The 288358-nt window shown below is 42.5% G+C and overlaps 1 protein-coding gene across 2 annotated transcripts; it reads right to left on the bottom strand.

Moving 5' to 3' along the window:
• Positions 1 to 54618: 54618 nt before the first annotated feature.
• IKZF2 (IKAROS family zinc finger 2) lies at positions 54619 to 198655 on the bottom strand. 2 transcript variants are annotated; one of them, XM_054044579.1, is made up of 8 exons: positions 198499 to 198655; positions 195776 to 195824; positions 194886 to 194990; positions 122926 to 123192; positions 112617 to 112784; positions 81800 to 81937; positions 73441 to 73584; positions 54619 to 64046 (listed from the first exon to the last, which is right to left on the bottom strand). In XM_054044579.1, the coding sequence occupies exons 2-8, from the start codon at positions 195807 to 195809 to the stop codon at positions 63322 to 63324; spliced, it is 1581 nt and encodes a 526-aa protein (XP_053900554.1). In that variant the 5' UTR covers positions 195810 to 195824; positions 198499 to 198655; the 3' UTR covers positions 54619 to 63321. The 2 variants fall into 2 exon arrangements, with proteins under 2 accessions (XP_053900554.1, XP_053900555.1); XM_054044580.1 differs by having other exon boundaries at positions 123004 to 123192.
• Positions 198656 to 288358: the final 89703 nt, after the last annotated feature.

Here is a 288358-nt window from a genome sequence, read left to right as displayed (position 1 = left end):
ATTGAGCCCTGGCATCAGCACCATGAGGAACCCAAGATGCACTGATGCCTAAATGTGGCTGTCATGACTTCCCCAGCAGCAACTTAGGGACCAGAGTCTGTACACAGTAACCACTGAACCTGGAAGAGCTCCCAATGGCACAGCTATTCATTATTATGGACTATATTTTCCTAAGAACGAAAAGGACAGAAAAAATTGCAAATTCCCTGGTTTGCAACATCCTGATGAGGCAGGAAAGTACAGTTTAGAAATGGGGACCTGAGGCACAGACTGGCTAAGTGACAAGGTCACACAGAAAGCTTGCGGTGGAGCAGGGAAGTAAACGCAGGTCTCTCAAGTCCTAGTTTAGAGCCCTAACCACTGAACACCACCATTTCCTCTTGCTTTGCTCACTGGATTCTTTTATAATCTAGTCTTCTGTCAACTCTTTCAAAAACGTTCTAAGAAATCAGAAGCAAGTTTTAGCCTTGCTGAAGACATACTAATTAGAACCTACAAATGTTTCATAACTTGGTTCATTATACATGTTTCTCCTGGAAATGAGATGGAATCCAACTGATTTGTGGATCACCCTGCTGTTTATGTAGAGATTAGCATTAAGCTGGCCACTCTGCAGGCTCTGCGTTAGGTTACTGCATTTTAACTCTACTTAGCATTTGAAGATGGAAGCTATCAGGAAGCACCAAGCTTATGCAGAATTTGGTTGGCCACCTCCTTAGCAGGCTTTATCACCAAGAACAGCCTTCATTGGCTCACAGTCTGCTTCTGATGTCAAATCAAAGCCTTGCTCCTGATCCTTTTCAGCACCTAGCTACACCAGAGACTGCTTTTCCATCAATCGGTTGCTCTCCTTTGAGACACGGCAGTTGATAAAACCTAGGGGGAAAGGCACAAGAGCTAGAGATAAAGAATACTTGGTTGAGAGAAATGAGTTGCCAGAGGAGAGGTGAGTGAATTGAAGTCTGACTCATTTTAGAACAAGTTGCAGAACCCACCTACTTAATTAATTAAACTGTCTCCCAACAACCAACAGAGCTAATAAAAACCCCCACCAAACTGAGCTTTCTTCACCCAGCCAGGTTCTGGAAAAGAATCCTCTATGAAGTCAACTTTGGATGTCAGAATGCAGAACTGAGTTGGTTGTTCTTTGTTCAGACACTATGGAGATAAATAGAATGTGGGGTTTTAGTGCTACGTTACATATTTTATCAGCAGCTTGGCTGCTTTGTATTTTATCTTGTACAGCTTTCACAGATGAATACCATCTGGTCTGGTGATTTATTCCTCATGAGATTTTCAAGTTGTTCCATTACCTCTCACTTAAATTTTTCTCCTCCTAGTTCCATATGATCATTGGCTATAGAATTACATGTGAGATACGTATTTCCCTAACATAGACTCTTGAGACAGATAGACGACTGCTGAAAATCATTTAACCTCTCTGCTGGTCAAGAGGGGATATGGTCACATATGCTGCTCTTTTTCAGTATTATAGGAGAAACTTGTAGCAGGTCCTATGGAAAAGATGGTACGTGATCATGTAATTAAAGATTGTTAATAAGTCGTACACACAAGAAAGTAGAACTATGTTTGCAGAAGCAATCTTAACCCTGGAAGTTCCTACAATGCAAGTGCTTGATCCTGAAACCTTAATACCATTGTTTCAGTGTAACATAATACTTTGGGCTATTTTCTCTTCATATTTTCTCTTTACTTCCAACTTATTTTTTTACTAGAGCTGGTCAGGAATTTTTTGACAAAACCTTTTTAGTTTTAGAAAATGCTGATTCATCAAACCTGAAACTTCATGCAGGATCAGTTTAGTTTCGACATATTTCTCAACTCAAAAAGTTCTGAAAGAGGTTCAAATTTTGGACATTTGGACATTTTTTAAAATGAAAAATTTGATTTTGTTTAGAAATTTAAGCTAATTTTAGTAAGACTTTTTTTAATGAAATGCTCAAAATCAAAATGAAACATTTTGAAATTGTTGAAATGAAATGCTCTGATTGTACCAAACTAGGTTTTTTTGTTCCAGTTCATGAAAATTTTCAAGATTGACTTTTTGTTCCAATTCAGGATAAGAAAATATTTCAAAATATTGATGATTTTTGCAGGAAGAACAAAAAAATACTCTCACCCATCTCTACAGCTTACTTGTATCTATCTTACAGCTTGTCTACCCTACCGCTCAAGTCAATGTAACTTACTTTGATCAGGGGTGTGAAAAAGCCACTCCCCTCCCCGAGTGACATCAGCAACCTTGACTTAAAGGTGTCTACACTGTGCTATCTTGGCAGGAGACGCTCTCCTGCCGACATAGTTTCGGCTTCTCTTTGAAGTGGAGTAATTACGTCGATGGGAGAGCACTCTCCTGTCCTGTACATCAATGCAGCTGTGCTGATGTAGCGCAGTAGTGAAGACGAGCCCTTAGGTTCTTATATTGCCTCTGTCACCAAATATCTGAGCTCATAGATGCCGACATGGAAAAAATATTTGTGGGTGCTTAGCACCCACTAGCAACCAGCTCCCCTCCTACTCCTCAGCACCTCTAGCCCACTGGCAGCCCCACCTTGCCCCGATCAACTCTTCAGACTCTCTCCCAGAGCCTCCCGCCCACCCGCCGTGACCAGCTGTTTTACAGCACGCAGGAGGCTCTGGGAAGAAGGGGGAGGAGCAGGGACAGGGCACGCTCAGGGGAGGGGGCAGAAATGGGAGGGAAGAGGCAGGGCGGGGGGTGGGAAAAGGCGGGGTGGAGACTTGAGAGAAGGAGTGGAGTGGCGGCAGGGCCTGGGGTGGAGCGGGGGGTTGAGCACCACTCAGGCCTGGAGGAAGCCACCGCCAATGTCTGAGCTAGTCACAAATGTTATTATACTGAGCCTCACGACACTCCTGTACTGCAGGGAAAAGCTATTGTCCACATTTCACAAACAGGAGCCTGAAGGACAAGAGAGGCTTGAAATACGTTTATGCCACAATAAAACACCTGCAGCTGGCCTGTGTCAGCTAACGTGGGTTTGCGGGTCTGTAAAATTGCAGTGTAGACGTTCCAGCACAGGCTCCAGTCTGAGTCCGAAAGTCTACACTGCAATTCTACCGCCCCGCAAGTCTGAGGCAGCTGAGCCATGCCAGCCATGGGTGTTTAATTGCAGCATAGACATACCCTAAGGTCACTCAGATGGGGTGGAATAGGCAGTCGAATCCTGGTTTCCCGAGTCCCAGTTTAGCACCTTAATCACTGGGCCATTTTTCTTCTTAACGAACATAGGGTCTACCCATGAGCACCAGCACTGACGTCAGCGAGTGGTGCAGGCATTCCAAGCTACTCAGAAGGTGGTAGGTAGTTTATGTTCCAATCCATAAACATCATTGGGGAGGGATTCTAGTCTTCCCACACCACCTTACTGACTCAGCAAAATGCTATAGGATATCACTAGAATGTGCCAGGTTTAACTTTCCCCTTCTGTCTTTACCTTTTCCTTAAATACGCAGGTGGAAAAAAAATAATGGGCTGGATCCTCAGCTGGTATAAATGACAATAACTCTAATGCCTTCACAATCTTTGTTACCCATATAACACACCTGAACTCAGAGCTAGACAAAGGGGGACCTGTGCAGCTTGCTGATTTCATACCATGCACAGTAGGGGGTGGCGGAGGGTTAATCTCAAAGTAAGGATCAGCAATTGAACTGGGGAAAACAATCTTCCTTTTCTGTCAGGATTGAGTGTAACCCACAATACTGCACCCAGAGGTGAAAAAAAAAAAAAATAAAGATTGATGATAAATACTACCTGCTTAGCACTGTGCCAGGCTCTTGCTGTTGGACTATAAGTGCACTGCAAAATCATGTCGGTATTTGCTAGTAGGAGAAAACAGCCAGAGGTATTCAACGCTGTCTACGTAGCACATCACCTTCTATTGTCAACACGAATAAAAACATTAAAAAAATTTTAATGACCCTTCATATTTAGGAAACAAATGGAACGGACATTGTGTTGGGGAAAGAGGCTATAAAAGTTCAGTCTTACATCCCCAAATCTCCTGTAAACCAGTACCGGGCACAAGCTTCCGTAGTATTAAAAATTACAATTATTATTTATTATGGGGCTGAGATGCAAACTGCAAACCTGGAGCCAGATCCTAACTGTTGCAAAGCTTGGGGAGATGTGGATCTGGGGTTTTGGTTCAATGTGTTCTAGAAACAGGAGCAAGTGCCAGGATCGCATCTGGATCCAAACTCCCCCAGAGTTCAGGCTCATCTTTCATTAACACCCTGGATCTCAAGAATGTGAAAACCTAAGAATGAGGCGCTAAAGGGCAGAAATCCAAGCCAGAGTGAATACAGGTTAGTAAAGTGAAAGGTAAACAGGGTTACTGCTCACAATCACCCCATAACTATCAAGCTTTCTCTGCCTCTTACTCCTCACAGAAGAACACGTTAAACAGCTATTTTTCCAAACATCTCATTTGCAATTTTACAGAAAATTGTATAGTCTTCTAGCCTGAACGTCACTGGGCTGCTCTGAATGCAGCTATTGAAGACATCTTTGATGCTGTATATTCACAGTTCAATGGGGCATTTTTGTGTGCCGGCACGAAGTGGACTCTTTGAAGGAACCTGATACTAAAAGCCCTAGAGGGAAGGGCACAGGAAATCTGTGTTTGGGAAACGGCAGGCAAAATACACATCACTCAGACCCAGGGCTCACCTGTGTCAGACAGTCATAAGAGAGAAGTCAGACTTGGCTAACAAATTACCGCAAAGCGAATTATGGGATGACAGGGCCCTACACCTGCCTCACAGCATTGCAAACCAGATTAGCTAAAACTCTTCATTTGTGACCATCACAGGTAAATCCTGGACTGGATTTTATTATTGTCTTCCACCAAGACGATGCCTGTAATCCCAGCTGGTGAAAAGCTTTCCATATTACTTCAATTATAAATGTCTGTGTTTGGTGTTTGTCCAACACCTAGCTCAATGGGGTTCTGGTCCATGACTGTAGCTACTAGGCACTACTGCAATACAAATGATGATACCATATATTAGACACCGTCACCTTATTGGCAACCACAACTCTGAATCCCATGGGTAATGTTTTCCCCCAAAAAACAAAATCCCTAATTATTTACGTTAACATCTTGACTAGAATCTTTTTATCTGCTCTATATGTTGGTTCTTTTAAAATGAACTCTTTTGCTAAACTCAGCACAATCTGCAAGAGTTGGTCCAGGTTCTCCAGAAATCCATTAGGGGCAAGGCAACTGATCTAATCCTTTCAATGTTTTACAGCCCAGAAGAGGTGTGGCGGCTTTAGTGGATTATTGTCTAGTAGCTGTAATGAAATTCCTTCTAGACAGACTTTAATAGACCCACCAAACACCTCTGTAAAAGTAAAGGCCTGGGACTCAACTGAACTTTTGTTAACAAACTTAAAGTGGTCATTAAGTGAGGGGACGGGGGGGGGGGGGGGTGTCTTTTCAATTAACCCTTACAATGCTGGACATTTCTCAAGCTCTAGCCAAAAATGCAGCGTACAGCCATTATTCCATGTGTCTGTGTGGAACGTAAGATTCTTCCCGTGTTACGGGTACCAGTGAAGGAACTGGGAGGAGGTGGCTTGAGCCCCCTCTTATTCTGGCCTTTATGGGGGCTGGAGCAGCCTCCAACACACCCTAGAATAGCCCTGGGGGCTCCCAGAATTTGCACTCTTGTTGAAATGGCTCTTAAGGTCCATTATAGCAGTGCATAATGACCAGAGTGCAGGTCTACCCCAACCACACCTCCTCGTACATACAGTACTCCCACCATGGCCTATGCCCTACCCTGGGGCAATCCTTGCACCCATAGCTTCTTCAGAGCAGCTCTGCCCCAGCATAGGCGCCTCCAGCATCATAGGGGCTCATGTCTACCCTCTGTACCCTTTGAACAGTCTAGCTGGCCTGAAAGAGCACTAGGATGTTGATGAATCAAGCCCACAGTTGCAAAATAAATTTTCATTTTGAGTAATCCTTTTAAAAGGTGCATCTATTAATGTCAGTTAACTAAGTGCTAAAGTTTGGAGGAAACCTGACCCAGATGAAACTGGCCTTAGAACTCCTCCCAGGTTTGCCTAAAGTTTTTCGGAAAGCACAAACAAGTAAAGATGCCCTAAACTTCAAAGTCTGGCTCAAAATCTAAATTCCCTCTGTATCTGAGGATGGTTGGGTTCTGTCTGCTGTTGAGAATCTGAGAGGAGGTTTGGGAAAAACGTTAGCTGAGTGTTGGGTGAACTCCTCACTCCCCACAAATGCAGGGGATGGAGTTATAACTTTGTTGGGAAATTAACCATAAGAAACTCATCAGTTTGGACCTAAGACCCAAACCAGTCCTCAGTGAGGCTAACATATGTGAAATAAATAACCCCCACCATAGTTCACCTCCAAGAGAAAAAGGAGTGTCAAAGCTCTGATTGAAAGGCAACAAAAGGCACTTTTTAAAAATGTGGTTCAGTGGATTGGACTGGGTTTAATAGACCTGAGATTTGCCTTTGTTTCCCGTTTCACCTTTTGTCTCTCGTTTATTTAGACCATAAGCTCTTCAGAGCCCGGACTGTCTCCTACCCTATGCTTGCACAGCACCTAGCAAGACAGGGCCCCAGCTCAACCTCTAGATTCCAGTGTAATATAATAATTACCCACATAAAACTATTCTAATAGAACACGGAGGTTGAAAAGTTAAGCACTCAAAAGTTAGGAAATATCACCATTAATGTTGTCCTTGCAAATTTAATTTGCCCCTCTTGTGTGTATGCATTATGATACAGTCCATAATTACATGATCACATGCTTTTTTCCCTTCCCACAGGACCCCTGCCTCATTCAGTTCACAATACGTAGGGTGACCAGATTTTTGGGTCTTTTTCTTATATAGGCTCCTATTACCACCCACCCCCATCCCGATTTTCCACATTTCCTGTCTGGTCACCCTAACAATAAGACCATAATGTTTCTAAGTGGTGTTACTGGAATACAAGTAATAAAAACAAAACCAACAAATTAGTGATGTGTTGGATTGTAGAAGAAACATTCAATAAAAAAAAGGTACACATTCGTAGTTCCAGTTTATTTTTATGCACCTTTAAAAATAAAATAATCTGACTGTGCTAAAACACTAATTTATAATGGGAAATTTTGAAGCAATAGAAAAGACTGAAATAGCAGCTATTTTCCCAGTCCCCTTTTTAAAACAGAACAATAAACTTCAAACCAAAAACCTGTAGCAATGTGATTTGAAATTTTCATATTGTTACCATTTATTTTCCTTAGGAAGAAAAGGCTCCTGCACTGTTTTAAATAGCTCAGTCTACAGATCACATATACTTTGTCCACTTATAAATGATTTTATTAATAGAAAAGTACAATAAAAATTAATGTTGAAGTGGGAAGATTAAGAGAGTTTTGGGAAGATAATCTAAGAGCTGTCAAAACTGTCAGGCTATTAAGGAACAAAATATTTCACACCCCTGTAATTGCTTATATGTTCTTTTTTTTCTGAATCCGGGAGCAATGAGTCACCTTGTCCTTACAAAAGCCCTGTTTATCAATACCTTATATATTGAATAAGCTATATCTTATTTTAGTTTCATGGGAAATTGGTCATATATCTCTTTGCTTTAAAATAAGCAAGTATTAATTTGAATAGATATTTTGAAAAAATTATTCTGGGGTGAAATTCACCAGTATGCAGCCAGCCAGCACAATGTTATACAACATACAGGTCCCACTTTCCCCCATTATGAGGAATTCAGTGGGGCATAGGCTTTGGTTTGCTTCTCTGCACAAATTTCATTCTTTCTGAATATTGCACCTAATTCAAAGCTCACTGAAGTCAATGGGAATCTTTCCATTGACTCCAAAGGGTCCGGATTAATTTTTTTGTGGTAACAGAATTTGACATGCTGGAGGCTGAAATCATCTAGCTATTAACAGATGAGGTGATGGCTGGGTGAGCTTCGCCACATAGCACCTTACCCATATCCTGGAGGTGGGGATTTAGTGGCTAGTTCATCCTCCATGCCACTTCAACCCTTGTCCTTGCTGTTGGGAGTGCCCGTTAATGTGGTGGTGGTTTCTCTCATGTGTCTCTCTTTGTTAGGAACCATCAACTCTCTCCACATAGACCACTGAAACAGCCAACAACTTTTAACATGTAACAACTCTTACCAGTCACATACCTTAGCCACATTAGAACTAGTGACCCAGCCGTGAAAGGCTCTGTGTCCCATTACTAATACTCTAAACCAGTGATTCTCAACTTTTGCTATACTGGGACCCTCTTTTCCATACCAGGCACCCCTTCCCATCTAGCCAGCTGGTTCCCCTTCCCATCTAGCCAGCTGGTTGCCCTTCCCATCTAACAGTATAGAAAGTGATTGTGACACCTTTCCATTACCTCCCAGTTTGAAAATTGCTGCTCTATACTATCCAGTGAACTTAAAGCTCCTTTAATGAAAAGAACAGGAGTACTTGTGGCACCTTAGAGACTAACAAATTTATTTGAGTATAAGCTTTCATGGGCTACAGCCCACTTCTTTGGATGCATCTGCATTATGCATATGCTGTAGCCCACGAAAGCTTATGCTCAAATAAATTTGTTAGTCTCTAAGGTGCCACAAGTACTCCTGTTCTTTTTGCTGATACAGACTAACACGGCTGCTACTCTGAAACCTGGCTTTAATGAAAAGCTACATCCTAATCCCCCCTCACCCCCCCCCATTAAGATGAATATCTTCTTCTCCTGCCAGAATAAGTATTTCAACAGTGCCCTTCCATCGTTTTGGTGCTTTTTGAAATCTCTGGTGCTTTTTGGAAATCCCACACACCAGTACCTGACAGGTTTCAAAGGAACATATGTGTAGATGGCCTATAATTTAGCAGGGCCTGCTCCAGCTTTTTTGCCTCCTGGTGAAGCCGGGGGGGGAGGAAGAGGTGGGAGGGAAAAAAAAAGATAAAGCCGGTCGGAGGCACTTTGGCGGCAGCTCAATTGTGCCGCTTCATAATTTGGTGGCGGGTCCTTCACTCCATCTCTTCCTCTTCGGCGGCAGCTCAAAGAGGAAGAGAGGGACTGAGGGCCCCACCGCCGAATTGTTGCCGAAGACCCAGACGTGCCACCCCTTTCCATTGGCCACCCCAAGCACTTGCTTCCTTCGCTGGTGCCTGGAGCCGGCCCTCTTAATCTAGGGAGACTCCTAGGTGTATATAAAGTCTAGGCTCCCCAAGTGGAATATACATATTAAGAAGTCAAACAGTTATATGGCTATGATTTTCTGGTGCCCGTGTCTCTCAGGAGATGTACATTCACACAGCTCCCATTGAAGTCAATGGAAGTTGCTCACATACCTCTGGGTTTTGTCTCTGAATGCAAACATCTCAGACATGCAGTCGTCATATGGGTACTTACAAAATATACTTAGAACATTAACAGGGATAATGGAGGCTGTCTGGTGGTGCTCAACTAGGCATAGTCTTGGTGGACCGGGAATAATGGAGTGAATACAGGCAAAATTGTCAAAGATGCACAAATATAGCTTATCATATGAAAATCACCCCTACATATGGAGACTATTAAGAGAGACAAAATGAGCCATGTCACCAAAGAGTAGGTGTCCAGTCTTTGGTTAACTTTACAAGTACCACTGAAAAAGTTGTTGAGCGAGTTGATCCTTTAGACAACAACATCCTGCTGAGAAGATTACTCAGAAGTGATTGAAAACAATCATTGAAGCACCAATCATTTCACAGATTGCAATTTTGCTCTCAAAGAAGAATATGGGACGCGTGCTTTTTTTTCTTTCCCCTTTTTAGTTTTACTCCATCTCTGCTCTGTATAAACAGAAATGGATCTGAGCCAAAAAGTTGTGGAACCAAATCCAGGGGCAAAATTCTCCAAAATTTGGAGCGTTTGGATCACGGTTTCCTTAATACCATGATGGAGCCAAATCTTTCCCTGGGGTGAATTGAGATAACTGCACTGACTTCAATAGACCTGTGCCAATTTATACCAGTTGAGGATAGGCCCTCAAATTCAACTGCATATGCATCAAGGCCAGCTGTAAAGTTTGGGTCTGCATCTGAACCCGATTTTTTTTTTTAAATCATGGCATTGGCAACCTTTCTGATTTGCAAGGTATACCCCAATTTTTAACTAATGGAGGCCAATTTGTTTAAACAGAGCTGTGTTCCTCTGATGTTCTAGTTCACATGTTTGTGCATTATATTATAATGATATGCTTACTTTATTATTCAGCCACTAGATGGCTCTGTGTGCCATAACGAGTTATGGACAGGATGTGGTTCATGGTAAAGAAAGGAGACAAAGCTGAGAGTCAAGCTGAATGGAATCCTGATGGCGTCTTTAGTCTGTAGTTGTTTTCTTTGACAAATGCCTCCTGTTTAAAACAGGTTGTGATATTTGAACCTCATGTAGCATGATGGAAGGGAAGGGTGGTGTAGAAAGATAGAAACTGATCTAAGCTCCAATTGCACTTAACCTATAACATTATCATTGTACTGAAAAACAGCACATGCAATGGTCATCCCCTCCCACTGTGTGGAAGAGGGTCTGAGGGAATGGAAAAGAGAACAGTGTTCTTTCGGGGGTAGGGCTACCTTTCACCAACTCTATGGGTGGCTCCAATAGTGCGGTTAAAAAAAAAAATAGCCAACAAACTTTGAAGCTATCTCATTCCTTCAGATACCCCTAATCCCACACCCACTAATAAAGTGGTTTTAATACGGATTGAATAGTTATTGATAAATCTACCTACGGGTAAGTGATCCAAGGGTTTATTCTAATGCATATATATTCGCACCATTACTGTAATACCCAAACACCTCACAAGCTTTCATGCATTTAGCCGCACATCACCCATTTTGCAGATGGGGAACTGAAGCAGAGAGATATTACGTGATTTGCCCAAGGTCACACAGGAAGTCTGTGGTGGAGCAGGGAATTGAATCCACTTCTTTAGAGTTCCAGGCTAGTGCCCTAGCCACTTCCTGATGGGGAACCTGCTACTTTTCAAAGGGTACTTTGCAGTTCCATTGAGGACCTCAATATTCTTTGCAAACAATTAATTTAGCCTCACAGCACCTTGGTCAGGTGGTTAAGCACAAGTAAACCCTGGTTTTAAGAAGGTCTCAAACACATTCAAAAACCTTCTTAAAACAATCCTTCTGGTTTCAGTATGAACTTCAGATACAAGGCTGAATATGAATTTCTGATAACTCAGAGACATTGATATTTGGGGTTTAGAAGTCAGGGTTTACCAATATTGTTTACATTTTACAGATGAGGAAACTGAGGCACACAGCTAGGAGGCATTTTGTGCCTAATTTTGCCTCCCTCCAGTCCATCCAAAAATATTGCTGCCAAAATCATCTTTCGCCTCTTGTTTTAACTAGAGCACACTTCCCTGGCACTACATGGTGCTGTGCGTGCATCTTGTCCTTGCTTTCAAACCCTACATCATACAGTCTGGACACCAGCCTCCATACCTCTTTTTTATCTGCTCACACAAACAACCCTGTTCCTTCTTCCACACTGCCCTTGATGCTTGGATGCTTCTAGAAGCTGATTGCTTAAAGAGTAAACACACTGTTTTTTTCAGGTGATGCTGCAGAAGCTGAGCTTCTGTAGTGACTTCAATGAGTGGAGAGTGTAGGTTTGACAAAGAAATATTTGAACCACTGAGATGTACGCATGCTTACATGGGGCAAACATGGGGCCATGGATTTGTTACCTGCATCCTTTTTTGCCCTGCTTCCTTCGTTGTGTATGTTATATCCTCACTTGCTTGTCATGTCCAGAATGCAAGTGTTCTGGGACAGAGAGCTGTCTCCATTGGGTTTTCAGTGACATGCGTAGCACATGTAGGAGTGTGTCCCTTGATAGGGCCTTACCCATTAGCCCATCCTATTTCACAAAAGAAGTGAAGAATTATTTAAGGCTCAGTGATACAGGTTGCCAGGACAGACAACATCATTACATAAACTGAAACCCTCCCATATTCCTTAGTCATTTGTTTTGTACAAACCAACCAGTTTGCTACCTTCAGACCAATAATACAGTGATGTTAGACATGAGGCACATTAACAACTGGCTAAGCAACACATCATTTCATCTTCCAATGCAAAGTCCCTCAGTGGGGAGCACAGGATCGTCTCCTCCCATATAAATCATGTTGACGTTTATTTAAAAAGTTCATGGAAGCAAAAGAAAAGGCAAGGCTTGTCATTGTATGTGGAAAGATGTTGTAACTAACCAGGAATGCTTCTGGATATCTGCCATGCACAGCAAGGAACTTGCAACTCATGGCAATAAGGAATAATATCAGGTCAACCTTAGCAACCGTAGCTCTGTGTTCTTCAGGGAAGTCATCCCCTTGTCAACCCACATGTAGGTTGGGCAGTAAATGCTGGAGTGCAGACCGTGTATATCCTTGTAATCATCTCCATGACATGTGATACTAGGGCATTGAGTGGAACCAGCCTTCGTTTGCTCACTCCCAAAAAAAGAAACAAAAAAAACCCCTAAAGCACACTCTTGTAAATATTTGCTTAAGAGAGATCTTTTCTGATAACAGAACTGGGCGCCTTTTCAGGTAAAGGTGAAGATTAGGGTTGTCTGGGTGGACTAGGAGGGATTGGCAAAATATGAGGCTGTTACCATGGAAAGCTGGAATCTTGCTCTACTGGTGTGTTGGGTTGCCACTTTGGAATCTTTTAATTGCACTGAAGCCTCATGTCTTTGAAAACACGATGGAACTAATAATTTTAAACGAAAACGATGGAGAGAACAGGGAATCTCTCTCACTGCACCGAGACATGATGGGTAATGCCAAAAAGAAATACATCCTTCTCATTTGTAATTAACTCTTTGTGGAACAAGAAAAAACCCCAATCCTGGACTAAAGGCTTGGAGTGCCCCTTTAGCAAATATTATATGACCCATGGTGTGTGTTGTGAACATGTCACATTCAGAGTGCACTCCCTCCGCACTACTCTCCTATCATTACAATTGCTTGTTGTGTCAAGGACTTAAACAAGATTGCAAGCACTGCAGGGTGGACAGCATTTTCCTCTGTGTTTGTACAGCACCCAGCACAACTGGGCCCCCAATCCAGATCTTTGGGGGGCTCTTTCAATACTAATAAGAATTGCAGTTGTTCTGAAGATATTCATTCATGGCACAGATCCTGTGTGTCAAGCTCCCTTGTTTAATGACCTTTCAAATACCATATAAAAATGGACTTCTTTGAAAACACCTTGACTGTCACTCATCCACTAATCTGTCTCCTTTTTGTGAGTGATACACTCAAAGGCGGAAACTAACCGTCCACATTTGCTCAGCTCCTCTTGTCCTATGGGCTGGAGTTGACTATTTTGACTTAGAATAATGCCACTGGCTAAATGTAACAATGTGGCTTTCATGTTCCCAGTTTCTGAATGCAAAGAGCAGTCAGAGGTGCCATGCTCCAGTTCTTTTAGAATCCACCCTTAATTACTGTATAAACACAATGAACAGAGCTGTGGAGTTGTTTCCATGGATTCAGGTATCAGCTTGTTTCAAGCTGAAAGGTTTGTTTTCTCATTCCTGAAGGAACATCTTAACTGAAAAGCCTACACTTTTAAAATCAAGTAGGCCTGGTTTACATACACTTTTGCTTAGGGTTATGATATTCTACTGAAATAGTCTATCCTCTATTGGGGAAGCAGTTATAGTGATATAATTAATTGATCAGTATAGCTGACTCCTGTATAAGCTAGAACACTATCAGCATATTTATACTGATATAATTGATCCATATTAGAGGGTTGTACAACTGCTTTAACTATATCATTATAATTAAAGTTGTACAGCTTTTGCATATAGACAAGCCCTTACTTTATAACATAGTGCAAAATAAACCTATTGAGCCAGAAGTATCATGTGATGTTTGTCAGGGCATCTGAATTGACATCAATGGAGCTTCAAAGGTTTAAACCAGCTCAGGATCTGGCCCAGTAACTCAGGGTGTGCAGCTTCAATATTGCAAAATACATTTCCAAAGGTCATGAAACTGGACCAATACCATAAAAGTTTTACCACTAGAATTCAGCTGGGTTTTTTAATTAATTCACCATGGTTATGTTAAAGCCCCTTTTGAGTTAACTATTCTAGAAACAAGTTTACTGTCAGCAGTATAGCTAATCAGAAAATATTCCTCCCTCCCCCACAGAAAATTTCTGAAAAAACATTTTCATTTTTCATTTCTTTTAAGGAACCTCTTGGCCAAAACCAAAATATTTTAATTCAAAATAACACTATGGTGCATCATGGGAATGACATTTTACATTCCTTATGCTCCCTCCCATTCTCCTCCACAGGCTGGACACTCTGGCTGGACTACAACTACCATGATATACCACTGCCAAGGACTTCTATGACTCACCACCTCCCCTCCCCACAGGAGAGAACATGTGCATCATGGAAGATGTAGTCTGCACAGAAATTCCAGCCAATGGAGGAGAATGGGCACACAGGACTACAACTTCCGTGAGGCAAGGCAATACCACGCCATTTTGTATAGAAATATGGAGGATTTCAGTATTTTGACAAAATATCAAAATTTTCTGAGATAGAAAAATTGTTTAATCAAAGACCCAATTTTCCATAAAAAACAGTTGTGACAGAATTTTTTGACGATCCCTAGTCAAGAATTTTGCCATTTTCTTCAGTGGGAGCCAGGATTTCATCCTTAATTTTTAAACACTGAAGAATATTCACTGATAACAGATTTCATGTTTGCAGTTAAAAATATTAACACCATAAATTTGATTCTAAGATTTACACTTAATCTACCAAGCAATAAAAATGTCACCATTCTGTGATTGTACAGCTTCTAGTACAATTGTGTCTTAGTGCATGATTATGGCGTATAGGTGCTATGATAAATTAATATTAATTATAACATAATATGAAGTACATCCTATCATGAGTGCTCTAATTTTTAATAGTTTTCTCACATCAAATATCTTGCAAGCCAGGTACAGACTAAGAATTATTCAGAGAAAATATATGACAAATAATTTAATGTCGTGGTGAGAATATGAACATAAGATGCACGGTGGGGAGGCTAACTACCCCGTTACTCCTAAAATAGTCAAATTGTTTCTCTACTGCCTTTCCATAGTTAAAGATGCACCAAGATCCTATTAGAAAGCTGATGTTGGCTCCCCCTTGTGAGCTTGGGGGAAAAAAAAAGGGGGGGGGTCTTCATACTTTACCAGTGCTACACTTAAGTGTCATTGGAAACTAAAATTTGTTATCAAATGTTTGGCTAAATTAAGTAGATATATGTGGACATACATTTTTTCTGTTTATATTATTTCTCAGTTGCACATACAGCAGGACCTCAGCAATTCTCGTTAATGACTAAGAAACCCATAGAAAAATGACTAAATATGCTACCATTAAGTGCTAATATATCACATCTCAAGAACCTTAACTCTGACCTGTGTCTATTTCAATGTATTTTTGATATCTTTATTTCTAAATATTTCCTTTTACGGGATATTGTTGGTGAGAAATATCAATTAATAACTATTAATCAACAAAAAGAACAGGAGTACTTGTGGCACCTTAGAGACTAACAAATTTATTAGAGCATAAGCTTTTGTGGACTACAGCCCACTTCTTAGTCCACGAAAGCTTATGCTTTAATAAATTTGTTAGTCTCTAAGGTGCCACAAGTACTCCTGTTCTTTTTGCGGATACAGACTAACACGGCTGCTACTCTGAAACCTATTAATCAACAGTACATTTTGTTTGGTAAAACTACTTACAATTGCTATTTTGTGATGAAAGTGCTGAATTAATGTGCATGCAGACACACACACACACACCTACCCCTCTGCTGTGTGACAGCAAGTGAGAATGGAAAGAGGATATCATGCATTTAGCAAACCAGCCCTGTGTGTTTCTGGGAGCTCTTGAAGAAGCTGAGAGTGGAAGTGAAGGATATATGTAATGAATAATGGTAGATCCTACTCTAGACTAAGAAATTATCATGTTTGAAAACAATGTTGAAACATGGCACAACTATTGCTCCCATGAAACCAGATCATAGGTCTGGTATGGATTGCTCTGTCCCCAACAGCAGGAGAAAACAGTTTCTGACTGGTTTCAATACTCTATATCCTTTGTGCTTTAGTTGGGGTTTCTACTGGCAAACTGGAGGCTAAACTGATTTTGGGTTCCACCATGTATCCCTCATACACTCACTGATCTGGTAATTTTACAAGCCATAATTAAACATCTTCTGACAAACATTTCACTAGTTTGTCTGTTTAATTATTTGCTAGCATGGACAGGACAAAGAAGCGATCCATCACTTATGCACAGCTGCTCAGAAATACAAGAAGAGTGACTTTACAAAAGTTGAGACAGCAGCTCTCTGAGCGCTGAACAACAACGTGGTACCTGTGCTTTAAAAAGTAGTAGCTGTTGCAAGCCAGCCGAGCTCAGCTTCTCTTTCCTCCCCTGCACGTGTGTATATGCACACACACACCAGCTATTAGTAGGTTACCACAGTGAGTAGAATTGCCATTCTAACCACAGGAATTGGAAATTAGAGCATTGCTGTGCAGTGGGAGTTACTGGGCATAAGCGGGCAGGAAAGGCCTAAAAATAGGTCCTCGTGGCATTAAGCTTGTCCTCATGGCACAGAAATGAAAGCTGTGTTTCATATTGCAAGAGCTTGGAAAACCCCACCTTTTTGAGCAGCTTGTGAATGTGCATCATTGATTTCCATTGGATACTGCTCCACTATTTCTACTGGGCTCCCTAGGTGTGTCTATCCCTGATGGATTTTACAGTGTATCAAAGTACTGAACCGTCAGCTTCTACACTGGTTTTTCCTTCTGAATGTAGACCACAGACAGTCCATGAAAGGACTTAAGCAAGTGCTCAGCTTCAAGAACACAAGTAGTTCCATGAACTTCAATGGCACGTCCTTAGCTGGACCAGAGTCTTGATGGATTACAAAATAAAAATAAAAATCAGAGATGTGTTCATCTGGATTTGACTGTGAGGTTGCCGCAGCGCTGTGAAGGCGGCCTGGGTCTGGGAGCACGGTGTGTGCGCATGTGTGAGTGGGAGATGGTGATAGGGGAGGGGAGGGCTCTACTCACTGCTAGATGATGCCTCCTCCTGGCGGTTCTGGGGATTCCAGGCCAATACCCCTTCCTGCGATTGCACTCCATCACTCTGTCTGCAGCCCATCTCGCGCTCCAGGAGCCGCCGCTTCCTCTTCATGACTCAGCCCTACAGCCTGGTCACTCTGCAGTTTCCCTTTCTGGGGTGGTCTTTCAAGGTCTCTCTCCACAGGCGGCGTCAGGCAGTCCTCACGCCCCCTGCCCTGACTATGTCACTTCAACAGGGACACCTGCAGTCTTCATTTCCACTGCCCTTAGCAACATCACTCTGCAGTGGTTGCTAGGGGAACCCAGGCCCACCCTCTACTCTGGGTTCCAGTCCAGGGCCCTGTAATGAACAGTTAAAGTCTGCATTTACCCCAACCTTACTGGACTCCTTCCTATCAGACTTCTTCTCCCTTTCCTCAGGGAGAGGGACTGCAGGCTTCCTCCATGCAGCTTCCCTGCACTAGTTCCAGCCTCCTGGCTTTATAGAAGCCGCACTTGTTCCCTCACAGGTGAGCTTCTTTCTAATTAACTCCCTCCACACAGCCTATATCCCTCCCCAATCTGCAGCTTAATTGGCTGGTTGGGCCCACTTGACCTAATTCAGCCCTTTCAGGGCCCATGTGGGGATTACATCCCATCACAGGGACAAAGACGGGTGCATTGTCTTTTCTCCAACAAGCAGGTGCAGGCTAAACCACTTCCATTAGCAAGAATAACCAGGACACAGCCGGCCAGAACCGCTCAGGGGATTAATGCTCCTTTTATCTCTGGATTACTAATCTGAATCCCACCTAGGTTGGCCATGATCTAAAGCTTTAGCATCTGAGGGCTCCTGAGCAGCTTGTGTGGAGGAACAAACATTCTCAGACTAGATGCCAAAAATGGAAGAGTTATAGAGTCTGATGTAACCCCTAGCAAAGCAAAGCAATGCAACATTTATTACTATTGATTTAGCCTTTTGCCAATGCGCAAAATCTAAAACATATTACATGGACATTTAAAACAATCTCAACTGATAAAATGTTACAATACTTACAAATAAAGATTAAGAAAGATGCACACCATTAAACTGTGCACGCTCACCGTGCCATTTGCCTGAAAACAGAGCAACCCCTTGAATCACGGCTCCATTGTCAGTTCCTACCTAGTGTTTTATTTTCTTCAACGTCAGAGAAAAAAGGCATCCAGGATAAAAAACACAGAAAGCCATTTTGATCTCACATGGCAATACAGATGACAATGTACTGAATAATGGGGTAGGTCTTCCACCTGCCCTAAACCACATGGACAGAGGCCGTTACATTTCTCGGTGCCCTCTACGGCCACCTTCATGCATTGAAACCACAGAGCTGTAAAGGTCCTTCTTAGAGTGCTGTGACAAATTATCTAAATATCTGGTATACCGTACCCACTAGCCCACCTAGGTCATCATCTGTAGGACAGAGTTGGGTTATGGTGCTGGGGAATTTTACTCTTCTGCATTTTCTCTGCTAAATAGAAGCCTTCAGTTTCCAGAGTTGTCCATCTGGAACCTTGCACCTGCATAAAAAGAAATAGCCTTGGCTTTTTTTAAATTCATGATCTCTCAGCAAAGAGATTGTAACCAAAAGTGTCAAGGGGTCACGAGCACTCCGCCCTTTCCATAATGCTAACTAGGAGCAGAGGAAAGGTGCTCTATATGAAGAGGGCAGAAGACAGGAGCTCAAGAGACCCGAGTTCAGTGCTTAGCTCTAGAACAGATTTAGTGTGTGTCCTTGGGCAAGTTCCTTAATCTACCCCATTCCTTGTTTCCTCACCAGCAAAAATGGGGATAAGGCTTTCAGAGCTCACAGGGATGATAGAAAACATCCATTAATACATTGATGAGGGTCATTCAAGTGCCTAATATAGAATGGGAGAGCAGTCCCAGCTAGACGAAAGAGAGGGGTTCAATATGGAAGAGGGACCCTGATATAAAAAATGGTTGAGAGTCATTGGTGTAGAGGAAGCTAAACAGTGAGGCAATGTCACTGTCTGCTGAGATAAACCGGTGTAGCAACTCTGATGTTAAAGGAACTATCCCAATTTACACCAGTAGGCAATTTGGTCCCCAATTATACATTGGGATGGAAGAAGAGAAAAAAGGAGTGGTCTTTAAGAGGGTAAAACCACTGTTATTTGCTGTCTGAGACAGCAGCTTTTTAATCAGGGGAGGCAGAGCAGTCATCACGGGCGCACGGGACAGGTGATTGCACTCACTGTAAATGAAAAGGGAGAGTGCTGTGGATGAGGAAGAGAAAAGACATTAATTTACTCTGAGACTAGGAGAGACCCACCCATGAAGTATCGGGTTGGTGTAGTTCTGAAGGGATTAATTTGCCCTCACCCTTTGGGAATTCACTGCGCTGTTTTTGTAATTGTCACTCAAAGGTGTGGTAGTGAAGGGGTCACATGAAAGGTGAGTGAGCTATTAACTGCTCCACTTCCCCCAGGATGGAGTAACACAGAGCAGTCAAACCAGGTGAATAACAAAAATAATCTATAGGTTTCTCCATATAACCCCTTTCAGTCAGCCTCTACTTTCCTGCTCTGGGATGCTTCTGTGTCTCCCTATCTCCCTAGCTGTGGCAAGCAGTATTTTGGATTTTCTCTTTAATACCCATGCTGAGTAGGGTGTTGCTCCATTGAGTTCTATGGAATAATTCATGGCATAAGGGTGGCAAATTCTAGTTCCAAGTGATTTGGTAATAACATTTTATTAAGTTAGGGGAGACAAATTTTTCAATTTTTTTTGTCTCCCGTTCCATGCAGGACCTGAAGAGGGGCAAGGAGCCCCAAAAGAGCCAAGCATCCTCTTCAGAAGGAACAGGGGATCCCCAAAAGATCAAACAATATTTTGGAGAGCATTTTCCATTTGCAACCTGCCTGCTAATTCTCAACTGAGTGCACAGTCTGTGACCATCACCTAGTTACAAAAAAAAAAAAAAAAAAAAAAAAAAATCTTCATTTCATTTCATTGGCTCAGCTTTCTCCCCCATACTCAGCTGAAAAACAAACATTAACAGAAATAATTTCTGGACAAAAAATGAATCATAAAGGGGAAATCATTTCTCTGTTTCATTAAACTTCCTCTCTACTGGATGGGCCCCGTCGTCTGTTGATAGCATTCTGGACTGCACTAAAAGCTCCTGTTTGACATTTTTTCTGCCTTGTTTTCCCACTCACTGAGCCAGCAGAGACTGGGAATGCAGATTAGACAGCATTCTCAGCACCTGGAGGAGAAGGGAGTGGCTCACATCACTCAGCTGTTGATCCCTTTGCTTGATTACAGAGCATTACTGACAGGCTCTGCAGGCAGCTCTGACCCATTCTCTTTAGCTGGAAGCAAGGACTGTGACCCAGAGGCTCGAGGGAATGAATGCAGTATCAAGTGGGTTATTGAAGAGAAGATCCTCTGAGAGCAGGGTCTTCCTCTGTAACACATAAAAATACACGTGTTCATTTAAAAATAAAACTATTCCATTAAAGTGTACGCACAAGTGCATGGGGGTGGGACTTTTATCACCAGAGGTTCTGTTTGGAAATAACTTGCACCCCCGTCATTTTTTCCTATTCAGATTTATAGGCCAGTGTTCTCCAACTTTTCCATTAGAGAGAGTCCCACTCATAAGCCACGCATCAGAACGAGACAACAATAAGTGGCCTAAACTCCATCCTCGCCTATGCAGGCCATGCCTTCTGTGGCAGAAGTTTTACTACAGGTGATGATGGAGGCATAGAGGACCAGCCCTTGATATTCAGATTCCAAGTTGTATGCGGTGCATTAGCTCTTAGAAAAAACAACATCTTCGGATAGGAGTCCTTGAGGGAGAATATGTGGTCATGTGATGTCCAGTTATTTTCTTTTTTATAGAGTTACCTTTTTCATAATTGCCCCTTTTGGCTGAAGTCAATGCAAAGTTTTTTAGAGTCTGGACCAGGCTCTTAAGAGGAGAGAGAGAATTAATTTTTTGAAAGTGAGCTACAAATTACTTAATATGGACTAGACACTTTATATGGTATTCAGTGAATAGACTCCCATCAGGAAGCAGTGCACAACAGCTAACTAGTTTCAAAGCAAGGGGTCACACACTGCATCTTCATGTCTCAAGAAGGCAATAATTCCGCATGCGCAGAAAACACATGTAGCAGTTAGTAACGACCGTGTGCTATTAGCTGCTTTAAGGTTTTGAAACTAAATTGAAACTATATTTAAACTAAAGGCTAACACTAACCCAAATTAATGCTTCTTTAATTCTGAATGAAAGTGTCCACACAGGGGTCTAACTAACTCACTTTAAATTCACACCTTTAGCTAATTCGGATTAATTTTCCTGACTGTCCCAGTGTAAACAAGCCCCTAAAGAGAAAGTCAATTTACAACAGACATGTTTGAGACACAGTCCTGAGCTCCTTTCATTTCTTGTGAGTGACTGCAAGAAGAATAAAGGAAAACGCCAGCACAAATGGAGAGTGGGACTTTTCCATGCATCAGCGGCGCTAAATATGTTCAAATAAAAAGGGTGGAACTGAAGACACGCATGGGCAAGACTGAAAGAAACCAATGCCTGTGCCAGAATCCTTTACACTGTTGACTTTTATTCCAGACTGCTTCATTGTGATGTGAAAGCTATGCCATCATTCTGGAAAAGTCAGTAACACCTTGGACACCATGCCAGACACACAGCTATGCACCTGATTTGTTTTTTGGCATATTTTCTCACTACTTGGGTTTTTTATAACCATGTCTCTGACCATTTATACTGTATTTTGGATTTCCTCCCTCATATTCCTCCTTCCTTCTCTTGCATGGTGTGTTCCCCACCCCCTCCCACCCACCTTCCTTCTCCCCCCTATTCACCTCCCCGGCGCTTCTACTGAAATTTTGGAGCAGTGGTGGCTGCTCTGTAATTAGAGTAGAAGCTAGCATCCTATTTTAAGTATGATTTTTAACCCTTCCCTAACTTCCCCCAAAAGACAGCCATCATATGCCACATATCATCCCATGATCTTTCCATCCTTCTACTGTCTTTTAATAGTTTCAATCTTGAAAAACCAATAGCTTATATTATTTTTTTGAAAAATAAAATTCATTTATGTTGCAATAGCACCCCAAATATACTAGATTTTGTACAGACATAATAAGAAGGGCCAGTCAGTCAGTTGGTATAAATCAGCGTAACTCCACTGACTAAACTGATTTACACTAGCTGTTTATACACACCAGGAAGATGTGGAAAGACCCTTGTCCTGAGAAAACACATTCTAAAAAAGACAAAACAGATGAAGTGTGTTGTGAAAGGTTACGACCTTGAGGCAGCATGATGTAGTCACTGTGGACAGGACATTGGACCAGCAGTTAGGAAGCCTGGATTCTATTCTCAGCTCTGCCACTGACCAACTGTGTGACATTGAGCAAATCACTTCCCCTCTCTTTGCCTCGGTTTCCCCTTCCACCATTCATCTGGTGGGAAAGCCAGGGTAAATGCACTTCTGTAACAGATATAATAATACAGTCAAAGTGATCAGGCCAGTGAGTGGAACGCATCCTGCTCATGTGATCCACACCACTCAGTGTGGTGCTATCTTCCCCTCTAGAAGTGGCTAAGCCATATATAGAGGTTTATGAGCCTGCTACAGCCTTAGTTAATGGAGCATCAGAGGCTCTTGCTTTAGATCTAAAATCTCTACTGAATCCTGGACAAAAAAAGGAGAAACAAGATGCTGAGTTCTTCTCGAGGCACAATCTCTCCCCAAGTGCCATAATTTGTCTATGATTTAGGGCTTGTCTACATGGGGAAGTTGCTGTGAAATAAGCTAGGGTGTGAATTTAAAGTGCAACTAAATCCCCCACATGGACATTCTTATTCCGTACTAAGGAATGGCAGTTTAGGTTAATTCCCTTTAAAGTGGACCTAAGCTGTACTGCACAAAGGTACACTTAGCGTGGAATAAGAATGTCCAGACAAGCCTTTACCTCTCATCTACTTTTGGGGTTTTTAGCCACCTGTGTTTCCAGCTTAGTGGAAATGCCTAGTGTAGATTTGCTACACTGGTTTTAATTGACTTGCTCTAACGTATCTTGTCCTGCTTTGAAGCCTACCGTGTTTCACTAGTTCAACAGCTGCCTTGTACAGAACAGAAAGCTGCTCTCGGCCTTACTCCTGAGCCAGTCACGCTTGGGTAGATATTGCTTACTTCTGCGAAATCTCAGGCACTAGCTTGGAATTTATTTATTTTGAGGTAAATAATAACTAAAGTGAGAGTTAGCCAAGACTGCAAATCCCATGCCACCCCATTAACAGTACAATTAATCTCAGTAGTGTTAAAATAATCAATTCAAACCGGAACTCAGCCAGCCAGTCACTTCCATCCCTTCATCACCTTGGAAACAAACCCTTAGCTTTGTCAAACAGGTGTCTTCTGCAGTGGGCCTAGAAGGTAGCCAAATTTAAAATATTTCAGATCCGTGTGGGAGCAAGTTCTGGAGTCCTGGAGCCCTCTCAGAGACCATCTGAGCAGCTGCCCCCTCTCTTTTGTAACTAGAGAATCCAGTTCGAGTGCCTTGGCTGACTGCAGCTTTGGCAGTATGGCATGGTGGGGAGAGGAGATCCTGCAGGTAGCCTGGTTCTGGGCCATTTAGTATCCTATAGGTCATTGAGCTGAGAGGACACACACACACACACCAGGCCAATTTTCACCTCTATAACCTAGACCGGGTCACTACACAAAACTGAGGCAGGGGAGGATCTGTTTAACCAGGAGTGACTCATGAAGAACTGGTTAGTGGTAGATAAGTGGCGCCATGGAGACGGAAGTCAGGCAGCATTTCTACAGCCAGGACTTAAATTGCTCCAGGCTTCTCCTGTGCCATCCAAATTACATATGACTCGAATCTTCATCCCACTGATAAGATCAGGCATCGCTGCACATCAGGTTGTGTAGCAAGATGTCAGAAAACCTGGATTAGAGTTGTTGGAGTGTTTGCAAACATGAGCCTGATGAGTAATCATGGTTTCTCCTTTATAAAAAAAAAAAAAAAAAAAAAAAAAAAAAGCTATCTGCACTCTCGGGAAGATGATAATTAACATTGTCTGTTATTACTTTAAAATAATACCAAGCATTAGTGTGGGCTGTAGCAGGAATGTACTGCAAAATGAAAGGTCTCAACATTAATCCACCTCCTTTCCTGCTAGGGTATCCTACCCCTGAGCCCGTTTCACATCTCCTAACACCCATAGGTCTAAATCCAAAGCTGGTGGTCCATGGAGCAACAGCAGCTAGACCTGTAGGAGGTGCAAAAATTGGCTTTGGAGCTCTGGAGGAGTAGAATACAGCAGGAGCAGCTGTAATAGGAAGGGTTAAAATAAGGGGGACCAGGGGGGACACTGGGAGAGCTAAAAGCAGAGGGAGATCTTTTCCCAGATTCACCCTGACTTGTATACACAGTGCTCCCCACAGCTACCCCTCCTCTTCTGCTGGTTCACTGACAGCCCTCCCTCTGGAATCTACTTTTAACCACTGCCTAAGGGTATGCCTGCACTGCAGTGTAAATCCGGGACCTGACTCAGGTTTGAGTCCAAATCCCCCTGCCATCCACACACAAATCTGTTTGACTCAGGTCAGCAGGCACTCAAGACTCAATTCCTGGGACCCAACCGAACATACAACATAAGAACGGCCATATTGGATCAGATCAAAGGTCTGTCTAGCCCAGTATTCTGTCTTTTGACAGTGGCCAATGCCAGGTGCCCCAGAAGGAATTAACAGACCAGGTACTCATCAAGTGATCCATTCCCTGTTGCCCATTCCCAGCTTCTGGCAGACAGAGGCGAGGCACACCATCCCTGCCCATCCTGGCTAATAGCTATTGATGGATCTATCCTCCATGAATTTATTTATTTATTTTTTGAACCCTGTTATAATCTTGGCCTTCACAACATCCTCTGGCAAAGAGTTCCACGGGTTGGCTGTGCAATGTGTGAAGAAATACTTCCTTTTTTTTTTTGTTTTTAACCTGCTGCCAATTAATTTCATTTGGTGACCCCTATTTCTTGTGTTATGTATGAGAAGGAGTAAATAACACTTCCTTATTTATTTTCTCCACACCAGTCATGATTTAATAGACCTCTATCATATCCCCCCCTTAGTTGTCTCTTTTCCAAGCTGAAAAGTCCGAATCTTATTAATCTCTCCTCATACGGAAGCTGTTCTATACCCCTAATCATTTTTTATGTCTTTTTCTCAACCTTTTCCAATTCTAATACATCTTTTTTGAGATGGGGCAACCACATCTTCCTGGGTCTGACCTTGGAGCATTCAGCATATGCCCCTCCGTGCGCTTCCCACAGTGAGTCCACCCAGGAGGGGTCCTGGGGAAGCCAGAGGGTCCTGCACACACCCCCACTTCACAGTCAGACGTGACTCTCAGCCAGCCAGTAAAACAGAGGTTTATTAGATGACAGGAACACGGTCTAAAACAGAGCTTGTAGGTACAGCGAACGGGACCCCTCAGCTGGGACCATTCTGGGGCCCAGTGAGCCAGACAACCCCGTCAGCCCTCACTTCCTGTCCCCAGCCAGCTCCAAACTGAAACCCCCTCCAGCCCCTCCTTCTCTGCTGAGTTCCTTTCCCGGGCCAGCAGGTCACCTGACCTCTTTGTTCTCCCACACCTTTAGCATCCCCTTGCAGAGGGGAAGGGCCCAGGCCATTAGTTGCCAGGAGACAGAGTGTCGGCCAGAAACTGAGGCACCCACACAGTATTCAGAGGAAACAATAACAGTCCCACTTCGTCACATCCCCTTTGTAACTCTTCGCAGTCTTCTTTGGACTTAACTATCTTGAGTAGTTTCGTATCATCTGAAAAATTTGCCACCTCACTGTTTACCCCTTTTCCCAGATCATTTAAGAATAAGTTGAACAGTACTGGTCCCAGTAAAGACCCCTGGGCGACACCACTATTTACCTCTCTCCATTCTGAAAACTGACCATTTATTCCTACCCTTTGTTTCCTATCATTTAAACCAGTTACCAGTCTATAAAAGGACCTTCCCTCTTAACCCATGACAGCTTACTTTGCTTAACAGCCTTCGGTGAGGGACCTTGTCAAAGGCTTTCTGAAAATCTAAGTACATTATATTCCCTGGATCCCCCTTGTCCACATGCTTGTTGACCCCCTCAAAGAATCCTAGTAGATTGATGAGACATGATTTCCCTTTACAAAACCCATATTGACTTTTCCACAAGAAATCATGTTCATCTTTGTGTCTGATAATTCTGTTCTTTACTATAGTTTCCACCAGTTTGCCTGGCACTGAAGTCAGCCTTACTGGCCTGTAATTGCCAGAATCACCTCTGGAGCCCCTTTTAAAAATTGGTGTCACATTAGCTATCCTCCAGTCATCTGATAGCTACCTAGGAGCAAGATGGGGCTTAGCCAGAGTCCTACTGAGTCTCAGATCCAAACCCTATCATTTTGCAGTGTGGATACAGCTCAAGGCACAGACCCACGTCAGAAGTCTGTGTAATACAGTATGGACATGTTAGCACAGTTGTGAAACAAACCCAGTTTACAATGCAGGTTGGACGCTCAAGTGCGGGTCCCCCAGACCTGGGATTATAATGCAATGTAGACACACCCCAAGGGTAATTCCATTAGGGAGATGGGTCTGGTGGAAAGGCCTGGTGAAGGAGTGGCTTTGAGGAAAGAGCCCATGGATAGGGTGGTTGATGGCCACTTCACCTCCCGCAAGGTATGTTAAGAGAAAGAGCTCAGCTCATTAGCTCCAAGCTAGACATGAACAACCCCATTGCCAACTGTGAGCACTCAAAAATCATGAGTCAAGCCTCGAAAATCATGAGATTGGCTTAAAAACCATGAAATTAAAGAAAAAAATACTCTGTTCTTTTTATTTGCCTTCTGCTTTCTCATCTATTCAGGTGGGCTCTCTTCACATTTTCAAAGTTTTCTCTGCAGCCGTGAGGACTAGAAACGCATTTTTAAAATGAAAGCGGAGATTCCCGTGCAGTCTGCAGAGTGCAGCAGATGGGTCATGAAATATTGCTAGACTCACAATAAAATCATGAGTATCGGCAACCCGGAAATAAAACTCCATTTTTTCTGAGGGCGCAAATGACACCTGCCTCCAGTTCTGCCCACACAGTGTCAGAATTTCTGTGCTGTGCTGGGAGCAGAGATGCAAGCTGACTGCTCTGGCCCTGCATATCTGCTGTGCTTCTTCACCCTCTTATGCATGATGTGCCCCCACTGCTTATTTAAATTCATATAATGCATTCAGGGTGGATTTGCATAACATATAAATCAAAATAACGGTGGCTGCAGTTTACTCAGGATTTTGCTTCCTAAATTACGTCTATGGCTCCCATTATCATAGCATCTGAGCGCCTCACACTCTTTTAATGTATTTCTTCCTCACAACACTAGAGGGAAATACCCATTTTACAGATGTGCCTAACCGAGGGACAGAGAGATTAAGTGACTTGCCCTAGGTCACACAGGAATTCTGTTGCTAAACAGGGACCTGAACGCTGATCTCCCAAGTCAGCGTCCTAGTCACTGGACAATCCTTCCTCTCTAGAAAGGATTCCAACTTAGAAACTGCTTCGAGCACCAAATCTATGCACAGATAAGACTCTTTCCTATGGGAGTGTCATCAGATTCATAGCACTGTAAGAAATCAACATTCAAAATGTCCTACTCCTGGACACGCTTCAGCATACCAAATGCATACACCAAACACCTGTCCCTACCCTCCCATCAGAAGCTGAAGCACAAGAGTGATCTAAAAAGGACTGAACAAGTTGCCAGGGAGTTTTGTGTGTCTGAAGGCATGAGTGATAATAAGGCTGAAAGAATAGGAACTGCAGGGCAACCTCAAAACATTTATACAGTTCCTTCGCAGTGCAGATTCAGGTGGTCAGTAAAAAGTATTTAAAGTGTGTCGCCTCTGAACAAATTTTGGAGATTACCTAATGTGTGCTATTGCTACAGGCCAACATTGATTTATTTGGGACACCTGTGGGGTAACAAACAAGAAGTCATTGGAAATCATTTCACCTGCTTCCTTCCACCAGAATAATTTGCTGTACTCCATCTCCCTTCTGGCCTGGACATGCCCTGAGAAAGCAGTTCAGGTGTAGGATTTCACAGGAATTCCACCTGTGCTTACTACAGCTATTCTCTTTTAGACAGACTTTAATTAGACAGGGCTAATAAACTGTATGGCAAATGGATGATTTCACTTTTAATTACATTTTCTAAAGTGTAATGAATAGCTCCATTAACGTGAATACGAAATCCAAGGTGCCATTTCACAAAACAGTGTTTAGTGTCATTTTTAGAGGCAGGCCATTTGCACGGCCCCACATCGGCAGGTCTAAACACCGAGAAGCACAGATTGCCTTTCGCGATGAACTGCTCAATTGCTATTTATTTGTTGCAATTATGTGCACATAGCATTGTTATTCATGACTTAATGCACATGGTAATTTTTGTCTCAGATGGGCTTTTCAATCTAGCAGAGAAAAGTATAACACAATCCAATGCCTGGGAGTTGAAGTTAGACGAATTCAGAGGGGAAAGAAGCTGTACATTTTTAACAGTGAGAGTAATTCACCATTGGAACAATTTACCAAGGGTCGTGGTGGAGTCTCTTTTAAAAATCCCACCCATTATGCTTAAAGAGGTTTTGCCATCTTAGATTAAAACATCAGATTAGTCAGTACCTTTTCATACTCCATGGGAGAGTCGTTAAACAGGCCCTCAAAAATAATACATTTTGGGGGGGTTCAGGTGCACTAGAGTCATATTTGCAAGATTTTCTCCACAACAATGGTATAAGAACCTGCAGGGCTGGAACCTGGGACCATGCATCACCACTGGAGGCTGAGGTGGGGCTCCCAAAGGAGGACCCTGGGAGGCTGGGCTTGGCAGGAAGTACCACCGACAGGATCTGAATGACAGCCCCTTGCAATCCACTGAATGGCTGGCACCAGTACTTAAACCAGGAAGCCATGATTGGAAGCTGTCTTAGCAACCGTGCAGACTGCCTGCCTGTCTCTGGTCCAAAACCTTCTTGCAATAGACATTAGACTCCAGTTTCTGACCCTGCTTTATCCTTGGCTCCTCTTCGATTGCGGTCTGTAACTTGGTGCCTGACCTTGACCTCCTGGTAACCTGACCTTGCCTGCCTGACTCTTGGTTTGCCCTCTAGCCTGTCTCAGATGCTGACCTCCCAGTACCTCACTCCCGACTCCTGCTCTTACCACTAGGTCAGACTCCCCTCGCCCCGGTCGTGACATATTGGCACTAGAAACTTACTTTCAAAAGCAGAGATTTTCACAAGATCTCTCGATTCCACCAATTCGGACTTTAAAGTGAACCAAATATTGCAAGACTCACAATAAATAGCAAGCGTTGGTCACACTGATTGAGCATAAGGCAATCTCCCCAGCTGCATTCCATAATATCTTACCAGCTTTCTATCTAAGGTATTTTTATGGCACCAATCACCATAGCATTTGAGCGCCTCACAATGTATTTATTCACCCAACACTCTTGTGAGGTAGGGATTTGCTATTATCCCCAATTTACAAATGGGTGACTGAAGCACAAAATACCCCTTGGCGTCTCATGCCTCCGTGATAAGCAAAGGCAGGATTTGGCCCTTAATTGGGAAACAAAGCTCCCTTTACTTTTTCTACCCCATGAAATCCCCATTATTTCTAGGGAAATGAATGCTCACGTTTCATGCAACTGCACTGACAGATCGAGGGAAAGATGGAATGAAGGGCCTTGATCTCTCGTAGAATCTCAACATCTCTCCTTGGGCTTCTGAGGAGTTGGAAAGCAAGGTCACGATAAACAATTTTGTATCCCAATGCTGTTTAATGAAAACATTCTTGTGTTTACCAGCCTGCTGCTTAACAACGATCCTATTGACATTGTGCTAACTGGAGAGCAAGGAACTCCCGTGTAACGACTCCAGATCCATCAGAATTTCTAGCCTGGAATCTAGTTCAAATTGAGTGTCTTATTTACCCTTAATCCATCCAAACATTACCCTTTCATATTAAAAGTCTCCCCTTCCAGCTGATGCTCTATATTTTAAAATACATGCTAGTATATATTTTTTTTAAGTGTTAACTGTAAGGAGGTGACCACAAACCTCCAGTGGAGTTCTTACTAATGGGTGTCACTCAATCTGTACCACACATATATGCACAGAGCTGTTATGGCCGGGGTCTCAGAATTAAAGGTTAAATCGCGTACAAAAATGAAGCAAGTCAGTGTCATTTCTGTACTGAGAGAGTGGAATTCAGGCGGGAGGAAGCTAACTAACTGAGTTGGAATCTAGCCAGATGAGATGGGCAGACAGTGCTGATCTTGGAAAAAAAAAAAAAAAAAAAAAAAAAAGATGTCTCTCACCACAAGTTCTTGTCATGGATCTGATACTCTTTTAGGTACAACCACTGAGAGTCTAGTTTTAGCATGTGAGTGTAGTGCCTACACACAGTGCAATAAGGTCAGTATCACATAAGCCCTCTGTACACAGAGCTCCCATTAACGTCAATGGATGTTTCGCTCATGGAGGTTTAACACAGTGGCAAAGAGAAGGATTTTGTTTTGGTGGAGTGCAATTCTGAAAATGACAGCCAGCATTCTGTTCACTAATTTGCAAGCTTTATTTTAAAGTCACTGGTCACATAACATCCAAATAGAACTGTTTGGTTATTTAGAGTTGAAGCTACCACTAACATTGCTATGACTTTTGACTGTATAGCCTCAGCAGAATCAAATCACCTCAGATTCTCAATTACCCACTACCAATTTGAAATTACAAGACAAAAGACAAACTTGTTACTGTGTCTACACAAGACTTGACCTCGCTAACCTTTTGCTACTTAATCATCAGAGAGTGCTGCAGGCCTATCTGGACTGTATTCCCAAGAATTTATAGTGCAAAAAACTGAAACAAAAAAGCACTTTCTGTATTCTTCCTTTTGGCTTCAAATCCTTCTCCTCTTATGTTCGGAGACAATTAATGTGACTAGGCAGGTTTTCCCAAGCTTTAAGATTTGCAAAAGAGAGGTTAAGCCTTGGAGAGAGAGAAGCTTCCAGATTTCGGAGAAGGAGGCTCATGTGTATCAAATAATTATGTTTTGTGGTTGAGATCAAATAAATCAGTTCTCAAATTTACTCTGGAGCCCCTTAGTAATTACTGCAAAGAGTCCTGTGGCACCTTATAGACTAACAGACATATTGGAGCATGAGCTTTCGTGGGATGCATCCGATGAAGTGGGTATTCACCCACGAAAGCTCATGCTCCAATACGTCTGTTAGTCTATAAGGTGTACAGGACTCTTTGCTGCTTTTACAGATCCAGACTAACATGGCTACCCCTCTGATACTTCGTAATTACTGTGTACTGATAAATAATACCCCATTCTAGAGTATCCTTGCTCATAATTTTCCATTGCTCCCCATACCACCTAAGGGAGACCTCCATCTCAAGAACCAACGGGACCCATTCCCCAACTGACCACCCAGCTCAACACCATAGGAGGACCGCGGTGCAGCTTGCCTGCCGCCACTGCTGCCAGCAAAGGCCTCAGGACAACCCATCTACTGCAGCTGCCGTGAAGAACATCAGTCATCCTGTGGCAGTGCACTGATCCTGGTGGCTGCTTCCTCTTTCCATCTCGTGCTCCCTCTCTTTTCCATATTTGGCAGCCCTACCAGGGGGATCAGTGAGACACAACAAAGGAGGAGAAAGAGAGACAGCCTTCTCTCCAGCATACCAGTGACTGGGAGGAGGAACTGTGTTCAAAACACTGCTCAAACTGAGGGAACAGTGCTGCCACCCAGGTAAAAGTTCTGTTTTCAGCTACCCCTGAAGAACCCCAGTTACACAGGTGTAAGAGGAACAGAATTTGACACCATGACCTGAAAATCAGGACTGTCCTGACCAAAACAGAACCACTGGCAATTATTTTCTTCCTAGTTTTGCTGGCTGCTAGTCATTTCTGTATCTGGAACAAAGTCAAATGCAGGCTTATTCTGTTGTACAAAGTAAGGTGTGTCACCCGTATAACAAACAAGGACGTTAACAAGAAAATGTTGCATCTATTATAGCTAAGAACTGATTAATCATTTGGTCCATCCTGTATTAAAAAATATAGTTAACGTCCAACTGCAACATTTATCATGTTAAGCTAAATGCTCTCTTCTTTAAGTTCTCACCACTTAATTATAAAGCCTGCTAACACTTAGACAACCATTTCCCTCCCTCATCTAAATTTGGAGTTGTGAGAATAATTAGTAATGTGTGTAGGCATAATCTTGACCACTGCTTTGTTAATGTTTGGGGATACTCAAAAACTGACAAACTTTACATATACTTGGTATGTAACTAAACAGGGCCAGATCCTCAGCTGGTGTAAATCAGCATCAGTCTGTTGATTTAAAACTGATTTCCAACCCTAAAACAGACAAGTCTCATTTCAATATGTCAGTGGTCTTCAGAAATACCACTTTACTTTTTGCCAGTGGTGAGTTCATTTAAATGCTTTGTTAAACTGTTTCATTAACAAGTTTAAAGCCTGCTATCTGGAGTTATATTAGCAGTTCAGCATTGTAGTTGGAGGAGGAGTATTTGCAGCTATTAAAAAGGTATTTATTTTTGTACTTGAATACAGATGTGAATGGTTGGTAAGACTTACGACTTTTTCAGGCCCATGTTTCTGCAAAATTTCATAAGGCTTTAATGGAAGCCACTTCCTGCATTCAAAGAAAGTTGATGAGCCTTGTTATTTCCCCTATTGAACTATATAGTTTGGCATCTAGAACTTCAAAGTGATAGCTGCTGAAGATCACCTTTTAACCATTTCCTTTCCGAGGAATTTAATCATTTGTTGAAACAGTCACCAGAAAACAGCTGAGAACTTCTGCCATCTCTCAGGTTATTTTCCATGGAGTAGGTTTGCGTGTTCATGTAATCATTTGTCAGAGAGGAAAGAAACAAGTTTTGAATGGACTGACTGTATCAGGGCAAGGAAGTATTTCAGATGCATGTTGTAAATTTAACCATTGCATATATAACTCCCGTTGTCATTTTTTCTTCCCACTCCTCTATAAACAAATAATGAAAGAAAAGTCAGCATCTCTTTCAGAGCCCATTAATATCTCTCATTGACCTGCCAAATTGAGTCACTGTTGAATGACTTAAGGGCACACCCTCCTTCCAGGAGTGAAAGGAATGGCCCAAGGGTGAAAGACTAGAAATATGGTGTGGATACTCGCAAGTACTTGGCCACCTGGCAGCCAGGCTTTTCTTTAACTATTTGTTTCAGCGTTAGCATGATTTTTAGTGGGGTTGTGAGTGAGGAACAGATACCACTGAGAAAAAGTTGGCATGTTGGATCCAGACACCATGCCTCAGTTTCCATACAGCTCAGTACCAACGCTCTTCTGGCTTTGCCTGAAATATTCCCTGCTGTTCTGGGCCTGGTCCACTCCTGAGCAGAGTCTACCAGACTGCATGTGGTTTTTATAATATGGACTTTAACAGGCGTTTACACTGAACCCAAAGTAAAGAACATACCTCACTCCACTGCCAGAGCTTCTTTGGAATGGGGAAAAAGTGGTCTTTACCTAGCTGCCTACTAACCGCATATCAGAAGTTTGGAGAGCAGCTATTTACCACCTTCTGAAGGCCAGTGAATGGGCCACCAGGCTTTAGGAAGGATTGGGAGGGTATTCTGTGCATGAGGCCTGCTGAATGGTAAAACAGAATCCAAACTTCCAAGGGAGCCTGCCATGGGGTGTTACCAAAACCCATGAATAGGCTTTGCCAGGGGACAGCTCATCCATCCCTATATAGGGTAAAGTCAATGCCTTTTGCATGTGGATACATTAGCTCAATGACCCATAAAGGCATCCCCTGATTTAGCACAGCGGACAGCATTCAGCCAGAGAAGGCCGAGAACAAGAACAGCAGAGGTGCTGCAGGTAAGGACTGAACTGCATTTGGCACAGTTGTCTGTGTAATCTTGCACAGCACCTGACTTCCGCTTTGCGTAGCTGTAGGCAAACGCCCCCGTAACGAACATTAATCGTTACCAAAAATAAAACAAAGAAACCAAGCATTTAGACATGAAAAAGGGCAGAGCAATCAACAGATGAGAGAGAAATTGCTCTTTGCATAAGGCGATTGACTATATTTTGTGCACTGGGGCAACGGGAAGGGATTGTTGTTATGCCACAAGATGTATTCAATGAGAAGTTGCAGGTACATTTCCCATGGCAGAAAAGAATAATAATAATTACTTGGAATTTTTGAAGCAGGCCAACCATTTGTCCACAGGGCAAGAAAATTCCTGTTTGACTGGCTCCCACCTGAAACAACCTTCAAACTTCTTGGCTTCTGAACATCCTCCCTGAAAGAAATATAAGAAGCAAAAATGAAGTTCTGTTTGATAGCTCCATTGCTAAAATTACATTTTTAAAAACTGCTGTATGATGGTTTAAAAATAAACACTGTTCAATTGAAGGGGTTGTTGGCTTTCACTAGTTGAATCAGAATAGGTTGTTATCTGTATTCCAGTAGCACATCGAACCCTTATCCACGTTTGGTTCCCATTGTGCTAATACCTGTATGTACACAGAGCAAGAGGCAGTTTCTGCCCCAAAGAACTTACAGGAGGGTCAGTACTTTTATTCATGGCACTGAAATTGTAACCCTTTAAAGTGCAATTGTCTGAGTTTTCTTGTTCATCATTTCCCTTCATGAACTTACCAATATTGGGAGACTTTTTGAAAAAGTTTCATTTTTTACTTTGCACCTCTGTAAATTCTCCAGAGTGTGACCATAGCAAAAGGTAAAACAAAATGAAAAAGTGGAAAGAAAAAAAAAAATCCAGACAGTGGTTCACTTTATTGCATCCGGTGGAAAAAAATGTGTCAGGGTGGGGGGAAGTGGAAGAGAAAGGGATGAATAAAAAAATTTGAAAATTTAAAGTATTTCAAAAAAGGATTTCACTAAAAAGTTCTGAAAAAATTGTTTTGTTTTGAACTCTGCACAACAGAATCAACTTTGATGTTTCAACTTATTTTGAAAATTGCTTTCCCATTTTTCAATCAGCTTGGGTAATTTACTTCCACTTCACTTCCCTGCGCCTCAGTTTAGCGATACTTAAAATAGGTATAAAAGGGGAGTGTAAACCAGTGGGCCAACGCACCAGCCTGTGCCTCATGGAACTCTCAGTACCCACTGGATTTCAGGTCCTTTCTTCAGGATTTGACTTATTTGACTTATTATGGACATTCCACCTGTAAACCACAGCCTTTCCCCTGACCAAGGGTCTCCTACAGGAGCCTCTCTACACCCTGCGAGGGTGTTGATGCCTGGGAGTTGAGGAGAGTTTCTCTTCTCCCTTCTGCTGGAGTTTTCCTCTAAAAAACTGCCTTCCAGCCAGCTCCTTGCAAAGTTGCACTCCTTAGCCGTCTACCTCAGCACTAAGAAGAGCCTCTGCTCCTCTCTTGTCTCTGACTTGCTCCATGAACTCAGGTTGCCCTTTATATTGCAGCAGGCCTGGCTCTGAGTCACAATCATTTACCACGGGACCCAAGGCTTACTCACTTTACCTCAGAAGTTTGCCTGATGCTGGCCCAGAGTGCAGCTGAGCCCCAACCCCGGTAAAGGGCCTGCTCAGCCTGTGACAGGGAGGCTTAACAAATGTTTGTGAAAATGGCTCAAATTAATAGTGCTGTGTAAGTAGCATTTTACAATGTGCAAAATATTAATAGAGTTAGTTGGGAAATGGGGAGAAAAGCCTAGATTTTTTTTTTCCTTTGTCAACCACATTTTAGAAAGCTCACATATTTCTAACTAGCTCTCGTTATTATATACTGGGGTGCCATCAATGCAGTGTCTACTGCATATAAACCTGTGCATGCAACAGTGTCTCAGCTACAAGTTTCCAGATGCAGTTGGTTAGGTGACTCCCCTCCTCTCGGGTGTTTTTTCCCCCTCACTCTTCTCCTTCATAGAGATGTTTCATGGCATATTGCAATGCCTCCACCTCTACTCAACCAAAAGCAAAACTGTATGCACGGGTGAAACAGCCAACCCCGCCCAGGGCTGCAGAAAGTGACCAAAAGCTGCCAAACTCTTGTGGCTGTTGCGTGAACTAAGTGGAATGAGGTTTTTTTCCCCCCACAGTCCACTTCATCATGAACAGGTGCTGACCTTGGGAAAAAGCCACCACCCACCACAACTAATACTGTTTGCTGTTTCAGCAGAGGTAAAAGATCTAAGGGGCCAGACCCAAAGCCCATTGAAGGCACTGTTTTCATTGACTTTTATGTGCTTTGGATGAGGACCTGTGAGGAAGCTCCGCTATCTTCTCATCCCAAGTGCTGGTTTCTTTTGGACAAGGTGGAGGCCGGGTGATATGGAGGATGCTGTAGCCATTTCAGCTCATCTGTTGAGATCAGGTGTCTGTAAGCTACCTCGTTAATTCCTCCTGATTGCTGTGGGGATGGACACAGGTGAAGCTTGGTCCTTCTTGTCCTTTTCATTGATGTTTCTCTTGGTCTGTGGGTAAAGCAGGGGCTTATCATTTTATGTGAGAAAACAGCTGATCCAGCAAGCAGGCCTCCAGAATTTGAGTTATATGGATGGCAGATTGTGCTGTGACTGATTATCACAACTCATCATTGTCATGTTTTCAATATTCCCAATGATTTAACTGATAAGTTTCTACTGGTGGCAGATACAGCAGCAGGAGCTTCTGTCCAGAACTAGATGTTTCAATCATGTAAGACTAGCCAGGGGCATACTAATTACAGCTTCAGAATCTATGAATCCCTTCATAAACTAGGCCCAACCAAATTTTTCTCTATACTCTACTGGGCACCAGTTCTTGCTGATTGATAGATGTCTCTACTTCAGTGCCACTGTGGGGCACAGATGTCCACATCTCTTGCTCTCACACTCACTCATGCCACCTGGCATCAGCCCCCGTGAGGCTGAGTTTTCAACAAGCATAAAGACTAAACTACCTCTCACTCCTAAAGGTGATCTTGCCAGGTCAGGTGTGAAACATATTGGAAGAACCATGTGGGAAAGACTGCATCCTCATACTGTATCGTTGTGTGGACAGAGGACTTGAGTCTCCAGAGCATTTTCATAAGCACTACACTGAATTGTCATATTATTTTGTAAACATTAAAATAGCTAAAATGATTTCATAATTTAACTAAACTTCATTTCATGTCTCAGTCCGGACCCTAAATAGAACACCCGATTAAGACAAGGAGCTTTGAATCTTACGATCATGGGAATAGATTACTCTTGTTCCATTTCCTCTGCTCTTTACACTAATCAGAAAGAATTCACGCTGTGCTATTTCCTCTTCTTGTCACAACCTCTCTCACAACAGGGAGTTCTCAGAATTGTAATGCTTAGTCCACGTTTTCATTGGCTGTCCTCTTGACCTAATCCTTTCTGGTATCACAAGCTGTAAACAGGAGAAGCAGGTGGGCAGCCAACGATTCCTAGTAGAGAACACTGAAAGGGTCTAAACAACACGGTGAGCAATTAGCTTTCAAAGAATATAGGAGTTACAATTCAAAAAAACTTCATCCTGCTGGCATAGACTATCAAAATAGAAATGGTGCCAGCAGAATGCATTCCTCTGGCATTGGCTAAAATCAGAAGAACACAGTATAACCCTTAAAATCCATTCATAAAAAAATAAAAACAAAAATTACATATACTTGGGACTTATGGTTTGCCACTGGTGGAAACTGTTCTTTAGCCACAGAAGAGATATAGCACAAAGAGCAGCAGTGCAAACGTTGAATGATATCAAGATTACAGTAACCCCAATTCCTACCATACCCCACTGGGCAGCCCATAGCTCAACAGTTTACTATTCATCATTTTCTTTCTTTACAGTCCTATAGCCTGTTTTCAGTCCACATGACAGTGTCCTTGTCCCCACAAGTGGAATTCATTTGACTAGTGGATTTCCAAGAGTTGCTGCGTTAAGTGCTTTACAACAATCTACCACTTTCCCTTCATCTACCTTTCAGGCTAGATTTTTAACGGATGTAAATCAACATAATCTCATTGACTCCATTAACATTGATTCACACCACGACAGAATCTAGCCCTTTATTTTTTTTATCTAATGCAATCAAGTGCATCTGGCAAATTTTATAATTCTTTATAAACTCAGTTTACTTGTGGGTCATGGTTCCATTAACTTTTAGATGTTTAGTGATCCCCCCCACACACACTTCATTTTTCATTTGTTCCATTACTGTAACAGGAATAGTAGTGTGACTTACCGGATACTTGTCACTCTTCCGTCCAGCTTTTCTTTTGAAGATCCTTTTGTAAAATCCATTTTGCCTTCTCTGGTCTTTTGTTATCTCTCAGTTTTCCATAACTTTGCATTAAAGTATAGGACATCCTTACAATTGAGCAATTTTCCGTCAGGCTGCAATTTACACTTGCGCATAGGGCAAATATGAGGCCTAGGTATCACTCAAGTGCCACTAAAGCCCTCAATACAATGGGATTTGAGTGGTACATAGCCCCCTCTAGGACCTTGACAAAAGGGCAAATTTCTTCTCTAAAAATATAGCCATACTATCCTCCGTCCTTGGGGACTTTGGTTATTTTTTTATTGAGTTCAATATATGTATCCCCAATCCAGAAAGTCTATTGTCCTTTCATATCTCTGAAGGAAATTTACAGAGTTTCCCAATTTTACCCATTTTTGGTTGTGTCACAATGTAAATAATAATAGTATATTTTCATCAGTTTCTGTATTTTCTATTCATTCAACATGAGTTTGTATTTTAATACCTGCTTCTATGTGCACACTCACCCTTTCCTCAGACAAAGTATGTGAGCTGAAATCTATTCCATAGAGTCAGTTTTTACTTTATTTTTGGTTGTCTGAATTAAAATTAAAATGTTAATTTTTTTTTTTTTTTAAATTGTCAATGGTTCCATCCGTTTGTTTGGTAATTCCCCTAACACCACAGCATGAATGTTATGTGGCTCCATTGCCATGTGTGGGCCTGATCCAGTGTCATTGGGTAGCCTTATGTTGACTCCCCTGGTGTTGCATCATACCCCAGATGCTGAGAATTTTTCCTAGTATCCTCTTATGTTTCCATGAGCTCTGTTTTAATCCCTGCTTGTAGTGTTGGTGTGATCCAGCTTGCTGTGCCTTTCGGTATATCTGCATGAATATTATAATGTACTGCAAAGAGATTAAAAATGATGAAGATGGTAGACAAGCAGCATGGTGCCAAATAAGGGATTAAAATTAGTTTGCATTATACTATGTGACACATTTGCATTGGGAAGATGGTAAAGGTGCAGGCCTAGATCTAGTCACCATTGGCTTACAGAGGCCGCAAGGACCTTATTCGCCTTTTATGTTTTCTGTGGGGCAACAAACAGAATCAGTTACCTAGGGAGGTGGTGGAATCTCCTTCCTTAGAGGTTTTTAAGGTCAGGCTTGACAAAGCCCTGGCTGGGATGATTTAATTGGGGATTGGTCCTGCTTTGAGCAAGGGGTTGGACTAGATTACCTCCTGAGGTCCCTTCCAACCCTAATCTTCTATGATTCTATGAAATGCCTATTTCAAAATGTTCCAGCAGTGGTTTGAGGCTTTCTTGCTTTGGTCCCATAGATAAGCACTCTCCCAGCTACTGCACTGACTGTGAACACACAGCCCGGCAATATGCCATTGCTTACCCAGTAATGGACACCAACTGAAAAAGGAACTCTCTCCTGATCTTATCCAGCCAGCATACGATATGTTAAGTTACTCCATATTCACATCCTATTTCCCAACACTGCAAACATCCTTGCTGCGTATTCCTTTCTAAGACTCTGACCGACGTTATCTTCAGCTTATCTTTTTGTCATGTCAAGAGAACTGCATGTGGGGATTGAGGCAGAGAAAGGCCATAATGCTTTAACTGTTACAGTTTCCATCTCTGTGGCTTTGGCTTATCATTCAAATGGATATTTTTCTAATGCGCTTCCATGCATTTCAAGGGGAGGATTTTCCGAAAGCACAGATGGGAGCTGGTTCCCTAACTGCACATGGTGCCTTTGAAGATCTCCCCCTAAATTAGTTTTTACAAGGCACATTCAACTGCTAAGTGCCAGACATAATGAGACATGCTCAGGAGAGATGCTCCTTCAACTGATATTCTCATTATTATATGAATGACGGTAGCATATAGGTAGCCCCAGACATGCATCTGGACCCCATTGTGCCAGGTTCTGCACAAAAACAGAACAAAAAGATGGTCTCTGCCCCCCAAGAACTTCTTATCTCTTCCTGCTTATCTTTACAGACAAAGGTACAGTGCAATATTTGGATGACTGGCCAAAGAGTTCCCTGCTTTGTTAAATACTTCATAAAAGATGGTATCAATTCTATTGATTTCTATGCATATTTTTAAAAATAAAACAGGCTGTGCCATGCTTGCAGAGGATATAGGGCTGTTGCTGGGAGGAGTGAATAATTAGCAATGAAATAGTGCAACTAAAAGGGTGCAGTGACGGAGAGTGGTAAGACCTTGGGAGGTGGTGACACATGACTGCAACTCAATGTGCTGGGATGGTGATATAATGACTCTACAACTGGCTAAGTACAATTACTAAAAACAGAGCACATGGAAAAATCAAAACTGAGTTGAGGAGACTATAACATGGGAAACGGAGGGTGGAACAGTGACAACCTCGGAATATTAATTACACTAATAAGGGATAATGTGATACTGTGAAAGGCCATGTGTCTTCCAAGGACATTCATTGGTTGTAACTGACTGACTGGCTTGCTTACTTTTCTAATTGCCCTCTCTCAACTAGTCATCTTTGCTGTAAGACACAAGTTCTTTAAAAACACGTCAAAACCAGAGCTGGGTGAAAAATAGCAGTGGGCAGATAAATTCACTTTGTTATCTTCTCCCCAACCCCCATCCATGTTCCCTTAAATGGTAACCCTAAAGTGAATTTAGTGTCTATAAGCCAGATCCTCAGTCCATGCTAAGGTCATTTAAATCAGCTTTTGAGGAAAAAAAAATCCACTTTCAGGCATGAAAAATTAATTTTTCACACAAATGTTCCACCACTTTCACCTAGCTCTCTTCTTATGACTTTGAAGAGTCAGACAGCCAATCGTGACTTTTAATTCAACTATAATGTCTGTGCTGAGTCAAAACCACAAGATAATCATGTTGGTAGAGTGAGAGTGTCCATATTTACAATCTATGTTCAGCCCCACTTCATTTGTACATTCACTTCCCAGCTTCAGCTCCAGGCATCATGATGAGTCTCTGAATTCTACATCCAGAATGTCCCAGACTTCAGTGGTTTGGAAAGCACACACAGTCACCCCACATTTCTGATAGTTTCATGCACTACAAACATGCGTTCCTCTAAGCTGTGGTGGTACATATTACCTGGGAAGTTAGTTACTTAGATGGCACTAGAATCCTAGTATGTTTTACCACATTGGATTACAGCCCATTCTGTATAACAAACTTCTCAGAAGATGCTGCTGCTGGTCTGTTCTAATTACAATATAGAACTATTAATCTAAGCATATTTAGGGCATCCATCGCCACTGGGCTTAACAAAACACCTGTCTGCATCATCATTCTTAGCCAGGGCCAGCGCAACCCATTAAGCGACCTAGGTGGTCGCCTAGGGCACTACAGTTTGGGGGGCAGCGACTGTGGCGGTATTTCGGCGGCAGGACCTTCCGCCACCTCTGTGGGGGGCGGCATTTTGGGGCGGGACCTTCCACCGCCTAAGGAGACAGAAAAGCTGGCGGCGCTCCTGTTCTTAGTCCATAAATCACTACACAACATACTAATATTTTCTCGCCTTCCCATTGGTCAGGTGAAGAGGGGGGAACCAGAACTATGATCAAGCCAAAGCAGGATAACAACATGAATTTATTACAGAAAGGGCAGGTTTGAAGTAACAGGGAAATGGATCACTAGGAATAATATCCATTCATTATTACAAAGTGTTTTTTTTTATTTTTAAAGAAAAATATTCAGAAATTGTAAAATTTGTAAAGTACTTTGAGATCTAAAGATAAACAGTCAGAGCCTCAACTGTTGCAAATGGTGCAACTATATTGACTCTCATGGAGCTACGCAAATTTACACCTGCTGAGGATCTAGTCCCATATTTACAATGTAAGGTCCCAGACACATACGGAGTCATGCACATGCTTAAATGTATGTATTATCTTCAATGGGGCTACTCTGATGTGTAAAGGAAACTATTTGCCTACATTATCATAGGATTGGATCCTATGTGTTAAATATTATTATTAAATATAAATTTGATGGGGACACTAATGTTAACATCACCTTTTTTGTTTTTAAAGTATGGTGCGGTTTTTAGAAACCACACTAGTCAGAATCTTGGTTTTTGTCAAGGGAAGTCATGCCTCACCAATCTATTAGAATTCTTTGAGGGTGTCAACAAGCATGTGGATAAGGGTGATTCAATTAATATAATGCACTTGGATTTTCAGAAAGGCTTTGGTAAGGTCCCAAAATCAAAGGCTCTTAAGGAAACTAAGTAGCCATGGGATAAGAGGGAATGTCCTCTCATGGATCAATAGGCTAGTTGAAAAATAGGGAACAAAGAGTAGTTATAAATGGTCAGTTTTCAAAATGGAGAGAGCTATATAGCAAGGGTCCTCCAAGGATCTATATTGGATAGATCCAACATATTCATTAATGATTAATTAATTAATTAGTGATCTGGAAAATAGGGTGAACAGTGAAGTGGCAATGTTTTCAGATGATACAAATTACTCAAGATAGTTAAGTCCAAAACAGACTGCGAAGAGTCATGGAGGGATCTCACAAAAGTGGGTGACTTGGCAACAAAATGTCAGTTGAAATTCAATGTTGCCAACTGCAAAGTAACTCACATAAAAAAAAATCTCAATTATGCATATAGTGATGGGTTCTAAATTTGCTGTTACCACCCAAGAAAAAGGTCTTGAAGTCACCAAGTTCTCTGAAAACTTCTGCTCAGTATGCAGTAGAAGTCAAAAAGACAACACATATAATCAAGGATATGGAACAGCTTCCATATGAGGAAAGACTATAAAAAGATTAACACTGTTCAGCTTAGAAAAGAGACAACTAAGCGGGGGAGAGAGACAAGATAGAAGTCTATAAAATCATTAATGGTGTAGAAAAGAGAGTAAAGAAGTGTTATTTACTCTTTCACATAATACAAAATCCAGGGGTTATCTGATTAGATTAATAGGCTGCAGGTTAAATACAAACAGGAGGAAGTACTTTTTCACATAATGCACAACTTACCTGTGGAATTCATTCCTATGGGATGTGGTGATGGTGAAAAGTATAACTGGGTTTAAAAAAGAACTGGAGAAGGTGATGGAGGATAGGTCCATCAATGGCCATTAGCCAAGATGGTCTAGGACACAACCCCATGCTTGGGACAACCTTAAACCTTTGATTACCAGAAGCTGGGAGTGGAAGGCCAGGGGTGCATCACTCCACAATTGCCCTGTTCTGTGCATCCCCCTGAAGTTCCGGTATGACCACCTTTGTAGTCGGGATACTGGGTAAGATGGTCCATGGTCTGACCCAGTTTGGCAGCTTTTATGTTCTACTCTGTGTTTAATGTATCATCCAGTGTGACAGCACTCTAGCAGCATCGTACCTCCCATACTGAGTTATTTATTCCATACAGACTCAGTGGGGAAGAGTGGTACTTATTGAATCACCCATTCTATATCTTGTAGCACCTGTTTTTTTATTGGAAGTCATGTAGTGAATCAGCTCCCACCATACTTGTATATCCATAAAATGTAGCACATCTTCTAGTGACTGCAGGCAGTAACTCTAGTTAGTGCTGGTTGGTAGCTGTTTTGTTTGGTGGAGAGCATTCACTGTGAAGTGGTCTAAGACCTCAAACTTAACGTCAGATGGACTACCAAACAAGTTTGTGCTGACTACATCTTTCAGTCATCACCAAATGACATCCTAGAGGGTAGAGGTCCTCTCTGTCTTATTATCAATGTCCAGTCCTCTTTGTTTATATTTGAGGCTCAATGGAAGAGAGGCAGATCGTGACACCAGATAGTACATTGAATTCATGGAATCCATGTTGGATATCAGAAGGGGCAGAATCAATTTATTTAAACCCAGGCCAGGTTAGAAAAAACCCAACAGATGAATGTGCTCAAGTCCTATTCTTAAACAGTTATTTTTGTTGTTTGAAAGTGGAGATCCAAAGGAGTTACAGAAAACCAGATTGTATGAACCAAAGCAGGAGAGAAGTTCTTAATGGTTTCCCCTTTAGATGATTTCTCTGCCGATTATGAGTAGAGACTCTTTCCCGCCCCTCTCCCCCGCCCCAATGCTTGTAAGCATGGAGAGGCTGAAGAGCTTTTAACATTGAGAGAGAACTTATTCAAGAAACAAGGTTTTTTTTAAACAAGTCCTCACAGCTCTGCTGAAAACAAGAAGTAAAATGGGTCAGGAAAAGAGTTATGGTTAAAGCTGCAGGACAACAGATAAGCCACCTGGCAGTTAGGAGGCTAAACATTTTATCTAGAAGTGCAGGCCTGGCTTTGTTTCCATCTTGATAAACGTTAGATTGGAGATTCTGCTGACATGTAGCTTGGGATAGGGGACTCACCGTGGAATTGTGGCAAACCACTAAAGGGAAGATTGCATCAAGGCTTTGTGCTTCCATGATCTTATTCAACCTTTGCCTCAATTGCCTCAGCTTAGAACCATACACAGATCAAACTAAAAGAACAGCAAATGTTGCCATATTCTCCTCAACAGCATGAGGCTCTAAACAGCCTGGAAACATTATATCTTTAATATGAGTATTTGTTGTAAAGTGAGCTGCACTGTAGATATTGTAAAAAGAAGAACAGGAGTACTTGTGGCACCTTAGAGACTAACAAATTTATTAGAGCATAAGCTTTCGTGGACTACAGCCCACTTCTTCGGATGTTCTTCTATTTGCGGATACAGACTAACACGGCTGTTACTCTGAAAATTGTAGATATTGTATTTGCCTCTATTTTGCAGTGCAGGAGAGTAAAAGAGCCATTGAGGAACGAGTGACTTTAAATTTTGTAATATGTAATGAATAGTGTTGCAAATTTCAGAACCACTCCTTCCTTAACAGGTTGGTTATCTTTTACCAAAGATGTCTAAGACTGTATGCACACTAAATCCAGAATGCCTTCAGCTCTTTTCAGTTATATAAAGGTTTCTCCTAAAACTGGTTGAGGTATACTGTAAAGGTTGCATTATTCTAGATTAATGAAGAAACTCATCTTCCAGTTGTTTTCTAGCTGATCTGACCATTATAAACATGGAATTCAGTGTCAGTACTATTCTTATTTTCTCTGATGGGCGAGGACAAAATCAATGCATATATAATAAATGGATTAAAAACTGGCTACCTGCTAGATCTCACAAAGTAATTGGAAATTGGAAACCACCATCCAGTGGGGGATGTTCCTTGTGGGGTCCCACATAAATCCATTCTTGGCTTAATGATACTCAATATCTTTATCAATTATCTGAAGAAAACATGAGAGCATTACTGGTAAAGATTACAGAGGACAAGAATTGGAGGAGAAATAAATAATGACAGAACAGTTATAGAGACCAAACTAGATCTCATGGTAACCTGGGCTCACTTGAAGAATATACATTTCAATCCAGCTAAAAGCAAGGTCATATTTAGGAACCAAGAGCATAGGTCATACTTATAGGATATGGGATTGTATTTTGGAAAGCAGGGACTCAGAAAAGGATTTAGCAGTCATAGTTCATATTTAGCTGATTATCCACCAACAGTCTGATGCTGTGGCTAAAGCAGCAAATGCAAATGCCGGGGAATATTGAGTAAAAATAGTGAACAGATTTTTATCATTGTATATGGTATTAGTGAGACCAACTCTGGAATACCATATCCAATACTGGTGTCCACACTTTAGAATGGACATTAACATCTTGGAAAAGCCTCAGAAAAGAGAGACAAGAATAATCTGAGGTCTGAAAAGACTGCCTTACAATGGGACACTAAAAAAGCTCAGTCTTTTATAGATTGTGAGCTCTTCGAGGCAGGAACCTTCTCTGTCATATGTTTGTACAGTGCTTTTCACAATGGATCACCTCGGGGCTACTGTAATATAAATAATAATATAGGGCAGTTTGCTCTTCTCTGTTTGGCAAGCTATACTACAGAGCCTACTGCTAACTTCTCCATTCCCTAAGGAAGAAACCTTGCATGGCTAACAAGTGCGGAACAACAGGAATTGTATTACTTGGCTGAAGACATGAGTTGTAAAAGGCCATCCAGGGAAAGTACCATTTGCACCTTGCTGTAACAAGTAAATGGCAGCACTGTATCTGCACAAGTTGGATGGGGAATGGAACTGAGGAACGTCTGGGCCAAAAATCAGACTTCTACCACTTGAGCAAATAGACAATCTCCTTTAGCTAGCAGGAGTATTAGGGCTCATAAAGCAACCTCTTTGTGGGCCAGCCATTAGAGCATGATCCATTCAGCAAAGAGAAATAGTCCAGATGTACATTAATCAGCACGTTGCATAGCCGCTACAATTTCTGACCCTGTCAAGACTCAATGACACTCAATGCCCTTCTAATCCTCTCCCATTGTTATATGCAGCACTGTGGTAATGAAGTGGACAACATGTGGCCATTTTTATATGAGGCCTAGATCCTCAAAAGTATATAGGTGCCTAATTCCCATTGATTTCAAAATACCTTTGAGCATCTGCACCTCAGGTACCACAGTTATATTTTCAAGTGTGGTACATGTGATTTTTGTATTGCTAGATCTGGATATACATATTGATGCTATTCTGCATCTTTGTGCTTTTCAAATGATACTGGCCAAAATTTTCAGAAGTGTCCACTAGTTTTGGGTGTCTAACCTGAGATGCCTAGATCATCGTTTTCAGAGGTTCTGAGAGCAGCAGGTGGCAAAACGCCAGGCAGTCAGGCCCTAGGTGTCAGGTTGAACACCCCAAAAATGAGCATCTAAAATAAGTAGACACTTTATAATTTTTGCCTCTGTATCTATGACATAAGTTCTAGATCCCAATCAAGACTAAGTTATATGAAAATGTGCAGCCGTGATCTCAAAAGGACCACTTAAGTAGCTTACATACGTGATATAATCCACATCTATACCATGCACAGATAAGAGGTCTTACTAAAGCTCATCTTGTAAGAAGTACACAGTGTTTGCAATCTGCATATTGCATATGGTGCAATATTGAAAGAAAACATCCTGTAAGACACTGGGACAGAACTTCAGATGGTGTAAATCGACACATTGCTATAGAGCTACACTGATTAACACCAGCTGAGAATGGAGATATACCTATCTCATAGAACTGGAAGGGACCCTGAAAGGTCATCGAGTCCAGTCCCCTGCCTTCACTAGCAGGTCCAAGCAGGGCCGGTGCAAGGAAGTTTCGCGCCCTAGGCGAAACTTCCACCTTGCACCCCCCCCACCAGCCCTGCGGCCCCCCCCCCCCGCAGCAGCTTCCCCACCCCACTCTGAGGTGCCCCCCACACACAGCTCCCCCCTGCCCAGGGAGTTGTGTGGCAGCACCCCACCCCAGCTCACCTCTGCTCCATCTCCTCCCTGAGCACACCGCCCCCGCTCTAATTCTCCTCCCCTCCCAGGCTTGTGGCACCAAACAGCTGATTGGCGCTGCAAGCCTGAGAGGCGGAAGAAGTGGAGCGGCGACCGCGCGCTCGGGGAGCGGGTGTAGGAACGATGTAAAAAAAAAAAAAATTGGGGGCACTGCTTTTTGGCGCCCCCAAATCTTGGCACCCTAGGCAACCGCCTACTTTGCCTAAATGGTAGCACTGGCCCTGGGACCAAGTACTGATTTTGCCCCAGATCCCTAGGTGGCCCTCTCAAGGATTGAGCTCACAACCCTGGGTTTAACAGGCCAATGCTTAAACCATTGAGCTATCCCTCCCTCCTCCCCAGAATCTGGCCCATTGTATGAACTTCTCCTTCACTTCCATTATGGAGGCTCTGGACCTCACAACTGCATTGCAATAACTATAAAACCATGTTATAACACTCAGAAAAATGTTCACTGGAAATGTGTCTAAAATTAGTTTTGGGTAGGTATTGGGACATAGAAAGTACCTCCTAAAATAGATTTCAAAAGCTAATCTTAACATTCCTGTAAACATACTGATACTTTTAGACATGCCTAGCGTAACTATGGAAAGTGAACTGGCAACCAAGATCAGCATCAAAAGATGACTAGGGAGTTTCTTCTCTTGTATTATCACCTGCTTCTTACAAATTGTGACTAACATTCTGAGGTGATTTGTTTTTTAAAGTCGGGGCAACTATTGTTAAAATATACTGTTGTTGAGAACCTTCAAGTTGAAGGGTGGTAGGACTTTGCAACTACCTGCTACAAATATAAGATAGAAACTATTTCAAAGAGGGTAAAAGCTTCAAATAAGATGTTTAGAGATGGACATTTTAGGATCTGTTTAGTATTTATTTTATTTTAGGAATATAAGCTTCTACTTGATAGATCTAACTCTCCTCTGCTGTGAAGATAGTGATCGGCTAGTAAAAGCCACAAAATAAACAGTTAGAAGGGTTGAAAACTGGAATCACAACAGAACGGCTACCACATCTATGCAATACTCTTCATTCCTTGCAGGATCTTACAGTGTCACAGTGAACTAAACATAACCAGCCCTAACGCTGGAAGAGACGTTGATGTATGCAACCAAAAGAAAATAATAAGGATTAGCAAGTTGGAGCCCAGGAAGAAACTTGAGTGGCCACTTGATACTATTACAGCTGGTGAGAAAACAGGGGTGAATGGTGGTGGTTCCCATGGAAAACGTTGACTTTTCATTGAAAAACTGAAAAGTGTCTGACCAAAAGCAGAAAGCTTTGTGGGCTTAATGTTTTCAAGTTTTTCAATGAAAGTTTTAATGTTTTCTGAAAAAAGCAGACACTTTGGGAAATTTAACTGAACTGGGGGGGAAAAAAATCGAACAGTTTAGACAGAAAATGTTCAACCAGCCCTCAATATTAGATAGGGCAAAGTTTTAGCCAATAAGAAAGCACCAGGGCTAAACATCCTTAACTAGGGATGATTCATAAAGATCAGAGGGGATGGATCAAGATCTTTCTCCCTTGACTGGTTGGGACAGTCTCCCATGCCCCAGGATGAGTTTTGATGGCAGATTGGGGAGGAATGGAGGTTCTAAACTTATGTGGAAGTCTTGGATATCTTGTTCCTACTTCAGTCTGAACATGGATTGTAGTGAGATAATACTTAGCACTTCTATAGTTTCATCAAAGGTGTTAGACTTTCTTCTGCACGAACACGCTGATAAATATTTTATTCAAATACTTCATCAGTGTTACTTGTAATAGACATTAATAGGACATGCAGGTTATTTCATAAGCATATTAATTTTAAAAAAGCTTTCATTCCAGCCCCAAGTTGCAAGCAAACTTACACATTGATCCCTTCAGCTCATATTTCATTGTATCCAAGAGTCATTATAGCTCACAAGGTACTCTACTGTGAAAAATTATGCACTGATAATACCATGCTGAAAATCATGGTCTGCCCATATGATACAGCAGCAGGAGACAAAAATATGTTCTGAAGGGCAGAAAGGTAAAAGTGGAGTTTACTGAGGACTAAATACACTAGGATTGACATAAAAAAAATTAAGTTCAAATTGAAATCCAAGCAAAATTTATTTTAATCCTTCAATTATTCAGAATTTTGCAATAGTGAATGTGGAGTGAATAGTGAATCGGTCCCTTATATATAAAATTCTGTCATACTCCTTGTGGAGTCGTACTTAAAAATGATTCAATATAGGTACTGAGGGAGCGAACGCTCAAATAAAGAGGTAAAATAAAGGAAGAATCTCTTTGCCCACTCACCACTTTTGAGGACACAAAGACACATCCAGGTTCAGTTCTGGTCATTTTCTTGGCCTGCTACACAACAAAGATACTGTCATGTTAGAAACATTGGCGCCAGAGGGAAGAAAGCCAGAGACTTAGTTAATTCTTATTGATTGGGACAACTATGTAGATTTAGCAAGGCTAGCATCCGAAGAAGTGGGCTGTAGTCCTTACGCTCTAATAAATTTGTTAGTCTCTAAGGTGCCACAAGTACTCCTGTTCTTTTTGCGGATACAGACTAACACGGCTGCTACTCTGAAATGTGTTGGGTTGATTGTTACACTATATGGGTTTTTATAAGTCAGGATTCTAGTCTCCTTACTTGTCTGAAGTGGCATGAACACCAATAGCACTACATGGATGATTACGAACAAAAATCTTTCAGAAAGGCCTTGACTCATTGGCCACAATTGTGAAAAATTTCACTTTGATTCAAATATCTTAGACAGGCAAGCCGGACACATTTACATACTGTGGGAGTGAACAATGGGATGGGATGGTTGGTGCACAAGAGCTCCCATCCATCAAGAGGAAGAGACGAGGTTGGTTGTTGCAGGACCTAGCATGGTTATGTTTGATTCAAACAAGAAAAAGCAGACAGGGCCATGAGCTATAGCAAGGCTTTCATTCTGGAGCAGACAGAATGAGGTTGTGCTGAAGACACAAGTAGGTGGCACAATGGCTCAAAATTACAATTGGAAACACTTCCCAAAACTTTTGCATGTTAATATCCTATCCTTTCTGGGGGAGCAGGGGAGGGGCCATTTTTAAGTAGATGGAAAAACTCCTTGGTTCCCTGGAAAAGATTCAGCCCTACAGACTTTATTTCCTAAAGCCTAACTTAAGGTGGAGACTTAAGGTGGGTTGTCCTGCTGCTTTGCTTTTAGCTATTGTCAGGGAAGGCATCAGAAAAGGGCACTGTTACACCATTATTTGAATCTCAGCCAAAAAATGTATGCGGGTGTAATAGTATACTGTACTTAAAGCATTGATAGTAGACTTCCTCAAGCCCCTTCCTTCATGACCTGAGACCCTGCATGGAATCTCCTTCATGCGCAGACAAATAAGAACTCACCAGACTTTCAGGTTTTTTTTTCCTCTTTCTCCCCCAACCTCTTATAGCCTGATCCAAAGCCCACCGAAGCTAATGGAAAGACCATCACGGACACCAATGGACTTTGAAGCAGGCCCCTATTTTGCCCCTCCCACCTTCTCCATCTCATAACAGTGTGACATGACTTCTCTTTCAGCTGGGAGGGCAACTTTTGAGTGAAAATATGTGCTTAGTGCGTAACATTCCCTGTATCTTGGAATCTTTCAAAGCGAAAACCCGTAGCTAACAGTAATGAACACACTACGGGGAAAAAAAAAACAGATGAAAAGCTTGCTAATTAAATGTAAGCACATGTCTCTGAGAAAATATCCACCAGCAGCACTTAAATTAAGGTTCAGATTCATTCAGGGGCTGCTCAGAGCTGTTACCATTATGACGACACTGATGAGCTCCTTAAGGAGATAGGATGAATGCTTTTTAGAAACTGAACCAACATTTTATAAGAGCTTTAAAAACAAAAGCAACCCACAACTTCTGGAGTTTCATGAGGTGGGCTTTTTAATTTTATTTTTAAAAACATGTATTTGAAAGTGAATCTTGTGCTTGTGACAGCTATTGGATTGACAGCTCTGAAAACCAAAGTCCTTTATTTTTATCAAGCGAAGGAACAGGTACAGGCAATGCAAGCTTCCCCACTAAGCTAACCTGAAAGGAGCATGTCTGGATATTGGAGTACTTCTACCTCCAAATCCAGTCAAAAGACCTCTCTGGGGAGGGTACCAATATGGTGACTAATTTAAATGTGTGTCCAATTGGAATTGGATTGAGATAACTCATATTAAACACTGTTGGCCAAATGACAATTGTCAGTTGCCACTAGCTTAGCTTCCATGTGAACTGTTGATCTCAAAGGGAACATCCCTGAACAGATGGGGCCAAACCTATATGCACTGAAGACTATCGTTGTCTGTCCTGTCTTTTTCATGTCTTCTGTATTGTATGAGAATTCTTTCCAATTTGTTAATACGATTAACCATCATATGTGAGTATGATTCCTACTACACGGTTATTCGGCTATTGATGTTTTCAGTTGTAGGAGAGAAATGTATGTGAACACCAATGTCACCAGAAAGTTTGTATGGAAAACCCTTTCATGTCAGAAGTTTATTTTTATTGGTAAAATATTAAATAATATACAGAATTAAAAACTGCACTTACACTTCTGAGAAGAAATAAGTCTTGGACAAATTATATGCTTGTTCCTGAGATTCCCTACGTTTATTCCAGTAGCTGTGCACTCAGACAGTACAAACCTTATAATATAATCCTTTTCACAAAGTATTACAAAGTTTCTGCAGCTTCTTCTTGTATTTATACACACATACAGACTCACACTCTCACATGGCTGTACAACACTCATACACATACACAGTACACATACACACAGGTATGATGGAACCATATTACGCACATAAGCTAAAGGGAAGGAAAAGAAGATACAGGTCCCATACTTCAATGTGCAGTGGCAAAACTGATTAGCAGGGTTATATAGATTTGCATTAGAGTGGCTCATGAGTACCACTGTTGTAAGGGTTGTTTCAGAACTTCTGTCATAAGGGCATATTTCCAAACCCACTGAAGGCAGCAGGACAATTCGCAATGACTTTGAATCAGGCCTCAACCCTGATGTTTAGAGGTTTAAACGAGCTGTAAACATCTGCACAGAATTGGAACTCAACCTGGAGGAAAGCCATTTGCCATGCTACTCAATTGGTTTGCCTCTTCCTAAATGACAGATGTCAAATTCAGCCCTAGGGTAAGCAGGGTGCAACTCCACAGGAATGTTAAAGGTGCATTAATATGCAACCACACTTCAGGGTCAGATCCTGACACCCCTCCTCCTCATGCTCAGCAGCTGCTCGCTCCAAGAGTGATCCCACTGACTTTAACAAGACCCTTTGTGGAGTAAGGGGCTATTCAAAATGCCTTCGGTATCAGAATCTGGCCCTACAAGCATGAAAAATAACCTGTGGAGCTCACAAGGTTGAACGTGTTTTGCTTCTTTTAATTCAAAAGCGTCTTGGAAATAATTTTGGCAATCGGTTGGCGCATGATAAGCTCGGATTGCCTTTGCTATTATTATAAGGAAACATCTTAAATACAAATTGAAAAGACCAAAGTGGCTACTGTGCATGCGCAGTAACTGCCTGTCCAAGAACTCTCAGAGGGATTTTTTTTATTTAGTACCTAAATACATATTTACAGAACAGCGGCTTCAGTCTACTGGGAAACAGACATTTAAAAATTAGATATAAATATGTATGATATGTAAAACAAGCCCCATCTACACTTATATAAGACAACGACAGCTCTAAAGAAGCTCTTCTGGTCTCAAGTCCTGCACTTCTTATACAGGCAAATCTCCCACTGGAATCAATGGGAGTTTTGCCTTAGCTAAGAGGTTAGGGTCTGATCCAAACCCCATCATGAAAGTCAACGGGAGTCTTTCTATTGAGTAGGCTTTGGATCAGGCCCCACGTGTTTTATAAATGTCCATGTTAAGTGCTTTTCTTAAGAAAAACTGTATTTAAAAAGGAACAAGAGAAATAGAGGCAATAAAATGTATGTTCTTAGTTCAAACCATCGTATGTTTTGATGTCAAACAAAAGCGGGGAATAAAGAATGGGTTTTAGCCTTAGCCTTTAGTTTCTCACCTTTTGTCAGTCTGCTTTGCAATTTTAATGCATTTTGAATCTGATCCTTTAAAGGATTTAAGATAGAGCATTTCGGGTTTTTTTGTATTTGTTTTGACTGAGGAAAGAAAAAGAAACCACTGTACATTTTTAAGACGTCAGGAAAATATTGCACTTGAACAGAAAAATAACCCCCCACATTTTTTTGTTTGTCTTTAAAACAAACAAACAAACAAACAAACTGAGTAATATAAGCAATCTTCCATGTTTGCAAGAAGCAGGTTCTGAAAGCAAGCTCTAAGAACGAAGCATCAAGAGCAATTTTGAGGTCAGCGACCTCAACCCTGGAATACAACAGTAGCAAAACTTCTTTTAAAGCATTTTCTTCCAAAGGGAAAAGAAAAAAAAAAAAAAGTATATAACTTTATACTTTACAATTTTAAATCTTTCAAACATTTGCTTTAAAAGTTTCCAGTCTCTCATAAAAAGATATACATTTTGGGGGGGGGGGGGGGGGCGGGAATTACAACCCGAAAATAAAACTGACTAAAAAGGAAGGCAAATATACAGTATTACAAGTACATAGCTGTGGAGTCATCTCTTTAGGTACCCTAGTTTTGAAAGTGTTACAAAGATTATGTCCCTTAATATTTTTTCTCAAATCAATTTTTTTTTCCTTTTTTCCCCTCTGTTTTTAATATAAAACTACACTTGAGTACAAAAATATGTAAACAGCCTGTACAGCCAACAAACAAACAGAAAAAATAATAATAAACTAGACAGCCCAAAGCTATGGGAGATAAGAGCTGCCCCCGTCTTTAAGCTAAGAGAAGGAGGAGGAGGGGAAGAGAGAAAGAGAAAGCAATAAAGAAAACTTTGCTACATGAAACAGGAAGTGAAGATGTTCAAGCTCTGAGAATGCTTGACAATTAGTCAAATAATTGATCACAGTTTCAGAAGTTTGAACTACTACAAAAATAACCCAAAGTCCTTCCCTTGTTACAGTGTGTTCAGAAATGAACATCCATTTCCAGTAAGTAATGTCAAATCTCAGTAAGTGCATAGTAGGGGATTCAGTAACCTCTGCCCCTTCACAAAGCTTTTCTTACTCCATGTCACTTGAGGTAAAACTAAATGGCCCAATTCCCTGCAAAACGGTTCCTTAGTGCCCACTATGGAGTCATGCTCTTGATTCTGCTTTTGCCGGGGCATACGTATTTTACATTGGATTCACAATGAAAAGTACAGCCTACTAGTCATTCATGGATGAGGTGAAGTCTAGGACACAAATTTAAATGAATACATACTTACCGTAGAACCTCACTAATTTGTACTAGTGACTGAGACCCAATGAGAGAGATTGAACTTTACAAGTTAGCAAATAAGGCTCTGATCCAATAAAAGAAATTAAGCACATGCATAACTTTAGTCCTTAACAAGTTGGCCTATTGACTTGAGTGGGATTGCTCAGGTTAAGCATGTGATGACATGTTTTGTTGGACTGAGGCATATGGGCTTCATCCAAAGCCCACTGGAGTCAAAAGGAGTCCTTCAATGGGTACATCCACAATGCAGTGCGAACCCAGGGTTTGAATTCAGGCTCAAGCCACCCCCACTTCTGTCTACACACAAACTGTGCTAACCCTGGGCTCAAACTCAGGGTCCTAGAACCCTGTAGGGGTGGAGGGTCCAAGCCTGAATCAACAGGCTTCAAGCCCTATTGCTTTGTAGTGTAGATGCAGCTCCACTGGACTCATGCTCTGGGAATATACCAAAATATTCCACAATCCCATGGGCCAACTTTCTTTGTCCTTTGGCCAGTTAAGTCTGGTAGACAGACAAGTTTTTCCACACTGCACCACGAACAAAGGGGTACAGCAGCCACATTTTGGGAGGATGCCTCCAGTCTGGGATATTGGTGGTTGGACATGAGCCTGCATAATGCAATGTAGATTCTGGAGCCCCAGATTGGGACCCAGAGTTCAACCATTTCTAACTTGGTGTTACAAATGCTTGTAGACACTCAAGCCCTAGGTTAATAAATCCAGAGTCTGCTAACTCAAATTCTACTAACCCTGGGCTTACATTGCAGTGTAGACATACCCAATGAGTTTTGGATTAGGCCCTAAGTGAGCAAATATGATTTAAAAAAAAAAAAAAAAAAAAAAAAGCCAAAGCACCTCAGAACATGCTTTGAGCATTTAACTTGACAGCTGTCATTTACTTGGACTTCATAATATTTCAGAACGTGCTAGTAAATATAGCATAGTATTTTTTTTGTAAAAATATTGAAGACTTGAGTAATGATAGACTTCACTGCAGCAACCTACTATTACATTTTTGTTGAGAGAGAAAGTCTTTTTGTATGCAGATTAGCTAGGTTCTATGGTATGTATGAAAGGGAAAAGCTCCCATATAAGGATAGAGAATGATGAATTTATTCCCAAATGGAATGCCTGTGTGAGATTAATCCTCTCCACCCTGTAAGACTGTGAGTGAACGGTCGTAGGCGGGAACACACGTTTCCATGAATACCAAGTGAAAGGTTTAGCAATTTAGCCATTTATAGAGGTATCATGTTATTGTTACGCTGGCCTAGTGTTAATAAAGCGGCGTGGAGGAAAGTTAGCAGATTACCAACTCATGAGCCTATTGTGCTCGTTTCATATTCTAAGTGATTAATATTGGAAAAGAAATCATATCCTCCCAGGAATGCATCATGTAAGTCCTGCATGAAGCTCAGATGACACCAAGTAATATTCTTTTATAAAGTACTACAGGAAAGTTCCTGATGGGATGCAAGGGCTCTATTTTACATTCCAGGAGAGGTCAAATATTTGCTATGGGTCAAACTCTTCTATCTATCTCCCACCCAGCCACTGTGAGCATGGAGGGTCCTGACCACAGGGGAACCTCTGTATTTATTCTGTGTGGGGCCTGCTTATGTCCAAGCACACAGAGAGATTTGGGGCAGAGCCAGGGTAGATCAGCAGATCAGTGTCTACACATTTCCAATAGGAACTGCCAGCCCTTTGGAGCAGGGATGTAGGTAGGGGCTGCAGATCTCCGAGGCTACCATCGCAGCTATGGAAAGCCCTATGGTCTGATGGAAGGGCTGCTGCCCTACTGATCTCTGTGGCACACTTCAGTTATTCAGGCTGTGTGCTGGAACTAGGATCCAACCCTATAGCAATGCAGGGTCAAGTGTTGGGAAAGTAACAGGAATGGGTCAAAAACTAGGTCACCAGTCCCATAAGGCAAGTACCAAAAAATACTGAATTTTTCACCAAAGTATTCTGCTAATACAACCCCTAATATGACACACAGCTCCGTCTGGCTTGAGAAACAAATCACATTTCCTAATGCCTTTCACAGATGAGTTTTGTTTTCCTCTCTCATCTTATCTGAACAATCGGCATAGCAGTGGTACCGTAGTGCGCAAGCTTCCACCTCCCATTTTTTGTATTATTTTTTTTTAAGCTAAGCAAACTTTTGCAATGATACACTACTTTAAAATATATTCTTGTTCCATCATGCTGTTTGATGCTGCGCAATACAGCACTAAAATACACAGAGGGTTAGATTCTCAAGTCTGCAGCCTTGGTGCAGTGGGGTGCAGAGAAAGGAGGAAGGTGGTCTTACACCAACTTTCTGCCCCAAACCCCTTAGGTTCAAGGGGCAGGCAGGAGCTTTTTGAGCCCCTGGCATTGTTTAGAGCAGCGTCAGAACTGTTTCTAAACTATGCCATTATCCACGTGCTGCCTGCCAGCTGGGGATTACTGGACCACGCTGTGCCCTGGACAATTCCACACCCCTTCTCTTTCCCAAGACCAGGTAGTATAGAGCCAGCTACACCACTTAGGGATTTTCCTACTCAAGGGGAAATCCCAGCTTCCTCTGTCCCACTCTGTACCATTAGTGTTTCTTTGAAATGCATTGTGAAAGGTATGGTATGAAATAGCGGCTTTCACAATGCATTTGAAAAAGGCACATATACAAAACTTATTTCATGACATGATACAGTGTATATACTATTTCAGAATCATAAATCTCCAGATGCTCTATGCAGCATATCATCATGGATGTTAAACTTTAAAAAAAAGAAGATAAAAGCCAACTAAAACAGCCACTTTTGCAAGAGTCTGCTATATTGCCTACTCTGCTAACAATATTACCCTTCTTCTTTCTGAAGATCTTAATGAAATTACAAGAAATAGTTGCTTCAAAGTAGCGAGGTAAAAGGAAGTTAACTAACTATGGAACCTTATAATTGCCACTCAGGCCCTTAGTTCACCTTGCAAATCTTCTGTTAGGTACAACTGGAATAAATCACTTTTTGGAATTAGAAGCAGTTTGTTCTTTTGTGGCCTCTTTTTTTTTCCCTTGGCATCTATAAGAAAAGTGCAGAAGGCCAGCCCCTTAAGTCCTACAAAAGCCCACTTTCAAAGGACTGAATTTCATTCAGACTGGATCCTGCAAAGCAATGAGCATTCTAGCCCCTACCCTGAAAAGCACATGTTTAAAACAGCAATTTGGAGAGTTAGACAAATGTTGAATTTCTGTACTTGGTGGTGTATGAACTCTGTGACTGGTGCCCTAAAGTTAGAGAGGCTAATACTGCAGGTAAGAGTCAGGGAGATTTACAAAAACAGATTCTCTAAGTAGAGCCCAATACAGGTTAATGCGGAGACATCTTCTTTCATCGATGGAAGCACTTTTTAAGGAGAATGCAATTGGTTTAATCTCCTTAAGTACATGTAAAGAGCTGGTTTTATACAAAAATCCTATATATTTAGTTGTGGATTCCTAACTCAATGAAAAGGGCTTTGGCAGTAAAACTCATTATCCATAACGATGGACGGAAACATAACTAAAGCTCTGAGCATCCAGCCATGGGTCATATCAAGACCAGAACTTGCACCTGTTTAGAGCAAGTCTGAACCTGGCTCTTTTCCCCCTTAGAAAATCTAGGTAAAGAGTTTATTGGCAGGGACATTTGAGGAAAAAGCAGTTTGTAAGCAAATATGGGAAATGCTCACTGAAAGCAAATTCTGAATTTTTAAACACAAGTATTGGAATCGAGTTTTGAGTCCAAAGACTTACAAACATCCTGCGTGTCTACCCAAAACTAGCCAGGTTTTAGCACGTACTTTGAACAAACGGCTAGTGAACAATAGCAAATACTTGGAGCAAACTTCTCTGCTAGTGGACAATCCCCAGACAAAGACTTATCTGCTGAAATTTCGTAGTAAATAATTTTGAATAACCAATGAATTTGATAAGGTCAATAGCTGCTCTTAGAAATCCGCAAACAGCAAAAGAGAAAAATTCATCATCTGAGGTCCCAATCCTGCAGGCTCAGATGTGTGGGCAGACCCGTAAGTCCATATGGAACCCCACTGCAATCTCCTTTGAGTCCTCCTTGGTATGTGAGCTTGCAGAACTGGAGCCTACATTATTGACTGTGAACTGCTCTCTTCACTGTAATCCCCCAGAGACGTGCATTTGCTGATTATGCTAAAATAAGAATTAGCCCAAACCTTTACTCAAAACTTGAACTGTTTGGTCTAGACAGGAATTGCAGCTATCAAAAGGTGATGACTAAAATCATGCTGTCCCTCTGACAGTCCTGCACAACCCCAGCATGACAAAGATGTTCTGTGGTATGAGGGGTTAGTGCTATGTCACGGGGCATTCCTGCCAATATGCACTTCTCCCTGCGACAGCTTCTAAAATGGCAGCACTCGGGGTTGATCTCACAGAGCTGCACTGACCTGCCAAGTGATTCTTGAATAGCACCATATAAACTGCATTGACTTCAAAGAAGGGAAAAAAGGGTTAAGGGCACTGAAAGGGACAAAAGAAACACTGGGCTGTGGAGCCTGGCCTTCTCAACAGCCACAGAACATCCCCTAAAGGAGAATGCATCATCAATTAATGAGTGTACTAGCTCATGCTGGGTCAGACTGTGGCCAGCTCCGGGTGTGTACACAAAGGGATCTTCCCATTCCTTTCCCTTCCTTACACTCCTAAGCCCTTGTCCTAGCCATCCCAAGGGGTCCACCGTCACCCTGCCTACAGAAGCGACAGCAGTTTGCACTCCCTTAGAGGTGCAGCAATGGGCTTGAGCTCCTCCATTCTTGCCAGCTCAGGCAGGCCATTTCTCAATGCCTTTCCATGCTCCACACCGCCCCCAGCATGGGGCTAGTGACTTCGAGAACTTTTTATTTTACAGATTGTTCTCCAATCAGCTGTCATGGTTGGGCAGAATTCACGATCACTTTTTAAAAGAAAGGAGGCCATGCCACAGCTAGGAAAAATCCACATGGGGCCAGGAAACCATTCAGGGAACATCTCAATTGTCACATTGGGGATGGGGTTTGCCTTCTGCGTAGGAGGCAAGGGACAGGTCACGTCATGAGAGAAATCACATGGATCTTAGGTTATGGGCAAAGGATGGGGACAACCACATGTAATCCCTTTGTCAATGCACCGCTTCCTATTCCTCCCTCTCCACAATGGGAACATGGCTGCTTCTGGAACTATGCCATTGTGGTTGTGCCCAAACTGTGCCCCTCCACCCCCAGCCCAGACAGTGGGGTTTTCAGAGTGTGAAGGGGGGACCCATAGGACACAATGCTAACTTGATCACTGCCATCTCCAGCAAGGTAATCCTCAGGGGTTTTCATGGGGAAGATGTCACAGAATACAGCCATCTCCCAATCCTGTCCCTAGTGCACAACCTCAACAGCCACAGAGAATCAGCCCTACAGAACAATGGTGGGGCAGAGGAGGAACTGCTATCCTATTCCACATCCCCTGGCAATTGCAGTTCCCTTTTTTTCCCATTAATAGAAGGGAACGTATGCCCTTTAATAACTACCCTTGGAGTCAAAGAAAGAGTTCAGTGGTCATGAGCAGGGTATCAGCTACTTTGATTGTGCCAGACACAAGAGAATGAGAGAAATAGGGGCAGCTAGTCTTTATCTATATCAAAGTTAATAAGGGTGGAAGGAAAAAAAAGACGTCAAGGACAAAGTTGGAACCAGCTCTTTTTATCTGTCTCTTCAAAGTCCATTCTTTCTCATCCTTGATAGCTCTCACATTACATAAGGGGACATTTCTAGCCATACTGTATTATAATTAATAGGCTACTGCTAAACTTTACCAGCTCCTACTTAATAGCATTTCAGTGCCGGGAAACAGTCATCAGGTAATCTGGCCATGATCTACTGTATCCTTTCTAAACACAGATTCTAACTGCCAAGTGTGTCGCCATAAAAAGATTTCAATCAATACCACTCAGCTCCTACTTTCTAATGTTGCAGGTCTGGCAAGATAAGAAAAACAGACCAAAACGAGCAAATGGGGATTCATTATGGCCTCATCCTTCAATTGCGTATGCACTTAAGTAACTTTACTCATATGAAAAGTTCTCATTAAACTCAACGAAGGTACCCCATGTGCAAAAAGGCTATGCACTTGTGCAAACGTTTCCAGGTTAAAGCTCTGTTTTTGCAGTTCACTTTCAATAATGATTGATATAAAAAGGGTTGGGTTTCATGCTGGGTTTAAGCTTACTTTCTGTAGAGCAATCAACTCAACCTACAGGATTTTGACTGGGGCGTCTGTCTTGCATTGTCAGAAAAAGAAAAGGAAAAAAAGAGTTTGCATTGTTCTTGTTTGGTCTGTACTTAAATGGCCTGATCACACCAGCTTTTTTTTTTTTCTTCCTGCAGTGAAATTAGTAAGTGTCAATAATACTAAATCAAACTACCTTTAGTGCCTCTAGCTCATGTACCCATTTTCCTAAAGTGTGAAGTGATATCAAATCAAATTAGCAATTGTTTTTCCACATGGCTTTCACACTCTCCTAGAGCAGAGGGGGTGCATCAAGATCTGCAAGGGCTTCTATCCAAAAAATAAAGAAGAATTAAGGATACTAGGTAGTCACTGATTCAGCAAATCACAAAGCAAAGGATTCATTGGAGAGGTGGCTAGCTAGGGCCAGATCCTGAGCTGGTGTAGCTCACAGTATTCCATTGAAGTCAATGGAGCTCTGATGATTAATTAATGCCAGCTGATAAACTGACCACCAGTGTTTTCCGAGGTGTAAGTCTTACTTTAGGCTGCTGCTGAGAGGCTAATCCTGTAGATGATCAGATGAGACAGTTTTTGATATATATGTTTTAAAGAACACTTTGCTACTAGCACATCTGCAATTTTAAAATTTGCAATGTTAAAAAACAAATTATTTTAGAACAGCAGCAGAATTTCTTGAGTAAACTCCAGAATTTGTATTTACTCCTAGGATATCTACTGTCCTAGAAGCTAGGTAAAAGAGTGTTATTTGTAAATGCTGTTTCCTAAAAGCACATGGTGCAACTACCTAGGAATGGATACTAGGAGGTCTATAAGAAGCCAGTGAGTCAACACAATTACGGAATAACAGTAAATCAGCAATTCTAAAAACGTGCTTCATAAGTTAAGTAAAATAACATCACAGAACCTCAAACTTACCACAGGAGGCCCCAAGACTTATGAAACTAAACTCTTGTTATGTGGTACAGTGTTAAACATACATATTGTATACATTCCACAGGGGAAGTAAACACAGAAGCCATGGACATAGCTCAGCCACGGAAGTAATTTTGCATGGAATATTGACTTTGATTCGTGCTCCTAAATCCCTAAAATAAAAAAGAGTTTTGCTTTAAAAATAATTGTTCATTCTGTAGAATACAACTGCCCACTCCCCCATCTTCCCCACCATAGCTATGCATTTGAAAGGGCTTTCCTCTGAAATGTTTCTACCTATTTGCCTGAAATTATTAATCTACAATTGGATGGGAACTCATTATGACTTTAAAGCAGCTACCAGAGTTGAGCGATACCCAACATATGACATGATGTACAGCTAACTGTGACAGAAATGGACTGCCTTTCAATTCCCACAAAATATGCAAGACAGATCACCAAAACAGAATGACAGCAACAACACAAAACTCTCTCATCCCTTCCCTTCCTTCCTTCCATCCATTCTTAAACTGGGCAGAGAGACTGAGGTTGGGTCCATACAATAAGGTTAATAATAATAATTAAACAACAGCAACAACAACCAACAACAACAACAAAAGGTGGGTCAATGAAAAGTGGGATTGTAAGTGCAGTACTTCTTCATGTGCAGTTCTTCTACTTCATAAGAGTCCCCTTTGGATGAGAAGGCCTAGTGGAATGTGTGCTCCCCTCGAACAATGTGCGATGAGAACTCATAGCGGTCCTGGCTTCGATACCCACAAATGTTGCATTCTAATGGGTCCCGGTAGCCATGACAACCCATGTGGATGGTGTACATGACGTGGTCTAGGAAAAGAACTCGACAGTGCTCACATTTGAAGGCCCTAATCTGCTCCCCTTCTCCATTGAAGACCTTATAGATATCCTTTAAAGAGCCCTTAGAAGCCTTTGTAGCATCCAAAGCCTTGGCGTCCTCCTTCATGTAAGCTGGGCTTTGCTTCCTCTTGGGATTTAAGGCAGGGTTTCCTTGGTAGGACTGGCGGTCTTCATGGCTGCTCTCTGAGTCAGTAGAATCCAGGCAGCTATTGCTGGGGGAGGCCTCTCTTTCCTGGGGTCGACTCTTTGGTCTGATGAGGGAGATAGGGCCATCTATGTTGTTTTCATGACTGTCAGCTGTTTCCCTGCTAATGGGCCTTTCTATCCTGTTAGGATGATAGACCTGAGCATAAGCTGAGCTGATGACTGGGGCCACCTCTGCAATTGTGCTTGGTGTGTGGTGCATCAGGGGGTGAAGTGCGTCAGCTCCAAGGTAGTTGATTGCATTGTTGATGGCTTGGTCCATCATGTGAGACTGCATCAGCTCAGCCTCCTTCTCATAGGTTAAGTTCATATCAAAGTGAATATCTGGATAGCCAAATCTCATGATCTTTTCACCTAAAGGCAAGAACAAAATGAATGAGAAAAAGAAAGTCACCTAAACATTCAACTATAATAGAGAAAAACCCTGTGTTAGTCATAGAGTTTAAGGCAAGAAGGACCCATCGGATCCTCTAGTCTGACCTGTATATCACAGGCCACTACACACCACCCAACCGTCTCCACACTAGGCCCAACAACCACAATTAGACCAAGGTATTACAGCCTTCAGGGGACTAAACTATGGTGGGCCACAGGCAAAAAACAGGAGGGACCAAGGTGCACCAGTGCCTAGGCCTCTGCAGTGGCAGGGAAAGGATTAAGTAAGATATACCCAGATCATTGTAGCAGGTGATCCCTGCCCCACACTGCAGAGGAAGGCAAAACTCCCCCAAGGTCACTGCCAATCTGACCTGGGGGAAAATTCCTTCCCAACTCCATATGTGACGATCAGTTAGGCCCTGAACATGTAAACAAGAACCAGCCAGAGGAGAACCTGGGGGGGGAGGGGAAGGTGAAAGCTCTGTACCACCTCAGAGCACCACCCCATCCAGTGTCCATCTGTAGTTATAGCCATCTCTGATGCTTCAGAGGAGTGAGCAATAACCAAACCAAACAACCAACCCAAACCCACAGAATACACTGGGGAAAAAAAATCCCTCACTGCCCTCTACAGATGATCGGCTGTGTTCCTGACTGAGGGTGCAATTCACCCCTGGGCAGAGGGACAGCACCAGGCACCATTCAAATGCCACTTAAGAACTTATGTGAGCCCTCTGCCCAGGGATGGAATTGCACCCTCCGTGCAGGCAGTCTTGAGTCTTCACTCTAGATAAGCCTATGGCAACCATCAGATGATGTCCTCTGTGCTCCAAATGAGGAAATATGGGACCAGCTCCTCGGCTGATGGAAAAGAGTGAAATTCTATTGACATCAATGGAACCAGTTTATACCACCTGATTATCAGGCCAAAGGTGTTTTCTTTTTCAATATAAGATTAAATCAGCCATGATGCAGAGGGACCTGTATGAGACACGTAACATGTCTCACACCTCACAGTGGGGCTGTATTGAGGGGGCTGTCTAAATAATGGCCATACAGGGCAGCAATACTGTGGCCTGCAGAAGTGGTGAAGGGTGGTTGCATCTGCCCATAGACTGCAGTAGTGGATGCCGGTAGTGGGAGGCTGAGCTGAAACCACAGTTTCTAGGTTGGGATTGAATTTTGCATTTCACTCAATTATTCAGGCTGAAAGAAACATCTCTTTTAGAGAACACAGTTTATATTTATCAGGATATGAGATTTTATTATATCAGTGTCTTAGTTTAGTTTATCCACAGCAGAGGCTAAATGAATATCACTTTCGCTGACATAAGTCAAGTCTATAAGGTATAATTTACCACTGTGTTACTTCAAATGTAGACTTGTATAACCCTGTTAAAACGGTTGAGATACAGCAATGTATAAATGGAATAACATAGTGGTGAATCATGCCAATTATGGGGCAAATTCGGTTCTGACATAAGGTACATCTCCACTGATATGAACAGTGTTTCTTCTAATTATATCTAGGCTGAATCTGGCTCCACTTCTTTTCCAATTATATTATTGTATGGCATCATGTAAATGGGAAGGTCAATTAACAGCTCTTTAAGAAGTTTTGTTTCTGTTTTTCTAGTTGAAAAGGTAAGGTACGTTTTAAAGATACTGGATAGTGGATTTTATAAACTAAACAACTTGGTTGGTTTTCATTCTCTCACCACTTCCCACTTTATCCCCCAATAGAAACACATGTATCCTCAGCACTGCAAATAAATTAATTCAGGCAGTCACTAATGTCACTACTTTGTCTATCTAGGAACTTAAAAACCTCAGACTTCTCTTTAAATTTTTGGCAAATATGCCTGGAGCAAAAAGCATACACAAAAGAAACATAGGCACAATCTCAACTCTCCTGAAAGGCATCAATACCTTTCAATATAGCAACATCACATGTAATAATTAATACTGGATATTCCACTCCCTTTGCCTTGTCTTAAAACGATGTGTAAAAAGAGAAATGATTTTACATTACACATGGAACAGTTAGGTTATATCAGGGTTTCTCAAACAGGGGTCGCCGCTTGTGTAGGGAAAGTCCCTGGCGGGCCGGGCTGGTTTGTTTACCTGCCGCATCTGCAGGTCTGGCTGATCGCAGCTCCCACTGACTGCTCTGGGCCAATGGGAGCTGGAGGAAGCGGCGCGGGCCGAGGGACATTCTGGCTGCCTCTTCCAGCAGCTCCCATTGGCCCGGAGCAGCGATCCACGGCCAGTGGGAGCCGCGATCGGCCGGACCTGTGGACACGGAAGGTAAACAAACTGGCACGGCCCGCCAGGGGCTTTCCCTACACAAGCGGCGGCCCCTGTTTGAGAAACCCTGGGTTATATTCTCAGAGTCCGCACATCACTTATGCTTGAGAACTCAGACCCTGAGACAGCAAGCTACTTATGTATGTGCCTAATCTAAAGCACGCGAATAGTCCCACTGACTTCAATGTCATTACTCACGTGCTTCAAATCAGGCAACAAGTTAAAGCACCTGGATGAATCAGAGCTTTACTATGGCTCTCCAATGCTGACCACAGTGAGGTTATAATTTAGCGCGCACACACACACACACACACACACAGGAGCTGAAAATACCCCATTTACTCAACAATATAAATGTGAGAGAAACAGGATGAGGAGAGGTAAAGCACAGGAAAATGATTGGCTTAATTATATGCGATAGGTTTTAGGTTTGTTGGTTGCCATCAGAAAGTCTCTTTTTAGGCTTTACCAACTGTAGGATTTTCTAGATTGACATTATATCCTTGCGCTGAAAGTGCTGCCAGTTGTGATTATTATCTTGCTCTGTGGTGAGCTCCTCAGACCTTGTTTTTGTTCCTTTCGCATGCCTCATTTAATAACTCCACCAGACTTAAAGCAAACACTCAAGTTGCTTAGGACTTGTATTGCTCTGTTCCTTCAGTTACGAACCAGAATGTTTAACTGTAACTGTAAAGATCTTGGGCTGAGTTTTAAAAGGGAACGTGACACACAAAAAGAAATAATAATGCAAAAATGTACAGGGACAGTACATTTTAATTCACCATATGCACCACACAATACAAAAGAAACATTTGCCACCCATTTCAACACGTTAACATGGCTTTCATTTTAAAATAATTTCTTCTTGGTCAAATAAGTATTGAAAAGTAACTTGTCAGATTTATCTGTTGAGTTTCGTTAGGATTATGGGATCTTCCATGCCAATTATGTTCACTCTACATTAACTGAAAGATGAAACAGTTTATCCTTTAATTATCTTACTGTGTATTACCAAACAAACAATATATTTATAGCCAGATCAAGGAACATAAGAACTGCAATACTGGACGAGACCTGTGCTACATCTAGGCCACTATCCTATCTCAGTACCAGATGCTTCAGAGGAAGGTGCAACAAACCCTGCATAGGCAATTATGGAATAACCCGACCACAGAGAAAGTTTCTTCCTTACCCCCATTAACTATAGGTTGGCTTATGCTTTAAAGCATGAGAGTTTTTAATCTCTTCTGAAACTCGTGTATTATTTAATCCTTACTATAATATTATTGTAAACCATACAAGTGCCCAATCCTCTTTTGAATCCTGATTAGTTTTTAGTGCCAATGACATCACGTGGCAATGAAGTTTACAATCTAATTGTGCATTGTGTGAAAGTGTGTTTCTTTTCATTGGTTTTAAATGTGCTGCCTTTTAATTTCATTGATGATCCCTTGTTCCTGTATTAGGAGAAAGTGAGTAGAAGTGCTCTCTTTACCTTCTCCTTACCATTCATTATTTTGTATACCTCCACTATTTCAACAGATCTCTCAAGAACTTCTGTGCCTCAACACTGGGTGCAACCATTCTCTCTTTCTCAGCAATTACTAGCACCATTTGCAGCCTACCACTTCCCTTCCTTCTGAAATTTCAGCCAGAGCGCACGTATTGTGGTCCATAACCAAGGCTCCTCAGAGACTGCTGACCACAAAGTGCAGAAAAGCTGTGATAGATACAGCATGGGAAAATTTAAGCGTATGTTTTCATGACCTTCTCCTAAATACCGCTATACGGTGTTCAAGAAGTGCCACGTTTGCAATGTGCACAGGAAATGTTACAATGAGCAAGGGGACCGTCGTAAAGTCTTCCTGGGTAGTTCATTTGGAAGGAAAGGGACCAAAAGTGAGGTCATGGTAAGTGTGGTGAAAAGAGAAGACCTGCAGAAGAGATAAAACATCACTGCCTTTAAACTCATGCACAGCAATCCCAGGGGAGAGGGAAAGTCAGAACAATAAGGTATCATAAATATCAATACAGTATGTTCCTTTTTCCCCCACAGCTGGATTTGGATAAGAACCAGGTGTCACCAGAGGCTATAACTTGCCATCCTCTCCACGCAGGGCTGGTGCAAGGATATTTTGCGGCCTAGGCGAAACTTCCACCTTGAGCCCCCAGCCCCGTAACATCGGTTCATTGAGGGGCAAATCCCAACAAGCCTTTATAGACCCCAGGGGCCAGCCATGCCCAGGGACTGCTCCTGAAACCAGGTTCCCCCCTCCCCGCCCCCTGAACTCTTCTGGAGAGTGCACAGCCCCCTGTGAGCCCTTCCCACCCCGCTGGCCCTCGCCCCGAGTCCACTCAGTGGCTTTGCCAGGCTTGGGCTGCTGCAGCAGCTAGGCAAGGAGGAGCTGCCTTCTGGGGGCTCCTGCAGCAGATGCATGCGGGCAGAGGCCCCTGTGTGTCCCCCTGGCTCCCCCCTCACGGCGCTCGGGCTCTGCCACTCCTGGGAGTGTGAGCTGCCCCTCCCAGAACAGGCTCAGGGCCCTGCAACCCGGCGGCGGCTCACATGCCCGGGAGCTGTAGAGCCCGAGCGTGGTGAGGGGGGTTCTGGGGGGCGCACGGGGGCCTCTGCCCGCATGCATCTGCTGCAGCCTGCAGGAGCTTCCGGGGCGGGCGCCAGGCCGCAGCCTGGGCAAGAGAGGCGGGGGGCGCGGCTGCTCCCCGCTAGCGGTGCCACCACCTTTGCAGGGCTACTGCCCCCCTGCGCCATGCCAGCTCCTGCATGGCTGGGGCTCACTGCCCCCGCAAGCCAACGCTCTGGCTCTCTGATGCCTCCGGAAGGTGGCTTCTCCCTGCCGAGCCAGAGCACCACTTTTTGGCGCCCCCAGGGTCATCCTTAGGATTTATGGGGCCCTATGCAGTATTATTAAGCTGGTGCCCCTATGCCCGACGACAGCCTGAGGGGGGGGGGGGGGCGGAGGGACAAGACAGAAAGAATAACAAGACGCCCAGCCTGTCTCACAGTGGCAGAGAGTCACAGTTCCCCACAGAGACCCCTGTACCCTCTCCCTCACACAGAATGGACATGCAGAAGGTACCTAATTAAAAGCACTACAATTGGGAATAAAAAAAATGTCAGTCACAGGTTTTTTGATATGCCCTGAAGTTTGTCAGGCATTTGTAGTAAGGGTGAGGTCAGCTGTCTTGCTGAATACGACATTAAATATTATGGAATACATGATGCAGCTCTTCTCTGTTTTACATTTTATTAATCGGTATTTCTAAGCTGATTTTATATTTTAAATGTTCTCTTAAGTCTTCATAAAGTAATCATTCCAAATTACTACATATTTAACTCACTGAAACAGACATTATTTTAAATGAATCAGTCACAGAGGTTTAGTGTGTTCATAACAATGTTCATTGCTTTTAGAAAAAGGGAACAGTCATTTACTGTGTGTGATCTCCATAACAATACACATCTTTATGAAATTTCACCAACTTTAAAAAATATGTTTCCAAAGATTTTAGGCATAACAAAGGATTTTATCTCTTACTAAGGTACTGATTTTGCTTAAAACTAGTTCATCAGATAGTCAGAAGTAAAGAAAGGGAAACTCTTTGTCCAGCTATCTGGAAGCAAAGGGCTGTTGCTTCCTTCAGTTGGGGGGATGGGAGGGGGGGAAGGGGGAGGAAAGGGGGTGAAGGGAGAAATGGATGGACAGAAAGGACAGGAAGACTTTGGAAGTAAGTTTTTTTACTATAGTAATTAAAATGTGTATTTTAGATAAAGGGGGTCTTTTGAAGAATTTATTTAAAAAAAACCATATGTCTGAAGATCCAAGCATTTAAGGCTAAAGATGATTGTGCATCTAAAAATCTATGCAAGGATTTTTTAGAGATGTGATTTTATAATCTTCACCAACTCACTAATGAAATATTTTTAAAGAAAATTTTACACTAAGGTCCTGTAGACTGACATGTTCTGAGTAAATATGACAGTCATGCACAACTGTTTTTGTCAGGACATTCAGAAACGGATAGTAGATACCTGGGGGTTGGCAAATGCCCGTTAAATGTCTTCATTACTCCTTGAATGGCTCTTTAACAGTTTCAGTGTTGTGCTAATAGGTCTGGCAGGCTGGAGACTCTCTCTTTTAACTACTAGATCCCCTTCCCTGGAAGGCTCAGAGCCTGCAGGAAGGGTCAGAACAGGGATAGGAAAACCAGGAGGATGGACACTAAGACCCAGTGGTGCCCTAAATTTTCAGGTGCCCTACCCAGCTGCCTATGCCTAAGGACAGCCCTGGGTGCCCCCAACGACTTGCCACCCTAGGCCACTGGCTAGTTCGCCTAGTGGTTACACCGGCCCCACCCTTTCTCAGAGCCAGTGGATTTGTTGGGCCTAGAGGTGAACAGTCTCAATCTTAGGCCTGGTCCACACTAACCCCCCATTTCGATCTAAGGTACGCAAATTCAGCTACGTTAATAACGTAGCTGAATTCGAAGTACCTTAGTTCGAACTTACCGCGGGTCCAGATGTGGCAGGCAGGCTCCCCCGTCGATGCCGCGTACTCCTCTCGCCGAGCTGGAGTACCAGCGTCGATGGCGAGCACTTCCAGGATCGATCCCAGAAGATCGATTGCTTACCGCCGGACCCGGAGGCAAGTGTAGACCTACCCTTACAAAGAAAAAAATCTACCCAAGATGGTGATAACCATTTGTACTTCTATAATGTATTCCATCCAATGATTTCAAAGCACTAAGCAGGCTTTAAAGACAATGATAGTTTGGGGTTCTCACAAGTGGGTAGACAAAATAAATCCTCTATGTTCTACAGAGTCCATAATCTACATTTTAAAAGAACTCAGTTACTTTAAGCCACCCAGAACATGGAGATGACTCAGAGTTATCTCGAACCGTGCAGTAAACTTCAAAGGAGCAAATGGTGCTGGTTCATGGGGACGTTTTTCCTCTGGTGGATTTCATAGTGTGCTTGAGATTTTGTTTTAAGTCTCTCTCTAGCCTTATGGTTGCAAAAATAATCCTAAAAATGTGCCACCAAAGCAATAATGTCTGCATGAGTCTGCAGATAATCTGAAACAATAGCTCTGAAAGAGGTGTGACCTGCCCTCCTTCCTTTCACCTGTGGTTGTAATCCTGAAGTCTAATGATGACAATTTAAGTGTCAACAATGTTAATTATGTCACTGTTGATCAAAGCATGTAAGGAGAGGGATGCGATCATATCAGGAAGATCTAATGTGAGTAGGGTCATGTTGTACCATCTCAACTGGTCAGAGTTTGGTTTGTGGGTGGAGAACCCACTCCTTTCCCCCCCCTTCCAATTCAGCACCTAACTGTTGCATTGAGGACTAAACAATACCAGTGCCTCTGCACCAGTTCTTATGCACACTAATCCCTTCAGACCACTTTTCACATAGGCAACAAAAGTAAAAGAATCCCAGGAAACATATGCCTTTATCCAAGAAGTGCTAATTTTAACCCAAGTAGAAAGAAAACTCCACAATATTCTCTTTATGAGTCACATTGTTCCTGACCCTGTGCTGGTGCAAAAGGGAGCAGGAGAGAGGAGATGCAAAGAACTCAGCACAGTCTTGACCAGTGATGCACTGTAGGAACCTAGCACTGCTGTCAGTGTTAGGGTACGTCTATACTTACCCGCTGGTTCAGCGGCAAGCAATCGATCTTCTGGGATCAATTTATCGCGTCTAGACAAGACGCGATAAATTGATCCCGGAAGTGCTCGCCGTCGATGCCGGTAATCCTGCTCCGCGGGAGGAGTAGGCGGAGTCGACGGGAGAGCCTGCCTGCCTGCTGCGTGTGGACCCGCGGTAAGTACCTTTAAGTTCGAACTAAGATACTTCGACTTCAGCTATGTTATTCACATAGCTGAAGTTGCGTTTCTTAGTTCGAACTGGGGGCTTAGTGTGGACCAGCCCTTAGACCCTCATAGTGGACAGGATGAGAGTATGAGCCCTGAAAATTCTGCACCAGCAAGACGGGCCTCATACTGGGGGTGGAAAACATATGTTACCCCTTTCTAAAGCATAGTGGAGTCCCTGCTGTGACATTGGAAGAATTCTGTCCCAGTCCAAACACCAGCAGGTGCTCTTGCTGTAGCATAATGTCGCCCAACCTCTACAACAATGTGAGCTGCAGCATAAAGCCACAAACTACAGCCTAACATGGGTAATGTTTACTACAGCATCTTGTGCTATAGTTTAACAAGAACTCCTTAACATTCTGAGGTATAGGAAACCTAGATACAAACAGTTAAGTCTGGGCCAGAAATTCTAAAATAAATGGCTAATAAATAAAAGTGGTCCAATGCGGTCTTGTATTTCATAGTTTCATGGAGTTTAAGGTCAGAAGGGACCATTAGATCATCTCATCTGACCTCCTGTGCAACATGTCCCTAAATTTCACCCAGTTATCCCATGTATTGAACCCAATAACTTGTGTATGAGCTCTGAAGGATCAAGAAATGTGTTGTTTCATTTGGAATAGGGGCTTCTTTTAATAAAAGCTGCAATGTGTCACTTTCACACCCATGCATATCAGGGAGGTAATTTCAGTGTTGCCAGTTCTCACAGGTTTATCACAAGTCTTGAGTTACTTGAGGGTTTATTTTTTAGCCTCCAGCTCCCAGAGTCAGGTGATTACATGAGAATCTCAGCTTTCACTGAACAAGTCTCTAGCCCTCATGATGGCAGAGAAAAGTTCGAAATTGTGACCCAAATGCACCCTAAAGGCTCAAACACCAAAAGGTAAAGAAAAAGACCCAAAACGTATATTGGATTTTGGGGCCCTGACTCATGAGTTTTAGGGTTGACAGTATTGTAAATCAGTCACTTTCAAATCAATTTTAGGTTGTTTTCTGCTTTGACTTAATCATCTCTCAACTGTTTCCCCTGCCCCCCTCCCCAATCATGCTCAATTCTGAGAGTGCAGTTTTCCCCTTCGATCTTTTGACTGTACTTAGGAGTTAACAAATAACCTATTCCTACTCACTAAGAATAATAAAAATGCTCTCTCAAGCTTACCCACAAACTTCTGTGGGGTGGAGCTTTTACGCTTTCCCATGTTGCTTGTCAGCTTCTCTATAACAGCAGGTCTCTCAAAAGGCACCAGAGAAATATTGTTGTCCATCCCAGGCTCTTGTTCCTTACCATCTTCCATAGGAGGTACTACGTAAAACCAAAAAGTCACATCAGACAGGTCTGGCTACACTTAAGAGATGGCACTAACTATTTTGAGCCCTGTAGACTATAGTGCATATTAAAATACCAGTGAAACAAGGTGCAAGGAATACAATTGGCAATGAAACAGCATTAAAGTTTGAGCAGTTAGGGCCAAATTTTCAAATGTGGGCCTCCGATTTTGAGTGCTTCCCTGTGGGAGCTGCCACGTGCATTGCACTTTCGAAAGTCACCCTTGAGACCTGATTCTCCGTTGCCTTCCACCGTGTGTATTCAGTGATACCAGTGCACAGTGAGCGTGAAGTGCTATCCTTGTGTGCTGGTAGCATTTTATACTCTCTTTGCTCCCATGTCAAAAGGTACATGGTAATGAAGATTCAGGCCTCTTCTGGCTAAAGCTGAGCACCCGAAAATGGAGGCTTACAAAATCAAAGTCCACTTTTGAAAATGTGGGCTTTAGTGTATATGTCCTTTTTCCATGCATGCGACTGCTATTCTTCCAGCCATAATGCATCTAATTTATAAGATCATCATCTCATAGTTTCCCGGTTTAGGTGAATGGCATAAAACAGAGGTTCTCAAACATTTTTACAGCCTCAATCACCAATGAATGTCAAGATGCCTTGTGGATATCTACCCACCCTATGTGATCAGCAGACAACCTCCTTACCCACTGAATAACATCCCTGTGGCAGCTACAGGAACTATTTTCATGGAGGAGGATTACTTGGGAAATAGGTATGTATTTTCAGCGGTCTTTGAAGCAAAAAAAGAGAAGTTAATGACACCTTCTGTTATTGCTTATTTCACCCTTCATCTAATGCCTGGTCTGATTCTCTCAGCTGGAAATAAGGAGCAGGCACCAGAAGCACATGAACAGCAAGTACTCCACGGACTGCCAACTACTTTTATGTGCCTAGCTGGAAAAAAACAAAAACCTATGACTGCTCACCTAATACTTGAGCAATACTTTGTTTTCTTGTGGTTTCTCATTTACAAGCACTAGAAGATTAGTTTAATTAGTAGAACTATCTGACTGACTGTCACCAGCTGAGGATCAGGCCCACAATTTCTGAATCATTCCAATTCATCACAGTAGGCTGAAGAATTTATGCATGACAAAAGGCAATTCCAGTTGTTTCACTTGTCCATAGCATTGAATCTAATAAATAGGCTCATTGGCTCTGATTCATACACAGAAGACAGCTTTGGTGGAACAAGTTCAACCATCAGTGTCTTTGTGCTAGTTGGAGGTTAGTAGCGCTATGATTATGATTTATACTTAAGAAAGATTCTTGGGCAGCAAACCGAAACAGGTTTCTGGAATGGCAGAACAAACAATTGCTCTAATCTGTATGACCTGAGGGCCCCATCCTGCTCTCCTTACTTAGGCAAAACTCCCACTGAAGTCAAAGGAAATTTTGCCAGAACAAGGAGAGCAGGATTGGACCCTAAATCTTCTATTGTTCCCTTCTTTTTCCTCACACCATGGCAACTCCCTTAAAACTCAGTTCCCAAGGACTTTATCATGTACTCCTCATGCATGAGTGTAGTCTGTTTGGAGACCACAAGATGATTCAGCACTGCATTACTCCATTGTGACTCCACTGATATCAGTGCTAATGAATCTCCTATTCTTAACTATGTGGCGATTTGGTAGCACAATACACATTAAAATGAGATGATAAAAGCATTGCCTTTGCCTCCTAAAAAGGAAGAGCAAATACCCGGCAATTACGAAATAAAAGACCTGTTCTGGTGAACGTCTCAACTCACAGAAGTATTGGGAGCATAAGCTTTTGTGAGTAAGAACCTCACTCCTTCAGATGCATCTGAAGAAGTGAGGTTCTTACTCACGAAAGCTTATGCTCCCAATACTTCTGTTAGTCTTAAAGGTGCCACAGGACCCTCTGTTGCTTTTTACAGATTCAGTCTAACACGGCTACCCCTCTGATATATCTCAACTCAGACAGTCAAGAACACGGGACAATTTATTCCTTTGATTCCATTTGTGTTTGTGCTGCTAGGGAAGCTGAATACTTTGAGTCTTAGAATCCAGCATACGCTGTAAAATGATTTACGCTGCTGCCTTTTTATTTGTACAGGATGCTCCCACTGAGAAACACAATGATTTCTCATTTACCAGGGAATCCTGCTGGCACCAGTGAAAATAATGGAAGAGAAATAGCACAAATACAAGATGAAACCAATGTTTACAAAAATGGTGTGTGGTATGCGAGTGACCTAATTAATATCCAGTGCAGACTTCAAGGCTTGGGGTAACCAGGCTGACCAGGTAGGAAGTATGAAAAATCAGGACGGGGGTGGCGGGGTAATAGGAGCCTATATAAGAAAAAGCCCCAAATATCGGGATTGTCCCTATAAAATCGGGATATCTGGTCACCTTAGGGGTAACAGACAGCAGACTAGATTTAGGAAGACTACTTAGGTAGCTTGGGCTGCTCCATAGAATCCTACATTAGGCCTATTTAGGGATGTATTGAAAACATGGGGAGATTTTCAAAGACATAAATGCCAACACCCGTGTCTTGGATAAAGGTATGTGAAATTTCCTAGGTGAAATTTGACCAACATACAACTAGACTTCTTTCTTCCATAGAAAGCGAGGAACACGTTACAATGTTCACAGAAACATCTTACAATCAATACATTAGGCAAGGATTTTGCTCGGACTCCTCTGTTGAATATCGTCAATACAGTACCTGCTTTCATATTTCTGAAACTGATAGTAAGAGGGTTGCTCCACATTTAACAAAAGGTGGTGACTCTATTATCTGGTTCAAAACAAGACTAGGGCATGGGACCTTTGCCAATACAGTCAAGTTCCAAGCGGAAATATTACTGTTTCTGACCCTCTTCAATATTTATGGTACTGGGAAGATAACCAACCACATTTTGGCAATTTATGTAGATTTCAGAAAAAGCAACAGCAACAAAAACAACCACTCCTAATTTGTTAAATCACAGACAAGTCAAGATTAGATTGGTTAGATGTTGCCAGCATGGAAACTTGAAAGGTGAAACTGAACATCATGTCATTGCAAATATTTAAAATCGAGATCTATTATTTGATGTTTTTAAAAAAAAGAATGCATCATATACGTTAAGAAACAACTGACAAATGAGTAATCAGATGCCTATTTCCTGTTGCTGTAACACGAGGCACCCTGTTTGGATTTGCTTTTAATTTTAAGGGGAAAAAAAAAATCAATACCTAAGTAAAAGCCAAAAAACCAAAGTCCACATAATTCACTGAGGAATATTAGTGTTATAAAATAGAAAAACAAACCAAGAAAGATAACACATGCTCACAACTAAGGCCCAAGTTCTGCAAAGCATGTCCATTCAACAAATACGAAGTCCTGCAAAGGATATGCTTAAGTGCTTTTCTGATAGGGGATGGACTTAAGCAGGCACTTAAGTGCTTTCCTGTACTGGAGCTTAAGCAAAGATGTTGAGTTTCCTCTGACATTTGCAAGAGAGGATATTAAAAGTAACACTAACTTGTTAGCCCATCCTTTCAGTACACAGACCTAGACAGTCTTCAGGGTGACAAGAGTTGAGGAACACTGCTTCAAAGCCTCCATTTCCTTGAAACTAAGGGGACTGTAGATCAAAAGGCTGGACAACTTTTAGTTTGGGTTTTTTTTTAGTTGTATGAAATCACACACATGTAATAGGAGTCTGTGTATAATTCGAGCAACAGAGAACACTGCATAACAAAAGTAAAAACAGTCACTCAGGACATGTTTAGTCCCTGAATGTTGTTTAAAATAGTAAAGCTATGCTAGTTTACATCAGCTGAAGCTCTTGACCCTCAGCCTCCTTTGCTCAGCTCACATTAATGATATTTAAAAAAAAAAAAAAAAGAAAAAAGAATGACAGGGGAAATTCTCATGAATCCTGGTGGGAAGAACTCCCTGGAGTCAGCACTGAAACCCAAATTCTACTCACTTATGTAGGAATAAAAGGACCCATCATCTGTAATGTGTCAAGCTGACTTTTGGGGATTGCAGAGGACTGGACTCCCTCTCTTTGCTTATTTATGACCCCAAAAATAAGAAAGAGTAATCATGAAGCATTGGTTTTGAAGAATTTCTCTAGCCTTTTTCTCTGTGAAGATAAGAACGGCCATACTGGGTCAGATCAAAGGTCCATCTAGCCCACTATCCTGTCTTCTGACAGTGGCCAATGCCAGGTGCCCCAGAGAGAATGAACAGAACAGGCAATCATCAAGTGATCCATCCTGTCGCCCATTCCCAGCTTCCGGCAAACAGAGGTTAGGGACATCATCCCTACCCATCCTGGCTAATAGCCATTGATGGACCTATCCTCCATGAACTTATCTAGTTTTTTTTTTAACCCTATTATACTCTTGGCCTTCACAACATCCTCTGGCAAAGAGTTCCACAGACTGTGCGTAGTGTGAAAAAATACTTCCTTTTGTTTGTTTTAAGCTAGAATCTGTAAACTGGTACAAATGCGTAGCTAAGATTGAAAGTTTGTCTTTGATTTTTCTTAAAGATCACAGATTATTCATGATCACTGCTATAGACATCCAGCACTGGTCTCCACTATACTCACACAGGGCTGGGACCCTGGAAACCTAGAGTCAGAGGTCCCCAGACTAATTTTTCACCTGGGAGGACCAGCACTGCCCAGCCTGCTACCTCATGGCAACTTTCTTCTGGCAAGTTGTCTACAAGTGAGCTACCTGTTTTGCTGTAGCAGGCTGCATGGCTTCTAGCCACAAAGGGCACGTCAATGGCATGCTACCGGACTAAGCAAGAGAGTGAGAGCCAGAAACTTCTGCATTTTAACCCATGCTATGATTACCTAACCCCCTTTGTAGCTTTAGTTAGGTGATTTATCTATCTAAAAAACAGAGACAATGATACTTACCTTCCTCACAGGGCTGTTGTGAGAATGAATGAGTAAATGAATTAATGAAGGACCAAATTGAGCAGAATGCATAAACACCCCTCCAGGGGGTGCCCCCAGCTTATTAGAACAGCTCATCTTGGCAAAAAAAAAATGTTAATTGTTGGCAAGGATGCACGGGTCCCAGCACAAACAGCTGGGCTCCCCTTCTTCCAACAGCAAGACACTGGTGGGGACAAGAAAATCCCCACCCCCAGCTTTTTATAAAAAGCTCATTGCAGGACCGTCCCAGAGAATCACTTTGCTAAGTGTAAGTAGGAGTCAGTTATGCTGCGGTGGTTTCCTAGATCCAGGCAAATAGATTATGGCTCATTCTGGTAACAAACTAAGAAAAGCACTGGGTAATCCCATGCTGGGTGTATCTCCAGAAACATAGTAAATGAGAAAAAAGTTACAAAGACACACAAGAAAGCTCAAGTTAGGGGGGGTGCTGAGTAATTCCAAGATATCCAACACCCCAATCAGTTAGCTCACAACAATACTGATCTTGAAAAATACACAGTATGGCAAGGGCCAGAAGGAAATATCGGCACATTTTTGCAGAATACATTCTTAGTGGTAGACTAAGACCTAACTTTTAGCCCTTTTGTAAGGGGCACCGCATAGCTGTGCCATCTTCGGGGAGGCTGTGGGAAGGAATTGTGTCTCAGTCAGTCACAAATCCTTCTAGTTTTCCCCTGAGCTCCAGAGAGGAGGGAAGTTGCTGCAGTCACTTTTATAGGGCAGGGATTACATCCCCTCCTTCGATGGCTAAGCTACGCTGGCAGGCATGTTGGTAGACCAGACTCTGCTCACTGTTGAGTCAAGCTGTGGATTCGAAGAGCTTGCTGACCTTGCTCCTCACCACCTTGCCCAAAGCAGAAACAGGTTGCCCACATAGCGGGGTGGGCCTTGTACTCCCTTACTCACTTGCATGGCAGGAGATTTAAACACCAAAGGACTTGTCTACATGAGAAAGTTGCACTGGATTCACTTAAGGTGGGATTTTAAACTAATTTAATTAAACACATTGAATGGCTGTGTGGATGCTCTTATTTGACTTTAAACCAGATTTATTCCAGATTAATTTAAACCCATTAAGAACAGACAAACTAGACTAAGGGCCTGACTTCACTACCACATTAAATTGGTGCCCCTGCATTGATGCAGCAGTGCGGACATAGCACGTCCAGTGAAGACACATTACATTGACAGGAGAGTGCTCTCCCATCGACGTAATTACTCCACCTGAGCGAGACATCCAATGTAAGTTACGTCACTCAGGGTGGTGTTTTTTTCACACCCTTGAGCAACATCACTTACATCCACTTAGGCGGTAGTGTACAAAAGCCCTAAGAGTGTTCAGACAGGTGTTTGGACCGGTCTAACTTAAATTGGTTGAAAAACGGATTTAAGTTAAAACTTGTGAATCTTCTAGGTGTAGAAAAGGCTAAGAACTTGGCCCACACAGTCTATGTTTCACCTTTAAGTAGTTCCTTCCAAGCAAATCTAAAACGGTCTCAACACTGGCAAAAATAAGTGTTTTTGACTAGAAGGGGAGTAGAATCTGGAGAGATCTCCCACAACACAATCCCTGAAGCACTTACTTGTAGCTTTCATAACTGCGTTTTATGGAGAAAGCTCACTAAAGACCCAGTTCTCAAAAGAACTACACACACCGACTTAACTTTAGCCCCTGAAAGAAGCCCCATTGAAGTCACAGGCGCCTAAGACTCTTCTTGGGAATGGTGGGGCTGGGTAAACTCTTAGCTTAAACACTATCAGTCCAAAAAGATCATGTATGTCTGAAAGTCAGGGTACAAAAAAGCCCTGACCCAAAGACCACTGAAATCAGAGGGACTATTTCTACTGACCTTTATGAGCATTAGATCAGGCCTAAAATGTTTAGTCACAAACATCAATCTTTCTGAATGTACCAGATTTTAAATGCTTATTTTCTTCTCCATGGCATTTCTGGTGGTGGTATATAATTGAAATTATTTAACAGAGCAAACTGAAATTTTTCCAATGCAACTTTTTTTTGAGGCGGGGGGGGGAGAGAAGAGAAGAATATTTAATGAAAAAATTAGCCAGTATAAAAATGCTTGTGATTTTTTTCACCAAAATTTTCTATTAGAAATAATTTATTTAAATTGGGTTTTTTTTTTGGTCTTGGCTTCTTGTTATATATTTTTGAAAAAATTCTTTTTAAATTTCTAAGTAAATAAAAATCCCACCATGTGACTAAACTGACCAATGAAAAGTTACACAGTAGCAAAAAACAAACAGAAAACTCCCAACCAAAAAACACACAGAAAGGAAAAAAAAAAAAAAAAAAAACAGGCTGCTTTTAATTTCCTTCCTCTTTTTCATTTAACAATGCTGCAAATTTTGACTGGTTAGCTTAGTCACTCGGCAGGATTTTTTTTAAACAAAATTTTAAAAATATTTTCAAAAAGTATACCAAAAATCAAAAAATAAAATTTTCAATAAACATACTTTAAAAAGGATAAACCATTTCATGAAAAAATTCAAAAATCAAAAAATTGCACTTCAAAAACTAAAACCAAAAATAATTTTGAGAGTCTGAAAAAAATTATGGTTTGTTTTTTTTAAATTTTACCACCCACTAAAGATAAAACTACGTTCTCATATCCTGCTTTTTATATCCTCTTTTGCAAGCTCTTTATACTACACAAAAAGCCTCAATAAGCTTTTTCACTATACTATTTACACATATAGCATGCCTATTATGTAAAAATAGTTACATATACACATTTTATATACATTACATTTACCAATCTTGCCAAATTCTACTTTCGTACTTGCAACGCGGAAGCTTTGTTTTTACAAAGACTACAATATTTTTAGTTTCTCTCATAATCGGTTATGTTAAAGGGTGGGCAAATAACATGTTTTATATTTACACACACACACACATCCATGTAGGTACGTACACACACAATATATATTATGCACACACATCCATATAGGTGCACGTGCGCACACACACACACACACACACACACACACACTAAAATCCTGGCTCCTCTGAAGTCAAAGGGAGTTTTGTTGTTGACTTCAGTGGGGCCAGGATTTCATGCACGGTTTCTGTCTTTCTTAAAAATATTTACACGTAACTGTTCTGGGAAGAATGGGGTTATTTTAAGTTAAAAAAAAAAATATGGAGAAAAACAAACATGAAATAAGTGCAGAAGTCACTCCGAGGTACAGGAGGCTCCTGAACATCATTTCCACCCACCATGGTGACTCATGACCTGCCCAGCAGCCTCCATACTGACATTCTGAAGATAGTTGTGGCAGCGTTCCTTGTGTTCCTCCAGCGAACTGCGCTGCTTGTAGCTCCGGCCGCAGTAGTTACACTTATGAGGCTTACCCACTGTGGAAAGAACAGAGCTTCAGGTTAAATTGTCATCTGCATCAAAGTTACATCTCCGTTACAAGCAACAAAGGGTACGGAAAGACATTTACAAAGGTCATTTAAGTCCCAACCCTTTTCCCCTTGCCCTATTTTCCCACCCCCCACGCACCTCCGCCCATCTACCACACACATCACCCTACTGATTATTCACGCTGACATTCACAAAAAGGCTGACTTGGTAGCAAAGCCAATAAGCAGATTGCACCTATGAGGAGAAACAAGCAGCTCAATCAATCACCAACCCTGGTGGGAAAACTTCTAAGCAATTTTATCCATAGCATCAGCATTTGCCCTCACATAAGCTTGCTGGCCTACTTCAACATCAAAGTGGTGGGGATGGAGTTGCATGACACGAGCAAGGTCTCCTTTGGGTCAGCCTATTTTGCCAAAATGGTATGTCAGAACTGAGCAGTCACCATATATATGGACTGGCTAGTTAAAAACAAAAACAAAAAACGACAAACACACACAGACACACATGCACACACACAACCAGGGAGGCTGCACAGTAAAAACAATCAATGAAGGCAAGAGACAATTCCTATATTATTTTTAGTTTCACTCAAGAGCAACATGATCTGGCAAAGGTCTTAATATGCACAAAACCTAGCATCAGATCCTAGTAAAGTGAAGCCCTTTCATAGCATGTCATGAAGAAACCACAAAAATAGCTTAATCCTAGAGCTAGAAAGCTAGCCAAATGGTATGTTTTGCCAAAACCATGTTAATATTTTTTTAAAATACATATTACATATAGAACATGAACATATCCTCTAATAACTAGAGGGCTATTTATTCAGTACTGGAGGTTTGGCAATCGCATTAGGTGGAGACTTTTAAAGCTGCCTGGGGGGGGGGATTAGAATGTTCAATTCTCAAATGCCTTATGCAGCTTTGAAAAACTAAGTCATAATTTTTAAACAAAGACCAGGCAAATGTGTTCTTTGGGATAATACAGGTGTATTCAATATGTTTCTCCCAGTATAGGAGGGTGGATGTCTCCCAGACCTGGTAATAGGATACAGTCCTTCACCTTTCAATTACCAAAGGAAATCCAAGTCCTACTAATTGTAGCCAAAAGCTACTATTACCATCTCATGACTGTTGGGTGTCTCACATGAAGTACGATGGTGATCTCAGTCCAGTTCTTACTGAAGAGGTATCCACAGCATAAAAACCACCTGCACCTGGGTATCTGGGTGCACGCATGTACCCCAATGTGTTGGCCTGGTCCTTTAAAACTGGGAGCTGTAGTTGCAGGGCACATGACAAGGAGCAAGCATCTGTGCATTCCCTCTGGGGCACCTGGCATTGGCCACGGTCGAAAGACTGGATACTGGGCTAGATGGACCTTTGGTCTGACCCAATATGGCCGTTCTTGTGTTCCCTACAGAAAGCCAGATAAAAGGCTTCCTGTCTCTGTGGTAGAGCCAGCAGACAGAAGAGACCCAGGGTCAGGAAGGTCATATGGGGTCTCTCTCCATAGTAGCCAAGAAATAAAAGGAGTGTGTCCCCTCTCCCCTCCTGGCTGGTGGAAGCAAAGAAAGCTTCAGGTGGTCAAACATTTTCCATCAAAACTTTTTTTTTTTTTTACATAGAAAATTGGGTTTTCGATCAAAATGATTTTTTTTTTCAGAAAGTCTCTGCTTTCCTCAAATATATTTGATGAAACCTCAACATTTTCTGCAGGGTAAAAAGAAATTCCAATCACCTCTAGTTAGTACCCAGGACTGAGTTTGTTTGCTCTTGTTCTGGAACTCCTATTTAGAAAGAAAGGCAGCTCTAAGGAAAAGGTCTTGGACTGAATGGTTGTCGGGGGCATTATTCTATTTACACCCCAACAGGTGAGTTTGCCCACCAGTTTACACCACCATCGTAACTGACATTTTTGCTGGTAGTCTCAGCTGAGACCAAGGATTTGGGACCTGATCCGAAGCCTACTGAAGTCAATGGAACGTACTGATTGAAGTCACTAGGTTTGGACTAGACCGCAAATATTTATGGATGCTAAACTAGCTTCTCACTCCTGGAAGTGGTTCTTATAGAACACCTTGACTGGGCAGAATAGGAAAGCTTCTTTTACCACAACTCACTGTCCTCGTTGTGGAGGGAAGAGACTTCAGTTTCCTACACTCTGGTTACTTTCCTGAGAAATAAATGCACTCAGGACCTACTGAAGTCAAAGGGATTGATTACATTGATTTGAGTTGGCACTGCGTCTGACCTCCAGTTTTCTAAAAGTCCAGATATCTAAGCAATTACACATTGTAAAATAATTTGGCTAATCCAGATAATCAGATTCCTTATATGCACTGTAAGGCATGAAGAAAAAGCCCAGGTACCTTCAACTCTCAAGAAGCATCAGCCTCTAGTATTAGTTACATGTATTATTGCTTAGTGTATTAAATTTTTTTGCTATAATTCGGAGGCACTAGATACATGTCTTGACTCCTGTAATTATAACAAGTGCAAGCAAAATTGAAGAAGTTATCATTTGCATTCCCCACTTTCATAAGGACCATTTGACAAATTGCATATGATCAGTGAGACTGAGATTTTCAAATGTGTCTAAGGTGTTTATGTGCCCAAATCCCACTGAATTGCATGGCTCATAAAAGATGCTAAAAGCAATAGTATACAGTGGATTTCCCATTTAATGTCATATTGAAACCAAATCTGAACCTTTGGCTTGGGCCAGCCCCCACGGGGAGGAGGGCGGGGGGTGGGGGGGAAAGAGAACCACCCAACCCCACTCTGTCCCCAGCTCTGCTCCTGGCCAAGGTTCTGCTCCTGGCCATGTCACCAAGCTCCGAGCCCCGACAGTGGGCACAGCTGCAGCGCTGGTCTTGTTCCCAGCCACAGTTCCTGGTTCCCACTCCCAGCCGTGGTTCCTGGCTCCTGGTTCCCAGCCATGGCCCTGTTCCTGGCCCCTGACCACAGCTCTGGCCCTGGTCCCAACCCTGTTTCCCCATCACAGCTCTGGCCCCGGCCCTGGCTCCCCACTGAGGTGCTGGTCCTGTACCCAGCCCCTGCTCCAGACTGCAGCTCCCAGGAGGGAGGGGGGGAAGGGGCATGGACCAGGTGGGGGGGGGACAAAAAATTTGGGGACCATTGGTTTAAGGAAACTTCTTTTAAGTCATAAAAAAGGTCCACACAAGCAAAAGTGCCGGTACGGCATTCACACTGCATTTTGTTCTCAAATGAGCTGCAAATACGTAACAGAATGCAAAGTAAGTCAAAGGGAAACTACCCATGGAAAAGAATAAGGCATCCCAGGTAATAATGTGCCATAAGCACACATGCCAAAAGCTTGTAGAAGATGCTAAAAGCAATGGTACACACGAGGGGTAAAATCCTGGTCCCACTGACTTCAGTAGGCCCAGGATATCACCACACATTTCTACATGTTGGCAACCATGTTCTGTTTTCTACAGCAGCCTGGAAAAGGATTCCTTCCTTTCCACCTGTTCCTAGTTCTACCCACTGTGCATAGCTCAGCAGTCTAGATGTGTGTTTGAAGAAGGCACTGGCCCACTATATTTGTTATAGACTTAGGTCTCAATTGAAAGCCCACTGAAATCAATGGGATTCTTTCCACTGACTTTCATGGGCTTTGGCTCAGGCATTTAAAGTCTGAAAAATTCTGCAGACAGGTATTAAGCTCCCGATTTCTGAATTCAGCCTTGCAATTTGAAGTTGTCTGGCTTTTCGCTTGAGATGCTCTGTTCGAATCACATCCTGGGCTTGGCATCTTGTAGTGAAGTTTAAACTACAACTGAAACCCTGACACCTCATGGAAGGTTGGCAGCTGCTATTTGATCATCATCATCATTGTTGAACCAGCCCAATACTGCAAAAAATATTGAAGACATTTAATTTTAGCACACACTGTCAGGGACAGGGTCATAGCTGTGAATTACTATCATCATCATTTAACATTTATATTGCAGTAGCACCTAAAGAACACAAACAAGTTGCACCTCATTGTGTTTGCTGCTGTACAAATAGTAAATGATAGTCCTGTATTCAAGGAGAATAATTAAGTCAAGTGTTGAATTTTTAGAACCACATTCAAGGTGTTAGCTCTGAAAGTAACTTAGCTATAGGCAATGCCAATAATGCTACTCAAAGAGGGCATATGGAATAGTTTCCATTCAGGAATGTCACAGCATGAAGCCCATGAGGATTAGTATCACTTTATATTTAAAACAGAGCCTTTCATCAAACTTACTTGAACAATACACAATCTGTAGGAGAACCAGCACTGAAATGTAGCTCCCTCAGATGTGGGATTTGACAGCTGTTTCACTACGCATCGGAACTCTATCCAACGTGTTAGGGGGGAAAATGAAGGACACTGCTCTTACATACCCAAGTGTAACTTCTGTATGACATTGTTGTTTGATAATTATAATAAATATCAAACATTTAGTTGTGTTCAGTCCCGGGCACTTCTTTATAAGAAAGATGTTGACAATTAAGAGGCAGTTCTCTTTAGGAATGATTTGGACAGAATTCTGCACTCAGTTACACCCGTGTAAAACTACTCTACTGAGATCAGCTTTAAGCAAGGTAGGAAGTTCGGTTCTGTGGGTAAAGCCTGCGTCTGTGACTCTAGAGACCTAGGTTAAATTCCTGGCTCTACCAAAAACTGATTGTGTGACCTTGCAAAAGTTCCACGGTCTTTCCTCACTATTGTTCCCCATATAGAGATAATTCTCTACCTCAGAGGTGTAATGAAAATAAATTTATGAAAGTTGTGAGCTGATCACACATTAAGACAATGGGGGTCATACAAGGATGTACAAGAATTTGGACCATATCTATAGCCTGACAAATCAAGAGCTTAAAAAGAAGGGAGAGAGATAACAATATACCTGATATTGGAGTAAACGTCCAAGAGGAAATATTTAGGGTAGTACAGTTGAGGGTAGGGAGTGAATAGGAGTAAGGAGTAAGAATTAGAAAAAAAAAATTTAGGCTGAATATCAGAAACATTTCCAGATACATTGTCCTATTAAGCAGGGAAGGGTCATATGGTTTAGCGGGTACTAAGGATTAGTTTGAAAGACATTGTCAAGATAAGACAACAAAGCCTTTCCAACAACGTACAATATCTCGGGCCTGTAATTAAATCAACACACTTTATTTTCTTGAGCTGCATGTCCTCAAAGTTTCACACAGACAAATATTTGCACGAATAACAGACCCTGAATAAAGTATTGAAAAATTAAAATCAAACCTGAATGCACTCAGGCTCTGAGCAGTACACAATATACTCCTGCTTCCCCTTCACAACCAGCTGCTGCTGCTTAATGATTGTAAATGTGTTCATTGAAATTCATGGGGGTTCTTTGATTTTTGCCTGGGAGATTACACACCCACACCAATCTGCAGGATCCAAGACATCGGCACCCAGAAGCTGGCGAGTTTACCGAGCGAATGAACGTGAACATACAGAAATGTGACTAGTAATTTAGGGTGTCTCAATTTTTGAGCGTCCAGCTTAAGACATCCTTAACGGGGTCTGATTCTCAGAAAAGGGCCAAGCACCCACCCTCTGAAAGTCAGGCCTTTTATAAGGCATCTCATGTTGAGCACCCAAAATCATTAGTCTGTACTGAAAATCTTGGCTGTGATTTTTAAAAGAGTTAAAATTTTGCACTTATCAGTCCAAAATGAGGTAGCAACATGTGGGATAAATTCTAATGTCTGATCCACCTGGCGGATCACTTTAAGGCTATTTTGTTCCATAATGTGGATCAAAGAGAAAAAAAACTTTAGCTCTGAACACATTCTAGTCCCATCACTGCACAAGAGCAGGAGTTGGGAATGAAAGACCTGCCTATTAATGAATTGTAACACAAGAAAGCAACATCATAGCATTGCTTGGAGAAAAAAGATAAAACCGGTTCTAAAACATGGGCCAATTCTTCAAACTGTTACTCACATGAGTGAGGCTTTGCAGGATCAAGGTGTTTATATTTGCTGTTGTTGGTTTCTTTTAATTCACGGGTGGACAGATGGTGTTTCACCTTTGAAAGTTTCCGTATTTTTTTTAAGTTGGGTGTATAACACAAGAGTTTCTCCAAACTTGGGAAGCTTAATTCTAAAAGTACAGGTTCAAAATTTCTAGTGTAGTACTACAAAGATTGTAGCCCGAAACGCAATTTATGCAGTTGCAACAACTTTCTTGACTTTGAGCTTGAAAAAAAGAGAACTCCTATCACTTCATCACTTCCTGGCCCGGTGTCACAAATCTGAAGGTTAATATCAATTACTTGGCTCACAAATGCTTTGCAAACTACAAGGCTGTTCTGTATTTCATGCCCTTGCTGGCAATTGAAAGACGGCCCATCCTAACTTTCAGTACCAGAGTCAACAATAAGTCCCGATTCTTGTCTTTAATTACGACATGCTGTCCTAGCAATCCTATCCTGGAATACTGCAGTCTGTCCTATAACACCATCCATAAACTTGGAGTACGGCAGCCTGTATTAAAACAATGGCAGAACATTTACACTTATTTTCACTCTTTTGTTTTCTAGACACACCCACCTTGTCTATAAATACCTCCGGGGCACAAAACAGCAGCCGACACCTGCGCTTACCTGGCAGTTGTTTATGGTATTGTAAACCAAGCAGGCTAGCAGTGAAATACTGTACAGCCAACATTTAGGCCTGCCTGATCTTCTGCATTGAGAGGCGCTAAACATCAGGTTACATATTAACTCTGAAAACGTTATCCCTGCCATAATTTGGCTAGAATGAACTGATAAAACAAAAATAGGAAAGAAAGTATATTGTTCAGAACACATTGTTTCAAACAACAATAGTTTCTTTATATAAAATATCTGGGCCAGGTTCACAGATGGTGTAAATCAGTGTGTGCCAATGCCAATTTATAACTGATGATCTACCTACCCCCTTATTTATTTTTAAAGATACTTCCATCTACAGACATTCACGCTTTACTTTAAGATTTCGCTTGCATTTGCTGTGGATTATTAGCTCTGTTATTTAATCTGATTAATCAGATTACATGTTTATTCATTAATCTGCAGTATTTTAGAGATACAATAATGATCCCAACTGCCCTCAAGAATAGAAACAAGTAGGTGGAGCGAATGCCAAAAGTTAAAAAAAAAAATTAACAAACATCCATTTCATTGGCACAGTTCCTCTAAGTATCTACATCTGTCTATCCATCCAGATACTTACATGGCCTTTATCACCCAATCTCCGAGAATTCCTTAAATATTTTAAAATAGAACACTAATAATCTCTCACCACCTCTTTGTCCTTTCCAGGCCAAAGGAGAAAAAGCTCAATTAGTTTCTAGGCTGACTTGTTTGTATGCTGTGTATTTGTATATGCTGTCTCTCTATGAGCAGTGCTTGCAAAGAAACTTATTGAGAGAAAGCTCAGTTAAAGAGATGAATTTTGCCATTAGTTCTGAAAGCAAGGAGATCTGCCCTCATTTCTGTCTGTTGTGGAAGTAGATTCTATAGTTTAAGTTCAGCTCTTGTGAAAATTCTACCTCCCAAATTCATGAGTCTTCCCAAGAGGAACTAAAGGCAGAGAAGCATTTTCCTTGTGGAGGGTGAGAACTATCCAGAGAAGAGGAACAAAAATGATTACTGGTCTAGAAAACATGACCTAAGAGGGAAGATGGAAAAAATTGGGTTTGTTTAGTCTGGAGAAGAGAAGATTGAGGAGGGACATGAGTTTTCAAGTACATAAAAAGTTATTACAAGGAGGAGGGAGAAAAATTGTTCTCGTTAATCTCTGAGGATAGGACAAGAAGCAATGGGCTTAAATTGCAGCAAGGGCCATTTAGGTTGGACATAAGGAAAAACTTCCGCTCAGGGTGGTTAAGCACTGGAATAAATTGCCTAGGGAGGTTGTGGAATCTAGATCACTGGAGATTTTTAAGAGCAGGTTAGATAAACACCTGTCAGGAATGGTCCAGATAATACTTAGTCCTGCCTTGAGTGCAGGGGACTGGACTAGATGACCTCTCGAGGTCCCTTCCAGTCCTACGATTCTATCCCAAAAGTGTGTTTGTTTAGATCAGGGGTGGGCAAACTTTTTGGCCTGAGGGCCACATCAGGGTTGCACAACTGTATGGAGGGCCCAGTAGGGAAGGTTGTGTCTCCCCAAACAGCCTGGCCCCTGCTCCCTATCCACCCCCTCCCACTTCCCGCCCCCTCACTGCCCCCCTCAGAAACCTCAACCCCCTGCTCCTTGTCCCTTGACCGCCCCCTCCTGGGACCCCCGCCCTCATCCAACCCCCCTGCTCCCTGTCCCCTGACTGCCCCAACCCCTATCCACACCCCCGCCCCCTGACAGACCCCCCAGGACTCCCACTCCCTATCCAACCACCCTCTGCTCCTTGTCCCCTGACCACCCCCTCCCGGGACCTCCCGCCCCTGACTGCCCCCCAGGATCCCACCCCCTTATCTAACCCCCCCACTCCCTGTCACCTGACTGCCCTCCCAACCCCTATCCACATCTCCACCCCCCTGACAGGCCACCCGGGACTCCCACTCCCAACCCTCCCTGTTCCCCATCCCCTGACTGCCCCCGCAAAACCTCCACCCCATCCAACCGCCCCCTCCTCCCTGACTGCCTCCCAGAACCCCCCCGCCCCCTTACCAGCAGCAGGAGCTCACAGCCACAACACCCAGCCAGAGTGAGCTGTGCTCCCCATGCTGCCCAGCGGAAGCGACAGGCCAGAGCGCGGCCGGCATGGCTGCGGGGGAGCGGGGACAGCAGAGACTCGGCTCCCCAGCCGGGAGCTCAAGGGCCGGGCAGGACGGTCCCACAGGCCGGATGTGGCCCGCAGGCCGTAGTTTGCCCATGTCTGGTTTAGATCAAAGAATCCATTTTACCATTAGCTGTCACAGTACCAGGTGAAAGAGGGCATGCCATGCTCCAACTTTGGGGATGCCAGATAACCTGCATTTCCTGAAAGGTCCTGCCATTCCCCTCTGCATCTGCCTTTGCCAGGTGGTGTCTGAGATTACACTGCTATGACCAGAGGGGGAAATGTCTTGTGAACAGGGCTCAGTGCTCATCACAGGGACATTCTCCATTCAATGAGGCAGAAGGGTGGACAGACAGGCCTAATGGCATGGGAACAGCTGGATCCTTTTTTGGGGGTCGGGGGAAGAAGGGAGGGGATTCTGTGACGGCACACGGCAGAGGGCGGGGGGGGGGAATTAAGTCTCTGCTGATCCCTCGTGATGGAGAGGGGCAAGGATGCTCCCTCCCAGCTGGATACCTGCAAAGCATGATGGGAAAGAGAAGGAATAAAGAGAAGCCTCACAATTCACTTTCCCCATTTTAAATGACTGCTGGGGACCACAGAGGCTTTATATATGATTTGCCATTGAAGGTAGCTACACTCATCCAACATGCCTTTTAATGGATAGAAACTCTTCTGGTGTATTTTCCTTTGCTTGTAATTTCCGCCCCCCTGGGGTATTAAGAGGGAGATTTTCAAAGCTACCTACATGATCTCGGTGCTCCTGTCTCATTCAGAATTAATGAGAAACAGGCCCCCTGATCCCATATGTAGTTTAGGAAAGTCTCAACCCAAAGGTTTAGTGAGTATGATCCAAACACACTACCTCGTTCTTTGCAAGATCAGAACATTCTCCCAGTCTCTCAGGTATACCTGACTTCTGTACAGCTCCCATGAATTTTATAACAGACACTCAAAGGGTTAAATGCTATTAAAACTGCTGTTTAAATAGCCCCGAGGTTGTGAGATAAACTAATAAAAACCAGGAAGTTCCTAAGTAACTGGGCGTTTTTCAGATTGCAAGACGACAGTTATTTAAATGCTGTGGGATTTAATCTTCCTGGCTATAACTTTCTTTTGAGGTTGGGGAACCATTGCAGGTGATATATATAGGATCATTTAAAATTTGGCATCCCCCACAGCAAAAGACATCCCTATCTACAATACTTAGGCACCAAAAGTGCATGGGAAGGAGTGTGTTAAGGACAGAAACGAAGCCTTAACTGAATTTACTGGCTCTGGACTTTCTACTACTGTTCAGACCTTTAGCATTATAGTACTGCGGATGTGGCACACTGTATGCAAATCGATTTACATAATAAACCTTCCGAAATAGACCAATGAGTTTCTTTCGGTTTTAATCCAGTTTCAGCAAAAAACAGCTAGGAAGAAAGAAAGTGCTTTGGTTGACTTATTTTTCTGGTCTGCGTAATTAGTGCATCCGCCTCTAAGGAATTTAAGGAGCTGGCTGGTGTTCTTTACCTGATTTGCAACTGAAGGTTTGTGTTGACCAATCCCAATTGGAGATGAACTGCTCATGCACGCAGTGCAGGGTGTGGAATCCTCAGATCACATCAGGAATGCTGTTGGACAAACACTCCTTGACAGGTGGTTCTCTCTCTTCGTAAAACAAATCTAGACTGTGGGCCAGATACTCAGCTGATGTAAACTGGTATAGCTGTACGGGAGTTAACTTACACCACTTAAGGATCTGGTACTCTTTTCTTTAAAGTGTAATCTCTTGTACGCCATACTGAGTCCCTGTAGCACTTTACCATAATGTCCACAGCAAGTATGTTCACTGCCCAGAATTGTGAGGGCAGCAATTTGTCCCAAAGACAAAAAGGAAAGTTAAAGGACAAATTCTGCCACCCTTACTCAAGCTGAGTAGCATTTTACTCCACAAGCAGTCCCATTGACTTTAGTGTCAAGCAAGGGATCACTCAAGGTGAGTGAGGGTAGCAAAATCTGGTCCTAAGTGTTTTCAGAATACAGAAGGCCTATATAATGAGAATATTGAATTGGCGACACAAGAAATGAAAGTTCTGAACAGACTGACTGACAGTGGCCAGCACCAGCTGTCTCAGAGAAAGGTGCAGTAGGCAAATGTCGGATAATCTATCCTCTGTGATGGTCTTGTCCCTTCCAAAATATTTTTTTTAAAAGCACTATAACTCTGGATAATCTAGTTATCCACAGAAATGCCCAATCTTTCCTTAGATCTTGCTAAATTCGTAGCTTTCAGTCATATCATGTGGCAATGAATTCCATGGTCTCAATTCAGCATTCTGTAAGGAAAATATTTCATTGCATCAGTTTTGAACTTGCCATCTTTCAGTTTCACTGAATGTATCCTTGTTTTTGTGTTCCGAGACAGGGAGAACAGACACTCGAGACCTATCTTCATGTTCTGGTTTTCATTTCAATAGCTTCATTTCCCCTCTTCCCAACGTTAAAAGATCAGTTTTGAAAACAGATTTTTAACGAGTTGTCATGGAGAGGACAGTGACAGGGAAAACATTGCCAGATCCTCATTTCTGCTAAGTAACAGCTTAGGAAGTTTTCACCTACTTTGATCAAGGGCAGTATCCAACAAAACCAGCCCTGCTTCCAAAAACAGGAGAGACTCTAGAATTATAATTTCTCTCCCCCCATCGCCCGATGAGCAGTTTAGCACACCCTACAAAGTTATCCTCACAAATATCAGCAGCTCAAGCATTCATTTTTGTCTTCTCTTCCATGTGTCAAACAAGGTCAGAGAGAAACCAATCTGATTGAGTCCCTCTGCCCTTAACCCACCATTGCCCTCGGCAAACAGACCTCACAAAAATACATGGACTACAGGGAAACAAACTACAGGGAACATTTTTTTTTTTTAAGTGGAATATTCAAGAGCACTCAGCATTGGACCCAACTCTGCTTTTGAAAATCCCACGCTAAGAGTTCCTCCAGCAATAATTTGAGCTCTTATCTGCCGCTAGAAGCGCAATCAGGATATAGCCAGTAGTTTACTGTTCCACCTGGGATCAGTGCTCTCTAAATAGAGAATTAACCACTAACTTGGTCTCGAAGAACCTGCGCGTGTGCTCAGAAGGCACAGTGCTTACAGTCATGAACTGAGGGCACATGACTTTGAGCATTTAACTTTTAGAGTTGCTCATTGCTTTGATCTTGCCAATCAGTCTGTTTTGGAAAGCTCTTCCCTTAGCTCTAACATGGAAGTGCTCTCTCAGCGTGCTCAGATGATTGCTGATGGTTCCCTGCTAGGTGTGGGCAAGGGGATACGGAGCATAAGCCACAGACAACTAGAGACAGAATCTCTCTGCTATTCATAGGGTGTTGAGTACAAAGCCCCAGGTGGGAACAGTGCTGTAGTGAGGTTGTGCAGCACATGAGAGAAAAATCAGGATCAGCTTTTGTGGGTCTAATTCTGTAGAGCCGCCAGAACAGAAACAAGAAAGATGTATTTTAAAAAGGGGGACAGACTCTTAACTATATGAAAAATGAATCTTGGGTATCGGACGGCCTCTGTTCTACTGAAAACCTCTACAACAAGTGCCTACCTCTGACAGTAAGGCTACATTAATCTGTGTCAGGTAATAAAATGCAGCAATTCCTGTTAGCCTTATTACCCTTCCCACTTCTTCTGGAGAATTTGCAGTTCCTTAAAACATTCAAAGTTTGCTTGATTACCAATGCAATTAGTGTTGCAATACAAGCACTAGATGAATTCAAACTGTAAAGCCTGAAAAAGAGAAGAGGACAAAGGAAAAGGAAATAAAATACAGGTGTAAAATTAAACCAAAAGACTAACCTCTGCCCCCCACATGAAACTGTCTGCACTAAAAGTTAAGGCAGGGCAGTTACAGAAAACAAAACCGAGAATTCTAAACCCATTGGTACACTGTGTGGAAGCAGGGACATTAAAACAGTGAACTTAGGAAACTCTAATGCATTAGCAGAATTTCAGGATCATGGAGCAGTTAAAAAAAATATGCACTGGAGAAGTTTCCATGAGAAAGTTCAGCACTGGTTGCTTGTTTCCATAATTTTAAATGCAGTTTGAGGGAAAGTATAAAGCTTATCATTCTCTCAGTGCTGAGAGGGCAAAACAACTTTGCTTTCACAAGGTTTTTTCCCTCCTCTTTCCTATTTTAATATTATTATTATTATTATTATTTTTTAAGTTTGAGGAAAAGTAGTCTTGCAGTTAAGGCATTGGTTGGGGACTTAGATCTGTGTTTAGTTCCCAGCTGTGTCACAGACTCCTTGGGTGCCCAAGTCACTTAATACATCTGTGCCTCAGTGAACCACTTGCAAAATGGGGATAATAAGCCTTCCTTCTTCTTATCCTTTTCCTGGCTTTTGTACTGAGATAGTCAACTCTTTCGGCAGTGACTGTCTCTCACTAGGTGTGTGTACAGCCCCTAGCAGAATGGGGCACTGCTTTTGTTTCGCGGACTTTTGAACTAATAATCACGGTGGTAATGTAATAGAAATAATAATAATTTAGTTAGCAAACACATTCAAAACAAAGGGCCTGATTCTGTGAGGTACTGGGCACCTCCAACTCGTACTGAAGTCAACAGTAATTTAATAGGAGCTTGGCCTGTATTAACTCCACCATCCTGAAGAATATTTACACTGTGATTCTCTTGTGATCATCTGACTTCAGGAACTGTGACTTTAAGGAAAAAAACACTTATATTAGAGCAATTTACATTTTTAGGTGCTCTTATTACATCACTTTATTTCCTTAGCTGCAAACCAAGCCTGCCCAAGGACTAACTGGGCACAGCATGCCAGGGGCCCGTGGGCCACACAGAATTTGGATGTAAATATGCACTCTTCTTTTTATCAAAAACTGAGGTTCTCCACCAAAGCGTTTGCTCCTGCTTGTTCTTTCCTTGATAGGCAAATATAGGGTTACCATATTTCAACAAGCAAAAAAGAGGACGGGAGGAGCCCCGCCCTAGCCCCGCCCCTGCCCCTCCCACTTCCCGCCCCCCCAGAATCGCCAACCCTCCCCCCGTTCCTTGTCCCCTGACTGCCCCCTCCTGGGACCCCTGCCCCTAACTGCCCCCCGGGACTCCACTCCCTATCTAAGCCTCCTTGCCTCTTGTCCCCTGACTGCCCCAACCCTTATCCACACCCCCACCCCCAGACAGACCCCTGGGACTCCCACGCCCCATCCAACCACTCCCCACCCCCTGACAGCCCCCCCCAGAACTCCCAACCCATCTAAACCCCTCTGCTCCCTGTCCCCTGACTGCTCCGATCCCTCTCCACACTCCTGCCCCCTGACAGCCCCCCCAGAACTCCCAACCCATCTAAACCCCTCTGCTCCCTGTCCCCTGACTGCTCCGATCCCTCTCCCCACTCCTGCCCCCTGACAGCTCCCCCCCAGAACTCCCAGCCCCCTACCCCCCGCTCCTTGTCCCCTGACTGCCCCCTCCTGGGACCCCTGCTCCTAACTGCCCTCCAGAACCCCACCCCCTACCTAAGACTCCCTGTTCCTTGTCCCCTAACTGCCCCCTCCTAAGACCCCCCCCCAACTGCCCCCCAGGACCCTACCCCCTACCTGTACCCTGACTGCCCAAAACTTTCTCCACTCCCCTCCAAAAGCCCCCACCCGTTTCTTGACTGCCCCATCCAGAACCTCCCTGTCCCTTCTCCTGCCCCCCCCTTACCCTGCTGCTCAGAACAGGGTGTTGGGCTCTGTGCCAGCCGGACACGTGGCTGAGCTCCCCAGCACAACACAAAACCCGGTCCCTGGCCCTGCACAGGGTTGCCGGAGCGGGCTGCAGGAGGAGGAGCTGCCGGCCGGCTCAGAATGCAGGGAGGGGGGTGTGGGAGGAGGAAGCTGCTCCGGAGTCCAGCCCGGGACTTTCCTGCAGCCCTCCCAGCCGCTCGCTCTGCTCTGCCAGGGGAGGGGGAAATCCCGGACATTGTGAGTGCTTTACAAATCCCCCCCGGACGCTATTTTTAGCACACAAAAGGAGGACATGTCCGGGTAAATCCGGACGAATGGTAACCCTAGCAAATAGAGATGCATGGATGTTTCAGTTCATCGGCCATACAAAAATAAAGGCTGAAGCTGATCAGGCAGTTGCAGAGAGAAGGGGACCAACTGGCAGGGCCTGAGGAGTTAGAGCCTCACTTGCACCAGAGCGCCACTTGGCTCACTTAAGTCAAGGGGAGGCCTCAAGGCTGCTGTAGCCTACACCAATTTGTAATGTTGGCTGAGAACTGTCGGACTGTTGTGCCATCCAGGCATATCCTCCTCCTCCATCGTGCCCCTGACCTATCACTGGCACAATGCTATGTTAAGTGGCCAGCAGATCATGGTGCTACTGTCTCTATGGTGGACTGGGACTCATTCCCACCAATGAGAGCAGGTTTAAGGCTGGTTTGCCCTTCCTGGAGGCCAGCATCCGGCTCTTATATGAATATCTGAGAACCTTTAATTAGGGATGGATTAAAGTCCCTAAAGACTCGCCAATCCCTCCTTTCAAGAACTAAACGGAACGCAAACCTTTTGGAAGGTTCTGGATTGTTCCCATAGGTCTGTTCATAGATGTTTCAATCATGACTGGACCCGAAAGCCCCAAAATAATACTAGAACAATTGTTCTAACTGTATTTTCAGCATGGACTACAGCAGAAGTGGTGGCAACCTTGTGAGAGAGCCTGTTCTTGCAAAATTTTCAGCAGACTCAGAAGGTTAGAATAGTGTAGACAAAGTTTGAATAGGAATCTGAACTGAACCCAAACTCCAAATCTTTTGAGGCTCACTCATCACTACCCCTTTGGGACAAATGAATCCCTAACATAAGACCACTGACATCAATGGAGCTGCATTCTCTTAGTACAGGAGTGGGCAAACTTTTTGACCCAGGGGCCACATTGGGGTTGCAAAACTGAATGGAGGACCAGGTAGGGAAGGCTGTGCCTCCCAAAACAGCCTGGCCCTCACCCCCTATCTCCCACTTCCCACCCCCTGACTGCCCCCCTCAAAATCCCCCACCCATCCAGCCCCCCCTGCTCCTTGTACTCTAACCGCCCCTCATGGAACTCCCTGCCCCTAACCACCCCTGGGACCCCGCCCCCTATCCAACCCCCCTGCTTCCAGTCCCCTGACTGCTCTGACCCCTATCCACACCCCCACCCCCTGACAGGCCCCCCTGGGACTCCCACGCTTATCCAACCTCCTCCCTGTCCCCCAACCATCCCCCAGAACCTCTGCCCCATCCAACCACCCCCTGCTCCCTGTCCCCTGACTGCCTCCTGGGACCTCCCACCCCTTATCTAACCCCCCGGCCCTGGCTCCCTTACCATGCCGCTCAGAGCAGCAGGAGCTCGCAGCCCTAATGCCTGGCCAGGACCAGACACGCTGCCGTGCTGCTCGGCAGGAGCACACAACCCCACTGCCCAGAGCACTGCCCATGCGGCGACCTGGCTGTGGGGGAGGCGGGACAGCAGGGGAGGGGCCGGCGACTAGCCTCCCCGGCCGGGAGCTCAAAAGCCAGGCAGGACGGTCCTGCAGGCTGGATGTGGCCCACGGGTCGTAGTTTGCCCACCTCTGTCTTAGTATGTCTAACGTGGACAGTTACATTGTGGTGCATAAAGGTTTTAGCTATGTTGTTTTATTGGGAGATGCTCCACTATTAGGAGTCAAGTGGTTTCGTTCCAACACATCATGCTGAAAATTTATCCCTGCATTTTCCCCAGGGTTGGGGTAGCTACCTACATGGAGCCAGATCTGATGCCACTGTTGCCAACTCTTTGCAGTTGTACTGCAAGTCTCACAACAATTGGTGTTTTTCGTAAAGTTCCAGCTCTAGCAATTAGGTGATTATAGAAGAATCTCAGGTTTCCTGTTTTTAAAAGGAAGTTTCTAGCCCATGTGATTGTGGAGAAGAGCTTGGAAACGTTAACCCTAAAGGCTCAAACACCAGAAGGCCAATAAAAAGAACTTCAAATTTATTATTTTACAATCTCGTAATTTTGAAGCCCATGACTGATTTTAAGAGTCTTGACTCTTGATTTTTGAACACTTGGGATTTGCAGTGCTGCAAAACCAGAAGAATTCCATTGAAACCAATGGATTTTTTTTTCAGATTTGCCCAACCATAATAGAGATCAGAACCTCACTCCTTATCCCTTCCTTCCTCCTGTCATTTTAAGATGCAGCATAGTTAAGATTAAGTTTCAAATCTCCATGAATGTGCTTTGCTTTTGCCTTAAATCATTTCCCCATTCCACACTGGCATTTTAGAGGAGAAAAAGCCGTGTTGCAAAATGAAATTCAGAATAAAAAGCCTCTTACAAAAGCTAGCTGTCTTTACTGGGCTCATCTTTTAAATCATGTCTTTACTGTACACTGACTTTCCTTTTATAGTATAGCTATTTTTTTCTTTTTTTAAATGGAGATACACCTATCTCATAGAGCTGGAAGGGACCCTGAAAGGTCATCGAGTCCAGTCCCCTGCCTTTACTAGCAGGACCAAGTACTGATTTTTGCCCCAGATCCCTAAGTGGCCCCCTCAAGGATTGAACTCCGAACCCTGCGTTAAGCAGGCCAATGCTCAAACCACTGAGCTATCCTTCCCCTGAACAGACACACATTGTGGACAAGAGTTTTTGTTTTCATAATCTATTCCTGACACCTAACAAGAAATGACGAACGCTGTTCCAAGAATTGACAAGAAGGGACAGGTTGTGGATGAGCAGGTTTCTCTGACTCTCCTATACGGATCAAGTGGGAAAAAGAAAGGGGGAGAGGGTGGAGATTATAAAGAAAAGAGAGGCAACATGGTCCTTTGGAGACAGAGTGAGTAATGCAGCTGGCACACAGCCTCACCACTGCCACAGAGTTCCAAACATACCAATCCTGCAGATTCAGCTATTTGGACAGAAGAAAGACTGGGTGGAAGTTTCACAAATGGGGATGGGGTGAGAACCATGAAACAAACTCAAAACCCCGCACTCCTCATGCAAAATATGTGAGATGTGTTAATGTGGGATGTAACAGGGCAAGATGTTCAATGGAAAACATTGTACAGAACTGTTTCTGCTCTAATCAGATCGTACAAAAATTTCACTTTATGTCCGTTGGAAATTATAGCGGCAGAGCTCCAGCTTCGTTCCCCTCCCACAAGCTAGAAATGCCAGGCCTTCTACAGTCAAGGTTAGCTGTTCTGATGCAAGTCACTATCTCCAAGGAGATGAGCAAAATGCACATAGATGAACAGCACACAAATGAGGAAGATTTTATGGACCCAAGGCCTTTCTCTATAAAAACTCCATCATCAATTTCTCAGCAATGTATTCTTTACAGGTAATGGGCCTGTCTTCCAGTAGGAGTTTGAAGCCCGAAATAGCCTGGGATCTGCCTGTCTGAGAGAGCATCCGTCTGCCCATGTCACACTAGCTCAGTTATAGTGCATAGACGGTCTTACAATCTGAATAGGCAAGAGGTGGGAGAAAAGGAATTGCTATAATACCCATTTTACAGATGGGGGGCTGAGGCACAAAGAAAGCGAGTGATTTGCCCAAGGACTATTCATGTCAGGTCCTTATCTGGTCCCCATCACCATTGTATATTTGCACCTCAGAATCTTTTTTAATGTTTCCCCCTCAGTGAGGTAGGGCAGAGCTATTATCCCCATTGTACAGATGGGGAACTGAGGCACAGAGAGACTAAGTGACTTGCCCAAGGTCACACAGGAAGTCTGTGTTAGAACCAGGAACTGGACCCCGGTCTCAAGCCCCACTCCAATGCCTTAACCACAAGACTATCCTGTTCAGAGATCAAGCTTGACCTACCTCATTGTAAGAGAGAGGTGGCAGCTTGTATTCTCCACAAAGGTCAACTGGCTATAAAACTCATTCTCCTACCCTTGAATCAAAACAGCTGGAATTTGCCAACAGTACAAAACCTTCTCTCTTCTGGGATGGGCTGAAGGTGAGGTGTTGTGCTGCATGGGCTGGCATGTGAGCTTTGCTCATTGTACTGTGCTGCTGGGTAACATCTTTGCGGATAACTGTCAGGGTGCCTAGAGCCCACGTAAAGGTATTTTTTTGTGTTTTATTCTTAAAAAATAAAATAAAATAAAAAAAAATAAAAAAAAAATAAAAAGAATGAACATCTTTTAATGATCACTTTTCTGAAAAAAAACAAAACAAAAACAAACAACAACAAAAAAATCACCAAAACAACCATTTTCAGCCTATGAATAATTGTTTGGTTGGTATAATCATAACCAGGTGCTCCTTGTGAAATTTCAATGAGGCATGGTGTAAGCAGTGTTCCTTTTGGTTCAGGAATGAAGATATATATCTCCCCCCTCTGTTGCAAAGCATGGAGGAGAACTTGGTGCACTATATCTGAAATCAGTCCTGCACAGTTATGCAAAACATGTGTGCAACTGACACCTCTTGTGTAATCCGCAGTGTAATCAACTCCTATCAACCACCTCCAGGAAAGAAGGAGGGGCATTAGGTGGGGAGAATTCACAGTTAGATCAAACAGAAAATGGGAAACTAGCCAGAGAGGTGCAATCAGGTGAAAATATAGTTCCCCTGATAGGAAACCTTCAGGATAGATTTCATTGCTTTTCACATACAATTTCAAGTAGATATGCAGAGAGTCACACAGGGTTCACAACAGGTTCACTATAAAAAATGCATCTCTCTCTCTCTCTCTCTCATTTTCTTTCTCCGGTGATAGCCATCAATATCTTAGCCCTGATGCAATTCATAACAGCAGGTTGCTGAGTGCATGGGAGAACAAATCAGCAGAAGCCTTGTCCAGCTCCACTGTGGTATGGTGTTAACCAGGTTAATTTTTTTCTCCAATCTCTCTTAGCTTCCCTCAGGATGCCAAAAATACCTCACTCACCTTAGCAGTCTTGCTTATTATCGGAGTCACTGGCTAGTTTCTAGTCTCCATTTTACATGGCCCCATAAAATGGCTAAGTGATAGCAGTGAAAGCTGGGCCTAAAGCCACATACTTCAGATCCAGAGTCAAAGTGTCCTAAAGTGAGCGGTTTTTCAGGTCCTTGCAAAAACTGTCAAAGCCTAGCTGACACATTAGATTCGCTCCCAATATAGGCCATGCTGAGAAAGGCTTTTTCCAGTGAAAACAATGTATTCCCTGCTTTCAAAGCAACTGTAGCACCGAGCCGCTCAGATGGGATAGATCCAAGAAAGTGTCTCGTTTTTCCTCTGCTCCGGCTTACTTAAGTGAAAACCAAGTTTTATCATCAACAATAAGGGCAGGCTCATGGCTGCCATCTTGGGTTGTCTCCTCTGAAAAAGTATCTGCAGCCAGCTAAGAAATTTGTGGTGTGCCAGGATTGTGTGTTGAGCCTATCACAATGTTAGTGCAAGGACAAGCCCAAATCTCCGAAGAGGGCCCTAAACAAGATGTGCAAATGCTTAGAGCAGCACTTAGGAGCTTAAATTCCTGTTTATGTGCTTACAAGCCATTTTGAGCATTCAAATACAAGATTTGTGTAGGGACTTGGTTCCCACCAAGGACTGACCCCTACATCCTCCAGAGCCTCAACAGCTTGAGTTAAAGGACTCAGGCCCTTTTAAAATGTGTCCCCAAGTCTTCTAGCTGAGAGCCTGTCCTTTATATATCAGGCACACGGAATCTTCCTTAGGTGCCTATGTTTGCAAAGTGGGCCCTGTATGTATAAAGGCAAATGTTTTAAACTGGGATGGCTGAAAACTGGCACTTACATCCAAATTAAGGGAGAGAAGCAGTCTGATTTTCAGAGGTGTTAAACACCCCCAGCTCCTAATGATTTCAACTGTAGATGATCAGCTCCTTAGATTTTCCGACTCCATTTTCCCTATCTGTAAAAATGGGGTAATAATATGTTTCTACTTCCCATGGGTCTGGTGTGGATTAAATAGTTAATGGTTGTAAAGTAACTGAAGATGAAAAGTGCAGCCTAAGTACTTCATTATTTATAATAACCACCTTTACCATTTTGCTGGAGATAATCAGCCAGTTATCAGAGTATAATACTGAAGTGGTGAGGGTAACACTATGAAGTTCCTTCCACTTAGTAATTAACGCATATCACTGTTGCAACAAGGATATGTAAAACTAAGGAGAGAATACATAGCTCTTCATAGCCTTGGTGTAACAGACACTGAAATATTTAAGCACTTATATGGCTCTCCTTATCACAGAATCCAAGCACCTCACAATCATGAATGCATCTTACCCTCACAACACCACTGTGATGTAGGGAAGTTCTCTGAAAACATCCACTCAATGTACAGCAGCAGTCAAAAAAGCGAACAGAATGCTGGGAATCATTAAGAAAGGGATAGATAATAGAACAGAAAATATCATGTTGCCTCTATATAAATCCATGGTACGCCCACATCTTGAATACCATTTGCAGATGCGGTCGCCCCATCTCAAAAAAGATATATTGGAATTGGAAAAGGTTCAGAAAAGAGCAACAAAAATGATTAAGGGTATGGAACGGCTTTCGTATGAGGAGAGATTAATAAGACTGGGACTTTTCAACTTGGAAAAGAGACAGCTAAGAAGAGATATGATTGAGGTATATAAAATCATGACTGGTGTAGAGAAAGTAGATAAGGAAGTGTTTACTATTTCTCATAACACAAGAACTAGGGGTCACCAAATGAAATTAATATGCAGCATGTTTAAAACAAATAAAAGGAAGTATTTGTTCACTCAATGCACAATCAACCTGTGGAACTCCTTGCCAGAGGATGTTGTGAAGGCCAAGACCATAACAGGGCTCAAAAAAAGAACTAGATAAGTTCATGGAGGGTAGCTCCATCAATAGCTATTAGCCAGGATGGGCAGGAATGTTGTCCCTAACCTCAGTTTGCCAGAAGCTGGGAATGAGCAACAGGGGATGGATCACTTGATGATTGCCTGCTCTGTTCATTCTCTCTGGGGCATCTGGCATTGGCCACTGTTGGAAGCCAGGATTCTGGGCTAGATGGATCCTTGGTCTGATCCAGTAGGGCCATTCTTACGTTCTTATGATATTATCCTAATTTTAGAGATCGAGAACTGAGGCAGAGAGTACATTAAATTAACTTGTCCAAGGTCACAGAGGAAGCCTATGTCTGAGCTAGTTCTAGCTCAGCATTTACCCACAAGACCATCTTTCCTCCAGGACTACCACCTCCAATTTTGGTCCCCTCCCACCCACCCCCAGTCTAGGATGGAAATACAAAAGTAGAGAAAATTTAAAACAGGGCAACAAAAAGGGTAAAAGGATTGGGAGATAAGATAGAAGACAAGATCAAAGAATTTATAGCGTGGAGAACAGAGATGACTGAAGGGGCACAAAGGACTATAGTCTGTAAAAGCCATCAAAATCAAAATCACAATATAAATAAAGTAAAGGAATTATTCACAGTCCCAGATGATGGTATTACAGGGAACAGTAACCTCAAACTAATGAAGGGATAGTGTAGGTTAAATATTAGGAAGAGATTCATAGCTGCGAAAGCAGATGGGCAGGGGCCTAGCCTCCCCAAGGAGCTGATAGAAGCCCAACCACTTAAAATGTTGAAGATGTGATTAGATATTCTGTTAAGAAGGACCAGTGCACCATAGGTAATAGTCTGATCACATTCCTTTGTCTGTCTGATCCCACTGACAACACACATACTGTATTGGGGTAGCACAAAAGCCCAGAAGAGGAAGATTTAAACTGGTTTACAGGAGTCAACTCCTCCCCACCCCCAAATAGATTTTTTTTTTTTTAAACATATGTTGGGCCTGATTCACTACTGGGTTACAGAGTCCCACCGGTGAGTCAGGCGAGGCCCCGTATTCTCTAACAGTAGCGTGACAAAACCACACGAGGGATCGAGGGCCAAGCTGCCTGCCCTGGTCTCAGCCCCTTTGTGCTGCTTGAACAAGGCAAAGTGGTCAGAATCTGGCTGCTGCTGCCAGGCTGAGAGTTCCTCAGGTGTGCGTGTGGGGGAACGGTCAGCTGGCACTAAGCTAGCAGAGACCGCAGCCACGCCAGCTGCCTTACCCCGTGCTGGCACAGGCGGGGAAGGACCCGTGAAAGGTCATGAGCGACAGGCTGGTGGCAGAGAAGAGTGCCGCTCCTCTCTGCCAAGTTACAAACGGCCCTTAGAGACCATATCCAGCTGTTGTAAGTTAGAGCAGCCCATCTTTAGATTGGGGCTGGGGCAACCTGAGAATCAGGGAGCCATAACCAGCTCCTCCCCATGCTGAGCAGAACAGATTGCAGGAGAGAATCTGGCTTTACCAGCGCATTGAGCAGCTCCATGACTCCCGTTTTGTGCAGTGGCTGCTATTCCCTTCCATTCTCTGACCCAGTGGCCTTCCAGAGGAGTTTTGGATTACCTGGCTGTGTGGTAAAGGCCAGGTAACACATGTTTATGAGCAGACCGTGATCCTTAGAAGAGGGATTGTTGAATAGTATCAAGTATTTCTCCCCTCCCGCCCCTAAAGCCCAAACACGCATGATGTTTTATTTTCTTAAAAATCAACACTCATCATTACCAGAAAGCGAATGTTTGGTAAGCCCAGTCCACAGTGTTTTGCCCTCATTTGCCAAGGCACTTCTCCTATTTGTCTGTCTTATCTGTAAGAAACAGATCTTCTGGGTTTAACAGCTGGCGATTGACTCATAACTTCTGCAACTATTAGGGACTCTTTAAGAAGGTTTATCTTTTTAAAAACACGATAAGCAAAATAAACCTTAGTCTTATAGTTTGGGGCGAAACTGTATCTCCTTCAGAAAAAGTTGTACAATAAAATCAAAATGTGCTTTTTTGGGGGCTGGGTGAAGATTCCTATAGCACTTTTAGAAAACAGTGGTGGGTGATGCTAGTGTCCTGGCCAATATGGTCACTCAAGAGAAAAGGCTCAAAGGCCCAGATCCTCAAACTTATTTAGGCTCCTAATTTCCACTGAAAAATAAATGGGAGTTAGGAGCCTAATTGGCCCTTTGAGTATCTGCGAATGATTAAAACTTAGTATGGGAGATATACCTCAGTACATAATGGCTGCTTGTGCTAGGTAGTTGCTGCACTATGAATATTTACTACCATCAAAGTACTCTGAGGATGAAATTCCTTCTTGTGCAGAGGGTCATGCACCACTTAAGCCTTCAAAATTGGGTCTCAGCTGGAAATAAATGAAGCACGAGCCTTGTTCTGGAGCTCTGCTCAGGAGCGAATTTCACCTTGGGATGCCCGGAGTATGGAAGGCCTTGTATCAAATCAACCTCTCTTCCTTTTAACATATTTTAATCCTTTCACCTTTTCTAATTATATTTAAAACAAGGAACCAGGCACATAGGAAACCTTAGGTTTCCTCAGACACTACCACAGAGCGAAGGACTGACTGAAGAAGATACTGTAAGCACTAATAGGAAAACAGCATCCCAATGCTGTGTATGAACCATCCCAATGCTGTGTATGAACTAATAACATTTAAGAATCCAAAGACTAACAAGCAAATAACAAAGCAATTTCATTACGAGTAAGAGATTAATTCCACTGACTTTAACCAAAACTGCACAAGCAAAACAGGCAGAGAGAGAAAGTCCTGCCTCATTTTGCAGAAGCAGCACGCAGTAAACAGAGGTACATGCATTAGATCATCAAAACACACTCTCAACGGGTTAACAAACACTGTTAGCTGGTGGTGGAAGCAGCTCCTTAACGGTGTATAGGCACCTAACTCTCCCTGAAAGAAACGAGAGGTAGACATGTACATAACTTGGAGGATCTGGAGCCTTACAAACCAACCCCTACATGTGTATCACATATTTCCTCTCTTTTCCATAGGGTTGGCTCTCGGCTCATGTGTAACTTCTTTTCTATCCATAATGTATTTAACGCAGGCAAGTCCAGCTTAAAATACCTGGCCCCGCTGATGTCTATAGCAAATCTCCCACAGTGGCAACAGCTTCACAGACTTTAAAGTCAGAAGGGACCATCATGATCGTCAAGTCTGACCTCCCGCACATCGCAGGCCACAGAACCTGGCATACCCACTCCTGTAATAGACCCCTAACCTCTGGGTGATCTGTTTTTCAGTGCTGTGCTTGTTCTTGCAATATTCTAGCTGGACTGACTGAGAAACTAGAAAGCTCAGACTGAGGGTACGTCTACACTTACCTCCGGGTCCGGCGGCAGGCAATCGATGTTCTGGGATCGATCCCGGAAGTGCTCGCCGTCGACGCCGGTACTCCAGCTCGGCGAGAGGAGTACGCGGCATCGACAGGGGAGCCTCCCTGCCACGTCTGGACCCGCGGTAAGTTCGGACTAAGGTACTTCGAATTCAGCTACGTTATTAACGTAGCTGAATTTGCGTACCTTAGTCCGAAGTGGGGGGTTAGTGGGGACCAGGCCTGAGTCATTAGCTCAAGCAGAATTAGAATTCCTCCTGGCTCCCAGTCCACACATGCCCATACCCTAAGTTTTACCTGCTCCACTCCACTGCGACCACGTTCCAGTTACTAGAGTCCAGGGTGTCAGAGAAGGCTGAAATGGACAGCCCTTCCTCCTCCCTGAAGAATGCTAACTCATGCAAGTAGAACCATTGGTTTCAGTGAGATTACCGGCATGGTGAATGTTCATCAACATGAGTAAGGGGTTCGCAATCAAGGCCCTAAAAAATGAGACTTCAACCCAAGAAGTGTAAAGCAGAGTAAGAAAACTGCTTTTCCGTAAATGGATATTTTCATGGCCAGTGAGCCTCCCAATAAGGTATGCCATTTTTCTTAGATGCTGTATGGATTTTGCTAAGATCATGCAATTTTTTCTGTGCTGTTCTTTTTAAAACAAATGCTTCACTGGCTTCCTTTCGCAAACAAAAAGGATACCATTAGTTCAGTGCGATTGAACAGCTCTATAATAACACCATTCAAGTACAATAGGGGAAGAAAGAAACCAAAACAAATATTTGTTACAAACAATCATGATAAAATTTTTAAAAACTGAAAAAACAAAACAAAACAAAAAAAACCCCTGGACGCATACTTTACATTTACAGCAGTAATTTTTTGTGTTATATCCATATCTATATAGCTCAAAGAATATATATATTCTTTTTAATGTAGGCTCTTTTGTTATCTATAACACACACAAAAAGAACATTATTAAGGCTGCAAAGTCAAAGCACTCAAAAATCAGGAAAATGCTAGTATAAAGGATGCCTGTGTAACCTTAATTCAGTCCCCTTGCATAAGCATTATGACACAGTCTGTAATTACACAATCACATACTATTTTTTCCACAGGACCTCTGCCTTATTCAGTGCACAAGATGGACGCTTAAAGAGCAGCTATTCAATATGTTTTCTCCTCGTTGTTCTATATGTGGCCCCAGGCCTTATTTACTATGTACAATTCAAACCCTACTCTGAAGACAGAATTATAAATTCCCTCATAAGTTCTTCTATGGCACTCATCACTAGAGTATCTGAGTGCTTCACAGACATTAATGAATTTATTTTCACAACATCTCTGTGAAGGAAGGGGTGGTATTACCCCTATTTTACAGATGAGGAACTGAGGCTCAAAGAGATTAAGATCCAAGGTATTCACTAATTTTGGGTGCCTAATTTGAGATGCCGAGGATTTGATTTTTCAGACTACTTAGCACTGTATCTCACTTTATATGTTCAAGGCACAGCTCCCATTGACTTCTGTTGATGCTAGAGTGCACAGCACTTCTGCAAATCAGACTCCCAGAAAATGAGGAACACAGTCTTAGTGTCCACCTGGGAAATGTTAGTTTAAGTGACTTCTCTAGCACCAATTAGGAATTCTGTGGCATTGGCAGGGATAGAATCAGATTCTCGATGGCAGCATTCAAGTGCTTTAACAACGAGATCGTCCATTATCTTCCAGTAATCCTCTACCTCATTCACTACTCACATGCCAACTTCTGCAACACATGATGCAGGGGTCTTAAAGACGACAGCCTCCTTCACTGTACAACCCTAATTCATTCCCAGAGCAAGTCCATCCACGTACTGAATGAGGCAGAATTCCTAACAGTATGTGATCATGTAATTGAAGACAGTATTGTAATATGTATGTCCAAGGAGGCCACATTAAGGTTGCCCCAGCAACCTTAATTCTGGTATTTCCTAATTTTTGAGTGCTTGACTTTGCAACCTTAATGCTCTTTTAACACAGTTGTTGGTTTTTTTTTGTTTTGTTTTTTGGTAAAATGCATAACACGCATTTGAGGATCTCAATGCACTAGGTAAACACTACTTTGGCCTAACAGCACTTCTGTGAAGTAGGAAAACATTATCTTACATCGTACAAATGTAAACGAAGCCATAAGGAAGTTAATTATGGCCTGGTTTTCAGAGATGCTGAGTATCCAGCCTAGCAAGGAGGTTAATAGGAGTTCTAGGTTTTTAGAATCTCAAAAATCAGGCTATAAACTATTTGCCCAAAGTTCTAGGAGAAGTGCGAGGAAAAGCCTGGAACAGAACCCAAGGCTCCTGACTAGCACTGCCATGGTACCATCTTTGTTTCCTATGAAGTCTTCCTTGGGTACATAAACTGTACAGAAAAGTAGGTGTTTAGACTGTGGCCAGAGTCAGAATTCCTGGGCTTTATACCCAATTCTGTTGGACATCTTGGAACAACAAACCTCTCTGTGCCCCAATTTACTTAGCTGTAAAATGAGCATAGAACAGCATATACCTGTGTCACAGCGGTGTTGTGGGACTGTGGGTCCAATACTCCAAATAGTTACTATCCTATTGAATTCCCATGAGTCTCTCTAGTCCCAGTGAAGTCCAATGCATGAGTCTACTCCCATGCATAAGATTATGGATATCCTGTATGGACATCATAACCTTCCTGAAATCAAAGGGGCTACAGATGGGAGAAAATATATACACAGTAGTTTAGTAGAACTGCAAATGTCAGTGAAAGGTAAATAATCACAGTAGTACATAATTGTAGGCTCAAACCCTTAATTATTTAAGGCTAAATTATGCCAGAACTACACATGTTCAGTGGTACCTATGCGTTGAGTAATACTTTCATTTTGAGGCTACTTGCATTGTAAAGTACTAGCGAATAAGGGTGGCACAGTATAGCTTTCAGAGTAGCAGCCGTGTTAGTCTGTATCTGCAAAAAGAACAGGAGTACTTGTGGCACCTTAGAGACTAACAAATTTATTAGAGCATAAGCTTTCGTGGACTACAGCCCACTTCTTCGGATACAGAGTGCATCCGAAGAAGTGGGCTGTAGTCCACGAAAGCTTATGCTCTAATAAATTTGTTAGTCTCTAAGGTGCCACAAGTACTCCTGTTCTTTTTACAGTATAGCTTGTAATGTTTCTAAGTACTGAGATCCATGGATGAAGATACTATGCAAGTACAAAGAAAACAGAAATAAAAAAAAAAAATAGGAATAAAAGAGAAACTGTCAACACAAAATTCATGTGCAGTGCAGTTGTAGCTGTGGCAGTCCCAGGATATTAGAAAGACAAGGTGGGTGAGGCAATATCTTTTATTGGACCAACTTCTGTTGGTGAGAGAGACAAGTATCACAGCTAAATGCACTTAGGTGTGATGCTCGGAGTACCTTGCCCAGACCTGAAGAAGAGCGGTGTGTGGCTTGAAAGCCCCCCCCCCCCCCCCCCTCTCTCTCTCCAACAGAAGTTGATCCAATAAAAGATATGAACTCAAAAGCTATTCACTTTAAAAGAAGCTCCACGTACTTTAGCGGCCTCTGACATGCTAATTTCTATTGGTTTACAATCACATTTTCCTATTTTTTAAAATGTCCTCCTTTGTTGTGTGAAAGACCCACACACAGAAGAGGGGAAAACTGACTAATAGATTACACAGGGGAAACAGTGAAACTGGCTAAGAGGTGTCATAAACACAAAGTGGCGCCAAAATCACAGACTAAACAAGCTGAAAAATTAGGTGTTTAAAAAAAAATTCACCAGTCTCTTTCTCCTATAGTACTCTTGGGTGTTTCCTGTTATGAATAGTATGTAAACAATATTTCAGAGAAAAATGTGATGTTTAATTTGACGGTGTCCTTTTAATTATTAAAATTCATTTTAAGGGAAAGAGTTTCACACATGTTGAAATAATGGGCCAGATCCTCAGCAGTGCAAATAAGCATAGCTCTCTTGATTTAAGTGGAGCAATGCTGATTTAAACCGGCCCAACTTGGATCTGGCTCAAAGTATAGTGCTTTCACTTCAGACCAGACGGAGGTCTCATATTTCATCATTATCTTTATTCCCAGGTTTCACTTCTGATGCATCTCGTTTTATGACTAGGGAAGGAAGAAGAGGCAAAGACTCTATGAAATCTCCTAGATTTCTTGATCAGCTTCTTTTTCTAGACTATTAGGACCAATCTATTAACTTATAGTGCAGTGAGGGGAGTCAATAAAAAAAAAAAAAAAAAAACACCTCTTAGATAGAAGACACTCCCTCAAATGAAACTGGAGTTCGAAACTAAAAAGGCAGAACTTGCAAGTGCAAGTGAATCACCGAGGAGCACATGGCTTCCAATAGGATTTATACTTCTAAGTGACTTAAGCACTTTTGAAAAATCTCACCACTGAACAGCAACATTTCATCCTCATGCAAAAAGTACAAGATCCGCCTTATATTTTCACACAGGAAATGTGAAGAACCTATATCTAGGTAACAATATCTATAGTCATCTTATAAAAACGATCTTAAACTATAATGAGTGTGTTTTTGTAATATGGGTTAGTTTTTTGTCATGATTCATTTTTAAAAATAAAAATATTTTTTGTTTCACTATACTTCAAGCGGTTATGGTCAGAAGAATGTGTGAAATTCACCGCATGATACTCCATATGTATTTTCTGCTGGGTACCAAGAATCACATATTACAATACGTTAAACAAGTTCATCAGTAAAAAGGAAGTAGAACAGTTTCCAGACAGTCTAATTATCTCTGTTCATTCAACAATTAAAAAAAAAAACAAAAAACACAGTCTCCCGTAAATGATATCCCCCCAAAAGATGTACATTCTCGGGGGACAGATAATGATGGGGGATTTTCACTTTTTCAGGGGTTGATTGTGTCTGGCTACCCCATAAGTGAGGAAGTTGGGCAAAGAGGGTACAAGTAGTCTGGCCCCTTGAGATGCCCATGTGCAGGGGCCAGACAACATGCATGACCTTCAATACAGGGACTGCTATAGTCAAGTGCCACTGACAGCACTGGACTCCTTGGGGGAGCCAATAGGGGGTTTGAAAGGATGTGACCATAGCTCCAGTGGAGCTGGTTTGAACAGGGGGGAGCATACAATGCATTCTGTCCAATGGGGGTATAATTGCTGCATCCTCCTTATGCTTTAGGAAGCACTGTGGCTTAATGGCATGCCTGAGCCCTACAAGTAATTAGTGTCTATGAATCTTACTAGGTGCCAACAGGAATGTGACATGAATAGTAAAACACAGTTTTAAATTTACTAATTTATTCTGATCATTTTGGGGATTTTACAGATGCTCAGGGCTTAAGATGTCGACACAATCTAACGCCAAAGTTAGGATGCATGTAATGAGATGTGCAAAGGGAAACGTGTCAGCGTCCATGCAGGAGCTCATTCATACAAGAGGTAGGTCTGAACCACAAGGTCCTGATTTGGATTTTTGGTTTCCCAGAGTTCAGGACTTGGTGTGTCTGGGAGCCCAGAACTCATTCACCAGGAAATGTGGTTGCAATTTCATAACCTACTTTGATTTAACAGTCACGAGGAAGGAAACAACAAGGAAGAGGAGACATTGGAGGCTCACCAGAGTGCGTCCTGAGGTGTCCTGTGAGGGCGTCCCTTCTCCGGCAGGCGTAGCTGCAGAAGGGACATTTGAACGGTTTTTCCCCAGAGTGTAACTTGATATGCCTCAGCAGGTTCCCCTTCTGTGTAAAAGAAGCTCCACACTGGTTACAATGGAAGGGGCGCTCACCTACAGTGGAGAGAATGATCAAGAAACCATCGAACACAGAACACACAGACCCAATATCCTATTGCTTGTAACAGAATATAGTGCAGCCAGATCTAAGTCCACCATCACCCAATTTAAACCCACCACAAATCCTTTATTTCATCTCTTTGTAACATAGGATTTGCTGATCCTAAAGGCTCGCACTTCCTGATGATTGTGGGCAATATTTTCAACAGTGGTTTTGGGTGCCTCAGTTTTGGGCACCCATCGGAGATGCTTTAAGAGGCCTGATTTTCAGAAAGGGCTGAGCAGCCACCCTCTGAAAAAGGGATCTGAAGCTGGGCAACCAAAACCACTAATCACCATGGAAAATGTAAGCCCACTGCTGTGCTGCTCTCTCTGTGGCTTGCAAATCTTTTTATAGAGGCCCCATCCTCAGAGGGGTTTAGAATGTTGGATAGATATCACTGTCTTAACGTAAAACAAAACAATTTTTTTAAATAATTAAAACCCCTTTGAAGGCTCCTCTGCACTGCTAGAGTGATGCAAAGGGTCTTTAGTATAAATGAGAATCAGGCCCAAATAGCTTTGGTAAGTAGCAAACATGGTGAGAAAAGCTGCACCTAGAAAAAGGAGAAGTAAACAGAGTTGGGTTTTAAATAACTTTTATTTAAAAGTTATCTTCATTAGGAGAGTTTTGTCTTAAAGTAGAAATTAATAAGCATTTAATAAAATCGTTTGTGTTGATAGTAAAGGTTTGATTTAACCTGGGATGGTTGTGATTTTTTCCCCCAACCTAAACGACACAGTTTTTCATTAAATAAATAATTAATAAATAAATAATAATAATAAAAGTAGGAAAGCTGAAAAACACCACAAAGGTTTTGTGAAATGAAACACAAAACTTACACAACGTGATCCACTTTGTAACATACTTAGTCTATCTCAATTCAACACGGCACTTAAGCATGTGCTTAACTTTAAATCATATGGTTAAGCCCTATTGGTTATAAAGGAAGTCAATGGGATCAAAGCATATACTTAATGTCAATCCTATGCTTAAGTGCTTTACTGAATTAGGGCCTTAGACACGGAGATGATTTTATTAAGGCTGTGATTCAACAAGATACTTAAGGATATTCCTAACTTTCAGCATACAAGTAGTATCATTTATTTTTTTAAGCTCATCTCCTATTACAAAGCTTTGGCCAAATCAATCCCAATGTGGTGAAGGTATGTTTGGTTCGATAATGAGCTGGCTGGAGAGGAGTATTAATCTTTTTTTAAAATAATTGACCGCATTCTGTAATCAATTGTCTAGTTTTCTAGTATTTTAGTTCCACAGTTTTGCCCCTTTTTGAGGCAATGATCTGTGACGCAACCTCCTTCCCAGACATAGATTTAAGGAAGAAATCTGGACTTTCATTTGTAAATGCTAAAAGAGAGGGAAGGAACTCAACTATGTGCCATCAGCCACATTTCAGCTTCTTCTCCCCATTCTGGGCTCAACGTAAGACCTTTGTATTTAGGATCAGTCATGTTGGCTAAGTAATGGAAAGGTTCCATAGCTTCACTGAATCATTTTTTCAATTTTGCTGTGTGTGGTTTCATTTCATCGTTGTTAATTACATTAAACCACATTTACATGGCATCTGCAACAGGACTGTCATCAACCTGTAATCTGTCACATACTTCCAAAACCTTCGTCAATTGCTGTTGTAAGATTAATGGCCCCTCGTTGCATAAAATGCATGCTATGTTTTCATCAAACTACTTCTTATGTCTACTGCAAATTCCATCATGTGTGTTGGATACAAATTTAGAAATGTAGTCTTCCTGAGAGCATGACTGAGTGTTATTAAGAAGCTGGGCCATAAATCCTCATTTTTTCAATCAACCAACCGCTGATGGTAATTGGGGACTATTTTTTTTTTTTTTTGAACTTTCACAATGTGCTTTAGGGACTGGGTTGGGTGTTCCATTTCTCTCAATAAGGTTGAAATAGTGTGCTGAACACCCAAAATTGAGAAGTCTAAGTTTCTATTTATAAATGGCTTATGAAGGGTTAATAAATGAGTAATAGATGCAATAAATGTTACCGACATGAGTTGTACACATTATTGATGGTTATAAGAGTGTCAATAGAATGCGATATAGATTGTTATAAGTAATCTCTTGACCTTTTGGACTTTATAAATATATATAACAATTGATTAGCCACTTATTAAAACCTCTATTCATCATTTAGTAACCCTTTATAAACTATTTATAAATGTAACATTAATATCAAGTGTCACCAAAAAAGATTTCTAGTACCAAAAAACTTAAATATACATTATATTTTTGTAAATGTGTGATGGCAGAAGTTCAAAACATTTTTTAAAAACATCCCCTCACCCTCTTCCCAAGCAAAAAATAGAAACCCTTCCAAACCACTGTGAAATCCAGGTGTTTCACACCTTGGACATCCCCCCCACCCCCTAAAACCACACAAATTAACAATCAAAATTTCTGAAGAGTGTGGTTCCCTAGAAGAGTAAACTGAGGTGTCTATATGCTCTTGGATTAACTGTAGGTACCATACATTAACTTCAACCCCTTCGCACAAAGAAAATAGACTAGGTAATGGTTACAGAGTATTCCTTTTTCTGAGGTCCTTCTGCTTGTGGACTAGTCTGATGATACCTCAAAAATTCTTTGGCTTTTACAAAGGCAAAACTCAAGCCAACAGTCATGTGGCTAAATATTTATCTCCTTACATGAGCCAAACGCCCACTGAAGCTTACTAGCCTATTCAGTTGACCTGCAACTTACGTAAATCATTAACACCAGAAAAAGTGGATATAAAATGTTACCACTCTTGATCTGTTACTGTTCTGCACCCACTTTGCACTGGTGTAAATGACTGCGCAAGGTGTAAGGTGAATTGGGCCCTGGGAATTTGGACCAAGTGGATTTGGCAGGGTGTGGCCTTTCGTAGCGCATTTTAACTATATTATACAAAGAAGTGGGGGCCAAACTGCGCCTTGTGAGTCACATGCGGTTCTTTTACAGTTCAAGTGCAGTTCTCCGCCTACCAGACTCTGTGTGTGTGTTGGGGGGGGGAAGAGGGGGGTAGAGGGGAGCTTGGGGATTGTGTTCTGCAGCAGGGTGGTGGGACTAGGAGCTTCTGCCAGAGATGACTGGTGCCTTTGGAAAGTAAGTGTATGTGTGTGTGTGGGCACAATTTAAAGGTTCACGCCCCACCGCTTGGGCCCCCCCAGGCATGCTCCCCCTCTTACCCTCAGCGACCCCTTCCTGCAGCTCCCAGGTGCTAGCTCCTCGTGGACAGGCAGCAGCAAACCGCTGGGAGCTGCGGGGAGGGGCGGCTGCTTTAACTTCCCGGGGAAAAAGCAATAGAGGGTCCTCTGGCACCTTAAGACTAACAGAAGTATTGGGAGCATAAGCTTTCGTGGGTAAGAACCTCACTTCTTCAGATACACTTGCATAGACTTTACAATAGCACAAATTAGTACTGCTGATCTGGGGACTGGACTCGATGACCTCTCGAGGTCCCTTCCAGTCCTAGAATCTATGAATCTTTTGAAATAATACAATCTGAAACCAGGACTATGTACAGATTAACGTCCTATTAATGTTTTCTATCTTGTACAATATAAATAGTTCAAACATTCTCAAGAAGCAAACCAGCTCCTTCTCTTCTTAACTGGACTGCTTCCACGTACAGTCATTCCCCCTAATCACTTCAGCACGCAAGTGGTGAGCAGAGGTTTCATTATGAGTTATCCTCCTTTATATTTCATCCCACTGTGAAATACAACTGTGCCATTCTCAACATCAAAACAACAGTTTAACTGGGGACCAGGGGTATATCCAAACCTGATCTGCCGCTTTTATTGAGACGCCGATCCAAACAGCTTGCAAAGTGTTGAAAACAACATGAGTAGCCCTCATAAGAAGGCAGGTAAAATAAGTTTCCTCCGAAATTCAATGAATTTCTTCCTACACAGAACTGCCACTTGCTTTTTAAAAAAGTTTCATTCATTCTGGAGATTTTAAATGGGGAATGAAGGAGATGGAGGCATTACTGTACCAAATTGCTGTTGTATGTGTTTCCAAACATATTATACCTGCATACTCTGAACTCAGGATAGCACTAGCATCTAACCCCTCTGTTAACAATGAGCTACACCTCTCTCCATAACTTTTCTCACGGAAGTCAACAGAACTGTCTGCAAACTAAAGCAATGGGCTTATTTCTCATTTGCACAAAGGACCTTTTTACATCGCTACAGTTAATTAATTCAATTAATTAAACTTAATGGAAGTGAGTCTGAATGTAATTATTTTGCACCTGCCTTTAAGGCTCCTTTTCCCTACTAGAATGGTATAAAGCAGCCTTTATGTAAACGAGACTCAGGATCAAACTGACTGAAGGTGTCAAAGCCTGGCCCATAGAAATAAAGGGATTCTGATTTTGACAATTGTTTATTTTGCAGACAATTTTGTTCTTAAAAGAATGTATTAAGCACTGAGAGAGGGATACTTACAAAACAGCCCTCTTCACCTCCTCATGCTAAATTGCTTTGCCCAGGGAGGTATGAAAAAAAAAAGGGGGTTAGTTTAGCGTTAACGATAACATTAATTTTTCACCCTCCACGTAAAATTGTTTTGGGTTATTTTAGTTGAACTATAGGAAGAAATATTTCCTCTGGTGCGTTAGTTGCCTCAACTGCTCTGGGAGCACAGACGAAAGGGTAGCTGTACGGCTAATCTATCAACAGCGAAAGCAGAGCAATCAACCTTAATCTGAGCAACATAAAAAGTAGACGAACTCATTCCATTTCCATATTTGTTGTTTTGAATCCTCCTGAGCTTCTTGGTCTAGATGTTTACCTATTGCATTGTATTCCATTAGCCAGTTAAGCGATGGGGCTAAACATCACTTTAGAACAGTGGTTAACTACAGAACAAGCAAATGAGTAAGAAAATTGAGGGATTTACTTGTCTTTATTTTGGATAATCCCACCTCCAAGGGGGGATTTTATTTGAATTCTTTTATTAATTTCTCAGTCATTCCTGATCTCAAATAGTTTAAGGGCCCGGATTTTCAAGAGCACTCAGTACCCACATTTTTGGCCAGATTTTTAAAAAAAGAGCTCAACTCCCAGTTAGTCCCTTAAAATGAAGGGGCAAAAATTTTCAAAAAACCCACTGATTCTCATTGTTAACAATAAGAGCTGCTGGGCACAGAGCTATTTAGAAAACCCAGCCTCTTCATTTAAGTACTAAGTGGGAGCTGAGCTCTTCTGAAAATCTGGCCATTTATTTAGATGCCTAAATGGAAGATGCCAAATTCTTTTGAAAAATCTGGCCCTAGAACGTTTGCTCCATTTAACCAATGCCAAATAATATCATGGTGCAAGAGGCAGTAGTCTAGGCATTAAATCAACGTAATCCTTTCTATACAAATATTTGACAGTCCGATGAAATTAATTCTAACCAGGGAACATGGCCATCTATTTAAATTTGTTTGTGGTTAACCATATTAAGCATGAACGTCTTGAATACTGACTAGCACAATTGGGTTTTTTGGTCCCAAATCAATTGTGCCAAAACAGCCTTATCCCTGCATAAAATAAAAAAGTTAAACAGCATTTTCAGTTGTTCCAAGTTCTGTATGTGCATCTGCAATGCTATGAACGTGACAGTAGGATTTGGTAAAAATTCCTTCCCTGGTACATCAAATATACATTGCAGTACTAACATGCAGGTGGGGTGGAACCAAAGGCTTGAGAGTTTCCTGAGATCACCCAGAACAGCAGAAATGCAGAAATGCAAGGCGAAAGTGGTTAACATAAGTGGGCTCGATTGTGATACCCTCATCCACGTTGAATAGTATCTTGCAATATGAGTAGTCGCACTGAAGGGAGGCAGTATGACCTAGTGGATAGAGCACTGGACTGGGACTCAGGAAAACTGGGTTCTATTTCTGGCTCTGCCACGGGCCTGCTGGGTCACTTTGGCAAGTCACTTCGCTGCTCTGTGCCTCAGTTTCCCCATCTGTAAAAGGGGATAATGATACCGACCTCCTTTGAAAAGCACTTTGAGATCTACTGACGAAAAGTGCTAGATAAGAGCTAAGTGTTATTATGGTGATGGATTAAGTTACCATTCAGTGTGTGTAAGGGTCTCACAAACCTCACTGAGGCAATAGCATGGCTACGGAAGAGCATCAATGTACACAGTATGGTATCAGCTCTGCTGAAAGCGGGAAGATACGAGAGGGTTTGGTTTTTTTTCCATTCCCATAAAGGGCCAAGCCTAGAGGGATGACAAATTCACTTTTAAACACATTAGAATTCCTTGTTATTTCTGTAGACAAATTGGATTCTTCACCCTACTTTTTTTTTTCCCCTCTCTCCTCGATACCGCCAAACAAGAGTGCCTGGAGTACCCGATGACAATATTACCTGATTATCCAACTACTGCAGTAACACAAAACTCTTAGAAAGATGTTGCTACAGCCCCCCGCCCCCGGTATGCAACAGCATGGAGAATGAAGTCTCTACTGAAAAGAAAGAGAAGGAAGATAAATTAGCCCTGATGTGCTCTTGTGAAATGAGCTGGGACGCTGCCACTCAGTGAAATTGTTCCACCTTCACATCGCATCCCTAGGCTGAATGTTACGGATACATGACAAACAAATGGAAAAGCTGCCCTTATGCATTTGGAAATGGCTTTACATGAATTATCAATACCTTAAAAAAGTGCAGGATTCTACGGTAACGGTTGCTACCTCGGCAGGAGCATTATGGGCTCCATTGTGGGTTTACCACAAGCCCGGAATCAGGGGCATCGTGAAACTGTGTGGTCACGGGAGCAAAAATCTGCGCCAGCCCTATGCCTGTCACAGTTTACTTCCCTCTTCCTGTGTCTGTTCAGCCGCACTGGCTGGTGTGTAGGAGCAGCAGGGACCTCACCAGTAAGGAAGGGGGAGGCTGTTGTGCCTTTTGTGATTAAAGCAGACCATGCCAAAGAGTAGGAGGCCATCTTGTAACCCCTTCTTCTTCTGAGTGAGCCACAATTTTGCCGTGTGTGTGTGTGTGTGTGTGTGTGTGTGTGAGAATTATGATTATTACGGTAAGCTGCAGTGTTTGGGAGAGAATGGCATCAGGCTTTAGGGACAGGATCTACCATTTTCTGGAGGAGAAGACAGCTGAAGTTTCTGCAAGGCAAACAGTGGGCCAGACTGTGCCTTGCAGTATACGGGACATATCAGCTCTGCAGGAGAGGAAGGGGAGTCAAGCCCCTACATATGCATTGGCCAGCAGAGCTGGCTGGGGGCAGTGGGATGAGGAGTATGCTACTTCATGGAAGGGCTGATACTGAATCCTCACCAGTGGAAAAGGGGAGGTGTCTCTGGCACACAATTCCTTCCCAGAGTTCCCTTGGGGGCTGCACAGCCAGACGCAGCCTAGGAGGGCCAAGTCCAAAGGCTCAGTCTAGCCCGTTAATAGCTACTGCTGATGAAATGGCAGGATAGTGTTTTAAATACTACCCTTGCTATGGTATTTTTAACATTTTACTTTTTGCCATTAAAGACAAGGATGTGGACATCCAAGCAAATTCCTCCTTCTATGGACATGCCGCTGTAGACGGTGAAGCAGCAGCACCTAAAATAAAACAACGGGCCAGCTGGTTCACTAAGAGCTACACAGTGAAAGGAATGCCCATTTCTATATGCTCGAAAGCATCTGTATAGAGCTGTGCATCACAGCCTCTCTGCTCAGGGGCAAAGAGCCGGAGCACTGTAGAGAAGCTCTAATGGCTTTACGAAAACAGCAGTGTGTTATGTAATCCTTAGCTACACGTGCACATATAGCTGCCTTAGTCTGCACAGTAGAAGGCAAATGTTGTTGTTTAAATGTGGGCGCCTAACAGGTTAGGCACCCAAATCACCCGTATGTCGAGACACCTAAATAAAAGATGTGCTGACAGAGCTCCATTGTCCTGTAAGGACCTGCCAGTGCTCAACACCTCAGGCTGGTTTTAATTAGGAGATTAACTAGGGTTGCCAGGTGTCCAGTTTTCTGACTGGTTGCTAAAGGTCTGGTTGGCCGCAGTAACCGGCCTCCGCCATTGCGGGGTGGGAAGAGCAGCAGCTGGAGCAACATGGAGGAGCTATAAATAATAAATAATTATTTATTAATAATTATTAATAATTTATAATAATGTATTAATAAATAGCTGCTCTCTGCTCAGCTGCTGATGCCTGACAGAGAGCAGTGGCAGGTTTTGGGACCGGGCTCACAGAGGTAGGTGCTGCTGCCCAGGTGTGTGTGGGGGAATCCTGTCCGCCCCCCCTTCTGCTCCACCATTCCCCGATTGCCCCTTGCCCCAGGGACCAGCCCCCACTGTGCCCCAGTTGCCCTGGCCTGTAGGCAGAAGAGGCAGGGCAGGGGCTGTTCGGTTTTCAGCAATTAGAAAGTTGGCAGCCCTAGCCTAAATATAAAATGTAGGATGTCTAATTTGGGCACTCAAGGTGGACTGTGTAGCCTCTGATGTAGCTACTGTACATCTACTCGCATGGGTGTATGCGCTACTGAAAACTTACGGGAACTCTTTACAACCTTGGATTCAGTATGCTGCACTTTCTACTAGACCAATCTAGTAGTGGGATGTCAAATTGTTAATCAATCAAGATTTCAGTTCGCTAAGTAGTGCTTTTCCTCTGCTGTAGCTGCCAATCTGTCTGAAATCATGAATGCACCATATATGATACTGCAGTGCTTTGCATTATACATATATGCTAATTTTTATCAATACAACTTGTGTAAAGAGCATTAATTTATAATTAAGGTTAAGATTCTGTCACAGGTATTTTTACTAAGAGTCATGGAAACGCACGACCTGTCCCTTACTTTTACTAAAAATACCCTGTGGCGGGGGCTGACCGCTGCTGCTCCACCCCAGAGGGACTGACTCAACCCTTGCTGCTGCTCTAGTGGGCTGGGGACCGCTGACCAGCAATGGGCCATCAGCCAGCTGTTCAGCAGCCCAGGACTGGCCACCAGTCAGCTGTTCTAGTGGCCACTTCTCTGGCAGCCCAGGGGCTGATAGCTGCTCCAACCCTGCCCCAGAAGACGACAGAGGTCCTGGAAAGTCATGGAATCTAGGTCCTCCGTGACAAAAATCACATCCGTACTTATACTATGTGTATTATTGCTCGGTACAAAAGTTCTATTGATCTCTTTATCATCAACTGCTCACTACTGAACTGCAAACTATTCAGTTCATAAAGGGATAATACAAAGTCTTTTCTTACTCTTCCTTAACAGCCCCCCCACACACACACACTAGTTCCTAAGTACAATGTCTGAGTGTGGACTGTCTGTCATACCATTAACAATATCAAAGGCATGAGGCAAGAAAGAGCTTTCCCCTTCCTGGAAAGTTAAGTATGTCCTTAACTTTAAACATATGCTTAAGTCCCAGGACAGTAAGCACATGCTTTAAGTGCTTTCTTGAATTGGGGTCCCAATCTGAGTGCAGCCCAAGGCTTTCCCCAGCAGGGCCGCCCGGGGGGGCGGGCGCAAGTGGGGCAATTTGCCCCAGGCCCCGCAGGGGCCCCCACGAGAATATAGTATTCTATAGTATTGCAACTTTTTTTTATGGAAGGGGCCCCCAAAATTGCTTTGCCCCAGGCTCCCTGAATCCTCTGGGTGGTCCTGTTCCCCAGATACTTACATGTCCCATCTTGAAGCCTAGTAACTTTAGCCACTTAGCTTTGAAGAAAAAATATATGGGATCACACACACATTTCCATGTCTTTAAAGAATGACACCTGTCAATTCTACTTGTGCTGAACTCTCACCATATTACTGCTGGGCAAGAATGATAAAGTCTGATTTCCAGACTTCTTTTCTTTGCTATTCCTAAGAACTGAAGGCCGGCACTCAATGCCAGGAAAGGTTTTTGCTTGCCAACAATAGAGCGTCACCAGAACTTTGAAAGAGCAAATCCACCCCAATCCCCCTTCCCCACTCCACCCCAACATCCCCTATTGTCACCCTTGATTACAGAGGCAAGAGAAGAGTTGTCAGGTAATATCAACATCAGATGCCACAGGCAGTCATCAGTTTTTCTTTCAGCTGCTTACCAGTGTGGCTCCTTTTATGTACCATAAGCACATTGGGCCCAATGCAAACCATGCCACAGACGTCACATTTCAGTTTACCATTCGGAAGCCGGATTCCTCCCTCGCCTGACAGCTCCTGGATCTTTCTGTTGTCCGCCATCTCGTTGTTCTCAGTGAGGGGTTCTTCCAAGCTGCTTCCTTCATCATGACCCCTGATCTCATCTTCACGGCTTAGGGGTTTCCTGTCAGACTCCTCATCGCTTTGCATTTCTAGCTTTACTGAATTTGCTGAAATGTTAAAAAAATATATAAACAAAAAAAAAAAATCAGTCTTTTCCTCATTACCAATTAACTAATACCATGACCAATTAGCATTATTATTATTAATTATTTGACTACAATAGTGTCTAGAAGCCCCAAACAAGATCAGGGCCCCATTGTGGTAGGTGCTGTACATGCGCTGTACAGACCCCATCCCTAAGCATATGCAGTCTACTCTAAACAGACAAAAGGTAGGAGAAAGGAAGCATTTTTATTTCCATTTTGCAGATGGGAAACTAGGGCACAGAGAAACTAAGTGACTTGCCCAAGGTCACCCACAAATTCTGTGAAAGAACAAGGAACTGAATCCAGATCTTCCACTGCTTTGACCACAGAATCATTCTTCCTTTCATTGATCCACTGAATGCAAGGAGTATGAAGAGTGGTGTACCACAGGGAATGAGCAGTTAAAAATATTTACTCCTCCCCTCGCACCTAGTTCTAGCAATTGCACATCAAACTATATACCGCAGTCTTCCAGTTAGAGAAAGCTACACAATCAATTCACTGAAATGAGCTCTCCTTACAGGCAAACTTGTTCAAAATAAATTAGTTTAATGAAGCAGGGCATACATGGTGCAAAGATAATCTCCAAGTCATAGTTCTTGCACAGACATGTTTTATGACAGAGGGAAGAGATACGATACATGAGCCACTGCTTTTCTGCTACCAAGGCAAATAGGCCTGAAATGAGACCTACTATGCCAACTATGTTCTGGTTTGCAGTTCATGTATACAAGTGGGATAATGGCATCCCATTGTCTGTGCACTCTGTTACAGCCTGACACACAGCCTGGGAGTCTTTCATTGACTTCAGCGGACTTTGCTTCAGACCGTTAAGGTGTCATCCAAATTCCATCAAAGCCAATGAGAACTGAAAAAAAATCAGGCCCCTTATTGAGGTGTCTCAATGCACCTTAGACACCGACATTTGAAAATGTTGTCTGATTAGTGAAAGTTGCTGTAAAGAATGCCCCAGAGTTTCACTGTCTATCCACAAAACAGGTATAGGTGTGTCAGAACCTGAAGACCTAAAGAAGAGCTCCATATAGATCAAAAGCTTGTCTCTCTCACCAACAGAAGTTGGTCCAATAAAATGTATTACCTCACCCACCTTGTCTCTCATATATAGGAACAATTTCAGCCCCTACAGCCTGAGGTTCCAGTTGAACCAGAGGGGTAAAAGCTTCCTGCATTTCTCATTACAAGTACCCTGAGCTATCCAGTCCCTTAGCATGAACCTCACTAGTTATCCTTCTATGTCCCCACCCTAAATATTTGATAGTTTAAAAAAAAAAATGAGAAGGTTCAGAAATCTGTGTTTCCATGTGACCTAGGGCATGTATAGTGATAGGAACAAAAACAGGAGCTCAAAGGCCAATTAGAGGTGACTTTCTAATTGTACAATTGTCGAAATACATCTCCCACTGTCCACCATGGCATTAATGGGAGCCAAGGAATGAATATACTGTAGTAAGACCATACAGAAAAAGGAGATAGAGTGACCAGATGTCCCGATTTTATAGGGACAGTCCTGATTTTTGGGTCTTTTTCTTATATAGGCTCCTATTACCACCCCACCCAGTCCCGATTTTTCACATTTGCTGTCTGGTCACCCTAGAGACAGACTATGGTAGCCGTATGTTATTGTAAACCCAGTCATCAAAACATTAAACATTTTACATTATGAAATATTTTTGCTCTTTATTTGCTGAACGAAACGGATAATTTATTTCCACAAAGATACATTTGATGATACAAAGACACCATGTCACAACTGTGGGCTAAACAGTGACTTTGCCTCACGTTCTGGGTCTGGGCTCCCGCTCATTCCCTGCCCCTTCCAGCCCATTCCCCATGCACAGGAGGGGGCAGGAATATAGCAGCCCACAGAGGCAGTTTTCTCCAGCACGCTACTAGCCATACGATGGGTAACTAGCACAGAGGAACAAAGGGAAGCCTTACTACCCTTTACTCACCTGTGTGGACATGAAGGACAAACCACAATCTGGCCCCAAATATGTACAATTCCTACTTTTTACACAGAGCTGCTCAAAAAACCACAAAGATAAAGTTTTCTTGAAAATGTCTATGAAAATTTCACTTTTTTTTTTTTTAAATCAAAATTAGAAATTTCAATTTTTATTCCAACCTGCCCCAGTTGTGTTTGTTTGAATGAAGTGAGATGATTCAAGGTAACAAATTAAGAGCCAAAGACCTGGGATCAATTCCTAGTTATGCCACTAGCCTGCTGGGAGACCTTGGGCACGTCATTTCCCTCATGGTGCCTCCGCTTCCCCATTTGTAAAAGGATACTGACCTCCTGTGTAAAGCACTTTGAAATCTACACATTAAAAACACCATAATTATGCTGAGCTCTTACACTACTTTATATCAGAGCTCAAAGCAACTCACAATCTTTGAACATTTTTACGCTCACAACGCTCCTCTAAGGCAAGGCAGTGCCATACCCCCATTTTACAGATGAAGGAACAGAGGCACAGAGAGGCTAACTGACTTTGCTCCAGGTCACACAGGACGGTTTTAGTTCATTGCAAGGTCTTTGCTTTGGGAATTAAAGGGCCAAGGTTCTAATCCTACCTTATCTTTGAAAGTATCTGTGTAGGATTTATCCGGAGCCGGATTATTAAAGGTGCTGAGAACCAGCAGCTCCCATTGACTTCCGCTGAAACTGGGGGTGTTCAGGGTATCAGCACAACAAGCCCAAATTAATCATGGCTGCTGTCTATGTGGATTTGTTACACGGGAAGTCTGTGGCAGAGTGAGGAGCAGGAGGACACTGCTCTCCGAACCCCAAATACTGTGTTTTAACCACAAGATTGCCCTTTATCCCTGTAGAGTAGGAATAATATGCAAAATAGTCACAACACACTTTGCACCAAATGAAGGGGTGTGTGTATATATGTGAGTGACCGAGTGTGCACATGCAAGAGAGAGAGAGAGAGAGAGAAAGAGAGTGTAATTTGTATCCAGGGTGTATTTTTATATAACTAACTCTACTGTATTTATTGTATCTGGAACAATAACTGTTCATAGGTGCTGAGCCTTCACAGTTCCCATTCAAGTCCACGAGAGCCCTTGTTGCTGAGAGTCTCTGAAAATAAGTGCTTAGAAACTGGGAGATTGTTACCAGTGTCTTATTTTATCTTACCCGAATGTTTCCTTCTGCTGAATGCTGGCTTGCATCCAGTAGGATAAACAGCAAAACAAAACAGAGCAAGTTGTTTGCTGCAAAACAACACACAACCCTCTCAACTCCTCAGAATACAGCTCGGTAGAACACTCCAAAGGCTGTATACGGAGAGTTGCTCATTCCATCTCGTCACTTAAAAGCACTCTGGCTATTGTGCAGAATTGTTCAGCCGGTTGACAAATGTTCACTCCCTTTGACTCTGTTCCTGTCGCTTTCAGAAACCTGGCATGTGTTTGTTGCTCTGTGAAGGTTCCCTCTTCAGCTGGGACTAGGGAGAGTTGCAGGTCTCCAAGGAAGGGAATGCTGCTACTGTGGGGATCACCTCAGCTCTTCATGAGGACTTTACTAATCAGGTCATCCTTGCTGCTTTACTTCATGTGGATGCATATGCCAGACATGTACAATATTTTACAAACACACACAGTACATGGGGTGTATTTATTTCTTCTATTTTATTCAGCCCTAAGACAAGAGCTAATTACCTAACCTTCTCTTTGATTTCACCTATTGCCACAAATTAACATAATTCTTTTATTTGTTAAAAGAGAAAGGATGTATAAAGCAGAGTTTGGGGCTATCCTGTACTGTATAATGTCTACAGGTAAACTGCACCACAAAGCTCTTTCTTTCCTTCTTTGCACGCTCACTGAAAATTGTGGTCATTCTTGCACTTGACTATGCAATAGATAAATCCATACGCACAGAACAAAGTTGAAACTTTTCAGCACCTCTTCTATAAATCTCAACAATACAGCAAATGAGTCTAAAATGTCAAGCACAATCCAGAAAGACAAGTTGGGTGAGGTAATATCTTTTATCGGACCAACCTCTGTTGGTGAAAGAGAAAACTTTTGAGCTTATTCCGAGCTCTTGTCCAGATCTGAAGAAGAGCTCTCTGTAAGCTCAGAAGCTTGTCTCTTTCACCAGTGGACGTTGGTCCAATAAAAGATATTACCTCACCCACTTTGTCTCTTAAATATCCTGGGGCCAATACGGCTACAACCACATTGCAGAATAATAATTGTAAAAAAAACCCCAGAGTTTTACAAGGAGCATCAAACCTGAAGCCAGAAGTTTTTCCCAGTTTAACATTTCTTCATTTTATCACCATTCGCTTTATTGTACTGTTCAACACCTCCTGACACAAACGGAGACAATCACCCACCATAAAAGCACCACCCATAAACTTAAAGCTAACAGCATGCATTCAGTGGGGGCACACAACTGCTTTTCTTTCCCTCTGAGTATCACTATTCAACTGACTCTAGCTTATACTTTAAGAGTAATTATTTTCTACAGGGCCTCTCTAGATAATGCAATCTTGTCTCATGTGCTAATTAATCAACAATGCCATATTAAGCAGTGCTTTGGTAAGTCCTTAGTGCCAAAATATTTTCTTTATCCATGAATAAGCGCAACAATCACCAGCAAAATATTAGCAGATGTTATGCTCCTATTTTAAATGATTTTTCTAGCTTGAATATTACAAGATGATCCTGCTGTGCATTTTATCTTCTATTATGGAAGTTATCTCCCCCAAAAATGAGATTTAGAAAATCCCTAGTGTCTCATTAAAAGTTTTGATCCCCAGCTGGGACTACAAGGTACAGTACTGAAAAGTAAAGGTCATTATTAAAAAAAAAAAAAACAAGGCGATAGTAATGCACTGTGGCACCCCACTGCAAGACAAAGGGAAGCACAAAGCTCTTGCTGATAGAATATCATGGGGCAGATACAGCGGAACATAGAAAATCAAAGAAATTCTAAGTTAATGCTGACAAAATGTGTTCTTAACCCAGCATGTATCTAAACCGAGTAGAGCAGATGCCAAATTAGCTCATCCCGTGTTTGTTCCAAAAATCTTTGTCCAGGCAAAGTCATGGATATATTGCCCGCCTTGTCTCAAAATTTCAAAGACCCGAGGACATTAAGTAAAAGTTAGTAAATATAACTACTCAGGTAAAAGAGACTCAAAGCACTAACTAGAGAAGGAGATATTACAGGTAGGCACAGCGTAAGCTTTTCCATAAAGTCCTGTCAATGATCAATAACAGGGGAGGCCAACTTACTGACTCTCCGAGCCATGTATGACAATCTTCAGAAGTTGGAGAGCCGAGGCTTGGGGGCGCCTGCTGAGGCTCAGGGCTTCAGCTGCTTTTGCTGCTGCCTCTCCCCAAGGAGCTAAAGAAGAGACCCCTCCCTGGAGCTCCCAGCTGTTTGCCACTGCCTCTCCACTGGAGCGAATAGCTGGGAGCTAAAGGGAGGGGCTGCTGAGGAAAAGAGGGGGAGTCTGCCTGGGTCTCTGTGACTCAAGCTGTTGGCAGGGCCAAACCTTTAAATTGTCGTCCCCCCCCCCCACTCTTACAGGCAGCAGTCATCTCTGGCAGAAGCCCCTAGCCCCACCACGTTGCCGCAGGGCAGAAGCCCTGAGCTCCGCCCCCAGTCTGGTAGGTGGAGAATGGTGGGTGTGGAGGGAGCCGCCCTTTAAATGCAAAAAAACGCATATGGCTCACGAGCCGCAGTTTGGCCACCCCTGATCTATAACAATTGGTCTATTCCAGTCCCAGCTTCTCCTAGGTATAATTCACGTGTAGTGGTTTGGTGACACGACCAGCTGTCAGCTACAGATGATCATGCAATGACCTAACTCCTTCCACATCTGAACCTGGGCTTATGGACTGAAAGATTACTACATTAAAGCACTGAGCCTCATGTCCATCCAATGGTGAGGGGGTGTATGTGGGGGAGGTAGATTTAATTTTAGAAACATGGGAGGCAGAACGGCAAGTGGTTTATGAGACTAAAAGACAAAAACAGTTTTGCTAAATTACATTAAATTTTAAAAGAAAAAAAAGAGAGCAAGTTTCAGCCTGAAACGATTCTGAAAGTTCAAGGTAAAAAAATGCCACAAGCATCTTTTTTTTCTCTGGAAACAAACAATCAGGACCTGATTCACAATTAACTCTATGGTTATGTCTACACTATACAGTTTACTCAGGAGACTGGAATCCGGGTTCAAGCACCTGGGTCAGCCCATCCGGAGTGTGAGCATCCCCATTGCAAAGCCCTACCTAAGTTACTAGGTCCTCACTGTTTCTGCGCTCACCCATGTGCATCTGGGAGCATATGCCCTGGTTCTTTGGGCTGAGACACTCTAGGCTTCCTTCCCCAATCAGTTGTGTCAATTGCAGGAGACCTTGTCCATCCTTTGGGTGTGGAGGGGAGAACTGTCAGAAGGGGACTGGAGGACTAGCAGAATTTGATTGGTCTCTAGCCTATGTCCTCACTGCATGGGTTCCGGCCTGAACTAAAGCAGAGCCTGGACTCTAACCCAGACCCCAACTGGGAAAGCGAGCCTGGGTTTAATGCACCTCCAAACCTGGGTCAGAGGATTTTCTGTGTGGGCGACCGGAGCAGGGTGGATAAAAATCAATAATTTAAAATACATGGATTTAAATCTGATTTTTAAAAATGTTTTTAAAAACTATTAAAATAATTTAAATAAAATAAAAAATAAGTTAAATATTACGTGTTTGCTTCCAAGTTTTAAAGAAAGACAAAACACAGAACTGGTGGAAGTCACTGGCTAAGCATCTGGAACCAGAGTTTGTTGACATGCTAAACTACTTTTGACAGCAGTAGCCTCTTCTGCAGGTGCAGAGAGAATATTTTCTTCATTTCAGTTTATTCAACTCGTTCAGTTCAATGATTAATTTTGAATGAACTAAATAATCAATTGGAAACTGAAAAAGCAGGCAAGCTTGTTTTCCTCTTCCAATCTATGAATAAACACTAGATGCACGTTGATCGGATGTTTTCAGAGAACTATCCATGATGGAGCCAAGATCTCATATTTGAGTGGTAATACCTAATTTAGACCCCATCATTTTGTATGTATAGTTGGGATTATTTTTTCCAAACGTGCATTACTTTGCACTTACCAATATGAAATTTTGTCTGCCATTTCGTGGCCCAGTCATGTGAGATCCAGTCAGCTTTGGACTGAACTATCTTGAGTAAATTTGTATTGTCTGCAAATTTTGCCACCTCACTGTTCAACCCCTTTTCCAAATCATTTATGAATATGTTGAACAGCACAGGTTCCGGTACAAATCTTTGGGGGACCCCACTATTCACCTCTCTCCATTGTGAAAACTGGCCATTTATTCCTACCCTTTATTTCCTCTCTTAACGAGCTACTGATCCATGAGAGGACCTTCCCTCTTATCCCATGACTGCCACTCTGGCAGTGTAAAGAGACTTTAATGCTAGTGTAAACATAATTTGATGCTGGAGCAATGCAAAGAGGTTTCATTATAAAGAAGAATCATACCCTTAGCCTCTTCTTCAGGGCAGAATTTTGCCCTTAATTAAAGAGGCTTTATAATCAACTTTGATTCTAACAATAATGTGTTGCCAAAGGTTTAAACACGGAGCACCCACAAAAATTCTCTCACTTAGAAAATCATGCGTACTGGGGTGTGTATCCTGACAGCACAGGGATAAGGGACTAGGGAATCTATTAATTTGTTTTCGCATAGCCAAGAAGGGAGGCAACTCCACTTGGCAAACAGACTTACATTAAAGTGTACTTACTGGAAACTTTATACTTTGTTCCTGAAAAATGTATCGGGCCTGATTCTCCTCTTTCTTACACCTGTGTAAATCAGGAGTGACTCCAAAGTCAGTAGAGGTATGACAATTGGTGAATGCTGACAAGAAAAGCGAACCAGGTCCACTGAATGTATGGATAGTGTACTGCAGTGTTCAGCATATCCAATGGGGAAGTAAGGGAAAAATTAAGATATTTCAATATGGGTGATCTCTTCCTGCAGGAAATTTTCTGGAAAATATTATGACACTTGTGCAAATTGGTACATTCCAAAGGGAAGTCCAGTACATCATTCCAGCTGCTCTTGAAAAGTTTTTTTTTTTTTTTTTTTTTTTAAATAAGCCCCAGTGATAACCCATCTTTGGCTGGATTGACTAAGCTATATCCAGGGAAAGGGTGAACTCCAAGAACAAAGGAAGAGGAATTACCCATCCCTCCTTTCAGTTTTAACTAGAGGCTCTTGTACATATGCAAAAGCCTCTCCCACTACATTGCTGACTGCAAATATGTTCGCCAGCTCTGACACTGCATGAGCTACCAAGATGACGCTCTTATGAACATGACAGTCCAGATCCTCAGATGGTGGGAATCCATGTGACATCACTGATTTCAATAGTGCTTTGTCAAGATATGCCACAACCCAAACTCTTCTTCACCTGTCTGCGTTGACTCAAATTGTTAGAAGTAGATTACAAAGTTTTTATCCACACTATCGCTGGGATTTATCAATAAGTGTAAAAGGACTAGGTGCCCATAGTCCATGGGAGTTCGGTGCCTAATTTAGGCACCTTTCAAAATCCCAGACGACAAAAGGATTTTATAAGGACATTGAAGAATCATGGGTTTAATCCTGCTCCCAATAAAATCAGCTGTTTGATTTTGTTGAATTCAAATGGGAACATGACTGGGCCACGTATTTCAGGTCTGCGATAGGGGCTAGTTTCATTTACAGTTCTGTTATACCCAGTTGGTTTAAACTGGTTTCTCTGCAGTGTTGAAACAGAGTTTTGATTGCTTTGTTTTTAACACCACCCTCTTTCTCCCAATCTGATTGTCCAATGCCACATACAAGTGATGGGGACAGTGGTAGTGAAACCAGTGGAACAACTTTCATAGCCTGTCTATATAAGCTTATATAAATATTCCAACTGAAAAAAAAAAGTTATAGTCATGGGAAGCATTCGGACTTAAACCCACAAACTCCCAACAAGTTCCGCATTGAGATGAAATGCCATTTCTAAATTGGGGCCAAATTCGGACACCCTTACTCACCCTGAATAGCACTTTACTCAGTGAATAGTCCTACTGAAATGAAAGGGATTACTCAGGAAGAAATTACTCAACACAAGTAAGGGTGTCAGAATTTGTCCCCAACTTTGGGCCTAACCCAAAGGCCTTCAAAATCAATGGGACTCTATCATCTATTGACTTCAATGGGCTTTGGATTAGATCCGCTGTGCCTAGATTTTGCAATTAATATGACATACATACATAAGTGTGTGTGTGTTGGGCAAACCTTCCATAAAAGGACTCTGAGGTAAAATTTTGCCCTTAAATGCACACATGTAACTAGATGCATGAGAACTGAACGTTCATATTCCAGGCAAGTCTTGGGACCTTCTAGAATATGTTTAGTGAACACAAGAGCCATGATTCCCCTCTCAGCTCAGTTTAACCTTTGTTACTTTGGCAGAGTTACTCCTGACTTACACCAGAGAATCAGCCCTAATATTTATAGTGAGTTTTCTCAAATCTCATAGCATTGGTCTAACATTAAGGACTCAAAACACTCCCCCGCCCCCCCAAGAGGTTGGTTCTAAACCATAATAAGGAGCACTTACTCATTGACCCGTGACACCGTCTGCTAACGTTCACTCCCAAGTGACTTGTTAAGATCCCACTGTGAATTTTATATACCCCAAATCTTAGAAATTTGTAATGGAAATGCTGACAGACTACAGCTATATAGGGATCATCAATAAATATATATAGCACCACTTCAAATTACCAAAACCTCATAGTTTCACTTATCTCTACTTCTCAAAGAGCGTGTGACATCCTAAATGCTTTCTAAAGCACACAAAGCATAATAATAACAATAACAAGGATTTCATTTATAAAGAGCCCTCTCCACCACAGGAATTACACTCAATTAAAAAAAAAAAAAAAATTAACAGAAACAGTGATCCAAAGCCAAGTGAAGTGCCTAGAAAGATTCCCACAGTCTTTAATGTGCTTTGGATCAGGTGCTAAATAGTGGCAGTTCATTTTCTGTGTCTATTATTGTATATGTTTTAAAACTAGTATTTTTAATAAGTGTAAGGCTTTCATCACACGTTAGACCTTTTGGGCCACTCAAGTGGTCTCAGCTCATGGAAACAAGCTTGCTTTGTTTTTAGTTACGAAACTCTAAGTGCTCTTAATACGACTTGACCTATCTGCGTCCTCTTCTAGGAAATAACTATAAGTGACACAGCAAAGATACTTCTCCCCAACAGGACACACCTCCACTGAGTCATCCAACCACGGAAAAATTATAGGAGAAGCACCTGTCACAATCACAAAAATATTTTGTATGCCTTCATCCATGAACTGTAAAAGGGAGCTTAACATTTTCATTGTGTTTCTTTATTTTAATCAGTGCTTTTCCTGCATCTTGTCAACGTCCCATTTAATGGGACATGTTGGATTAAAAATAATGGGGCTAGGTCCTTAGCTGCTGTAAATCAGTGAAGATCGAGTGACGTCAATGGAACTTTGCAGATTTCCCCCAGCTGAGGATCGGGACAGCAACATGACAAAATATGTGCATACTAATTTATTATGCACCCCATGCTCTCTTAAAACAAATGTCAGTGGGTTGCTGAAAATCCTTGAATTGTTGTATTATTAATGCGTTAGCCCACCAATGTGATAATTATGCATTGTGATGGGAGGTTAGATGGGGTGGGATCTGAGTTACTACAGAGAATTCTTTCCTGGGTGCTGGCTGGTGAGTCTTGCCCACATGCTCAGGGTTTAACTGATCACCATATTTGGGGTCGGGAAGGAATTTTCCTCCAGGTCAGATTGGCAGAGGCCCTGGAGGTTTTTCGCCTTCCACTGCAGCGTGGGGCACGGGTCACTTGCTGGAGGATTCTCTGCACCTTGAGGTCTTTAAACCAGTATTTGAGGACTTCAATAACTCAGGCATAGGTTAGGGATTTGTTACAGGAGCGGGTGGGTGAGATTCTGTGGCCTGTGTTGTGCAGGAGGTCAGACTAGATGATCATAATGGTCCCTTCTGACCTTAAAGTCTATGACTCTTCCTTTTTTCATTCTGTATGAGCAGCATGATGTGGCTGTGTGTACTACTCAGTTCCTACAGAAAAGTTTCCTAAGTCAGTTAAATCATTTGTTTGTTTTTAATATGCAGAGTTCCAACAGGAAGTTGTGATGCTTTAAGAGACCAGTTTCATTGGACATAATTTAAAAATGTGTTTTTCTCTCCTTATTCACTTTGTCGGTTTCAGACAGTCCATGAAGGTCAGGGTGCTGGACTCCTGGGACCTAGAGAGCTCTGCTTATGCTCTGAGACCCTAGTAACACATACAGTCAGAACAATGTAATGAGCCAAGGGTGGACTGCAACTACCAAGGGCCAAAATTCTTCTACCCTTGCTCAATTATCAAAGGGGCTATTCACAGAATGCAACACTGCTGAACCCGAGTAAGAGTAACACAATCTGGTCCTGAATTTCCTTGCTTTTGCAAACTTAAAAAGGACAAAGCGTGAATATTACTGTTTACATCCTTTTACCCTTGAACACTGTTATAAAGTAACTTCAGTTATCTATTTAAATCAGAAATTTGATATCAAAGGTCCAACTCCTTTCTACTGCATGATAGATTCGGATGTCACAGCAATGGAAATCTGGGGTAACTAGTCCACTGAAGTCAATTTATGAGCCCCGGGTTCCGATCTCATTTATACCAGTTAAATCTTGACTAACTACTCCACTACAGAGTATCCTCAGCTGCTATAAATCAATGCAACTCCAGTGGATTCGTTACACTGGCTGAGGATCTAACCCAATATTGTTCACAGATGTAAAATTGTCTAAGTGAGAGGAGAATCAGACCCGCTGAGTCTAATTCTGAAAATACACAGGTAATTCTTGCCCATGACTGACATCCCATTGAAATCAATGGGAGTGTTCATTTGTGCAAGGATTACTTATGATTGCAGGATTGGGCCCATACTCCACCAACATAAAACAAACAAGATATTAAACCGGTGAAATATTTAAATGAATATCCATTATATAAAAAAAAAAAAAAAAAAAAAAAATCTAGAAATGTTACGCTTTCACCTGTATTATTATGTAGGCAATGACAGATGGCAATGGAAGAGATATAAAATAACTCTCAGAGTATTAACTTATTTCAGTAGCGTATGTGTCAGATTCTTTAGCATAAAAAACTGGCATTACACAGTCTCATTAAATCTATACATCTGTGTAGCAACTTGCAATTTCTGGATAATTTCTGACACAGTGTTCAAACCAAAAGCTTTTGCCTCATCTCTTTTCTCACCATGCCAGCTCTTAAGCCACAAGAAAGGCAAACAAAAACAAAACCTTATGGTAAATATTCCTGAATAACTCTTAAAGAAGGTTTGCTATTCATCATCTGTACATTTTTTCCTTTTAAGGAGAGATGAGGGGGAGGGCAGGTGATTATATACATGGAAATATAAATATTTATCAGTTAAATAAATGGTAACTGATTTTAAAGCAAAAAACAATCAATCATTTTCTCACTTTTTATTGTTTCCGGAGCCAAACTATACATCGTATTATTCAACATCATACCCATAAAGAGGGCTACAAATAGTCCCATTGACTTTTATAGGACTACTCAGAGAAGTATGGATTATCTGTTTGGGGGACTGGGTCCAAAATCTGAGACATTTTAGACTACTGTAGAGGTGCAATAATGTACAAACAGATGAAGAGTTTGAGAAAACTGGAAACCCCTTAAAATTCTACCCTCAGTGTTCTCCCAGAGGGCTCAGCATTGTTCAGGAAGGCAGAGAGCTAGCAGATCTATGCAAACTAAAGTTCCTGCATATTAATTACAGTCTTCTCTCTGCCGCATCTGTCGTTTTCTATTGCTCCCATCCCATGCATGGAACTGCTGCTGCTATCAATGGAAGTGCAGCAAGCCTTCCAGAGCAGGGGCTGTGTACATCCATGCTTACAGCCCCTGGCTCAATGAGGCCCTGAGGCTGACTGAAACCTGGGGGGCACTACAACAGCACAAATACTATACAACAGCAGCGTGCAATGCAGTCTGTACATATTCGCTAGAAATTGACAGGGAGAAGAAGAAATCAATAGTGGAGATGGAAGACCAGAACTTTACCTGGAAGAAACACAGCAGCTCTGCCGGTATTTGCATATTCAACTCTAACCTCACAAACGGTAATTTCTTTTTCAGCTACTCTTATGGTATCTTAGACAGCACTGATCTCTGAAAGACCTGGTAATATCTCACGGAAAACTAAAATCAATGTACTCAGAATGATTTCTGCCTAAATGCCAAGCCATGCTGCAGGGCCAAAGTCAGTTCTCGCTGGTGCAAAGCATCCCCTACTGAGCCAAACTCAGGCCTGGCATAAGTCATTTCTGTGTTGAAATATTTTGTTTCCTTGGGCTATGGATTTGTCTAAGGCTATTTACATGCCAGCACTTATTACAGCAGGGCAGGTTGCATCACCTATTATTGCCTGATACTTCTCATTATAAGTCCCCCAGTTTGAGTTGCTTATAGCTGTGCCAAACTTTGGCTGTTGGAGCTGAAACTCTCCATGCCAGGTATCTGCCTCAGGCTGAATTTTGGAGAGAAAAAAAAAAAATCAGCCAAAATGGTTCATTTCCAAGAACAAGGCTAGGGAAAATAAATATGTTGTTTTGCAATGTTAAAACAATTCTGGCAACCTTTTCTTTGAAAAGCTCCAGTGTCCCCATGATTTGGAAAAGGGACTTGGAATTTGGCAAGGGGAGAGGGAAAAGGGGCAAGGGGCACTGTGTCTTGCTGTGACAATCTCCCCAAATTTGGCTAAGTTGTAAGCAGGGGCGGCTCTAGCTTTTTTGCCGCCTCAAACACGGCAGGCAGGCTGCCTTCGGCGGCATGCCTGCGGGAGGTCCCCAGTCCCATGGATTCGGCGGCATGCCTGTGGGAGGTCCGCTGGTCCCGCGGCTTTGACGTACCTGCCGCTGAATTGCCACGGAATCTGCGGGACCGGTGGACTTCCCACTGGCATACCGCCGAAGGCTGCCTGACTGTCGCCCTCGCAGGGAGCGGCAGGTTGCCCCCCCACGGCTTGCCGCTCCAGGCACGAGCTTGGAGTGCTGGTGCCTGGAGCCGCCGCTCGTTATAAGTCTTTGGAAAAAATCAGTTTGCACATGCTCAGTAGAGACTTTTGATTTTAAGAGCAAAAATCTCTTTAGTTCCCATCTTCACTGAGTGCACTTGAGCCTTTCACAGCTCCTAGTAGTGACCAGGCACATGAACCATCCCTACAGAAGCACATGATCCATCCCTATCGAATGACTGAGAAGGCTTCCTCCAACCCAGGGATATAGAGTGTTAAGCCAGACTTTCCCTGCAATGTCTGCTCCCAGCCATGATGGGGCTGGGTACTAGAACCAAGACCAAGGAACCAGTCTCTCCTGTGCTCTCAGTGACTTCCCTGCTGATGCCCAGGCAGTGTGGAAGAGGAAGCTGCCTGACTCAAATGCAGAAGGGACAAAAGCCAGACCTGTGGGGATAAGTGGTGAGGGGGAAGGCCAAGAGCAGTAGCTTAGGATAAAGAGACTGGGAGTTGCCTAGGACTAGAAGATGGGAGGAGAGAGAGACTGGGACTGGCTGGGCATGGAAACTAGGTCTGGGCACCAAGGATGGAATGTGGGGAGACTAGGAGCTAGTAGGTGAGGGGAGACTGAGATCAGGTGAGGAGCTGGAGGGAGACAGACTGGCTGGGCAAAGGAACTAGGAAGGGTAGGGGATGGTGGGGAAAGAGAGTTGACATGGGGCCAGGTTCTGGGGAGGCAACTGACAGTGGTTGGGGAAAGAAACAGGAGCAAGAAGCCAGGGCATGAGGTGGGACTGGGAATGGCTGGACAAGGAGAGTTGGAATGAGAGCGTGGTGGGAGGACAGCAAGACTGGGATGGGGAGTTTAAAAAGGTCAGATGAGAAGCCTGAAATGTGGAGACTGGGACTAGGATGAGGAACCTGGGATGGGAAAGAGATAGAACTTGGACAGATTGGACAGAACGTAGCAGAAGTCGTCAAGCTAGCGGGGAACAGGCAGAAGAGCCTGCGCACCCTCTACAGCACACTCCTGAGCCTCACCATTCCTCTGCTGTCAGCAAATGTCTGCGAAACTCATTGTTAAAGTGTCCATCCCTCTCTACTGCTGACTCTCAAAGAGGAGGATAACCTACTACTGCTATCAGTTACTCCGTTAACGCAAGTGTCAGGTCTGTGCAATGGATCTCATGGTTGCTTATGAACTAAGTGAGTGTCCGTATGATACCATATCATGGAATTTCTGGTTATTTGTGTTTTCCATTTTAAAAATCTAGGCAATTACACACAAATCTCCTACTTTAATTACATGATCACATACTATTTTTTTCCACAGGACCCCCTGCTCTCATTCGATGCACAGAAAGGACCTGCTCTGGGGATGGATCAGTGTTGCACAGTAAATGAGGCTATTCTCTGTAGGAACTCCTGCCTCATGTATTGCAGAAGTTGGAAGGTGTGCAATGTATTAGGCAGGTGATTGCAGGGAGGGAAAGTATGGTCGCATGGTTAAGGCACTTGAATGCTGCTCTGGAGAACCGGAGTCTCTTTGCCTCTGCTACGGAGTTCCTATGTGTTGCTGTGTAAGACACCTAGACCAAACTTTTCACAGATAGTCACTAAATGTGCATTCCTCATTTTCCGGGTGCCTGACTTGAGACCCTGATTTGAAGAAGAGCTGACCACTCGCAGCTGCAACTGAAAGAACATATAAAGTGCTTATATAATGCCAAGTGCTCTGGAAAAATCCCAAATGCTATTAACCCAAAATTAGTGGATTTTTTTAAAACTTCATCTCTCTGTGCCTGTTTCCCATCTTTTAAATGGGGATAACAGCGAAAATAAATTTGTTTATGTTTGTGACGCACTTGGATACTATTGTGATGAGCGCCACCAAAAAACCCAGCAGGAAATGAATCATTCTGTCTTCAGCGCATGGTTTGAACAGGATGCCACCAAAATTTTCCTAAGGAGGGAACCCAGGTAACATGTGCTACCTTCCCAAATGTCCTCATTGGTGGGCTCTGCTTTATGCAGGTGTTGCATTCTGAGAGACATACAGGGATGTCTGGGGCTCCCCCTTTGCATTGCCACATGTATATCCTTGGCTTAGGGTTACCATTTGTCCGGATTCCCCCGGACATGTCCGGCTTTTTGAGCTAAAAATAGCGTCCAGGGGGACTTTGTAAATGTCCGGAGTTCCCCCCCACCCATGCAGACCGCGCACGGCTAACAGGGCAGCCGGCCGGATGGTGCCACTTACATGGGGCTCCGACAGCCAGAGAGAGCCCCTCCTCCACTTCCCCTGCAGCAGAGATCACTCCCTCCCTCCCTGCATTCGCAGATCGCCTCCGGCAGTCTAGAGCTCCTCCCCAGCTCCTCCTCTACTGCTGCCCAGCGTGCTGGGACGAACGGCTCAGGCCGTTCCTGAGCAAGTTCACAGAGACATTAGGCGAAGAAAGGCCAACAACAAGGGGGCCAGGGGGTCAGAGAAGGGGCAGGGAGGTTTTGGAGGGGGCAGTCAAGAGATGGGGGGTGGGGTCGGGAGTTCGGGGTGGGCTTTCAGGGAGGGATAAGGTTTTGGGCAGTCAGGGTACAGGTAGGGGGTAGGGTCCTGGGACGGGCAGTTAGGGGACAAGGCGTGGGGGGGGGGTGTTTGGGAGTTCTGGGGGCGGGGCTGTCAGGGGGCAGGAGTGGGGAGAGCGATCAGAGCAGTCAGGGGACAGGGAGCAGAGGGGTTTAGATGGGTCAGGAGTTCGGGGGGGGGCTGTCAGGGGGTGGGGAGTGGTTGGATGGGGCGTGGGAGTCCCAGGGGTCTGTCTGGGGATGGGAATGTGGATAAGGGTTGGAGCAGTCAGGGGACAGATAGCGTCCTAGGGGGCCAGTTAGGATGGGGGGAGGGTCTCAGGAGGGGGCAGTCAGGGGACAAGGAGCGGGGGGGGGGAAGGTTGGGGTTCTGAGGGGGGAGGGAAGTGGGAGGAGCAGGGGCGGGGCTAGAGCAGGACGGGGTGGGGCTCCTCCCATCCTCTTTTTTTGCTTGCTGAAATATGGTAACCCTACCTTGGCTGAACCCTCATCTCTTTTCCCAGAGCAGATCTAGAAGTGGAAGAGGTGGGGGAAGTACATGAGGAGATGGCTGTCTGGGGTTCTGAGAAATGGAGAACTGGGTGCGGGCAGTCCCAAGGGCTGGATCCCAGGAGGAGCCCACTCCAAGCAGCACTGGTCGCTGGCAGCTTCAATCGTCACTTCTTCCCTGTCTCTGCAGGCCAGGTCTGGCTGAGAAGAGACTGGACGGGGCTCTCCCTTCCTCCCTCCCTCCGTTTCCTTCCCACTGGCAAGACTGGGACCACGAATTTCTATTAGCATCTATGGCCAAGGAAGAGGGGCTGGACCCTCTGGTGTGTATTAAATAAGGCCTGGGGCCACACAATGAACAAAGAGAAAACAAAATATTGAATTAAGTGAGCTCTGTCAATTCTGTGTGCACAGATCCCGAAGAAAAAGTAGTGTATGATCATGTAATTAAAGACTGTATCATAAAGCATACCCACAAGCGGGCCAAATGATGGAATTAAGGGTAGCTTGTGTAACCTTCATTTCCTAGCTTTTTGCGTGCTTGACTTCGCAACCTTAATAATGTCCTTTTAATGTAATTTTTGTGTGTAATTATATGAAATGTAATTAACTGATTAACTGTGCGTGATTTGTATCTAATGTATTAAGTCCTATTCAGCCAAGCACTTAAGCACAGTCTTGAATTTAATAACCTCATTGCTATCGGCAAAATGCTTAATCACCTGCTTAAGTAGGGTGGGAATTGAGTACATGCTTAAGTTTAAGTACACATGGAACGCTGACAGACCCCGGGTCGTCGGTGGGCAGGATCGAACCTGGGACCTCAGTGCATGAGTCGCTACCGCATGAGCTAAAAGCCAAATGGCTGTTTGCGCTACTGCATTAGCTGACTCATTTTATCTCTCCAAGTGGTCTCAGTGCCACCAGATGGGACAGAGCACCACACCCAGGAGGTGTGTGGGTTACACATAGCACTTAAGTGTGCATATGCTGCAGGGCAACATCTGCTCACACGTACACTGATGTTACTAGAGCAGGGTTGGGTCCTATTTTTACGTTTTTAATTCTATAAAGTATTGAATCCCCTGTACAGAATGTGCTTTCAGCTGGTGCAGTGTATGAGACCGAGAGTAACACACAGTTGGAATAATTTCATCTCTTGTGTTTCTTCTATTGTATACTATCTATCTAACTCTGAATTACCTTCCTTCATTTTTCCCAGCCTGGGGATGGGTTGCGTGCCTTTTAAAATGGTTACCTACTGCACTGAGAGAGAGAGAGAGAGAGAGAGAGAGAGAGAGAGAGAGTTTAGCATGCTCACTAAAGCTCAGTAAAGTGCCTCAGTCCATCACCACACTGAACACAGCACACAACCTCCATGAGGTAATTATCCATGGATTGGAAAGCAATGTGAATACGGGCACAGTTGGTCAATAATACGTTGTGCTTACTTTTTTTTTAATCAATTTTAATTGTTTTGGATATCTTTCAGCCCATAAAAGAGAGTGTACTGCTTGGATAGATTTCTGGGTACAGAAAATGAGTGAGTGAAACATGGGAAAGTACTTACTGTTTTACCAGAAATATTTATAAATAGCGCCTCTTTCCCTGGACTGGCAGGATATTAAAGCACTATGGAAGAAACATGTATGGGAGGAGAAAGGGAAAATCCTCTCATTCTCCATCTATCTCCTCTACCAAATGGAAGGAGCAACATGGAAGGGCTCCATATAAAGCCATGATCTGAACTTCCAATTGAGGGTGAAGGTGACCCCTGTCAGACCACCCACATTAAATCCCACTTTAGCCCTATTTGGAATGTCCTGTGAGTTAGAAGGGATCTCATAGGACCCCTTGGAAGAAAAAATAGAAGAGAATGGGTTACCATTTCGGTGTCATCATTTAAGATACCCATTGTTTTAACAGGGGCCCCAAGCTGTCTTAATACAAATGAGATCCCCAGGACTAGAACTGAGTTATTTGTTTGTAGCAGGGCCCATGCTGTGCTAGATGATTTCTAGACAGGGGTCTCATACCATGCTGTGGGAAAACCTAAGAGGAGGACATCGCTACGTCTCCCACCCTAGAATTGGGAATGCCGGGGTTCCCAAGGTAATTTGTGCTAAAACTGGTACATGCCTGGCGCCCTGACTCAGGAAAACATCCCTGTTCAGGGCAATACTTAGGCAGCTGCCTAACTTTAAGTATCTGCTTCTGTCCTTAAGGACATGGTTAAGTACCACTCTGAATTTGTCCTTGCTGTGCTCCAACTCTCAGAAGTGGTGGAAGGACATGGTATGGGAAGAACTAAGGCTATTTTAAAACCCTCCAGGAAAGGAGTAGTGAAGTCAAACATTAAAGATCTCCTCCCTGATGATAACACACCGGAAAGGGGGGTGAGATAAGGATATCCCAGTCATTCAAAGAAGAAGAGTCTAGTGTGATCTCAGAGACTATGCTAGTCTGCTCGTGCTGCTGTCGATAACAGAGTTTTAGATAACCAGTGAGCATATATGTACAATAAGAGATAGTTAAAAGAACAGGAGTACTTGTGGCACCTTAGAGACTAAAAAATTTATTTATTTGAGCATAAGCTTTTGTGGGCTACAGCTCACTTCATCAGATGCATAGAATGAAACATATAGTAAGAAGATATATATACATACAGAGAACATGAAAAAGTAGAAGTAGTCATACCAACTATAAGAGCTAATTAATTAAGATGAGCTATTATCAGCAGGAGAAAAAAAAACGTTTGTAATGATAATCAAGATGGCCCATTTTAGACAGTTGACAAGAAGGTGTGAGGATACTTAACATGGGGAAATAGATTCAATACTTCTAACAATTTCCCGGTATGTAAAAAGTGTTTTCTTTCTGCATTAAGTACATGCATTTCCTAGTCCAGGGTCTCATACACTGGCTCTTTTTACTTTTTCCAGCAGACTTAGGTATTGTAAACAACGATAAACGTCTCTGTCATCAAGCCCTGCAATCGTGTGAGTCTAGCTTTTTAAGTATAAAAACTCATAACCAAGTAAGGATACATCCTAATATCAATGTGGTGTTGTAAACAGGCCATTGGATTCAGCTAAGAATATAAAAAGATCGGCGAGGTAACCCCTGGCAATCACTAAGTTTAAATAAAAAATAGTCTTCTGGTGACAATAAAGAAATGTCAGTTACTTTCTAGTGAAACCCCACCCACATATAAAAATAATCTCTACTAGTAGAATGCATTAATTTCTCAATTTGTCTTAATTCACACTAAATATACAAGTGCCTCAGAGGAGTATGTCTTCTTTTAAGTACAGGATTTACAGTAGGTCACTGAGTATACTAGCTTACAGCAAGCAGAAAGTATTTCAGCTGGCACTGAACTAATTGGCAACTGAGGAAGAGATAAAGATATAAAACAAATTTATTAGCTGCCCAGCAGATTTTACGTTCAATTTTCTCTTGCCACTTTCACATCAAGCGCATGTACCTGCATGATTCCAGCTGCAACCAGATCCCTGCCCAACTCAATTGCTGTAGTGCTCAAATCTGAGCCTCCCCGGGGTTCAGGGAGCTGGTGTGTATTGCCCCACGTACAACACACCAAATGGAAACCAGTGGATCTAGTCCAGGCAATGGCAGACGAATGAAGTGGTGTGTGTGTGTAAGAATGTGTGTGTTGTACATGGGGCACTACACACCAGCTCCCCCTGGCAGCTCCTGAAACCAGCCAGAGCTTGTCAGCTCCCAGAAGGTGTTCTTTATCCAAATTAATCAGGGCCTAATAGTCTACAGCAGGAGGCCGGAGCACAGACGGGTGTCAGCAAACCCTGCAGAAGTCCAGATTTTTTTCCCTGTAATTTTACAATGTAAAAAAAAAAATATAATAATAAATAATAATAAACCCCAAACATTTGAAATACATACACACTACCTGAAAACATGGAACTGTAGAATTTAGAAAAGCACCCCAAATAACCTTAACTCTGTCCTTGGATCCCCACTACCATGTGCACCCACTATGTAAGAGAAAGGACAGGGAGGTTGGTCTTGTGGTTATAATACTAGATGGGACTCAGGATACCAGGGTTCATTTCCTGGCCCTGCTGCAGACTCCATATGTAACCTTGGAGAAGTCCATTAAGGCCATATTTACAAAGGCATTTAGGCACCTAACGACAAAAATAGGTGCCCAGTGGAATTTACAAAAGCAGGTAAGCAGGCTAGACACCAAACTCCCATTGAAAGCCAGTTAAGGTAAATCCCACTGCCTGAATCTTTAAGCACTTAAACAGAGTTGGAAATCTGGTCCTAAATTCCTTTGTAACTCAGTTGCCTATCTGTAAAATGGGGATGATACTTCCCTACCATACGGGGAGGGAGTGACTATAAAATCATTACTGACTGAGAGACTTTCAGGTGATCAAGTCAGTGGGAGCAGAACCAGGTCCTCATTCAGTGTAACTGGTACTCACTGCATAGAGGAAACTCAAGACTAGAACAGTAGGCGTTTCAGCCACCTGGACTGAGATGCATCCAGTACTTTGTAGGAGACTTGCACATGCTCACACAAACGAGAAATTGTTCAAAACAAGTAGTAGTAGTAAAAAACAACCCAGTGTTCAAGTCTTATAAACATGGCCATGCTAGCACATGCAGAGGAGACACGTATCTTGCAAAGGACATGCCACATTCTGTTGTATTCATGACTCATTATTTCCACTGAGGCTTGAGGAAAATCACGCCAGATACTGTGATGAATAGGAAAATTAATCTATGTCACTATAGCAAGTCCCTTTTGCATTGCAAAGAAGAAGTCTGAGTCTGATTTTTCTTAGCGTCACAAGTTAAAACAAGATATTGATCTTAAATGACATATAATTTGGGGGGTGGGAGGGGAGAGGAAGGACAACTAAGGACTATATCCTGTAGAATAATTACTTTAATGGACTCAAAAGCAACAAAATTTGACCTACTATATTTGATACACATTTTATTAAATTATTTGGTAGATAAGCACAGTCCCGTTGACTGGCAGGATGATAGTACCAAACAGTAATGTCTTATCTGTTAAACTGGTTTCTGGGAAATAGTTTTTGAGGATGGTTTTTGGTTTGTTTCTGTTGGCAAGGCTGGATTTCTCTCCCCCGTTCTTTGGTTTGGTTTGGATTGTTTTTAAATATAATGGAATTTTAACTGCTTGTGAAGCCTGTTTGTGTCCAGCAACACAATTCTTAGTCAGGTAACATCCCCACTGCCTTCTTTGGTATTTACGTTGGCAACACTGCCATCGACATCAATGGGATATTGCCAAAGTCAGTTCTGCAGGACTGGGCCTTGACTGGACAAGATCAGCCAGCTGTCCCGTTTTATAGTAGAAGGAGCATTATAAAAGCTTTGCTTTTATGGTGTCTCCATCGCTGGTAGGAGGATTCAAGCATCCTGCCTGAAACAGCACTAAAGAACCCTGAAGAAAATAAAATTCCACTATGCACCAACTTAACATGCTATTGGCCACTTGATGTCTGATCCAACTACCATTCAAGTGAATGGCAGTCATGCAATGGGAGCTGGACTGGACACTTATCAGGTTTTTGAAATATTAACCCATACCACTGGTTAAACAGTTCATATGACATTTTCTAGGTCAACTGGTCTGTGTTTTGCAATCCAGAAAATGGGATCATTGTCTTCCCTCTGGCTTTGTTTTGGAAGGGGATGAGGGTTAGGTTTGAGTTTTTTTTTTTTTTTTTTTTTTTTAGTTTTTTAAAGGGATAGTCATCTTGCGGTGTTCCAACTTTTAACTCTCAGAGAGAACTGTGGTGTCCTGCCAAGCTGCAGCAGCTGGCATCTTTGCCAGTCATAAATTCGCATCAGTTAGCCCACAGTCCTTTGCATTGGCTGCCAGAGCGTGTCAAAGAGACCCTGTGCACCAGCATCTTCAGGATTTAGTTGTGAAACATGATCCTTTCCAGTGCTTTATGTAGCATATCATAAGAGGAGCAATGTCGACAAGTCCAAAGGAAACTGAGGCATGCAAAAGCCAGTAGATCCTGGGTACCATCTCAGAGCAGAAGGCAAAAGACCCCTCTGTAACGTACAAGAGGCAAACGGAGGAGACATCTTCCTCCAAACACCCACTAAACCCTGAATTTACCCTAGTGTGCATGGGAAAGTTGAACGGGAACGCTCTACGCCAGCTCCAAACAGGATGGTGTCGAAGGCAGAGGTTATGGAAGTGGCTCCTGGTTTCACTATTCAGCAGATCCAGTAGCCGTTAACACCCCATGAAAGCAGCACAGGATATGAAGCCTATGCTGTGCAGTCTGTGCAGCTTACGGCATTGGACGTAAGAGAATCAATTCTAAAAAAATTAATTTGACAACACCCAAATCTTCCTCTGATGCTGTTGTGAGATAGCTCTACAGCACTAGTGAAATGACCATTCAAAATCACTGCTGAATGTCTTGAGGCTTAAGCAATCACATCATCAGCCAAATACTTTAACTCCTTTGGGAGTAGCAGGGGCCCATTCCTCAGTACCAGTCCATCAGGATAACCTTCCTCCTAGATATTATTTTTTAAACATCAGGTACTGTTTGGGCAAATTTATTACTACTAGTGATTTGCATTACAGTAGTGCCTAGAGACCCCAGCTGAGATTGGGGACCCACTGTGTTAGGCGCTGCACATATCCATAGTAAAATATAGACCCTGCTCCAAATAGCTTACAGTCAAAAAACAGACAAAAGGTAGGAGGGGAAATAGAGGCACATAAAGAGGAAATGACTCACCCGAGGTCAGAAAGCAGGTCAGTAGCAGAGCCGGGAATGAAGCACAGCAGAATTCAGCCCAAGGTATGAAAAGGTTATTTTTAGGAGTGCTTCTCCCCCTCCCCCCTTCAGTTGATACCAGGAAAAAGGTAACTAGGAAACAGAATCACCTCAGGCCGTCGAGTATGTGCAAGAAGTTCCTTAGCATTCTCTGACTTTTTCCTGGTTCAAACCAGTTTGCCTGGGGATGAGCCAGCTAAGCTGCTGCTTCTCCTGCTTTCCCAGCCTTCCAGCTGAGGACATGACCTTCGTTAACTCCAGGCTACAACTGGATCCAGCCAACAAAATCCAACGCAAGTAGGCACTTGTCCCTCCATTCTCTACACAGTCTTCAAGGGCAGAGAAACAAGGATTCACTTGTTCCAAAATTGTCCTTGTTATCTCCCAATCCTTTTTTTTAAATGACAAAAGATTGCTAATAGCTGATCGAGAGCTGCAGTAACTTCTTGGAAATCTCACAATGCCTTGTGCTAGCTCTGCTCATTTTGGAAGAACTAGCTTTCTCACTCTCCTGAGGGGCTGTGGAGACAACTTGGGAGCTTCAGGCAAGGTAGTTTATAGCCAATGTAGTATTCCCAGTAAGCCAGTTGTTTATTTGTCGTGGCTGGGCATCAGGGCATTTGCCTGTAGAAGATGGATGTGTCCCGATGTAAAAAACAAAACAAAAAAACCCTTTGGAGCTGCAGCAATTTGGACAAACAAAATGTAAGAGATTGGAGGAAAGGGAAAAAGACACTTAAGTCATCTAGTCTATCTCCCATATACACATTACCGGAGATATGGAAAAGATGGTGGGAAGTGCACTCAATGACATTAAAAAGGCCATCCTCCTCTCTAGATTTTTATTGGATCTTTTTCACATCTGGAGCAAAAATGCCACATACAAAATGTGCTGTATATGCACAGGCAGTGGACTGCAGGACACAACAATGTATCTGAATCTCACTCTCTCTTTCAGAGTTCATTCACTAACAGGACCAAAGTTCGAGGCTTTATAGATTCAGTGATGACAGGACTTCCCCTGACTGAATCAGCTGGTTTCCACTGAGTTGTACCTGATTTGCACTGGGCTGAGAGACAGGAGATTCAGGCCTAGCATCTCCAAGTTTGGAATTTGCAGCTAGCCTACAGAAGCCACAGCTTGAGAGTAGAATAGATACAGATTGCTTTACCTTAATGAGATGTAACAAGAGGATGTTGTTATTATTTCTTATGGGCCAGATTCTGGTACCCTTACTCACACTGAGTAGAATCTTACTCCACAAGTAGCCCTACTAACTTCAGTGAAACGACATCTGGTGTAAGGTACAAAAGAGCATGAGTAGCACCTGGCGAACCCATTGAGGATCAGGGCTCCACCCTTACGATTTATGGATTGAGATTGTAATGTGTGCCAGTGTTCTTTGCTTAATCAATTTAAGTTCTTTATGTGCAGCTCCATGGAGGTACTATTTCTGGGTTTCTGTACCAACACAACAAGAACAGCCATTGCTCTGAAGACATGTAGACCCTGACAATACATGTAAACCTAGCTTTATATTAGGATTACAGAACATGGGCATTTGTTATGAAATGCAGGCTCAAGGCAGCAGAGAACACCAGCTTTGGGTCATACTGCCACATTCTGTTGTGGGGAACTACAGTATATCCAGGTATCAGTAGCTCAAAACTATGGATGTCTTTAAGAGACCACACTCAAAATATATACACTGACAGGAGCTGACTTTGAGTTATTGTGGCAAGAGATGAGTTAACATCTGACTAAACCCTACAAGATATCCGGACATGCCACACACAGTAACTTGATTAGCATATAATAGCATACGATACTGATCAAGACCTGGCATATCATTGAGTGATCACTTTACCTCATGAGGTAAAGTGGAGTTAAATCATGTAACCTATGAAGTTGTGCTTTTGATTTGCTTGGTAAAACCCAATGGGGTGGACACACAAAAAGGTGCTTTGAAGCTTATATTTAACTGTACTTGAAAAGGCACCTACCCCAAACCGCAGTATTTTCCAGTATGGGTCTAATAATTATTTCTCATTATTTGTATTCTAGGAGCACCTGGAGGGTTCATTCAAGATTGGTGCCCCATTATGATAGGCACTATAAAAAACACAGAATGAGAGCGACACCCTGCCCCGAGGAATTTACAATCTAAACAGACAAGGCAGACAAAGGGAGAGGGAATGGCATACAACATAAAAATAAAGTGTCTGACATGATAATAGGCATTAGGGATTTTAGTTCCATTATCCCCCCACCCCCTTCCAAAAGGCTAGCAAAATATGAAGGTTGAGGGAGAAGTAAACAATCAAAATATATTCAATTTTTATACATTCATTATAGATATATTTTATATATAAAATGTAAATAAGCACAAATCAATACCTGATCCTAGATAGAGGCTTCCAGGCATTACATTGATATAAATAAACAACAGTTTCTCAGCCTAACCATTAGAGCTTTATTATCTCCACCCTCCACCCCATGGTAGTTATACCGCTGAAGCTTGTGCAATAAACTGTCCTATGTGAAATTATGTCACCCCCTACTGGCTGTCTGTAGCAACTACAACAGCCTGCTACTCCACACACATAAAGGAGTTCTCCGTTAGTTTGAGTAACAGAAGCCAGTAGTTTTGGTGTCTTGGTTTACCCTCGCTGATGACCATGGTGTCTGCATGGTGTATGTATACTGCCATGTTTCATTACACTTGGTTGAAGCTAATGCCACAGTATTGCTCTTGCAAGATAGCGATATTAGAACTTCATGTATACATTTTTCTATTCAATATTTATATATATATTATATAAATAAAATAAAAAAAAAAAAAACCACACACACATGAAAAGTTTTCCAGCCATCAGTCTTAACCTGTTTTCTCCTTCATCATGGTCATTTCATCACCACATCACAGTTTGCTATTCATGGAGAGAGTTCCAATGCAGAAGGCCATAGACTATCCTGTAGTAGTGGCTTGGACAATGTATTACTGGTGTTTTAACTAAAGCCATTGACTATAAAGAATATAGCCCTGCAATCTTGTCCAGAGTTTGGGATAAAGCACACGAACATACTGTAATGTGTTCACCTTTAAAGACCTCTGAGTGAGAGGTTTAAACTAGCAGGTGATCCTTCCACTACTTTGCTTTCATATCAATGTTTTCACATTATCTTGCAGACTTGTGAGTCCTATAATGCAGAAAGCCCTGTCTGGATCTCATAGGCTTTGGGGCACACTATGTTAAATTACTAGGATTCCCTTTCACAGAATGTGAGCCTATTTATATTCCATCAGAGAATTTGCCCTGGTAATGGTCATACAAATTACTGTATTGATTCTTGGATTAATTAATACAAATTTAAATGGGGGAGGGGGGATGGAGAGAGATGAAGAGGGCTGCAAACTGCACTGTTCTTCCAAATGCAGCTGCACCCTTCCAATGCTGGCTCTAATCATGTCAGAGACATATCCCCGCACTCTGCTGTGGTAAAAAAAATTTTTTTTTGTTTCCCCATTTCCATGAGGAGAAAGAACTACATGGAAACCACAGGGGGAGAGAGACATACACAGAAGAAAAGAAAGTTCATAGGAAGCCCTGGTAATATGTCACCTCTGCCTCAAAATGACAGACTTTTATGCAATCTTTTGCAAAAAAATCAAATAATTCCTGTCAGCGGTCACTGTATAAACAAGGAAATAAAACTATACATCATGAGAGGAATTATGTGGGTGGAGAAATTCATGGGAAAGGCCAGAAGGGGCCCAATATGATCATCTAATCTGACCTCCTGCATAACACAAAGCAAATAATTTCATGCAGTGATTTCTCTATTAAGTGCAATAATTTGCAGTTGTTATCTTGGTCTGTCCCACTGAAGTCCCGATGTGCAGCTCCCTGGATGTACTAGCTCACAGTTTCTATCAGTCCATTTCACTCCATGATAAATGACAAACGCATTAAGTGCACAGCTCTCCCCAGGGATAGAGCTGGGTATCTTATGGCAATGGCTGCTGTAATCAATCCAGGCTTCATACAGCACGATGTGATTGATCCTACCTTGGGCCTGAAACACAAGGGCACACATTGTTGCACTTGGCTCTCCACTGTGTTGAGTCTTTCTTTCTGTCACTCAAGCTTCCATCCTAGAGATCAACCTCAAGGAAAATAAGGTTTGCCCCTGGTTTTGAGTAAATAGGGTGCTCCTGAAAGGGGTCAGATTAACAGCCTGGGAAATTGGAGTTATCTGTTTATCCAGAGTACAGCAAAGGCAATGGGTCTGCAGATGACACATACCACAGTGCCTGGAGGAAGCAGCCCTATAGAAAAGGCCTATAATCTTTGATAGAAAAAAATAACTTCTCTAAAGTTTTTTTTTTTTTTAAAAACAAGCCATAGAAATTAGTCAGGGAATTATATCCTTGCTATTGTATTCTATACAGTACTTCGAAAAGATGTAAAAAAGAAGTCTTCTTTATTAAATTATATGGGGTCTTAAAAGTAATTTCTCTAGAACCTAAGTTCAAGTGAATCCAACTAGTGAAATCCCTATTAAATACCGTAGGAAGCCCTAGGGATAAGCCCACAGTGCAGTCTCTGTGTTCCATTCACTCCTTGTCCTCCTTCTGCAGAAATTGTCAATAAAGGTGCCAGCCCTGGTTGTGTGTACACCATCAGGTGGTCCAGAGACATCTACATGGAACACATCATTGGACACCATCAGTACTAGGTTTAGTAATCGAGAACATCGGTCAGGGAAATAACCCACTTCCTTCCTTCCCTGACAAACCAAGGGACCCCGCCCATGTACTTATTCACTACGCCAATACTGACATTCTATGGGTGGCATACCCGAGACCACTTATCCACTGACGTTTTAAAAACTCATACACCCCAATCTCAGTCTATGCTGGTTATGTACTGTGTATGTATCCTGTGAACCTTGTAACCGATACTTGTAATCCCTCATAACTCAAACCTGACCCCAGATGTACAGTACCTTCCCTCTTAACTTGTGGGAACTGTACTCAGATCAACCACCCATTTCTACAGACTACCCTACAGCCATGGTGTGGTAAGGAGTTTTGGTCACTACCAGACTTCTAACTGGAGGTCTCAAGATGAAAGGCTCCATATGCCAATACCAATTCCATAAAGGCCCTCCAGCCCTCCAATCCATGCCAAAATGTTGGTGGGTTAAGGACAGGCAGTTAGTTTAATTCCTAAAGGAACAACAGTCAAACTGACCTGCAAAAAGCATACCATAGTAGCAAAACAGGAATAAGGGGGCAAAAAGGGAGCAGTTTGTCTTATTTTTAAATAGCTCTACTAAATTGCTCCTTCCTGCAACAACAACAAAAAACTGTGAAGAGAGAGCTCTTCTTGACCACATTTTTTTTGTTTTTGAAACATATAGACGGTTTAGTTGATAACAATAATGATTGCTCTCTGCTTTAGTGAGAATTCCAATGGGCACGATCATCAATAGGTTTGCGATTTTTCATTGTTGCCTGAACGAATGGAGTTAGAAGAGAGATTTGTACTCCCTGCAATAGGTAATTAAGTACCATTATTATTCTCAGGAAGGCCAAGGCATGGTCCTTATCAGCATGTTTTAAGGTGTCTCGTTTCTCCAGACTTTTTCCAACAGGAGTAAAGGTGCTATAAGGTAAACTGCAAATGAAGCAAGGAACAATGTGGGATAGTCAAGATTCCCTCACTTGACCATTCCATACTCAAGGACATGTGGATTTCCAGCATGCTGAACAATCAGTGCATACAGTACAACTAAAAAGAAATGAGAGAGACTGAAAAGCTGAGACTAGAGTCATCTGTACAAGAGACGTTTGGGCAGGACCAACCGGCCTTTGTTATGGACATTTCTTAATCCAGAACTGTATGTGATAAAGATCAGACAGATGGAAAGCATAGAATCAACATGCACTATACAGAACCGCTATGGTACACCTAACGATACACAGCCAATTGTTAATAAGACTATTTAGCATTTTTATCCTGTAGCCCTTTACGCATTCAAAGAGCTGGACAGGCAAGGACTAATTACGGTAATTATCCTGACAGCAACTTTGGGAGGCAGGTGGGTAAGAGGAAAATGAAACAAAATTGAGGCAACTTGCTCAAGTCTACCCAGTGAGTCAGTGGAAATGCCAGAATTAGAATTCAGGCCCGCCAGACTCCCAACCCAGTGCATTATTCCAGACTGCACTGCTTCTCAGCTCAACTCTATTCTAGTAGATAAGGCAGATATAGTTAATACTGCACAGATGAAACAGTCCTAATGAAAATGACTCCAGGATTCAAAGGCTTAGTTTGATTTTAAATAAACCACATGGGAACAGTGGAGGTTGACTACATCTGAAAGTGAGTAGGCAAAGGTGTAAGATTATGTTCAGACTGGAGTTAATATGCAGCAATATGTACAAGAAAGCACCTGACTCAAAACAGTGGCTTTCCCCCACAACACCTGAAGAAGCCTTCAGTGTGTGGAATTGGAATCTATTCACTGGTAACAAAACCATGCCAGCAACTTAAACCACTTCTGTTAGCAAATTACTATTATGAATTTCAGAAAAATCTTCATCAAGGTTATTATTTGCCAGGGTATTCACATCATATAACCCAAGCTTGGATGCAAGACTCACGCTTCATGGCAATAAAATCTTCAACTCTACCAACCTTTTAAAGATTTCTTTGGTCACTGAAAGCATCTGAAGGCAAGGCTGATCATCACAACAAAGGCAGTTTATAGAATGAAATTATCAACTGGTGTTTTAGCTTCACTGATTTTAATGGAGCTATGCTGATTTACAGCTAACCTGTAATCGCTAATGTAACTACTGATTCCCCCTCTTTGGAAATATCTCATTTAATTAAAATAGCCATGAGCACATAGTGAATTTATTATGGAAAAAGAGTAGAAAGAATGTGGAGATACACACAATAGATACGGTACGTTGTCTACGGTCTTTTTCTACACTACTTTTCACAACAAATACTATATAGATAGTGTAAAAAAGCAACAGAGGGTCCTGTGGCACCTTTAAGACTAACAGATGTATTGGAGCATAAGCTTTTGTGGGTGAATACCCACTATATAGATAGTGAACTTCCAAAGCGGTTTAAGTCTGGTTTTGTAACTAAAGTAACGGTCCAAGTTTTCTATCAATTTAGCAGGATTCAGTATTAAATTAAAATTTAGTAACAAACCTAACGCAGACTTGTATAAACCGAGACACATTTTTTTCAACTGAAGTCTGAAAATGGAAAAAGCCTCTTGGCAGAAAATCCTAGTTTCAGTTTGACTTGAATGAAATCAGAAGTTATTAGAGTCCAAATAAAACGAGAAACAAATCCACCCAGTTGTGTACAAAACTTCAGAATTCAATACATAACAGATACAAAGAACAGTTGACAGTGCAAGTCTTTTTTTAAAAAAAAACCTAAGTACTAAGGGGGGGGGGGGGGTAGATATGGCGTATCTAAGGAATGTAGCAGAGTTGAGTCAACAGTTGAGACTCCTGGATACAGTAAGTAAATATATTGTTCTACACTACAAAACTCAGGCTTTTAAATTTTACACAATTGTAAAATGTAGGATTTTAACAATAAGCCTTAGGCTTCAACCCTAGAAAGACTTATACATGTGCTTTAAGCATGTGTGAGTAGCCCTCCTGAACTTGTTGAGATATCTTGTGTACATAGACTAGGGTTGCCAACTGTCTAATTACACAAACCCAAACACCCTTGCCCCGCCCCCTGCCCCATCCCACCCCACTTACTCCATCCCCCCTCCCTCCATCGCTCACTCTCCCCCACCCTCACCGGGCAAGAGTGTGGGAGGGGTTGTGGGCTCAGGGGCCAAGGGATTCGGAGTGTGTGAAGGGGTTCTAGGCTGAGCCTGGAGCAGGGGGTTGGGGTGCAGGAGGCAGTGCAGGGTGCAGGCAGCGCTTACCTCAGGCAGCGGCACAGCAGGGCTAAAGCAGGCTTCCTGTCTGCCCTGGCCCCGCACCGCTCCCAGAAGCGGCCGGCATGTCCCTGAGGCCCCTGGAGTGTGTGTGTGTGTGGGTGGGGGGGTCTTCGCGCGCTGCCCATGCCCCAAGTGCCAACTCTGCAGCTCCCATTGGCCAGGAACTGCAGCCAATGGGAGCTGCGGGAGCAGAGCCTGCCTTAGCCCCGCAGCGCCACCCCCCGGGAGCTGCCTAAGGTAAGTGGGGCCAGGTGGCTCCGCGCTGCCCCCTCCATGCACCACTCCTGGAAGCAGCCAGCACATCCCTGCAGCCCCTCTGTGAGGGGTAGGGGACTCCACACACTGCCCCTGCCTGCAGCTCCCATTGGCTGCAATTCCCGGCCAATGGGAGCTGTTGAGTTGGTGCTTGGGGCATGGTCAGCGCGTGGAGACCCTGTGTCCCGCCAGGGGCCTCAGGATGTATCAGCTGCTTCCGGGAGCGGCATGGGGTCAGGTCAGGCAGGGAGCCTGCCTTAGCCCCGTTGCCCCACCAAACGTTTAGCAGCATCAAATCTCCTGATTTGGCTTCAGCAGCCTCCGGAAGATCAAGCCCGATTCCAGGAGACTCCGGGCAAAACCGGGAGGGTTGGCAACCCTAACTTAGGCCCCGATTCAGGAAAGCATTTATGCATGTGCTTAAGTCTTCCCTATTCAGCAAAGTTTTCAAACACTTGCTTAAAGTTACACACATGTGCAAGTGCTGGCTGAATCAGGACCTTACAGTTATGCATGTGTGTAAGTCTTTGCAGAATCAGGGCCTTAATTTGTTCCTAACCAAAGAAATGCAAATGGCTCTGCCCAGGCCTCATTTTGAAAAGGGATCCACTCAACCATGAGTCTATCCACAGACTAAGGTTTGCCGTCTGATTGATACTTGCGCATGTGTCCCCCTGAAAAAAGAGAAATGGTCAATGCCCATCCAAGAGCAGAATTTAGTCCATGTGCACAACAAGCTGAACACACTAAGAGCCAGATGTCCAAAAACATCCCTCAGCCTGCAGCTGTCACACCCATTGCTTTCAAGGGCAGTTTCTGGATGCTCAAAATGCTGGGAAACCTGGCCCCCTAGTCTGGTGATTAAGTACCATCTATGTGGCGCTTATCATTGTCAGCCAATCATTTCTGAGAGTGCTGAAAAAACTGTGGACTGTCAAGGTCAGATTCAAATTTAAAGGAAAAAGGAGGCTTCCATAGGCGTGGAATGCCAGTGGGAGTTTTTGACAAATCCTGGCTTTCTATCCCAATGGCTCTCTCTGTGTTCCTATCAGAGAACATCACCCTAACTCTATGTTTGGCAGGCTGAGGCACTTGAGGGAACATGCTAAAATTTCAGATTAAAACAGGTCATCTCTCAGATTTGTGGACTGTAAAATTTTAATTTTCAGGGTTTGTTTGTTTTTTAAACTTATTTTTTGAAATGCTCTTTCAAGGGTTTCAGAGTAGCAGCCGTGTTAGTCTGTATCCGCAAAAAGAACAGGAGTACTTGTGGAACCTTAGAGACTAACATAAGCATAAGCATTCGTGGACTAGAAGTGGGCTGTAGTCCACGAAAGCTTATGCTCTAAGGTGCCACAAGTACTCCTGTTCTTTTTTCAAGGGTTAGGAAGTCTCTGCCTCACAACCTCAGCAGAGCTGAATTCTCACTAAAATGGGATGATTACGACACAGAGAAAGCTCCTTGAGAATCCTGAAGGAGAAGCTGTGATGTTAATTTCTTTTCTAAAAATTTCACCCAGCAACTTTTTGTCTTTAATTTCCACCTTGAGTACCTCCATCTCATTTCTGTTCCTTGTGAGTGGCGGGGAGCTAAGAGTTAACGTTGTGCATTCAGAACAAAAACCACAGAGCTGAGGCAAAGCTGTATGCATCCAGCCCATTCCTTAACAAACTTGTTGCTAGTCCTGTCTGCACCATCCCAGATCTCCCAGGTTTCACTGGCCTCTAGCCAAAAGTGTCATTTTACTCTCATAATGAAGAGGGGCAGAGGGTTTATTTTTTCTCCCAACCCCTCCCCATATTATATCCATCCCTGCAGTGCAACCTTCTTGTTTTTCCACATTTTCTAGCAGTCGAAAACCCTCCCAAGGGCATATCCACAAGGATCTCCTGAGATGGAGGAGTTCTCAGCTTACAGTTTGTACCTACAATGCTGTACTTAGCTCATTAAATTCCCAGTAACGTTACACACAAAAACTCCTTCAAAGCCTTTACCCTCACTCTTTGCTTTCTGAGTCAAGTTACATGTTATTTAAAAATCTTTAGAAATTGTGTCTGGAGTAGTGACTCACTTATTCTGAGGTTTTAAAGTGATATACACAGTATAAATAATTTTCTCCCAATCCACTGTATACTAAACAAGGAAATCCAGTCCCACCTTAACATTTCCGCCTGAAGAGTGAAGTCTATAAACTCAATGTGTTGTAGGCAATACAGTAAAAAAGGGAAGGCTGCTTTATTTTTTGTTAAGCACTGACGATATATTCAACAGTATACAGGAGAAAGCAAAATATGGTCCCTGTCCCGTAATATACAATTAAACAGACAGGCGAAGTTCAGACACCAAAATGCACTAGGGAGTAAATGACAGGTTTCAGAGTAGCAGCCGTGTTAGTCTGTATCCGCAAAAAGAACAGGAGTACTTGTGGCACCTTAGAGACTAACAAATTTATTAGAGCATAAGCTTTCGTGGACTGGACTGTAGTCCACGAAAGCTTATGCTCTAATAAATTTGTTAGTCTCTAAGGTGCCACAAGTACTCCTGTTCTTTTTAGGGAGCAAATGTTTTCATTATAAACTAAAATGTAACCCCAGAGGTTGGTGCCAATTTACGGTGAGATTCTTACTGCTTACCTACATTGTGGAGTACCGTACTCCATTAGCGCTCCCACTGACTAGAGTGAGCTTTTTGAGTAGTAAGGTGCTACTCAGCACGAGCAAGAAATATACAATCTGCCCCATAAGAGCATTTTTACCAATCTGGGTTAGTATTTGTGAGCATTGCGGAATGCTCAGAATGCCATTATACCCTGAAGAGTGACTAAAAAATAGCATTGGGTGATTCTACGTTGGTTGTTCCTTCCCAGAGGACTTCTGCAGCAAAAGTACTCAGCTCACACATAACCGTTCCTTACTTCTGGGCCTAGAAGCCTATCCGAGGATTGGAGATTCAAACCAGATGGTCTCTGGCATATGGACCACCTTCAGTAATAACTATGCTGCAGCTGGAACTTAAACAATATTGTCGATGGTGCACAGAGAAGAAAATAATTTACACACTTCTAATGCTTAAGTTCACTCAAGCACCTATAGCTACATTGGCTCTGATAATACTCTACCTAAAGTAAAAAGCTCTCTTTTTTATGAGTAAAGTGAATAGGACTCAGAAAGCACTCGGAGCAGACTGTTAAGAAGGGCTTATTTCTACATAGTCACTTTTTCTGACATAACTGCACTTGAAGAAGAACGTATCTGTCGTTTCCTACTGCCATGGTCTTGGGACAGGAACCTTGGCTAGAACAAGCTTGTCCTGAGTTTACTTTGTTTTTAGATGGCAGCTTTGATAAGGTCACACCTTAAAACAGCCACCTACAGTAGAACAGATGGGAATAGAGCTGGCAGCATACTTGGATAATAGCATTTTAAAAGAAGGAAATCAGAATTCATTTGCATATATAAATAGGTTTATAGTTTCAAGGCATTTGTGCTTATAGACCACGCCCACCCACGCTAGAAAGATTTCTGCTGCAGCGGAGGCAGCAACATCGGAAAGTGCAGAGGCAAATAACCCGCTAACGCAGGCAAAACCCTCTTGCAACTCCCCCTCCCTGACAAAATGAGACCCGCCCCCACCCAGGTGCCAACCCCTCCAGTCCAAAGAGAACTGCCCTACATTGTGAACTGTGGAAGCCACCCAGACGCCTACGCCAACCAACTCCCACAAGTGTCAAAAACCAGTTTACACTGCAGCCTTCCTTTCCCCCAAAGGGCCCGATCATCCACCTAACGCAGCCTCGCGGCTGTTTGCACTCCCAGCAGCTCCTCCAAAACTCCTGTCTTCCCCCATCCCCCATGCCTCCAACAGCTCTCTAAAGAGTCAACGCCTCTTATTCCTTTTAATCCTGACATCTTCCCATACAACCCAACTTGGGTATGATTAATAAGAAGGCAACAGTGTGGCGGATAGACTCCTGGATAAAAACTAAGGGTGAGGTAATGGTGACCTAATTTCCTAAAGTGGCTGTCTGCTAACCACAACTTTAAGGTTTCAGAAACTTTGGCTTATGATCAAGCTTGCTCTAAAATGCTCTCTCTGCAAACCAGAAAATAGGCCTAGTACGCTGTTTTGGACGGTATCATCCACAAAACCAAGGAATGTCATGATCTTACATCCCTCCCGAGTAGCAGACCAAAAGTCATTTCGTCCATGTCAACCACAGCACTTGAAAAAGAGAGTTTCATATTAAAAGTGTCTTCTCAGCTGTAACTCTTGCATCTCAAGTGTGATTCTAGACTTCAAGCTGCCCCTGCAACACAATCACTACATGCCAACTTTCAGCTTTAGTGAACTACATTAAAAAAAGACACCCATTTATTTCCCCTCCCCCCCGTCCCCCAACAGGTTCAACAGTTAAACCATCAAGTTAGTAACAAGCATGTTTAAAATTCATTGTGGGGAGAAAGTTTTGGAAACTGCAGTTTCTTAAGAGCGATGTGCTTGGAGAACTGTGGAAAATCAGTTTGATCAAGGCACAGGGGTCATGCTTAACTAACCTTCTGGAATTCTTGGAGGATATTACTGCCATGAGAGATAAGGGAAATCCAGGGGATGTTGTGGACTTAGATTTTAAAGAAAAGCATTGCCCAAGAGTCTGCATCAGAGATTTACAGCGAAGGTGATGAGTTTTGGAACAGGCTCTAAAGTAGAAGCCTGCATAGTAAACAGGACAAGCAGCAGAAGCTGAAAGGGAGCCAGAAGTGAACATTTTTCATGTTGGAAAGGGATGGGAAGTGGAGCACCTCGGCAGTCAGTTTCAGTAAGTCGGAATATACGTATATATACACATTTATTTGGACAAGCCCTTGTTTTTTGGCTCCGAGTTTAACACAGATAGGGTGACCAGACAGCAAGTGTGAAAAATCAGGACAGGGGGTGAGGGGTAACAGGAGCCTATATAAGACTAAGCCCCAAATATCAGGACTGTCCCTATAAAATCGGGACATCTGGTCACCCTAAACACAGATAAAAGGAGTTTTGGTCCCGTCCCCCCCCCGTTCGTGTTAGAAAGTAACAAGATCTACAAATTCATACGTGACATTACAACTGTTAGCAGGGAAAACAATGCAACCAAACTGAAAAGGGGTTGGATCATTTAGGGATTAGGGACATCCCACAACAAATGACATTTATTGGCTATGTGTGACTAAGCATTTCTCTCCCCCCCCCCCCCCAACCCAAATTTACAATCAAGCCATACTCCAGCACATTTTCAGGAAAAGGAGGTCACGGCAAAAAGTTAATTAAAGCCACCAGCCCACTACAAAGAGGCAGTAAAAAGGCAAGCAAGAGGTTTGGTTAGGTTATCAGAATGCAAATTAGAGATAGTTACTGTATATAAAGCTCCATTCAGCAAAGCACTTAAACACCAGCTTAATTTTAAGCACATGCTTAAATCCCATTCAAGCCAAAGGGGGCTTAAGCATGTTCTTATGTGCTTTGCTAAATAGGGATGGAATTACTTAAAATTAAGCATTGTGCATAACTGTTCAGCTGAATTGGAACCGAAGGCACTTCCTAGATCACCAACTTGATTGCCACATGCAATCTTAACTGCCTCACAGGAAGAATGCATGTGTCTTGGAGGAAGCTATGTAGGACAACGAGGATGATACCAGATTTCAAGAATCTCAATCATGGAGAAAGATCAAAAGAGCTGGAATTATTTCCCAATGGAAAAGAGGAGATTCCAAGGTGACCTAACAGAAGTTTTCAATAATATGAAAAAGGATAGATACATTTAATATCAGCAACTGGCTCCCAAACTAGAGGCCAACCTACAACATGAGGAAACTAGGAGTAAATAGCAGCTCAAGCAAATCTCTTTTACACCAGGAGAAGTGACCACGGGAAGGAAACTGAAGAAACTCGCTCTACTGTAGACATGTTTCCAGCAAAGGAGAGGGTTGAAGCAGTAAAAATAAGAAGCTGACAGCAAGGAAGTCCAGATGTCTTTTTCCTGTCCCTGAAATGTATTGAGCCTGATACTCTGTTGCCTTGCAGTTATTTACACCCAACGCTAAATTGGTGTAAAATGCCACCATTCTGAATTGGATGGGTGCAGAGGACTATACAAAGAGCAGTGCAGCAGAGAGCGAGACCTATTATATAGTTCTTCTTATACAGCATTTCTTACATCCACGCTACAGCCTAGTGAGCCTTTGACCTCTCCAAATGACCTTATATAGAAGTACAGTTATGAGCGTCTGTATTGTGCCACTGCATTTTGCCAAGTAACTTTATTCAGCGGAGATGTCGTGAGAGCAAAAGGAAGATGCTTCCGTGTGCTCGCCACACATGGAGATCATTCTGAGGCCAAATTGTTTTGCTTTCTCCAGCATCCTTTCAGGCCTTAGGTGAACAACAGTCTGGGCCCATCTAGTCACACTAATACTTTTAATGCAACAGCTACAGCAACCTATACTAAACTGAGGGCTTTTTGACTCCAGACGCTATGTCTCTGCTTGCTTCCAGCAAAGACAGACTCAGGGATAGGAAGGAGATATGTTAAGTTTGCTCCTCTGGTTAAAGAGAACAAGCATATTTTCAGGGCTAACTTGCAACTCAAATCTGCAAACCCTTACTCATGTGAATAGACTTACTCCAATTACTAGCCCCAGTGTAGGCAATAGAATTAGACATGCAACTAGGGCAGTGATACCCAGACTGAGCTGCAAGTGGCTCTTTAAAGTGTCTGCTGCAGCTCTTTGCAGCACATGCTATTAAAACATAAGAACGGCCTTACTGGGTCAGACCAAAGGTCCATCCAGCCCAGTATCCTGTCTACCGACAGTGGCCAATGCCAGGTGCCCCAGAGGGAGTGAACCTAGCAGGTAATGATCAAGTGATCTCTCTCCTGCCATCCATCTCACCCTCTGACAAACAGGGTCACCAAGGGACACCATTCCTTACCCATCCTGGCTAATAGCCAATAATGGACTTAACCTCCATGAATTTATCTGTGTGATTTAATTATTCACCAATCAGGAGGCTTTTACTATGTTATTAACCAATTGTAGTTGATAAAATAATAATACTTAGTCACATTTAAGCAGTATGATGGGAAATAGTTTATTTATATATTATTCTCACAGCAAAATGATTGACCATCTAGTACTATAATAAATGAAACAATGAATTCACACTACTGGGGCTCTTTCGGGTAATGTTGATCGCTAATTTGGCTCCTGAACCACTGAGGTTTGAGTATCACTGGACTAGGGGGTTCCTTGCATGGGTATGGGTATGAAAGATCAATTCCCTCTTTTTTACCCCACATAAGCGCTATCGAACTATAATAGTCTGAGCTCTGACTCCAGCGTAATCTGCTACCCATCTGCAGTGACCCTAATCTAGGGCCACTTTCCAAAAACATCTTGAAGAATTGTGTTCCAGAGGTTTGCATGTGCACCGTCACTCTGTTTGAATAAGGGTCACCTGGTCTCAAGTTAATGATGCTTTGAATTTCTTTTCTATTGAAGTTAACAAGCTCACAATACAGGTTTATTCCTATTCCCTTATCAAATCAGACATCCTGGAAGTGGGTTTAAATTTAAAATTTGGAAAAACAGGACAATTTTTAGTTAGCCTGTTAATATAAAAAAAATTCTGACGTGGCTTCCAGAGCGGACTATAAGTGCCGCTGCAATATATAGCATCAGGAAGTTGCCATTCAGAGCCTTGAAAGAATTAACATATCTTAAACATGTTTCCCGAAAACTTCTGACACTTGAGGGTATGTTTTCCAAGCAGTGCATGGGAGGTACATGCACAAATCCCATTATTTGTTAACAGGATTAGTGAACGCTGCTTTGAAAATGTATCTCTTAGAATTAACACACACACACACACACACACACACACACATTTAGCAGTCTCCAAAATCCTAGGATTAATTCATTCCAACCAAACACTGAGCAATAGATTATAGTCCCAAAACTCCAATTAGCCATCTCCTATTAATCCCTTGCCAGTTTAATATCCAAAATGCATCTGTCACATTTAATACATATTAGACATTACACCATTCTATTTAATATTACAGGAATACAGGATAGAAGAGATTATTAAACAGAAATTTGAAAAAAAAATCATATATTCATTGCTTAAATCCGTTCCTTATTTCAAACATTCTAAACATTACACAAAGAAAAAGAACGTTATTCTTTATTACTGAAGAAAGGGAAACAATTGATTGTTATTCATGGTACTGGAGTTTACACAGATTCATAAATTTCAAGGCCAGAAGGGATCATTGTGATCATCTAGTCTGACCTCCTATATAACATGGACCATAGAACTGCCCCAAATGAATTCCTAGAGCAGATCTTTTAGTAAAATATCCAAGAAGTTAAATAAAAGTGACTGAAAGTTAATGGGCCAGATTCTCAGCAGATGTAAATCAGCATTGCTACACCCATTTCAATGGAGCTATCCCAGTCACGGCAAGTTTATGCTCTGGCTCAATAAATGGTTTCAATTTATTTTGGCTCTGAGCCTACAAAAATGTGAATAGTCCCTGGAACTATTCATGTGCATAAAATTATCCCGCTCCTCCACATACATACACAGAGTAATTTATAATTGCATACATATATTTTATATCCAAAAAATAAACACACTGTCCCATAAATTAATTATCCAATAAACCAAGAGTAGTTTTCTAAATCTATTATCCTCTTAATTTCCCTGCACACCCAGCAGCATGGGAGCCTTGTGTGCATACTGGAATAATACTTTGAAAGGGGAGTGTATGGGCCCACTCACTAAAATAAAATTCATATCAACTAGAAATTATATACCAAGTCTACACTGCAGGACTTTATAGCAAATTATTTCTGGTTTTGGCAAGATCTGAATACTGACTGGAATTTTATTTACTATATGCAGAGTCAGACCTATGATACACACTTGACCTATGATGCAAACTTGAACCCTGATCTATACAACTACTTATCTTCCTAAAGTCAAGTACTGGGCGTATTTACAGTTCTGAGGCAGGGCCTGATCTTGTGGTCAGTGATAGCAAAAATTCTGAGGCAGGGCCTGATCTTGCTCTCAGTGATGGCAAAAATTCCCACCAACTTCAGCGGAAACAAGATTTAGCCCTTAGGTTAGGTATTCAGAATGCGCATCTCTGGCCATGTGACAAAAGCGACAGACACTAAATCCTCAGACGTATCCCTTCAATCTAACCTTTTTCAAGTATGTAGGGCACCCATCACTGTAATGTCTGAGTGTGTGGGTGTACATTATACACGAGACATCATGAAAGTCTGACTTACACATTTGTAATTGTGAGGGGGTATAAAACAAACAATTTTCATTTGGTGAATTACCATGGAAACTATCACACTTAAAACCATATATGTAAAAAGACAAAAAAACAAATGTCTTTAGTATGAACACTGGTGGATTTTTACATTTACTTAAATTCACTAATTATGCTTTCGGAGTGCGTTTTGTTTGTGGCGTGGATGTCCCTGGATTTGGACAATGAAATGAAATACTTCAGAAACAAGGGCATATCTCATGCTGTTCAGTAAGGCTAAAGGAGTGACACTGACAAGCAACAAAAGGGGGGACCCCATCCAGCCTCCCATGGGAGGAGCTTTGAGACCCCCCCTTTAATCCTCCCCTGCTTACTTAAGTGAGCTAAGGGGAGATGAAGGCCTGAATCAGACTTCCTGCACTGCATGCTTCCACTATCTCGCCTTGTGGCACAGTACCAAGTAATTGACTCACAGTATCTAAAGGCCAGGCCAGGCCAGCTCTAGGTACACTACATTATATGAAGGTCCTTAATGTAGCTCACTCCCAATTTATAGTGATGCCCCCAGGTACCACCATCAACTACTTCCTCTCTGTCTTTAGAATGTCTGGGTTGGAAGGGACCTCAGGAGGTCATCTAGTCCAACCCCCTGCTCAAAGCAGGACCAATCCCCATACCTCCCCAGACAGATTTTTGCCCCAGATCCCTAAATTGCCCCCTTAAGGATTGAACTGACAACCCTGGGTTTAGCAGGCCAATGCTCAAACCACTGAGCTTTGTTTCTGTTCTAGTAATGCTTCCCCTCCCCCCCTTTCCCTACACAGACACACCTGCCTGTGAGACTCTGCAGCCTCTGGTTTTCGTGGACCAGACAACCAGGAAGGAGAGCTGTCGTGCAGCGTTCCAATCAAGTAGACGAGTAGGGCATTTATGGTCATGAATGAGATATCTGCTCTTTCCTTCTGAGCTGGATGGGGACATGGACAAGGAATGGGGACCATGCTCCTGCTGGTATGACATTCACATGGTTCAAGGAACAGGTAAAAGCAGGGCCCAGTGTAGCTGCTAGGGTGACCAAATAGCACGTGAGAAAAATTGGGACAGAGGTGGGGGGTAATAGGCACCTATATAAGAAAAAGCCCCAAATATCAGGACTGCCCCTATAAAATTGGGACATCTGGTCACCTTAGTAGCTGCACAGGTAACATTGGCCCTTAGGCTGATACTGACTTGTTCAATGTAGACAGAGCTTGACACAGGACTTCACATATGGCTTTGAAAAGGTGGAGAGAGAGAAGTCCTCAGGGATGCCAATATCTCCAAATCCACCCACTCTCAGGGGGGAAAGGTTTTCCTTGTTCTGAGAAATGACAATAGATGATTTGCCAGCTCTGCAAATGCTAAGCGTCTATTTATTAAATTAGGCCTTTGCAGGGGGCTTTTACATCAATTGAACACAAGTTCCCATTAAACAGTATTAGCTAAGAGGAAGTACATACGGTTTAGTTTATGGGGAAGGGCATGTTTTGGTAACCAGCTAGTCATACTCAGAAAGGCATAAAACTTCCTGGTAAAAATTGCTGCTGTCACTACCAGACAGTCATTAGAAAAGTCAGTTTCTGTTGCTCTTTCTTATTCCCTCGCTGCTCTAGATCAGAAGGAACTTGGTTCCTATTTTAAGCAAATTAGCACTTTGACAGTGCACCAGCGGGTACTGCAAGCTGGCTTTCCCCTTTCCAGTGGCTGGTCAGCTGGAAGTTAAGAGTCCCTGTGAAACAAGTTATGGAGGATAATCCTGGAGTCCTGCCCAGCATTCCTTCTCTCGCTTTCATAATCAGACATAAATTAACTGGCACTAATGAAATGTTCATGACTGTATGCAGACTACTGCTGCACACCTAATGCCTAGCTGCAGATATGTAATTAATTGTGCTGTGAGGCATTTGGAGGTAGGGGAAATAAAAACACAACATAAATGCTGATACAACAGTCTGTAACGTTACTGGACTGGAACAAAAAGGTCTTCAAGATCAACTAAGACTCCCAGGATTTTTATGTAGAGGACTAATTAGTGTATTATGCGTTACCATTCTTAGGAGCTGCTTCTCAGTTTGGTTAGAGGTAAGCACTAATCGGCTGCTGAAATCTAAACTGATTATGTCTGAAGTGTCAACAGATGCAGAAGCTCCCTGAGTGAAGTAGGAACATGTGTCAGCTTTTTGTGACAAGCCAAGGGAATACTTCTTGCTTAGAAAACCCAACCCAACCACCACATTACTTAACATTGTGTAACAATCATGTTCAACTGGAAAATACCATCTGGGGCACAATGTGACAGAAGGTACCAATTTAACGGTAATTTTTTTTTTTTTTTAATAATGCATAGATATGTTCTCTCCCCCCTTAGAATAGGAGGAGAGAGCCAAATTCGGTCCTCAGTTACACGCTTACTTTAATGGAAAAGTAAGGGTATAATTGAGGGTAGAACGTGTTCCAATGAAAAGAACAAAAGAGAAATCACTAATGATAGCCAGTAGAACTGTAAGATAAATTGGTTGGTATAATGGTATAATGTGCTTATTAATGCTGTAATTTAAACAAGTTACAAAGAAGTTCCCCCCCCACACACACTCCTATAATATTGAGCTCAAATCTGTTTTCTAGAATAGGGCATAGCTTGTGTAGCTGCCTCCTCCAGCAAGAGTAAATGGTTTGAGAGCCACCGGCAAGCTTTGATTATTATTTATATTGTCTAACAATCGCAACTAGGGGGCGGAGGCACTGTACAAACATATGGCAAACTAGGGGGCGCACACTTTGTTGGCCGAGTTTATTTCGCTCACCAGAGGTTCTTAGCATCCTGACGTTTACCCCCAACCTCCTTGTGAGCCACCCAGTAGTAGAGTGACTGGTGAATGGGTTTTACCCATTTCTCATCTGGGGAATACTAAATTCAATTTAGGTCAGATTACGCTCCCACCCCACACTTTTTTTTTTTTTGTTTTTAAAAAACCACTACACCATCTTATTTTTATTTCCTGTCCTCACCTCCTCCATTCTCCCATTCCCGCCTCCCCCATCCTAGGGACTCTGTGTGACCCCTTCCCTCATATCGTTCTCCCACCAAAAGTTCTGTGTGCCCCATCCCCCCCTTCCTTCAAATCAGAGTCCTCCATTCTCCCGCCACTCCCAATGCGAGGCTGTGGGCATGCCCCCGTCCCGCCGCACCATCATTTTTCTTTGTGTCTGGGAGATCAGTCATTTAATAGCTTTAACATGTCAGAGCCTATGGGGAGGATGGGCAGAGATGAGCAGGATACTGTTACGTTGGAAGGTGTTAGTGGGTGCCACCAACTGTTGGATCAATATACAATGGTGCAGGTGCTTGAGGCAGTGGCACTACTAATGAGCTGACAAGGGCTTCATGCATCCCGCATTCGGTTTCCTGATTTACCCCAGAAATCAACAGAGCTCTGGCCACTGATGCTCAGAACGTGCCCTGAAACGTTGGCACTGTTTGGATGCAGCATTCAAAAGTTAGTGTGCTATGGACAGACAGAAAGAGAAAGAAATGCTGTCGGACTGAGTCGAAGACCTGCGTGAGCTCCACCAATGACACTCTTTCCCTTCAAGAGTTTATCATCTGAAGGCTCCAATCCTGCCAATGTTTATGCATGAGTTTGAGGGTGAAAGGGTGAGAGTAGTGTGAAGAGGCCCTAAATGCCCTGGTTTCAGCTTGGGGAGGAATCCCTCAGACCAGGAACTGTGAAGGACAGCCATAGGGCTGCTTTCCGAGAGCTCCCTAGCACAGGGGGCATGCCTGAAGTGCGGTAGGCATGCCGAGGCTTGGGCTGCAGCCCACAGTACTGGCAGTCTGCGGGGGGACTGCGGTAATTTAGATGGCACTCCAGGACTGTTTAGATTGTGCTGGTGACCTCTTCCGCCTCCAGAATAGTCCAGGATTGGAGGGGTGCAAAAGTGGCTTCGAGTCACCTTAATTCGGCCTCCTTCTGGGATTGAGAATTCTCAACCTCAGTGTTTGCTGGATCGTGGTCAGAGTGTCTGCAGCATCGAGCCCCCATTGCATTAACTTAAGCAAATGTATTAGCAGGATCAGGGCCTAAAGAACAAAGTAAGGGGAGGAAAAGGTGGTGGACAGCTATCAAAATAATAGTTTGTTTTGCCACAGATTAGCGGTGAGCACAATTTGTGGGTACAATAAGCCAAAGCAGTAGCAGCAGTCATAGCCATTGCATTACTTGCACCAATGAATGGCGCACTCTCAGCTATGCTTTGCTGGGTCTGGCATACAGCTGTAATATGCATCTAGCCAACCCACACCCTCATTTATAAATCTGCGCTAACAGCAGCTTTATTTGTATTACAGTAGCCTCCAAACTGGGCAAGGGGCAGAACACAGGCAGGGGAAGACACGGTTTGAAGAGCTTTAATCCTTCTAAAAATTTAAATATAAGCCAACGCGTGGGCTTTAACTGTCACTGTTGAACTTCACAGCTGAGAAGAGCCAAGGAGATATTTCTTTCAGAGTTTTGAACCATCTGGTAAAGCATCACAACAGTTTGAAACATCCAAGTATCTCTCTCAGCTTAAAAATGCTTAATAGTGCGCAGCTCCTACTGAACGGGAGGAATACCTGCTCAAGAATTTAGTCTTCATTTTTTCTTATCCGATAAAATATGAATGGTGTGAACTGGCCAGGGTCAGATTTATTACAATTGGTTTGGTCTAGTGGAATGAGCTTGTGGCTGGAAATCAGTAAATCCAGCTTCTATTCTTAGCTCTCTCATTGACTCACTGTGTGTCCTTGGCGAGTCACTGAAGCCCAATTTTCAGAAGGTGCTGTGATTGTGTGTGCCCAATTTGACACTTTCTCTCTCTCTCACACACACACTCTTTGAATTTCAGAGGAGTTAAGAATCCATCTCTAGAGCTGAGTGAATAATTTACTTTTTGGTTCTGTGGCTGTACTAAAAAATTCATTTCAGGTCAACCAAAAACTGAATTTTTTCCCATTTTTCCTCACCAAAGTGAAACAAAAAATTGTGGTGGGTTGACTGAAACTTTTCATTTGACCTGAAAAAAATATTTTTTTTCCACATTATTTAGTTGAGGGTTTTTTTAATCTCTTTTTATTTTCTTAAAATTACCAAAATTTCAAAACAAAATGAAAAGTCAAAATGTCTCATTTAGAAAGTGGTGAAAATAAATATTTTGCCTTTAAAAACAATTATATCTGGGCAAACTATTCCCCAAATTTGACTGAAATTCACTAATTTTGTTACCTCAAAACTGCAGTTCTTGGCAAATAAAATTCTTGTCTGAAAAATTTTACCCAGCTCTATCTATGTCACCTCTAAAAACCAGGCCCAGGGTGTCTGAAATCAGGCACCCAAAAAGTCAGTGGCCACTTTTTGACAATCTGTCTGGTACCACTCTTTCTGCTTTGATTCCCGCTGTGTATGCGGAGAATAATTCTTGCTCACCTTTAAAATGAGCTTGGAGCGATTTGGGATGAAAGGCCTGATCCAAAGCCCACTGACGTCAATGGGAGTCTTTCCACTGACTTCCATGGGATTTCGATCATGACCTAGAAGCACAAAGCTGCTTTAGTAGTTCAGATAGTTTGAGATGAAACTCATTTTACCAATGGCCTCACGAGACCCTAGAAAGAAAGTTCTAAATCTACTCTACACAAAACTTCAAAGATAAGTAATTAAAAAGCACCTTGTACAAAGTCAGTTAACTCTTTAATTTAATATTGATTGAGGGGATATCTGTTAATCATTCCATTTGTTAAAGCATTTCCAGGGAGGAATTCACGTTGGTCTTTACAGCGTACTTTTTGTGCCTAGAACAACAGGTATGGTACTTTCTCTTCCAGAAGCAGCTGGAAATTGATCACTGGAGACAGACAGACAGGACAGACAGACACACACACACACACACACACACACACACAGTCTGCTGAATGTTATATAAATAACTGAGCTTTTAATACTTCAACTTTTTAAAAACAACAAGGTTTGTCTTTGAAAACCACACTGGAAAATAATCTCTCACAGGTAACTCAAAACAGAGACTTCTGAAGCAAAGGCAAGCACAACTGAGAGCTAATAAAGCCCTATCTGTTAAACACAGCATCCTGTGAGCTGATCTTGGGTCGCTAGCACTTGCCATTCTACAAACCGCTGGAAAAAAATGGTCATGGGTAAAACCCAATAATGTGACAAAATCTTCCTATTTCGCTGAAAAGCCACATGTCATTTGCATCCGTTTGAGCGAATCATTGCAGAACAACCACCTATCAATACAGCTGCTTCCATGTCACAAGTCTTCCAGAGGGAGAAAGGTGATGTTTCAAGAACGACAAGTCTGCTGGTGCAGGAGATAAATTGGTGGGGGTGAGGGAGAGGTGATGGTTGTTGCAATGTCTTTAGTTCAAGAGCCCCTTTACATCAGAACTGGCAAACAGAGAGATACTCAATGCTACTCTCCTGCTGCCCACACCTGGGAAAGGGGAAAGTTTTAGGTTAATGAGGAAGTTCTCTTGACTGAGGGAGAAAGGGGGAGAGACTTAAATTCACAGGCAGGCAGTAGTCTAAAAAGATCAGGAAAGATTTAATAGACAGCAAAGGTCACTAGTACGAGCCCTGAATAAAAACCTACAAAGGACAGTAGATAGGACCTATTGTTCTTCCTTGATGGGCCTTTTCCCACGAGTACCAAAACACTGTTTCTTGCTGTAAACCAGTAAACTCAAGCTGTTCAACAATCAAGTCATGCGCAAAAGCTCTCCCTTATTGGATGCAAAAGCTAGCTACGATGGGCAAATCTACTAGGATAGGGGCCTAAAGTAATTTTCGAATAGGCACTTGAGAACTTATGTTCAGCTTCAATATATCGTCATATAATCATCATATAAGCCAAGTTATGCACCTGCTTAAACATTTGCAAGATCAAGGCCTTAAAGACATTTTCTCTCTGTGCCTTGCCAGATGGCTTGACTATGCCTTGAGATCAAATCCCAGAAGGAAAGTTATGTGAGGCACAAACCAGCAAAAGCAATGAAAGGCCTCACGTTCCCTTGCAAAACTGAAAAGGCTTGTAGAGCCTGGTTGGTGAGTGACTATGCATTGCTCTTCTACATGATGAGAAATCTGGGGTGAAAATTAGAGCCAGTTGAATAATATCACTGAAATAAAATGGTCAACATGTTTGTGAAGATGTCCCATTTTTTTGATCAGCTGGAAAAAAAATGAAATTAAAAACAAAAAAAGGTTCTCACTATTTTCATAAAAATGTTGACCATTTTTTCAACAAGCTCTAGTGAAAATACAGGACTTTTCCCATAGGACACCCTGGAAACGAAAAACTAAGATGGAAACTTAACCGCAACACCACTTCATACTTCTGGGCCTAAGCGAAAGCTCACTGAAGTCAAGGGGAGTCTTTCCACTGACTTCAGTAGACTTTGGATAAGGCCCATATAGTCAATACTTGCCTGACCCCATCCTCTCCTCCCCAGAAAATATCAAAACCAGACTGGCCCAGTATACATGTACATGAGTGAGTATAACATGCATTTCTCATCTGGAAGCTTAGATTATAACCACTAATTTACTGACCACCAATTCCTTTAGTTTAGGTTTCCAGATCTCTAGGAAGGGGTTGACTGAGTGATTGTTCTGAAGGACAGTTGCCCATCTAAGGAAATTCAGAGAGAAGAGGGGAATTTGGGGTGGGATGTATTAGCCTTCTGTATTTAGATCTTTGTGAGGTTATGTGGAGAAATGATACTGAGTAAAGTTGAGGATTTGGAAGAGAAAATCTGGAAATAATACTTAGCTCTTATACAACACTTCATCTTCAAAGTTCTTTACAAACAAACAATGTATTAATTGTCACCACTCTCATTTTAACAATGAGGAAACGGATGAAGAGAGGTGAGTGAATTGTCCAAGAGCAGAGAAGAAGAGGACGTAAGAGCAATGACAAGAATTCAGAAGTTTCTAGCTTCCAGGTCTGTGCTCAGAGCACCAGACCATTTCTGCCTCTTAAACAGAAAAACCAAATCCTCCCATTTATTATTTCTCCAATAGAGCCAAGGACATTGAAATAGAACTTCAGGAAAAAAGAAAGGCACACATAGTATCAAGCCTTCGGTGTGCATTTATAATGCTGTGCAGAAACTGCATTTCAGGATGAAATGATTATTGATTTCTTAATGGATTACTGCTGCACAAATTTACACTCCCCCCCCCCCCCGAAACATCAATCTTAGGATAATAATTATAAACGTATCACAGTGTGTAGAGCATTCTGATAGAGTAGAAACTTATCGTTATCTGCCGGGAAATGGCCAGTTTTCTATAGCTCCTGCTCTGACCACATTACAAGAAGCTACTTAAAAATAAATGCTAGTATAAGGCATAGTTTATAACAGGCCCAATACATAACTTCCGTCAACTTGCATTAGACTGACCCTTTTTTGAAAACTCATTAAGTAAATAAATCTGCTGTCTTTAAGATAATGACCCATCCATAAATTCCAAGTTTATTGGGATGAGAATAATTTACTATGTATTTATTATGTGTATTGCAGTAGTACCTGGGAGACCTAGTCATATACCAGAAGCCCTTTTTTCTAGGAGCCGTAGAAACATACATTTTGCCAACTTATCAACAAAGGTCTTAAAACAAAGGGTTTTTTTTGTCCACAGAACAACTTTATTATAAGCAGAAAAGCGTGAGGTGTTTGTCATGTTGCAAAGCACTTAGGAACAGATTCAAAGCCCAATGAAGTCAGGGGAAAGACTCCCATTGACTTCTATGGGCTTTGGATCAGGCCTCCAAACCACCTGAACTTTATATAAAGTAAAAATAGACCTGGAAAAAAAATTATAGCCAATTGACCTACCCCTTGAGCTTTGGGAAAGGTCAGATCTGGATCTACACTTTGAATCTGTCCTCATCACCTTATCTGGGCTATCCACTAGAAGCAACAGATGCAGCCCACGGTTTTACTGCAAACATTCGATAGCTATGTATCCCATGGGGAATCAGTTCCAAGTGTTTCAATTGGCAGTTCTCTTATCCCAGTGGTGCTTATCTTCTCTCCAGGAACTACAAGCATTAGACCAGGACAAAACATGATCAGCATCATTACAGAAGGCATGGGTTCAAACCTACACAGAGTAAGTTTTTGGAAATACTGCACCACATCTAGTTGCCCTGGTATACATTTGCAGTTAAATCCTGTCCAACATCACTTCAGCTACACCCAATACTGATACCAACTGTAGGCAATAAGTAAATGAGGCTTTAGACAGGATCTGAACCAACTTTTCTGAAAAGTTCGAGTTTTGCTACTCCATCTCTCCTGTATACAAAGTTCACAATAAGTAGGTTGTGCAATGTAATGGTCAGATATTTCCTCCATGTATTACCACTGCATATGATTTTCATGCACGTTAAGGGCCTGATCCAAAGACTCCCATTGACTTTAATGGGCTTGAAGGGAATGGACAGTCCCAAATTACTGATAAAGATGCTACCCAGCCATACAGAATGTCATCCGCATCCAACAACTATTCCTTTCTAAGAAATATATAAATAAGGGGGGAGGGATAGCTCAGTGGTTTGACCACTGGCCTACTAAACCCAGGGTTGTGAGTTCAATCCTTGAGAGGGCTACTTAGGGACCTGGGGCAAAATCAGTACTTGGTCCTGCTAGTGAAAGCAAGGGGCCAGACTCAATGACCTATCAAGGTCCCTTCCAGTTCTATGCAATAGGATCTCTCCATTAATTTATAGTTTAATATAAGCATCAACAATTTAATTAGCAAGGTACCTTTCCCCCAGAAAGGCAATTAGGCAAAAAAAAAAAAAAAAACCCTTCTCAAATAATGTAAGCTACACACACACCCCGCTACCTCGATATAACGCAACCCGATATAACACAAATTCGGATATAAAGCAGTGCTCCGGGGGGGCAGGGCTGCAAACTCTGGTGGATCAAAGCAAGTTCACTATAATGCAGTTTCACCTATAACGCGGTAAGATTTTTTGGCTCCCGAGGATAGCGAGGTAGAGGTGTGTATATATAAAAATAAATAAATATAAAAGCCAAAGAAAGTGTCTTTATAAAGTGCAATAACCGACGGAGTACAGAAAATATAACCCAACAAAACACCTGATTTGCAACTCTTTCAATTGACTTCAGTTAGCGGTGGCTGCAAAGCGAGGTTTGGAAAAATATAGATGTAAATTGAGGAAAGTTGGGGCATCTTCAGAGCTGCAGTAGAACAAGAGATGATATCCAAGAATCAAAACCAAAACCTCAACACACATGAATATTCAAAAGACCTCTCAGCTTCAAGTCAGCCAACATGCATCTTACTCAGTAATTCTTAATGCAATCTTGTTTACAATTGGAAATGTATTATATCTCAGCTCCACCTATTCATATAGTTCAGAGCAAACTGTTGGGCATAAAATGACAAAATGGTTATTGTCAGGGATCCCCTTCAGCATAAGAATTAATTTGACCTATTTTATTACTAAATTATTACTCCCACACAAATTTGCTACCGTAGATATTTATCAGTGCTGATATTTGCATTCCAGAGAGGCGCTCTCAGATGCATATTTTCGTTTCTTCAATCTCAAAAGTGTATTGAACAGATTTGATGTAAACAGCCTGTTGCCAAGCTAGTTAAATTCTTTAAACTTTATACATATAATTATATTGGTTTTTTTTTTAAAATAGAATTCAGAGGGAGTTTCAGATCAAGAAACAAACCATGTTATGAGTCAAAGCAAAATTAGCCTTAATTTCGAGGGGACCCATAAATCTTTGTACTAAAACTCCCACTGCTGTGGCAATATGTGCTGATTGCCACCACACAATGAGCTAAGTGGATATAGCAGCTCTGATTGAGCAGGTGTTTAAGCCTCAAGAAAGTCAATGGCAGTTAAGTACAGGTTTAAGTGCTTTGCTAAATCAGGACCAGAATGGGCTACATTTTCAAAACTTGGGGCCTAAATTGAACACATATTAGTATATGTTTTGACTTGGCAGAATTTGATTTTTTATGGATATATCTCATTTCTGTGGATAATATCAATGTTTATTTTTAAGCATTTTTTATCAGTTTTGGGAAATCAGACAATTATTTACTGGCAGGAGAAACTGAGATTCAAATTTTGCAACCATTAAAACACAAATTGTTCATGTCACATGTCAAAATATATAAAGTAAATATCCCTAAAATCAAACTACAAGTTTTCAAGTAAGAATTTTTCTTACTCTGCCTATCTGTAAATCATCATCATCAATGGAAATATTCTCTCATCAGTTTCTGGGCATACAGTGAAATCAATGTTTATCAACATTTACCAACACAAATCTAATCCTTCCCAGTTATATACATTACACACATATAATACACACACAAATAAGTAATTAGGGATGGAACACAGCTGTTAGCATACACAAGTGCTTGCTTTGTGCAGAAGCTTTCAGTAACAAAGTTCTATCATTCTGTGATAGGCACCACAATACACGGCACACCATGGAGTTAACTATAGTTGAATGATCAGTTTAAAAGAATTAATATTTGTCCAAACCCTACAGTGCATTCAGATCCAACACCAAAACTGTCAATTTGACATTTTGACAACATATGAGTGCTCAAAGTATCATCAAAATGCTAGTTTTAAAAAACCTCTATATTTTCCAAAAAAATGAATCTCAGATTTTACAATTTGCACTCTACCTTGTGTTGGTTAGCTACATAAGTCATCCAGTCAGGAAAACAACATAAGAACGGCCATACTGGGTCAAACCAAAGGCCCACCTAGCCCAGTATCCTGTCTTCCAACAGTGGCCAAGTTCCCCTAGAGGATGAACAGAACAGGTAATCATCAAGGGGTAGGAGGGATAGCTCAGTGGTTTGAGCATTGGCCTGCTAAACCCAGAGTTGTGAGTTCAATCCTTGAGGGGGCCACTTAGGGATCTGGAGCAAAAACAGTACTTGGTCCTGCTAGTGAAGGCAGGGGACTGGACTCAATGACCTTTCAAGGTCCCTTCCAGTTCTAGGAGATAAGATATCTCCATTAATTTATTTATAAATGGCCCATCCCCAGCTTCTGGCAAACAGAGGCCTGGGACACCATCCCTGCCCACCCTGGATAATATTCATTGATGGACCTATCTTCCATGAATTTATCTAGTTCTTTTTTGAACCCTGTTATGGTCTTGGCCTTCACAACATCCTCTGACAAAGACTTCCACAGGTTGACTGTGCCTTGTGTGAAAAAAATACTGTGTTTGTTTTAAACCTGCTGCCTATTAATTTAATTTGGAGACCCCTAGGTTTTGTGTTATGAGTAGTAGGTAACACTTCCTTATTTACTTTCTCCACACCAGTCATGATTTTATAGACCTCAATCATATCCCCCTTTAGTTGTCTCTTTTCCAAGCTGAAAAGTCCCAATCTTATTAATCTTGCCTCATATGGAAGCTGTTCCATACCCCTAACCATTTTTGTTGCCCTTTTCTGAACCTTTTCCAATTCCAATATATCTTTATTGAGATGGGGCAACCACATCTGCATGTAGCATTCAAGATGTGGGTGTACTATGGATTTATATGGAGGCAATATGATATTTTCTCTCTTATTAGCTATCCCTTTCCTAATAATTCCCAACATTCTGTTCACTTTTTGACTGCCGCTGCACATTGAATGGATGATTTCAGAGAACTATCCACAATGACACTAAAATCTCTCTCTTGAGTGGTAACAGCTAATTTAGACCCCATCATTTTATATGTATAGTTGGGGTTATGTATTCCAATGATCATTACTTTGCATTTATCAACATTGAATTTCATTGCAATTTTGTTGTCCAATCACCCAGTTTTGTGAGATACCTTTGAAGCTCTTCGCAGTCTGCTTTTGGATTTAACTATGTTGAGTAGTTTTGTATCATCTGCAAATTTTGTCACCTCACTGTATACCCCTTTTTCCAGATCATTTATGAATATGTTGAATAGTACAGATCTCTGGGGGACAATATTATTTACTGCTCTCCATTCTGAAAACTGACCATTTATTCCTACTCTTTGTTTTCTATTTTTTAAACTAGTTGCCAGTCCCTGAGAGGATCTTCCCTTTTATCCCATGACTGCTTACTTTGCTTAAGAGCCTTTGGTGAGGGACCTTGTCAAAAGCTTTCTGAAATTCTAAGTACAGTATATCCACTGGATCCCCCTTGTCCACATGCTTGTTGACCCCCTCAAAGAATTCTAGTAAGATTGTAAAGGGAAATCATGCCTCACCAAAAACCATGTTGACTCTTCCCCAACAAATTATGTTCATCTACATGCCTGACAATTCTGTTCTTTAGTATAAACCAATTAGCCTGGTACTGAAGTCAGGCTTACTGGCCTGTAATTGCCGGGATCACGTCTAGAGCCCTTTTTAAAAAATTGGTGTCACATTAGCTATCCTCCAGTCATTTGGTATAGAAGTGGATATAAATAATGGGTTACAAACTACAGTTAGTAGTTCTGCAATTTCACATTTGAGCGCCTTCAGAACTCTTGGGTGAATACTATATGATCCTGGTGACTTATTGCTGTTTAATTTATCAATTTGTTCCAAAACCTCCTCTAATGACACCTCAGTCTGGGACAGTTCCTCAGATTTGTCACCTATAAAGAATGGCTCAGGTTTGGGATTCTCCCTCACATCCTCAGCCGTGAAGACCGAAACAAAGAATTAGTTCTGTTTCTCCACAATGGCCTTATCATCCTTGAGTGCTCCTTTAGCATCTCGATCGTCCAGTGGCCCCGCTTTCTCTTTAGCAGGCTTCCTGCTTCTGATGTACTTAAAAACATTTTTTTGCTCTTACTTTTTGTATCTTTGGCTAGCTGTTCAAATTCTTTTTTGGCCTTCCTAATTATATTTTTACACTTCACTTGCCAGAGTTTATTCTCCTTCATATTTTCCTCACTAGGATTTAACTTCCACTTTTTAAAAGGATGCCTTTTAGCCTCTCACTGCTTCTTTTACTTTGTTGTTTAGCCACGGTGGCATTTTTTTGGTTCTGTGACTATGTTTTTTAATTTGGTGTATACATTTAAGTTGAGGCTTTATTATGGTATAAGGAAACAACTTCACATAGATTTGCATAATTAAATAATTGAGCATAAATTGTAGATCTTAATAATGAATTTCTTGTAATCTGCAGACCAAGAATTAGTCAGAGAAATTTCTGAATAATTTCAAACTAATTCAGTTGAGAATTACCAGAGTTGCCAACTTGCTATTTTATTGCCATTATCATGTCATTTGATATTTTTCTTAAAGCTCCAGATTCTTGAGTCCAATAAGAGCAAGAAATCTCAGCTTTCATTTTAAAATAAAGTATTTTTTCTCTCCCTGTTTGCAAAGAAATTTTTGAAAAACATGACCTGAGTGCACCCAAATGGCTCGGAAACCAGAAAGTGAATAAACAGAACCCCAAAATGTATTCATTTTTTTAAAATCTCATGATTTTTAAGCCTATCATGATTTGATGCCACATTCGTGATTTTTGAGTACTTGGGACTGGCCCAATATTGGCCTACACAATTTATTCAAAAAAGAACTTGGGTTCTAGAAATAGTGATGTCACCAAAAAGATGATTTTTTTCAGTGAACCAGGAAAAACCAAGAGGAGTTCATATAAGGAAATCAAAAAACAAAACAAACAAATCAGGTAAAACTTATTTCTATGCTGAATATCCTCTTACGACCTGGTTAGTTAGAACATTCAGTATAATAATTGAAGTTTAACGCCATGTTTTCCATTTTGCAATTTACCTTTAAGACAAGCAGTGACTACTTGTGAACTATTGACTTTACCATAAAATGTGACAATAAAAGCTACTTCACCCCTTATGTTTGCTTCTTTGTAGGTCAATTTATGAGCTAAAAAAAAATAAGAAGAAGGACAGTGCTGCTTACAAATTGACCAAAGTGAGGTGAAAAGAAAGCTAGTAGGTCATATGTGCAAGAGAATGGGAACAAATGAGGATTTACCTACTGTAGATGTCAAAATATATTGCACATTAACATTTGGATATAAAAACATTTTTTTTTTTAAATCCCTGGTTCCTGCCATGTCTTAACAATTCCTTTGTTATTAAAATTCCAGATAGTACACAGGGAATAGTGAGTGTGAATTATTCTACAGTAAATAATCCTTATGGCAGATGAAATATGGTTAGGGTGACCAGATGTCTCGATTTTATAGGGACAGTCCCAATATTTGGGGCTTTGTCTTAGGTGCCTATTACCCCCCAACCCGATTTTTCACACTTCCTGTCTGGTCACCCTAAATATGGTGAAACAGCATGGAATATTACTGGTTCTACCTTTTTCATGATTATTAATAAAGTTGCTGTTCAGTTTTGACGGCCCCAAACTCCAGGAGATAGGAAATAACTTGGGGAATCCATACACAAGCCCAATATTCCCATATCTCAGACCTTAACAATGTTATGACATATTGCCACTTGAGTAGCGTCCCTTGGCACAACCTCAACACACAACATGTGGGTAGAACGTCCAAATGCTTTCAGCTTTGGCCTAGCTCTCATCAGTTTCAACGGGAGCACAATTAGGACAATGCTGAGTGTTTTTTTTAAGGGGGAGGGGGGGGAAGAGCCTGGCCTACAGGTAATTAAGGAGTCAATGAACACACTAAGTTTTGCATTTCATTTCAGAACACTTCGCTCCAACAGTAGCTTTTGAATCTCCATTTTTAAATTAAATGCATAGTCGTTACATAATTACTGCTATAATTATTCTCCTCACCTACAGATCAGTTTTATTTGCAATTCATTTTAGTTAATTAGTTAGTTGTGGTTTTATATGAGAGGTAATGGAAGAGAATTAATATTTGCCTCGCCCACACAAAATTGCTTTTCACAGCATGCACCCATGTTGACAAAAAAAGTTTTGGAACTCCAGCCAATAACAAACAGAAGATTTTCACTACCTGAAAGCATCGAGTATTACAAAATTGTATATAGTGGATTAAACTGTTTATAATTATACGTTATAATTTATAAACGTATTACAATTATAATTTCACCTCCAGCTTGCGAGGAAATTTCATCCCTTTCTCATGCATGAGGACCTGGCTGCACATTTATCACCTCCAGGCCGGATTACTGTAACTCACTGTATCTAAAGATGAATGGGAAGATATCACACAGGCTCCTGCTGGCACAGAACGCAGTTGCCTACTTTCTCCATCACTCATGTGACTGTGAGCACATCAAGTTTATGCTCAAATCAAGTAATGATCACACCCCAGCTGCATCAAAGCCCAAATTTTGATCTGTGAACCACCATGACAGCTGTGCTCCTCTGGGACAACACAGATCACAAAGCCCAGGAAAAAAAAACACGTGAGAGCTGGGAACAAAGTATTCTCTGACAAGGGGACCCAACTATGGAACAGTCTTCCAGAGGAGATTAGACTAATCCCAAATCTGAACATCTTTAGGAAACACTGCCAAGCTTTCCTCTTTGAAGAAAGCCTTTCCACCATAAGTGACACCAGGACCGGCTCCAGGATTTTTGCCGCCCCAAGCGGTGGAGGAAAAAAAAAAAAAAAAAAAAAAAAAAAAAGCCGCAATCGCGATCGGCGGCACTGCGGCAGCAGCTCCACCGTGCCGCTTTCTTCTTCGGCGGGAATTCGGCGGCATGTGCTTCCCTCCGAGAGGGACCCGCCGCCAAATTGCCACCGAACAGCCCGACGTGCCGCCCCTTCCCCTTGGCCACCCCAAGCACCTGCTTGCTGGGCTGGTGCCTGGAGCCGGCCCTGAGTGACACTCACAATTCCAGAACTCCTTGTATTCCCAACTCAAACTTCTCCCAACTCTGTAAAGCAAACAAACAAACCCCCACACCCACCCCAAGCAGAGTTCTGAGCCTATAAAGGGAGAAGAGCCAGAGACTCCATGAAATTTTCTAGGGACTTTGCTATTGCTAATTTTACACGGAAGGCACTCAGAACTCTGGTGATGGCATATGTAAGGTGTCCCCTTACTAACATTCAGTGCGGGTGGTTTGGTTGGCTAACTCCCAGTGCCAAAAGAAAGGGGAAGGGTCAATGGGAAATCAGGAGCCTGAGACTGACAGTCCCCAGGAACAATGGGGAGAGGCCAATGCTCAAGGTCAGCCTGACTGACAGGGCGGGCAGGCTAACCAGGGAGTCAGGAGGGTCCCGTCCTCCATGTGAGCTGGAATTGCCTGGGTCAGACTGAGTGGGGCCGAGCTAAGGATAGAGCAGGGGCCCAAGCTGAGCTGGAGAGCAGAGCCGGGCCAGATCCAGAGGGGCCAGAAAAGCAGATCCTGCGCTGGGAGCAGGGCTGCAGCCCCAAAGCCAGAGACACAGCCCAGAGACAGCAGATCCTGCGCTGGGAGCAGGGCTGCAGCCACAGAGCCAGAGGCACAGCCACGAGAGAGCAGACCTGCCCTGGGAGGAGCTGCAGAGGGGCCACACAAGCAGCCCATGAAGCAGGTCAGAGCTGGGAGCAGAGTCACAGAAGCAGCCTGCAGAGCAGACCTGTGCTGGGGGCAGAGCTGCAGCAACCAGAGCCAGAGGGGCCGGAGAAGCAGCCCAGGGAGCTGGAGGCAGAGCAGCAGCAGTGCAGAGGCAGAGTGGAGCTGGAGCTGAGACAGTGGTGGAGCCGGGGCTGGAGCAGTCCAGAGCCAGGTGCGGTGAGCAGCTGAGGAGAGTGAGGGGGACCCTGGGCAGCAGGTCCAGCGCAGGGAGATGCCTCAGCCAAGAGGCTCTGCAGGCCAGACTTGAAGGGGGATCGTAACCCTATCAGGGTGGGGCCGACGCTGGGAGGAAGAGCCCTGCCACCTAGAGCCTGGGAGCATGTGGCCACCGCCAGAGCAAGTGTCCGACCCCCAGCGTCTCTGCAGCACCGCCAGGGCCTGAGGAGGAGGCCTGGGACCTACAAGGAACAGACTGAACTGCCCTGACGTTTCAGAGACACTGTTTGTGATGTTCCCTGCCACAGAGCGGGGTGATGCGTTTCCTTCAACCTTTCCCATTTTTCCTTATTCCTTTTTAAACTAATTGCTGATTAAATAAATTGTATTTGCTTTGAACTGTATGTAGCGATCAGTGGGTCAGGGAGGTGCCCAGTGCAGAGAGAGTACCTCGGAGTGGGGACACCCCAGCCCCTGTCCTAGGTGACCACAGCAAGGTTGGGGGTCAAGCCCCCCGGGAATCCTGGGCCCAGCCTTGTTGGGGTTACGAGGACTCTGCCAGACAGGCGAGTGGAAGGGGAGGCCTCTGGGTAAAGGAAGTGGGAGGGAGGACTCAGATCCTGCCGCTAACCCATTTCACCGGGGTAGTGCAGAAGCCAGGAAAGTGCCCCACAATAGCGGGACCATTCCCGTGCTTACACAAAACCGTAAGATAACTATCTGGATGGTGTTTTATTTATCTAATTCATATTATTTTGGCACTATTATTTCTGAAGGCAATACAGCTGCATCCTAACAAATGGTCTTGGGGTCCTGTTTCTTACAGAGGAAGCAGGGTATGCTGGGCTCGGCCAAAACTTAGTTGGGAGATTTATAAGGAATGCCTACTTTTTACAGGAAGTGGAGCTGATGATTCAGAAGCGATACATGCCCATGTGAGTCAGCACTGCTGAACTAATGCTCCAGCATGGTATTATGAAGGCACTTCAAAAGCTGGAGGTGCCATCTTTTGGCGGGGACATAAAATCAGGGCTCTCCCTGTTTGTGATTACCAGTGATCCTTGGGTAATGACTCTCTGCCTATCCTTTGTACTTTTAATTAAAGAAGCTTATGATCAATCCCTTGCCTCAGATGATGTATAACATTGCTCTGTTCTGTTAAACGCTGTTGGGTTTCACTCCAGAAATGGCTGCATTTGAGTGGCAGGTAAGCTGACCTCTATATAAAACTTGTGAAGCATGGTATAGAATACATGTAAGAATATTTATGGATTATTTTCTGCAATCCATTTGTTTTGGTTTTGCATTAGCATACATATTTATATTAATTATAGCAAGAAAATCTCACTACCATCTATTAATTTTTTTATACATAATAGCTATTAGTCAAAAGCTATATTTAAATAACCATGATACCAGACTCATGCAAATGACAACTTTAAAGTGTGAGGAATAAACTCAAACAAGTTTGACAGCATTTTTATATAATTATAGTATGTAAGCAAACACAAATCATGTTATATGCCAATTGGCTGAATCATCTTTGACGCCATAACCCTACCATAAAAACTGTTTTGCATAACTGTCTTTAAACCAGACTACAAGTGTTTAAAAATACAATCACTAAAACTTGGTCTTTATATATATATATATATATATATATATATAAAACTGTAATATATATAAATAAATAAATAAAAGAATTGGGCAGTGCTGGTAGCCCCACTTATAACAAAGATTACATGACACTTCTCATTATCAGATGCTTTTTTCAGTTGCTTATGCCTTTGCCAAACTTTAACCCTTTGAGTTTCCCAGGCAATCTTAATTCTGCCATTTCCTAGCTTTGGCGTGCTTGACTTTGCAACCTGGACATTCTTTCAATGTAGTTTTGTGTATGTGACATTTAAACACGCAGCTGTGATGTTGTGTATAGGGCAGGGGTAGGCAACCCGCGGCACGTGAGCTGATTTTCAGTGGCACTCATGCTGCCTGGGTCCTGGCCACCAGTTTGTGGAGGTCCTGCATTTTAATTTTAATTTTAAATGAAGCTTCTTAAACATTTTAAAAACTGTATTTGCTTTACATACAATAGTTTAGTTATATATTATAGACTTACAGAAAGAGACCTTCTAAAAACATTAAAATGTATTACTGGCACGTGAAACCTTAAATTAGAGTGAATAAATGAAGACTCGGCACACCACTTCTGAAAGGTTGCCAACCCCTATAGGGGTTTTGTAGAAATAAAAAAAATTCTTGTGTGACTGACCAAGTATAAATTAAAGAAAAGCTGTGAACAACATTACATGCATTTCTCAGGAACCTGTCATGTCCACAAACCACTTAACGCCCCCAGACACATGGCTGTAACTATTTTCTCCTACCCTTGTCGTGTCTAAGTATAGCCTCAAAGCTTAAGGTATGTGAGTATTTATTACATTTTTATTTAGATTTATAAATGAATGAGTGACTGAATGAATGATAAAGTCCACTAGGAACCTATCCATGCACATTTAATTTATCTTGGTAGCATACAAACACTATAGTGTTGGTTGTTACATGCTCTGGTTTCTCTTCAAAGCGGTGTGGCCTAGTAGACAGAGCACTGGGCTGGAATACGGAGAACTGTTCTATTTCCAGTTCTGCTCCACTTCCCTGATGGGTTCTAGACCAATACCTTTCTGGGTGACCTTGGGCAAGTCAGTTCAGCACTGTGCCTCAGTTTCCCCACATGACCCATGCAGAGATGCACTGACCTCAGGGGTGTTCTGTGGGCATGCTGGGATCTGCCCACACAGAACATGTCAGGATTTGGTCCTAACGTTGAGAATTTAAACCAGACAACCATTACACAGATATACATACAGGGCTCGCTTACACTCGAAAGTTGACACCCTACCTTAATCTGAGTTAATTTAAAAGTCTAATAGCTATGCCTGAATAATTCCATGTGTAGTTACTCTTATTCCAGAATAAGAGTGTCTTGTTCCTGTTTAGCTTTCAAAATGGATTCCAGAATAATAGCTATTCCAGAATAATTCCATGTGTAGACAAGTTCCTCCTCCGGCCCTCCATCCCCCAACAGGAGTTCCCAGAAGAGATTCCTTGTTATCAAAATACTGCATATATGAATTACACATTACAGGACATATCCAAGAAAAAATAGCAATAAGCAGTATGAAAAATGTAGAATTGATAACTAGCATTATTACAAGAACATGACTAAATGCACAGCTTGATGCAGGACTGAAATAACTATAATATGAGTTTCACATATAAATCATGAGATGAATTTTGGAGAAAAGAAACACCCCAACTATCCTAATCTTCTCTCTGCAACTTCTTCCTCCTACTTATCAAATAACTGCTACAGTAATTACTTCAATCTTATGTAACTTTCCCTGGAAATTTCTGAACCATCCAAGAGAATAGACCACATGTTTCATGTAAACAGGTTTGCTATAATATAGTCATACAAAGAGTAGTAAATTCTTTCAATTTCAAAGAAGGGAATTCAAAGACTATCATCAGGTTACTAATCTGTCGGCCTTTGGACAGATGCTGGTGTGTAATTCATGCTACCAGAATTTCAAGGCTGCATGAACTCCCACAAACTGGCCATAAAACAAGAAATAGGACATGTCGGCCATGTCCCCTCTCTCTACTCTGGACACCACAGACAGCCCTCCATGGGATCAGGAATCTAAACTCTCTAAATCAAACAGGAGCCATGAAAATAGTTAACGAGGCCTTCAGCAGAGAGGATGGATTCCTGGGGTAGCAGTGGTATTAATGCGCTGCCAATGGCGTTATATTTCCTGGAAGCTGAACAGGGGGATCACAGAGCCCATGTGGATACCCAGGACACATGGATTCCAAGGAAGAAACCTATTTTGTCCAGGTGGACAGGGCTGGGAAGGAGAACCAAGATACATTCCACCCCACCAAATGTTTACATTTAGTAGAGTATATTTTTGAATATTAAAAAAACAACACCTCCTCCATAACAATTTTCCTAAATCATCCATTTGCTGGAGATGAACTCTGCACCGGGACAATCCCTGCTGGGGAGAAAAGATACTCTGAAAAGTTTACAGTCCTGAATTTAAAGTTACTGGGCCAGATATTCACTGGTACAAGTCAAGTAAGGATCTTGCCCACAGAGTTTTCATGATATCATATCATTAGTGGGCATATTTGTCATCCCTGTAGAGTGACCCGGGTGCATGATCCTCTAAAGCCCTGGCTGTCTTGAGACGCCAGCAGATCTCAAGTCATCGGCTCGAAAAGGATAGCCAACTGAAAGGGCTGTTGCCCTCTGTGCTACTTCCTAGCCCATCCCACTACAGCACAGTGTGGTTCCACTTAGGAAACCTATTTCCACTGTCTCCAGAGTCATACCACACACCCCTCGGGTAATGGGATATAAGGTGCAGGGCCAGGTTTCAGGTTTCATCAACATCTGTGGAAAATTCTTCAGCAACTTCCACAGGCAAGCAGGAAATATTACTGCATAGAGCACCAGGGCACCTTCTAGTTCCTATTATGCATCACCATGCCTCTCCCCACGTAAAACAGAGCCAAAAATATGCACAACGCATGCAGAAGTCTATCTGCATGTTCCTGTGGACAATGTCGTCACTTAAGTACCACTCTCCATTTTATTTTACTACTTCCTGGTATCTGCATGCATTTCATCCCCTCCAATGCTATAAGCAGAGCGAGCAATTTGGCCTGATAAAGAGCTACGCATATTTACCAAATTGTTAAGAGCAACAGAAGAGAACAAATTTAGTTTCAAAGGGAGATAACTACATCTGTGCATCAGAGGGCAGACTTGGGCTCCTACAGAGCTTAAGAACTATGGGAACTACAGAATGCTAATGACCTAAAAAGGCAGATATAGGTATGACAGACAAAATTCACTGCCATCAGCGTTTAGTCCTGTGGCATATAAATAGGGTCACGCGCATAATGGAATTTAAAAAACAAACAAAAAAGAACGGTGGGGAAAGTGAAATGCAGTTAAAAAAAAAAAAAGTGTTAAATTTCCATACGGTTTTTGAAATGCCTTTTAAAAATGCACCCAACGGTGCACACCAAGATAGAAAACAAATGAAAAACTTTTAAAGAAAAATATATATTAAAAAAAAAAAATCTATTTGACCATGTACACCATCAATACAATGTATCTGTGTTACAGAGGCATCAATCCAGCTCCGGGTACCGTTGTGCTGGGCACTGCAAATAAGGGCTTGTATACATAGAAAAGTTGTACCAATTTAACTACACCGGTATAGTTAAAGTGGTACAACCTCTTGAGAGTGGAGACAGTTATCAGTATAAAGATACTTTATAACCAGTATATCTATTCCTGTGTGGGATGGGAAAGAAGCTATCCTGGTATAAGGACCTTTATACCAGTATAACTACATAACTATATCGACACTAGTGGTTGTACTCATAAAAAAGATTCGAAATAATTATGCTAGTACAGTATCTGTGTGTACACCAAGCCTAAGACACAACATGAGGCAGAGGCGGTCTCCAGAACAGTTCACAGTCTTTACAATTCAGTCCAAGGAAACGCAGTGGCACAGAGACACCAAGTGACTTGCCTACCCCCCCCCCCCCACACACACACACACACACACACCAGAGAACAAAACCAGGTCTCCAGACTCCCTGATCCACCAGCCCACACAGCCTCTCAGTGAGTTGTGATAGCATTTGGGGATTCTACTTCTGTTCAAAAACCTCCTGGGTAGGGCAGTAGAGAGGCTGATTTTCAGCTTCCAAACTGATGGTGGTAGAGGGAAACCTTCTCTACCCCAGTGAAAGAGAGACACAACACGGAGCATGCTCAGCATAAGAGGCTAGCAATAGGCATGGCACCTTGCCAGAACAGAAGGGAATGGAGGAAAGTATTTTGGCATGTTTTCCTAAGACACCAGTTCTGTGGATACAGCTGAATTGGACCAGACCAGGTAATTTCATATTGGGAAAAACAGCCTGATCCAACTAGGTATCCTACCCAGTGTTTCTTTTAATCGTGGATGCAATGTAAACTACAGAATAACCTAACCAATTAAACCACTCCCTGAGCCTCCCCACACTCAAACCATGTAAGGCGAGAGGAAGTAGGAGGCAACAGAGCCCTTCCTTCCGCTCTTTAATTAAAAGCATAGGGGAGCTCCCCTGCTCTCCTTGGCTTGTATAAGCACCCTGCCCTCAAAAGTTCCTCTTCCTCCTTAGCTGGGAGAGAGAGAGAGCAGCTCCCTCTGCTGTTTCAGTCAGTTTTAACCACTGCACCTAAAGCGATGGCCAATGCAGAGAACTCCAGTCCTGCGTCTATAAGGCCCAATCCTACAAGATGCCCAGCACTTTGAACTTTCCATTGACTTACGGAAGTAGAGGGAGCTCAGCACTTCTCGCAGGATTAGGAAGCCGGTGCTTGATCCAGTTCCCATTCAAGTCCATGAAAAGGCTCTTATTTACTTCAATGGGAGCTGGGTCTTGCCCCAAGTTTGTCTTTGGGGGAAAAATGAAATGCTGCCTACTGAATTTCTATTCATTCAGTTTTGAGAAACACCTGACAACTACTATATTCCAAAGAAATGGAGGACTTTTCGCCCCTCATGAGTGTCTGACAAGAAACCAAAATGAAGATTCAAAAGCTAAGTATTAAAACCTGCTGACTCTTCAGCTATCAAGAACGTTGAGTGCTGTAACAGGGTGTGTACTGGAGAGCTAACTGAAGATGACAGTCAAAGGATATTACAGAAGCTCTAGAAGGAGGGCGTGTCCTGTAACAAAGCTGGGGTAGGTGACCTCCCAAAAGAGTCTATTGGTGTGAATAAAATAGTATTTAAACAAGATTAGCTGATCATTCCACTCCACCCTCATTATAACACTCACCAAAAGGGAGGAATGCTTTTACTGCCAAGTATGTGATATGGTAGGGAGTGATACTGGGAAAAAGTATACATAGGTGAAGCTAGGTTCACCTGCCTTCTAGTTACAAAGAGCACTCCCGCAGGATAGTTCAGGTTGTGACTAAGGTCCGGTCTATACATAGATTTTGTACCGATATGACCATTTTGATTAGGAGTATGATTTTTTTAAAACCAAAATAGTTTTACCAGTACAACCTCTACTATGGATTAAGTTGCACCAGTATAAAGGTGTCTTATACCATTATAGCTTATTTGCCTTCTTATAGAAGCACTTTCATACCAGTAGAACTGTGTCTGGACAGAGGGGCAAGGTTTCCTACCACTTTAATGTTCAGTACTAAAGCAGTAAATTTTTTCTTTGTACACAAAGCCTAACTTTATGTCTAAAGCATGAGCTTTTCCCCTCTAACTGCACCAACAGTCAACCAGTTTGCCTAAAATTTCTCGCCAGTTTGCCTAAAACTTCATGTATGTTTTTCTGCCAGGGAGAATATTTCTTGAGAAGTTTGAGGTTAATTGGATGAGGGATTTGGGTGATGCAAATGTTTTTAAAAATGAGGATGGTTAATTTTTTCCAAAATTTCTTTAAAAAACAACAACCAACAACAACAAAAACAAAACCTTCCTCTCTCTAAAATCAGCTTGAGCCAGAAACATCATTGGCCGACATCCTGTGAAACCAGAACTACTGCTTTATGTTATTCTGCATTGGCCATCCTGTAAAACTTAATGGCTGTGCTCATTACCTACAAGAGAATAAATAAATAAATAAAAGTTCCAAGGTTGTATCACGACACAATCTTCAAACCTGATTTAATTTCAGGCCGTTTCCTTGCAAAAGGTAGAATCCATAGATGTGTTTATTTAGTCAAACAAATGTGAGGTGGGACGTGAAGTTGATACACCTACAGTAAATGCAACATTTTGCTCAAGGGAAATGACAGGTGACACAAGAGTTGTATTAGAGTTTCCAATTCAGAAGGAAAATTAAAGCTACCAAGCAAGATTTTGAGCTTTAAGGTTACAAAAAAGGGACACAATTGATGGTGCAGAATAGTCTTTTTTGATTGGTTGGAATATATTATAGGTAATTTTATAATAATGTCTTGTCTGACTTCTCTATAACAGATTCTAACTTCTTAACACTCTTTTTGAATTCCCTTCACTTGGTACAATCACCCCAATAGCTTTCTAGTCCGCTACTGTTATTGTTTCCCAAAGCCAACTACTGTAGTAGAGTCATATTCAGCAATTGACTCAGGCAACTATAATTATTTTCTTATCAAATTACTTCTTATTCTTCAATATTTGTTCTGCATTGTTATAAAAACATTTTTAAGTGCATTGATTTTTTTAATCAATCAAATATCAAAATTGTTGGATTTTAATATTTATTATTGTTCTTACTCTGTCTATTTTAAGGCATATTTGAATCTAGACCTGGAAATAAGAAAGCCATCTGTGACACTCATTGTAACACCATTTGACTCTCTAATTTAAGTGAAACTTTCCTCTGACATGGTCAGACGCCAATAGCTGCCATTATTAATTTTCCATACAATAGCAGACAATGGATTTAGAGAAATATCTTTCATGTTACACAGAGTGGTCGTCAAGTCAACTAAACAAACAACTGAGCCCTTGTATTACAGTGGACTTTTTCCTGAGTCCATTGTAACCTGGAAAAAGTGTTTTCCTTTCAGACAAATTCTATAGCAAGAATGTAGTGTGGAAAAACACCGGAATAGCTTTGTTTCTTTTAAAAATTGCTTTATTTATCTGCTTCATCTGCTTTTACATTGTTCCTCTCCTGAGAATCTTGTTCAGTTTTGACAAGTCCCTGCCCATTTTATTTCCAATTCAAAGTTCACCAAAGTCAATGGAAAGACTTCCACTGACTTAAATGAGCTTTGGATCAGGGCCTTCGGTCCCTGTTCTGCAATGAACTTTGGACGGGTGGTACTGAGGTCAGTCAATGGGGCTCTATCAAGCACCGACATCCATCCACACCAAGCTCAAGCATGATCAGAGCACTTATGAGAGTTTACCCAAGTAAGGACTGAGTAACTGGTGAACTAGAACTTCCATCTTTGGGCCGGTGTAAACACGTAGTTCAATGTAAGCATGCTACTGGATACAGTATTTCTTGAACTGGAGTTGGAGGGAAACAGTCTGTCTATTCAACTGGCTACTTACAATAAGTTACTTAGAATTATTTGAGTATTTGCCAATACCTATCTGTACTTTGCTAAAGGGAGATGCATATTGTAAGGTATACATATCATTAGTTAGCTATGACAAGCAATCTACTCTGATTTATCTTTTAGGATCATCTCATTTGGAAGAAAAGTGGGTGTCTGCCCCATCTGTAACCTATGCATGTAACTCTGATATCGTAAAGTGATACTATGTTAAGGAAGCAATAGAGACTCTTCAACATGAGCCAAAATATTTAACCTGCAACCTTTTGGAACAGAAGCTGAAAACATCAGTGGCCTGGCCAAAAGTCTTACTAACATGGAATTGCCACAGGCTAATAAATATGAAGAACTCTTCACCAAGCGCATCATTTTACTACTGTTGAGTGAGAACTGCTTGATTGGTTCAGAAGCAAGTCTTGGACTCTTGTCTGCTCGATGCACTCTTTACTGTATAGTAAAATACCATGGTTTCATCTCGGTTTAAACTGGACATGGCTAAAATAAGAGCTATGGCTCAAACACAGGACTGAGGATCTAATCCTGATCTTTACCCCTGCAGACCCAGAAGAACTAATGCAGGTTCCACTTCTTTGGGGGATCAGCCGGTAAATCTGGGAGTGAAGGATTTGGGGGCCCAATCCACCTCCCACGGAAAACAACCACCCCAATACAGCACTGCCCAGTACCTTGTGTCGCCACTTACAGCAGTGCAAAAGTAGTGCAAAACACTATCAAATCAGAATTACACGCACTTGGTACCAAAATAAATGGGCACTCCAGCAGTGTATCAAGATCTTTCTAGCAATTTCTAATCAGACCCATGGTCTGTGCACACAGAGTACCCGTCCTCTCTACCTACCTACTATGGAGCCTACCTTCATGGGGTGTGCTTGCATTGTAGCAGCAGGAATTTTGAAAGGCAAGAAAATCCACAACTTAACAGTTTCCAATTGCCATTCTTCTCCCTGCAAAGGGAAAATGTAGAGGCCCATGGGCTACTGAAGCTCTCTGAATGTGGAACATATGGTGGACCCCAATGCACAGCCTCGTTATTTGGCCTGTATCCACTGGGTTGAAGATTTGGCCCTATGTGTAAACTAACCAATTCAACTGCAACAAAAGCCTCACAGCCGCTAATCAACATCTTTGATTTTTTTGACAGGAGATAAAGCTCCTCATTCTAAAACATTTTGATGTTTGATCAGAAGAAAAATCTAGTTTTGTAATGAAAAGAAGAAGAATTCTATATGAAAAAGAAGGGGTCGTATTCCTAGGTTCCAATCATATAGGCAAAAGTCCTGCATCCCAAATCAAATTTTACCTGCTTCTAGAACACTGGATAGAGCCCTACATTTGTCCACACCAACATATCCTTAAAACAGGCCAACAACAGTGAAAGTTATTGACACACATGCAAGATTAAATATTCAGGAATTTTCGCCAACACCAGGAGCCATGTGCATATGCTGAACTCGGAACATGCCTGTTGCAGGCATGAATGAGATTAAACTAGAATAATCGTTGCAAAGTGAAATCAAATGCTAACATATTTTCACATGAACTCAGCAGACAGCTTTACTCGTTAATTAGACCCTGGTTTTTAGCCTATATGATAAAGAAAAAAAACCCACTGTTTTAAATCTTATCACTGATGAAGCCTTCCCATTAATAAAAATGTAAACAAAGAGAGTAGTAAAACTTTTATAAGCCAATTAAAAAAAAAAAAAAAAAATCAGAATCCCAATGCAGCAGGATTGGAATGGTCTAAAGCTGCTGAATTAGGACAGGATGTCATATAAAGTTCAGCCCAGAGTGTTAGCAATCACATTCTCTAGCAACATGTATAGAATTGGAGATCTTCATAATAACCCTCAGTTTTAAAGGCTCATAAACTCTGTATTTTACTCGTAATTTGCAGGAGGTAAAGAGAAATTGTTAAGGAAAAGTAACACTTTCCTCTCAGTAAAAAAGGCTTTGAAGATAATATACTTATTATTACAAACAAACAAATTCTTAATGCCTTACTTTTCCTTCCAGAATATTTGGAGAAATGTACAACTTTTTTTTAACTGTATATATTCTCACACACACACACACACACACACACACACACACACACACACGAGAAAGAGAGAGAGAGAGAGAGAGAGAAAAACTGAGTATCACAAAGAAAAAAAACCCACTAAAAGTATATTGGGAACAATACAGTTTAAATTACTTTTGAATACAAATAATAAAGCACTTTATGATAAGTATCTTGATAAAACATTGTAATCAACAGTGAAACAATCTATGTTCTTAAGTATGTATAGGCTCCAAAATGTAGCTGAAAGGTGTTGTTTCATTTAAGGGTGAAAAAAATCCATCATCAAAAATATTAAGTACACCTGACTCTCAGTGTTACACTCACAGGTCCCTCTGCACTCTCTCTGTTTCTCTTTTGATGTTCTAAAACAAAACCCTTTCAATTTGTTAAAGACTCAGCTGGTGAGAGAGTTCCATAAATTACCAATTTATACTGGCCATTTTCTGAAATTTTCAAAGCAAAGCTAAGGTAATGAACAGGATGCTGAAGTTTCCACTCAGAACAGTAAAATATATCCAGCCATCAAGCCTTCATCGTGTAACTTTAGATTTTGCTTGAGTCAAGCCTTTTTGAAATAAAAGCTTGTGGGCTTTTTAGATACAGCTATTTCTTTATAATTACTGCTTTTTGGAATCGTGCTAAAAAGCTGTTTGGATCTCAAAACCGTCAAAGCAAAACAAGGACTAGTAAAACCTAGTGTTTCCTACCTGGTACAGGTAAGGACCAGCTCTCAAATGCCACCTTGGGATACTTCAGACTAGTAATCAGACTCATGTTTAGAAGAGACACTAACATGAACAAAACCAAATCTGTCCCGTCCTTTTCTTCTTTGGTAGCAAAATCTACAGTAGTGGCTTTAGTCTAGTGAGCAAGATGAAGACCCCACAGACTAAACTAGTCCAAATATGCTGCTAGAGAGAAATACACAAAAAGAAGGCTTACTGCTTGTCATGTGACTCGGTGAGGTATGCTGCCCATTGGGTGTGCTTGAAGTGAGGTCAATAGCCATGTTGGAGTGCTCCCTTTCGGGCGAAAGCTCATTGTCACCTGCTTTCACAAAATAAAACACTTAGGTTTTTGTCCCATGGCGCCATAAAATTATCCAATTACACAGCATTCAGACTTGCTAACTTCTTTTCTACCCACCCGCCTTCCACTTTTAATAGATTCCTCCACAGTCAACTAAAATTGGCTTCCTAGTGACCACAAACATAATATTTTTTTTATTAGAATCAAAAAGTATCCTCCAATCCTCCCAGATTATAAAAAGTACACGTGCAAATCTTGCTCTGGCTGCTTTACATGAACAGAACTTAGAATTACTTGCCCATTTCTACATACTGTGGTACTAACAGACTAGAGACTGAACTGGAGCAGAGTGGAGTATCATTCTGATGTAAGGACCTTCCACTCCAATTTTGATTCATGATTTTCATGTAGCTGGCTATTAAGCTAGAATAGTTCAACGAAGTAAAATATTTTCCCCTAATGAACAAGAAGGGAGCAATGCACAGTACTAAAAAGCCTCACAGTAAAAAATGATTTAGTTTCTGTCCTGTTTCTCATTTATGTTTTATATAAAATAAACATTGCTCTCTTATGAAAATATTTAAGTATATAATATAGTGGTTTTTAAAAATAACCACTAAAGTTTAGTGTTAAATGGTATCTCTCCAGCGTTCTCTTACAATATGGAGTTTAATAACAGCACAAATGAAAGTTAAGAATTTCGGGGGGGGGGGGGGTTATAACACTTTCTGCAGAGATATTGTGAAAAGGAAAGCAAAGGAGACTTCACAAGTAAACCAACAAAATTAAATAAAAGTACTTACATGTTATATATCCATCAGTAGCCTCTGCTTCCATAGTCAAAGTGCAGTGCTACAAGGCAAAAGAATACACCCTCAAAGATGCCTGCCAGTATCAGCCATTAAATGCTTAAACTTACTTAAAGCCATTAGTAGTTGCCTCTTTTGCTGCTGCTGCTACAACCAGCACCTAAGAAACATGCAAATGAGCACATGCCGTGCACTGGTAAGTCACTGAACTCTTTTGGCAAATGATCTAAAGCTGCTGCAGATGGGGGGTAGAAAAGGTAAGTTTGCATCTTGATGAGCTGTGTTGAGCCTATAATTTGATTTTTAATTACAGTTCCAGCTGCTTTAATGATTTTTTTTTTGAGGTTCCAATTGGACCAGGTATGTTTTAACTGGGATTTTAATGCTTTATCAATTAGCAGTTCTCACAGCCACAGCAGTCTTCCAAGATGTTGATACTATAAAGATTGCCCTTTTCACATTTATTCCATGGTGGCTCATCATGTTCTGACTAAAAACAAAACCCTTCAGTGTCCATATTCCTTTCAGAGTTATTACAGCCTTTTGTCTTCAATTGGCCATCGAGCATCCTCACTCACACACCCAGACACCTGTGCATGCACCTGTTCATTGTAACCATACCTATCTATCATACTAGGGGCTGGATGTCATATTTAATATTTCTAGAGCATGCATTTTGTGGTGTGTGCCAATCTCAAAGTTTCTGGAAGCACTTTGCTGACATAGAACAAGCTATTACTTTCCAGAAACTCAAGTAACTGTATAGGATGACACCCCCTAGCTTTCATTTGATTAAAAGAGAGAGAAAGAGAGAGAGAGGCAGGGGAAGAAATCAATAATCGTAACTATATTCTTTTAAGTGGAAAAGTTAAGAAACTGACATAATCAGAGGAGAATTTTATTTCCTCTCTCCATCTATGGCCCCTTTTTTGCCTTTAGTTTCAAAACTCTCACTGCACCAAGCAGCTAAATTATTCACAATGAGCCATTTCTGTATTGATCGCTGAGTATATTTAGCCCTGGCTCCTGGAATTTCTCCATTACTTACTGGAAAACAGGCAGCTTCACTTCTTGTCTCCAAAACCACTTCCCTCTCCCTTACCCCCCTTGTCCTCCGCCCCCCCCCCCCCAAAAAACAACAACTTTTCTCTGGGTTCCTCTCTGGTATAAGGCAGATCAAATTCCCAAGGCACTCGGTACACATAACACTTACATTTCAAACTGGAGAGCTGCTATCAAACGCTTGCCATTACTGATTGTAACAACTTTTAGAGATCACTTTAAAATAAAAACAGACAAGCAGCTTCCTCAAGCCCTTTCAATGTTAACTTATCTTCCCCCTAGTACAGGTAGACAGACAGACACACGGGGGGGGGGGGGGGGGCGCGGAGAACACGTCAGAAGCAACAGGGAAAGAAGACCATCCTAGCCAATGAAATGGAAGGAAAGAAAGGAAAGGACGGGAAGGGTGGAGGGGGAAGGAATGAAATATACATAAAAGAAAATGTTCTTTGATTATTTGAAATGAAGAAAAAAGAGAGTTTGATCACCATGCCCAGGTGTAATGGCAAATCTCCGCTGCTAACCCCCTCCTGCCCACCACGAATGGAGAGATAGTTATGATCGTACTGAAGACATAGCGAGATGGGAAAAGTTAACCCCCTCCCCAAAATTAAAATCCACTCTCCCCCGCCCCGTCCGTCCCCTGAAACTTACAAGTAGAACATTCAGAGCGAACGGATCGGTGGGGAAACTGAACAGGAAAAAAAAAAAAGAGCGAGGTCTCCCTCCCTTGGGATGGTCTTGTTGAGAAACTCGCTCAGGAATGGCACATACTTTCAGGAAAGATGAAGAACAAAAAGAGAGAGGGAGGGAGAGAGGTCAGCCAGTGCTACAGCAATGCGATTAACCAGGAGAGAGAAAAACTTGATCCACCGGTTCCTTAAGAATCGACAAGAAAACTGGAGGAGAGGAAGAAAGGGGGGACTTGGAGTGGGGGGGAGGAGGAACAGAGAAGTTAAAAAAAAAAAACACCCACACAGAGCAATAAACCTAGGCCAACTTCACAGGATTGTTTTTGGCCCTTGGCAAAATGAAGAGATCTTAATTTCATCTCTGCCTCTCCCCGCCCAGAGCACAACCTGTCAAAGTAATTTAAGTCCTGCCTTATTCAATATCGTGTGTGCCATGCCAGTAATAATACTAAAATAATACTAAAAAGGGATCTAGATCACCTTCTCCCAGGTAGCTGCAGCTAGAATAGGAAGCGGTTGCAAATTGCAATTCAAACCCTTGTTGTCAGTTTCCAGAGCTGAGAACTGATTAATCGATTAACATCCCAGAAAACAAGAATTTTAATTGTAAAAAAAAAAAAAGAAAGAAAAAAAAAAAGACCCCGAAAGGCTTTGCCAATCCTACCCCTGAAAGCCAGTCACTATGTTAAACCTACAACAAATAATAATATTAATCTCCCCCTCCTCCAAACACACATATACAGACCGATTTATTATTATTATTGGTTAACAGCAACAAGTCATTTGATCCCATCCCAGCGCGAGAGATGCTACATATAATTACACTTTACTTGGAGCCAGCCCCCACCCCTTTGCAAAGCGGAGACATTCACACAGAGAGATTTCTATGAGCCATAACACAAATAAGCCAGAGCTCTTTCTCCCCCCCCCCTCCGAAAAACAAAATGCCAAGCGAAGATTTACCTCAGCAGTGCATGCAGTACCTCACTTCCATCACCCTTTTGTTTTGTGTTTTTATTAGTGTCTCCTCTCCCTTGCTTTCTGTGCCTAATGCTTGTGTGTTTGGGCACTGCAGTTGGTTATGGAAACTGTAAGCAGTGGATCTGTAGCTAAGGGTAATCCTGTTTTTACTTCCTCCATCTTCAGAGAGCAGGGTTAGCCTGGGACAGCTGGTCAAACCCCGAGAAACCGATCCGGCAAAGACACACACACACACACACACATCACACATCTCACATCTCACCCAGGCAGCCTCTCTCAGAGACACCCTGAGTCGGAGAGAGAGGCAGGACTGGATCTGGGAGTGTGTCTCTGGGCTGCTCAACACACTCGGCAATCGATTACAGGACAAGTGCTGCTTCTGCTGCTCCCTCCCAGCAAAAGCTCTGAAGGTTGCTTCCCCACGCCAGACACTGGAGTGCAGCCTGAAAGAGCCATTTAGATCCCTCTCTGCCGAACGAGAACCACAGAGCCAGAGGAAGGAGGAAAGCCATGACCTGGGGCTGCATTTCTGCAGCCTGCATGAACTTACTTTGCTGCTCTCCGATTCATGATTCAGCTGTTCTATTCCTGAACTTTCTTTCTTTCTTAGATTCTGCACTGTGAAATCACAGACACGGCAGCAGGAATCAGATTGTGTTTTGTGCATGAAAAAGAACAACGAGCCTTTCCGGGTTATAGATTTAGAGATAGGATTGAGGGGCATCACTTCCATTGAAATGAATGTGAGTTGTGTGTCTCAATCCCCTAAACTGCCGTGAAAACCTCAGCCAGTATGGCTTACTATAATGTCAGTGTAGAGTAACAGACAGTGTGACAGCACCGTGCATATAGGTGTGTAAGTAAAATGAAGGCGAATCGAAACTGAACAATAGCTGGTGCCTATAATCCCATATCATTTCAATGTACTGTCCTATAGTAGATTTTTAATTTTGTAACTACAGTACACCTCTACCCCAATATAACACGACCCGATATAACATGAATTTGGCTATAAAGCAGTAAAGCAGTGCTCGGGGGGGGGAGGGGGGTAGCCTGCGCACTCCGGAGGATCAAAGCAAGTTCGATATAACACGGTCTCACCTATAACACGGTAAGATTTTTTGACTTCCGAGGACAGCGTTATATCAGGGTAGAGGTGTATCTGGTCTATTAGCTTTGCCCCAATTACAGTCTAAATGAGAAAAACCCAAAAGGAAACAATAAAGAGGAGAGAAATGTTTCAAATCCATTATTATTTTTCAGTTGGACATTCATTGTAAGTGTGAGATAAATTATTTTTTTAGTATCCTCAGGTCATATATGTAGGAGTCAGTTTAGCAGGGCAATTGGTACTATTCTCCCCCACCATCATGCATGACTCACTCAGATGTGAGGCTAAAATAATATGTGGAAATTTGAATGTCACTCACCATGGACTGTGCAGGTCTTGATATGGAGCCCGATCCAAAGCCCACTGAAGACAATGGGAGTCTTTCCCCTGACTTTTAATGGATTTGGGTCAGGCCCAACATGATCATTCCTTTTGTTCTTTCATGCTTTGATCAATATTGAATTAGTTAATTTGATGATGGACTTTGAAATATCATCATTAGGTGTCAGGGTTAATGCTCCAGTGAGATGAAAGGAAGCAATTCCCACTTACTTTCTGAGCTATTGTTTATATGCTGTCTACATTTTATTACATATATTGTATTACACACAAAACTGCATTAAAAGAACATTAAATTTGCAACGTTAAACACTCAACGTCTTGGAAATGCCAGTATTCAGGTGGCCTGTGCACTCTCGGCCACTGGCGCTAACAGAGTAGCTGCTATAGTAGTTGGTTGTCAGACCTTATGTACACCAGTCACCAGAGGAGGATGAGACGCACATTTTGCTAGAGGGTTTCACAGATATTTGCTGACAGCGGAGCAATGAGAGACTCTATTCTCTTCTATTTAGGGTCTCATACCGTGCTCAGCACCATAGTATCTGAGTGCTTTCCAGCAGTGCATTCAGCAATGTGACTACTGTCCATCATGTGGTCTCTCATCCTCTCCCCACGAGATGAAGTATGTGCAGGGGAGTGTTTTATTTTGGAAATATTTTATTTATTTATGTGTATGTGTATATGAATCTCTGTGTGCATATATAAAATACACACACACACACACATAGACATTGCTGTATGTTTCTGGAATGCATGTATACGAACTCAGGAAGCTTGGGTTCCATTCCAGGTTCTGGTGGGGAGTGTTAGCTAGAGGTCACAGATCCTTGTGCCCATATCCCTCAAGCCTGACCCTTTTCCCCTCCAGCCTGACCTGAACAGTCCTCTGTTTTCCACCCTTCCCCCATTGTGCCATTGGCCCAGTCCCAGTTTTCTCCTCCATGGTTCTGGACTGAGACCGAGGCTCTCCCTACCCCCACCTCCTGACCCCCTGTCCCAGTGTTCCCCATCTTGGGCTCCTTATCCGATCTTAGTGTCCCACCCCATTCCCCACCCTACCTTCCAGTCTCCTTGTCCAGTCAATTTCAGTCCCATTTCCCACCCCCGCACCCCAAACTCCTAACCTGGCTCCTTCCACAGATGGAAGGACAGCTCTCGGCCCCTACGTATTGTGGTCAGGCAACTTCTTCCATCACATTGCCTAGGCACCAGCTGGTGGAGTTCTGAGAGCACAGTACAGATACTCTCCATGTGGTCAGTTTTGGTGCCTGGCCCCTCAGCAGCCAGGAGCAGGAGCAGTGCAGGGAAATCTTGCTCAGCCCCTATCGTCCTTGGCTGAAGCATGCTCTGGACAGATGAAATCTTCAGAGAATTTAGCTGTCAATCAAATGTGTACTCAGCATGAGTGAACAAAGACTTTTTCAGAGGCTTATAACTTGGCCAAATTTGGGCATCTTTTTCCTAAGGACAGCCAAAGGCATATTCTTGACACCAGGGAGACTTCCCGTGCCAAATTTCAAGCCCCCGCTCCAAAGCACGGAGATGCTAGCGCTTCTCAACGAAACAGTCATAAGAATTGTTTCCAATATGAGCAAAACAACCTATTATCCCCAAATTCCATTCTTTGAAACTTTGAAGAAAAATCAGTCTGAGGCAGACACCTGGCATGGAAAATTTCAGCCCAAATGGGGCTGAAACCAAAGTCTAAGCAACTGAAAACAGGGTAGTAGAACGGGAAGTGATGGGCAATTGTCGGCGGTGCTATCAGTGCAGCCTATAATGTATATAGAGATACATTAATTATAAGCCATAAAATAAAAATGCAAATTAAATAATGTTTTCTTCATTTTAAGGATCAAATTCTGCTTGCCTTATGCGTGTACTCTCATTGGACCAGATTCTGATCTCACTGAATCAGAGAGTTATAATGGTACTACTACTACTATCAGATCAGAATATGGCTCCATTGACTCCAATGGCAGGACTCACGTTAGGGAAGTGAACAGAATTTGACACTAGGGGTGAAATCTTGGCCCCATTGAAGTCAATAGCAAACCACCCATTGATTTTAGTGGGGCTAGGATTTCACTTTAGGGGTGAAAATACATCATGTGTATTATGAAAAACTAAATCATAGAAAATACTGTAAAGGCATTTGATGCTTGATGAAATAATACCATACGCTATTCTAAGGCAATCCTGAAAATGTTCAGCTATTATCTTCTGTATTGTGAGAGGGAGAAGCAGTTTATTTAAATATAAAATCTCACATAAGTTATAATGATCTTCTCATAACATTTCTTTCAAATTATGTGTATACACATCTTTTAATATAACATAATCAGAAATAATTATTTCCTAAGTATGTTGGATTTTCTTTTATTTATAATTGAATTACATTTTCTGATTGCAACATATGGATTTTCACTCTGCCTGTGTTAACAGAGGGCTGCTGCTATCTTACCAAGACAGCCAAAAGCTATCACTTTTTCATGCTGCATTTTGGGATTTTATGGTGCCTAAAACTCAGTAGTCAATGTTGAGTTGGTATTTCCATTCTCAATCCTACTCACCCAGATTTGAGAGCACAATCGTCCCACACCAAATCAAGCTACACTTTTTAAAATTATAGTATTACAAAAATCAATATTGCCCTGTAAAGCACTTTGTTGTCTAGCTCTCTGAATCAAGATAAGTTATTGACAATACTTCAGAGAAGCGATTACAGAAATCAAAGACACTAAGGCTAATGTCTATATATAGCTCTTTACACCTCCAAAGCATTTTACAAATATTAGCTAATTAATCATTGCAAAACACCTGTGAAGTAGGTAAGTTTTACTGTTCTCATTTTATATAGGAAAAGATAAAGCAATCAAGTGACTAGCCCAAGGCCATATTGAGTGTTAAGAGATGAGACTAGAAAGCAGATCTTCTGACTTCCACACCTATGGACTTGTCTTGTCTACACAGGGAAATTGTCTACATGGGTATAATTATCCCACAATAGCTATGCTGGAATCTCTCTCTCCCCATGTGGACACTCTATTCCAGAATAAAAGTGATTATAAAGAGCTGATCTTATAAAGTGACTTACAAAATCACTTTATTCTGGAATAGAGTGTCCACATGGGGAGAGGAGAGATTCCAGTGTAGCTACAGCTGGATAATTATACCACTATAGGTCCGCTGATCAGTTTCTCTTTGTGGACAAGCCCTACACTGCTTCTCCAGATGGGTCAAAAAACGGGTGAGTTGGGTTGGGAATTAATTTTTTCTCAGTTTCTAAATTTGAAATTTTATTAGTATTTCAAAAACTTTGATCAGCTCTGTGGGGGGTGAAATAAATGTAAGTGAAAAATTCTTCCTAATTTTGTTGTTGTTGAAATTTTGATGAAAATTAGGGCCTTTTATTTAATCATTTCAGATTCTTTCTTATTTTTGCTTTTGATGCCCTGTAACTTCTCAAACATTAAGGGTCTTTTGAACAAGTAAATAATGGCAAAAGTAAAAGTAAAAAAAGAACAAATGTGTCTTTAAAATCAGTTTGATCTAATCCGGGACCATGAACACTAAAATCTTTATCATAATCCTATAGTTATTGCCTGGCATCACAGGCTGAATCCTGCTTTAAATGCAAACCTCAACTCAGCCTTAATTCAGGAGCTGAGACTGGAGTTTCCATAATATTCTACACCAAGCACTTATCAATTTTACTTAGTGGAGCAGTTGGAATGATCTTTTGGTTAAGGCACAAGACTGGGACTCAGGAGAGATGGGTTAATTTTCCATCTCTGCCACAGATTTCCTGTGGGACCACGGACACTTACTATATCTGTGCCTAAGTTCTTCATCTTTCAAATGGGGATAATAGCATTTCCCCATTACACAGGGCTGTTGTGAGGATGAGTTCATTAAGGCATTTCAGGAATGCACTTAATATTCCATTGATAGGCCCAGCATAAGAATCTGAATAGAGGAGATGATTTCACCTTTATATATATATATAGCAACACTCACAAAACTGTTCAGAATATCTGTCAAAATACTTTCAGATAAATCCCTAAATGCTCCTTTGCTATGAGGCTATGTAAGGTCAAGGAGTTCTTGGAGTCACCCTTCAAAACAATAGGTAAAATATTTATATTAGAATTTATGCCAGCCCTCAGATTAGATGTAATAGGTAATAGCCCCCCAAGCAACCACTTATCACAACAAAAGTTCCAGGTGTATTTTGTTTTTGCTCACTTAAAAAAAAAAAAAGTATACTGTTGAATTGGACAACTACGAACACCACAGCAACAGACCAATGGATCTGCTTTATCATAATACCAAGCTCTTATCAAAGTGCTCTGAGATCTACCGACGAAAAGCACTTACAAAGGGAACCTGAGACACAGAGGGAAAGTAACTTGTCCAAGGTCACCCAGCAAGCCAGTGGCAGAACTGGGAATAGACTCCAGTCCAGTGCTCAATCCACTGCCTCCCTTAGCTACTATTGGACTAAATCATCAATCATCTAGTCATACAAGGGCTACTTTGAAGACAAATTGCTTCAAGTCCTAATATATTTTGAAGAGAACATACATAGACTATTATTTACCTATTTCTGCACAGGACTACCTAAAACTACATAAACACTAATCTATTTATTATGCACGCCTCTCTTCCTTACAACACAAAGGCACTGTTTTATATTTATATGCACCAGCATCAATAAAGAGACCTATAAAGAAAATAATGATCATCCTGGTGTAGCCGCAAGCTACACCCTGTTAATTCTGAGAGAGGTGCAACATACTTTACTCATTGTAGTCACTGAAATAAAACCCGATAGATTAATTCCTATTAAAAACAGTTGATATTTTCCAGACCGACATATTTAATTTATGGTGAAGCACAATGCTCGTAATAGCTCAAAGAACTCAGAAGCTGCAGATCTGTGTTTGTTACTGTTGTACAGGCATACACTCTATGTAGAACTGGGGAAAAGGTAGATTAGGGAATCTGAATCCTTAATTTGTGAATAGTTTCTCCGCTCCCCACACAAGGGTTAGTTAGGCTTTCAAGAGCCATGGACGCTTTGTGGGGAACTTTGTAAAACACTCTGCTAGCATATCCTGTGGTTTCTGTATTTTGCTTCTCTTGTCTTTGCAGTTAAGGATTTATTCACGGAGACTTGATATTTGGTTTTTAAAGGTACACTGCTGCATTTTCCTCCCCTGAATTCAACATCCTCTGTGTGAGACACAGAAAATGCATTATTGCTTCCCCCCTACCCCCCGTCAAGTAGACAAGGTAAAGCACATAAATATACATATGTACACTGAGATGCCTTTTTCCTTGTACCTCAGTGCCCAATTGAATTGCTTTGTCGGATGTGCTGTCCCTATGGTGCTGTATTTGATGTTTCACTATCAATAATAAAAACCTACATATTTTATGTTCTATCAATATATAAACTTACATGCATAGAGCACCTTTCATGTAAAATGATCCCAACGTGTTTTACAAATTTAAACTAGTTATAGATACAACATTTTGGGGCAGGGAACATCTTTTTGTTTGTACAGCACCTAGCACACCTCCAGGCACTACCTTAATACACATAATAAATAATAATTAATAATGATCACTCTCCCCTTGAAATGTTATTATCATTAGGGTGAAATATACAGTAGTTGGTATTTTACTGTGCCCAGTAGGGTAGCACAACAGATCACACAGTATCTGATATGAAAGAGTGCCAACTCCATTTAGAGCTCCAGGAGGCATTTTTTGGTAGGCAGACAATTATTACCCAAGTTGGAATTTGGCCAAATCATAGACGTCAACATGTATACTCTTACAGAAAGTGCAGTGGAAATGTTTAATGGAAACTGAACCGAATCACAACTTTGTCTCATCTGAAAATTCTGTTTGAGGTGAACTCCTCTTCTATTGACAGGACGACTTCTGGGTGAACCTCAAAAGCTTAGGAGTTCAGATCTGGTTCAGATAAGCATCCAAAGTCAGAAAGCCTTTCTGAACTTCTCAAGTCTACCAAACTGGATTCTTAAGACAATGAGAATTTACTTTCTTGCAAGAAATCTGGCACTCACTCTTCTGGCTGTAGACAGAAATACGGCAAGAATGGCCACGTTTATGGTTTTGCAGCACTTTCCTGCATGGAAACCAGAATTGATAAGACCACCTGCTGTACAAACATTTCTGACCTGCAAAAAGAATTGCAATTTGAGTTTTTCTCTAAAAGTGGGGAAAAGCTTAGGAGGCAAGGTTAAAGTTCTCATTGACTCCAACCCAAAAGGCCCATTACAACCCTGAAGAACTAAGTTCAAGTGACCATGCCTTCCAGTTTTACTTGGACAGTCCCACTTCTTCAGACAATATCCTGGTGTTCCCAGAGCATCTTTCAGGATACCTGAAATGTCCTCATTTTTTATTTCATCACTCAGAAAATTTCTTTTTATGTCTGCAAAACGTTTGGTCAAGACGTATTGCTCTAGAGAATAAAATTTACTCTGTTTACCTGAAGCAAATGGTCCAGTGGAATGAGTGTTCAGTGTGATGAAAAGGGTTTGCTGTGAAAAGTCGAATGAGTGTAGATGCTATCAAAGCCATTCTTTTGCTCAAAGGGAAGGATAATGACACTTGCTCAGTGGTTCAGGACAAACTCATTCAGAACATAAAATTAACTGAAAGAAAATGCTCCCTTCTGAGAAACAGGCATATGTCACTGTTGAGTCAAAAGTTGGCAATCATGACACTACCTCATGAAGGAGGGGAAGGATGGTCCAATAGTCAGAGTGTAACTTTGGGACTTGCGAGACTTACATACAATTCTCTGCTCTGCCACAGACTTCCTGTGTGACCTTGGAAAAGTCATTTTGTGGCTCAGTTCCTCAGTTATAAAAGGGGGATGACACCACTTCTCTGCCACAGATGTTGAGGATAATTAAACACATGGAAGAATGTGAGATGCTCAGATAATAAAGTAAAGGGGGCCCATACAAGATAGACTTTTAAAAAAAGTATTATTTTGCATGAATATTTCATGCCAGTAAAAAAGTGTCACCGCAAAAGTGTTCTGGCATTTGACTGTGAAGATATGGTTACCTTAAATTAAATGCACCAATAATCCATTTTTAAGTGAAGCCACATTAATGCTAATTAACCATAGGCAACAATTCAGATCATGAAAATTAAACATTTATTAGCGTCTTTTGACACTACTGCAGATAATACATTAAAGTATATTTGACCACAGCCTTTTAAAGCTGCATGTTAATTTTTATTGTGAACCATTCAGCTGGCTCTCTGTAACAATGGAGTTGATGGAATGATTCAGAGCTTTTGTTATGAGTCTGAATCATACCGTGAGAAGGATTAGTTTATTTTATTCAGAGGATTTTTTATAATTATTATTTCAGAAAAGAAGTAAAATTTGCCTACATCCAGACCTTATCCACAGACAATTTTCCCGGAAAAGACCACTTTAAATCTCATTGTTGTAAACATTTATTTTTTTAGAGGCAGAAATTCCCTTCTTTTAGCTTTCTTCTGAGGACAAATTAGAGAAGATTGTAAGTCCATCTCTATTACTATAAAACAAATCTTTTCTTCCTGACTTCTGCCAAAATCCTATCATGGTCTTTGATATCTGGAATTGCAAGTATTTTCTGTGTATGGTCAATAGTGGTGATTTTCCTAACCAAGATCTTGTCCATCTTTCCTAGACTTGTAGGGTCACTGATTAAGTGTAATTTCAACACTTCAGAAATCAATTTTTCCATGCAAGATCCTGATCCTGCAACACTAAAATCAACAGGGACTTTACCAGTGACTTCAGCTGCAGCAGGATTGATCCTTGAGGGCCTAATTTAGAGTCAGTTAAGGTCAAAAGATTCCTGTTGACTTCAGTCAGTAATGAATCAGGACCTAAATAAGAAGACTTGTGCCTTTGTAAATGGCCTTCATTGTGCCTGGAAGGCCATTTATTTGGTCTTTAAAATTCCTCTTTGGGTTGCCTGTCTCAGTTTATGGCTGTCAGGACCCCAGTATCAAACCCAGGCCCCAAGGCATCACCTTAGCCACCATGCCATAGCAGTGCTGACTCACCACTCCTGACCAGCAGCAACTATATCTCCATAGCAGCCACAGCCCAAGCCACTGATTGGCTGGACAAGCAGCATTCCTATTGGATAACTGGACTCTGTAAAGACCCCAACAGGAAAAGAAAGTTGCCTGACCAACAGGCCATTGCCTGCTGGTTGCTGCCTCGCTTGACCATGCCTTGCTGCCTCGCCCACCTATCCTGCCCATCCGGCTCCTTGGATTGAATCTCTTGGCTACTGACCCCCTATGAAAAAGCTGACCATTGCCCTGAACTGTCTCTAATATCAATTAACCTCCTGCACGCACCACTTGACCACAGCTCTGGACTGCCTTTAGCCTGCTTCAGCCACTGGGCATTCCAATAGCATCCATCCATTGCTGAAGAGTATTCACTTTACACAAGAGTTTCCCATATGGATAAGCCGAACAGAGTTTCTTGGGGCTGAAACCCTGTAGAAAAACAGTCTTACAAGTTACACATCCAAATAGAAATGAAATCTTTTGGGTATTTTTAACTCTTCTGTAGCATTCTCTAGCGGGGATATGATTGTATTAAATTCTATAGGATGATTTAAAAATATATATATAATGTTCTCTGAAATGTTATAGAACCTTTTCAGAAGAGTTGTCCAATTTTGCAGACAAAGTAGCTACAGGTATATTCAGCTGATCTGGTTTTAAACTTACACTGAGTTAACTTGACAGGACAACAACAGAATCACATTCCTCCATTGAAGTTATCCTATATGGTGTCCTATGAAATTTTGCACTGGATATTTTCACTTCAAGATCCTCAGGTCTCTTGTTTACTTTAGATTGTGGCATCCTGACTTCTTCTATATAGCAAGCCACCAGAGACAGATTTTCAAAAGCATGCATCATTGGCTTAACTTTGTTTCCATGGAAGTCATTTTGAGATTTACTGGGGACTTCAATGGGAGCAGTTTGGCCATCAATGAGGTGTTTTTTTAAAAAAATATCACCCTGAGTCTATTCCTTGTTTATCATTTTATATTAAAATGGATACAGCCATCTTCTCTGAGTCAGGACTTGGCATCTGGTTGACCATTCCAGCTGGTAGCAAGCTCCACCACATAAAATAACATGCCTATCCTGTTTTAAGGTTGTAATAATAACAACAAGTCTCTTATCTGTGACTGCATGGCTCTTGTAACGAGCAGGGTTAGCCAAAAAAACATCTTCAGAACAATGGGCCTAGCCCTATAGTTTCTTATGGGAAACTCTTCACTGTCTTCAGTGGGAGCTGACTCATGTCTGATATCCTTTAAGAGTAAGTTTCTTAACTGTAGATAAGTGGTGCTCCAACAGCCTTTTGATAGAACAAAGATGCCACCCAGTGGCCATCTACAGTGCTGTTAACTAATAATTCATGCTTTACAGTAGGACCATAGAAATTAGAGCTGGGAGAGCCCTATTGCTCATCTTGTCTCCCTCCTCTTCACAATGCACAGGCCCAGTCATCCTATCAGATGTATGCACACAACTCCTATTGACTTGGATTGGAATTGTGCAAGGCACAATCATGCAGATGACTGGTCCTTGGGTTCATTCCTTACACTGTATTCTTGAAAGCCTGTCCCCTCACACACCCACACCCATTTTAGATGAAAAATTATGGGGCTTCATTGCTTCCTTTGGGAGGGGATTCCAGTCTAATTGACCTTATGATTTTTCTGATACTCAGCACAAAAACTTTCATTTGTTCAGTTTGATCCCATTACCCCAGGCAGGTTCTGTTACATTTACACCCATCAAAAACTTATCTGCCTTCAATAGTAACTAGCCAATGTGAACATATTTCCCTCTATCACTCTTCCCTCACATGCAATTTCTCCAGACCAATCATCATTCTGGTTACTCTTCTGTGAATTCCCTCCAGCTGCAGACAGCTTACCATCAAGATTCCCCAAAGTGCTTGCCATATATCAGGTGCCCTCTCACCAATGTGGTACAAAGAACCATTCTCTCCCAGTTCTATGATGTGATGCTACAGTCATTATAGTCCAAAATTACATTGGCATTTATCTATGTATCCTGCAATTACATTGCAAGTACATATCTGATTTGCTGTCCCCTTAGGTATCTTTTTGGCATTGTTGCTTCCTAAATAGCTCCCTCCCACTGAATATCTCTGCTTCAGATTGTATTTATTCCCTCATGTATAACTTCCACCCCCCGCCCGAATCTAATTTTCTTATTTCCTGCACATGTCATATATCATCTGACTCTAACTCTTTTAGTTATTTCTTGGTCCTGGCAGGTCCTTGAAACATTTTCCAACACTGTTATATGTTACTGATTTCATATTGTGCTTTATAGTCTATCTGGAACATGTCACTTTGCTGAACAGTACCGTATTATATTTTATGTAACCAGTACACCCTTTTATGCTTGTGTGATTGGTTTGCACTTTAGCTATTTTAAAACACCATGATAGTACATTATTCAAAATTTAAAGCAGGGCATCTTTAAAATGCTGTCTTGTTTCTTATCACAGTTGCCAGGCAGTGTAGAGCATCTTAAATTGTTATACCGGGCAGTAAAAAAATGTTACCCATACACATTAACATTCTGTCCTCTTTCATTCCTGCCTACAGCACTACCTAATTCGACTCGAAAAAAATTCAAGTAATCACGTTCTCCCTCTCTGTCAGTCTCATGTTCAGATCTGCCCATAAAGTTCGGACAAGGAGAGGTGGGCTTTACTTTTTCAGTTTTATTATTTTTAACTAAACATTTAATCAAATCTATAGTTCCTATTTAAACTGATGCTGTTGAATTTTTTTAATATTCGCAAATGGCTTTCCATTTTAATTTGTAGATCTAATCAAAATGCAGTCACGCTTTATATTAAGGGAACATTTATAATTAGTTTATAAAGGGCTAATAAATTATTAGTAGATATTTTAATAACTGGTTAATGAATTATTATAGAATCCAGCAGTTCAATAGGTTGTTTATAACCACGGCTTATAATTCTCTACTAATGTGCTTCTAATCATCTATAACATGTAATGTACATGACTGTAATATACTTACAGTATCTATAAGTCATTTATTAACTCTTATAAGCTATTTATAAATGCACCCATAAGTATGATAAAATGTGACCCAGAAGGCATGGGGTGAGATCTGGTGCTGCACCTCTAAAAGGTACAGCACAGAACTTTCAGCCCAGCAGTTTGGGGGATTATGGTAGCTTTAAACCATCTCTGTGTCATCCTAGTCTTGGGCTGCTCTGTGGACTGGCGCAGCCATTGGGGTCTGGCTATACTGCATGCCAAGCCCAGGCTCTGACTCAGGTTTGAGCCAAGTCTGCCTTCCGTACACACACAAATAAGTCTGACTTGGGTCTTCAAGCACTCAGGACCCAGGTCCTAGGACCCTGCTGGGGGTGGGTCGCAGCCCGAGTCCCATTGTGACTCTTAGAGCCAAGCCCTCTCATTCTGCAGTGTGGCCACAAGTCAAGCCTCGGACCTGACTCTCAAGATCTGCATAGTTCAGTGTGGACGTGTTAGCACAGCTGTGAGACCCAGTGCCAGCAATTGTAAATCGAGTGTGGACTCTCAAACGCGGGCTTGGAAACACTGAGTCCACAAGCCCAGGTCCCAAACACAGCATGGACCTACCCCTAGACAGCTCTGGGAACCTGTCTAAGTTATAGCAGCTTCTCTGGACTATCCTATGTGGCTATATGGATGTTATTTGCCTTCACCACAGAAGCCAGATCAGCAGAGTGCACAGATGGGGAAAGGTGGGAGTTGGGTTTGACAGAACACCAGGGTCCAGGTCTATCAGTGACTTCAGTGGAGCGATGATAATTTACACCACCTGATGATCTATAGCAACATTCCTTACTGTAACAAACTTGATTTTTCTAGTGTTGCTTGATTTTGAGTTTACACCGAGATAAAATGTGTAGTAACCATGTACAAAGTATTGGTTAAACAGCTGCAGAATGTTGAGACGTTAATTCCTGTCCTAGGTCAATTCACAAAAGCAATGGCCACCATGTTTGATTCAGACAAACGAAATCTCTTACTCATCCCAGTATTATTATTATTAAATTAAGATTAGGCCACATTGTACACCCTACACATCATTTATTGATTTTCAGGGCTTAAAGCTAGCCATGATTTCAGACATATAGAAAAATCTGTCACTTCGGAGGCTTTCTGCTATAAATGGCTTTTATGTTAAAAAATATAACGCATTCTGTAGCGTGGCCTGGGATTTTCCATATGTACCTTAGGAGATCATGGGTTATGATTAGAATATGAGTACATCCCCAGTTTAGTACATGCCCACACACATGCTGTGGGTTTTCTTCTATTGGATTGCTTTCAGTATGAGGAATTTCTTTGCTTGTTTTTGGAGATCTATCCCTTTATAATGTGGTGCTTGGTTATTTTGTTTTCATATAGATGAACACCTCCTTGTTTAACTTGGAGGATTTCATTTTCAAAAGTGATTTCTGAAAAACCAATCCACAAAACTGCACAAACATGGCATTTGCAGCTGCAAAATCCACAGTTGTGCCTATAAATGTGGTTAGGTGCTCGGGTCCTCAATGTCTGTGCACAAACAGGGGTTAGGTGCGTGTGTACTTGGGCTCATGTGGAATTTTATGGGACATTTTTGAAAACTGAGCTCCTGGCAACTACAGGACTCAGGCCACTGGTCTGGGTGCAAGTCATAGCACAGAGCCACATTTGCACAAACTGAGCTCAATTCCCAGATATATGGGAAGCGGATGGTGTTGACTTAATATTTGATATTTTAAAATATTGACCAGGCTGAAACCTTTTAAGGCCTCTGCAAAGGCACAGTGAAAGGGAGGACTAGTCAGTATCTTACCAAGCAATTCTTTCTTCTTGGACTAATATTGCATAATACATCTGCAGCCATGTAAGCTGTTATGTGCCCTACTTTGTGGTATCCAAATCCCAGCACTTACCATCAGGCACATAAAATAGTCCAAGCCTCATTTATACTGGGTCTGAATAAGGCTAAGATTCTGGAGCATCCATCTGATGACATACATACTTGACAATGAAAATATTAAATAGTGATCATGATGTAGAGGGAAATGATATGGTGAAAATTTCTTTACTGGATAAAAATGAATTATGTGCACCCCTGCATGTAGGCGGAAAGTCCAGGTTTTATATATGTCTTCAATATTTAATGAGAGGGACCTGAAGAAATTAAAACATTTAAAAAATGTCAAGATTTAGTCACTGCAATGTGTTTCTAATTTTTCACACATTCAGTGGAATGTCTTAAAATGTACATAAAAATTCAATCTGGACATCTTCCGTAAATGGTCCGAGTTTGGGGAGGAAATATTTTATTTTCCTTAATCGGTGGAATAAGTGCCAATTTTAACTGCATTTTCCATGCAAGCTTAATTATGGAGTCACTCATGACCAATGCCTCCATACAGGGCCGCCCAGAGGTCGGGGAAAGTGGGGCAATTTGCTCGAGGCCCTAAGCCCTGCAGGGGCCACACAGGGCCCCGTGAGCCCTGGCCTGGCAGCGGTCCAGGTCTTCAGCGGCATTTCGGCGGTGGGCCCTTCAGTCGCTCTGGGTCTTCAGCGGCGGGTCCTTCAGTACTGCCGAAGATGTGGAGCGACTGAAGGGCCTCCCGCCGCCAAAATGCCACCGAAGACCCGGACCGCCGCCAGGTGAGTACAAGTGCCGCAGCTCCCCTGCTTTGCCCCAGACCCCCTGAATCCTCTGGGTGGCCCTGCCTCCATAATTGCCTCAACACTTATTTTTCTAGTGTGAAACTACATTGTTCACCTTTGGTATTAGACTGACCAGCAAATTATCTATTCTTTGTCATATGGCATTCCTCCTAATCATGGGACACAGAGACATTTTTTCTTAAATTTTTCAGTTTAATGATCTGATCCAGCAAAGCACTTAAGCCCTTGTTTAAGTGTTTCGCTAAAACCGGCCTAAGCCTGCATTTAACACACATGAAAAACCAGCACGCAAAACCCTAACTCAAGGTGTTCTAACTGGCAACATCCTTCCATTGAGAATCACAGAATCATAGAATATCAGGGTTGAAAGGGACCTCAGGAGGTCATCTAGTCCAACCCCCAGCTCAAAGCAGGACCAACACCAACTAAATCATCCCAGCCAGGGCTTTGTCAAGCCTGACCTTAAAAACCTCTAAGGAAGGAGATTCCACCACCTCCCTAGGTAACCCATTCCAGTACTTCACCACCCTCCTAGTGAAAAAGTTTTTCCTAATATCCAACCTAGACCTCCCCCACTGCAACTTGAGACCATTACTCCTTGTTCTGTCATCTGGTACCACTGAGAACAGTCTAGATCCATCCTCTTTGGAACCCCCTTTCAGGTAGTTGAAGGCTGCTATCAAATCCCCCCTCACTCTTCTCTTCTGCAGACTCAACAATCCCAGTTCCCTCAGCCTCTCCTTGTAAGTTATGTGCTCCAGGTAGGCTTTTATTTTGGACACAAAAGTGACATTCTTGCACTGCCCTGAGAGCGGACCAGGAGTCAGAGTCAGAGTTTGGTTCCTGGTTGCTCCGGCTCTATACCTAGCACAGATTGCTTCCCATTTCATGCTGGCTCCTATGTGCTGGGCATCAAATGGTGGGATTGGAGAGGCAGATCCAAGGTGCCGCCCACCTGTGTGGGAGCAGTCCCACAGAAATTGCCCTCCTGCTGATACCCATGGTAACTATTTATTATTTGTATTGCACTAGATCCAAGAGCCCCAGTCCTGGACCAGGACCCCATTGTGCTAGGTGCTGTACAAACACAGAACAAAAAGACAGTCCCTGCCCCAAAGAGCTCACAATCTAAATAGAATGCAAGAGATGATAAGTGGATACAGACAAACGAGGATGCACAAGAAAACAACAAGACAATACTGCTCATCATGCGGGGCAGAGGTCTCAGCACACCTGCTGCCTAGCGTTGCGTAGGTCTTCGTAGGCATCATGGCAAAAGAGAGTTTGAAGAAGTGATTTGAAGAAGGAGAACATGATATGTTCCGAGTAGCCAATGTCACAATTGTGTCCTTTAGGAATACACTGGACCCTCACTAGAACGTGGGATTTGAAATCCATGCGCGGTACCGCATTATATGCGAATTAGTGCTATATAGACGCTCATTCTAGTGAGGGTCCGGTGTATTTATAAGTCATATACTATTTCCTCTAGCATCAAAAATTTGGTAAAAAAAAGGAAGCTAGCTGAAAAAAAATGACCTATCAAAGGCTTCATGAAATTGGAGCTACTACTGTGCACACGTTCTGCCCATTCATAAATAATGGAAATACAAAGCTCAGACACCATGGGTATGTCTACACTGCAATAAACCACCCACAGCTGGCCCAGGTAAGCTGACTCCGGCCCACAGGGCTCAGGCTGTGGGGCTATACAATTACAGTGTAGATGTTTGGGCTCAGGTTGAAGTCCAGGCTCTGGGACCCTCCCACCTGCAAATTTATAGGCCCCTAGACCCAGCCAGCTGACACAGGCCAGCTGTGAGTATTTTATTCAGGGCTGGCTCCAGGCACCAGCGAAGGAAGCAGGGGGGCACTCCATCTGGTATCGGGGCAGCACCTCTGGGTCTTTGGCAGGAATTCGGCAGCGGGTCCCTCAGTCCCTCTCTTCCTCTTTGAGCTGCCGCTGAAGTGCTGCCGAAGAGAGGGAGCGAAGGACCCGCTGCCGAATTGCTGCAGAAGAATGAAGCGGCGCAATTGAGCTGCCGCCGAAGTGCCTCCGATTGCTTTTTTTTTTTTTCTTTTCTTTTTTTTGCCCCTTATGGCAGCAGAAAAGCTGGAGCCGGCCCTGATTTTATTGCAGTGTAGACATATCCCATAAGTGTGGCGGTACTATTTATTGCATTCCTTGGGGGAAAATAACAGGAGTAATTTCTCTTAGAATTACTACGGTTTACTTTCTAAAATGTGTGGGACTGTAACACTTGCCGATGTATATTTTGAGAGTTAGCTTTGATAATTCATTCATTCACACCTCCAGATAACATGATATTTTTAAATTATCTTCTTGTACAACAATGCTTGATGTTCACCTGGTTCCCAACACTCACAAAACAGAAAAAAGTGCAAACCTATAATACCCATGCAGTATGATATTTTTAGATCAGATAGATATAAAGGTTACATTACTTGCTCTCTGTAACACATTATTCTTTTCAGTCTATATTGCACCAAATATATAACTTAAGAAAATGAGGGCTAGTGAGAGATTTAATATATTTGTCATTACCCTTAGCTTGGAAAAAGAGAAATGAAAAAAAAATCTATGCCAGTTTACACTAGCTGAGGATCTGGTCCATAGCGGTTATGTCAACAGTTAGAAAGGTGTTCATTTAAAAAATAATCTAGTTTCATCTTACATACATCATATATTTTAAAACTATTTACCCTAAAACATTGAACTACCTTGTTGCTATTGTAATAAGCTGGTTTCAATGCAGGAGTAACTGGATGGAATTCTATGGCACAGGAGATCACACCTGCTACTGTATTTTCCACTTAGGGTGACCAGACAGCAAATGTGAAAAATCAGGATGGGGACGGGGGGTAATAGGAGCGTATATAAGAAAAAGACCCCAAAATCGGGACTGTCCCTATAAAATCGGGACATCTGGTCACCCTATTTCCATTTCATGCATCTGATGAAGTGGGTTATAGCCCATGAAAGCCCAAATAAATTTGTTAGTCTCTAAGGTGCCACAAGAACTCATTGTTTTTACTAAAATCTATGAAGTTGGCATCCATATTGAAAAAAGAAAAAGAAAAAAAAACAGAACTTACATATAAAGTAACTGTAAGGGCTAGATTCTGCAGCCCGTACAAGTACATAGCTCTGATTTAAGTCAAAGTTGTATTGAGTCTGTGCATTCTTTGGGTCGGGGATTCTCTCTTATGATGCATTTGTACAGTGCCTTCCACAACAGGACCCCGATTTTAGGAGGGAGGAGCACTAGCCCTGCTGTAATATGGGACTTTTGTGTGTTCAAGGGTGGTACCACGTGGCATGAAATATATAATAAATTAAAATTAAATAGTGTAGTTTTTTTCACAACACAGAGAAGTTTTAGGGCAAAATCCTCCTTTCACGTTGCCTGTGAATCTCATTTTGACTGAAATTCTGACTCAGAGGTGGATCTTTTTGCACTCCCCTACTATATCTATATATATTAATAGTTAGAAACCCATCTCTGCATAGATGCAGGTGACAGAAGGATCCCAGGGGGAAATTTTCTAAGGGAGAAATGGCAGTGAGGCAACTTAAGTGCCATTTCTGCCTAGGAAAATCTCCCTCTAAGTCTCTTATTTTCGCAGGCAAAAGCAGACCTCGCTCCGTAGCTCCCCTCCACCTGAACAAAGGAACACATCTTAACATAGGTGAGGGTAAGTAATTCTACAGCTGAGCACTGAATGGGATGGGAAACAGATACAAACAAACAAAAAATAATAATTTTCCATGGAAAATTTTGATTTTTTTATCAAAAAACAGCAACCCCATTTTGTTTGTTTTGCCAACCAAAACCAGAAGATTTCCAGCCAAAAACTGACAAAAAACAAACAATTTTTTTTTAGCTAAACATTTTGGGTTTTCTAATGAAAAATCAAAATGTTTTGGGGAAACAGTTGCTTTTGCACTGAAAAATTTCACTGAAAAAGAAGTTTTGATGGAATATTTTCAACCAGCCCTAAATGTTTACTTTTTCTTTAAATGCCTAGCAGGAAGCCAGAGGATCAGGTGGAAACTAGAGAAGTTTCTAGACACCAGGGGGTCAAACTGTGGCTCGTGAGCACATGCGGTTCTTTTACCATTAAAGTGCGGTTCTCAAGCCCCCCCTCGCCTCCCTCATTCTCCACCTACCAGACTTGGGGATGCGGGAAGGAGATTGAGACCTCTGGCTTGCAGTGGGGTAGGAGCTTCTGTCCAGTGGGAAGGAGGGTCTTGGGGCTTCAGCCCTGCGGGGTGCACCTGCCGGGGATCAGGGCTTCAGCAGGCGTGGGGCTGAAGCTCCAAGCCCCAGATCCCAGCAGGTGTGCTTCAGCTCTCGAACTTCTGAAGATAATTGTATGCAGCTCGGAGAGCCAGTAAATTTGGCCACCCCTGTTCTAGACAAAAGATCAATAGTGAATCAGAGAGAGAGAGAAAGACACAAAGTAGCTTAAGGGAGAATTTTGTTTCCCTTATTCTAAAAAAGTTCTCTGTTTAATGTTAGAAGAAAGCAATTTTCCATGATTCTTTACCATTGTTACATCACAAGTGGGACTAATATTATCTAAAGCACATTTATAGTTCTGTTGGAAGTCCAAAATCATAGACTGCATCGGACAATTTGCCCGCAATATTGTATATCAAATATAAACCAAGGATCATGTAACAGCTTTGCTATAGCCTCTATCAACTACAGAATTTTATGGCCTCTTGTGTATTTGCCAGTGGTGAAAACAAACAGGACTCATGGCCCTGGCCCATAATATGCGCATGAGGAGGTGTTATGTCCCAAGCTTCCTATGGCATGGTGAAGGCCATAGTTACAATAGCTTGGACAGCTCAGACACTTCTCAGATGTGTGTTGTAGCTTGCGCTTTACCAAGAGAATTGCCCTGGAGAATTATTGACAGGCCCCGTTAGGCTCTTCTGCAAAGTGTGCATTTTTCAAGGCAGGAGAGCAAATTGTTTAATGTGGTTTTGAGATTTCCCCTTCTGGTAGACAAGTCTCTAGAAATGTGTAAAGAATATAGTAAATTCTCCTGTAATTTTTTTGCATGAGACACACAAGGAGTCCTGGTTCAAATCCTTACAGTTTTGCCTTACAGAAGTCCAAAGGCTGTAAACTTGTTGAAAGAAAAGGAAAAAGGTCAGAGGTCAGATATGGGTGAATTTCACCCACTAGAGATAGGTGGCTTAAATACCTTTTAAGATCTGGGCCATAATATATATAGGTGAAATCTTGGCCCACATTGAAGTTAATGGGAGTTCTGCCTTTGACTTCACTGCGGCCAATACTTTACCTTATATTAATTCAGTAACTGATGGCTGCACCATTTGTCTTTACTTGGCCTTTTGTCAATTAAAGATCAGTCAATCCAGGATATTATATGTCCCCTCCTTCCCATCACCATAGTAACTGAGCATATTCATGAATGTATCCTTATAAAACCCTCTGATAAGAAATTACATCACAGTAACTGTGCATATATTTCTTCTGTGAGCAAAGCAGAATTATGTCTTGTGTGGGCTGGTTGCTGTATTCTCCAGTCTAAAAAAACTTTCCCCATTGAAAGGTTTAGAGTAGGGAGGAGGCATGTAATTATTTTTAAGAAAAACAAAACACTTTCCACTACACTTTATCTTTTCTTTTTCTGTGGTGAGAGTCAGGTAATTTAGATGTCTGTTATCAGTTTTTCCTATTGGCACTGCACAGGCTCAGCGTAACTGATGTGCAATAATAATATACATCTGCTCTTTGAAATGTACCGGGGAAAGTCAGTTAGACTGTAATTCATGCCTTTTATGGTAGCAAAGTAATTAACACCCCATGCAAACTTTCTTTTTTAAAGTATGTGATGAAACAATACAGTAAAGCTATCTGTAGAATAGACCATTTTAATCAACAAAGGTTATAAACTCTAAAGCGTCACAACAATTATAAAGATTAGGGCTTGAATTCAGCAAAGCACTTAAATATATGCTTAACTTTAAAGACATGCTTAAGTCCCATTGAAGTCGGTGGGAATTTAAGTATGTGCTTTAGGTGCTTTTCTGAACAGGAAGGGAGGTAATGATATTATACTATACACAGAATTTTAAACAGTGATGGACAAAACTTAAAGAATATGGAGGTTAAATGTATGGATGCAGTGCAGCCAAAATAAGAACAGGTCCAAATGAAATCCAGTGCTTAGATCAGCTCAGTGAAGGAGGCCTATCCCATTGCCAGGCCTTCAGAGACCTTGGCACTCCTCCCCCATGAACTACTCTGGCCTCTAGCTCTCCATATCGTTCATAGAATCATAGAATATCAGGGTTGGAAGGGACCTCAGGAGGTCATCTAGTCCAACCTCCTGCTCAAAGCAGGACCAACACCAACTAGACCATCCCAGCCAGGGCTTTGTCAAGCCTGACCTTAAAAACCTTTAAGGAAGGAGATTCCTCCACCTCCCTAGGTAACCTATTCCAGTGCTTCACCACCCTCCTAGTGAAAGAGTTTTTCCTAATATCCAACCTAGACCTCCTCCACTGCAACTTAAGACCATTGTTCCTTGTTCTGTCATCTGCCACCACTGAGAACAGCCGAGCTCCATCCTCTTTGGACCCTCCTTTCAGGTAGTTGAAAGCAGCTATCAAATCCCCCCTCATTCTTCTCTTCTGCAGACTAAATAAAAGAACTGTAGGGACAGATCCCCATCTACCTACATGGGTGCAGCTCCATTTACTTCAATGTCTCTACAACTCTTTTCAGAGCATTCATACCCTGTGCTCTGGATTCCTTTAGAAGCCAGAGCCCACACAAATTTAACATGGACTGAGATGCAAAGACTCAGTGGGGCCTTACAGTCCAAATCCTCACTACTGGACATTAGTTTCAAGTCTCTTCAGAGAGGTCAAGACCTGAGGCACTGATTCAGGCAAACAGCCCTCTTCATGACAGTACTTTAAGCACATGCTAAAGCCTCAGTGAAGCCAATGGGACTTAAACATGTGCAGAGGTGCTTTGCTGATTTGGGACCTGAACAATAATGAAGGTTGAACCATCCTTTCTCTCATGGAGGTGGTTCCTCCAGGTTGCCACTGAAACACATTGGCAGGACAGAATAGCAAAACCTGAACTGGCATACTGCCTAAGTCAGGGGTGGCCAACCTGAGCCTGAGAAGGAGCCAGAATTTACCAATGTATATTGCCAAAGAGCCACAGTAATACATCAGCAGCCCCCCCAACAGCTCCCCACCCTGGCTCCCAGCACCTCCCGCCCACCGGCAGCCCCGCTGATCAGCGTCTCCCCCTCCCTCCCCGCACTTCCCCATCAGCTGTTTTGTGGCGTGCAGGAGACTCTGGGGGGGAGGTGGGAGGAGCGAGGGCACGGCAGGCTCAGCGGAGGGGGTGAGAAGGGGTGGAGTGGGGGCAGGGCCTGTGGCAGAGCCAGGGGTTGAGCAGTGAGCACCCACCGGCACAATGGAAAGTTGGTGCCTGTAGCTCCAACCCCAGAGTCAGTGCCTATACAAGGAGCCGCGTATTAACTTCTGAAGAGCCGCATGTGGCTCTGGACCACCCCTGACCGAAGTAGTAGTTGTTCTGTGGATATGCAAAAGACATCTGCTTCCTTTGCTGTCAATTCAGCACTTGAAGTCAATTCAGCATCTGAAGAGAAAAAAGGAGGGGGGGGGGAGGAAGTAGCTTTTGTGCATTACATGTTTATTTTTCATTAATCCGGGTACATAGGCCCCCCCGCCCATCCTGCCAAGACTCACAATCATGCTATACTTTATGCACTGGGAGCATCAACAGAGCCACTCACAGCCTGTATAGCTAAGCATGGGCGAAAGTCTTTGCAGAATCAGGACCTTAGTTTGTGCATTATAATAACCTAGTTCATGTCGCAAAATGATGGAGACTGGCTTCAACATTTGTCAGAAAACTCAAGCGTTCACCTTTTAAATGCCAAGGCACTACAGCAATTGATGCTGTCTGTGGAATCATCTCATGTTCAACCACTTCTGCAATAGTCTCACTCAGGAAAGCAATGATTTAAGGGCTCTAGTTTTGCCCTCTAGGGAGGTAAACCACTTGTTGACACTCATCGGATTCACAGACATCTGTGAAAAGTAGAAAAGACTCCCTTGAAGTTCTACTTTTTAACTCCTTGCACTTCCTTCATCTTTTTAAGCCAGATCCTTAATACAGTTTATGGCTTGTGAATAACTGAGTAATAAAGTGAAGGACTGGATGCAATAAATCATGATGCCCTGTCATAAATTAGCATATGATACTGTACTCTGGGGTTCTGAACTCATGATGCATGAGTTACTTTGATTTCTGTTTTCTGTGATCTACCTGTTCACCCTAAAAATCTCTTTTTTCTCCTTTTTTAAAATTCAATACAGCACTGAGTTTCATTAAATGTTTATGATCCTATTACAGGATACATTTTTTTAGATCACTGTAATAAAAGGGAGTTGATAAAACTTCATTATCTGTAGTGCCAGAGGATGAATAAAATCTTATATCTACAAAGTTTGTCCATAATATTTGCTGCAATAACTCTTCAAAAACCCACCATTGTAACTACAATTAATATCATAAAAAGACACAGTGTGGTCCTTAGACATTGACAGCACAAAGGATGTGAAGGAAACGCTACACAGACAGACTTCTATTGTCATTGCATTAATTACATGCCGGCATCACTTTTTTTAGTGCATTATCATGGTGGAACTATACTAGTATATTTTGCCACAAGCTAACAATCGTAAGAATAGATTTATGGTGAGTGCATGGCTGCAGAATTAATGTGGTCCTTTCATTAAAAAAAAGAACAACAAAAACTGCCATCATTTAAATCATTTATCAAAGAGAGGCTGGTATTGTTTCAAAGGATCAACAAAATCAGAGCTATAAAATTGCACTTGGCTCATCTTGAAGTTCTAACTGGATGCAGAAGTAATATGATTTCAAAGATCTGAGGAAGGTTGTTTTAATACCTTTACATTCTCCAAGTAAAGATGACTTCATTTTTTTCTTCTAGCAGTCATGAAAGAAGCGCCATTTTAATGAAATCCCATTCCCAGCTTTGCTTTCTATAAAAATTATAACATTGCAAAAAATGGCACTAACTGCAGTTGTAAAACTCACCTAAACCCAACCTATGACATTTTCAGAGTCAAATTTTCTTCAGAAAGAGAATTGGACTGGGATATACCACAGAGGCATTTAATCATAGACTAGCGCAGGGGTAGGCAACCTATGGCACGTGTGCCAAAGGCAGCACACAAGCTGATTTTCAGCGGCACTCACACTGTCCGGGTCCTGGGCACCGGTCCGGGGGGCTCTGCATTTTAATTTAATTTTAAATGAAGCTTCTTAAACATTTTAAAATCCTTATTTACTTTACACACAACAATAGTTTAGTTCTATATTATAGACTTACACAAAGAGACCTTCTAAAAAGGTTAAAATGTATTATTGGCACGCAAAACCTTAAATTAGCGTGAATAAATTAAGACTCGGCACACCACTTCTGAAAGGTTGCTGACCCCTGGACTAGCATCATTAACAGGCAACAGTCTAACTTGCTGCAATTGAATTCCTACACTTCTGCAGACCAGGGGTGGAGCAACTGGAGAATGTAAAAAGGAAGGAGTGTGGGAAGGAGAGGAGTTCAGAGCTGTGCAGTAGGAAATGTAGAGGGAGTTTTAACTCTGCCTCCTGCCCCGCCTCCCACATACATGCCCCCTCCACTTCCTAGTTTCTGCTCCTCTTCAAAAAATGCCCTTCCTGGCTCCAAGCAAGAGGGAGCTTAAACCAACACAGAAACGGGAGCTAGCAAGGAACCAGAATGGGAGATGCGTAAGGGGAAAGAACATAGGATGAGAGACAATAGATAATATAATGAGAAACTAAGTATTAAGAGTTGCATTCAGGAAGCCATTTGCTGTGTATAACAACAGCTTTATTGAACCTACAAGTTTATGAACAATGCAACCGATGACATTGTTCCTATATACCACTAGATGCTGATGTTTAGATATACTAACCACACACACACACACACACAGCTTTTCATACCCAGCCCTCGTAACACTGAAGGAAGATGGGTTGGCATCCCCTTTTAGCAACTGGTTCGCAAAAGAGGTTGGTGTTTGCTACCACTTCCAGCTATAGGAGTTATGACACATCTACACTACAGACTTTTCCTGGCATAGGTACATCAGTCAGGGGCATGAAGAGGTGTGATACCTGACTGAAACAGCGCTGCCCCTTAAGTAGACGCAGTTATACCAACAAAACTGAACTGTTCCTGGTATAGCGAAATAATCTATACTATCAAATGTGCAGTTTTGCCAATATAAGCTACGTCCACACCAGGAATGCCTGGCCATTATAATATACTGTTATGGTGTAGGCTCATGCTTCTCATGTGTTAGGTTTGGGGTTCATTCGCTGGCAGCCCAAACAAATATGAGGGCTTGGCTACACTACAAAATTAAGTTGACTTGATCTAATTTGACCTCGAGTCCCCGAATCAATGAAGTCAATTGTGCGTGGCCACACCATGCTCATTGTCTCGATGGAGTGCGCCCTCACTAGCAGCACCTGCATCGATGCACAAAGCAGTGCATCATGGGTAGCTATCCCAAAGTGCAATTTGCCACAGTGTGTTTTGGGAAGTTTGTGCAATGCTTCATGGAACCAAAACATTGTCACAGACCACCTTGCCAAAAAGTACATAAACCAAAAGGGATACTTTTCAATGGTGTTTCAAGCTTTGGTGGCTCACAGGGGGCGTTTCACCGACATCAACGTAGGATAGTTGGGAAAGGTTCATGACGCGTGCATCTTTAGGAACTCAGATCTCTTCAAAAAGCTGCAATCTAGGACTTTCTTTCCAGACTACAAAATTATAGTTATCCTGGGGGACCCAGCCTACCCCTTGCTCCCATGGCTCATGAAGCCAGACACCAGCCATCTGGACAGCAGTAAGAAACGGTTCAACTATAGGCTCAGCAAGTGCAGAATGGTGGTTGAATGTGCCTTTGGTCATTTGAAAGGGCGCTGGAGAAGTCTACTAACAAGGTTGGACCTTAGTGAGGAGAACATCCCCATGGTTATAGCTGCTTGCTGTGTGCTTCATAATATCTGTGAAAAAAAGGGGGGAAATTTTCCGCAGGGGTCAGTGGATGAGACAGATTGCATTTTTGAGCAGTCAGACACCAGGGCAATAAGAAGAGCACAGCAAAGGGCGCTGTGTATCTGCAAGTCTTTGAAAAGCCATTTCAATAATAAGTCACAGTAATGTGAGCTGCTTGTCTGCATTGTGCTTTCCCAAACCTTCACCTGGCTTGTATCACTGTCCCTGTAAAGCCAACCCCCACCCAAGCCCACTGCTTCTACTCAATAAAGAACATTTATTTCTTGAATCCATTTACTTTATTTAACAAACATAAGTAAAGAGACAGAGCAGAAAGAAAAGATAACCTTGGGGAAAAGGGGTTGTAAAGTTGGAACGGGAGAAACATTTTCAACTGTGTAACATAACACCGCATTCCAGACCATCAAAGGTCTGTGAAGGGGCACTTTCTGTTCCTTGTACCCTCACACCCCTCACAGCCCCCCACGGAGTTAAGTGAAAGGGATAATGGACTTTTCGCCCATGCCTCATGGAATGCTTTGGGGAGCAGGGCCAGCTTTAGCAAGTGTGGGGCCCGATTCCTGGGGCTTGTACTCACTGGGCGATGCTCCCAGTCTTCGGCAGCACTTCGGATTGCCGGCCGGGGCGGGGGGGGGTGTTGTGGGGCTTGCCGCGCTCCGTCCGGGATTGCGGGGGGGGGGGTGTTGTGGGGCTTGCCGCGCTCCGTCCGGGATTGCGGGGCCGTGGGGCAGCCGTGCTCTGGCTGGGGTTGCGGGGCCACGGGGCTGCCGTGCTCTGGCCAGAGCTCCAGCCAGGAAAGCGGGGCCATGGGGCTTGCGGCGCTCCAGCCAGGGTCGTGGGGCCGCGGGTTAACCATGCTCGGGCTGGGGTCGCGGGGCCATGGGGCTGCAGTGCTCCAGCCAGGGTTGCGGTGCCACGGGGCTGTTGTGCTCTGGCCGGAGCTCCAGCCGGGATCACGGGGCTGCGGGGCTTGCTGAGCTCCGGCCGGGGTCACGGGGCCGTGGCGCTCCGACCAGGATTGCGGGGCTACGGGGCTGTCGCGCTCCGGCCGGAGCTCCAGCCGCGAGAGCGGGGCCGCAGGGCTGTTGTGCTCTGGCCGGTCCTCTGGCCAGGGCAGCGGGGCCACCAAAGACCCCGGAGCAGACCGCTGCCGCCCGCCGGGGTGAGTAAAAAAAATTAAAAAGGCGCCTAAGGCGTGGGGCCCTTTTAGGTGTGGGGCCCTTCTGGGAAATCGGGCGAATCGGCCTAAAGCTGGCCCTGTCGGGGAGGATGATTCTGCACCAGGCGATGCTGGCTGGCTGACTGTCCACCAGGGTCTGCAGAGGGACTCTACCCTCCTGCTTCTGTTCCTGCAGTTCAACCAGGTGCCTCGACATGTCTGCTTGGTCCCTCATAATCCGAAGCATCTCATCCTGCGCCGCACACTCTTGCTCATTGGAAGCTTTCCTGCTCTCCATGTCCATGTCTAGCTTCTTGGACAGTGAAATCCTCCACGCTCTCAGCTCTGCGTCAGCTGTCCTGGAAGCATTCATTATCTCAGTGAACATGTTCTCCCGCGTTCTCTTTCTCCGCCTTCTAATCACCGAAAGTCTGCTTTTAGGTGTTGATGACCTGCCGAAGGACACATTTCCAGCTGTCAGTCCGGTGAAAAAAAAATAAAGGAGCCATTGTACATGAATCAAATGTTTCCATAGCAAGACCGTTTTCATAAAAATAGCACCATGGGAAGCTGTTTAGAAACGGGGCAGACAGAAGGGGAATGTTTTCACTCCCAAATTGTGGAATCTCTTATGTGGGGCTCAAGTCCCCTATCAGCCACTTTAAATTACTAGCCAATCCATGCCGAGCACAGTAAAGGCACGTTAGCGGCCACGTGGTTTGACAATCCAGAATGTGGGGGGAGAGGGCGTGGATCTACATGCCCTTTTTCCCATGTAAGAGCACTTTAATGAGAACTTCCCCCATTTTCCCTAGACGACCCTACGTGATATCAGTCTCCTGGGGGTAACAGAGACGGAAAGGAAGGAGATGCTGCAAGCGTCTGGGTATAAACCCAGTCCTTATGCTGCTATGCTGTGTACTGCAATGATGCCAGCAGAATTAATCCAGGAATTGCATGGGAAAGTGTCCTACCATAGTGGAAAAAATAAGACTGCCCTGCTCAGAAACCTTTTGCAAAGGATTGCAGAGTACCTCCATGAAAGTTTCCTAGAGATATCCATGGAGGATTCCTGGCTATCTCAGTCCACATAAACAGTCTTTTCCGGGGGTCACTCTCTGTGTACCTGGAGCGGCCTCTTATAAGCAGAGAGCCACAGCACCTCGCTTTTTGTTCACAGTAAACATGCAAGTGTGTGCCTGGTAAAGTTTAACTGGACTTTCACTGTAACTGTATACTCACCAGAGGTGCCTTCCCCGGAATCACGGTCAGCCACCGTGATGTCTTGCAACCCACAGGACTCCAGGGTTAAAAATATTTCCTGGCTCTCGGGGAGAATGGATCCACCGTTCGCCTGTCTCCCATTGTCCTCCTCTTCCTCATCTACCATATCGTTCTCCTTGTTGTCCCTAGACTCACAGACCTTTGAGGTGTCCACGTTGCTTGTGGGGGTGCTGGTAGGGTCACCCCCGAGAATTGCATGCAGCTCTTTGTAGAACCAGTATGTGTGGGGTTCAGCACCAGAACGACCTTTTGCCTCCCTTGCCTTCTGGTACGCTTGGCGAAGTTCTTTTATTTTCACACGGCACTGCTGTATGTCCCTCATGTATCCCTTCTCCCCCATTCCGGGAGCGATCTTTGCATAGATGTCAGTATTTCTTCTGCTAGCTCAGAGCTCTGCCTCTTCTCCCCACACAGCGATGAGATCCACCACCTCCTGTGCAGACCAGGCTGGAGCATGTTTGGGGCATATAGTCTCCATGATCAGCTGTGCTCAAGTTAGCATGCTCCCGATGCTGATCAAACAGGAAATGGGAAATCAAAAGTTCCCCGGGCTTTAGCTGTTTCCTATGTATCTGGCTGCAGTGCAGCAGAATTGAGAATGATCTCCAGAGCGGTCACAGATGAGCATTGTGGGACACCACCTGGAGGCCAATTAAGTCAAATTACACAACGTTGTGTCTGCACTACCTCGCAGTCAGGCCATGAAAATCGAACTAAGCGCTACACCTCTTGCAGAGGTGGATTACAGAAGTCGACATCAGAGGCGACTTAGGTCGACGTAAAGGACCCGGTAGTGTAGACACATACATTAACAGGTCGACTTAAGGCTGCTTCCTTCGAAGCACACTCTATAGTGTGCTATACTCTGTAGTGTAGACCAGGCCTTATTCTCAGTGAGAAAGAAGAGCTCTATGCTAGTTGGGTGGTAGAGACTTTGCCTTTGTTCTTTCTTGTTTTTGTTAATGAACAATGAGAGGGAGTTTAGACTAAAAGTAGATGTTCTACTTTTTCTTTGTGGAAATAGAACCTGATAGCTACCTTACCACTGACGCTTTGTCTGAGTGATGCTCAAAAAGGGCTCCATGCAAGTCAATAAAGTGGTTTTCTTTTGTTTGGATTAGCAGCACTCAGCACTGCCAAACATAGACATTCAGAAATCACGAGTCAGGCCCCAAAAGCCATGAGATTAAAAAAACAAAAACAAAAAAACTAAACATGATTTTTAAGGCAAAATAGTTGGGCTTTAGATGTACGCTCAGGTCACATTTTCTCTGCAAACCTACATTTTATTTAAAAGAACAGTGAAATGTTCACATATGCACATGGCTTCAGAAGCTGAGGTTTTAATAAAAAACAGCAAATATTGTGAGACTTGCAATAAAAATCATGAAATTTAGCAAAACCAGGTGCTCCCTGGCTGCAGCATTTTGTAGGGAGATATTAAAGTGAAATGTACATGACTGCTGATGCATGAAGTAGCAGGTGATCACATAAGGAATAAGAGGATGATATATTATGGAAAATTTTGACCAGCTGAGTCATTAGCATTTTGAACTAATATGTTAGAATCTGGGGGTTTCCCTCACCACCCCCAAAAGATTGAAAGATACATTTTAAAGCAAACCTTGGAGCAATTTTTATATGAACTACAGGATTGGACTGTGCCTCTAAGTCTTAACTGTTTAACTTTTGTTCAATTTAGCATTGTTTAAGCTGTGCGGGTGGGGGCAGGGAAAGAGGTTGCAATGAATATCGGCGAAGGCCTTTTATGAGAGCACAAAGGGTAAAAATTAAGTTAGTGTCTAGTATTTCTGAAACCACCACAAAGCTGCTATGGTAAAGAGGATGTTGATCTCCCACATATGTTATTTCACACCTGTTAGTTTGCAATGCTAACTGTATCCAATTAGTTTCTTTCCCGTTGCATTTGTGGTTAGCAAAAAACACCAAACCCTCTTAAGCAGTGGCTTCATGCATACACTTTAGACTCTAGCACATGTTGCTTTGAGAACTCCATCAGGAGGGACAGTAACCTGAGTACCTTAGCCTCTATTGTAGAATTGCTCAAGGAGCAGGACCCCAGGTGACGATGCATGAACTGCTTTCTGGACATTTGTGTTTCAGGAGAATAAAGGAGTAGATTATCAATGAGGATGGCAGGACAGCGAGAGAGAAAGAAACAAGATGAAAATGAAGAGTGAGAAACAGAAAGAAAAAAGACAGTGCATTGCTTACAAGGAATTAAACATGTTTGTTGGACATTTAGGTTTACATTTTCAAAGGAGTCTAGCACCTAATTGTACTAGCTCCTTTTGAGATCAGTTCATTTAAACACAGCTAGGTGAAGGAGGGTGTTTGAATTAAGCCCCACTCCAGAGCACCAGCCATTCTGAAGCCTTGTCCACAACATAGTATTTTGGCATTGCAAGCCTCTTACATACCTGTAGCACATTTTGCATACATGCACAAACCTCCTTGCAATAGGGAACATGCCAAGACTCACTACTGGGGGGAGGGATAGCTTAGTGGTTTGAATATTGGCCTGCTAAACCCAGGGTTGTGAGCTGAATCCTTGAGAGGGCCATTTAGGGATCTAGGGCAAAATAATCTGTCAGGGACAGTACTTAGTCCTGCTGTGAAGGCAGGGGACTGGACTGGACTGGACTCAATGACCTTTCAAGGTCCCTTCCAGCTCTATGATTCTATACCGTTGCAACCTGCAGGGGATCACTCAGTGCCTTTACAGCACCAAAGGGGCCAGGAAACACAAGTGTTACAGCTGTAATAGTGTAATCAGTTCTTTGACTGCAGATCCCACTGTGGTCCTGCTGTTGCATAGGTGACAGCTCAGAGCAGTGACACTATCACTTATCAAGCTATTCCTCTACCAGCTGCTGGCCCATCTGAAGCAGTCAGCTGCTCTCAACTCTACCCCGTCCCAATAACCCATTCAAATCAAGTTTGAGTTCAAGTGAGCAACTAATCAGCTGGTCTTGTTTCCTCAGTTCTCCATTTTCCCCCTCATACAAACCACAGAGCAGCAGAGACAGACACAAAGAAATAATTTAAATCCAGCATTGTTAATAATGTTTCTAGGAGGAAAACAAACAGATTCAGGCTTCCTAAATCTTCAAGCATGAGCACCGTGGAATAATATAAGTCTGCCTGTCTGCCAATAGCTTGGTGACACCCCCAGGGCATCTGTAAGCATCAGGCTGCAGCAGGGCATAGGCTCTGCCTCCGCCATATATAAGTGCTTGTGCCGGATTGAACCTTTCTGAAAAAATCCATTGGACCAAACCAAACAGTGTGAGCAGATCCAGATACACCATGTGGGCCACAGACATGGCCTGCTTTAGAGAGAAGTGTTGGGGTTTGTATGTACAGATAAGCAAAGAGCAACAACTGATGAAGGCCTGCGTTGCAGAGTACAGCAGTATGTTTCAGTCATCTCACTCAAACGCCATATGCAGCTTTTAAAGTTGACATTTCATTTGATGTTATGATAGTGTGAGGGAAAGAGACTCACGTAGGTTCTACTCTGAAGTGCAGCCCAAGACACAAAGGTATGTGTCAAGTATCAGGGGGTATCCGTGTTAGTCTGTATCTACAAAAACAACAAGGAGTCTGGTGGCACCTTAAAGACTAAGATTTATTTGGGCATAAGCTTTCGTGAGTAAAAACCTCACTTCTTCAGATGTGTGAGGGGTGGGGGAGAGAGAAGGATGGCAGAAGAACTCAGACAGAGTAAAAGCTGGTCAATTGCAGAGCATCATCTGGAGGTTCAAATCAAGATGCACTTCTCCAGACAAATCATTTGTTAGTTTGAGATTATTTTGATTGCCACAAGATGACAAGTAGTTAGAAAATACATGCTTAGATTTAGCTTCCTTCCTGCTCAGAGATCCATAAAAGGGGGAGAGAGCTGTCAAGGAACTGGTTAAGGCTCCCTGATTCTGGTCCTGATTCTCAAATTGCCCCTGAACTCATGTAAATTAGAGCAGCCTTGGGGCTTGGGGCCACTCTAATTTATGACAACTAGCTGCTCTCCCTAGGGAACCCTATGACAGTTATGACTTGTCAGAATTGGCTGTGCTTTGCTCTGCCCCTAGCTTGCCCCCTACGTTAAGGAGGAAGCGATTGGCATAGAAACTGGTTCTGCCATGTGTATGTCAGTGGATGGGTCCCTTTCCCTCCTGCTGAAGAATTTCTCAACCAGGCGGCTGTCACCAGATCCTAGTTCTTTCGTGCTGCTGAAGCCAGTGCAGAGAATCTGACCTTCCATTCCAAACAAAATCTTTAAATTTGACAAGATTCTGTAGGTTTTTAAAGAACATTTTGAACAGGTCCCACAGTAATGCAGACTTAGGAATTTTGTTATGTTCTTCTGCAATAGGTCTGTCCCGCATTCCCTTCTCATGACAGACACTAAGGCCTGGTCTATACCACACTGTTAGGTCAACGTAAGCTGCCTTATGTCAACCTAATAATGAATGTGTCTACACTACCAGGTCCCTTCCACCGACGTAACTCAGCTGCTACGTCGACTTAATTACTCTATCTCCACAAGAGGCGTAGTGCTTAATTCAATGTTGTTAGGTTGATGTAAAAGCAGTTTAGACACTGTGTTGCTTACGTCGACTTAACTGGCCTCCAGGAGGTGTCCCACAATGCTCTCTGTGACTGCTCTGGTAAACATTTTCATCTCTGCTGCACAGCAGCCGGGTACGCAGGAAAAAGGCCCTTCCCGTTAAAGGACCGGGAACTTTTGAATTTCCATTTCCTGTTTTTTTCAGTGTGGCGAGCTCGTCTGCCCAGTTGATCATGGTGGCTCCACGCACAAAGTGCACTCCAGCCTGGAGTACATGGGAGGTGGTGGATCTTCTTGGTCTGTCAAGAAAAGAGGCTGTGCAGCCACAGCTCTGATCCAGCCATAGAAACATAGACATCTCTGAACAGATCGTGCAGTGCATGGGGGAGAAGGGCTGCACCAGGGACATGCAGCAGTGCTGTGTGAAAATCAGAGATCTGTGGCAGGCAAGGCAAGGCAAGGGAGGCAAACAGTCACTTTGATGCAGCACAACACACATGCCACTTCTACAAGGCGCTACACGTGATTCTCAGGGGTGACCCCACCAGGACCCCCAAGAGCAGCGTGGATACCTCTGAAGAGCTGGATTCCTGGGCCAGTGCACAGGGCTGGCTCCAGCTTTTTTGCCAACCCAAGCGGTGAAAAAAAAAAAAAAAGAAGAAGAAGAAGAAAAAAGAAAAACTTGATTGAGCTGCTGCCGATGTGCCGCCGAAGAGGAAGACAAGGAGTGAAGAACTTGCCGCCGAATTGCTGCCAAAGACTGAAGTGGACTGATTGGGCTGCTGCTGAAGTGCCGACGATGACGACCCGGATGTGCAGCCCCAACAGTGGATGGACTGCCGCCCCTTTCTATTGGCTGCCCCAGACACCTGCTTCCTTCGCTGGTGCCTGGAGCCGGCCCTGCCAGTGCAGGCAACACGGAGAAGGAGGTCTCGGACGAGGAAGAGGGGGAGGAGAACGGGAGACAGGCCAGCAGAGGATCCATTCTCCCAGAGAGTCAGGAGCTGTTTGTAACCCCGGAGCAGTCCAGCCAGTTGAAGAACAGCATTGTGGCCGAGCATGATGCCAGGGAAGGAACCTCTGGTGAGTATGGGAAAAGACTGTCTAGGAAGGAGTACGGCAGAAAGGGATCTAGGGGTTATAGTGGACCACAAGCTAAATATGAGTCAACAGTGTGATGCTGTTGCAAAAAGAGCAAACATGATTCTGGGATGTATTAGAAGGTGTGTTGTGAGCAAGACACGAGAAGTCATTCTTCCGCTCTACTCTGCTCTGGTTAGGCCTCAGCTGGAGTATTGTGTCCAGTTCTGGGTGCCGCATTTTAAAAAAGATGTGGAGAAATTGGAAAGGGTCCAAAGAAGAGCAACAAGAATGATTAAAGGTCTTGAGAACATGACCTATGAAGGAAGGCTGAAAGAATTGGGTTTGTTTAGTTTGGAAAAGAGAAGACTGAGAGGGGACATGATAGCAGTTTTCAGGTATCTAAAAGGGTGTCATAAGGAGGAGGGAGGGAACTTGTTCGCCTTAGCCTCTAAGGATAGAACCAGAAACAATGGGTTTAAACTGCAGCAAGGGAGCTCTAGGTTGGACATTAGGAAAAAGTTCCTAACTGTCAGGGTGGTTAAACACTGGAACAAATTGCCTAGGGAGGTTGTGGAATCTCCGTCTCTGGAGATATTTAAGAGTAGGTTAGATAAATGTCTATCAGGGATGGTCTAGACAGTATTTGGTCCTGCCATGCGGGCAGGGGACTGGACTCGATGACCTCTCGAGGTCCCTTCCAGTCCTATAATCTATGAATCTATGAATCTATGAATACCGATCAGAGAGCGTGGAGGATTTATCTCTCGCTGAAAAACTGGACATGGTGAGCAGGAGAGCAACCCAGGAGAGTGAGCATGGCACGCAGCAGGAGATGCTGGGGATTCTGAAGGGACAAACAGACATGTTGAGGCATCTGGCTGACCTTCAGCAGAAACACCTGGAGGCTAGACTCCCTCTGCAGCTCCTGAAGAACGGCATTCTAGCATTGCCATATTCCACCTCTCCCTCTCTCAAACATTCCAGGAAGTGAGGGGGGGGATGCAATATCCCTTCCACTCAACCCCGGGGGAGGGTCCTAAGAATAAAAGTTGCACATACGATGATGTGTGACAGGCAAGGCCACTGTGCTTTTAAAGACAAGATGAATGTGTTTTTCCCTTCCCAATTTATTCCACTGTGTATCCAAGGTTAAATTATTTTTGTGATCTTTAAGTTTTAGTATGTTTGTGCAATAAAAGTCCATGTCTTGTGAATAAAATTATCTTTATTAATTTAAAATGGGGTGAGGGGGAAGAGACAGGGAAACTGAGGCAACAGGGGGAATGTGCTGGAAAGAAAAACCCAGCAGTCAGAGCTAGGTTTACACTATGGGAAGGCCCAATACAGAGAAGCAGTGCACATTACTGTGGGTCATTACTGAAATGGGTTTTAAAAGCCTCCCTGAGATGCAGTGCTCCACGTTGAGCTCTTCTTATAGCTCTGGTATGTGGCTGCTCAAAATTAGCAAATAACCTATCCACCTCCATGCCCCACCGCTGTGGAAACATCTCTCCCTTTGCCTCACAGATATTATGAGGCACACAGCAGGCAGATATAACTATGGGGATATTGCTTTCACTGAGGTCTAAGCTAGTAACCAAACTGCACCAGCGACCCTTTAAATGGCCAAAGGCACATTCAACCACCATTCTTCACTTGCTGAGCCTGTTGTTGAACCAATCTTTGTTGCTTTCCAGGTGTCCCAGTGTCTGGCTTCATGAGCCATGGGAGTAAGGGGTAGGCTGGGTCTCCCAGGATCACTATTGGCATTTCAATGTCACCAATGGTTATTTTGCATTTGGGAAAGAAAGTCCCTGCTTGCAGCTTTCTGAACAGACCTGTGTTCTTAAAGACATGTGCGCGATGCACCTTCCCTGACCATCCCATGTTGATGTCGGTAGCATGGCCCCAGTGATCCACCAGTGCTTGCAACATCATTGAAAAGTATCCCTTTCTGTTTATGTACTCTTTGGCAAGGTGGTCTGGTGCCAAGATTGGGATATGCATGCCATCTATCGCTCCACCGCAGTCAGGGAACCCTATCATGGAAGATTCATCCAGTATCACATGCACATTGCCCAGAGTCACAACCCTTCTTAGCAAAAGGCAATTTATTGCCCTGCACACTTGGTTTACAACAACCTCCACAGTGGATTTACCAACTCCAAATTGATTCCCCACTGACTGGTAGCAGTCTGGTGTTGCAAGCTTCCACACAGTGATCGCCTCTTGCTTCTCCACTGTCAGAGCAGGTCTTATTTTAGTGCTGCTGCACTGCAGGGCTGGGGAGAGCGCTGCACACAGTTCCTGGAAAGTGGCCTTGTGCATGACAAAAGTTCTGCAGCCACTGCTCGTCATCCCATGCCTGCATACTGATGCAGTCCCACCAGTCAGTGCTTGTCTCTCGGGACCAGAAATGGCACTCCACTGTGTTCAGCTGCTGCGTGACCACCAGCAGCAACTGGGAATTATTTCATTCTATGGCTTCCAGCTGGGCTGCTTGAAGGACATTGCCATGTTGCGCGTGGTGGCTCTGGAAATACTGTAGGATAAGGGGTGTGGTGTTTGTAATGCTCACAACAATAGTGCACAACTGAGCGGGGTCCATACTTCTCGAGACATGGCATACATGAGGCTATGCCAGCCTTTTAAAAAAATGTGAAATATTATGGGTTGCTGGGGGAGGGAGGGAGAAAACTGCATAATGGGATGTTGAAGCAACGTACCCAGTCCTCCCCTGCGAGAATGTTTTGGTCCCATCAGGAAAGGCAAGCCCTTCCTAAAACCCCCTGCAGCGAGTTGCATTGTGGGATAGCTACCCACGGTTCACTGCTCTCTGCATTGATGCAGGTGCTGCTAGTGAGGATGCACTCTATTGACAAAAGAAGTGTGGTGTGGACAGGCACTACCAGCTTAATTACTGTGGCTGGATGTTGACTTAATTGAAGTCGACTTAAGTTTGTAGTGTAGACATGCCCTAAGATACAGAGAACACATGCATGTACTTTGGAAACTTGCTAACATCACTGAAGAGTTAATCTGATTTCATTTCATTTTGCAGGTTCTCTCTCTCTCCCCACCACCTGGGATTACACGTGGCGTTTAATTTACACACTGGTGGAACTTCAGTTGTGATTTGTGCCATCTGATTACCCTAGAAGGGAAGATGGTAGCGGCAGCTAACAAAGTTAAATCATTTTTAGCAGCTGTGGGATATAGCTCACGTAGCGATGCTGTGAAACTCGCAAGGCTTATAAGAATCAAATCTTTGTAACGTAGCACATGCATTGCGCTGAAGGACATTTCAAAAACTACACAAAATTCTACTACTCAGCTGCTAATTTTTTTTAAAATGTGCATTAATGGCTTTTATTAAATTGGATAGAATGTCAGCAGTACCCAGTATAACATTTCCTATTCTCCCTCTTTCATGCCAGTCTTTATCTCACCTCACAAAAATTGGCTGGTTTTATATTAAAAGCAGGAGTGCATTGCAGGGAGAAGTAATTCTCCAGGTCTCACAGCTTAGTCCACAGAGATTCTCTGCCTCTCTCTGGTCTCAGAATCATACAGCACTAGCATGTGGATGAAGACTGTCTGGTTTTCATTGTTCAAGGAAAAACATCTTCCCAAGTTCCTGCCTATCATAGAATATCAGGGTTGGAAGGGACCTCAGGAGATCATCTAGTCCAACCCCCTGCTCAAAGCAGGACCAAGCCCCAGACAGATTTTTGCCCCAAATGCCCCCCCCCAAGGATTGGGCTCATAACCCTAGGTTTAGCAGGCCAATGCTCAAACCACTGATCTATCCCTCACCTCCCTGCACTGCCTCCCAGCATTTAAACATTTTCCCCCTCCAAAATGCAACTATAAAACCATGCTGCTCTAAGGAAGTGCTCTTTTCATCAGTGTTCACTTGCCTGTTTGCCCTCCCTGTTCTTGAATCCAGCCACAGACAGTAAACACTTGTCAACAAATCAGACTTTATGTGAAACAATGAGTCTTGTTTACAATCTTGGCACCCCCTCCAGCGCATTCAACACTGCTGCTAACCCCTGAAGAGAAACCCTGTTATAAGAAATTCTTGTAGAGCAATTTTTTTTCCATTAGAGGAAATGCAACAAGGTGGGAGTAGTGTAGTTAGTGGGGAGGAAGGGGGTGGCATGGTTTGCATGCCTTCCCCCCAGCCTGATCTCTCCCTCTTGCTATATAAGCTTGGAGATGTATTTTCAAAGTGGCCTGCTGTACTTCTCTGCACTCCTTGATTTTGGCATGGAAAGAACATTGCTTGCTGTGAGGGAGAAAGAAAAGAGGTATCTGAGCTAGGATTCTTAAAGTATCATCCTTCCAGTCTTAGTTATTCTCCTGAAACATTGGCCATGTTTGAACCAGAAATGGAAAATAGACCTTTTTAGTGTATATCCAACCCATAGTCTGATGTCAACAAGTTATATTCAAAAACTTGTGAACACTTATATATGGTGAGACTTTTGATAAAAATCACAAGAGTTGGCAACACTGAATTTGGCTTGTACAGCATTGGCAGTCTAGTCCTTGGGGGAGCAGGGTATACTGCTAACCCACTAGTCTATTTTTTTCTGTCCCTTCACTGTTATCATTGCTATTCACACAAGCTTCCTGGACAAACACTAGGAGATGATCTTAAGACAAAAAAATTTGGTACAACTGTATGTGCAAGTGCACATTCACTCAGCTCCTTGTTCTTTCTCAAAAATTCCCCAGTGGCAGAAGTCATGGACCCTGACTTATTATTATTATGAATTATTTGTATCACCATAGAACCCAGGAGCCATTAGTCCTGAACTGGGACCCTATGACGCTAGGTGCTGTACAAACACGGGGGGAAAAAAGACAGTCCCTGCCCCAGGAGGCTTACTATCTAAGTATAAGACAGGAGATAACAGATTGCTCCCCATCACTCTATAGCACAAATAAATAATGAGATAATATTGGTCAGTATGCTAGGCTTAGCTCACAAAAATCATAAAGTCCCTGTCTCTGACGAAGGCTGTTGAAATATGAACCCTCTTATCGTGGTTGAATGTCTGCCAAAATTGGCGTTTAGAGTTGGAGGTTGAAATCTGCTCCAGGAAATGTACAGTGGAGGCAACCATAAAATGCATCAATTCAAGCAAGCCTTGGGGACAGGAAACTGCAGTGGGGAACACAAGCATTGTGATGTGCGTATGATGCCCTGTGGAATTTCTCAGACTCAGAGTCCTCTCCCTGCAGACTTTGCCTCTGTCTGGTCGTTTCTTTTAATAGAAGGGGATTTTCCCCATTTTGTTGTCGGTGTAAGAAGAAACAACCACAGCCCTGGTCCTCAAAGGTACTTCGGTGATTAACTGCCATTGACTTCAACAGGAGTTATGTGCCTAAATCCCTTTGAGGATCTGGACCTATGTGAGTAGAATATAGCTGCTCTGTACAATGCTGCTCATTTGTGATACAGTCACTCATGGAAGCCTGATTTTGATAGTTTTTAATGATTTTTCTTCCCTTCTGTTCAGAAGATGATGAACTATCATGATTACACACTTAATTTCCCAATTGTAGAGACATGATGGGATATTCCAATGGCCAAGCTTAGAGGATCTCCTGGACTGAAACTCCTTTTACCTTGTCCTCATTAGCTATTACGTAACCATTTGGGGGAACAAAACACTACCATACTTTGTTTCTTTATTCTGTGTGTACTGTATGCAAGGAACAAAGTACCAAGGCATATTTAAATAACAAAATAATCAACTCCAGAGCCATAGGCATGCGCAACACATTTCATTAGGGTGTGCACCCAGGGAATTTTTTTTAAAAAGGTGATCATAAAGGTTGGGGTGTGGGAGTGAGTGCGGGGTGTGGGAGGGGGTGCTGTGTGCAGGAAGGGGCTCAGGGCAAGGGATTGGGGCAGAGGAGGGGTGTGCAGTGTATGAGGGGGCTCAGGGCAGGGGGTCGGGGTGCAGGAGGGGTGTGGGGTGCGGCAGGGGGCTCAGGGCAGAGGGCTGGGGTTCAGGAGGGGTGCAGTGTGCAGGAAGGGGCTCAGGGCAAGGAATTGGGGCAGAGGAGGGGTGTGGGGTGTATGAGGGGGCTCAGGGAACAGGGTTGGGGTGCAGGAGGGGTGCGGAGTGCAGGATGGGGCTCAGGGCAGGGAATTGGGGTGCAGGGTGTGGCAGGGGGCTCAGGACAGGGAGTTGGGGTGCAGGAGGGGTATAGGGTGCAGGCAGGGGGGTCAGGGCAAGGGGTTGGGGGGCAACAGGGGGCTCAGGGCAGGGGGTTGGGGGTAAGGTGCAGGCAGGGGGCTCAGGGCAGGGAGTTGTGGGGCAGGGGGTTGGGGTGCAAGGTGCAGGCAGAGGGCTCAGGGCAGGGGGCTGGGGTGAGAGGTGCAGGTAGGGGGCTCAGGGCAGGGAGTTGGGGGGCAGGAGGGTAGGCTGTTTGCAGGCAGGCCCAGGGCTGGGGATCTGGGCTCCCCCGTCCCGGCAGGCAGGCTCAGGGGCCGAGCAGAGGGGGCCGGGCTGGGCGCTTGGGGCCAGGCCAGGCAGAGGCAGCCGGGGTGGATCGCAGAGGGGCCAGGCTGCTCCCAGGGCTGGACTGAAGGCTGAGGGTGCCGGGCTGGAGCCCCCGAACAGTGCCGGGAAGCTGAGCTCGCAGCCGGGCTGCAGGGGGGCCTGTGGGCCGGGCTCGCCCCTTGCCCCGGGTCTGCTGGCTCCTGGGCCCCACTTAAGGTGGGCTGGGCTCGGGGCGGCCTGACCCCCCCGGGTGGTGCCTGGGCCTCCGGCCAGTGCGGGGAGCCGCAGGCAGTTTTGGGGGCCTGGGTGCTGGAGGGGGGCAGCTGCTTTAGGGGGTGGGGGCTGTGGCAGCACCCCCGCGGGCCACCTTAAGTGGCTGTGTTGGTGCTGCCAGGTGGGAGGCTGCCAGGGAGCACATGGGGCTATTAAAGCAGCCAGCCCAGCCCTGGGGAAGGGGAGCCCGGCTCAACAGGGTGCAGGCAGGGGGCTCAGGGTGGGGGGGTGCAGGAGGGGTTCGGGCTCCGGCTCAGCCTGGAGCCGCTTACCCGCAGCGGCATGCTCCCTGCCTGCCCGGCGCCGCTCACCATGTTGCTGCGCAGCCCCGGGGGAGGGGAGAGGAGGGGCGGCACAGGGCTCTGCACGCTGCCCTTGCCATGCCTCCAGGTACCTCCCCTGAAGCTCCCATTGGCCGCGGTTCCCCGTTCCCGGCCAATGGGAGCTTCGGGAGGTGATGTCTGGAGCAACCCCACAGTCCCAGAGACATGGTACCCTGATGGCTGCTTCTGAAAGCAGCGTGGGCCTGTGGCACCACGAGGGGCAAATCCCGTGGGCCAGATCCAAAGCCCTGAGGGGCCAGATCTGGATCCGGCCCATGGGCATTAGGGTGTGCCCGGGCACACCCAGCACACCCCATGTGCACACCTATGTCCAGAGCCCTGCTTATATACAATATGCATGCAAGTCTGACTGAGGCCAGGTCTACACTACAAACTTATATTGGTATGACTACGTCACTCGGGTGAAAAATCCACCCCCCTGAGCAATGTAGTTATACTGACCTGACCCCGTAGGCAGATAGCAATATGTCGACAGGAGAACTTTTCCCATTGACATAGGTTCTGCCTCTTGGGGAGGTGGATTAACTATGCCGTCAGGAGAAGCTCTCCCATCGACATAGTTGTGTCTTTACTTAAGCACTACAATGGTACAGCTGCAGTGTTGTACATGAAGACAAGTGTTAAGTCCATCCTGGATGCTTGTCTTCCATTCAGACAAACGAAACACAGTCAGTGAGGTTCTACCCATTCATACTAGCTCAGAATTTAGTCCACTGTCTTGAGTACTTAGGGTGACCAGACATCCCGATAAAATTGGGTCCGTCCAGATTTTTAGCTGTTTGTCCCAAGTCCCGACCGATCTCTGGTCAGGACACAATTTGTCCCGATATTTTGCTCGGCCAGCAGCACTCGGCTTTTTTTTGCTCATCTGGTCACCCTATGAGTACTATTATGCACAAGGGTTAAATCGAGGCCTACTTCCTTAAAATAAGACAGCATCCTGTTCCAGAGACTGAAACTCCTGCTCCATACAAGGCGCACAGACAGTCATTTTAATGACTATACTTTTCTGTAATGTTGCCAGCTATTTTAAAGAGCATATCATTTTAACAGAAGCCACTGCCATCTGTGCTTTCCCAATTAGGAATGCAAACAAATATGTATTTTACAGTAACATCAATAAAATGTAATGCACAAGTGATGTATTTTTTTTTTTAAAAAAAGACACAAATTAGGGAACCAGCTATTTTTGAAACTGTGGAATTCCCTGCACAAAGATTTTTTTCATAGCCCAAAGAACAACCTATGCATCGACTCCCTGCATTTCTGTTATTTCTCAAAACCAGACATATTTAAATACATTTTATAATACACTGTCTGAAATGTACCTTTTCCCTTTTTATTATCATTTTAGTGAGATTATGGCCTAAATTTTAAAAAGTAATTAGTGACGATGGATCTCTCCAATATGGCATGCCCAATTGGAGACTCCTTCAGTGGGCCTAGTTTTCAGAGTGCGGATGCTCATCACTTTTGGAAAATCAGGCCTCTTTAAGAGGTCTCAAATTGTTCACCCACAAACTGAGCCACCCAAAATCACTGGTCACTTTACAAAATGTTGCCCTATATGCTTATTAGTCCATTTGTTACTTGTGAGAGAGTGTTTCATGGAGGTTTTCAGCTCAAAGTATTTCTAGAATGTTTTTGTAACAAGATCCTGAGCCGAAATCTATACTTTGCTCCACACAGCCATGTCTCATGTGGTCATGCAGAACTCTGTGCAGGATCCAGACTTTAATGAAAAGTGGATAAGAAATAGATTCAATTCTAGGAAACTAGAGTGAAGGAAAGTCCTGAGCCTGAAGGCTTCATGGTCTCAAACCATTATAAAACTTCCCTTTGTTGTTTATGCTGGACCTAGCTGAGGGTTTGATCATGGCAGTTTTCCAGGTAAAATTATGGGGAAATCAGAGTTAAAATGCCAAGAGTTGTGGACATACAGTGAAACTGTCAAGGCCACAGACATCATTGAATTTCTACCCAAAATAAACTTTATTACTCCAGATCCAGGAAAACAATAAGGACATTGAAATCAGTGGGATTACTTGCACAACATAGTACTACATGTAGCAAATTAAAATGGCGGGGTTGGGTCCTAAAACACCAAGACGTGAAATCCTGGGCTTTCAAGAGTCAATGAAGTCAGGATTTTACTCCAAGTATGTTACTATATAGGGTGTTATAAAATGCTACAGTCCTGGTAATCTCTGAAATAAATGCAGTTCTGTTGATTATGATGTGTGGATATTATCCAGCAATGTGCACAGATGTACATGTGCATATAGAGAGAATTACACCCCACTCCTTTGTTAGAGTTACATAAAGTAATTTTCTGAGTTCATTCTATGCAACAGATCCATAGATCTATAATGGACCAGGCTTCTTCATATACATCTCAAGCATGAGTCCTCTTAGAAGATCAAGGGCTGGATTTTCAAAGGTATTTAGTTGCCTGAATATGCAGATAGGTGCCTAGTGAGTTTTTTTTAAGTGTTTATATACCTTTGAACATCTGGCCCTCAAAGTGCTTAAGACACTTTTGAAAGTGGGACTTAGGGTAAAATTTCCAAAAATGCCAAAGTCACATAGATGCCTAAGTCCAATTTTCAAACGTAGTCTTAAGCGCTTCGGAGCGGGGTGGGCAGATTTTCAAAGGTATGTAGGCACCCAAGACTGCAGACAGGCTCCCAGTGGGATTTTCAAAAGTGCCCCACATGCTCAGCTGCTTTTGAAAAATCCATTAAGCACCTATATGCATATTCAGGTACCTAAATACCTTTGAAAATCTGGCCCCCAAAGTGCTTAAAACACTTTTGAAAATATGACTTAGGCTCCTACATTACTTTGGCACTTCTGAAAATTTTACCCTAAATCCCTCTCAAGTTGGAAGTTTTGCAGAGAGACGTTTTAATCAGAGTGAAAAAAGACATCTGAAAAATATCCAGAACACACTGCCTTCACCATTACATATGAGTATATAAAGACAAGTGCAAAATACTTCACTTAGGAAGGGAAAAATCGAATGCACAATTACAAAATGAAGAATAACTGGCTAGTACTGCTGAAAAGGATCACAAACTGAATACGAGTTAAATGTGATGCAGTTACAAAAAAGGCTAATATAATTAAACAGGAGTTTCATATGTAAGACATGGGAGGTAACTGTCCCACTCTGCACAGTACTGGTGAGGCCGCCGCTGGAATACTGTGTCCAGTTTTGTGCACCACACTTTAGGAAAGATGTGGACAAATTGGAGAGAGTCCAGAGGAGAGCTACAAAAATGATAAAAGATCTAGAAAATCTGCTGTGTCAGGAAAGATTAAAAAAAACTGGGCATGTTCAGTGTTGAGGAAAAGAAAGACTGAGGGGGGACCTGATAAGAGTCTTCAGATATGTTAAGGGCTGTTATAAAGAGGACTGTGATCAACTGTTCTCCATGGCCACTTAAAGTTGGACAAGAAGTAATGGGCTTAACCTGCAGCAAGGGAAATTTAGGTTAGATATTAGGGAAAATTTTCTAACGATCTGGGTAGTTAAACTCTAGAATCAGCTTCCAAGGGAGGTTGTGGAATCCCCATCATCGGAGGTTGTTAAGAACAGGTTGAACAAACACCTTCCAGGGATAGTCTAGGTCAGTGGTACTTAGTCTGCAGACCCCGGGAGTCTGTGGACCATGGATTATGTCTAAGAGGGCCGTGAAAGACTTAGATTGAAAACTGACTGTACAGAATTCAACTATATATGCAGACAATAGATTTCCAAAGGGGTTTGAACCTCCATTTGAAATATTTTAGGGGTCCACAAATGAGAAAGGATTGAGAATTTACTTGGTCCGGACTCACCTCAGGGGACTAGAAGACCTCTTGAGGTCCCTTCTAGCTCTGGATTTCTACAATTCTGTATGGCCCTTTCCTCCCCTTCCATTCTAACATCAGAATAGGGCTACATAACTTCAGCACAATCCACAGTTTGGAAATGCCTATTTTTTTTTTTAAGTGTGGATGAGGCAGCTTGCTGCTCATATTTTCTATGCCACAATTTGCACCAACCCCTTTCCTGGTCTAGGAAGCACCTGCAATGTGAAACTCTCCTTCTTCAGAAGGAGTGGACAAAGGAGGATGGAAAGCTGCACAGGCATCTTCTAAAATTAAGGAGGAAGTGACAGGGGAATGCTGGTGTTGCCATTCTGCTTTTCTCCTTTCACTAGTAACAAATATTTCTTTCTTTCTTCCCCAGTGGCAGCGAAGGATGGATGGAACCGCAAGGTACCAGTCTGTCCAGACATGTTGAAATGCTGGAGGAGAGGGATATCCACAGAAAAATCAGACCCCCGTGAAGTCCCTCCATAATCTTCCATCTCTGGATGTGTTATCACCCCCAGGTGTCCTCTGATGACCAGGAGGCTCCATCTGTGAATAGACAGCCTCTGCCCCGAAGAGAAAACAGACAAAGGATGGGAGAGGAAACCGAGGTGAAGTGACTCACCCAAGGTCAGTGGCTGAGCTGAGGACAGAATGCTGACCCCCAGCTGAGTGTCCTCTCCCCTGGAGCACACAGCCTCTCTAAGAATATTTATTAGCTGGAAGCAAGGGAGATGTGGGAAACAGCAGCAAGTTGCAAAAAGGACTCTCTGTTGCCAAGCAGTTGTAGCCTTAATTCAAAAGGCCAGTCCCACTAAGGCATGTTGGGGAAAAAGTTCCTGTAAAAGGGCAGATGGGAAGATGAGTTGCTTCTGTGCATGCCACTGCTCTGAGGCAAGGGGGTCTCTTGGAGGGAGAGGAGCCTGCACCAGACCCTCTCATTCTAGATGATTATCAGACTGATAAGTTTACATTGTGGCTGCTCTATGCACACTGGGGAGATGTTTGAAGTTGGAGGGGAGCCGTTAAAAACCTCCATTCTGCTGCAGCACAGCTTCAGTCTGCGGTCAGTCGCTTCTTTTTTTTTTTTCCATGCAACTGTATCTCAAACTGTTTTCTATCACACACGCCCCCCCCCCCACCAAGCAAAAAACCAAAATAAAAACACAAAAGCACCCTGTCTGTGACTGCTAGTGAGCCAGCCCCTGCGTATCTTGTGCTTAACGCTGATGACTCTTCCCCTAGGAGCTCTTTGTGGTTTAGGACTTACTGAATAATAATGTAACACAGAATACACACAAAGCCACAGTTCTCTTTTAGAAATACACATCTGATCAGAAGCTGGGCTGCAACAAGAAACATAGCATAGTTTGTCGCTTAGCATGTCGATTTTAGGTGGTATTTCATTAGTGCAGTGAAGGCTGGAATACAGAGTAAATGTTTTCTGTGCAAAAGGAAAGGGCACAGTGCAGCTTGAATTATGTATCATGTTTGTTTATAATACTTAGCAGTTATTTTAGCATTTTTACACTGAAGCCCTTTACAGATATTAACTAACAGTATAATATATAGCTATTAACGAATAATCTTGTGGACTATTGAAGGATTATCCCTGTTTTACAAATGGGAATAGCAGCAGACACAGGTCTTGCCCATCGTCAAACAGTCATAGGCAGAGCGGCAATTACAACCGAGGAGTCCATGGGTCCAGTCCTCAAGCCATTATCCATACTGCTTCTCAAGCATTCATGCTTTATACTACTACAGGCCCTTCAGAGAACCTCAAAGCACTACCATGCTCCGAAGAGACAAGGAAATATTAGCTCCATGTTACAGCTGGGGAAAGAGGGGCAGAGAGGTTAAATGGCTTTTCCAAGGAGCCAGAGCATTTTAATGGCAGAGACAAGAACAGAAGAAAGCTATGAGACCTACTCTCTGTGCTATGACTACCTCTCTGTGAATATATTAATGTGATTTAAAATCTCCCTGTGGCGGGGCGATGACTCACCGGCGCGGCACCTCCTGCTGGTCGTCCTGGGAATTAGCTCTTCCAGCCTCTGGAGCGCCCTCTGCAGCCCAGTGTCTCGCCTGTCACTGGCCCTGTGTCCCTCCCGGACCCTGGTGCCCCTCTATTTCTGGGTTCTGCCCCAGCAGTACCACCACAGATCTGGGTCTCCCCTCACCTCAGTGGCTACCGTCAGTCATCTTCTAGCCCCCATTCCCTGGGGCAGACTGCAGTCTATAAACCACTCATCATCGGCAAGGGGGGTTGGACCTGCTGCCTCTGCCTATCTATGGGCTGCCCCTTTGCAGCCCCAGTACCCTTTGTAGGCCTTGACAAGGCCTGCAGCCTGGGGGTTTACCAAGCTGGAGCTCCCCAGCTCCATCTGCCCTTCCCCAGCACTGCTCCACCTTGGGTACCCTTCTCAGCTCCCAGGCAACCAGGTCCTTCTTTCTCATAAACTAGAGAGAGAGTCTAAGCTCCTGGCTCACAGCCCTTTTATAGGGTCAGCTGTGGCCTGATTGGGGCATGGCCCCACCTGTGGCTGCTTCTCCCAATCAGCCTGGCTTTTCTCCCATCCCCAGCCCTCTACAAGGGCTGGCTTTTAACCCCTTCTTAGCCGGAGTGGGGTGACCGCCCCGCTACACCCCCTCAGAATATTTAAAGATTGCACACTGCCTAATGAAATCAAGGATGGGATAATAAATTTAAATGGACCAAAATTTTAGTGAATATTAGTGATTGGAAATATCCTCACTGAGAATACATTACAGTATGTCTCATAGATACTAGGTATATTTATAGAGATGTTCTTCCAATAGGTTGAGATCATTGTCTTTTTCCCCCCGTTTTAAAAAAAATAGTAGGGCATCAATTCACCCGACAAGTTAAACCATTTGCCAAATCTTAACTTGTATGATCACAGTGCTCCCTTCTGGCCTTGGAATCTATGTTGACTCTGAAGCAAAAAGTCAACACCTGATTTAAAAATGTACCTAGCCGTATCTCCTCTTGCAGTAATTCCAAATCACATCACATTGAATTAGGAAGAAAAAGAAAAAAACTATGGAAGCATTCTAATATAGCAGTAATCTAGAGATGTGCACTTGGTTGTGAATGCGACAGATAAGGTTGCAAAGAAGACAATCGCTTGGTATCAGTGACTTTCAGCAATTTACTCTTTAGGTTGAAATGTTTTATGATTGATCTCTCTAGACAAAGGTTATTGTTGTTGAAACTTTGAACAAAACCCCTTCAGCCATTTTCTTTTTAATTTAGCCGGAGTGGAATATCCCTCTTTTCTTCATTCAAATATGGTACATATATAGCTACACTACCTCCTTGCACAGGTAACTCAAAGATGAATTTTCAAACTTGGTAAATAGTCCTCATATAAGTAGTCGGTACTCAGGAGTAAATCCAGAATCAAATCTGAAAACAGTAATGACTTGGCTAGTAATTTAAAGCTTTAAACAATAGAAAAATAGGCTATGGTGTCTGAGCACCAGAAAATTACATCAGATCAGAGTATTCGCCCACATTTAGGGTGGGATGGTCAAAAGTGCTCAGCGTTAGCCTAACTGACCCACTGACTTCAATGGGAGCAGAGTCAGGCCAATGCATAACACATCTGAGAATGCAACCAACAGAGATGCTGTGCACATGCAAGTGGCCTTTCATAGTAGCACATTTATTACCTTAGGGGCCTGATCCTAGGAGGTTCAATAAGAGGTGTAAGTACTGGACACCATTTAGAATCAGAAACTAATGGGTCATACCACTATAAGGATCTTTAAAGGTATTTAGGCATTGCTCTGCTCAGCACTGAAATGCCTAACAGACTTAGGAGCCTAATTTCATTCTCAAAAGTGACATAGGCACTTCGGAACCTAAATGCCATTAACTTTCAATGAAACTTAGGTTCCTAAGTTAGTTAGGGATTTCAATGCTGAGCGGGGCAATGCCTAAGTACCTTTAAATATCTGAGTGTTTGATGCTGATCCTGCAAGCATTTATACTCATGCCTAACTTTACTCATATGAATAATCTCATGGAAGCCAATGAAACATGTATGCAGACTGGGGCCTTATTGCCAACTTACTATGAACATATGCTTAAATGGATGTGCTGCATTAAATCCAAAAACACAGTTATCGGGGATTGTTAACCTTGTCCTTAAAAAAATAAAATAAAAGCAGGGAAATTAATTGCAAAAAATGTTGCTGCAAAGGTTAAGTTACTGTTCCAACTGAAAAAAACATGAAATGCAAAAGTTGAAGTTCCTCCAATGAAATTTCCTGTCCTGTTTACCTTGTTGAATGTATGCCAAAGAGTGTGCAGTACAGTCTGGTTAACATATTAATGTACAAAGATCTCTTATTTAGTGAAGAAAGACATACTCACAAAGGATTTTTCTCTTTGTATCACCTTGGAAAAATTCAAAGAAAACATTAAGAAAATCAGATCATTACATCTTTATTCTTTGTGTACTTTCTCATATATTAATAGTTATTTCCTTCCTCCTAGAATACTGATATAATATCTCACTTAAACCTATAATAGGAGACACTCACGCACACAATGAAAATTAATTACATAGCTGTAAAAATGTCCCTGAGCCTTGCTAGTAAAGAAATAATTCAATTTGATGGCCATCTTCATTTCTATCTTAACCACAGTGTGCAAGATTAGTAATACACGTGTTTCACTTCAGTTAATTACTGTAGGCACAAACACAAATACATGTGCTCTACTTCAATGAATTACTTTGAGTTCAACGAATGTATTAGGAAACACACCATGACCCTTTGATAAACGGAGTGCAATTCTGCATAACGTTTACATTTACTGTCTAGATTTTATATTGGTGCACTTTGCACTACACCATAGGCACAAAGCCGGTGTCACAAGCCACAGAAGTTTCGCCCCAGTCTAGTGGAATAGACCCAGAGTAACTCCTTCCAGTCCTGCTGGCATGGAGATATGGGCAAGGCTTCCTTGTCAACTTGTGACCCTTGGCCACCATAACAGCCCTTATGCCATTGGCAGCAATGGCAAGCAGCTTTAAGTTAAAGCATCTTAAATCTTTATGTATCAGAGGGGTAGCCGTGTTAGTCTGAATCTGTAAAAAGCAACAGAGAGTCCTGTGGCACCTTCAAGACTAACAGATGTATTGGAGCATAAGCTTTCATGGGTGAATGCCCACTTCATCAGACTTCATGAGGCATCTGATGAAGTGGGCATTCACCCACAAAAGCTTATGCTCCAATACATCTGTTAGTCTTAAAGGTGCCACAGGACTCTCTGTTGCTTTAAATCTTTATGTGATTCTAGGGGAAGCTGTTCTGGAGAGCCAGCCCAACATAGGGCTGCTCCAAGAATTCGGGGAGTGCCATTGCTACCTTTCCACACTACCCCTTCTGTGCTGCCCAAAGCTCTGGGCCCATAACTTTTCAGATTAAAAGCAGACATGGCTCAGTTACCATAGTAGCAGATATAGAAATATAGCCAACATTTTCAAACTTAGGTGCCTAAGGTTAGCAACGGGAGGTGTGGGTGCTCAGCACTTTGCAAAAAAGGCCACTGATGAGGTCTATCTTCAAACGTTTTAGCCATATGCTTTGCCGTGCTGGATCAGACCACTGGTCTATCTAGTCTAGCATCTTGCCTCTGACAGTAGCCAGTGCCCAATGCTTCACAGACAAAGAAGTTCCTAACAATGCACTACACCAATTATTTAGTACGTTGTATGGAGAAATGTATCCAAACCAATATTATCTATGCTGACTTCTATTGCCTCATTGTTTCCTTGTACTCCCCCCATCTCTGTCTATTGTCTCTTGTCGTATACTCAGGGTATGTCTACACTACCCACCGGATCGGCAGGCAGCGATCAATCCAGCAGGGATCGATTTATCGTGTCTACTCTAGATGCAATAAATTGACCACTGAGCCCTCTCCTGTCGACTTCTGTACTCCAGCTCCGCGAGAGGGGCAGGCAGAGTTGACAGCTAAGTGAATAACGTAACTTAGATCAATCTGCCTCCCCGCCCCCCAGTGTAGACCAGGGCTTAGATTGTAAGCTCTTTGCGGCAAGGACTGTCTTTTTCTTCTGTGTTTGTACAGTGTGTAGCACAATAGGATCCTTGTCCGTGACTGGGACTCCTAAATGTTACTGCAATACCAATCATAAAATAATTCCTCGCCCTTACAGGCAATTATTTTATGCTCCAAACCATTATACTTAATGTTAGCTTAGAATGCACAGCTAGAAATCTTGTTAGTTGGTCACATGCCTGGGCATTTCATTTTGAAACTTGCTCCTTTAATAAAATTCATATATCCACAACCACACACACAAGATTCTATGTATACACACATAAGAAAACATCATTTTTCATATGTATATATAGTTATGGCAATATATATTTAATTCCATGTATAATCAAGGAAATTCAATAGATATCTAAAACATGATACATTAGCTTTTACATTATACTCAATGAGTGACAGGTCACCAATGTGCAGCTTGCTTTTTGTTTTCTTAAGTATACATTTGTTTGACAGTATGTGGGCATGTTAAGCATAAAAAAAAACATATTTATTTTCTCACCTACACTTTACCCACAGACCTAGCTCTGTGGGGACATCATGCGACATTCTCAGCTTGTCAACATTTTCACATAGCTATCCCTTTAAAAAGAAAAGCAAAACAACAACCCAGCATTACCTTTCCCTTCTTCCACAGGTGGCACCTGGGATCAGGCAAGAGCAGGGACTAATAATTATGTTCGTTATATTCAGTCCTGGAGCTGTAGCAGTTTTAAGGTCGGATCGCCATTGAGCTATCTACATATCAGGGTAAGATATGTTCTAACAGTGGATAGCTGGGATTTCTTGTGTGTAATATTACAAACCATATTTTTCTAGTACAGGTGGTTTCTTATATTTTCCAAGAGGTGGGTTGGGATTTAACCTCAAAAATTTGATTAACAGTCATGAGTCACATGACTAAAGCCTCTATGTAAATTTAAGAGTTAAAATCCCAACTTTGGGAACACAAACTTTCATCCAGCTTGCCAAGATTCCTTAAACCTAACTTTTTGTATCAGAGGGGTAGCCGTGTCAGTCTGGATCTGTAAAAGCAACAAAGAGTCCTGTGGCACCTTATAGACTAACAGATGTATTGGAGCATAAGTTTTCGTGGGTGAATACCCACTTCGTCAGACGCATGAAACCCACAAAAGCTTATGCTCCAATACATCTGTTAGTCTATAAGGTGCCACAGGACTCTTCGTTGCGAACTTTTTGTGGCTCCTTTTAAGGACAAGAAGGTAATTCAGTTTTCTTGCTCATTAAATCCCCTAAGCAGCAAGCTACACATACACTTAAAGTACTTTCAAGCTCATGAGTAGTCAGTCCCTTTGACTCCAATGAGACTACTCATGTTCTTTAAGTTAAGCACGTGCTAAAGTACTTTGCTGTATTGGTGGAAGCGGCGGCTAGTACGTCCCTCGGCCCGCGCCGCTTCCTACAGCTCCCATTGGCCTGGAGTGGCGAACCGCGGCCACTGGGAGCTGCAATTGGCCGAACCTGCAGACGTGGCAGGTAAACAAACCGGCCCGGACTGCCAGGGGCTTTCCCTGAACAAGCAGCGGCCCTAGTTTGAGAACCACCAATCTAGAGAGTAACAAAATTTGCTCTTTTTTAAAAACCTTTTTCAATTTCAAAAATCACTAACAAAAATTAAATTTCACAGACATTTTTCAAAACCTAAAAAATTTCAACCAGCTTGTCAAAAACCATGAAAATAAAAAAGTTTATTAACGTGTTTCAGGGGGGAGGGAAGATGGTGTATGTGCTTGTGACAGAATATACACTTGTATTCACACCTTACATACTATTATAATAATCTCTGTGCAAAGTATGCCTTGTAAAGTATCATTTGAAAACTCATAATTAGCTGAACATTATTTGTCCTGATAAAATGAGTGTGGCAACACTGTAAGTTAAGTTATAAGATTTCCCTGTATGATGTTATTAACACATGTTCCAAACCCCACAGCCCTGCCCAAACAGCACTTGGCAAACAGGTCGACCCTGAACAAAGGAATGTGTGCTCTGCTTAATTTGCATTTAAGCAGTAAACAGAGTCATCAAGTAGGATGGGAAACAAGGGAAGCTCAAACAGGTGATAAAAAGCAGCAGGGAACATCCTTCCACATATACTCTTTATCTCCTGAATCTCAGCTAGAAATGTTTTTCAAGAGGGGTACTGAAACTATGAAAAGGAGGGACAAACACCCCAAGGGACCCCTCCCTCTCTCCCTTCCCATCACATTCACATTACCTGAAATGACAAAGAAAAGATTTGTTGGATTTTGGGAGAAGGGGTCCTGACCTACAGGGTTTGGTCAGTAAGACTGCTAAATGCATGTGGTGAGAAAGTTTGCTTGAATCTGATACAGTTTGTTAAGTGAGGCGTTAGTAAATGTCTTATCTTTATGTTTCTTGTAATCATTTCTGACTTTTATGCCTCATTACTAGTACTCACTTAAAACAATCAAACAAGTTTATTAACTACAAAGAAGGAGATTTTATCTAATCCAGTATGTTTAAATTGAAGTGTCTGGAAATCTCCACGTGCGGTAACAAGCCGTGTGCATATTTTTCTTTTAAAGAAATAACAGACTTAATATAACTTGTATTGTCCAGGAGAGGGCTGGGCGGTACAGGACATTCATGTCTTGGGAAAAAAAATCTAAGACTGGGATGTGCTAGAGTCACCCTGCAGTATAATGAAGGCTGGTGAGAGTAATCCACCAGAATGTAATCCAAGAATGGCTGGCAGGCTACAGTTACACAGAGACACTCAGGATGTGGCTTGCATGCTGGAAGGCTGTTTGTGAGCAGCCCAGGTGGGAGTTACTTCAGCAAGGCATTGTAAGGCACCCAAAGTTGCAGGCAGGGGGTAACACAGCTGCTTAATAGTCTGGACTGTACCCTGGTAGGTCACAGTGCTGAAATACCAGTCTTTAACCAAAATTTCAATCTAAAAATTAAAGTTCAAAATGTTTTGGCTAGTTCTATCTGACATCAGAGGCAAAATATGGCCAGTACCACTTTTTGGCCATTAAGAATGTGTAACTCAGGAGTTACACTGTATTAGTTAGCAGGGAAAAAAGCCAAACAGACTTTACGTTTATTTTGAATGGAGTAATTTCAATTTTCCTAATTAACTGTTTCATTTTGAGTGCAGCATTATTTCTTTGTGGTGTTTCTACATTAGGTCAGTTGTAAAACTTCCATTTACTTCAATACTGCAGATCAGGCATTTAATGAAAGGAGAATAAGGCTCAGGATTTTACTGGCCCCACCGTGCATTCTCTACCCCTCTTAGAATACGAGGTCAACAGGAGAAAATCTACACTAATTCTACTGTTTACCTAAGATATGCGAACACACAGAGGGCCATGTGTACTTTCATAGATTCATAGCATTTAAGATCAGAAGGGCCCATTAGAACATCTAGTCTGCCATCTTGTATAACATAGGACATTAATTTCACCTGGTTATCCTTATATTGACCCTATTATCTTCAGTTACACTAAAGCATTTAATTCCTCGGGAGACTAAATGGTCATGTGCCACAGGCAGAGAACAGGAGAGATCGATGTGTCACCAGTGCCCAAGGCCCCAGCAATGGCAGGGAAGTGATTAGATAGGATATGCCCAGAAGAACCTAGCAGACCCACAGGATCATATTATCCTCTCAAGTTTATAATGCAATGGAAAGACTTCTCTCGTAACTTGCTACAAAATAAGCCTGAAGACGCCTTGTGTGGGTGAAAGCAGCCTAGCCCCCCTGCAGGACTGGCACTGCAGTCAGATGCCCAGGTCAGAGATCCCTGGAACATGCTAAGGTTCTAACTGGGAAGGCTCAGACCACACAGAGCAGTGCTCCATTCCCAGGGGCGGCTCCAGGCACCAGCGCAGCAAGCACGTGCCCGGGGCGGCAAGCCGTGGGGGGTGGCGTGCCGGCCGCCGTGAGGGCTGCAGTCAGGCGCGGGAGGTCGCCAGACTACCGTGCTTGGAGTGGCAAAAAACATAGAGCCACCCCTGTCCATTCCCCAACTCCCTCAGCAGCACACATGTTACATTGGAAAAGCCAGTTTATAATATTGCCAAAGGCAGCATTAAACTTCCATGACACGGCCTCAGAACGTCATCCAAGAAGTATACAGGCCCTTCTAGTAACATCAAAGCAAGTGAGCCAGCTATGGTGCCAGCTGTGGGCAGATGGCCCAGGCTCTATGTGGTTTGGGATCTGCTTCTTCCACCACATCCTCTGCATCCACATGTTTGACAGGCTACAACCGCTGCCAGTTCCCTCTCAACTTCAGCCCGGCCTCACAGAGGGAAGAATGTAACACCACTTCAAGGCAAGAGAAGCCCTGCATGTTTTGAGGCAGCCCTCCCTTTCTAAGTGATTTTACTCAAGGCAGGGGTGGCTGTGTCCCATGATACTTAGCATCTAGTTAAGTTGTTATGAACATATTGTGTTACACATTTTGTGATCCCTGCCCTGGAGGTGTCTGAGTTAAATCACGTTGTCTGAGTTGAAGCACACAACGATGCCATTTCTATGCCGTACTCTTGCCGGGGGTGGTGGGGGAGGGGGAAGAACAATCTCTCTCTTCCTTAGCACATCCGAAATTGATACCCTTTGAGGTTTCTCTCTTACTAAATTTAAATTCTCACAATAGCTTATCAAGAGTGTGTGTGCGTGTGTGTGGCGGGGAAGGGGGGGGAGGGGAGGAGGTTGTGGAAAAGGAACAGATACCATTGACTTTGATTTTTGCCTGTAAAGACTTTCTTCAGGAGAAATATCACCAGGGTACGAATAGGTCTCAGAATGTATTTTCATGTCCTTAGTATCCATTTGATAGCAAATCAGGCTCTCCAAAAAAGGTTTGTAATGAGATGGCCTTGGCCCAGAGTGAAAGAAGGTGGAGGTTTATTATAATGCTTTCCTCTGATGGTTGAATATTCCCAACCAGGAGTCCTGTCCCCAACCTAAAAACTTATAAGCAAAGTAGCGATTTCATGGTTTGAGCCCATGTCTGTTAATCTAGCTGTATCATCACTTTCATGTCAATGAGCCAATTCTCCCATGTTATAGATGCTAAGTAAGTGTGTCTGAAAACAACCAGCCTCCTATCACCCCTCTGGCAGGGGATGTCCTGCCTCTGCAAAAGCAACACGAGATTATTGCCAAATGACAGCGTTTCATTGCTGGAGTAAATCAGTCCGGACTTCAGCAAGAATGTGATGCAGTTGCAAAAGAGACTAATATTTCTTGGGGTGTATTGACAGCAGTCTTGTAAGAAAGAAACAAGAGGTAATTGTCTACTTGGCATGGGTGAGGCCCCTGCTGGAGTACTGTATCCAACATTGGCCACCATACTTTAGGAAAGATGTTGACAAATTGAAGACAGCCCAGAGGAGAGCAACAAAAATGATCAAATGTTTAGATAACCTGACCTATGAGGAAAAGGTTAAAAAAACTTGAGAGAAGAAGACTAAAGGGGGTAACCTGATAACAGTCTTCCAATATGTTAAGGTCTTTTATAAAGAGGACCATGATCAATTGTTCTCCATGACCACTGCAGGTAGGACAAGAAGTAATGGGCTTAATCTGCAGCAAGGGAGATTTACATTAGATAGGAGGGGAAACTTTCTAACTATAAGGGTAGTTAAGCTCTGGAATTGGTTTCCAAAGGAGGTTGTGGAAACCCCCACCTGCCCCATTGGAAGGTTTTAAGAACAAATTGGACAAACCCCTGCTAGGGATGCTAGGTTTACGTGGTCCTGCCTCAGTGCAAGGCTGGATTTGATCACCTCTTGAGGTCTCTTCCAACCCTACATTTCTATTATTAAGAATCAATAAGAGATAAAGTAGGTTGTGTAACATCTGAAGTTATCTCCATCACAATTTTTATGAGCCTAATATAAAGTTTGACTCAGGGCTTGCATGGAACATAGTGTTGAGAGGTAGTGTGATCCAGTGAATCGGGCACTGGCCTAAAAATCAGGAGATCTGGTTTCTATTCCCAGCCCTGCTCCTGAGCCATTGCATGGTGCTGGGCAATAAACTTCACTTCTGTTTCTCCTCCCACACTTTATCCCTCTTGTCTGTTAGCAGAAACTCTCTTAGTATGTGTATGGTACCATACCTAGCACAATGGGGCACTGATTTCAACTGGTATCCCCCAGCTCTACCATAATACTACTAATAAGAACTCCACTAGCCGTCACCTACAGCCCCCAACTAAAACCTCTCCAGTGCATCATCAAGGATCTACAGCCTATCCTGAAGGATGATCCCTCACTCTCACAGGCCTTGGGAGACAGGCCAGTCCTCGCTTACAGACAGCTGCCCAACCTGAAGCAAATAGTCACCAGCAACTATACACCACACAACAAAAACCAAACTCTGCAACAAACCTCGATACCAACTCTGTCCACATATCTATTCAAGGACACCATCATAGGACGTAACCACATCAGCTGCACCATCAGGGGCTCATTCACCTGCACATCTACCAATGTGATATATGCCATCATGTTCCAGCAATGCCCCTCTGCCATGTACATTGGCCAAACCAGACAGTCTCTATGCAAAAGAATAAATGAACACAAATCTGACATCAGGATTTATAACATTCAAAAACCAGTAGGAGAACACGTCAATCTCTCTGGTCACTCAATAACAGACTTAAAAGTGGCAATTCTTCAACAACAAAACTTCAAAAACAGACTCCAATGTGCAACTGCAGAACTGGAATTAATTTGCAAACTGGACACCATCAAATTAGGCCTGAATAAAGACTGGGAATGGATGTGTCATTACAAAAACTAATTTCCCCCTACTGATACTCACATCTTCTTGTCAACTGTTTGAAATGGGCCACCCTTATTACCATTACAAAAGTGATTTTTCCTCCCTTGGTATTCTACTGTTAATTGAATTGCCTCATTAGACTGACCCCCCACTTGGTAAGGCAACTCCCATCATTTCATGTGCTGTGTATTTATACCTGCTACTGTATTTTCCACTCCATGCATCTGATAAAGTGGGTTCTAGCCCACGAAAGCTTATGCCCAAATAAATTAGTTAGTCTCTAAGGTGCCACAAGGACTCCTCGTTGTTTTTACTAATAAGGTTGATAGCCACTGACTATGTACAGCCCTGAGCTATGAATGTCTGGCCAGCAAACCAAATTTATTTGTTGTCATCGTGATAAAGAGAAGATTTATCACAGAGATCTTCAGTGCTCAGTGGGCACACCAAATATTCCAGGTGCTCTGAGCTAGCTCTCCACATAGATGATCAACCAAGTGTGGGATTTCAGAAGATTTATGAATTTGTTTAGGATCCATGTGACTTTCTACTTGGACTATAATTGGATTGGAATGTCATCCAGCTGTGGGGGAAGGTGAATGCCCTACTACTGAAATCTGGGCAGGTTGGACAAACTGCATATTTGTGAAAATGATCAGGCAGTGGCTAATCCAATATTGCAAATAGAACCTTTACAGTAGCATCTAGAGGTCCCAGCTGAGATTTTGGCCCCACTGTGGAAAGAATCTACAGACTCATGGTAGGAGATAGTCCCTGTTCTGAAGAGTTTACAGTCTAAATAGGCAAGACAGATAGACAGTTGGAAGGGAAACTGAAGTAAAGTGATTCATGCAAGGTCACACAGCAATTTAGTAGCAAAGGTGGGAATAGAACCTGGATTTGCCAGGTGCCCGATCATCCAGACCATGCTGCTTCCACAACATTAATTATGATATAGGAGGTTTAGAACAGAAATACTTCTTCCTTTATGGGTAATAGGCTCTTGGTCGTTGTTATTTCTGGCACATTATTTACTGATTGCTGAGCATCAACTGTGTGTTTTACTGAACATCAAGGATGTAAGTCCTGCCCTTTAGGATCTTTCAAAGTAACCAAATGATAAAATATTACACACAGACAGCACACTGGGTGATGAGAAGGGCAAAGCATCATAGGCTGTTACCATGCAATACTGGCTGGATTTGTAACTGAAAGCAGTTACCATGATAACTTTATACTGTTGCCAACTCTTGTGATTTTTTTTTTTAAATACAAAGTCTCACAATTTGTGGTCTTTTTCTTAACGCTCCAGCTCATGGAGGCAAGAGGTTATGTGAGAATCTCAGCTTTCATTTGTTTAAAAATGTAAATTTCTAGCACTCATGTTTACAGAAAAACCTGACAATGTGACCCAGGCGCATTATAAAGGCTCAAAAATCAGAAAGGGTAGGAGGGGAGTACCCGTCTCTCTCTCAATCTCATGATTTTTAAGACAATCTCACAATTCTTGGGGCCTGACTCATGATTTTTGAATGTTTGGGGTTGACAGTGCTGCAGTAGTTGGAATCCATGGTCTAAGTCCATTAAAGGAGACCCTTTAAAACTAGTCTTGCGCCTTTTTTGGTTTCAATATGATGCACAAAGGAGGTCTGAATGGTTGTTTTGGTTTAAAAAAAAGTTCCAGTGCCTTTTTTTAGCCTTAGGAAAACATAATACCAGGAAAAATCAAAATGTTATTAATCACTCATATGGGTGGCAGAGCCATTCACCCCACAGAGCAATCTGCAGTAGGCCCCAGATGCGTTTGTTTTTTCTCTCCCACATCCCCGTGTTCATCAAATATGTATTTAGTTTGATTTGTTCATGTAAACTGCAGGTAGGAGCAAGCACCCAGACCAAATCAGTGTGCACATCCCACATTGAACCTGGGATTTCTGCATTCACTCTGTATATCTGTTTGGTTGGGTGTCTTACCGGTGTTTTAACTCTGGTGCCTCTTTCAATGCTCAGGGTGTGGAAGGTTGAGAACATGGAGTATTCTATGGAGCAGTAAAACCTGATTCTTTCCCCTGTCTAGGGTGTTTTCTTGATGAGTTCCTCAAGCCTGCAACTTGTTCGTGTCCCTCTGCATTGGCTTTAATGAGGCTCTGCAGGGGTCCACTGTGCACTGTTCTCAGATCAGGATAGGGACCTTACAAAGCTATTAGTGTAGTCATGCCAGTGGTGGTAAGTTTGAAAAGTCTGCTATCCATGAGACCCTACATCCGTTCTACTAACCAGAGGAGACAGGAAGGACTTCCCACAAGGAAAGAAACACAGATTGGCGTGGAGTCATCAATCCTGGACTCCCACAGTGTGGGCTGGCTGTGCTCTCATTGAAGTTTATAGTAAAGCTCCTATAGATTTCAGTAGGTCCAGATTTATTCTAGGCTTTCATGGAGTGAATTTGGCAACAGGACAACAGCTTGCATGGTCCAACTTGTAAAGACTGAGACATGGCTACTCACAACCAGTGAAAACAGAATAGTCGTTTATTGCTTTCTTTTTTGGTCTTGGTTTTATATTTATTCTTCTATGTGTTACAGCGTTGCCAGCTCTTGTGATTTTAGTACTAGTCTGCTGATATTTGGGGCTTTTCTTCAAACGCTAGCCCTGGAGTTATGAATCTCAGCTTTTATTTGAGTGTGCAGGAGGGAAAGTAAGTTTTTGGCTCTCATAGTGGATGGAAAAGCTTAAAAATATGACCCTTAAGGGTTTGAACACCAGGAGAAAAATAACCCCAAAACCTATTTTTAAAAATATCATGATTTTGGGAGGACCTGACTTGTGAATACTTGTGTTGTGCAGTACTGCAATTCTAGGTAAGAGAGAGGTTAAAAATATACATGAAGGAAACAAGCACTGTTGATCAGATGCTATGGTGATGAGCATGGTATAAAAACCTATGTAGACTAGAATAGCACCATGCATGAAGTTCAGACTGAACAAGATCTAAGATGCTCATTGCATAATGACTCAGGGATTTCTTAGAGTATTTTCTTTCATATATGGTAAAAGTGGGCCAGATTCATTAGGCAGTATTGATGTGCAGGATTGAGCTGGTAACAAGGTATTGTTCGATACCACACACACTCTCCTATTTTTCATGTTAGAAAACAATAGATTGGGCAGTTGACCCTGGAGTTCCAATAGACAATTTTAACTGACGCTCCAATTCCACTGAAGCAAAACTTCCTGGATTCTGAAAGGGAGTCTTGTCTGAGTAAGAACAACAGATGGGGCCCTCTGTGTTTATTACTCTGAAGCTTTGTCAACCTTACCTGCAGAGGGCACAGGGAGAGCTGTACAGGGAGAGGGTACATAGGAGCCAACTGTAGAATCAGTTTCTTGTTGGGGTATCTGTGGGGGGAGGTTTAAAGACTTTAACCAGATAGTTCTGTTGTTTCCAGTGTTGCTGAACCCAAATGTTCACACTGCATTAGATTGGCATAAAAATCATGGAGATTTCACACACACACACACACACACACACACACACACAGAGATTTGGGTTATCTTTCTTAAGGTTAGGTTTTTGAGCTTTTCTCCTAAACTTTTTTTTTTAAAGGAAAGCTGAGATCCTTCATAAAACCTCATCTCCTGGAGTCAGGTAATTACAGAAACCACCAAACAGCAGAAGTTGTGAGAGTTGGAAATGCTGCGTTTGTTAAAGTGCTCTGAGGCTTTTGGGTGTGTACACCTAAAAACCTTAAAATTTATTTTACATGATTAAATCCTTCCTGAGCTTCCACATTCTTGATCAAAGATAAAAGAAGAGGTGGAGAGACAGCAGGCGGGGTTGCCAAAATGCCAAAACCATGCCAAAATGCATATAGGAAATCACTTCTTCCTCTTGGGTCTTGTACAGCTACTTACCTGCAGTAGCTGTTCCCCGTTTCCCACCTACCTGCTGGGAAAGCAGTGAGTGAATCAATGCTGTCACTGTCAACATTCATTTACCTGCTCCCCTCTGAGGATGGACTGAGGGAAGAGGACACAGGGGTCGTCCAAGGGAACACAGCTCCTGTCAGTCATGTGCCACGGTGGGCTAGGTGGAAGGCTCTCTGCACGGAGACCCTCCTTGTCTGTTCCTTCTGCCTCTGCTCACCTCAACAGAAGAGGTTTAATGAAACTGAGTAAACGCCCGCAAAGTCTCCCATCCCATTTGTGGGAAAAAGCTGACATAAGGGAGTGCTTGGCCCTAATTTAAGTTCCAGTGCTCCCTTAGGCACCCTTCAGCTCTAGGGAAAAAAGAAGTTGCAAAAGTTTGTACTTGTCTTCAGTCTGTGTTGTGGGGGATATAAACCCCTGAATGTCAAAGATGTTGCCATAGAGCTGGATTATCTACGCTGACTCAATGCTCTTCCATACTGACTCCAAGCTCTCCTGCATATCTAACTCTATCCCATGTCAACCATTGCTTCCAAGTGCCTTCAATGCAGCAGAGGTTATGTAAGGTAATGCTGACACAGTTATTGTTAACTTGGCCTGGAATTTTCCACAGGGTACAGGAGGGGGACAATGCCTTAGAAAGCTGCTGGCCCCCGCCCTGTCTTGTTGCCTTTATAAGTGCAGAGGGACTGCGTGAGAGTTGGGATGGGGGCAGAAAGGAGGAATATGCTTTTGAGGTGGAATTACTCCCTTGTCTCCAACCCAACTTGATTCACTTGACCTCTGCTCATGAAAGTGGAGGGTATCATCGGATCCTGACAATCACCTTACCCAACTAATAACTTTCCTAGCAACTCCACTCTGACATAAATCACACACACATCTACTCACTTGACTAACTAGAGTACACATCCGTTCGTTAGAAATCTGAGAAATGAATATTTTTAAATCTGAACAAGCAGCAAGGAGAGACATGAGCAGGTATTGAGTTAACGTTGATAGAATAGCTTTAAAAAATTTTCTCCTCCCTCTTTTCACCCAACCTGTTCCGCTTGTCAGGATACGCCCCCCTCTCATTCCATGCCCAACCCATTATCTTTCAATTCATACTTCAAAGGCTCTTCTTTCTATGCCCACTCCCAACATTAAACATATCCATTCTTTGAAGCACCTGAGTCTCTATCATTACTAAGAAAAAGGTTCAGCTTTACATCAAGCGTGGGTGGAAATTAATTTATTTGGTGAATGTCATTAGGGAAATAACTGACTACTCCCCATTTCCCTGACACACCATGCCAAAATGCACACTGGAAATCACTTCTTCCTCTTGGGTCTTGTACAGTTACTTATACCAGTGCAGAATGAACGTAGTGATCTGGTAATGTCATACCTGCTTCTACTATTGTAAATGACTAAATGTGAAGGACTACAGAGAACCAGGCTGCTTATTTTTATATACGTGAGCCTTTACATTAGTAATACAGAGGAAACTATTAAAAAGGCAACATTTGCTGAGTTGCTACAAAGCTGTCATTTAATTATTCCACAATTACATCCTTTTCTAAGGGCCTGATCAAAAAAGCCTGTTGAAGTCACTGTAAGGGCTCCCGTTTGCCACACTAAGAATGCATTAAGTCATGTCAAGTGCATATCTATAGGGATCACGGTTGCATACTTAATTTCACAACATTGTCTCCTTTGCTTAGGAAAGTAGTGTGATCCTCATTGCAATACAATAGATATGCGGTAACTGACTAGTGTAGTTAAAACTAGGCCAGACTTCTCTAATTTGACACTAAAGAGATTTAGATTTCAAACAGTCTCTTGAAATATGCACTTTTATGCTGAAAAGCAGCACATATGTTTCTGTATGGTTAATGAGCTTTGCTGACAAGGACAATTACATCTCCAATAAGTGTCTGTGGTCATCCCCTGTTCATATTTTAGAGGAAGGCTTGCTTTAAATTACGCTGTATTTGGCTCCTGTGGTTGTTACAGTAGTTCTGTACAAGAGTGTTTTCTATAATTCTACTCTAGCCCTGAGCTACCCAGCTTTGCTATCTCACATTCGCAATGGATGAAGGTACAAATGGCTCAGATCCTCAAAAGGTATGTAGGCACCTAACTTCCATTTGCACCTAATTCCAACTGATTCAATGGGAGATAGGCACCTCAATACTTTTGAAGATCTGGGCCAAGTCTTCTTGGGTATTTTAGACCCTAGAATACAGTCTTATCCCCTCTGTGCTGACTTCTGACCTATTTCCAATGCAGGTCCAGTCTTCTTCTTATTTTGTGAATAATGCCAGCTGGGATAGAGCATTTTAGAGTATTACTAATATATAGCATAACTATATCTTACACTGCTATACTTTGTACATGGATTGTTCCTTCATCCAGGGATCTCAAGCACTTTACAAGCATTTCTTAATTTGGTCCTATCACATAAGAACAGCCAAACTGGGTCAGGCCAATGCTCCATCTAGCCCAGTATCCTGTCTTCCGACAGTGGCCAGTGCTGGGTGCTTTAGAGGGAATGAACAGAACATGTAATCATCAAGTGATCCATCCCTTGTCACCCATTCCCAGCCTCTAGCAAACAGAGGCTAGGGACGCTTCAGAGCATGATTTTGCATCCCTGCCCATCTTGGCTGATAGCCAGTGATGGACCTATCCTCCATGAACTTATCAAGTTCTTTTTTGAACCCTGTTATATAGTCTTGGCCTTCACAACATCCTCTGGCAAAGAGTTCCACAGGTTGACTGTGTGTTGTGTGACGAAATACTTCCTTTTGTTTGTTTTAAACCTGCTGCTTATTAATTTCATTAGGGGACTCCTAGTTTTTGTGTTATGAGGAATAAATGACACTTCCTTATTTACTTTCTCCACACCAGTCATGATTTTATAGACCTCTATCATATCCCCACTTTGTCGTCTCTTTTCCAAGATGAAAAATCCTAGTTTTATTAATTTCTCCTCATATGGAAGCTGTTACCTCCCTGTAATCATTTTTGTTGCCCTTTTCTGAACCTTTGCTAGTTCCAATCTATCTTTTTTGAGATGGGGCAACCACATCTGCATGCAGTATTCAAGATGTGGGCATATCATGGATTTATATAGTGGCAATGTGATATTTTCTCTTATTATCTATCCCTTTCTTAATGATTCCGAACATTCTCTTAGCTTTTTTGACTGTCGCTGCACATCGAGCAGATGTTTTCAGAGAACCATCCACAATGACTCCAAAATCTCTTTCTTGAGTGGTAACAGCTAATTTAGACCCCATCATTTTATATGTATAGGTGGGATGTTTTCCAATATGCATTACTTTACATGTATCAACATTGAATTTCATCTGCCATTTTGTTGCCCAGTCACCGAGTTATGTGAGATCCCTTTGTAACTCCTCACTATCTGCTTAGGACTTTACTATCTTAAGTAGTTTTATATCATTTTGCCACCTCACTGTTTACCCCTTTTTCCATATCATTCATGAATATGTTGAACAGTACTGATCCTAGTACAGACCCCTGGGGGACACCACTATTTACCTCTCTCCATTTTGAAAACATTTATTCCTACTCCTTGTTTCCTATCTTTTAATGAGTTACTGATCCATGAGAAGGCCTTCCCTTTTATCCCAGAATAGTTTACTTTGCTTAAGAGCCTTTGGTGAGGGACCTTGTCAAAGGCTTTCTGAAAATCTAAGAACACTATATTCACTGTTCCCTTGGTCCACATGCTGGTTGAACCCCTCAAAGAATTCTATAGATTGGTGAGGCATGATTTCCCTCTACAAAATCCATATTGATTCTTCCACAACAAAGCGTGTTCATCTATGTGTTTGATAATTCTGTTCTTTAATATAGTTTCAACCAATTTGCGCGGTACTGAAGTTAGGCTTACTGGCCTGTAATTGCTGGGATCACCTCTAGAATCTTTTTTAAAAATTGGCATCACATTAGCTATCCTCCAGTCATCTGGTACAGAAGCTGATTTAAATGATGGGTTACATGCCACAGTTAGTAGTTCTGCAATTTCATATTTCAGTACCTTCAGAACTCTTGGGTGAATCCCATCTGATCCTGGTGACTTAGTACTCTTTTATTTATTAATTTGTTCCAAAACCTCCTCTAACGACATCTCAATCTGGGACATTTCCTCAGATTTGTCACCTAAAAAGAATGGCTCAGGTTTGGGATTCTCCCTCACATCCTCAGCCGTGAAGACCGAAACAAAGAATTAGTTCTTTTTCTCCACAATGGCCTTATCATCCTTGAGTGCTCCTTTAGCATCTCAATCATCCAGTGGCCCCACAGTTTGTTTAGCAGGCTTCCTGCTTCTGATGTACTTAAAAAAATTTTTGCCGTTACTTTGAGTCTTTGGCTAGCCATTTTCAAATTCTTTTTTTGGCCTTCCTAATTATATTTTTACACTTCACTTGCCAGAGTTTATGCTCCTTTCTATTTTCCTCACTAGGATTTAACTTCCACTTTTTGAAGGATGCTTTTTTGCCTCTCGCTGCTTCTTTTACTTTGTTGTTTAGCCACAGTGGCACTTTTTTGGTCCTCTTACTATTTTTTAATTTGGGCTATACTTTTAATTTGAACCTCTATTATGGTGTCTTTAAAACGTTTCCATGCAGCTTGCAGGGATTTCACTTTTGGTGCTGTACCTTTTAATTTCTGTTTAACTAATGTCCTCATTTTTGTGTAGTTCCCCTTAGTGAAATTAAATGCTACCATGGTGGGCTGCTTTAGTGTCTGCTCCCCCCCGCCACCCCCACATGTTAAATTTAATTATATTATGCTCACTATTACCAAGCAGTTCAGCGATATTCACCTCTTGAACCAGATCCTGTGCTCCACTTAGGACTAAATCAAGAATTGCCTCCCCTCTTGTGGGTTCCAGGACTGGCTGCTCCAAGAAGCAGTCATTTAAGGTATCCAGAAACTTTATCTCTGTATCCCATCCTGAGGTGACATGTACCCTGTCAATATGGGAATAGTTCAACCCCCCCATTATTATGGAGTTGTCTATTTGTACAGCCTCTCTAACCTCCCTGAGCATTTCACAGTCACTATCACCATCTTGGTCACATGCCTGTGAGGTTGGTAAATATCTAGTCTCACATTACCAAAATGGAAATTTAGCCACCGAAGGATTAGAACCAGTATCTTCAAGTGCTTGCGTGGGCACAGCACAGTCTAGCTGATGCTCAGCAGAGTTTTAGAACAGTTTGTTACTTGTGCCCAAGTTCCCCAAATGCTCTGTGGCAGTTTGGGCCACGTTTAAGGAGCTAGCAGCTCAGTCAGCTGCTTCAATAATGCTCAAGAACCAGGAGGTCACCGAGGTGGTTCTGATTTAGCCATGTCAGGAGTAGGATTACATCGGCAGGCACAAATTAAGCCCCTCAGGCCAGGCACTCTATACCTGCTCTGCATAACACCCATGGGAATCCCTGTATATCTAAAAAAGTCCCCAATAGACACAGTGTAAAGAGACAGCTGTTCAGTGAGAGAACAAAGAACAAGTGTTGCAGAGGAGAATGGAGGGAAGGCTATAGATGAGCTGGAGTCTATGCAACCGGCCAGCCAAGACAAGTCAGGAGAAGACAGAGGGGTCTGAGTTCTGTGTTTCTGCACAGGGTTGCATCAGCTGTTCTTGCTGCTGAAATAAGCACATTTTTGGTACATCCGTGTGGCCAGGAGAGTCATAGATTCAAAAGGCCAGAAGGGACCATTGTGATAATCTAGTTTGATCTCCTCCCTACGCAGGGGATAGGACTTCCACAAAAATAATTCCATTTGAAGTAGAGCATATCTTTAAAAAACTTCCAATCTTAAAAGTTGTCCATGATGGAGAACCCATCATGATCTCCACTAAATCTTTTCAATGGTTAATTCCCCTCCCTGTTAAAAATTGTACTCCTTATTTCTAGTCTGAATTTGTTTAGCTTCAACTTCCCGTCATTGGATCTTGTTATACCTTTTTATCTTTCAGACCATCAGACAGGCAGTCCTCCTTGCCTGACCCATGGCTTCCTTCATACCCTCCTTTATTTCCCCTGTGATGTGGGCACAATCCTTTTAAACAACCCGAGTGCAAATTTGCCTGGTGACTCATTGAACATGGTGTAGAATGATTGCTGGTGGGCAGGGGAATGCTGAGTAGCATTGCCTGCAGGTAGCACCCTAGTTGTTGTTGTTCTCTGGATGTGTCAGTAATGAGGGGAAAGCGTCCTTCATATCCTATCCTTCCCTTATTTAATGTTCCACATGCAAAACAGTCTAGAATTTACCATGCTGTGGGTGTCTGTGTGCTCAGGTTCAGCATGATGTATGCAGGTAATAGGTGTTTCCTGAAGCATGTTTCCCATTTTATTGGACGTGTACCCTGTTTCAGACAAAGAATACTGCAGTGACCCCTTATCTGGTGTACATTCCTTTTTGGCAACACTTCTCCCGCAGCTAGCCAGAGCAAGAGCAATGTAAATGATGTGAAAGATTGCTTTGACCCGTCCTAATAGCATGGGCATTTCTGACATTTGTTTCCTGGGATGATGTGGGTTCCTCTTGTTACCCAATAATCACTATCCAGATCCTGTCCACCTCAGTTGGTGGAGCCCTGAGCAGTCGCCCTCTACTTTTGCATTTAGGGCTACCACAAGTTATGCCCTGCTGCCCATGGCACCAAGAGGCCATATCAGCAGCTAGGGTTTGATGGGATGTAGAAACTCTAGCCACACTCCTACAGCCAGGGCCAGGGGGATAGTGGTGACATAGGAGCAACTCCAGCAGCCCTATTCCACCTGCAGTCTATTTGAACAAAGAGATTGGCACAAAGGTTCCACAGTATAGTGGCGATCTGACCCAATGCATACAACCATCTAAAACATGACCTTGCTCGGAATGTGATAGGTGTCCTAGAATGAGGCTCAGTACTCCCAACCAATCATATTCTTTTCTTTTCACAAACACTCTTTCGTAGCACTATGACCTGTTTCGATGTGAAGCCCAGTTAGAATGAAGGCACTAGTTCTGGCCCATGGAACCTAGCCTACACTTTTATTTCAAACCGATCGTCCCTTCTGCTATGCTTTTCCTGCCTTTCTCTTTTGCTACATTTTCGGTATTTTTCCTCAAAGCGTGTGTCAAATTCTAGAAAGGAGAATAACAGGTTGAAGCTACAAAACAACCCTTATGGAAAACAATACAAAACATTGCAATATTCTACAATGATGATACAAGAATACAATATTTTTTGTTATAAGAATTACTTTTTGGGGGGTCCAAACTAGAAAAAAAAATGTCCAAGCTATCCTAAGCAAAGGTGAAAGCCGAATGTAGTGCTAAAATCACCAGAAATGATAGAAGGTTCCAGGTCAAGTTGACTATTGGAGATAAAGCTATTATCATCTGCTGTTAGTTACTGGAACTGAGAGCCAAGTGTTTTCAGTACACACTGGGTAGGAAGTACTTTATAAATCACAGTAACTTCTGACATGCAATAACATCCAGTCTTATTAATATAAACTGCAGGGATTTTTTTAAAGTCTGTTGGCAGTAAAACCACCCTTTTCATAAAAATCTTGGCATTCACACATGCCCTGCAGGTTTGCACAGCATCTTTAAGCACTAAAGATGTTCATTACCTCACACACTAAAAAACTATAGTGGGACTATATCATTGCCTTGAAATATCTGCTTCTTCACCAAATGTCAGTGAAATTGGAAAGTGCCTATGTAAATTCTAGGAGCACCATTGAATTCAGAAGAGCTACCCTGACTTACAGCAGCTCAGGATCTGTACCAATATTTTCCTCATGTAGTCATTCTCCCATCACAATCTGTCAGCTTTTTTAAGATACTGTGGTGTGTGATGAGAGTTTGAGTGATATTTGTTAAAATATGGGGTGGGGGAGAGAAATGCACCTGTCTCTGTCTTTCTTCCTGTACTGTATTTATTCAACTATTGCTTTTATTTTAATATTATGATCTGAAGAGCAGGACTTCCCTTCAGATCAAGCCCTATCTGTTGCAATGATTTTACGATCACTCTAGTTGTCATCTTGTTTCCTGCTATAGCACTGGTAGCACATCTGTTTCCTGCTGTGGGACACATACGTACCCAGACTATTCAGCTTCCCGTGCCAGCCTAACTGCTCCTATGTGTGAATGTTACTGTGAGCAGACTAAGGGCTTGCTCCTTCTCTGTTGGTATCTGAAGTCCAAATTCTACCTCCCATGGAAATATCCACGGGAAGGGAGTAGAGGTACCAAGAAACTTCCTTCTGAAGTGCCCTAAAAGGGAGGAGTCTGGGGCAGGGTCATGCAGCCTTCCACTCTGATGAAATCTGGAGATTCTTGGTCCCACAGAAGATTGGGTTCTCTATGCTGTCTCTCTGCTCCTTCTATCTTCCTTCAAGAGTCATGCTCTTAGTGGGGAGAAGACAGCCACCCTATTCATGAGAAAAACGTTTCCTCTGGGGGAGCTGCAGGTGCAACCTCTGGCCTCATTAACTTGGGTGTAGCTGTCCACTGGAGTTCCCTGACACTGGAGGTGTGAATGCTGTAGACAGGCCCTGCCCTCAACATTCCACAGAGCCCCAAATCTGTGAATCTCCACAGAGGAGCTCCTTCAGGCTCCCGTGGTAGGCCAGATGAAAACACAAAGCTGGAACTCCTCACTTCCAGGCTCCATCGTGTCTGGGTCCATTTCACCCACAAAAGCAGAGGGGATTAATGGATCCTATGTACACTGGTGTTCAGACAGTGATGGACAAGTTCATGTATGCATGATAGATAGATCTAGGTCATTATCCCAATAGCATTGGGATGGTGATTGGAAGGCTAGATTGTGGATGGCTCTACATGGGTGCAAAGGTGGGAATTGGGAGATGAGGACAGAAGCTATGCAACTTGACGCTGTCTATCACACTGCCACTTATGAATAGGAAAATCTCCCTCAGAAAATCCAATCAGTTACTACCTTATCTTCCTTCAAATTCCTCCTTAAGATCATGTCTCCCATAGTTCCTACAACCCCAGCCTGATCATGACTAGACGGGTGACAAGATGTGACTATCCTCTTCCCCTTCTTCCCTTTCCTGCTCATTTCCTCTCTCTGCCCCTGATTAAACCCCCGCCTCCAAACGCCAATCCTTGTAACTAACAATGCTGGGCCAATTCTTCACCAGGTTCATTTGCTTGTACGTTGTATCCTCATCCTTATTTTGTCTATTTATGCCTTTAGAGTGTCAGACCTTCAGAACTGGAATTGTCTTTTCAGTGTCTACACCTCCAACTATAATGGGGCTTAATTTCCACTTGGGGGCCTGTGGTTGCTACTATAATATAAATACTTCCCCTTTCCTTGTGTAGGGGATGGGCACAATCCCATCGTGGAGCAGAGGCATTGCTTCCACCTAGCACTGAGTCAGTCTCCTGAAAAGGGTTGGGGGAGGACTGAGGCAAAGTCAGTGACATGGCCCTGCCATCCCTTCTATTGTAAACAGCAAAATAGGTCAGGTATACTTCTCCCTTTCAAAGACTGGTAGAGCTGCTGCTGCTGCCACCTCAGCTTACGCATAGACTGTAAGCTCTCTGGGGCAGGGACTGTCTCTATTATGTTTGTACAGTGGCTGGCACAATGGCGTTGGGGCCTCTAAGCTATATTGCAATACAAATTAATAATAGTGCTGTGTCAGCTAGAATTCCTCCAGAGGCTCCCACTTTAAGAACAGCCATACTGGGTCAGACCAATGGTCCATCTAGCTCTGTATCTTGTCTCCAGCAGTGGCCAGCACCAGCACTTCAAGGGGAGTGTACAGAACAAGGCAATTGTGGAAAGATTCACCTCTGTCTTCTGCTACCGGCTTCTGGCAGTCAGAGGTTTAAGTTTGCCCCAGGCATGAGGTTGCCTCCCTAACCATCTTGGCTAATAGCCATTGATGGACCTATCCTCCATGAATGTATTAAGTCTTACTTAATTGGCCTCTCAGAGTTGGTAAGACAACTCCCACCTGTTCATGCTTTCTGTATGTGTGTATATATATATCTCCTCAATATATGTTCCACTCTATATGCATCCGAAGAAGTGGGCAGTAGCCCACGAAAGCTTATACTCTAATAAATTTGTTAGTCTCTAAGGTGCCACAAGTACTCCTGTTCTTTTTGCGGATACAGACTAACACGGCTGCTACTCTGAAAATTGATCATCTTTGTTGCCTCTTCTGTACCTTTTTCCAGTTCCACTATATCCTTTTTGAGATGCGGTGACCAGAACGGGACACGGTATTCAAGGGTCGGAGCCCCATAGATTTCCATAGGAAAAAGAAAGAAAATATCACAATGCCACTAACAGTTCCTAACATACTGTTAGCCTTTTTGATCGTTGCTGTGCATTGTGTAGAAGTTTTTAGAGGACTATTCATGATGACTCCAAGATCTCTTTCTTGAGTGGTAACAGTTCATTTAGACCCCATCATTACATATAGGTAGTTGGGATTATTTTTTTTCAATATTCAATTTCATCTGCCATTTTGGTGCCCACTCACCTGGTTTTGTGAGGTCTCCCTACAACTCTTCACAGTCAGCTTTGGACTTAACTATCTTGAGTAATTTTGTATCGTCTGCAAATTTTGCCACCCCACTGATTGCTCCCTTTCCCAGATCATTTTTGAATATTTTGAACAGCACCACAGTTTACCTCTCTCCATTGTGAAAACTGACTATTTATCTTACACTTTGTTTCCTCCCTTTTAACTAGTTACTGGTCCATGAGAAAACGACTTTCCTTGTTATCCCATGACTACTTAGTTTCATTAAGAGCTTTTGGATCTTAACTATATTGACTGCATATATACATGCTTGTTGATGCCCTCAGAGAATTCTAATAGAGTGGTGACTACCCCTTACAAAAGCCATGTTGACTCTTGCTCAACAAATCATGTTTATCTATATGTATGAATTCTGTTCTTTACTATAGTTTCTACCAATTTGCCCAGTACTGAAGTTAGGCTTGCTGGCCTGTAATTGCCAGAATCGCCTCTGGAGCTTTAGCATGGCTCACTCCCATCTTCATTCCAGCATGGACCATGAGATAAATCAACAATCTAGTCCTTACTTCATTGTTTCTTTAATATATTAAATACGCATGATAAATACATGATGATTAAATGATCAGAAGGATCACTTTGTCTGGATACAATAAAGTTACTCCCAATTTACATAGCTGTGCATGAGAGGAAAACCAGACCCACAACTTTTCGTAGGGATATGGGTTGAGTTAGAAGAGAAAAATACTCTGCCCATCACAGAAGACCATTCACAGGGTGCTATCTTGGCATGTTAACTGCCTTTCTTTGATGTATAGTTTGGAAGCAATTCCTGAGAAATACTAGTGAAACTAACTGTTACTGCCAGTTAATAAATAAATTGCTCATAGCTTCAATATGGCATCTCAAAAAGCAATTAACTATCAATAAAACAAACAATTTTCACAATACATTCTACCCTCCAGCAATAAAAATAAAATAAAAATAAACCACCCCAAACCCAGAAAGCAAAGAATAAAAGGACACCGAGTGACAGAATCATGTATTCGGCACATACAAACTCTGCCAATTTTTTTGATCATCAGATAGAAAACAAGCAGATTTATGGTTATTGTTGTTATTTGGAAGAAAACTTTGAGAAATGAAATGGAAGAAATTACTAAAATGATATGCTCAATATTGTGGATGGCATTAAAATGTCACATATTCTTTAAGCTCTACAATGCATATGCACCCATTTGCTCTACCAATACTGTTATTTGCCATTCCCTCCTTGTGTTCTCTTTGGTCTGCTGCTTCAGTTTATCCTCAACATAAGATGGTTAAGAAAACATACACAATAAGGGATTCACAATTTCCACTTAAATGCCATTAATACCACAGCAGAGTCACGAACACATTTATAATCTTCATTTGCAATCTTTTTTTGGGAGGTGGGGTGAGTTGCGTCAGTTTCTTCCTTTTCTGCTTCAGGAAACAAAACATATTTCCTATCTGCACATCAAGTCTCTCGGCATGAGAAGCAAGATTTCAGTACTAACTGGATGAAAGGAGCAGTTTAAAACCTAATCAGGAAAAAAACTAAAATCTAGAGGGAAATTAGTGTTTAAGTGGCCTTAGAGGTCTCCCAAGAGAAAAAAAATGTTTACCTGTATTGAATGTGTACAATTTGAATGTACTTTTATTATAGTAACATATTAGATTAGCTGAGTAGAACCTTCCATAAATGTCTTTGCACCTAAAATTCACTAGGGCTAAAATATCACAGCATTAGTTAAATCCATGTTTGTTTGCAGATTGTTATAGTGCATACAATTGTTAATAACTTAATAAGTACAAAGGATAAGTCATTTGGCGTTAGCACTTAAGTAGTTCTTTTTCTTTGAACAGTAGATGTCACCATTGCCATTTTCCTAACAGGAGAAGGAAAATTGTTTAAAAACCTCTTGCAACGTATGCTGTGTGAGAAATTTTAGTTCAAGAAAGAAAAATCTTGGAACCTATTCAGAGATAGAGGGGACACAGAAAAAGTAGTTGAAATAATCTGCTATAGTATTTTATTTTATCTACAGCACATGAATACAAAAAAGTCATTAGAAATGTTACCTAGAGCATTTACGATCTGTAGAGATGGCCCTCTGAAATCCTTTACAGTTAATTATATGCTGTCAAAATATCCTTAAGGCTCCTTTTTCATGACTTTTCAAATGCCATTTGCCTTTGAAAAGAATAATAAGAAATCATTGTTTCTTCTCTTGATCTGTTTTTCAATACTAAAACTGATCTCTCTTCCTAGTCTTCTTTAATGATCACTGTATATAATTAATTCTCTATCCAAAAGCTTTAACAACACAGAGTTACAGTACACACCAGCCCCACCATGCTGCAACTCTGCCCAGTATAGCTGGCAGAAGTCACTGGGGATATATTTTAGGTCTGTTTCAGGCAAGGCTGCCCTATGATAAGACAGCCACGAAGAATGATTATGTAAATGAACCATTTTATGGGGAGTGATATAGTCAATAGAATTGTATACTGTCATTTGTCTCTATGCATTCCAAATGCCCTTCACCATGTTAGGGACAGCTGTATTGGTTGGGGTAGGGATTAATTGTAGGTGGTTGCCACAGCTCATGCTGCAATATGAGGAGAGGTGTGTCTGCACCCAAAAGAATCATGAACCCCTCGGTTCTGTGTTGAGTTATGTCTGTTGTGCAAGTAGAAGAGCGCAATAGTCTATTGTAGCTGTGGGGATGTATAGCTGTCTGGTAGCACTCCAGACAGTACAGTTTAGGGCTGGGGAGAGTACAGACAGCATTCTAATAGGAGTATCAGGCAACCTCAGGGCCTGGTCTGCACATAAAATTTAGGTTGACCTAGTTACATTGCTCAGGGGTGTGAAAAATTGCATGCCCCGAGCACTGTAGTTTGGTCAACCTGACCTATCCAGATCTAAACCGGGGTTGACAGAAGGATTCTTCCATCAACCTAGCTACTGCCTCTTGGAGAGGTGGATTAACTACATCAATGGAAAAACCCCTTCTGTCGATGTAGGAAGCATCTACACTCTGGCACTACAGCGGCACAGATGCAGAGCTGTAGGTTTGCCACTATAGCGTAGACATGCCTTAAGGTAGTTCATGCACAGCCGGTGAAGTGGTTGAGTATAAGCCAGATGTAGCCAACTGGTTTTCTTTAAGTCTACCCTAAATATAAAGTTTGTCTTAGGGAGGATCCATCCGGAGAGTTTCCTGCTATTCCTGTGTGCTGTGTCCCCACAGAGCTCCTATCACCTGGCAGGATAGAGTGCGAAGATGTCTGTCAGGGGCATCAGTCAAAAAGAAGGTTTCAGGGTAAAGTGTTTTGGGCAGTGAATTTCCCTTGGTTTTGGAGGAAGGTGTGGTATTGAAAGGGACATGATTGGGGACACCTATGTGAAGGCAAAATGAGGCTACTCAACTGCCACCGCTGCCATTCTCCTGGCTTCTCCATGACCCCACTACAGCAGCAATGGCCATGGAGTGGAAGGAAGGTGGTAACCGATGGGCTGAAAGATGCACATCTGGAGGCAGCAAGATGGAGGGGGGAGCCCCTGGGGCTAGTGTAGGGGAAAGAGGTTCTGCACAATCCCCTGCAACACAGGAGGATCACAGAGGAGCAAAGAGGCCCATTCAGCACAATGGGATGCTCTCAGATGAGTCTCTCATGGAGATCCCATCCCATGGAATACCCTGGACCCAATATCTCAGAGGTGTGAACTGACCCATTCAACTCAATGGATGTTCTCCCACTTTCCTAAAGTATATCACAACCCCTGTTGCAGAGTACCAATTTTCAAGAAAATTGCATTATGCACATGGGCACTTTAGTTATTAAAATCTGCTCTTTATTGGGAACTCTATCTGAGGAAGCCCTCGACCACATGACACCAACTTGCACCACTAACTCTACTCCTAGACCTATTGTGGCACTGCAATATTGGAGGGGAGGAATAGAGTCACCACCTATAAAGTTATATCAGGATTTCCATTTTTACAGAGGCAAGAATGGCCAACAAAAATTTTCTTTTGCGTTAGAGTATCAGTTTAAAATGTGTATTGTAGTTTATGCATTACTTATTTTTTCCATAGCAGTTGGGGGTGGGGAAAGAGAGGGAGAACATCTGAGGTTTGCTATGAGTGTCTTTAAAAAGGACTGTGTGACTAACATTTTTCTAATGTCTGCATTTCCTTCTTACTCTTTTTTTCACAGAAACTACAGCACTCTGAGGGGTGAAATTGATATGCACGAACCTTTGGTTTGGGTAGATTAGATGAAATATTGTAGAAAGTTGACCTTTGTTTTCTGTGTTTCTTTTTTCATGATAAACAAAAACTACTGTGCTGGCAGCATCCTGGTGAGACAGGGTGCGCCTGTCATCTGCTCTGTCTATATGGACTCAGACCGCTTCCGTTGTTAAACTGCACTAGAGTGTTGATTTACATTTTCTACCATATTACTCCAGTTTCAGTTTCTCCTCAGTCTCTGGAGAGGAGAGGAAAAAAGTTCTCTCTATCCAGCAGTCCTTCGTGGTTCTGGCTTTGCTAGCCTGCTTCTATCTTCCCAGCTCTTCCTTCCTAGGCCTTCTTCTACCTACTGTGTTACTGGGCCAATTTGCTCATTAGTCCTCCTCCAGCCCATTTATAATTCACTAATTAGGCCCCTTCAGGTCCATCTTGGAGGGAATTAATTGGCATTTAAGTGACCAGAGTCCTGGCCTAGCTGTTGATTCCCAGCGCTGTCACACCTGGCACCGCATTAGTCAATCTCAACCATATGCCAGTCCTTAGCATAAAAATCCTTTCAAAGAAAGAATTAGGTAAGTTCATGGAGGACAGGTTCATCAATAGCTATTTGCTAAGATGGTCAGGGATACAACCCCCATGCTCCAAGTGTCCCTAAACCTCTGACTGCCAGAAGCTGGGACTGGACGACAAGGGCTGCATCACTCAGTAATTGCTCTGTTCTGTTCATTTTCTCAGAAGCATCTGGCACTGGCCACTATCGGAAGATGGACCATTGGTCTGACTCACCAAGGCCATTCTTATGTTCTGTATTATGGGTGCTCTTACTAATGCTCAGCATCCCCTTTTGAACATGCGGACACTCATAAGAATCACATCCACTTGCTTTTCTTTGATCATACTCAGTCCCATTGTTCAGGAAATGGGTACATACAGACGTCCTTTTGAAAACATTAACTTGACTTTTCTAAGGATAAAATATACTACAGAGAAAAACAAAACAAAACCCCAACAATTCAAAAGGCATTTTATATTAAAGGGGGAGGAGGAAATCCAATTTTAAAAAGTCTTTTGCAGATCATCTTTAAGGAAATGTGGATATTGCTAGAAGATAGAAAGACATGCTAAAATGACAGTGTCACACAGCAAGGAAGACAAAAATCAAAAGGGAAAAAGCACTGGAAATGTTTGACTCCCTCCTTTAGTAAATTGCTACAATGATGTTTGGTACTTGTAAATGTTCTCTACTTGGGCAGAAGAAGCAAGATTCAACCGAGGACTGATCCAAAGACCATTGAAATTAAGAGGAATCTTTCCATTGATTTCAGTGTGCCTACGCGGATGCCCCTGAGGGAGGAATTGCTGATATGCTATTTATAAATCAACACAGCTGCAGTACAGATTCCTTATACAAATGAGGATTTTTAAAAATAATGCCTAATTAACAAAAGGACAGTTTGGACAAGATAATAAATGTCCCAGTTATGGCCCTTGTTACTTAAAAGATAATCATGGAATCATAGGAAAGTTAAGGTTAGAAGGAACTTATGGCTAAATCCTGCAGTCTACATATAGGCAAAACGACTGTTGAGGATGAGACTGTAACTGAACAAGGTCTGTGAGCCAGCCTATCCATTTGAGCTTGAGTAGGGGTGAGGGTTCAAAGCCATCATGCCTGTTCTGTTCCTTAAGAGGGTGCTGGATCTACTCCCTTCCATTACCGGCCAGGCTCAGATGCTAGTATGGAGGTAAGTTTGTGCCTGACCTCAGCTTCTTCCTTGTCCTTCCCCCTGACCCTTTTGAGGTGGTGTGCACTCCACAAGGCTCTAGAAGGGAGTAGTTCCTATGGTCAGGAGAACACATGGACTGCAACGGCAACTACCCCACATGTGCAGAAGTGTCAAGGTAACTGCAGCTGTATCCCCCAACTGTGGACCACTCCAGGAGCGTCCACTGAGGACTCAGGCCTCCAGACATCACCTGTCTTTGGGCAGGGACCAGTGTCCAACCAGGTGGTTTTAAGGTTGCACACTCCCCTGCCATTCACAGCAATATCCCCAACAAGCAGGTTTGCTTTAAGGCCAACAGCTGGGCTTTGCTTTCTCTCAGAGGACAAATACAATGTGTTCATCATCAGTTATGAGTTACCACACAGCTGTTTCTCAGCAGAGTACGTTTATTCAGGATAACAAAAAATACAGAGAAAACAAAAATGAAACAGTTCCTACACACTTACTGACCATATCAGAAATCACCCATTTTCCACATGGGGAGTGTGGTAGCCAACATCCCTTCCAACCGTCCAGCATGGGTTAGGGTCTCCTTAGGAGCAAAGGGTCCTGCCTGTTTGCTGAATGAAAAGGAAGGTCCTGAGCTGTTTTAACTCAGACTTTTATACCAAAAGCCTTTCTTTGTCTCTTGTTCTCTGGAAAACGCAGTTTGAACCAGTATATGCAAGACACTCAAAGGGGTGGTACCTCTCTGGAGTTGAATGACTTACTTTAATTACTGCTCACTGTTTTTAGTCCCTATAGGATCTGTGGTAACACTTCCCCATGGAGTAGAACACAGTCATACATAAACTATTCATAAACTTAATACAGCGGTCCTCAGGATGCTGTGTGGGGTTGCAATATCACTCACAGGTGCCTTCTATCCTCCCCACTTGTATGCACATGCGGGGGATTGCCAGCAGCTGGTCCTGAGTACTGCAGAATTTGACTCTTAATATAGTGGATCATTCCATCCAACTCTGGACACTGAGGAGAGAGAGAGCTAGGGTGATGCAGCAGAAGATGTACACTTGCATAGGTACAGGGAGTAGAAGGGATGTTATAAAATATTTAACAGAATAGTCGAAAATAGTGTATATTTTATTTTTTACTAACAAATGTATGATGTTATAGGAACATGATTAATTGAGGTGGCTAAATTGTGATGAACAAAGCAATGGCATAATATCTGGTGACTGTAGAGAAGCAATCACATTTCCAAGGAAACGTGGTCACGGTTAATAACCTAAAGATGGGCCTGAGCTGCAAATCTGTAAAGTTACAACGCTATACATTCTGGATTTACAGATGGGCACACCAGTCCTGGGGGGGGGGGGTTGATTTGGTTTATAGACTACAACTGCAAAATTTGGATCCAGTTCTAGTTTCAAGATTACACTCCAAAGTTAGGAGTGTTCAGAACTGAATTTGGTTGTGGACCATCCATGCCACTGTCATTCCCCAATAGTAAGGCCAGCTTTATTAGTCACTTCTTGATTTTTAGAGTCAGTGTTAACTTTGAACTTTGGTTATTAACACTAATTAAGCAATGGCAAACAGGTAATGGACCCTATGTAGTTATGGAGCAGATGAAGTGGTTTCATAGGGCATAATACCTATAATACTTCACTTACTTTGATTTGAAGATCTCAGAATGCTTACAAAGTTGGAGAAGCATTGCTGTCTCTATTTTACAGAGGGGGAAGTGTAAGTACTGTGAGGTTATGGCTCAGAGAGGTTATTCTCAAAAGTGTCCATTAATTCAGGTTGTCTCTATTTTTGGGTGCCCACTTAAAAAAATGTAGATGTCTTAGGCTGGGCTTCCAAAAACAGGAGCACATATGGATAGACATTTTTGAAAATGGGGCTCTAAGTGACTTGCCCAAGATACTACAACAAACTAGTGGCAGAGGTGGGAATAGAAACTAGATATCCCAACACCAAATGCTATGCTCTATTGTAGACGTCATTTCCCCTAAAGCCAAATTGTTTAAATTAGCTAAGAATTGAAATAATCCTTTAGCATACAACATGTAGGGCTCACCCATGCATTCCTTCCATGGCATTTTGGGACAGCAAGAAATGAAGGATTGGGCCTTAAGAATAGTCAGCCATTAAGATTTCTGGACAGCTTCAACATTCTAAATCAATTTTTAATACACATTGTGTTTTTCTGTGTAACTTAATTGCTAAAATTGGAACTAGATTTATTTAATCCAACTAGGAGTACTTTTGGGACATCATACATATGTAATGGAATGGATCCCCTGAATTGTCTAGTATTGCTATAAAATAGAATTTCATGCATATGTAATGCAAAAATAGACTGATTCATGCATTTACTAGGCGTTATTGACATGGGTAAAAATAACATCATTACCAACCGTTAGAAAGCCTGTTTGTGTCCAGATTTCTCAAGAAATTTGTAATTTATCTACTTATAAATATATTCATTTCATACAATGCCCTGTGGCTGTTTAAGAAAAAAAATGCTGATATTTGCTGAACTCTAATAAAATAATGTGTGCTCAGTGACTGAGAATGAATGGGAAGAAAATTCTAACATGCAGGTGATTAGTAGGAGCAGCACTGGATCTAAAGTCAAAATTCCCATTAATTTCCAAGGGAGCAGGTTTGGACCCAAAAGTCAGTTTTCCTTCTTCTAACAGTGACAGAAGAGGGTCTGCCGGCATAGTACACAATATGTTTTTAAATTGTTAATTCTGTGGTCAGCATGTCTCCCGCAGCTCATTCGGTGTTTGAAAAATCGATTCAATGAACAAGATTATTTCTTTCTGAATTATTCATGAGAGAATCTTCCACTCGTAAATGAGTAAAGCATGTTTGACATACATGACCTGACCAAATATCTGTTTGAGTGATTACACTTGGCCAGATTACTGAGAAACCTGCAGGTGGGGGCCAAAGCGTGAACAAAAACTCAGCAAGGTTCTCCAGTATGGTGATTGGAAATGGAGAAAGGAGGTCAGGAAGGACCAACGCTGCAGGCGTGGTGTGACACCAGAGACTCTGGAGTGTAAGCCTAGCTGCTACCAGACACACAGGCCTCTCAGCATGTACCATGTTTACCCTGCCAATCTGTCAGGCAATTGTTCCCTTTAGTGGGAAGGGCTTGTGGTACACCAAGTGGGCAAGGGAGAGGAAAAACCATCTCATTTCTCAGAGGATGGAGCTGTCCTGCATTGTCACCTGCATCTCCGTACAACAGTGCTGGTGTCCAGATACCTAGTCCAAAGTGGCTGAACCACATGAGATGCAGGGAAGTCAGCCTGTCACCTAAGGGATATGCTTGAGAGGAGATAAAGGGGTCCAAAGTGTAGTTTGAAACCACATGATCACTCTGACATACAAGTACACCTTAATAACACACTCAAATAACATCTCAAATGGTTGTATGCTAGTATAGTGTATGTATTGGCATCCATTCTCATACACATTCATTTTGGGGAACTTTAAAATATCTTCCATCATATACATTTGAGAGTATTTATTGTTCTATTTCTACTTTACTTCTATTCTGTTTTGTTTGTTGAGTTCAGTTGCAGTATTGCAGCATATTTACATGGAGGATAGCAAACAAACTGTTTTTTTTCCTGTAATCTGCAGTGATGGAAAGCTGTGGTTTAACTTTCCAGCATTAGGGGCAGCTACTTAAGAAGTGCAGCCATGAAGTCCCTGAAGAAACTGATCTTAGTTCCTTTGTACTTGGTGTTTATTTACAAATATACTATATTTATTACAGACCTATCGAGATGTTTTACTTAGGACTGCTATTGTGTTCAGCTAAACTTTAGCTGAACAAAGGTGGCTGGTTCTTCAGTCCTTCTCCTGCTCTGACTGGCTTCTCATGCTAGGTCTTATTCAAATATTTGTTTGGTTTCCAGGGATTAAAAAAAAGAAATAAATGACAGAATGTGTACAACATAATGAATCTGAAAAGTTTAAGTTCTCTTAATTGGTGTCTCTAGTTTCACAAGTAATCCACATATGCATAATTAAATATTAGTTTGGTTATGCAAATCAATATATATTTTAAAGGACAGCACATAGGTCTATATTGGTATTAAAAAGGTAGAGATTATACTACAGAAGTAATAACATTTGATGAGGTATTAAGAGTGTGGGTTAGTGGCCCATGAGTTGTACTTGGTCAGTCAGGGAATACAAATTAGTGGAGTTGTCATTTTAATCAAAAAATGTTTTCTGTGAGAGAAAGGAAATGAAAATCTTTATGTTCCCCTTCTGTCTTAAAAGCCACAGAAAGGAACTAATTAATCAGAAAGCCATGCCTTGGATCTATCATCCTCCTCTTCCTCACCCCTCGGGAACTCTGGCAGTTTGTGTTTGTGGGAGGGAGGTGGGGCATGAAGGGCCCTTACCTGCCAAGTATGCAAAGGCGCAGAATATGCAGAAAGTACGGTCCACAACCATATGGCTCTTCAGTCCACCAGCTATGCAGGAATGTCACAGAGGGGACAGTAATGGCTACAGAGCACATCTTGCATAGGCACCTTTCTGCATACTCTACCCCCAACAATCTCCCCTCCTAAAGGGTAATTCTTTAGTCTAATTTTCTCCATTGGCATCACACTCCAATTTTAGAAGTTCCATTTAATCTCTGAGGGGGTTTCAGGTTGTTTCTATTCAACTGTTATGGATAATTGACTTCCATCACAGCTGGATCAATGAGAATTGGACTGAGCCTATAGGGATTGATCCTACTCCCATTGAAGTCAATGACAAAACTCCCATTAACTTCAGTAGTACTTAATTGGGCCTGAAAAGTATGTACATACATAACAAGGTAAATTCATTGGCTAAACAAAGTTTGCTTGGCATTAATTACAACACAACCAATGTCTGTGCTCTTCTTGTTTACAGTAGGGATGCAATAGTAATTATTAAAAGGTATACTTTTCCCCACAAAGTGCTCCATTTATTTTTCAGGTAATGATTTTTCTCAACTGAGCATTTAATTAGAATCTGAAATCATTCTACAGTGGGCAGAGGATGATATTTAAATCCTACAGTTTCCTGCAGTCATATACTATAATATATACACCCTAGTAGATTATATTTTGCTCAGACAGCAGAGTGGAGTGCAGGACATCGTTGTTGAGAGCAGGCATAGTAAAATGCAATGGGCTAGGCATATAGCGAGGCTCTCTGACAATAGATGTACTGCAGCTGTCACCGAGTGGTACCCACGGGAATTGAAGTGACCACTCGGCTGACCTCCAAAGAGATGGGAAGATTTTATTGTGAAAAGACATGGCCACACATGAAGAAGGAAGGCCAGGATACGAGAAGAATGGAAGGTGTGTTGTGACTGGCGCAGTCTATATGAGGGCTAAAGGACCGATCGATCAAGGTGATACTATATTTGGCATGTAGTATATTCGAGCCATATCTAACTTTTTCTGTTGTTCGTTATTTAAAGATGAAGAAAGATTGCTGGTTTGTAGCCTAAGCATCCTAAATTGGAAGAATATGGATGGTAATTGGCTGCAGGTAAAGACACCAGCAAGTACACTGATCATACTCAGAGCCTCCCCTGACAAACAGCATCTCCCCTGGATGATGGGCAGTCAATCAAAAAGGAAAAATATTTAAAGGTGCTGCATGGCCTAGAGCAAGTCTCCCTGAATGACAGTTCTGAAATTGAACTCTGTCAGACAGAGGAATTGGGGTTTATTTAGCCAGAGAGTTTGATGTAATGATTGCAACGGTAACTGGGAGGTTGGGAAGAGATTCCCCTGTATCCCTCTATAATAGCAATGGAGGTATGGGGACCACATCACTGACCTGTGGCAGAAACTCCATCTATTTTTCCACCAGCCAAACATATCTCGGTCTGAAGGACACTTACCCACCTTTCCACCAACTCCACCTTTTCTTTGCTGAACAGAACCCACCTTAATAAGCAAAGGCATTGTTGTCTACAAGCAATTCTGTGCAAATAGTTTTAAAGATAATAAATTTGACTTTCTGTGCAAGTAGGATATATGACCATCCTTTGTCAGATGTTTTGTCTGAAGCTCCAGCTGATAAAGGCCCAAATGCTCTCTTCCATGAGAAATGAGGAGGGGGAAGCAGATCTGACTTGGGGAAGTGTGAAAGAGGGGTATACTGGCTGCACAGCCTTCTTCCCCTTTTTGTCCAACCTTGTATGCCCCCACCAATGGGACCTCTAGGGTTTGGATTCCCTGGAACCAGAGAGTGAACTGTAAGGATATAAATCTAGAGCCACTGTGAAGCATATGATTCTGCCCTTTGGAAACACAGAGGTTTATGCAGCCATCTATGGTCAAAATTGGTATAAGTGATCACTTCTGAATGGAAGAATCCGCGTCAAATAGGAATCAGCCTCCACAATTACATAGCCCAGGAGACTTTGAAATCCTCTGTAGATTAGAGGATGGATAGACAGCAGTCATGGCGGCAATTTCTGGTTACTGGCAATACAGGACTTATGTCAATATACAAACAGAAATCTTGTTCAAAATATATTAAAGAAGAATTTAACTTAATTCAGTAAACTAAATTCTTTCTACAGAGTAGTGATAAATTGCAAACACTTCTAAAATGTCAGGGAAAAAACAGTATCTGTTGCAAAGCTTGATTTTTGTTTGAAAATATATGCTGCTATCTAAACATTTGGGGCTTGATTGCACATCCTTTTAACATGTTTAACACCCACTGAAGTAGATTGCAGTTAAAGAGCAAGTTACTAAGACTTAGATAATGATTAAGAAAAGCTGAATCTCTAACATTTACTGTACCAAATTGTGCCACTGAATAGAAGAGCTTCCTAGTCCAAAATGATGACCACACTGTAAATTGCAAAGAATGGGAAACCAAAGCGGAGGAGCTTAAACTTTAACATTTTCAGATTTCCACTGTCTGTGTCACTTTGATATTTAAACAGAAAATATAATGAAGCCACAAAGCAGAGGTTTGACATTTAAGCTTACAATAGCAATATATTGTATTGTAGCTGTCATCGGAGAGACATGAAAACGAAAACCACAGAGTTTCATCCACCCACACGAACTATAATCAATAGGATGCATCAAAGGGTTACATAAAAAGGGCTTTTTAAAATTGTTATGCAGGATACAAAATGTAGGATTTTTTGGAATCCCTGCTCTAAAACCTACAATTTAACAACAACAAGAAGCAGGAAGACTGCTATATGTACTTTGCACTCTGTAGTCCAACTTCCTTTATACACAATTGGCCAGATGCTCAGCTGGTGTAAATTTTTCTAGCTCTTAGTGACATCAATTGAGTTAAGATGATTTACATCAATTGAGGATCCAGGTCCATATCACTTATATTTTTAGCAAAAACTTATCTGACAAACTGACACTGCACTAAGAATAGACAAAAGATAAATTCCAACCTGAACCTCAGTCAGCACAATAACCCTAAATCTCTAAGTACTCAAATACTTATACTCCAATACTGAATAAAAATCACTTTTGCTCCCAACTGGCCCTCCTGCCTTAATCAATAAGCCATAAAACCTCACCACCGGTTCCCTGCAGGCTCAGCGATGTCTTTTGGACTGGTTCACTCTTTCATCTATTTTCCTGGGATCAGAGACACACATTCTAGGGTACTGCTAGGTGTGCCTCAGAACAGATAAACTTTGAAGAAATGTCCATTCTATCGTTGCTCTTTTGTCACCGTTTTTGTTGCTCTTCTCTGGACTTTCTCCAAATCTTTCCTGAAATGTGGCGCCCAGAACTGGACACGATACTCCAGTGGAGGCCTAATGAGCGCGGAGTAGAGTGGAAGAATTACTTCTCGTGTCTTGCTGCTAATACATCCCAGAATGATGTTTGCTTTTTTTGCAACAGAGTTACACTGTTGATTCATATTTAGCTTGTGGTCCACTATGACCCCCAGATCCCTTTCCACAATACTTCTTCCTAGGCAGTCATTTCCCATTTTGTATTTTGGAGAAAGTCCAGAGTGGAGCAACAAAAATGATTAAAGGTCTAGAAACAATGAGAGACAATTGAAAAAACTGGGGTTGTTTAGTCTAGAAAAGAGAAGACAGAGGGGACATGAGAACTGTTTTCAAGTACATAGGTTGTTACAAGGAGGAGGGAGAAAAATTGTTCTTCTTAACCTTTGAGGATAGGACAAGAAGCAATCGTCTAAAATTGCAGCAAGGGGGGGTTTAGGTTGGACATTAGGAAAAACTTCCTAATTGTCAGTGTGGTTAAGCACCGGAATAAATTGCCTAGTGATGTGGTGGAATCTCCATCATTGGAGATTTTTAAGAGCAGGTTAGAAAAACCTCTGTCAGGGATGGTCTTGATAATACTTAGTCCTGTGATGAGTGCAGGGGACTGGACTAGATGACCTCTTGAGGTGCCTTCCAGTCCTATGGTTCTATGTGTGCAACTCATTGTTCCTTCCTAAGTGGAGTACTTTGCATTTGTCTTTATTGAATTTCATCCTATTTACTTCAGACCATTTCTCCAGTTTGTCCAGAACATTTGAAATTATAATCCTATCCTCCAAAGCATTTGCAACCCCTCCCAGCTTGATATCGTCTGCAAACTTTATAAGTGTACTCTCTATGCCATTATCTAAATCACTGGTGAAGATATTGAACAGAACTGGACCCAGAACGGATCTCTGTGGGACCCCATTCATTATGCCCTTCCAGCATTGCAAACAACTTTTTATTTCAGAAGGTTGAAGAAGCTACTGGGGGGTGAGGGGGAGCTGTTCTAGATTTGATTTGAACAAATAGGGAGGAACTCATTGAGAATTTGAAAGTGGAAGGTAGCTTGGGTGAAAGTGATCATGAAATCATAGAGTTCACACTTCTAAGGAAGGGTAGAAGGGAGTACAGCAAAATAGAGACAATGGATTTCAGGAAGGCGGATTTTGGTAAGCTCAGAGAGCTGATCGGTAAGGTCCCATGGGAAGCAAGACTGAGGGGAAAAACAACTGAGGAGAGTTGGCAGTTTTTCAAAGGGACACTATTAAGGGCCCAAAAGCAAGCTATTCCGCTGGTTAGGAAAGATAGAAAATGTGGCAAAAGACCACCTTGGCTTAACCACGAGATCTTGCACGATCTAAAAAAATAAAAAGGAGTCATATAAAAAATGGAAACTAGGACAGATTACAAAGAATGAATAAAAGCAAACACCACAGGAATGCAGAGGCAAGATTAGAAAGGCAAAGGCACAAAATGAGCTCAAACTAGCTACGTGAATAAAGGGAAACAAGAAGACATTTTATCAATACATTAGATGCAAGAGGAAGACCAAAGACAGGGTAGGCCTACTGCTCAGTGAGGGGGGAGAAACAGTAACAGGAAACTTGGAAATGGCAGAGATGCTTAATGACTTTTGTTTCGGTCTTCACCCAGAAGTCTGAAGGAATGCCAATGGGAAGGGGGTAGGTTTAGAAGAGAAAATTAAAAAAAGAACAAGTTAAAAATCTCTTAGAAAAGTTAGATGCCTGCAATTCACCAGGGCCTGATGAAATGCATCCTAGAATACTCAAGGAGCTAACAGAGGAGGTATCTGATCCTCCAGCTATTATCTTTGGAAAATCATGGGAGACGGGAGAGATTCCAGAAGACTGGAAAAGGGCAAACATAGTGCCCATCTAAAAAAAGGGAAATAAAAACAACCCAAGAAACTACAGACCAATTAGTTGGTGCCAGAGAAGATAATGGAGCAAGTAATTAAGGAAATCATCTGCAAACACTTGGAAGGTGATCGGGAATAGCTATCATGGATTTGTAAAGAACAAATCATGTCAAACCAATTTGATAGTTTCTTTGATAGGATAATGAGTCTTGTGGATAAGGGACAAGCGGTGGATGTGGTATACCTAGACTTTAGTAAGCATTTGATAGCGTCTCACATGATATTCTTATCAATAAACTAGGCAAATACAACTTAGATGGGGCTACTATAAAGTGGATGCATAACTGGCTGGATAACCGTACTCAGAGAGTAGTTATTAATGGTTCTTAATCCTGCTGGAAAGGTATAACGAGTGAGGTTCCGCAGAGATCTGTTTAGGAACCGGCTCTGTTCAATATCTTCATCAACGACTTAGATATTGGCATAGAAAGTACGCTTATTAAGTTTGCAGATGATACCAAACTGGGAGGGATTGCAACTGCTTTGGAGGATAGGGTCAACATTCAAAATGACCTGGACAAATTGGAGAAATGGTCTGAGGTAAACAGGATGAAGTTTAAGAAAGACAAATGCAAAGTGCTCCACTTAGGAAGGAACAATCGGTTTCACACATACAGAATGGGAAGAGACTGTCTAGGAAGGAGTATGGCAGAAAGGGATCTAGGGGTTATAGTGGACCACAAGCTAAATCTGAGTCAGTGTGATGCTGTTGCAAAAAAAAGCAAACGTGATTCTGGGATGCATTAACAGGTGCATTGTGAGCAAGACATGAGAAGTCATTCTTCCGCTCTATTCTGCGCTGGTTAGGCCTCAAATAGAGTATTGTGTCCAGTTCTGGGCCCCACATTTCAAGAAAGATGTGGAGAAATTGGAGCGGGTCCAGAGAAGAGCAACAAGAATGATTAAAGGTCTAGAGAACATGACCTATGAAGGAAGTTTGAAAAACTTGGGTTTGTTTAGTTTGGAAAAGAGAAGACTGAGAGGGGACATGATAGCAGTTTTCAAGGTATCTAAAAGGGTGTCATAAGGAGGAGGGAGAAAACTTGTTCATCTTAGCCTCTAAGGATAGAACAA

This window comes from Malaclemys terrapin, chromosome 11, assembly GCF_027887155.1.
Source record: "Malaclemys terrapin pileata isolate rMalTer1 chromosome 11, rMalTer1.hap1, whole genome shotgun sequence".
NCBI lineage: Eukaryota > Metazoa > Chordata > Testudines > Emydidae > Malaclemys > Malaclemys terrapin.
Note: the sequence above shows the minus strand (reverse complement) of the source record. Positions and strands in the feature narration are given on the sequence as shown.

Bases quoted from the DNA above. Each gene is read 5' to 3' on its own strand.
- IKZF2 (XM_054044579.1), bottom strand. From the start codon at position 195,809: ATGGAAGCAGAGGCTACTGATGGATATATAACAT. The intron at 81,938-112,616 runs GTGAGCCTCCAA...TTCTTTCCACAG, and splicing joins ACACCTCAGGACGCACTCTG to TGGGTAAGCCTCATAAGTGT. The intron at 73,585-81,799 runs GTGGGTGGAAAT...GGTTTTACGTAG, and splicing joins GCAGGTCATGAGTCACCATG to TACCTCCTATGGAAGATGGT.